Source organism: Poecilia mexicana, unplaced genomic scaffold, assembly GCF_051168715.1.
Source record: "Poecilia mexicana isolate PSO_F unplaced genomic scaffold, ASM5116871v1 scaffold_21, whole genome shotgun sequence".
NCBI classification, from domain to species: domain Eukaryota; kingdom Metazoa; phylum Chordata; class Actinopteri; order Cyprinodontiformes; family Poeciliidae; genus Poecilia; species Poecilia mexicana.
Genome location: NW_028263390.1, coordinates 3,232,154 through 3,513,646, shown reverse-complemented (window position 1 = coordinate 3,513,646; position 281,493 = coordinate 3,232,154). Strand labels below are relative to the sequence as shown.

Here is a 281,493-nt window from a genome sequence, read left to right as displayed (position 1 = left end):
CAACTATCGGCCAATAACCTGTCTCTCTACAACATGGAAGCTCATGTCAGGCATCATAGCGGCTAAGATAAGCGGACACATGGATAAATACATGAGCACGGCACAGAAGGGCATCGGCATAAATAGTAGAGGAGCCAAACACCAACTCCTTGTAGACCACACAGTCGCCCGAGACTGCAAAACCCGACACACCAACCTGTGCACCGCTTGGATTGATTACAAGAAAGCCTATGACTCAATGCCACACACCTGGATCATTGAATGCTTAGAGATGTACAACATCAATAGGACTCTAAGAGCCTTCATTGCAAACTCGATGGGGCTGTGGAAAACCACCCTTGAAGCCAACTACAAACCGCTTGCACAAGTGTCCATCAAATGTGGCATATACCAAGGAGATGCTCTGTCCCCACTGCTGTTCTGCATAGGCCTGAACCCCCTCAGCCAAATCATCAACAAGACTGGCTACGGATACCGACTTAAGAATGGGGCCACAATCAGTCACCTCCTATACATGGATGACATCAAGTTGTACGCCAAGAGCGAGCGAGACATCGACTCACTGATCCACACCACCAGGATCTACAGCACTGACATTGGGATGTCATTCGGACTAGAGAAGTGTGGCCGGATGGTTACAAAGAGAGGGAAGGTCGTCCGCACAGAAGGGGTCTCACTCCCAGAGGGAACGATAGCAGACATAGAGCACAGCTACAAGTACCTGGGAATACCACAAGCAAATGGCAACCTCGATGAGGTCACAAGGAAAGGAGCCACAGCCAAATACCTCCAACGAATAAGGCAAGTCCTGAGAAGCCAGCTCAATGGCAAGAACAAGATCCGTGCAATAAACAGCTATGCCTTACCAGTAATCAGATACCCTGCCGGAATAATTAGCTGGCCAATGGAAGAGATGAAGGCCACGGATGTTAAGACTCGGAAGCTACTAACCATGCATGGAGGGTTCCACCCCAAATCCAGCACCCTGAGACTGTACACGAGCCGTAAGGAAGGAGGCAGAGGACTAGTGAGTGTGAGAGCCACTGTCCAGGATGAAACATCTAAGATCCATAAATACATCAAGGACAAAGCCTCAACGGACGATGTGCTCAGCGAATGTCTCAGGCAATGGGGAACAGAGGACGAGGTGCTGGAGGAACCATCATGGGAAGACAAGCCCCTACATGGGATGTACCACCGACAAATAACTGAAGTGGCTGATATCAGGAAATCCTACCAATGGCTGGAGAAAGCTGGACTCAAGGACAGCACGGAGGCCCTCATCCTGGCCGCCCAGGAACAGGCCCTAAACACCAGAGCAATAGAAGCTCAGATCTACCACACCAGACAAGACCCAAGGTGTAGGTTGTGCAAGGAGGCCTCTGAGACAGTCCAGCACATAACAGCAGGGTGCAAGATGCTGGCAGGGAAAGCGTACATGGAACGACATAACCAAGTGGCGGGCATAGTGTACAGGAACATCTGTGCAGAATATGGACTGGAAGCCCCGAGGTCAAAATGGGGGACACCCCCAAAGGTGGTGGAGAATGACCGAGCTAAGATCCTGTGGGACTTCCAGATCCAGACAGACAAGATGGTAATGTCGAACCAACCGGACATTGTGGTGGTGGATAAAGAACAGAGGAAAGCCGTTGTGGTGGATGTAGCAATACCAAGTGACCACAACATCAGGAAAAAGGAGCATGAGAAACTGGAGAAATACCAGGGCCTCAGAGAGGAACTGGAGAAGGCCTGGAAGGTGAAGACCACAGTGGTGCCTGTGGTCATCGGGGCCCTCGGGGCAGTCACCCCCAAACTGGAGCAGTGGCTCAAACAGATCCCAGGAACAACATCAGACATCTCAGTCCAGAAATGTGCAGTTCTAGGCACAGCCAAGATACTGCGCAGAACCCTCAAGCTCCCAGGCCTCTGGTAGAGGACCCGAGCTCAGAGGATGAAAGAGACCACCCACGGAGGGTGAGAGGGGAATTTATTTTTTATATATATATATATATATATATATATAGAACTCTTATTTATTAAAATTACTTCTACAACTTTTGATGTATTTTACTATTATACAAGCTAGCTCATAACTATAAAATGGAATATATATGTGTATATGAATCAATTTTCACATAACCTCTTTCACTAGACATTTGATTGGGTAGCTGGCTGTTGAATTGCTGCCATCTGCTGGTTGTTATGAATTTTATTTTTGACTCAGGTTAAGTCCAATGAAAAGGTCACAAACAACCAATCAGAGCTAGGAGGAGGGGCTTAGCACTTTGCTGTCAGAACAAAAGCCAAGATATCCCTATTTGAGATATTTCCACTTACATTTTGACAAGCATACTGTAAATGACATACTCACTCAGAGCGAGTACAGAAGGAGAGACGAGGGGAGGGAGCAGTGATCAGAGACAGGCAGCTGGGAGGTTGAATGCTGGAGCAGCGATGGACTGAGATTGATCAGGTAACAGGTTACAGGTGTGAGGTAGGAGAGCAGGACGGAGGCATTAAAGGGGCAGTAATATGTTTAATCAACTTTTTTTTAACCATTACATCATATCATAATGTCATTCTTTCACCAAAATTATACCTGGTGTTGCTTTGATTTTTTTCATGCTGGTTCGAGAAATCTTTTAATTTCCATGGCAACCATTCAGCTGTGCAAAACACCCAGGTGGACTGAGCGTCGCCTCTTCGGAGCTGCAGTTTCCAAGCTTTCACCTCACAGAAACCCCTCCCCCAAAACTCCCTAACTCAGCTCCTTCAGACTAGCCAGCAGCAATTAGCAAACACCTGGAAAAGCTGTGCATTTGCTGACCTCATTATATGAGCTACTTCTCAGTGACACGCTGATAAAAACATTGTTAAAGGTTTTAGAAAGTGACATGATAATTTCCTGAAGTTTCAGGAAGAGCAAGAGTTTCTTAAAGAGACAGAGGCCCAATTTCAAGGCATTAAATGACAAAGTCAAATTTCGTTTAGTCATATTTTATATATGCAGCATTTTTATAACAACTGACGGTAACATAGCTACATTATTGTGTTGTAATACTGCATAATACTGTATAATAATGCCTCTTTAATAACTGTAGGCTTGTATACATAATTGTATGTCTGTAAATGATAATCAACAAGGAAAACGTTTTCTATATCTTGGCACATATGCATGATAGAAAAATCTACCTGAACTTTAAAAAAAAAGAATATATATATATATATATATATATATATATATATATATATATATATATATATATATATATATATATATATATATATAAAAATGGAACAGGATTTATTGGCTTTGATTGGTTAAATTCAGTCCTGTTGATATTATTATGATTCCTTTTCATTTTTACAAACTTTTCTCTGTCCTTCCAACTCTCATTTAAAATCTAAAAGGCTCTGATGTTTTAAACCATTTCTCTTTTCTGCAACTTGGTTCTGAGCAGCTGCACCTGCAGTCAGACTCCCAGCTGGCAGAATGAAATTCTCATTTAGTAGCCGACTGAATGCTGAAATGACTAAGGTTAGTTATTCTGTACTATTGTTCATATTTGTGTTAAATTCTGTTCAGATGAGTTACTTTAAATAACCACAACACACATTACAAGACAAACAGAAGTATACCATACTCCCAGGAATCTAAATGACAAAAGTCTGCACAAAAATCTGAAAAAGAAAAAAAAATTAGCTTTATTTAGTTAATCTGAAGAGTAAACATACTGGTTACATTTGAGTTGTGAATTTGATGTAATCATCTTCTCAGACACAGGTAACCCCACAGCGCAGCGGAGAGCCACTTCACACTTCCTCACCGCCGTCATCCAGTCTGCAGTCCACAGCAGCGCCGCCTTCAGTCACATCCATCCAAGCTGCAGTACCTGAAGCAGCCATTTTCCTTCCATCATGTCCTAGTTCTCCACTGCCAGGCCAAAAGGCGAGAGTCCACACCACAGAGGTTCTGGCAGAATGTAGCCTCCTCGTTCCGTGATGCGTTGAAGACGGAGGGGGTTCATGAGGTTCAAATTGTTTAAGGTGAAAGGAATCGGTAGACTGCACTCTGTTCATTGGTGAGCTCAAGTAACAGACTTCAAGTAGAGTACAGAGTATGCATATGTGACAGCCCAGCGAGGGAACCCCAGCCAGGGATGGAGGGGTTCAAAAACATACAAACAGAGGACAGAGAAACCTACATGCTACAATAACTAATAATAGTAAATCAAAGTGAGTATGGAAAACAAAACAAAACAAAACAAGACAAAAGCACATACAGAAATTACCATTAGTGCATGAGTATTACATTGGAATATCAAGAACATAAAACATCTAGAAAACTGGACTGAGTTATTTCCCTTGATGCTGCCAGGAAGCTCTGAAATTAATCAGGAACCCTTTCTCAGCGCTGCTCTGGGCTCACATGTGGGGTCAGGGTTCACCAAACGGGCAGTTAAGAGATTTTCTCTCCCAGTGAAGTTCAAAACAAAACAGGGGGAAAAAAGGCATTTCTCCTACTGGCAGGTGAGCTAAAATAATGTCTAAGTATTGATATCCTCTGAGCTTTTTAGCAGTTTGTCACTTTACAACCAGAACCTGTGATGGCCTTTCATCGCTTTTGCGATTACTTTATGTTACACATCTAAAAACTGAAAAGGTTCTGCTTGTTGGAAGGAGAGTGTGTCTCAAAATCTAATCTGAAGTGGAGCTAGAGATGTTCGACTGGATGAAGGTCAGGACTTTGAGGAGCGTGGTAAATGTGACGGTCAGACAGCGATGAAGCGTAGGGAGGTGGGCTGTTGTGCCATCAGACCGTCAATTCCAGAAACCACACAAAGAAAACCTCGTAAAACACATGCGAGGTCCAAATGATCCCATCTCTTAAGACTGCCGGAGGAGGTAAAAAAAATCTGCCCACATGTGGCCGGGTCAGAAAATTCAACAAAACAGCAAACTACGCTTTTCAGATTTTGATTTGTATTTTCTTCCATTCCTCATAGCAATACCCTACTTTGAGTTTGGCCTTTAGTATAAAATCCCATTGAAAGAACATAGGGTTTGTGGTTGTAACATGACCAAATATGGAAAAGCCTGAGGTGCTTTATGAGGCACTGCATTCCTTCAGTCTCAAATCATTTTAATCGATGCATTTGATGTCAGACTGTTGAAGTGATGCTACTACCTGCTGGTGGTCACAAGCTACCAAAAAACACCCATCCCCCCCTTCAGGATCAGGCAGCAGGAAGGAAACAAAGCGAAGATTTGTGGAAGGGAACACGTTTAGGCACACGACTCAGAAATCAGCCCAATCTGTTTGATTTACAAGAACCTTAATCAAAGAATAATACCAGTGTTGTTTAGAGTTATAGCTTATATACCATTGCCTGTTGTGTTAATAAATATAACTTTTACACTGAGCAAGAAGGGCCTAAATGATTGGCACAAACAAGAAAAAACACCGGTATTGTCCTTTAAACAAGAAGGCATTGGCCGTTTCAGATAAATAAAGTGCTAGTTGAGTGGAGTCTGTACATAATTCAAGCCGTTTGGACTCAACTCTTTAAAACCCAGAAGGCCTTGGAGCCTCACAGTTAGCATCACCGGTGGTGATGTGACGCAGCAGAGGGGGGTTTTATACAGAAGGAACGAAGGAGTGGTCAGGATTGACCGGACTCATCAGAGGGAGCAGACCAAAGGTAAATAACCTGCTGGAGCCGTGTTACACTAGTGGCCTCATGAGTCCAACTCCACCAGTTTGAAAAAATCAACTCAAACTAAGTCTTAACTACACCCAACCCCTTTGCCTTTGAACATCTGTGTGCTTTTTTTTTTTTTTTTGCTTTTTTTTATTATTTATTTTTCCCTCTCTCCCTACACCCTCCACTATAACAGGTCAGGCAGGTGGCTGTAGACGGAGTCCAGCAGCGTCTGGCTGGCCTCCTGGCTCTTCACTCCGGCGATCTCAAACAGTCGGTCCAGCTTGTCCTCGGCGGTGGGGATCTCCTCGAGGACGTGCAGCTCCTCGGGGTTCAGGATGTGCAGCATGTCGTCGAAGATTGGCTGAAGGTCGCACGGGTCCAGGCGAACCTGCCGGAGAACCGTGTCTTTCTTCTCTGCAGGGGGACACAAGAAAAAGATTTGATTATATTATTCTTGTATTGAATGCTACAGTTTTTGCAATTATACTTCACCTGAAAACCACCCAAACATTTCTTTCAGTATTAGGTACTGAAACATTTCTTTTTCCAGCAGCATGTTCATTCAATAGTGACTATAAGCTGGAATAATATAAAAGACAACCTTAAAAAGTTTTAAACCTTCATTGCTTTATGTGAGTCACCGCTGACATTGTCTTGCTAGCTAAAAAACTGAATGCTAATTTATCGCCAGTTGGCTGGACGAAGTCGGTACCTTTCTTTGGAGGTATAAGTCTTACATTACATTCATAATGTTCTTTATAAGAAATAAAGTTGAGTTGGTGAATCTTTCAAAAATCCTCTTAAAACTCTGTGTCTTTTTCTGTTAGCAAATTAAGAAGATGAACCGTCCCCAAGGTTTAAACTTAGGTTTTGCTGCCCTCCAGTGGAGAGACACTGTATGTATTTTTTTTATTTATTTTTTTACTTAAAAGTCTTCACTGACAATAAATAACAACCGGTTCAATTTGAACTTTAATCAAAATGCTGAGATTGTTTTGTTCAGTTTCGCTTAAGTGTAGAAGTGTAATTTTGGACAACATTGATGTAATTATCTTTCACACCAGAGTCAGTAAAGTAACTTTCTGCTGTTGTTCTTCAGCTCTTATAGTAATGGGTATGATTTAATCTAATAAAAAACTTAAACAATTTCTCATCAATTGTGGAAACAAATTTAAAATAGTCCTGACAACATGCACAATCAGATTAGGTTCCTCATGAATATACAGATTGTAATAGCCAGAACAGACCACATGAGGGCACCCAAACATCTACTTATAACTGGAAGTCATGTTTTCCCACATTTCTTTCAACAGCCGTAACATTACAATAACAATGAGCCAACAGTAATGAGAGTCTGAATCATTTGTTAAGGACTTAAAGAATCGGAAACAGCTGAACTCCAAAGGCTCCGCTGTAATGAAGAATCTGTGCTGCCTACCATGACACCAGTCCACCGCTGTAACTTCACATTATGCCTAAAATTTGAATTGCACAGTGTATTACATTACCTGAGAAGGTTACACACATGTTCAGAGCAGTGTGTAACCTACTCACCGATGCTTGTGGCGTTTACAACAAAGTTACCCGGTGACACAGTTTCTGTGTCAGACTGACTCACAGGAGTGACTCTACAGGGAACACAGAAGATCTGTTCTATTATCTGGATACAAGCAGTAGGTAACGACTAAAACACGAGTCACAGGCAGACAGACTCATAAAGTGACACTTTCTTCCTCATTATTCTTTGTCTACTTCCATTGATTACATCCATCCATCCATTTTCTTAACACCCTTGTCCCTTAGTGGGGTTGGGAGGGGTGCTGGTGCCTATCTCCAGCTAACGTTCCACCGATTACATAAGAATTACAAATCCTCCTGGAGATGTTAAGGAGTCTTTGAACGTCAACAGCTTTTTACTTATTTACAGAGCTGAGTTTTTTTGATCATTTTCAAATGAATACCAATTATTATGTCAATAAGAAAGTTCGTGCAGACATTTTCAAACTCTTTGAGCAAGTAAAGTAAGCAAACACTTCATCTTGTTGGGATCTCCGCCTTTGGTTGGAGGTGTACGTGACACATCAAACAACAAGTGGAGAAACAGTTCGAAGTTCACTGTGTCCTGGCTGAACTTCCCCTCTCACCTTTGGTAATGAAGGAGCCATTTCTGCTGAGGGCGGAGTCTTTGCTGGACGTGGAGTCGCAGCGGAGGAGCGGTTCTGATTCATCGGCGAAGAAACCTTTGGTTCGGTCCATGGGCGATTGGACGGGTCCGACGCCGCCGGCTCGGTACATGCTGCCGCCGCTGTTGCTGCTTCCACTGCTGCTGGCCGTGCTGCTGGGCGACTCCAGCAGCTTGTGGATGGGGCTGAGGCTTTGGCTTACATTCACTGTGGTCGTCAGCTGGTTGATGTCAAACTGCATGGAGAGGAGAGACAGGAGGATTTTAACTATCAACCAAACCTCAATGGGTTTAAATAATAGTAGTAATGATAATATAAAGAGACATTAATTTCATGTCATGTTTTAAAAAGGGTTGACATCATTCATTTCAAAGGTAAAGAAATGATTCCAAAGAGCCTTTGGCTCCTGGCAACTTTGCATCATCAATCTACCCCGTTTTTCTCTCCTTTTTTATTCTATCTACAACTTCAAGGTGAAGAGAGTTGGGGTGAACTCCATCAGCCATTAGGAGGCAGGGAGTCCGACTCAGTTCATGTTTTGCACAGATTTCAACCCCCTTCTCATTCTTATGTTCTATCTCGTAAACAAACCATTTCATTCCTGACATACCCCATCTCTTCATTTATAAACAGTAACAGATATCTTATGTTTTGCTACCAAGCAGATTATAAATTAAGTTAATTTGTTCAGTCAGTACACATGTTTTAGGTAGCTAGCATGTTCCAAAATTAGCCTAAACTCTGACTACTAGATGGCAGTAGATGACTATGTGTTCAATATGAAGCAACAGGCCTTAGTGGCATATATAAACTTAAAGTCGTATGATGCTTAGGGATAATAGTTTAAAACAGGATGTATATCAGTTTTGCATGTGTTTCTGTGAATAAATATAACTTGTTTTTAAAAAAATATGGTAAAATCTTCACATGATTAAATTTAACGTATATTTGCACCCTTCCTATTTCCATGTGTTTAGGTTCTCATTCTTGTTTGAGACAGTTGAAGATGGAGATATGACTTCAGATTAAAAGAAGGCCACTTAAAACAACTTCCTGCTGGCAGATGTTATCAGTCAGGAAATAAAGGTTTGTGTTTTGAGGTTGCCTAAGAAATCACATGTTAAATATGTAACAACATTAGTATCCCCCAACTAAATTTGAGCAATTTTATGGTTCTTTATCTGTAATTCCTCCTCGTTCTTCTGTTCTTCCTACTCTCGCGCTTTTGTCTCTTTGTTTGGTTTTTCATGTCTTCCCATCCTCCCAGTTCTCCCTCTCTTTCCCCTATCCTATCTCTCTCCCTCTCTCCCCTCGCTCCCTCGTGTCTCTGTCTTTGGTGTGGTAATGAACCTGTGGTTTGAACCAGTAGCGACTGGTTTGGGGATGAGCTCATGAGAGAGCTTCTTGTTTTTCACTGCGAAGCCCCACTTGGGCTGAAAGGATATACCAGCAGAGGTCATTTCATCCCCGAGATAACGGATAGGTCCCAGGACAAAACAGGGTTTTTTTTTTCTTCAGTTGTTGAAACCAATCTGTTAGAAATGTTTGCTCACAACATGAAACAGAAACATAATGGCAGCTTTCCTCCTTTGTTCCCTAACATCTGGTTTGCTGTATTCTGACAGAACACACATGCTTTGTTTAGCTAGCTAAGGCATATTTACATCTATATGCAGAGTCCGGACAGCGATACCCTGAATGAATACAATTGGAAGTAATGTTTTTTCTGAGAGCAGCTGTAGGAAAACAGAGGGATCCACAGGGAACCATAAACAGCATCTCCAGGGGACAGGAAGTCATGCTAGCATTTGCTAAGCTAATACTTCTGTTACATAGATCTGTTTCTCTTGTAGCTGCTGGTTAGCAAATATTTTTGGTTTCTGTTTTACAGTTTGGTCTATTGCTTATTTGTTTAAGTTGTGCTGAATGACACCATGGCTGTTTAGAGTAAAGTAGGTCAGTCCAATTGATTCACATGTTACTGACTAACTGGCTCTGGTGAGGAATAAGGTATTCAAATCAGTGTAGAAAAAACCCCTCTAGAGTCATTTTCTTTTTTTTTTGCCTTAGTATAAAATCCTGACAGATGACAAAGGAAAATACAAAAAAACAAAAAAAAAACAAAAAAAAACTGTTATGTTCATGTGAAGAAATGTGTGTCATACAATTCTCAGGGTACTCCAGCTTCTGCCCAGAGACCAAAAGCAGCATGTTCCTTTAACTGATCATTCTGTATTATCCTCATGTGCTAGTGAGCATGCATAGCGGTTTGTAATACGTGATCCTGTGTTGTCCTGTGATGAGTTGACAGCCTGTCCAGGGTTTACCCCACTTCTTGCCTTTTGGCCACAAGCATTTTTAAGGATTAAAAAGGACAGACTGGCTCTAAAATGAAGCAGGCATCAGAAAAAAACGTCTGAAAATCGGTGAATTCCAAAGTTCTTTGATATTTCGATTAAATTCAATTAAAAAATACTATATTTATTATGAAGAAAATGTAAGTGTAACTCGTATCAAGTATCTTCAATCATCGTCGTTATAGATGGTGATGTTGTGGCCAGGAAGTCTTGCTCCTGACCCGAAGTGGCCTCTGAATGAAGACTGTTGCTGTATGATGGTCACATGCTGACAGCTGAATTTTCAGGTGGCAGGGACAGAAGATGTGGACAGTTCATGAGTCCAAGAATCCAAGAAACTCACAATTTTTATAAAATCATTGGTCCATGTTGTTTTGCAATCTCTACATCTTGTTCATTACAACCATGTGTCAACATCTGACAAAATCATGCCTGGACAATTCACTCAAAACCAACAGATGGAAATATGCCTACTTCGCTTAAAATTTGCATTGTGACTGGATGGAGACAACGTGCAAACTTAATAGAACCAACTAAAAATAAACAAACCAATCTATTTCTAGAAACACACTAAAGTGTTTTTGAAATAAATGAAGAGCCAGAATTCACATATAGGTTTGAAGGAAGTTGTTGACCCAGAAGGAAGAGAAAAGACGGATGGCATCAGATCTGCCTACCTCTGCAATTATCCGGTCTAACCCCAGAAAAGATGAGTTCGACCACTAAGGGAAAATCAGTCAAAGAGTACACGACGTTCCCACAAGGGAACCCACAAGTTCTCGAGCTGGCGAAGTCATAAAGCTGCTTCAAGCACTGATGACTGTGTGCAGAGCTGTTATCAAAGAAGAAAGGGCTTACTTTGAAGGCTTCAACATATAAATCATACTTTGGTGTTTAACCACATTTTGCTCTCAGTACGCGTTTTGGTGCTTCGTTTTCCATCAAAATGCTTTTCATGACTGAGTAAATCTACTTTAATCAACTAGATGAAGTAGCAGATTACAGTTTACGCATAACGTCAGACCACAGTGGCAAACAACAGAAGCTTTGTCCCCAGTGAAGCCTGATGGGCCACCCAGGCAGAGTCTTTCGCAAATATCTACGTATTCCATCTGAGAGCCTCTTGTAAACCGATGTGAGTTCCGTTTCCTTGCACCGCTATTCACACGCAGTACATATTGAACTGCAGAGGATGACGAAGCAGAGACGGGGTCACGGAGAGGAACAAGGGAACGGCGGCTCCAGAAAGCTCCAACGCCTGTGTGTTCCTGTGCATGTGGGCGAGAAAACCACCAGACTGAGTTGCTGACCGTTGCTTTCAGCGCAACACGAGGGCCTGCTGGGGACAAGACACACACAACTCCCCAGCACACAGGCTGTTTAGACATACACACTCTGAGGGACTCTGCCAACCAGGCTCACTTGGCAGAAGTGGCAGACTGCAGCAGAATGAAGGGTAGCGGGGAGAGATTCACTTGTCACTCCAAAATGTATTTATTTTTGCTTGCTAAGATGCAGACTCAAGTGGAACATGGGCTCCCTCTGTGTTGTTCCCTCTGTATGTTCAGCTTCTCAACTCTGAGGGTGAATTCACCACAGCCTTCTTTAGTCCACTTTAATCAAACTTCCAATTAATTTGGGGAGGTGTGAATGAGTATCTGAACTCTGATGCGGACCAAAAAACGAAAACGAAAACGTGGTACGCCTGGTCTTGGTTTGGTTGACGTGCATATGGATACCAAGTGGACTAGAAACTTCCCCAAAACAGACTACATCGCAGGGCATTCTGGGTAAAACAACCCTATGTGTCTAGCACCAGTGGGAGAAACGGCTAGTGGTCTTTTGTCTTCTAGACAAGAGAGAAATCAACTGCTAAAATCTGATGATGCTCCATTTTTGTTTGCATTTCATGAAGAAGAAAGTTGCTCTCAGTATGTTCTTCTTTAGAGGTTTTTGTCCCATTTCCTTCAGTGGTTCTTGATGCAGCGCCACCACAGGTGAGGAGGTGAACAGGTTTTCCAAAGGGTTTGGGTCATTTCACACAGTGCAGGCTGGAAGTGAACAACAGCTGAAAACGGAACAAATGCCATTTTGCCATTGTGGGCCCCATGTCTACCAGACTATGGTGGTGTGAAAACACTACTAATCTACAATATTCTGATTAAGACATTATTTCTAATTATTCCTAATCAGTGCATGTCCTGGATTTTAACAATGATCTGTTAAAATCTAGAGTTTTTTTATGTTTCTATAAGATCTCAGGGAATCTTGAGCTAGTCTTGGATTAGTTGTGTTCCTGGTTTGGAACAGAAACCATATCTGTATTTAAATGTTTTAGAGTGTTTGTTTCACCTGTTCTTTAATAATAGACCATATCTCATGTCTCATGTACTCATTCCAACTCCCCACTTCTTGTTGATCATTAACACCCTTTACATATTTGGTGTTTGCTGTACTGTTGATCTTGTTCTTTGACAGATTGCCCTCTTCAGCATTTTTCCTGTAGAGTTGGTTTAAATGTCTTTAATCTGAAGTTTTAACTGTGATTTCATGAAGAATTTCCCCCTTCAGCTTGGGTTTGGATGCTCACTTACACACCCCAGTGGAACAAACACAATCACAGACATGTGATGGTGACGGCCCCCAATTGCATTTAAAAAAGTTCAAGAGGGACTTCTTCGAAATTGTTGTCTTTTTCTTTAGAAAGAAAAGCATGTGCTCTTTCGCTCTGGGGCTTGTTGGAGAAGGGACTGAAAGGCTGCTAATGGGAAGTAAGCCATAAACACTAAGCCATAAGCTATGTCACAAATTGCCTTTGATTGTGTCTTTTCATGGTTAAAAGGCAAAATAGGATTGGAATGTTTTTGCCGTTTAGTGGTAGACTGTGAAAGATTGCTCAAAGGACCAATGGAAGGTATTTTAGAGTTCCCACATGGTACTGAACACATGTGATTTTTCTTTTAACCCTATTGATGATGGTGCCATGGTTTTGTAAGTGTCTGATTACAGAACCATGGCTCAAAAGCGGCTTGATTGTGTGAATAAATCACAGGAACATTAACTGTAAGAGAACTGTGGATCTCCGGAAACCCGGTTTGTCCCTGGGTACAATTTCTAGATGCCTGATGGTGCCACATCCGTCTAATGGAACATTTTAGAGTTCCATTAGACATTTTGATCCCAGATGGTCAGTCGATCCTTCATCGTGTCAGATTGTAAAATCACAGAAAGGTAACGCACCTGGTCATGATGCAGCAGAACACTGTGTATCTCACGTTGATTGCCAGAACACACAAACATTACACAAGACTGCGTCAACTTTGCATACTTCTAATGCATGCCAGGACTCGATGTTCCACCAAATCACATTCATAGAATGACAGTAACTTGTGTAATATACTAATTAGACCCAATAATCTAACCTACGAACTCCAGCAAAATTTTTTATTTTCTTTCTGATTTTGAGTAGCAGGGCAAATTTTAAATCGAGTTACTTTATAAAGGACCTGGTGATAAAAGAAGAGGTCGTTCCGTTCTGTTTTGCCGCTCTGTGTGAACTTTGCCGTGGTCTTCAACATGATGCTTTAATTTACACTCTCACAAGAGCTTTTCTTTAATCAGTCATTCACCATGGAAGTCCAAAGGAGCAACGGAATCTCTTTCAGACACATAATCCACAAAGGCTTTGCCTCACTTTACTAGTCAACTTTGATCTTATAAAACGGGGATTTGTATGTGAAAACCCATTTTTTTCTTTCATCACTTAAACTATGTGCAAGAGCCACAAAAAAGAAATGCTTCCTCACAAGGATACAAGCATTTAAACCCATGACTGTGATATTTTGTTGGTGGTGTAGCATAATAATGGACTGTAGGCTAACTAATGGATGCAAACCACAAACTTACTACAGGTTAAAACACCAAAGTCTCACCTCATAGTAATATTTAACTGCGGAAATATTACGCAGTTAAATATTACTGCGTAATATTTAACTGCTATCAATGTTTCTGTTGATAGACGAGGTTAATAAACAAAAAAAAAGAAGCATAGCAAGAGTCTATGCTTTCCACCGAAGCATAGATTCTTGCTCATAACTACTTTAGCATCACTGCAGTGCTGTGAACACACAGCCTGGATGTTCTGTTGAGGTGCTGCTCCACTCTCTCAGAATGCCTCCAGGCTTTCTGTGAGCAGAAACAGAAATGAAGGGAGGGAGGCGATTACATTCGTCTTCTGTCTGGCTTCAGCTCTCACGGTGAAGCGGGGACAAAAATAGAAACGTCAACCAGGAGGCTGACGCTCCATTTTTTTTTTTTTTTTGCAGCAGGAAAACCACTGACACAATGACAAAGCAAAACCCGGCCTCAGATATATCCGTTGTGTAAGAAGACGCATTGACACGCTTCCCAAAAATGCAGCACAACTGATTCATTGTGAATTAAGAACTAACATGCAGTTCATCAAACGGTCATGAGCTCAGTAACAGCCCATAAATGACGACTGTCTCATTTTTCTTGGATTAGCATAAGTAGGAGAAACATTATTTTAAAAGTTACAAAGACACAAATCTAAATGACTTTAGCATCAGTCATGGACTTTTATGTCACAGTTGGGTTACCTAAACAAAATCCTCTGATCTTCGCAGGTGCAAAACGTACCAAGGCTTTAATATAGATGGAATCTGATTTGTTGAATTGTTTATATTCTATGATCCTGCTTGGCTTGTGTCGTTTCATTCAAAGGAACACAAACATTGTTCATTTCTTGTGAAAGGGTTGGGGGTTAACCCGAACCAAAGAACATTAGAGGTAAAAATGTCCTGCTTGGTTCTGATGTACAGATTCACTTCGTAGAAAATATGGAACCATTAATCACCTTCTTGGGTGATAACTCGGTAAGATTATGTTAGATGCTGATCAAGAGCAGGAAGTGAAGAAAAAGGTGACCGAAATGAGCTAGTACTATGTATGGGCGATATGAACTTAAAGTGACGATAAGAACCATTAATTACCTGAAGTGTGATTTTTGTCACTTAAATGCACACAATAACTGTATTTAATCATATTTTCAGATTTATTACTTCATTGATACACTTTTTTTGACAAAACAGTAAAGAAAACTGAAAAATAATGATACAGACAGTTTTAGTCGTCCTTAAACATCAGTTGCAATGTATTATGTCAACAATAAATCAAAATCTAATCATGATAAGAAATTTATCACAATAAATGATAAACAGTATGATAAATGGCCATACTTCTAAAGCTTTACAGCATCTACAAAGAACTATCCGCATTGAAAAACGTTAGCTAAAGGTTTTCAGTAGGATGACTGATATATTGGCAATAACATCGGTATCGGCTGATATTAGTCATTTTTTAACATATGGCTGTCGGTCTGATGAATAAAACTATTTATTTCCATCTTGGTGCTGTTTGTTTCTGGACGGGGAGAGGATGGGGTTGGTTAGTGGGTTGGGTGTTTTTTTCTAAGTGTCAAAAGCATAGTGAAATGAATGTAGTATATACAATATCAATAAATATCAGTTACCAGCCATAAGAGCCATTTTGGTCATGGATATTGATATTGGCCCACACTTCCCTCTTGGTGCATCCTTAGTTTTCAGGAACTTATTATCTTCTTGCGTGACGTGGAATCTTATGTTAAAGTAGAGAAGTTTGTTTAGCTCTTCTCTTCTCTTCTGGTAGCCATATAGCACCGCGCACCAGGCTTGGTTAAGTTCACAGTGAGAAAAGTAAAACCAGAATTAAACTGACAGTTTCCCAATGTTGGTTCAAGACCCACACCACCTCACTGCCTTTTTGCAAGCCAGTTCCGTTCTACACAGTTTTAATAACCTGCACCTTCTGCAGGATCACTCTTTGTCTTGAGGTGATCGGATAATAATAAAGCAGAGATGAAAAAACACATGAATCTGGCTGGTGTGCTTAATGTGCAGCCCTGACCTTGGAGAGTGTGGTCAAGAGCACTGATTCAATACAAATTGTTGAAACAAGAGCAGAAGGACAGGAAAGGAAAGGAGAGAAGCTAAGTAAACGGTGATGAATGATCCAAAATGTCCGTAAGGGATTGCAGTGCAAGGTCAAAACTCCTCGAGTTTTATTAAAGTATGCATGTAACAAGTGGCGTCCTACCGGAACATGTGCACACAGAATCCTGAACCAAACTCGTATTAAAGACTCCCTTATCTCTCTTTTTATTTTCCCCTAAACTTTGGAGAATGCTGCAACACAGGCTGCAATTAGTGCTGAAACATCAAATCATCTTCTGAAAGTGAAGTGGTACTTTAATGTGGGGAACGCAGCTGAGCCTCCGGGACTGGCTTCAGAGGGAAAAATCAGAGAAATCTTGCCTCCCAGATTAGATTTCAGTAAAACAGACATGCGGAGAACAGTGTGTACCAGAACATGTGCGCCTGATGTTGATAGAGCCCTTAATGGAAAAAACCTGATGCGAGCAAAGGTCACACATATTGTTTTTTGTTTTTTTTCTTCTGACATCCAGAACAAACTGGTTTGGAGCGTTTCGAGCCGGGGTGGAGGTGGAATGCGCACAGAAGCATACCTGCGGGTTGTCCTCCATGACACAGCGGATCTTCTCCACCACGTCGATGCGGCGCAGCCGGTGCAGGGCGTTGATCAGCTTGGCCAGGTTGGCCCCGCTGTCTCGGATGGTCCAGTGCTGCAGCGCGGCGTACGCTCGCTCATGATCGGAGGAGTAGCCATTTGAGAAGGCGGCCACCTCACGTTCGGTGGCGTTGGCCAGAGACTGATAGATGTCCACCCACTGGTTACCCACCTGGGCCGCCACCAGCTTCAGGATGTCCACGCCTGAGCAGAAACACATACAGATGGACACGTGTTGAAAGAATGACCCATTAATGGATGTAAAAGTTCCTACAATGAAAATTTACTGGATCTTAAATGTGCAAGAAATACATGGCTGCTCTCTGTAAATGACCTACAAAGATAGAACAGGACAGAAAGTGGATTTGTGACAGGAGTTTCAGAACCAGCTGCCCATTGAAAACATCTAAACTGGCACTCTATCATTTTGAAGGTCAGTGAACTGGTACAGAATTGTGTAATGTCTTCAATGAGACTGAGGCTGCTTTGTGGAGCCTGGAACAACCAGCCAAGTGACATCAGTCCATCTCAGCTTGGGCTGGGAGACAATTCATGAGTTTAGACAAGGGTACAAGACAGACATGCAGGGGTCAGAGTGAGTTATGTAACTCCATGCTTATATGTTTACATTATCTGAAGGTTGGTCTGCCAACTTTTCATAAAATGTGATAAAAATCACATACGGAGTACCGCAAGGTCCCATCCTGGGGTCCCTTCTATTTGATATATACAAGTTGACTCTATTTCAGATTATAGCATATCATAAAAAAGGTTATCATAACCATGCAGATTATATACAGCCATGCATCTCAATGTCACCATGTGACAATTAACCCTTTGAATCACTGAACAGATCCTTAGAACAAATAAATGTGTGGATGTGCCATAACTTTCTCCAGCTGAACAGAAACAAAACTGAAGTTATTGTCTTTGGAGCAAAAGGGAGCAATCAGGACTCTGATCTAGTGATCAGAATGAAATCTGGGCGTAGTGATGAACTCAGACCTCAACCTTCAGATTCACATAAAGACAGTGACAAAGTCGGCCTTCTATCACCAGAAGAACATTTTGTAGGATCAAAGGACTAATGTCTCAGCGAGAGCTAAGGAGATTCATCAATGTGTTTCACCTTAGTCACATTGATTACTGCAGCAGTGTTTTCACAGATCTGCGTAAAAAGGGTAAATTCAAATTAAGTTGATCCAGAACGCTGTTGCTCTAAAACTAGGAAAACAGCTCATCGCCCCAGTTCTAAAGTCCTTCCACTGGCTCCCTGGAGCTCAGAGAACAGACTTTAAAATACTTCTGCTGGTACATAAATCATCAAATCCGAATCAGAACCCAACATGGAGAACAACCATTAAGTTTTTATGCTCCTCTAATCTGGAGCAAACTTCCAGAAAATGACATAAATGCTGAAAACACAGAGTTCCTTTAAATCAAGCTTTGCCTTTGATTAGTAATAACTCAGACATCATTAATTTTAGTCTGTATTCCAACATTTCATTACTTTTCTTAATTATGCCTCTACCATGCTGTCATGTAAAGAGCACTTTGAATTGCCTGGTTGCTGAAATGTGCTACACAAATAAACTTGTCTTGGCACTTTAGTTCCAATAAATCTCACAATCTGCAAGTTTGAAACGCTGACTCAACAACGATTCAATTCACTTTTACATTTTGAGGAAGTCATTTAACTCCAACTGTAACTCAGCTTTTTGTTTTCATGCATCAGCTATTTATTTTGAATTGCAACATGGACAAGGGTATCCTGGTAGATTGCTGGTAAAACTGAGATATTTCTTCTATGGGTCATCCATACTCCAGTGTAAAATGCAACATTTTGCACCGCAGAAGACGCGGCTTCAGCAGAAAGCTGTCAAACCACTTTTTCTTGCTTTCACAAGGAAAAACAAAGGGATCAATATTTTGATACACTGTTGTTTCAGTTGCGAAGAGAAAGACTGTGAGAACTGTTCAGCTGGACTTCTGACCATTTTGAGACATAGTTACCGGGATGAAAGCCTGGGATGATTCTCAGAACCAAGTCAAGGTTTATTAATTCGAAGCGCTTTTCACAGGAATGTGTTCTTTCTTCCTTGAGATCTCAACACGCGGCGTTACGGGAACCGAGGCCCGTTGACGGCAGAAACATGAGCTCATTGTGCTCCGTCTACAGCGAGCACATTAGGTCAAAGGTCGTATGCGGATGGATGAAAATAAGCTGTTCACGTGCTACATGTGTGATTGTCTTTATTTAACTTAAGGAATGTCTTGTTTTGAAATGCATGGCTTTGACAGAAAGGAGTGTTGTATTTGCTCTGTTGTTGTTATTCAACCAACCAGCAATGCAGAAAGTGGCAGAAACTAGACAAGTACAAGCAATTTCCCACCGTACGCAGAGGTTATCATTCCACTACGGTGATATCTACGGTTCAGCTCCCAGCAGAGTCCAGAAGCTGTGTGTCCTTCCTGTCTCAGTCTTCCCCTTTGCTATCTACAAACTGTCAGATAAAAGTCGACTGAGTCCAAAAACCCTGAACCCTTTCTTCGTCTCCTCAGGTTGGAACTTCCTCAAAACCTGTCATCCAGGTGCTGGAAACACAAATTCTTGCTTATCTGAAGCTCCCTTTGTTTTATTTAACTTCGACATCTGGGTGGTTAGTTATTAGCCAAGATTACAGGGATTCTGTTAACCTTATTAAACAAAGACATATTTTCAGGTTAAGAAAATACATTTAAAGCTGCAGGATGTCACATTGATACAACATATTTTTTCACATATCTGTTGAAGCTGTAAATATGTCATGACAGAGTGGCATGAGACAGATACTGTGTCTTATTCCATAAAATTGAGCTCCTCTGTCTGTGTGCGGTCTGGTACAGGAACGGGCCATCGCTAAATCATCCGACCAGAGAATAAAATTGTCTGAACTGAAATTGATATGCTGCCGGACAAAACGCAGCCACACACACACCCAACATACTTGCACACCCTGAAAACAAACACTGTGTTTCTGGCAACCACCAAACCCAGAGCTGGTCATTAGATTGCCAGACAGCCCGTCTCCACGGTGCGTCGCACTTCCTGGTGCGGGGTTCAGATGTGGCTGCTCGCCTACGAGGAAGAAGAAATGCTGTGTATTCATTGAAAACACATTTCATCCAGAAAGGCTCAACACGGCACGGCGTTTCTCCAGTTTTGATGAGCATCAAGTTGATCCCTGATTACCGACTGCAGCAGCAAACATGATAAGTGCATAAATCCAGGATGAGGCGCTCAGACTAGAGAGGAGAGATCAGACTGCTGTAAGCTCGTAGTCGTGACTCAGGGTGTGACACATATGAGGAATCACATGTATGTCCTAACTGTACGAACACAGAAATTAATGAACGCAAAAATCAAGAGGGAAGTCTTTATGTATATGTGAGGTATGTAAGTTTAGAGAGGCAACCAAAAAATACATCCAAGACTGTTTTTCCTCAGTTCAAATCCAGCTTTAGCAACAGGTGGTTTGTTCCTGGCTGTTTTTACACCAGATACTCATTGGACTCGCTTCGATTGGGGACCAGAATTGAACTGATTTCGGTTGCTGCTGTTCGTTTTCACACTGCACTGCGTCAAACAAGACAAAGACTTTAAAAAAGCTGTTCCATCTTCTGGCCTGTGGTGGCGCTGCACCAAAAACTACTGAAAAGAATGACCTCAGAACCTCTGAAGAAGACACAGAGTGCAACTTCATTCTTCACAAAATGTAAACAAAATTGGAGTGGCATCAGATTTTAGTGGTTGTAGGATTTCTCTTTTGTCATTAGTAAAAGATCACGAGCTATTTCTTGCGACCCGTGCTGGAGTTCACTTTAACCGAACCGATACCGAGGTTTGTACCAGAGTTTACGTTTTTGGTCCACATCACAGTTCGATTGGACATTCATACCTCCCCAAACAAACTGGACTTTCTAGGCAAACAAACTAAAGTTCGATTGGATTTGACCTGATTCTTTAAACATCATATGCCAGTTATATCTTGCCAAACTGAAGACCCACATTAACCGATAATTTCTTACAACTCAGCAAAGCAAAGTTCACTTAATCTGATTCCCAAAACGCTCAAAAACATTTTAGAAGAATCACCTTAAAACCAAATGAAATCACAACTGTTCCAAATATAAACATAAATTACAGATTTAGGTTCCAAACTAGCTAAACTATATTCCTGAGTTGTTGCAAAGAAGAAACAAAAATGCATAGAACTAATGATTTACAAGAATTCAACAATATCATCCGTTTTATTTGACCTCAATAAGCAGTGTATCTATGTCCCAGATGGCTTCAAGCTAAAGCACACACAGCAACACACACTCCACTACTTCTGCTCCAGATGATACTGCTGATATTTCATCGGGTCAGAGGAGCTCGCGTGCCGGCCTTTTGAGCAGAGAGCCTGTCGAGTCATATCTGCCTCACTGGCCTCCACACACTGCGGCAAAAAAGAAATCCCCCCCCCCCCCGTTCCGCATACTTCACTAGCTACAGCAAGCTGGACTCATTTAAATGACCTATATAAGTCACGTGAAAATTCAGTGTGTCAGACTGCAGATGTGTTAGTTTGGTAAGTAGGAAAACTGAGTTTAGTTGAGGCTTGTGCTGAATAATGTGTTTGTGTGTTAACTGTATGGAGAATCTGCCGTTTACGGTGATATATGGATGCCTAAATGGGACAACCTGAGTGATCCAATAGTGTGTCGACGAAGCAAATTTGATTTTCGCATGAGAAGCACTTAATGAGACAGATCTTGTCATATTTGTTGCACTGAATAACACATAGGTCTCAAGATCGACGCTTGACTCATAAATGTGCAAAAATGTTACTCATCCTACTTGGCGGTACACATTTTTTGGCTTTTGGTAGTAGCATCTGTTGTTTTCTTTCACAGTGGCATGAGCAGATAAGATGTTTCAGATTATTGTGATAGAAGATGCATCAAATCTCACTGGAGGTTTGGAAGAAAAACAGGTCGTCGAGGGCAAAGTGGACACAGAAACCTAACAGCAACAGCAAAAACGTCAGTGTGAGAGTCACTAAATGTGTTTCTATCAGTGCTGTTTAGAAACATTTTGAAGTATCGCATTAGGAAAGCTTGATGGAAACAGCAGAATTCGAAAAAACCTTCTCAATTTTGCAACAAAGTCTTTTACGCTGGCATGTGGTGGCTTTTGGCTTTTCCGGAAGAGAAAATGCATTCTGATGTAGCAACACTTACCTCACATGACCTACCAGCTGTTTCCACTGTTGGAGAGCATTAAATTTTCTTTTTCTACATCTGCGAACAGCAAGAAACCACACCGATATTAGTTGACGCGACATAACAGTTACAACTTTCCCGATAGCAACACATTCCATGCTAGCCTGGTTTTATTTTAGCCACTCACTAACGTTTGCCCGTGGTGTACGTAATGCATCAGTTTCCATCAGTTTGACAACAAGAAGCTTTCTGGAAATCATCTAAGCTGCAAACAACTGTCCTCCACCGCAAGGAGAGAAGAGTCAACCTGAACAAATTCATTTTATATTAGGAATTATGGCCATCCACTTTCTGCACTGCCATTGCTTAAACTAGAGGTAGAATGAAATTCTATAACAGGAATGAAAATCAACGTCACCGTTCACAACTCCTTCTGTTCTTTGACTTTTCCGGTTGGAATTCTACCAGATGGGAAGTGAGATTAAAATTGAGCAGACTTGCGTACAGAAGGCGATGACCAGGCTAAGTCCATGCTAACCTACTTCCTGTTTATTACAGCCACGCATAATCTAAACATCTGACATGTTTAGATGTCAGATGTTTAGATCTTTGCGTAGCATTTGGTCTAAACCAGCAGGTGGAAACACGCCTAGTTTGTTTTGTTTTGCAAAATTTTAACAACATTAGCAAATTAGCTTGGCATGGTTAGCATGAGGTAGAGACTTTGATTGGGTATGCTAAAATTTGCAGCAAATTTGCGAAACATTAGCAATTTAGCTTGGCATGGTTAGCATGAGGTAGAGACTTTGATTGGGCATGCTAAAATTTGCATGTCCAATCAAAGTCTCTACTTCATGCTAACCATGCCAAGCTAAATTGCTAATGTACCAATCTTTGTATTTAATAATTACTTATATCCCCATTTTTGTATAGTTAATACTACTTTTTAAACAAATTAACAGACTTTTATCCAGAAATAATGTGTTTTTTAAGCACATTTTAACTTTTCAAACCCCACACTGACATAAACAGACCCAAAACGATGCCTCAGCTCCGTACCCCGTACTAGTCTGTAGCAGGACTTGAAGCAGGGCGTCAGCATCTTAACAAACACCATTCAGTTGAATTATTCACGACATAGTCCTCTCCCGTTAATTCAGGAACACACAAAACTAAATTGATGAAATGTGTGTGCAGCTGTGTGGTAGCACAGCAGGCGCTGCGAAACTCCAACCAGGCAACAACCCCCTCAAATTCTGCTCTTCGCAATCAGTCCCAGGCTACCCCAGCCCACCCTGATACTGCACACAGCCGCGTAGTCAAACACATGGCTCCCCGCTGGCTTTGGATGAGGAACTTGGCATTATTAAAGGTGTGGATGTTTAACGAGGAAGGATGGTGGGCAGGTACAATGTTGTTTTTCTTCACGTTTCCCTCCGTATCTTTCTTTGGAACTGTATGCCTTAAATAACACAACTCAAGACCACACCCACCTGATCTTCTCCTAAGGGTATGACGGTGCCTCTGTGCTGAGTTTTACTTCCAGGATTAATCTGCTACCTCGAACACCGCTGGTGTTTTTCATAAAGTACGATGTGAAATGCGTTCTCTAGCAAAGACCCAGAAGGAATAGTTCATTCAGGACCAATGTTTACACACCCAGGGTTCTGGCAAAACTATAATGGGCATCAGAAGGAATAACAGGTGAAAGACACTTCATCCGCCTTGCCTGCTGGTGGTGGTTAGAGGATCCAGTGATGCCGATTGTACGGGAGCCTCCCTTCTGTCAGACTGTCTAAGAGCAGCTGTGGCTAAACAGTAGCTTACCACCATAGGTGTGTGAATGTGTATGAATGGGTCAATGAGCTTTGGAGTCCTATGGACTTGATAAAATGCTATACCAGCACAGAGCAATTTCCCATTTGGTGTTTGAACACATCCTACTTTCAAGAAAAACACTCAGGTGAGGCTGTTGTACTACACCTGAATGATATGCAGACATAGTGGTTGCTAGAAAACTACATGGTTCCCGTGACAACATAGAGCGACACAAACGTCAATGCTCTTTGGATTAACAACACCACGTATTAAATGATCATCAGTATCTGTAGTTACACTACAATTGCCATTGGCCACTTAAACCAGCCTTTATTTGGCTTTGAATTTTCAGAATTTTCACTCAATCATAAACACACTCAAATTATTATTTTTATCACTTTTTTTTTCATTCATGTTAGCAAGATAGCCAGGGCTGTTACAAGTTCAGTAGGTTATCAAATTTGCCGAAGATAATTTGTTCAGTGTTTATCACAATGTCTAAAAATGTTTGGAAATCAAGGATAGTTGTGATTTGGGGTCAAAATAAAGTGTCAAATATAATCAATTTGTTGCAAAATTTCATTTTTGTTCAAATCAAAAACCCGTAAGCACTATCCCTTCAGTAAAGCACATAACGAGTTAATTGAGCAAAAACGTTTACAAAAGTGACTTTGAATATAATTTGAAAATCTAACTTCATGCGACAACCTTTTAATCAACCATCAACCAAACAGATTCTGCATTAGATGGCTACACTCGTCCAGTTGCTATGGAGACTCAAGATACACCCGAGGAGAATCAAATGACAACATTAATGTTCTTTTTTATTACTATATAGCTACAATAAGGAAGGTACACAGAGGAAATTAACATATCGTAGAGTTTAGTTGAGGGAAAATGTTCAAAAGTTTCAGGGCTTGTAAACGTCTTGAATGTAACCTTTATGAGACATTTTTGTGATTCCTTTTGTGTGATGGCTCCACCCTCATCACAGCAACACAAGCCTGGCCCGGGGCCCCGGAAAGCCCTGCCTGGCCTTACTGTGGAGGAGTAGCATTTTTCACCATTTCCTGGCTGGCTCTGAGCGAATGCCAAGCGGTGCATGTGTGTGATCCATGCTTGAACATTTCCCCTTCTTTTCGCCTTTATTGCCCGACTGCTTTAACTGCTCTAGTAAAGGTGGATTACAACCTTCAAGGGGAGCCAGCCACGCACCTTGGAAGGATTAAGAAGCAGTTTCGTTTTATGTTCCAGAGAGTAAATAGCAGCGTAAACTAGCTGTTTGAGTTGCATGTGCATACATATAGCTCCACATAAGTGCATGCATATGGGCACGGCATTACTCATCAGGAGAGAACACACATCGGGAAAACACACGAGTGCAATAAAGAGAAAGGTTGAGGTGGAAAACAATTCCTCCAAAGCTTTTCCTTTGCTAATACTCAGTTTTCATTGTGACACAAACACATTTCATCAGGTCACACTTTCAATATTACTGATCGATACTTTGCAAGGGTTTTGGTACTTTTGATATTTTTACAGATTTTTTTTTCCTACTTTACACAACATATTTTATCGCTATTGGAAAAGGTAGACTGACATAGATTGTTGCTTGATTGAGAAGTGAAACGGAAAACGTGTATTAAATAGATTTTTAAAATAAAAATCTCAAAAGTGTTTCAGACATTAGTCAACTTCCTTTTATTATATTGCCATGTCCAGACCCAGCCACATCTACATTTGAGAAAATTCTGTATTTATTCACTTTCTTGCTTTGACATGATTCCCAATTCACCTGTTTTAATAACTATATTGTCTAAAATGCTATTTAAAAGTAGTTAAACCTACATATCTGTCGACGCAAATGAGCCTCCTGGCACCATGTTTAATTCCTGACAGGAAGTTTATGTCGTTTTGAAGCACTCTGATTGGCTGGTGTAGGCTTTAGCTTTGTGCTACGCTGCCCCCTATGGGTTTGGCATGTATAAAACAATGCTCAAGGGCGGATTTGTGCGACTGAAAACTTTTCTGAAGCCGGTCCCATGTGTATGATGTTATTTCAATAATAATAATAATAATAATAATAATAATAATAATAATAATATTTTAAACAATGTCACAGAGATATTCATTTTATAAAGACCTGGCTAAGTGAATTAATTTGAACAAATTTTAAAGAGTATGTGACTTTCCTACTGCTGCGAACATATGCACTACTTTGTCCATCACATAAAATGTGAAGACGGTAAAATTTGTGGTTTGTGCATATATTTTGACAGTGCACTATAGAAGCAACTCTAAACCATTGAACACAATCAGCACAGCAGACACAAGACCGGAACCGAAGTCCTCTTATCACTATGTTTGGTTGGGTTTTTTTTTCATACATCTTCTTGCAAAGCAAAACTACAGCAAGGAAACATATTATCATTGACATACATCAATAACACTCACACTGACACACGCCACCGTACTGTTTGGTGTACTCTCCTCATTGCTTTCTCTCCATATATCTCTTTGTTGTCCCGTAAGAGACCCGATCGACCCAATAATGTGCCTTGCCAACCAAACAACTACCCTGGTTCAGCTGAAACCAGATTATTCCAGTTCTCTGTGGGCTGTCACTGAGGGAGCACAGTGTGAGAGAGGCGGGTGGCTCAGCTTCATCTCTACAACAAACACTTACACACACACACACACAAACACATCCATACACACTAACTTTCAAAGGGGAAACCTGAGTGTATTAACCGAGAGGTGTCCCTTAGTTTTGGGTCACCTCTCTTTGTCTAAGAGGGAAACTGAGACCTCGGCGGTGGAGAAAGCATGTTCCCCATCTGTTGATAGAATGTAACAGAAGTAAATACATTTTAGAAGAGAAACAGTGAGTGTAACTGGAAAAGGAAAGGAGGAAAGAATCGTGTGCAACAGAAAAACCAGACAAAAATAGAGCAACAGAATATTGGAGGCTATAAGAAGGAAACCAAAAAGGAAATGAGAATCAGTAGAATTGGGAAGACTTTATAAAAGAAAAGAGTAAGAGGACCGATATGAAGGTGATGGAAGCAGGAATGAAAGTTCATGCTAAGGTGAAATTTGAGAACTGAGATCTGGAAGTGAACCTGCGTGTAGACATTGAGAGAGGACAGCAACAGAAGGGTGGTACAACAGGGTCATGTCCTCATTTGTGTAACCACCGTCCTGTACAACATGTGCTCAGGGGTACAATTGATTGGATTAGAAGCTAACAGCAGTTCAAACACATCAACAGATGGTTCCACATCAGCAGATGCATGTCGTGACCCTTGAGTGGAACCGCGAGTGTGCCGCAAGAATTCAATATTTATTCATGAAAGCTAAAACTGTGAAGCAGATTAAGGCATCACTGGTGAGATTCCAAGAACGTCCCAACTGTGGAGTGATTGATACTTGTTAGACATGTTCCTATCCATCATCAGCACCAACTATGTGAAAGGGAACTACTTGTACCTGTTCCGTGTTTGGCACACATATACATAAATATTTATACATGGCTAAAAAGTAACCCATCAGAGTTAGAACAGTAGGCTAAATGCTAAAACTCAAAGAAGAAGTCACAAGCTTACCTTGGCCATTGGAGTAGTAGTAGATCCACTTCTCTCTGGCCTGTGTTGGAGTCCCAGATGTTTTCTTGTGAATTGCCTTCTCCATGATGCTGCTTGGGTCCTGCATGGGGCCCTTCTTCAGCACCCGAGAGCTCCTCTTGACGCTGCACACCACGATCACGACCAGCACCAGCAGGAGCAGCAGAACTATCATCCAGGGCAGGTGCTCGTTGATGTCAAAATGATCGTGCATGGTCGGCCTTGGTGACCCCCTGCGGTTGGGCCTGTAGTAGTTGGAGGCTTCACCCGCATTCCCCGAGTTAACAACATTACTGATGCTTGTTCCAACCCTAACTACTTCTGGGCCTACTGGACCCTCCATTCTTGGTTTATTTGCCCCAGGCTCAGGATCAGCATCAGACTCGCCCAATTCTTGCTTGAGATCCATGGCTTGCTTTCGAGCCACTGACAAAGGAGTCCATGACGCTTCCTGATTTGGTGGGGTGGGAACGCCAGAATGGGTAAGCATTAACTCCACTCCTCCGTCTTCCCCGCCTACAGCTTTCCTCAGTTGAATGGCTGCTGACTGGCTCAAGGGATCTGTGATGTTTGACAATGGATTTGATGGAGACAAAGATATGGTAATAAGATGAGGAAAAGGAACACAGAGCTGGTACACAAGAGATAAGAAGCAACAGAGACACAGACATAGGGAATTAAATTCACTCAATTTGAGATATGCTCGCCCTGATCATGAAAACAGAAGGTATTACAGGAGGAAATCCTCATCCAAGCAAACAATCTGGGATACTAGCATGGTAACCAGTGGTAGCTTCTTTTCTCCTTTATCTGGTGCAGCATTTACTTAGGAAGAGCCTAGTACTTCTGAGGTGTTGAGATGGTTAGCGCCATATTTTATAAAAAGTAACCCAAAAAAATGAAACAATCAATAGGGGAAGAGTGCTGGTGCTGGATAGAACTTACTCTTGGTTATCATCGATTGCTCGCATGGATCAGGGTTCCATAGCGATATCTTATGTTTTAATAGACTAGGTTAAGCATATATCCAATTGAGTGAATTTAATTAGATTTTTTTGAGCATATCAATTAGCTGACATGACTGTAGAGCAGTGGTCTCAAACTCCAAAAGTTGTGTCTTTCAACTTTTCAGCCCAGCTGGTATCAATATTAGCTCATTAGCAGAGCTCTGTAGAGCTTGGCTTCATGCTGGTGACACAGTTCAGCCATTTAATTCCAGTGTGTAGAACATCTTCACTCCAGTCCAGTAGGTGGCAGTAAATGCACTTAAGTAACTTTGTCAACCACAAATAAAACTTAAAAGAAGAGAGACATCTAGAGATTGCAGGACACCAGCCCTTGAGGACTGGAGTTTGAGACCACTGCTATGGAGAAATATTTGATACTTAATCAGGAAAAGGTGTCACTCTACAGGTTAATAAAAATACTCAGGTAGGGTGTTGTGCTTAAGTGACGTTTGATTGGTATAAAGCGACCCTTAGCAACAATTGAGAAAGAAGAACTTTTTCCAATCTCCTATTGTCCAGTTTTGGGAAGCCTGATTATTATTTTTTTGCCCCAGGCTCCTAAAATTAGCCGGTGCAAGTTGCAACTTGCTTCAAAAGAGCTACATAATGTATGTTCAGAAATGGTTCCACATAGCTTGGTTTCAATAGTGGTCATTTAAACTACTGCTGTCTTTCTGCTATTTTAAACAAGTTTTGCTCATCGTCTCCTCAAAGCAGGAAACTATGCCACATTGAGTCAATTGAAACCTCTTTTTTCTTCGTTCTGATGTTCGAATTGAGGTGCATCAATGCATTGAGTTCCTTTAGTGCGGCAGGATGATACCCTGTGGCTACTGAGTGTACATTTCAGGCTTTGCAAGAGAATGATTTCAAATTTGTACCATCACTGCAGAGTGAAAAAACTACAAAAAAAAAAAAAAGATAACTGTAATGCCAATGAGCTTGTCCCCAGAAGTTAAATTTGGAGACAACAAAACACACGCGTCACACAAAATGTGAACCATCAAGCTGCAGCTGGGTTCCCTGGACTGCAAGGACCCTTAATCTCTGTCTGCTCCCACTGCTTTGCTCCAGCCCCAATGTGCCCCGGCTGGTAATCACACAGCAGATGAAGTCCAAAATTGCTCACACCACAGTCTGCTTGTTGATTAAATTGAAGCCAGGGGACACCTAATCAGGATTCGACTCAGCCGAAGGAACAGTTTGAAAAGTCGTCCTGACCGACACTTCACAGTCAGTGCTGGACGTATCAGTTGGGTGAGGGGCAGTTAGGGTGGGGTGTTGCACCCAACACTAACAGATGCAGAGTTAGTGTTCTCCAGGCATGGAAAAGAAAAAGTGGTTTGTCAATGTCAGTGCGTCACTTCCTGCCATTGATTATCGATGCAATCTCCAGCATTGGAGGCACCAATCATGTTTCGACTTTTACTTGTTCTAACACTATTTTAAGCTACAAAAGATTCACTGATAAGCTAATTGTTTTAGCACAACATTTCCAGAGTCCAATCAGATTGTTTTTTGAAAATATTGTTAACCTCCAGAAGGCCAAGAGAAGCAGCTTTGTCGTCCGTCAGTGTTGTTTGCGAATGTTGCTTGTGCGTCAGATTTACAGGCGTACCAGAAACACAATACAAAGGTTCCTCCTCTGGGCTTTTGTACGTAAACGACTAAATTGCATTTAAAAAAATTTCCCGTGTTAAATTCCATGTATTTAATGAATTGAAATCACCAAGTTAAAGTCTCGGCTCTGGCTTAAAGGGCCTGGAAAAGCCTGCAGCCCACACTGTGTAAGGTGGATATAACAATCAATGTAACATCTCTGCTGAACATTTCTGGTTGCTAGGAGATGTGTGATGTAACCTCCAATTATCTGAGTTATAGAAAAAAAAAGGAACAAACTGACTTCCTCTACAGAAACTTTACAACTCAATCTAATCTTCCTCTCCTTTCTGAATGAGGGTGACCACCCACCCCCTCCTCTACCATCGGTAAATAGCAGGTGTAAGCTAACAGCCCCCACCACTCGCCCACCCCCCCACCATGGTTCTTACAGCTCAGACGGTGTCAAATTAACTGGCTCAAAGGCCATCGATCCCCTGCCAACACAAACAGCAGTGACAGTATTATGGCTGTGGGGGGTTTAGTGGAGGAGAGGTATGCTAGCTATGGATGGTTGATTCTGAGAAATGACTGCTTGGCTGGCTCAGACGAGCATGACGTAAGAACGGGTAAGGACATGACGAGTCAGGCAAACCAACGGGAAAATGTAGGGGAACTACCGAGGGTTTTTTCTCTACCAACAGGAGAAAAAGAAAAGAAGAAAGATGAAACAAGAGGACAGAAATAACATTGAGTCCCCTTGAAAATGCAATCATTCCTGGCATAGAGGGGCAGCCTGCTGTTTCCGTGCCAACAGATATCCCACCTATGAGAATTCTAGCCTGGATGAGACAATGGAGGGGTGGGGGGGCATTTGTGCAATGAGGATGCAGCACTTAAAAAAAATACATAACCTGCAGCCATGTAACAGTTTTCAAAATATTTCCACATTTCTTCATGTGCAACAACAGGCCTCAATGTGCTTTGTTGGGATTTTATGTAATAGCAAATTAGCTCACACATAGTTTTAAGCTTTTTTTTTTACTAACAAAAATGTGACATACATTTTTATGAAGCCCTTCCTAAGTCAAGACTTTGTAGAGTCAGCTTTAACTCCAGCAACAGCTGTCGGCACTTGCCGGAATGTCACTACTGGTTCACATTTGGACACGGAAGGTTTTTCTTTTCGAAATAGCTTCATGTCAGCCAACGATTATGTAGAGAATACGCAAGAGTCTATTTCCAAGTCTCGTTGCAGTTTTTCAGTTTTAGGTTTAGACTTTGACTGGGCCATTTTAACATAAATAGGCTTTGATCTAAAACACTCCACTGTTTGTTTGTGGTTATTTTCTTAGTGGTAAGTGAACCTTAAAACTTCCACACTTTTAATTCTTCAAACAAGTTTTCTTAGCAAATGCAGTCACTTATGTTTCATGTCATTTCTCCTCTAGGGATTTGATTTTACTGAGACAAAAAAAAAAAAAACAGGAAGTTAATCTGAATAGGAATTCTTCTCAACAAAAGAGAAGTGCATGATGGCCGCCTCACCTTTACGTTCATGTCCATTCAACGATGGGGAGACCGATGACATTATCGTCTCCTGAACAAACACAGCCTGTGCAGGCCCCAGTGGAGTGGTCGGGGGGACAGATGACAAAGTGGCAGAAGGGGGTCCACACACGTTATCCGTCTGTCTTGTCCCTGGTGTCAACAGCAGCCTTGCCAGAGCTTTGCAGTCCGTGTGATTTCTGCAACTCATGGCGCTGGATTCCACCTGAGAAAACGTGCCCTTCGTGCACGGCTTGCAGAGAACGTCTTCCTTTTCGTTGCCGCGCCTTTTCACCCGGGTCCCGGGTGGGCACAGGGAGTGGGGCTTGCACTCCAGACCACCGCTCTTCAACAGGAATGTGTTGGGCGGACAGGTGCAGACTCGGTCCTGGGTGGCCATGCATGGCGCCTTCTCGATGAAGCCTGCGGGACACGGAGCCCGACAGCGGTGGCATTGCTGGACGCCGTTCTCGCCCCGTGTGAAGGTGCCACTGGGACAGGGGCTGCACTCCCTCACTGTTGTCGGAGAGCAGTGGACGGAGACGTAGGTGCCTGCTGGGCACTTATCACAGACCAGCTGGGTGCCAGAGTCCCGGTCTGTGTGCTGATAGTGGCGTGGAGAGAGGAGGGGCTGGTCGTCTGCGGTGGATGTGGTCAAAGCTCGGGCTGAGATGTCAGCCACCACCGTGCACAGGAGCTGAGAGGAGATCAAGAAACATCAGGTCAGTTGGTTTAGAATATAAATTATTTTCATCTTGCTTTGGTAGGATCTTCTGACATCTGCTTTCTCTGTTCAGATGGTAGTTGAAGACATTAGTGTCAAAGTTACTAACGTCACTCTTTCGTCCTGATTTGTCTTAAAGTGGCTACACAAGGTAAAAACTGAAGGGTGTTAAGTTACAGTTATATCCTGAAGCCTCTGCCATCGTAGAATTCCTCATAATGAAACTCAATGACTCATTCTGAGACTCAACCAGCACAGAGTTTATGGGCTTTTTGTCACAGCTGATGATTCACTCCCCAGTGTAAGCTGTAGTTGTTGCTTTGCCTCCACAGAATGCCCTCTCACCTCTCCTTGGAAGTTGTCAGCTTCCTAGATTTGGTGGAATGACACACACCTCTGGGTTCAACATCACAGACAGACTGAGTCATGCATGTGTAACACTACCTGGAACACGAAAGGCACAGATCTTTCTGTGCCTACAAAACTTAGTGCAACGTTTTGTAGCTTTTTTAAGTTTTAACTCTCAAACTAAAGATGGTAACAGCTGCTCCACACGGTAAAGCTGTGTGGTTTAAAAAGTGTAATACTTTCTGAAACAAATGGATCATACAACCTGAACTACACTAGTAGAAAGTGGTCTACTGGTAAAAAGTGTCATGCAATGTACATATGTACATAGCCTGAGTCAGTTAACCAAAGTGCCTTTCATAGTCGTAAACTGAGGGTCGGACATTCTGTTTTAGGATTTGCTGCAGGTATTCCAGGTTCTGCCACCATGTTTGACTGCATGTATGATGCTGTTTCTCATAAATCTTTTTAGTTTGGGAACTTTGTGGTGGTGCAGTTCATGGCACTGCTCCCCTGGTGAAAGAAGATCCTGGCTTCTTCTTTGTGTGGATTCTGCATGCTTAACCATACATGTTGTATATGGCTGTTGGTCCTGTGAGTCGATCTGTTGCTTCGTTATAGACTGGTGTACTGTTCATGGTGTACCCAATGCAACCCTGGATTGTTGAGCAGGTATTGAAAATGGATGGATGTTTCAGTTGTACACCATCCGACAGGACAGAACCTTCTAAAGAATCCCACTTTTGTCTCGTCAGTCCCCTGAATATGTCCCCAAAGATCATCAGATGTTTTTTTAGCATATGTGCAATGGGACAGGGTGTTCTTTTGAGTCACTAGTGATTTTAGACTTGGAACTGTCCCATGACACTATTCTTGCTGCTGAATCATGAACACTGACAGTAACTGAGTAAAGCGAGCCCTGTTGTGGTTTAGGTGTTTGTCTTTTATGAATTCCAGGATAAATCATTGCTGTCCTATTGTCCAATCCAATCAAATTTGACATCACTCCTACTGGAGTGATGTTGTTAGGCCAGTCCAATAATTGAAACGTTTATTATCCATACATGTTTTTAACATCAATGGCCCCTGTATGGCTCTGACTCTGGTTTACTAGAGTCCCAAAGCTTTCAAACTGGCTTTTCAACCCCTTCCAGGCTGAGAAGTGTAAACAACTGTTTCACATTGGCTCCAGTTGGTCAGCATAGCTAAAATTTCTTTAATATAAATACAATCATATTTGATAAAGTGCATATTTGGTCTTCGGAGCTTATAGTTGTTTTACAATGACAGTTGTTTCACATATTTTTAAGTCTTTTTTAATCTGTTAAAGGGCAAATACCTTCCTTAACCCTTTTAGCCTTATAATTTGTATACCAGTCCATGTTACTTGGACACTAAATCTTCACTAGAAAGATTTTACACTCACATTGGAGGTGAAAGGAAAAATCTGTGGTATGATTGGAAATATTTTTAAAAAGTGATTTCCAAAAAATCAGTCCTTATAATAATTACAGAAACCCCAGCAATACCTTCAGAGCTGACAGGGTTGACCTTTCATCCACCAGTCTGCTGCCCTTTCATCACCACAACATCCATTCAGTCCATTGTGTTCATTCCCAGAACCTCATCCATAAACATCAGAGCATGCTGTCAACATACAGCGTCCAACTCTGTTGCGTCACTGATATCAATGCGTTCATTCACATCCATGTTCAAAGTGAAAAACTTCTGGCCGGGAGCGCGTGTCATGGGAAAATGAGAACATTCTGCTGGTTCCAGGGAACAATGGACAATCTGCCCCGGCTCACTCTGCTGGTTTAGTCTTCAGAATCACCTCAGCTTGACCCTTATTGTTGTGGACTTATTTACCAATCGGTGTGAGTTTTGATCAAAAACCTGAAATAAAGGATAAGTGTTCTATGTTGGAAAAGGTACTAAATACCCAAATGTCAGTGGGTAAATGTGGAATAATTCTGAAAAATTTTTAGTTTTTTCCAGTACTAAGATATGCTGTTCATCCAAAACGTGTACACACCTGGTACAGTTTTGGTGTCATCAAAACTGTCATAAAGAAACACATATTTAAATTTTAAGTACGCACTACACACATATTCTTGCAAATCTGTCAGCATTGCATCAGGTTCTTAGCAGCCATTTTGTTCCATTTCAAACTTAATTATCCTGTATTTTCTGTAACTAAAGTTGGCTGACTTCACTGTGCCATGGTCACTGCTGTCATCATAAATCTCCATAACCAAACCGCTAATATTTTCATGTAGAAATATACTGATAAATTACCAAAGAATGTGAATTTACAATAATAACGCAATTCCATTTTTAGGTACAGTGTATGTCTCAGACAGCAAGAATATGGTGTTTGTACCCTTCTCTTGACTGATACCTTATAACAGTGATGCTCCTCTGCAAACTGTCCATAGAGGATATCAGAACAAACCTTCAGGGAAAGCAGAACTTTGACTACAGTTCATCAAATCAGCAAAACATTCACTTAAGGGTGTGCAGACTTGTGCAATCAGGCTCCTGCAGTGTTTTTATGTTCTATATTTTCAGATTTCAGCCCCAGAAGAAAATACTCACCAGTTCTTTTAAGACTGAGAATACAGGGTTAAAAAGCTGCTGATTGGTCCAGGTCAGGACTGCATCTTTTGGGCTTTCTAAGCAGACAGATTCCAGAAGCCTCAGCACTTTTTAACCATATGGTGCTAAGCACTGTGACAGCTGCTACTCAGCATGTTAAGGGAGCAGTGCGATGGGCTAATGGCAACTAAATACCTGCTCCTAATTGACTGCTTGTTCATATCTGTGTCTCCTTCCCTGTGTGGTCAACAACCCCCCTGCCTTCATCTAGACTAAAATCAGCCCTGCCATTTAGAAAATTAAAAAAAATGCAAAGCCATCAAAGACACAAAGCAGAAGAGGAAACAAAGTGCAGTACTAGCATTTTCACACTACACACACACACACACACACTTAGAAAAATGCACACACACCGCATGGAGTTACTGTCTGGAGCCAGTGTAGCAGCCACCTCTGCTGATCAGCACTACATTAATCCATTTCAGTCCTTCTGCTGCCAGGGTTGGGCCTTTCCTGCCAACTCCTCCTCAATCTGCCTGCACCACTAAATACGTGATCAGTCTGGGGCACAGGACGGCCAACCAATCAGAGACCATGATTCAAGGTGGGTTAAGCCTGGGGACAGGGCAATTTTATTTACCCTGACCTCAACCATCCCCTCTGCATACAAAATTGACATGCATGTGTTATCCTAAAGTCTCTGAGTCCCAAGTCCAAACTCTGTCACAGATTCAAAAGAAAATGCTGAAGTGTAGTAAAACTAAACGGAGCTCTGTGAGGTCTTTAGTTTTTTGTGATTCTGCAACAGTGGGAATTCAGATAAATTCAACAAGTACCTGCATATTATTTGTGTGAACGCATAGTGGTAAGTTTGTTGAAAATATTTCTCAAAAAATGGTCAAACTGAAAACATTGTGTTTCAGTAAGTGCTACCTCCCACCAGCAGGTGGCAGTAGTTCTTATGGCCTCAAAAGGCAAAGTTTTTCCACTACCTGTGGTAAAACCCAGCATAAAAGTAACAGCTGCTCTTTGTTCTCTAATGTTCCCTAAGGGCGTTTTCACACCTGACCGTCCAGTAGCCTGTGGGGGGCGCTGCAACAAGAACCAATGAAGGAAACGACATGAACATTTCTGAAGAAGAACTGAGTGGAACATCCTTCTTCACAAAATGCAAACAAAAATTAAATTGTAGGATTTCTCTTTTTTCTTTCTCAAATGACCACAATCCATTTCTTCCGCTAGCGCTATGTACACACATTTGTTTTGGTTGTATTCACCCAGAATGCCCTGCGCTATAGTCCACTTCCTGCTTTTGGTGCCGTCTCCCGTCCAGTAGGCGTTCACAAACCACGCCAGAGTTTATTTCAACCGTGCTGAGCGATAAGTTTGTATGCGGAAAGAGTTTGGTCCACATCTGAGTTTGATTAGGCGTTCACACCCCCCAAATGAACCAGAGAAATGGACTGGAGTTGGATTAAAGCGGACTAAACGGGTGGGATGAATGCACACCCCACCCCTAAAACAGCATTAGAGAACCAGAAACTGAACACCTGTAAAAATGTTGAAATGACATAACTCTAACTGTTCTCTGCTTATTGGCTTCTGAAGCCAGTTGGTTGTACTGACTTTTAGTTGAGGCTACCAGTGTGAATACGAATGCATCCCACACTATTTGATGTGGACTTGTAAAAAAAAAATATATATATATATATATATATATATATTTATTTATTTATTTATTTTTTTTTTTTTTCAAAAAGCATCTATTGTTTCACAGTGATGTTTTATTTTCTGTTGATTTATCTCATAAATTCCTAATAAAATGCCTTATTGTTTTTTAGGTGTAAAGTGACAAACTGTCATACGGAAGCCTCTTTAGGTTTCCTGTCAGGACTTCCTCATGAAACAAAAACACCCACAGGCTCACTCAAAGACCGTCAATAAGACAGGAATTCTCAACCTCCAGCAGCAGTTACAGTGTGATTCATCCAGCGACATGTCCAGCTCTCCATCTAATCGCATGCAAGCATAGGATGCCAGGGCAACACATGATTTAAACATAACCCCAATTGCTTCAACTTCCTTGTTTGTTTTTCTCTGACAGTGTAAAATAGTCTGAACATTTCCGGTATGTGATGGTCTGCCAAAGCAGTATGCATACTTCATCACGCAATGTTTGTTTTGTTCCCTCTGTCAAAAAATGCTGAATCGTGTCCTGCATTTGATTAGAATCGGGGCCACGGCTTCTTGGCTGGAGCACAAACCCTGTGGAAGTTAAGGACAAGTAAATCCAACCAGCGGACACATTAGATGAAGAACAGACAGCGGCGAATATGAGCGTCTTAACATTTCCTAACATTGTCCTAAAATAAACCGCTTGCAGACGCCCATCACCACAACCGGCCTGCCTGACAAGACGTTTGTCTGTAAGGCGTTTTATATGGTTTCAGTCTTCTGACCTCTTTGATACGAATTTTAAGTCAGCATTAATGCATGTTTCCCAACCTCCACTGAAATCCCATGGAGGTTTACACCAGGGATCCATTCTTGGTCATCCTATCTTTCCATATTACCTTCTTCAATTATTTTCTGTAAAAAAATAACCGTTTTGTTGTTGTTGTTGTTGTTGTTTTTTTGGGGTGGGGGTTTATGCAGACAACTATCAGGTTTCTCTTCTGCTGAAGCACATTGCTCTATCAAGCTGTCTATTGGATTGCATTGACAATCTGAGACAGATGGCGCTCTCACAAGCAAGAAAACATGATAACAAATTTGGGTGAAATGTTTCTTACTTTTACAGACTCAAATTCCCAGAATTCTCAGTCCTTTTGAGTCACTGAAAAATCACTGGGTAACTTACCGTACACGTTTATGGCGATCTGAAGATGCCATGGTTTAATGGACGGACAGACGGACAGATGGATGGACCTTTATTGCATTTTCCTACATTTATCCATACCAGGAACACACCAGAGTATAGTACACCCCCAGTATTCACAGGGATTAGGGTTACGATAATGGATAAAATGCTAAAAACTTTGTATTTTAATAATTCAGACACCAAATATACCTTAATCTGAATTACTATCAAGAGAATATAGAACATTATAGATATGCTCTGTGGAAGATACATTCCACAGAATATGAACAGAGCCAATGATCCAGCTTTAACAAACAGATTAAGAATGAAATTCCTACAAAAAGCTGCTACTTTTGTTATTACTGCTACTTCATTAACAGTATATGCTGAGTCACGTTAAGCACTACAAGTGGCTGTTTAAAACAAGTGAGTTACATAAAGACGCGTGTGCATGCATGGGTGGAACGGCTCTGGCAGACACTAGGATGTCATTACTGTTCAATTAAAGTATGGCTCACAACACACCCAGTCAAATCAAAATCACATCAAAAGTACACACATAAGTACTTCCACTAACACACACACACACACACACACATATACATGTTTGCCTGGCACCTGTTGCAGTGTGTCTCCATGCTATCGTCCAGCACAGCTGAGAGAAAGAGGCTCTGTTTAGACGCATTCACACTGGATTTATCACTGACAATAACTGGCGACGATTATCTGTGGAGATGTTTCCACTTCTCTGCTAATGACGGAAGCTGGGAGCTCTGCCAGCTGCGCTGTGTTCTTCCTTTGTGGTAAAAAATGACGTCTGAACTGTTAACTTTGGTTGTCCAGGATGTCTTTGTTGAACAATTTCATACACTGTGGGTATGTTGGAATTAAAGTCACTGCATTAAGAAGGATTTTAAGCATAAAACTAAAGATTATAGACAAACCGAAAACCTAATTTAGACTCAGAATTTAGCACTGGCTGTTTCCTGATTGACTTTTTCAAATTTTGTGACATTGACAACTAGCCTGGTTATTGTAGCCATTCGATTCTCATCTCCCCTCAGTTCTTTGTCTGGGATTAGTCCCATTGAGCTGGATTTCCCAGGATTTCTGCACCAGTTTTTTAATTGTAGTCTACTAGCTTGGCAACGGCAATGAGGGAAGTGAACAAAGCCATGCAGTCTGGAGACTGGCACCAGCCCCACTGTTAGCCTGAAAGGTAACGCGACTATAAATAATCGATGGAGGGATTTCTAATAAAAAAAAACATCAAAACGCAAAACTTAACTTCTACTCATTTCGTTATGCCACATCTGTATTTATTGGGATTTCATGTGATACACTAAGGTAGTCCGTTTTGCTGCATGATGGTCGTTTCACAATGGAGTCAGTGTTTTCAGGGCAGACCGAGTATTAATTTTGAAAATCACATGTAATGCTCCATCCACTTTATCTATTATGTCCTAAGTTGTGTTGATCCATCACATAAGATCCCAATAAACAGATAAATGGGTGTGAAAGCTTCTGCAGAGCAAATGCACATCTTTTGCCTTTAATCCATTGTAAATTACTGTCACAGATTCGTCATCAACATATGTTTACCAGTAATGTCTGTTGATGCATATTCAACACATACCAAAGACAACCATGGTAACACAAGTATATCTAAATTTGAGAATAGCATAATCAATACATTTGTTTTATGATTTATATTCAAATACTAGCCTAACAGAATCTGTTTAACAAGAACAACAAATAATGTATTTTTATATAATGAATGTATTCAGAAAGTAAGACTAACGCCTGCAATTATGATTGGATGTCAGTCAATCTATCAATCTATGAACTTAGAATGAGTAAAATTATAATGATTTTCTTTGAGTTACTATTCCAATGAATCCACAAATTCTAGATCTGGACATTAAACAGTAAACATATTTTTGCAGCCCTTTCTGGACTGATTCTGTATAACAATAGACTGCTGGTTGCCCTTTCTTTGTCACCAACTGCAAACTTTTTCCCCTTTTGTTCTGTTCACCCACTGTTAAGTTTCCACCTAAGAATACTTTTTACTTACAATAAAATAAAATAATATCTTTTTGTCCATTTATCTCTCTTTTTTTAAACCATTTGACAGTAATTTCAGTCAACTGATTTCAAGTTGATTCAGAAATTTTTCACAAAAACATGCGCTGTCCCTTTAAATGGAGAACCTGCCGAAGCAGCCCCTTAGAATAAACAATGAAAAGCAGTCCGTGGAGAGAGTTGGGTGGATATGTGATGCACTCACCACGGCGGACACATGGATGACAGACATTATCCTGAATCAGAGAGCACGGATGAGGGTCGAGCAAACGTCCTTGTCCAAGTTGTCTGCTTGAGTAACACTTCTCATCTCTAGATGTTACTGATCATCATCACCATGGTCCTCCTCAGCACACCGGAGGAGGGGGAGCTGGTCGGGGCTCTGGGCTGCTCTGTTTTATACTCTGTGTCTCCGGGTGGAGCGGGCTGAGGGCTCGATTCACTCAGGACGCTGCGCTTAATTCCCATAGCGATGATGGATGCCGCCTCGCCCCTACCGGTTCAGTCGGTGTGCAGTGCGGCTCGCTGCCCGCTGCAGACCTCCACAGACAGCGCAGCGCTGACGTAAAGCAGGTGGGCGGGACTTAACGGGTCGTCTCGCCAATGGCAACTCCGCGAGGGGCATGCACGTGCGCCGAACCGCAGTTGTGAATCGAGGAGGGAGGAGAAGACGATCCCCCGGTGAGATCTGTAATGTCATGTCCTCAGTGTTAGGAGACTGTGGGATGAGAGACTGACACTGTGTAACAGTCTGAGGCCAGGAACTTGTAATAATTACTTGTCCCAGTCCCATTAGTCCCATTCGGCTTGTTCCACTGGTAGTCAAGGCTCACGCTGTTCTTCAATCAAAATCCACCCTCCTTAATTCTGAAAAAAAGATATTACCGATGGACGTACCATTTGTAGTGTTACACGGTCACACTTTAAAAAATTAACATATATATTTTTAGTTTATTTAGCCTGTCATGAGGAGAAAAGAAAGGATGTTCATTTTTCAAAGTCATATTGACCTAGCATTGATTGTCAGTAAGCTAACTTGTATGTTAGCTAAATATTTAACTTGGGTTAGCTAAATATTTGCAAACCCAAAATTGACATTAACTACATATTTAGTTAGCATGCTAAATATGTAACTAATGTCAATCACGCTAGCCTGCAAATTAGCAATATTTACCTTGCTAGCTAAATATTTAGGTCCAAGCTAAATATTTAGTTTAAAAAATAAATGTTTAGTTTGGAACATAAATAATTTGTTTGTGTATTAAATATTTAATTTTGGAACTAAATAATTAGTTACCAAAAATGTCAAACTGGTTGGAGACAGTTTCTTGCCCCAGACTGACTCTGATGAACGCGATGAACACCTTACAGCTAGAATAATCTACTTCTCTACAGCGAAACTATTTTTGCATGGTCACAACTATCACATTTTCTTCTAATAACAAAAAAAAGTGGCACCAAAGCATTTATGTTATTTCCACTAAAGCTGATTCTGATTGTATATCCAGCTTTTACAATTGCTTCAGCCTAACCTTACAAGGACTCAGACAGCTGTGTGTCCTCCTCCCTGTAGCTAGTGTTAGGCGGATAGGCTGCATCCTCACACTCCGTTCATTAGGCTTTGCTGAGTCCTATCAATCATACGATCATATTCAGAAAGACTTGTTTCCATTAAATCAGACTGATAATATTCCCTAAATCATCAATTAAGAATTTATTATGAAAGCTGAAGCAATTTTAGAAAGTGCTTACTAACATAGAAACACTCATGCATGAATAATTTAACAGGCCTGTTGACTGCATGCTTTAAATCTCCTGTTTACAAATAGCCTGCAAATCTCCATTTGCTGCAGAAAGGAGGTCATCTCTATCCTTTGATAGGATTTTTATGTGCAACACCCATGCAGTGAGCTGCTTCAATGCACTGAGAGCCCAAAGTCATTTAGACTGTGACAAATATGAAGAGATAACAGGATTTTTGTCTCTTGATCTATCACAAGACAGCTTCATCGTGTTAACCTGATATCTTGTGGTGTCAGAAGTCCCTTCACCTTAACAGATCGGTTCTCAGATTGGGGCTGACTGAGTAAGGCCTTGTGTGCCATTAAGATGGAGTTGTATAGCCTGCAACGTGCGAGTGGTTTAACTGGAACACTGTTCAGTTTCTCTCTGCCTTATATTTATCGCCAGCTTTTCAACTACAATCATACATCAATAGAAATTGTGTTTTCTCCAAAATTTGATCAAGGAAATCAAAAAACATTTCAAAAGTCAAGCAGTGACTTTTGAAGTGAGACATGTGATAGGGTATTCTGCTTTGAATCAAGTTCATATGTGATAATAAATTCATAACAGATCGGTTCAGTTTTATCTCAAGGCACGACTGGCAGTAATGTCTTCAACAAATCTTCCACTCCCTTCGTCTTTCTCCATAGAGTTTGTATATTCTTCCCTTGCATGCATGGGTTTACCCCAGGTACTGCAGACATTCACATCCAAAGACACATGTTAAGTTAACTGGTTACTCGAAATTACCCTTAATTTTGAGAAACCATTTGTTTCTCTTTTTGTCTTTATGTTGTCCTGTGATGAACTGGTGTATCCCGCCTCACGTCCAAAGACATGCGCCGCCCCCTCGTGATCCTGCAAGGACAATGGATTCCAGAGAATGTTTCTAGCCTTTTTAAGTAATTCATTGAGCAAAGATAACACAAGCTAGCCTACAAGGCAGACATGAGGTACTTGTAGAACTTGTGAAACAAAAAACCAAACAGTTTACTGTCCACTATTTAACAGAATAATTTAAGAATTTCCCATGACTTTAGCCTGCATGTCAGGTCAGAGGTGACCTGGTTATTGCCTTCCTGCTCTATTCCGCTTGATTCAAATCTCGCTTACAGCACAGTCTGGGCTTTCTCCTGTTGACTTGGTTTTCATCCAGTAGATTTTCTACCAGGCTAATCAGCGAACAGAAGAAGAAGCTTTGAATGATGATTTTCTGCGCTCTTTTAGAATTGTAGTCCGCCTACAGTTTAAGCAGTGACAGCGGAGGAAATGAAGGAAGTTGTTCAGTTGGCCACACTTCCAAATATTGAATTAACATCAGCAGCTATCTTGTTTGGGTTGGAAATGACACATTACATAAGTCACAGACAAACATTAGCAATTAGGTAACATTTGAAATATCAACATAGTCCACGTCTCCGGCAAGCAGTTGTTTCTCGATAGTCGAGAGCTCAGTGCAGAGCCTCTGTATGAGGCAACATATAGATCAAGAAACTGGTTTTTACCAGGCTAGGTCCAAATTGGTCAGGTCTGGTCCTTGAGGACCAGTGTCCATGTTTTAGTTGTGTTCCTGGTCCTACGATACTGATTCATTCCTGATTTATTCCTCAGCCTGCAGCCTAGGAAGGCGAGATCTACTGACCCATTTATGGAAATCAGGTTAGCTAAAGCACAGAGGCACCTAAAACATACAGAACACTGGCACTGGAGAACTGGAGTGCCTCTGTGTACAGTGCTTCTTGCATTCACAACCACCTGTTGGCAGCCATGTCTTTTTTGGACTAATCCCTCAATCTGAATCTGAGACACCAACTGTCGGACATCCAGTGTCCCATATGTTTGAGCTGAGCAAACACTCCAGCTTTTTGCCAGGCAGGCGCTCACTCATCTGCTCAGCCAAAACCGCCGTCCGTACGCTTCGGGCCCTGCTGTCGCGCATCCAAAAGTAATGGGAGGGAGGGCATCGACTAGTTAGCCTTAGTCAGGCACGCGACCTGCGTGCACATAGTCTCTCTCAGCCGCTTCTGCAAATAGCAGCAGCGGATAAAAGGGTAGAGCACCATCTGCCCCGCACGTGGAGCAGAAAGGCGTGGATACAAACTGAAGAATTGCCTGATTGGGAGGGGGAAGAGATAACGGGATGAAAGATGCTACTCTGATTTAACTGCAGGGGGACGAGCTGAGATTAAATGGGTCACTGACTCAGCATCTAGAAAGGAAAATCCATGGTGAGTGGAAAGTTAAGGCTGAATCATCTATGCCTGAAGTACATGACTGTATATGAATATATGAGCCATGCCAGAGAGTGTTTTTGTCGTCGCTGCTCACTCGTGCCGCAGAGCAGTGCTGAGGTGCTGAGGCTCTGCTGGGCTGGGTATGGCTGCAGGGACCACACATAGCCTCGCGCTGCAGTTACTGGGTGAAGTTGCCTTTTATAGAACTGGAGTTAAAACAGCCTATTATGTGGGGAAATGGGGATCCGTGTGTGGAGATGTAAAGAGGGAGCACCAGTCTGAGCGAGAGGCAGGGAGAGAGAGCTTCCCGTCACCGGGGCATTTGTGCACGAGTTTTCCTTTTTATGAGCGGCTCTTAAACCAGATATGCTACAAAAGCTTCCACAGTGGTCTAACACTCTCTCTCTCTTTCTCTGATACACACACACACTCAAAACCCCAAACCCAACAAGCTTCCATCCAAGCATTTACTATCAGAAGCCCACCCTGACACAAACAAGCACTTTGGCAAACATCTAAATCAATGCTGCTGTAATTCCCTCTGAAGGATAATTCCAGTTTATTACAGCCTAGGTCTATTATTTTCATAGCTTAATCAACATCTGTAAAAAGAAGTCAGGCAGAGAAAAGAACACAAATAGCAAACTAAATTTTAAAGGATTAAGAAAAAAACTGTTACATTGTAGCCTACTAATACTGTAAAAACATCTGTATGATGATTGGACTGGTCCGTAGTATCCGACCACTTCTTATTGTCCAGTGGCAACATCCAGTTGTTGATCATGTGACTCGTGTGATGCGAGAAAGTGGCAGCTTTATGAAATAGATCAATTTCAAAATGACTGACAAATTAACTCATCTTAGCGGGAAAACATTTTGTTGAAAAACAAGTTATTTTTTTCTAAATTGATATGCTTAAATGTAGCAAATTTAGTTTACGAAATGTAAAATTGCGCAATGAAAATGCATCTGCTGAGACACAACTAGGCACACACAAATTCGAGCATATGAGTAACAAACAAGCTGTGCCTGTTGCAACTCAGGAAGTGTTAAAAAAAATCATTACTATTTGCTAAACCAGAATAAGGAGAATTTGCTAAAAAAAAATTTATTGTGATACAATAACTTCTACAGCTGAACTGAAACAATACTGAAGTTAGAATCTTTGAACCTAAAGAAGAACAATCTAGAGTCATAACATAGCTTCAGCTATTGCAGCTAGAAACTAGAGATCAGGCCCAAAATCTGGGAGTAGTGATGGACTCAGACCTGAACCTTCAGAGACACATGAAGACAGTTACAAGTTGGCCTTCTGTCACCTGAAGAACATTTCCAGTATTCAAAGTCTAAGATTCTAGCAAGATAGAGAAACTCATCCATTGATTACAGACGCTCAGATTCTCTGTAGAACAAGAGGCTAGTTTTATATCTGTTATACTAATAAACTTGACTTGGCTGACTCAACTGCTGTATTTGGTAGTTATTTGACAGTTTCTTTTTAAACTGCATGACTTGGGTCAAATTTACTCAGATCTCAAAATCGTTTACTGATATTGTGGGACATTGGTCCTGAAAGAACTGATAGGAACTGAAATCAGGACTTTGACTAAACTTGGTATAATAAGAATTCTTGACCAGATGTTGCCTTTAGGGAAAAAAGCCAAGATGAAGAAAGATGAAACACAGGTTTGACAGCATTATGCCTGCTTTGCATCTGGAGGAACAGGTAAGCTAGTAAAAGTTGATGGGAAGATGGATGGAGCAACATACAGGGCAATCCTGGGAGAAACCCTGTCAGAGGCCACAGAAGACTTGATTGCCTGTACCTGTGTTTGTATGACTCACCCAGTTTTTCTTGTAAAACCCTCATTGTTCACCCCTATCCTTGGTGCATGGCTTACTGTAAGGCGTATTTACAGTTCATTGTTCTTGATTTTATGAGAACAATGAAGTTTTCCTGTAAAAACTAATTGTTCACCCCGTGCCTTAGGTGCATGGCTTACTGTAAAGCCTATTGATGATGCGTGAGATGACAGGTGGCTGCCAGTAGGTGGTGAGTTCCTGTACTCCCAAAGCAAGTACACCTTAATTGGAAAGACTTTTATTGACTCTGGAAAGCTTGTGGAAACCCAAAGGAAGGAGGCCAACATGGAACACAGCAGATGTTTTACGGCTTCAATATATTTATAATCCATGATTGTTAATATCTAAACTACCATTCACCTCCTGCTTTTGTGTGTGCAGGTGGGGAACCTCTTGTGCGAAGCATTCTGTTTCCATTTCCTTCTGCTTGTGAGTGTTCGCCTGACTTCAAAGCGACCACCCAGGACGAGAGTAAAAGAGGTTTCGTTAAAAGTGCTAACCGAGTGCTGTTGATTTGTTTTCAATCCCCTGCTCCCTCTTGAGCAACCCACTTTTCATCCAGATGACGAAAAGTAATGCTCAAAGGCAGCGTTTTGGAATTTTGAGGTTTTCTTTGGTAGCTGATGGAACAAAGTCAAACTCAAGTATTCCTCCCAGGAGGTCTGCGATGTCTGAAAAGAGGCATAATGTGTTTATACCAGCATCAACAAGGAGGTGATTGCTGCTCCGCTGGGTTCACCATATCGGTGTAAGCCTAAATTACAACCTAACCACCTCTTTGTAATGTTCCAGCCACTGACTGATGAATGGATGGACACAGATTAGGAGTCAGTGGGTGGTGCAGGTTTCCCACCCTCAGGATAGTTCTGAGCAATTATCCTTCCACACATGGTCCAACTGGTGTTTTTGGGAAGGGGAAGTTGTTTGTTTATGCAGTCCCACTAAATGATGTACTCCATCACATGCTGCAGTGACTCTCAAAAGTCTATACATCCTTGCCAAAATGCCACGTTTTTATGGTGTTAAAAATGAATGCACATTGAATAATACAATGTGACGTACAACTCAGCTGAATAGCAAATAATTCAACAAAATAAAACAGTTGCAGCTGGCAGGTTCAGCATGCCAGCTGCAACCAGAAGGGTTTTACTCAAAACTGCTTTGGAACTTCTTATAACTGCGGTCTCAATGCCAGTCCTTAAAGGCCGGTGTCCTGCAGTTTTAGAATGTTTGCAACATTTGTTACATGTTCAGCTTTCACACTGCACTGCATAAAACAGTCCAAACCCTTTGAAATACCTGCTTACCCCCGCGCCTGTGCTACCGCTGTCATGTACGAGGGTAGGCATCTGACCCACATGCAAAATCAGACCCGGGAAGTTAAGAATTTATTTACAAAATGTACAGGCACAGGTGTCTTGCAGGTGATTCTTTGGATCGGGCTCGGGGTTTATCTGGAAGCTGACAGACGAGTCAATGACTGTGCGGGGGGTGGACAGCAGGAGAAATTAACTTCTCAAAGGGGGAGGAGGAAGGAGTAGGATGGAGCCAGGCAACCAATTGGGAGGTCCGAGGCAAGTTTCTCTGGCAAGAATGAACTGTTGGCTGGAGCGGGCAGGCAGGTGAGGTTCGGAGCTGCAGGTGGGATTACAGGTTTGGAGGTCTGGCTTATTCCTGGGAATGAGAGACAGAGAACAAGTGAGGGAAGCAGACAACAAGCTGAGGTTTTCTCAAGAAGGTTACAAATAACTAGTTTCTAAGAAGAAGGTCTAGCAGACCTTGGTAGTCTCTAGACTTTCATGGTAGTCTAGAGACTACCATGAAAGAGTAATCATCCAGTGGACAGGTGAGGTCTGGAAGCTCCTTAAATCCTCTCTGGGTGATGATCCCAACAAGATGCAGGTGTGCAGCTCTGCTCCAGGCCGCTCCCAGCAGGGAGCCAATAGGGAGAGACACTTTTATAAATCCAGATCCTGACAGCCGCTGCACCAAGAAGTACTACAGGAAGTGACACGAAAATCACAGAAGAAAACATGAGCCCAACTTCCTCCTTCACAAAACATAAACAAAAATGGAGTAGCGTCAGATTTTAGTAGTTGCGGGATTTCTCATATACCTTTGGTAAAAGACCACAGGCCATCTCTCTATCTAGTGCTAGAACAAGTGTTTGTTTTGGCTGTATTTACCCAGAATGCTCTGCGCTACAATACATTTCCTGTTTTTGGTGCTGTCTCCGGTCCATTTGCATCTACATATTATTCAAACCGAGTTAAAGTTCCCTTCAATCAAACTGAGATCGAGGCTTTTAGGCAGGCGAGACTTAGCTTTTTGGTCTGCATGCGGGTTTGATGACACATTCACACCTCTCCAAACAAACCGGACAATCTACAAATGAACTACAGTTCAATAAAAGTGGACTAAACAGGACTTGTGTAAATGCACCAAAACCTTTATGGCTCAGAAACAGAACAGCTGCATGTTAAGTGTTCTCTGTCTATTTACTTTTGAAGGCAGCTTGTTGACTGAACTGTATGCTAGTGAGGCAGTTTCCATCCATCCATCCATCCATTTTCTTTACACCCTTGTCCCTTATGGGTGCTGGTTAGTGAGGCAGTTTCACCATTAAATTTCAATGTGTAGGACAAGAGACGCATCTACAAATTACAGGAATCTGACCTGTGAAGACTGCAGTTTCAGACCAATGGCTTGTAATATCTTATTGTTGTTTTGACCAAAACAACTATTATATTCCAGAGCAAGACACCTCACTGTGGACATGGTCATAGTGAAGGTCAGAGTGGTTTTGGCCAGAAATACGCCTCTTCTGCTTCAAGTTTAATTTCAAAGCTTTGGAAGATTTTAGGCAGGCCTGGACATTTTCTTTGTCTCACAACCTTACTCCCTTAGCCAAAGCACTTGCAATAAAAGACTGATACTTCACAATTCACTTCACAGTTAATTGCTTCCTAGTGTTGGTGTATGACAGGAAGTACCCCAAAAAATACACAGCAGCTAAAAATGACATGTTTGACTTAAGAATGCAGTGTAGCTACAAATAGAACATTTCATTGAGCAGAGACATGGTTTCAATCTACGTGACTAGATTTAGTCCAAATACAGATGTGACTCACTGTTATTCAAACCCAGTAAGTTTTATACAGAACTTGAAAGTTTATGACAGGTTTTAAGTCCATCATAAGCCCAATGGTGCACTCACACCTGCTGCTAAAGGTAAATCTTGCAGAAATCCAAATTTGACACCTGACTGCTTTGGACATAATGCCTTAATCTCTGTTTCCTTTCATGTATTTCCTCCATAAACTTTGAATTCTGCAGCCCAGTGTTTTATTACTGTTTCCTCCTGAGCAGACTGGAATAAAAAAGAGTACACTGACCTCTTCTGGACAAAAACTGCCACAGCAGATCAAATGAGCCACCAAAATGTTGCTTTGTTTAGAGACGCTCTTCATTCTGATAGATAAAACATACTGATGAATGTGCAACGTGCCTTTAAAACACATGCAGAAACACACAAAATGAAGAAGTGAGTCACATCGTTTGAAGGTAACCGTTATTTGGACAAATCCACTAAAACAAGCCAGACAATTCAGCTTTCATCCTTATTTCAGCTCATTTTTAAAAAATTATGACTATATTTCTTGTTTATGAAGACATCTCCAACCAATACTGTTACACTGTATTAACACTCTACTTATTCAGTATATTAAAGACACGTTTAAATTGGATTACTATGCATTTGGCTAAACCTGCAGCGGATGGTGAGATTCATTAAAGATCCTCCTTCAGAACTGCTGCTGGAACAGATCTCTGAGCTCTGTTAGAGAATCCTTACAATTGTCATATTTGTATTTTTAAAGACACAAACACAGAGCAAATTTAGTGAAAATGGAGCAATTGCAGTAAACCAAAAACTTAACAGGGGTAGGTAGCAAACAGGTAGACATGAATAATTTATATTTATATTATATAATTTATAATTTATATTTATATATATATATATATATATATATATATATATATATATATATATATATATATATATATATATATATATATATATATATATATATATATATATATATATATATATATATATATATATATCAGAAATCTGCCATTTGTGGTTGCAGTTTCATATTTTGCCCACATGGTGGCTCAAGATTACCAGAGTTTATAACACAAAGTAAAGGTCCAGGGATCAGCCAGAACTGAAATTATGTCAACGAGGTCAAGTAAACCTGTAGATTCAGAATGTTTTACATGTGAAAGTATGAGATGAGTCTTGTTCATTAAAGTTTACTGTTCTATTATCAGCTAAAAAACAGAGCAAACTTGGATTTTTACTTCTTCAACAGTTTTTGTGTTTTAGATAGTAGATCTGCTGACCTGTCACTTTGTTTTCAGCTCCTGTTTGCCAGGGGCTTCTTCTGCTCTGATAGTCTCCCTGAGGTGTCCTGAAAGCATTCTGCTTGGATTAGTCAGACGGCATACTTCACCTCTCAGTTCTCACCTCTTCATTCATCAGTGACTCTTGGGAAATGTTATTGCTTTATTTTATTATTATTCTGCAATGTTCCTCTTTATCCATGCTTCTAAACGTGTAGTGCTTTGCTACAACTTTCACATTTTCATGTGTCACTTCACCACCACAGACTTCAATGCGTGTAATTGCAATTTTACATAGTAGAGACAGTTTTGGCTGCAATTCCACCCTCAAATATCTAGCTTATGCTGTGACCACCTTGCCACATCTTCAGCCTGAAACATTCATTTTCAAGTCCTGCCACAAATTCTCAGTTGGCATTTTGTCTTGACTTTGACTGAAGCAATTTTATTGTATCTAGCAATAAGCCACCCTGTTTGGTGTGTTTAGGACGTCATGCAAGTTTTGATTTCCTCTACTCTTTATGCTTTGCATGAACACCTTCCTTTACATATGTGCCGTGTCCTCTGCACGGCTGGTGGCAAACTGCAAACAGGACCTAGAATGGTTTTCCATAGGCAAAGGCTTTGTTTCTGGATTCCAGAATTGTGAAGTGGGTAACTAATGGTTGAATGCTAATTTTAGTTGGCATTTAGTTTTTCATTTATTCTTGAACAACGTTCACCTTCCAGCCTTAAGACTTTTCTTCTTTTCTGAACAGTCTCAGGGTCTTTATATGTTCTCCCTCCCTGTGGCATTGAGATGAATTATCGTGACTCACCCATCTGCCCATCCTCATGATTGATTGGGTAGTTTCCATCTATCACTTGTTTATCTTGTCAAGGTGTGAGATGTGTGTGAGTGTCATGCAAACACCTTGTCATGAAATTCTATGTATCCAACACTGCATAATTTTGACCCTGTTTGGGTTAGAAGTAAAAGCGCCCCTAAGAGGTGAGCGGAAGGGGCCAAGAGCCTCCATAAAGCAGCCATCTGCCCCTAAAATAAATTAATACATAGATTATGTATGGCATGATAAATATATCTATCTATATATAATAATGATTGGTTGGTCTGCAATTACATAATTAAAATTAATCACATTGTAACTGAAAACCATGTATCTACAAAGTGAACATTTAGAATTGATTATTTTTCTGCTAATTTACTGAACAGACGCATGAGCTCAGCAACAAATATATTTGCTGTTTTAAATGTGTTTAAGTTAATTCATGAGATTTAATGACGAAAAACAAACATTGACAAAATGAACGTTTTCAGTTCAAAAACTATTTTTACTGTTAAATGATTGAAAAAAAAAAACAGAAATATGAGACCAACAATATGGACATTTATTGTTCTTAAATTTGTCTAAATTATTTAAGCCTTAGTTTGGTCTAAAGTGTTACTGAATCCATTCTGTTGTCAGATGTTTCACAAACATCTGTTTTTTAAAAAACATCCTTCTTTAGAAATGTGGACAGTGAACTCTGACATCAGCGTTGGTGACGTCTGTGCTGCTGCTACATGTTTAGCATTGAGATGCTATTTTAGGCTTGAAGATATAAAATGTTGCCTGTTGTTCTTGCTCCCACATGATCTGTGTACTTGCACTACATTCCATAGCTCTAGACAACGGGAAATTATTTAGCGTAATTCCACCAAGCAAGGTGTCATGTGACAAGTCAGCAAAATTCTTGTTCGTGCAATTTGCTAAAAACAATTTCCTCCTTTGCAAGAATCCGAGTTAACAAACCGCATGTCGTCATAATACAAAGAAACCACAATTGCAACTGAGGGCAGTTGTGGTTTTTATGTCCCACTTGGGACACTGTTCCATTCACTACAGCCAACGAAAAACACAGACACACACACATCACTGCATGTGTGTTTGTGTGCTCCTGTGGTCAAACACATTTGCATAGCATTTGGTGTTTTGCGTTGCCTTTTGAATGCTTGTTGACATTTTGCTCAAATGGCCCCTTTGAGAGTGAAATTACACTCAACTACTTCCTTTTCTAGCAGTTCACTCTCTGGTGGCACCGAGATAAGCCGGGTAATTGGCAGTGGGCGCTGTGCCCGTCTGCAGCCAGAACTGTGGAGGAACAGCTTGACTTTTCATAGCAGAGCAGGTTGGATAGTGAGCGCGAGGAGGCGCTGGGATCGTTCCTGTCTCTGGGATTGCTGTGTGCCAACATATTCTGATGAGAAAAGTGTGTTTCCTGCTACGAAGTCAGCTTTCTCCCTGCTGTTTGAGAGCAACAGTTAGCATGTCGTCAGTCAGGAATAAAAGGAAATCTGCCTGAACATTATGGGTTCAGTTTGAATTGCAGGTAAATTAGTGTGGATGATGTGCAGAAATGACAGAAGAGTAGTGTGTGTGTGTGTGTGTGTGTGTGCGTGCGTGCGTGCGTGCGTGCGTGTGTTTTAGCATTTCTCATGTTTTAGGAACCATTTTTTCCCCCAACACAAACTACATTGTGAGGACACACTACTCCTTATGGGGTCTGAAGCAAAGAAGTGCTTTTATAGGGTTATGGGTTTAGATTTAAAACTAAGCTGTGATTTAGGTTATGATTAGGGTAAATAGAAATAAATGAAAAATAAAGGGAGCCAATACAAAGTCATACTATGTGAATGTGTGTGAACTTGCATATACTACATACTGTCACCTTCCAACTCAAGTAATTTTTTGCCAAGAAAAAACAAAACAAAACAAAAAAAAAACACTTTTTGCAACAAATGCCATTATTTTTGGAAGATGACAATTCAGAGGACCACTTTCACAATGTTTACCAACAAACTGAGGTCTTTTATGGAAAGTGGAAAGGTTAGGGTAAAGATTAAAGTAGTAATGGCTTGGGTCAGTTAAAATGTCTGGGTTAGGCATAAATGCTAGCTACTAAAATGAAAATAAGTATGTACACTGCAAAGAAGTGCAAGGATGTGTGCGTGTGCATGTGTGTGTGTTTGTGTGTGTGTTCTCTAATGCTTCTGCAAACCGCCGAGCTGCTCTGAATAAGAGATTAAAATAGCAGCATAGATTCTCACCCTTCTTAACAAACCACTGCAGGCCTAACACAGTCCTTACATAACAGCACAACCTTTTTCACACTCCTGATCAGAATCTTAAGAACCAGAGAACAAATGACAAGTGTTTCAGTTGGGTTTTTTTTTTTCCCTGTACAGTTTCAAAATGCAAAAGGTAGGAACAGGAGCAAGAGATCATGAAATCAGAGGAGGCAGATTATTCAAAACATTGATATTCAAACAGGCTGTTGACTAGCAGGTAAAGACCGTAGACCTAAAAAAGTCCAAATCTGAGCAATAATCCTTCTCTTATGGAATTTTCTGTCAGGCTTTTAATTTGTCATGACCTCCTGATGACTTTTGTGGCCTGAGGAGTCCACAGGACACATCCTCAATATAGATTAGGGCATCCAGTTTAAAAAACAAAAACACCTTCAAAGATCACATCTTCTTCCCCACCGAAGATGTTAGAAGTTTTAAGTAAGTTTTATTTTCTGTTAAGAAAAAAAGTTATCCAGATGATCCTGGAGGCCCTCTAAAAGACATGAAGGGTCCCATTGGAGATGTTTTCTACATAACACAGAGGAGCTGGATCCTCCATGATCTGTGAGGGTTTTCCTTCAGAAGAACGATGGAGCAGTGAGTGGATGCATCAACAGTTGCTTGATATCTACAAATGCAGCGTTTTAACTGACTGTAAACCAGGGGTCCCCAAACTTTTTCCTGCGAGGGCCACATAGCTGTTCCTTTCTCTGGTCGGGTGCCGGTCTTAGTTCTTGGAGAAAGAAACCTTAGAAAATTCTGTCAAGGGGGGCTGCTCTGTCTTCGAAACTGTCGAGCAGGGGGGAGAGGGGGGTGGGGCGACGACACATTCGCGCTTTTAGGTAGATTTTTACCCAAAAACCGTGAGTGAAACGGTGACTGGTACTGACTAGTATATATTCCATTGAGGGAAAGTAAGTTTCACATCTGCTCAAGAGCCCCCCTGGTGGTTGAACAAAAATCCACATATAAACCAGAAAATACAATATATAAAAAAAAACACTGAATGCTCTCTGGTATGAGGAGGCGGGCCGGATCCGGCATTGTTCAGGGGGCCGGACCAAATGACGTGGCGGGCCGGATCCGGCCCGCGGGCCGTAGCTTGGGGACCCCTGCTGTAAACCAACAGATTTTCTATAGTGGTTTAGTCTTTCAACTAGAAAAAAATAAGTTTCTTCAAAGGGAATGTCAACATTGTTTGGGATCATCCCCCAAGATCTTAATCCCAATAAAATCTTTAGAAAACGAATGACAAAGGAGGTTAGAGAAAATGGACATTGGTTCCTAAATATGTGGTGGCCGTTGTGAAGCTACCTTAACTGGTAACATCAGCATCAACATGGAGGGTACTTATGAGTCTCTAATCTCTTTAGAGACAGGGCACTTATCAATTAATGAGTTAATCTAAAGTTGACTGATCTTGTCAATTGACTAATGCTTAATTTATAATTGACTAATGCTTAATTTATAAGTGGCCATTTTCTTTTGTATCAAGAGGGTTGACCACCTTTCCATAGCTGAATCTTTTATATGCTGAATTTTAAAAAAGAACCACATCATTATATTTAAGAAAAATGTTAACTGTACTAAATACTGATTGAATGTTTTTCTCACATTATTAAACTTATATATTGCAGTGATGATGAAAATATAATAAAATTCAGAAACCCTATGAAAAATTAAAAAATACAGGTTTTAATATTTATAAATCAGTAGCTGTAAAAAATTTTTTAAATACTTTCTACAGCATTGTCTAAGAGATTAAAAGCAGACAATATGAAAAGAAAAAAAAGAAAAAAATTTCTTGAATCATGGAATAAAATAAAAATAGCCCATTTTGAACAAAATTCAATTGTGGCTGTTTTGGAGTAGATTTGGAAAAATACACCTAGAAACAAGTTTTTAGTTGCAAAACAACAACAAAATCAGCTAAAATTGTTTAATCATAAATTGAAACTTATGAGATGCGCTCACCTTAAAAGGTAAGTTTTAATTATTATATTATTATATTTTTGGCATTTTAGTTTCAGTAATTTCCAAGATGACCCCCTTGGTTCCTCCCCATCCATCTCTCCCTCCCCCAAATCATCAAAATCTCACCCACGGCTCCACAGGGCGATTTTGGACCGGTAACTACGTGCACACGAGCCCAGGCACGTACAGTAGGTTCTACTGTACACGCTGAGATGGATGGAGAATTGACAAATTCCACTGACTATTCCTCTCGTTGATCTATCCCGCCTGAAACCTCGCGAAGTTTCCGACTGCGCTGAATTTTGGTGGGCAGGCAGGCTGGCAGGCAGGAAAACAGGCGCTGAGCGGAGGCAGCAGGCAGAGAGAGCCGTGTAGAGGCGAGTCCAAGAAAGGTGGAGACTCCGACTCCTGGCTAACTTCCTGCACTGTAATCTTCAAGAGAGAGAACTCAGGAGGACTGGACCGCTTGCTGGGACTAGGACGGATGGATTTAAGGCTCGTTTAGCTTGTTTTTCGGCGGTAATTCGACGCACCTCCTCTCCTCTGTGGCTGGTCGCTCCTACCCACCTGGACAGTAGCGCGTGAGCGGTGGGGAAGATTTCCAACATTTGATTCTGCGGGGCGTTCCGAGAAACAGGAATGGGTGAGTTCACCAGTGATGTGGCGCTTGTGTTTTGACGCTGTTTTTTTTTTAATTATTATTTTATTTTATTACTATTATTATTTTCCCTTGGCAGTTTCTAAAAGGCTAGTCGAGCCTGTAGACACATCAGTAAAGCGAGTGCCAGCGTCTTGTAATAATTTTTTATAAGCTTCTGGAAGCCGAGAGAGTTACAGTTAGCAAAGCCCGAAGCTAGCTGGTTAGCCTAGCCAGCTAGTTATGTGGTTCACAGGATAACGCCAGCTTCATCCCTGGATGTCGTTGTGCTTTCAGCGTTTTTGAAAGCAAACTTTCTTTAAACTATTGTAGTTTTGTTTTACTGTATCCTCAAGTGAAACCTTTAAGCTACTAAACACCTCAGAAAAAACCCCGTTTTTAGTTCCCACCTCACTTTTCTTGGGCAAGTCCGAAGTTTTGTGGATAACTTGGGGGCGGAGGGGCATCTTAGGTGTCTTATTTGGACTACAACTGTTAACTTCCTCTTTTTGCGTTTGCCTCAAGGCTGTCGGCATGAATAGGTAAATCCACAGGCTCGACATTTAGAGCCACGAGACAGAACCGTATCTGTGATCTGAGAGCACGTCTGGAAGTGGGGATCAGGAGTTAAATGTGAGAAGGATAAACTCATGTTTTTAAACGCATAAAAGCTGTTTATGGTGGATATTTGTGTTTTACAATGACAACCTCAGTATAATCCAGAGGAAATATTTTGATTTGTCTCCGTATTTTGCATCAAGGCCTCCACCCCCACCTGTTGCGTACACCTGGGTGTGCAGGCTGTGGTTACTGTGGCCGGGCTCTCAGAGGCTTGCCTAAGGTGTCTGCTATGTGGTGGAACAGGTTCCTGGTTTGGCTGCGTCAAGTTTTCAGTTGCTGGTATGTTCTGAGTCAAAGCAACACTTAAGGATAAAAACAACAAAGAAAAAAAAAATCAGTCAGCTTCAATAAGTGTCGGTTTCTAGTTGGTTATGCTTCTTATAATGTGCTGGTTTTTGTTTTGGTCTAGCCTGTCTCAGGTAAGCTTGTTGGGTTTGAACATTGGAGCTGTCAGTGTGTACTCCCTCTATTTCCTCCAACATGGCTTGCTTGGCTGCATTCCACAAGCAGAATCTTTTCTTCCCCTTATGAAAGTTTACATTTGTTCTTTTTTTTAAAGCTATGGTTCTTTTTACATTTTTGGACACGTTTCCATGTTGTCATAAAACAACACTCACCTAACCTAAGGATAAATATTAGGATATTATTCCCCAGGCTGGGATTAGTGCTGCATGATATAAGAAGATCTTGTGATGTCAATTGCGCTAGATGCCTGTTTTCTTATTTCCGCTACTTATAATTTTGGATGAAACTATTAATCTTATTAATCACAATGAATTTATTATTGAATAATCATTTACTAATTTTATAATCCTTTCCTGCCGTATACAGACTCAAAAACACGCTGTTTACTCGCAGAACACCCTCAGAGCAGTAATTAAACCAAAACGCTACAAAAATATATACATTTTGCATTTAAGTTAGAAAAGAAATCCTGTCTGTCTGTTAATCTACCCAGAACTCAAGTGGCATAGTTTAGTTTTACCTGGTTCATATTATGTAAAAGAAAAAAAAAATCTCCCATTAAGCATCTTGATGTTTAATTAATAATCTGGTAAAACAAAAAAATTATCGACGGTTCAGCTCTACACTGTATCAATGTTAAGCAGAAAATGTTGAGCTTTTCGCATGTTGATGACAGATTTATTATTTGTGGCATCCTTTGCTACAAACGGTCAAGCGTCACTAAAAGAATGCTTTTGTTACATTTTAGGCAATAAAAATGTTATTTTAAAAAGGAATTTAATTATTTGTTCATTTGCATCTTTTAATAAATTTCTATTGTATTAAAAAAAGACTTATGTGGTTAAATGGGAAATCTGTCAGTGTGCAAATTGTCAGAAGAATCGATTACTAAAATAATAGTTGCTGCTCTACTTCTAAAACGTGCTTCAAAAACTCTGAGCATTAGCACATTTAGCAACATTGTTTATGACTATTTTAAGTTTTTGCTGCCTCAGGCTCAGTCCTACTGAGTGTATCTCAGGCACTCAATCCATCTATAGTGGAATATAATTGCGTTGAAAAGGAGTCTATGAAAGAAAATGTGCCAAAATTTCTCATTTTTAAGATCTAGAACATTTATCAATTAAGAAATCTCCAAAATGTCTCTCTTTCACTGTTTTTTGCATCAATTCGACAATTTGCTGACTCGACTTGACTCAGTCTAGTTTCCTTGTTGCTTTGTCTCATGTAAGTTGCATCAACTTTAACTGTCAAGTCCAAACCTTGACATTTGAAAAAGCTATCACTACAACTTTAACTAAGTTGTCTTAACTGTCTTTAGCAATTATATTAAACTAAACATTTCTAGTTAATAGAAATTTATAAAAAATTGCCCCAGTTGATTTCATTATGTTTTTATGTTATTATAGTAAATTGTGATTTGATTCTGTAGTTCAGAATCAAACCGTAGGACTGCATACTTTCAAAGAGATACAAGGTGTATTTTTTTATTTTTAGGCACAAATTACTATTATTAGTATTTTTCACTTTGTTCCGCATTAATTTACTTTTACCAGTGACATGAGTGTTGCTGTTTCGAGTTTCGAAGTGCTCTCTGGAGCGTTCCCTTCGTTTTGGTGTTTTCTAACAGACCTCTGAGTCCATCAGAGCAGCAGCTGGCATGTTTCTGCTCACAGGAGAGCCACTGATAAAGTGGCTTTATTGATTTATCTGCCAATATTTACTCACCACTGCTCTACAGACCTGCAGTACATGATGGTCCATTTACTCACCACAGCCTGGGTTTGATGTGGAGTTTATTTATAGGATGTGTTTTACAACCTGCAGGATCCTTGCAAGAAATGCTCCATCAAATCATTCTCAACATGATTTAATAATAAAGATACGGATAAAGAACAATGTGTAATTAGGAGGCAGCTTTGCCTCTGCAACAACAGTAGTACTAAGTCTTTTTTCTATACTTCTTACTTTCCTGCATTGGTTTGTTTTTGCCTTTTTCTTTCTTTCAACCCACAATTTTTTTTCTTAAAAACAATGATCCTACTCACTCGCTTGTGAAGCTATTTCTTTATGCACATTTGTTTAAAATTTCATGCTGGCATGTTGAGGATGTCTAAAAATCTTGAACTCATTATGATACAATACATTCCCTCACACTTGCATTACTTAGTCTGTGTGTGCAGAGAAATTGGTCTGCTGTTTTTTTATTATTATTTTTTGCAGCTTCATGTTCACGCCTGAGCACCGCTGTATGAAGCAGCAGTTTCACACCCTCCCAGTATAAATGATACTGTTTAAATACACGTGGCCTCTGTTGGAACTCCTCAGAAACTCAGCAGGAAATGTGGCGTTAATGGGGCCAAAGAACCTGCCTGATTAAAGGGGCCTAGATGTGTGAAAAGGAGGAGTTTGAGTGTAGTGTGTTTCCAATCTAGTAGTTAGATTTTTCTTTGACCTACTATTTTGTGTGTGACTTTTTTTTCCTCTTTCTTGGACTGTGGGAAAAGTCTGTCAACATAAAATATATCTACTGCCTTATTGTAACAAGAAACCATGTTATCAGTCTTCATAACTGAGACGATACATTATATTAAGTGTAACAGAAATAAAATTTATTTATTTCCAGTTAGAAAAGTAATAGGAAGTGAATTCTTATTAAACTCAAGCCTGTAAATATAGCCTTGCTTTACAGTGTACATCACCCATAAACCACCTATACTAGCTATGCATGAAAATATGTAATATGTCAACTGTAGCCTTTTCCAAATCTTCCTCATTAGGGATTTTTGTCCTATTATGAATGTGACGATATTAGCATGCATTTCCTGTTATGGTTTTTCATTTAGTTAATCGTGAAACCTGGAACCTGTTCCTGTCTGCACTATATATTCTGCTGCACATTGCTATTGTAACAAATATGTCCAACTGTAATTGAATTGCCCTTTTGAATAAAGTTTACTGAATCTGAACCTCTTAGACATTCTCTCTAACTACACCTGTAAAACTCATCATTCATTTCTCTCTATTTTAGCCTCGTAAGTCTATTTTTCTGCTCGTCTCTTCAGGCATCTGTCGTCACTACATGTTGTTGTTGAGCAACTAACATTAAGGGAGTAAGTTTTTGTTTGTAGTCAGCTTGTCAAATCAAAATTGATATGAAACGACAAACAGTTTGTTGGGAACGCTCCCAAACTCCAGTGAAGGAAAACATTTATGGACTGTCTTCACACTTTAGTCTCCAGATATTGAATACTATATTTTCTAGAGCTGCAGAATACATCACATTTTAGTAAGTTTTATGCAAAATTGCAAATACAAAGCAGTTCTTTGACTCTATATTTGGTAGATTGATACTTGTAGTGGTGACATGTATTTATATGCACATTTAATTTCCCATTGAGCTCGTTAAAGTATGTTTGAATTTTAACTATATTTTGCCTGCCCCTATTATATCCATTTGGACATGGAGTGCAAGTAATGTCCACGAATGATGCAGAAATTAGTGATTGAGATGCTTAAGATCAGCTGAAATGCACCAATTGGACTTTTACCGGGCCGATGATGATTTCAATTGTTCTTGAAGTCTGACCCACCAATTTAGATTTTGACTGATTGTAGTTCATTTTTATAAAGGCTGTAACATAAAAGAATGTGGTACATACTTTAAATAATGCAATATCTGTTGCTAGTGTATAACACAATATACCAACGCTAACATCGGTATTGGCTGATATTAGTCATTTTTTTAACATATTTGTATCAACCCGATAAATAAAACTGACACAATATTGAAAATTGATATTTATTTCCATCTTGTGTCTGGAGGAGGTTGGGCATGTGGTATTTCTTTGGTCATGCGACCATGACAGTGATGCAGCAAAGGATTGTGGGTAGTTTAACTGAAGCAGATAAGCAGTGATGGAGACAGCAATGTGGTTGATTTCTTTCAAGATGCCAAAAGGTTAAAGAAGTGTTTATACAATTTATACAGTTATTGCCCAGAAAAAATGTAAATATCGGTTATTAATACTGACCCTAATTTTCACCTGTGTGCATCCTGATCTTTTCCTATTGAACATGGAGAACTGGAATGCTCCTCTCTCCCCATCAGCTACCTCATAGATCAGTAGGAAGGAATGCGGTGCTGAGTTTCCTCTTTACTGACTGATCCCAGTGTTTCAGACTGGCTGCCTGGCAGGCTGCTCGTCTGCGTGGCCTTGTGTAAACCCCTCTCTCTTATCCTTCTTCCTGACTCTGTCCCCTGCAACTTCCTCCTTTCTGTCATCCACTTACATAAGGTCCTCGCTGTACTTCAGGGTGACCTGGAAGCAGAAGCCTGGGGACAGGAAATGCATTATCATTCCAACCAGTATGTGCCCAACAAAAGGACAAGTAACAGTTTTCTGCTCTTTGGACAGACAACTACTATGTTCATATGCCACAAACCTGACCTTTATTGAAGAGAAGAAGAAATATGTAGTCTGTTTGCAGTTTAGGCAAACAGACTACCTTGTTACATACACCCAAAACCTTGTGTATGTAACACAGACCAGGACATCCCTACTTATAATGTGTGTTCTGTCCTAAGATGACAGAACCTGAGCTGAGTTCAATGCCAAGTGTAAACTCATCTTTACCTGTCTTTCCTGTCACCGTTTCTAGTGTATTAAAAAAACTTAAACTTAAAAATAAAGAATGCTTAACCTGGTAAGGAGTTATGTAATGCCTGCTAACCCGCCAGACTTATAATACACTGGGCAAGGTTCCCCCAGAAAACCTGATGACCCTGGTGTTATACCATGGGTTTTATTTTAATTTTATTTATTTCGAACATGATAGTAGTATAAAATCACGCAATGCAATGCAAAATACATATTTTTGTACCACCGTAATCTTAACATGCTTGAAAAGAAGTAGGAAGAAACTTATGAACTCCTATCCCATAAACTCATACAATATTTATTAGCCCTTATTAATAAATCAAATCATTGAAAAATATTAGAACTTACAAAAATTCGGAGGCCTCATATTTTGGAAAGAATAGTGTGTGAGACCAACGGGCTGCTGCAGGGATGTGCAATTAAAGCCTGGCGGCCTGCCAGGCTTATGATGCACTGAGGGTAAGCCTGATGGGGAAAAACCTGGATCAGTGTTGTGAATGAAAATAATTTCATAAAACTTATTTACACAATCACACTCAGTGCTCATACATTCTCCAGTGTACTGTGTGTGTATTTTGTGAGCTGTGCACACTCTACGCAAATTTACTAGAGCGATAAATTTTCTGCACCACTTGTCCATCACGCAAGCATTTCACCTGCCACTGTTTATTACATTTTATTTATTTATTTTTATTTCGTGTGTAACATTTCCCTTGGTAACAAACTCAGACACTCGGCTGGTCAAGGTATTTAAAGATAGGTGATCGGCCAAAACACTGCAATCGGTGCACCAATGTCTACATATTTTACAGAACATTCTAAGAAAAAAAAACTTATAATCTTCATTGATCTTGTATGTCCTGTGTTTATATCTATATATATATGTATATATATATATATATATATGTGTGTGTGTATATATATATATATATCTATCTATCTTCAGTTATATAAATCTTTTTTTATACATCTCTCCCCATCCCTCAATCTTCATCTTGTCCTAATTATACTGCATAGCCGAGTGAAAACCTCATATTCTGTGACTGAAAAAGCAGTCACAAGCTGTTTTTCCTGTTTGCACCACATTCACCAGTGCTGCTCATGTGTTTTTTGAGACAATCAGTGACATGCTGATCTCGGGTCACTGCTCCCGCAGAGGAGTGACTCCTTTGCCTTGAGCTGCCTTTCTTCTCCTCTCAGGGTCAGCTGTCGTAGATATGTCAGGAATCCTCACAAGGCCACTCCTAAAGCCAAGGTGTGAAGCCATTCTGCTGTTGGCTTTGAAAACTCCAGACTGGATAACTAGCAGCTCTGCATCTTGATTTGTGTAGAGATTCCTCACTGACGGGGCAAAATCAGACGCACATGGCTCCCTCTGTGTCGTTCATCCTTCAGTCATTTCCTGTCTCTTCCGAGCTGGATGGGTTCAGAAGATACTTCATAACAGTTTTCATATGACATGCGTCAGGATATGCCTCTTACTGTAATGAAGGCATTTTTCAGAGATATTATTATAAAAGGAAACAATATATTTAGAAATGTGTGATGAATGACAGTTTTGTCTCGGGTTACAATAAGCTAAATATTTCTCTGTTAACCCTCATTCATCTGATTCCCTACCATAAGGCCAGAGTAAGCGGCCCTCGTAGTCTTTTGTGTTCAGGATAAATGTCCCATTGGAGCCTGTATGGCTGTTCCTCGGACAGCGGCCAACCCTGGATGAATGAAGTCATTCTCCAGCATGCGTGAAGCTAAACACAGCTAGAATGCCCCGCCATGAGCTGAGGCTGGAAAACTTTCGGTCCAGGTTACGGAGCTCCCACAAACTCTGTTTGAACTACAGGTGCACCGGCCCGTATCTGTCCCGATATTGAGAAAGATTCTCTAGATCGGTGACAATGCTCCAGATCCATAAAAGATCTGTTCAGTCTAATTCCGTACTCTGAGGGACATCATGCTTTAATATTTATTTTACATTATATTTATTTAGAGTTCCTAATTACATTTTCTGAACCATTTGAAAGAAGGTTTCTTGGAATTTAGTTTTACATGTTTGACCAAAATAGTCATCCTGCTGTTTTTGTCAATTTCAGTTCCTCTTTTTTTATTTTACATTGGCTGTTACACTCTGAATTACACTGCATGAGCAAATTAAAGTTGTGTTGTTTTTTGAGCTACTGGTGCATTTAAGTGTCTGTACTGGTGCAAAGTTCTCAAATAAAATTGTAATTCAGTACATTTATGTCCGTGTTAAAAAAAAAAAAAAAAGTCAATTCAGCACTATTCTCCTGTGTCGGATCCGTATCGGCCGACACCAGATCCGACACATATCAGAATCCGTATCAATAATGCAGAAACATCCTGCATGCTTATTGTTTTATGCAATAAAACAAACTGGATTTGGACAAAATCTGCAAAGAATTGGGGGCCATTAAAACATTAGCCACTAATCTGAAACAATCACTTATAATTCTGAACAGAACTGTAAGGATAACCATCACATGTCACATCACTTTTTCTCCCCCTCTTTCCAAGCTATTCTGAAAATGGTTTCTTAAAGAGTTCATCTGTCTAGTTACACACCATCTGCTAACCGATGGTGTGTAACTAGACTGTGTTCTACCTTTAATATATTTGAGACCTGCAGGATGCCCTGTGTGCTTCAAAAGCTCAGTTTCCATCTCATTCGGATCTCTTTTGTCTTCCTGTACTCACATTAACAGATTCTGTCAAATTACAGCTCACAGCAGTGGCTAAGCAGTTTATTTATATAAAGCCCGGGTGGAGCCGCTTCATGTGTTTAGACTGTCTCACAGGGTGTGAGCTGTGTGTATCTCCAGATGTTTACCTGAGTGTTTGGAAGTTGCAGTGAGAGGCTCGATTAAAAACTCACCTGTGTGGAAGAAAAGAATCGTTTTCAACGCCACAATATCATTCTTCATTGTCTGTGACTACCTTTTAGCACTTGGTTCTCATAAATCAGTCCACACAATGTTTTCCAAAAGTCTTATATTCTCAAGATGGTTCTGCCAAATGTGAAGTGTTCTATTGTTTTTGAAGTGATTAGAGGTTTTCAATTTGGTGAAATTACTTCTTCACTCAGGTCAGGTTAGTGTAGACCTACTTTTTTCCTGTAATGTATGTGGATGAGTTCTCAAAGACGTATGCTGCAGGAAAGAGAACTGAGGCAAGTTAACCTCTGTTACTTAAAATCTTCTGCAAAGACATTTTATTGAGACGGGAGCTTATGTCGACATGTGAGAACTTATTTAAATAAATTTTACTGCAACACTTTTGTTTTGTTGGTTTCTCATGTCTGTTTTGGTAACTCTGATGTTTGTCAGTCCTACCTGTGACCTACTCTTGCACTGTTACATCTCTATAAATTAAAGGTGTTATTGAAAATATGCTACTGTAATCCAGTTAAAATGTTAAGTCATAAATATAGAGATTAATATAAAAAATGTTTTACCTTTGATTATGGCTTATAGGTAGTGAAGAAATATTTTTCCCCCCAAATTGGACTATTAAGACAAATGATTTTTAGTACATAAATACTCCTTGGTTCATGTCATCGTCTACACAGACAGGTGATGGATGTTTCACTGACATCTGCTACAGGGAGAGTTGGTCACAAATGTTCATTGCTATGATGTAGGGCTGACTATATTTTTCAAGAGCAGTGTTTATGGTGCTGTGACTGCTTTGTCATGCAGTCACAACCATATAGTTGCCTAAAAAAAAAAAAGAGTAATAAAATTGAATGAAGCACCAAGTCTCCTCCATTCAGTAGCAACATTCACACTGAAGAGTGTTACCAGTGCCACCTGGTGGTTCTTGGTTGTGATCTGTTGACTTAACGAGAACAATGTTTTCATGTTTTAGCTTCTGAATATTAGCCAGTTCCAGTCATCAGCCAAAAAATTTTTTTAAGTGTCTCTTCAGAAAAACAACTGTCCAAGCTGGTCTGGTGTGACTGGTTGTTCCTGGTCGGCTGTATCGGAGCAGAGATCTGCTCTTAGCTCAGCGCATAGGGGCCAGTTTCTGCATGGACTTAGGCCCAGGCTGCCGTGGTGTTGGTGCCAGGGTTAGTGATGTCAGAGGGAGGCCACACACACACACACACACACACACACACACACACACACACACACACACACACACACACACACACACACACACACACACACACACACACACACACACACACACACACACTCTACTGAAGCTGAGCCAAGTTTAACAGCAGGTAATGTTGTGTTAGTGAATGAGTGTTCCAGATGAGTGTTTGTGTGTGTGTGTGCCTTGCAGGGCTATTGGGAGTGTGTTGCCTGTATCTGTGTTTGGTATGAGGCCAGCAGCCAGCTCTCTGCAGAGTGCTGAGTAAACAGCCAATCACACAGCCTGCTGTAGGAACTTCATCAAGGCTGTGCGGCGTGCCATGCTACGTGATGCTGTTAATGGTGCATGGAGATTGTTGTCATGTGGTCAGAGGGTCTGTAAAGGAATAATCCAGCATGTTTCTTCTCTACTTGATTTCACAGCAGATGAGAGGATTGATCCAGCAGGGGTTTTGTGTTGCATAGGGATGCACTGATTAAACCCACAACAATAAGCAATAAACCAGTTAATCACGTGGTAAATTAAAATGAGCTCCATAATTTTCATTTGCATTGCTTAGTCTTGAAAGAGAATCTCGAAAAGCTGCCATTTTGAAAAACTTGGTATCTTTACCTGTTTTCTTTCTCTGAGCCCAGTGATTGATAGGTTTTAAAGAGCAAATTTGTTTTTTGAGACATTATAATCCATTTTATGTATTGTTTTGGTTGTTCTTTTTTATTTTTGGATATTTAAAATGTCTTCTTCCAGTCCCAGTATTAAATGAAATTAAAGTTCTGGTGTACTTGTGTTATTCTGCCTTCAATTCTCTGCTGTACTGAAACACTGTCTCTGGTATTTTTACGATTACAAATGATGAGGGTTAACCCTACCTCTCTTGTATATCCCTTAAATTATTGCACACTTGTATTTTAAAACATGAAATTCAGCAAATAATTTTTGAGAAAACTTTTTTAAGAAAATCATTCCGCCGGCTTTCTGCTTTCTTCCATAGGAATAATAAATGATGTGTGCTTTGCCACTCAGATATTATATAATTTCAACTTATTTAATAAGTTGAAATTATTTAAGTTACTGGAACGTCAGTAACTAAAATATTCAAAATTATTATTACCATTTTGTCCCAAATCAAGCCGACATACCTTTAAATTATGTCATTCTGTTTAAAGGCATTAGACAGAATGGAAGTGTGTTCTTGCTAGTTTCGTCCTAAAATAAGCACACTCAATTTACTCAATTTACTCAACCTGCTCTGAGTTCAGCATATAGGGGCCAGTTTCTGCTTGGACTTAGGCCAAGCACACTTGCATAAAAAATACAATAGATTTTTTTTTGTTTTTTGTTTTTTTTTTTTGTTACAGGAACTAGGCAGTACATTTCCAACCACATTGAAGAATTAATTTTGTGCTCTAGGGGTCTTGATTCACATTTCTTGTTGTTTTGCTTTCCTCATCTTTGTTCTCTTTCTCTCTCTCCCCATCCCTGTCTGGATCAGAGGTCTTAGTGGAGTACGAATACGACGCGCTCCACGATGACGAGCTGACCCTGCGGCCGGGTGACATCATCAAGAATGTGCGCTACATCGAGGAGGAGGGCTGGATGGAGGGGGACCTCAACGGGAAGAGAGGGGTCTTCCCAGACAACTTTGTTAAGGTGGGAGAACACCGATGGGTCTTGTATTGCTTTCTACCTCCGGATCATGTTTTCCTTTGTGCTGCTGACAGGCCGGTTCCTGGGAGGTTGAATTTTATCGGAGTAGCTCCAGGTGTGGCCTACTTACAGGTTAGGTAGATCACTCAGGTTTTGTTGTGAGGCTACAAAGCAAACAAAAACACAAACATCATGCAGGGGTGGGCAATAATGCCAAACAATATTGCAATGTCTGTTTGTAAATATCTCTAATAATATCACAGACAATATTCCATGTTTTCTGCTTTTTAAATCAAATATGTAACTACACGTTTTTTTCCCCCTACTTTTCTTATAAACAGTCACCAGAATAAAAAAAATCTTTCTTTATAAATACATACAAAATCACACAATACTTTTAGTGCATCAAAGGAAGAAATAAATTACCAAGTGTAAATAAACTACTTATATACACAAATGAAGCAGGTTTAGTTTTACAAGATGTTTGTCCCTCTTTTTTTTTTTTTTAAGAATTCAAACTGTGTAAAACAGAGAATCGTGTTTTTAAGACAAAAAAAGTCTTAAAAAACGCTCATCACCAAAATATGTTGCATAAAAAAAGCTGCATAAAGTGAAAGCTTGTGCTCACTTCCTAATGATCAGAATCTTTGTTCATTTTCATTTCTTCCATCTGTCACAGACATCTCCACTGAAGATAATGATGACGACTATTTTGGTTTTTAGCTTTCATTTTCCTGCAGCCCTTGCCCCAAAGGCAGGAATTTACACTCTGCACAGCCATGTCTCATACTAAATATAATAAACTCTGACATGATTAACCAACCTTTAATTATTTTACAGTTAAAACAAGCTACAGGAAATCAGCTCTAGTTCTTCAGCTGCTCTGTGCCTTTCAGCCATTTGGTATTGAACAGTTTATGTTATGAGTCAGCGTTTTGCCGTGGGCTGCTCCTCTCATCTTTCCTCATCTCTCCTTCCTGCTCCTTCGATCCTTTAATCCTCACGGCGAGATAGGTAATCCGCTAAGCGGCCTGCCGCCGCCAGCGGCCCTGGATGCGTAATCCTGTAAGCAGCAAGCAGTTGAACTTTGCCCCCAACAACATGACAGCAGGTTAGCATGCTGTGTTGTCGCAGTGAACGATAAGAGGCAGGAAACATGTGGGAATGGGTCACGGTAAGGCTGCCGGCTGCCGGCTAAATGCTAATATCAGGATTGGAAGGATGGAAATGTGGAATCTGATGTTTGTATGTGAGGACACAGAGAGCTGGAAGGCTTGAGATTTTATTTACTTACTCGCGTCGCTGTCAAGTGTCTGGATTTACGACCATCCGCTTTCCTGTCAGAGTTTAGTTTATCTCAGAGGAGCAAGGCATCGTTGTTGAGTAAATCTGATGGTTTCTGTTCACTTTGTGTTTTTGCCTCTTCATAGTCAAACAGATGTATATTTAGTAGGAATAATTTGACTGAAACTTTTTTTGGCTGTTCACACCAGATATTTCTACTTGGTCTAAACTTAGTAAATATATAAATGACTTTGAGAACCTGCTATGTGTAAACAAAGTTAAGGTAATGACTTTTAACTGTTTTTAGCATAGCTACCTTTTAATATTTCACTTTATTACCCATCAGCTGACACATACACACCCATGGAGACAAATACCCAGAGCTGTATTGTATGCATTCATCCCTCAGGCCCTGTAAGCCATGATGAAATGACTATTTAAACATTTACAAGCGCCTTAATGAAGTTTTTCTTGAGTTTTTAATGAGACCAACACAAAATAGTTCATGATGGTAAAGTAGAATGAGACAAAATAATGCCAACACACTTTGTTTGCCCATTCCTGTTGTTTCATTTCGAGGCTTTTAGGCTTAATTTTCCCAACTACATTGGAATTTGTTAGGAAAATTCCGACTTTCCTCAGATTTTAGATGGATGTAACAGAATTGCCTACACGAAGCCTAAACAGCTTTTTTTTGAGAATGTCATTTCTTCCACATCTCAACTTTTCATAGAAAGGAAAGAAATTCCTGTCTGTCTTAATGACAGTTAACGAAATCAAATCTTTTTTTCTTTTCTTTCCTTGTCACATTTAAATAATTAGCACCCTGCGTGTGTTTAGGGTGTGGTGCCAGCACAAGCTCGTTCTTGTGAGCAGACTGTCGCTCTGCTTTCCCAGCTCAAAGTGCAGATCTGGCGGTTTGTAGCTTTGTGCCTGGAGCTCAGAGCCTCCAGCTCGCCCAGGTCCACTGCTCTCTGTCTGGAGAGAAACCTGCTAATGCTGGACTCATCTTAATGTTTCCTGTGGTTTCACACTCAGCTGGATTTCCTCTCCACTAGAACTTTCATGTCAGCATTTGTAAACCAGGAAGTAGGCCACAAACGAGGTCACCATGCGCACACACCTATACACACACATTTACAGGATACACAACCTTTACGGATCAGCAAATTTTTTTTTCTTTCCTTTATTTTTCTGGGTTGTAAATAAAGAAAGAAAAGTTGTGGTAAACCTAATATATCGTATTTTATGGCTCAGGTTTTTGAGGTGGGCAGTTTGCCCAACAATCTTAAGTTTCAAGTTAGATTCATTGGTTGATGCAGCTTCCTGTCTATGAACTGTTGTACTGAGCAAAACGTTTATCTATTTAATCATTTCTGGATGAACATAAGAAACACACACTTTAGTCCTGTGACCGATTTTTAATCTCTGATTTCTGTAAAACTTTTACCTGCTGTTTGATATTTTATTAGCGTCAGCTGCTACATAGCTACTGTAATGTCCAGACTTTAAGCCACTACTTTATTCACACACTTTGAACACTATGATTTGGCTACTGAACAGCTTTTCACAAACGTTTTTCCAAAGGATGACAATATCCTTTGATGAAGGATATTATTGGATGTCACACAAAAAAAACATAATTCTTTACTTATTTTAGTAAAAGTTTTGATGAGATTTAAAAGTTAATTTCTCATTTTTAGTTAGCTTCACTGCACAGTTTCGTCTAACTTATGGAAAAAGCATCATCTTCCAAATAACCAATTAAATTTTTGCTTAGGGTGTGTGTAATTTTTTTTCTTCATACATTTGTTAATAATAAATGGCGGAGGGGATAAAAAGTCAATTATAATAAAAAAATTTCTCACAAACTAAAAAGGAAAACCTCGAAAGTACATTCAACATCGTCATCTACGCCCTATAGACGAGTGTAGCCTGTGTGTGTAAAATTAATTTTCTTTTCAAAGTTAATGGTCGTAGCTCAGTAGTCATAATAGAAATTACAGCAAGTTGCTGCTTGTTCTCACATATTCATAAGATGCAAAGCAGAACTACATTTAACACCTGAGGTGTCTGATGTTTGCTATATCTGAGCTGCTAATTTTTTATTGTAAATTGAAGTAACTGGAAATGGATTTATTGGTAGTTTTACTTTCAGACTGTAAGACTAAGCCTACTATTACATTACAACTAGAATTCTGTTCAATGTAGCGGTCGCCATTTCTTCCCTCCTAAGTTAATATGTGAAGCTGCAAGAAATGGAGGGAAGCTAAAGCGAAGCGTCTGAGCTGGAGTATAAATGTGCAATTCAAAGATTGTTCCTCATAGATTCCACATTGCCAACTTAGTGGCTTGTCAACAGTGTCTAATAATTTCCGATCTTCCTGCTTACTCAGATCTTCTCCACTGTATCACTCCACCCAAACGTTAGCCTGACTTCAGGCTGAATAATGTAACATCTGACTTTGTTGCTCCTTCAACCGCAAAGATCATTATCTGTGATGCACACTGCAGTTTTATATTGGGTGGAGATTTAAGTTTATTAAGTGACTTTCGGTCAGTAATACAGAGATATGACAGCAGCACCTGTTTCCCTGGTTTGACCACATGTCTCTGAGCTCGGTTGGGAAACCCTGATTCCATTCCTGATTCTCTGTACGATTTGGACTTTTTGTTCGGGAGTTTCCCAGAATCGGCCTCTTTGGCAGCTGCTTTACAGCCAGACTCCCTGACTTGGCTGGAATCAGCAGCAGGCCAGGCGCTCCATTTAGACACGAGTGTCTTGAAAGTTTTACGATGTCGCGCCTGCAGAGCGGCTGCAGCAGCTGCCACAGGTCGCATTTCGCTTCTCCTCACCAGGCCTGGTTTACACGTCCTCTTTCTATGGAAGCCAGTTGATGCGTCTGTGCACAGTTCCTGTATGGAACGCTCCCCCTGACCACATTCAGCAGTGACCTGTTTTTGATGCATTCATTTGCATTGTAGAGAGAACTGCAGATTTTTTTTCCCCAATATATGGGAAATGTTACTTGAAGTTAAAGTGTTAGACATTTATTTTTCATGTTCTTTTTCCTTAGGAGCTGAAAAAGGACCCCAAAGAGGTCAAGGAAACCAGAAATGAGCCAAAGGAGGAGCCCGGCCAGCCTCAGGGCAGAGAGAGCAGTGTGGCCAACCTGGTCAAGAGGATAAGTGTCATCGGCATCCCCACCGGGGGATTCCAGCCCATGCCCCCCGCAGCATCAAAGAGTAAGAGACGGGATTTCTCCTTCCACAACATTCCCATTCAGTTCTAGTCAAATTCATTTTAACAGCTGCAGTTATGCAATATTAAGTTATTGACCAATATAAAATAGCAATTGCCTTGCTTAGTCGTCTCTTGCATCTTAACAGTAACTAAACTGTTTATAGATTTATATCAAGAGTGAAGACATATTTTTCATATCAAAACATCAGCAATTTTCTCAGCTTTATATTAAGCCATATTTATAGAAATCGGGAAAGGAATAAGGGCGCTACCAGCATTTTTGTGACGGATTCTTGCTCATCCCACATTGGAACAGTCTGGTTTTGTGGACATGACTCACTGCGTAGCAATGGCACATACATTAGCGTCGCTAACATTAGCCGCTAAAAGGCGATGTTCAAACCATTAATGTATATCATTGACAGAGTGGTGTCAGATTTTAGTGGTTGTAGAATCTCCATTCTACAACCACTAAAATCTGACACCACTCTGTTTTTGTTTGCATTTTGTGAAGAAGGAAGTTGTCTTCTTCAGAGGTTTTATGTCGATTTCTTCAGTAGTTCTTGGTGCAGCGCCACCACAGGCGGCGGGGGGGACAGGTTTTTCAGTGAGTTTGGATCGTTTGACACAGTGCAGTGAAACTTCGAACCACAGCAACTGAAAATGCAACAAATGTTGCAATTTTGGTCCCCAACCCAATCCAACCCAGTCTACCTGACTATCAGGTGTGAAAACACCTCAGTGGTGAACAGTACAGCCAGGTTGTGATTAATAAACAACCCTGGTCATGTTGTTGCTCCTTCTGTTTCAACTGAACCCAACAAACTGTCTACTCTCATTTTTTTTTCTCTCATCCATACGCATTTACTTTGCTTTTAAATATTAATCATTATGATTACTACTGATATAATAAACTTCACCTTAGTATTGTCATTGTAGGATTTTACCAGCCAGCTCACCTAATTCCTGGGTCTTTTTGTGTTTCCAATCTTGTCAAAAATTTTGATTGTGCTAGTTAGTTCTGCTAAGGAAGCTACTGCAATGTGATAAAGGAGTCATGTTTACATGACAAATATGTGCAAAACTTTTTTAGTAAACTGCTAAAATACAAACCCCTCGCCCCCACAATTTCACACGTCGGCATCTTATTGAAGCGTTAGTGACAAACCCCGCCTACTTGGGAGCGGCTGCATATACTATGTTTCAGGGAAATTGTAAATGATATTTATTCAAAGACCAGTCACATGAAAAGTGGACAGTGATTTTTTTTTTTTTTAAGGGTATTCAAAAGATAGCATGGCTAAGTAATTAATTCCAGTCGAATTATGTAAGTTTGAACCTGAGAACATCTCTTGTCTTTATCTCATTAATTAAATGTGACCTCATGGTGTTCTGTTGGTGTGTGTGAGCTTGCATGTTCAGTCATGCTTCCAGCTGTGTGTGTGAGCTGCATACCTTCAATGAGTCCAGTCTTGCTCAGTAATACCATAACGGATACAGTTTGTGTCTGGTGCTCTTACTGCTGTCTAAGAGTTTCTGTTCTCAGAGAGCGCTCAGCTTATCAAAGCTGAAAACGTGAAGTGAAACCTGAACTTCTCAAGCTAAATGCTAAATCTGTTATTTACCGTCACGAAGTGATGAGTGTCTTAAAGCAAGCGCTGTACCTCATAGAGCAGAATGTTCCTGTTGTTGGAAGTGTGAAAGGAAGAAAGATCTGATCTGTCTCCTGCTTAGAATGACAGGGATTTCAGCTGGATTCTCTGTTTATTATGTGGCTAAAATGGCAATTATGTTGTTTTTCCTGTAAGATAAGAGTTTTAACAGGCAAATATCTGATCTGCCTGGAAACCTTTGCTGTTAGAGATACATTGGTTAGAATTTAGTGACCAGGTTTGGATCTCTGGGTTTTGTAAAGTTCTGACTCGGTTGCAGACTGCATAATAAAAAGCATTGCTATGATGACGTGCTGAATGCGTAATGTCAAAAAGAGCAGGAGCTTCTTAAAGAGACAGAAGGCCATTTTCAAGGTGTCAAATTGCAAAGTCAATTTTTTTTAAATTATGTTTGTTATATGCAGCATTTTTATAACAACTGAAGGTAACATTGTTACTTGATTGTGTTATAGAATGGTACTGTGTGCCTCTAAAATACACATTAAAACAAGGATATATTCTAACATCTAAATATATATATTGCTCATCCTGACTAACATGACTGAACCAGGAGTCTGTGTGCGTTCCTAGAGAATATTTATCCTTATCTCAACTCTGAGACATCCAAAATTCTGGAGACATTTTCAAGTCCAGCATGTTTCATAACAGACAGAGAGGAAAACTTTGACTCCTTTCAAACATGTCTCAACATAAAATGAAATACAGTTTCCTTTTTAAATAATCTTTGTGTGTCTTCTGACTTCATTTGAAACACATTACCATCTAAGTTGGTAACTTTGACTCTCCTCCTCATTGTATTACAGTCGGGACCAGAGAGTGCTGTCGGAACCCATCTTAGTGCTACTGGAGAAGCTAACATTTACAGTCATCATTATTGTCGCTCTTAGAGGTACAACCAAAACATCCTCGAATAAGCGACTTTTCTGTGAATAATTTGAAGCTACATGTCTATGAAAACGCAGCAAATAGGTGAATCCATAGATATACAGTTATTAATTAACACAAAAATTACTTTGTTCTGTTGATTCTGTACCTTAACCACCCGTAACTTTTTTCAAATTTTGTTTTTGGGATTAGAAGTATTTTCCTATAGGCATTGATTTTTAAAAAAAAAGATTTTGTTGAATTCAGATGGTCAGCAGCTCACAGTCCAAATTAGTTACAAAGCTAATGTTTGCTTAAATGCTTTCAGTTCAAATTCAAATTCAAAAATACTTTATTAATCCCAAAGGGAAATTAAATACATCATGTTGGCTTCCACTAAAATAATGAGTAACAATAATTTAATCTGTTTAGTTAGTCAACTTGAGTTTTTAAGTCCAAATTAGCCAAAAAGTTAATGTTAGCTCCTATGCTATAATCATGCTTCATACAGCCAGAGTTAGCTCTGGTCACCGTTTCTTATTCAACGGGCTTTAAACAATATCGGCAAAACTTTTTTGCTGTTTTGAAAATTAAATTTTATTCACACTTATTTATTGTAAATCAGTATTAATTTGATGCCAATCACGGTAATTCATTATAAAATTTGGATAAAAATGTGTTCACGGCTGCTACCCCTCAGCATGTTCTGTTTTTATGCTGTAAGTTTGACGTGATTCATGGCGAAATTTTCTACTGCAAATCTACCGAGTTACAAATTTTCCACAGTTCACCCTACAGAGTTGTTTTGTTGTTGTTTCTTTCTTAAACGTAGATGTTTTTCTGGTTTTCCGTCCGTGGGTTACATCTTCTGCTTCTTAAACACCCAGTCTTCAGGTTGGGTGTGTCTCCCACAGCACAATCTGATTGGGTCCCCCTGCAGGTTTTACACCTTTCTTTGCTTACTTACCTGTCAGTTGCAAGACCCTGACATTTGAGAGTGAGCACAGATCCACAGACACACACGGACGCTTTTTGATATAAACATAGACTTATTTTTGTTTTGTTTGTTTTGTCTTTTTTTTTTCTTCTTCCTCGTTCCCAACAGAGCCGAAGAGGAGGCAGTGCAAGGTACTGTTTGATTATCAGCCGGTAAACGAAGATGAACTGGAGCTGAAAGTCGGAGACGTCGTCGACATCCTAGAAGAGGTAATTTAAAAGTTTCAGTCATGTACTCTGCTCATGGTTGGAATCTTACCAGCTCCTTTTAAACGTGGGTCTGCTGAAGCAAGAATGCCATATTGTTGGCTTGTTTTTAAAGCGCTGAGCATCTCCTGACTGGTTTTGTTCTCTGCATGTCAGAGCATGCAGACAAAAGAAGCAAACGTTTGTTTCTTCATCCAACCGACCTGAAAGTCAGAATGGTAGAGGATCGTTGATGTTTTCGATTTATTTTCTTCTGGTGGCAGGTTGAGGAGGGCTGGTGGAGCGGGAGTCTCAACGGCAGATCTGGACTGTTTCCATCAAACTTCGTCAAAGAGCTGGAGGCAGGAGGAGAAGAGGCAGAGGCCAACGACACGGCGGCTGACAAACCTGGTAAAGCTGAGGGGCTCAGCAGCATTTCTAGAGACACTGCAGCTGCAGAGGAGGCAGCAAAAGGAAAACTAAATCATCGTAGGGGAACTGGAACGTAACTCTGGGTTTGACATTTGGAAGAAATGTTACCAAAACAAAACAATGGGTCTTTGCAGCGTATGAACAAATGTCAAGGTGTGTGCTGCCTGCAGAAGAAAGACACTGGAAGAAAACTCCAGTGGAAGTTTGGTGGAAATTTACAGATTGTAGTTCATTCAGTATAAATATCAAAGAGACTAAAAGGTAATAACTTTGTCTAACATCCCTAATAGACACTTAATGATTTGTTGCGAGCAAGATTTTTGTCACTAAGGGCGTCAAACATGGAGCCAAAAATTTTCCGATTTGATTTCAGTTATGAGGAAAGACAAACTTTAGTGTATTTAAAAGACATTTAATGTGTCTGACCAGCTGTGAATGGGTGATAAATCAATTTTACTGATTAATCAAATTTACTGTCTCTGAAGATTTATTTTTTGGCAAATGTCAGTGATGTCAGCCCGCCCAGAGCGAACCATCTTGTTTTACAGGTAGTATTTAGTTAGACTTTGAAGTCAGGGCAACTCCCGGAAGGAATGATTGGGGGGGGAAAAACAAGTTTTTGAAAATATTTTCTGTCATTTGCAATTCCTTTTTAGAGAATTGCAGATTTCTTAAAAATAATTTCTTTTTAAGAAAAGAAATGGAAAATGAATCAACTAAAATTAGATCTGGTATGAAGAAAAGCTGAGATTTTATTTTAAAGCCATGTCACCTACATTTTTCTCCTTCTCTCTTTCTTACCCTTTCTTTCTCTTTTTATCTTTCTCTGTATCCATCTCTTTCTTCTTTTTGCTCTGTTTGTCTTTCTCTCTCTATCTTTCCATCTTTTTCTTTCTTAGAAAAAAGGATTTATTTTTATTTTTATATCTATCTTTTTCTCTGTCTCCCTACCTAATTAGCAGAAGGTACAGGGAGAAAGTTTGAACCTCTCAAACAACTCCATACATTACGCTTTGTTCAAAATTCTCCACTGTGATGTATGGTGGTGGAAGCATCATACTGCAGAGAAGCTTTTGTTTATAAAAAACATGAACTACAGTAGAGTGAGGCCAAAACGGAGAAATCATCTGTTTTTGTTAGAAGTGGGCAGATTCAAACTCGACCATGTGGTTTATTTCACTGTTTGAGTTTCACTTTTTTTCTGTCATATTAAAACTAAAAAAAAAAAATATCCCACACCAGTAATTCATAACCCAGCTTTTACAATGCATATTTTAATAACTCACTGTTATGCAAAGTCAGAAAGAATGAAGCGGTCACACCTATTCTGTGCTGCCAGTTGGCAGTGGGGCTGGGCTAAATGTGCCAGGCTCCATGCAGCGTCCCAATTAGAACGTTGCCACCTTGGTCTCAGCACAACAGGGAGAAGAAGTCATGCATACAAATTCACTGATTGCTGTAAGCTGACCATGCTGAGGCCTGGAGTTGGGCTGCCTTAATGGCTGAGCATGTTGCTCTGTCTCTGTATACGACTGAACAGAGACGGAAGTAAAAGTGGAAGAAGCCCAGTCAGTTTGCTGAATGAGCCTCAGATCTTGGACAGTGTCTGATCTCTCTAAATATAAATATTTGAGATTTTCTTTGGCAACGTGACAGGTGAATTCATTGTCACTCTTTCACTTCAATGTTGTGCTTAAAGTATCGAGTCAGAACCTGGAGTAAAGAAAACACAAGTTGCATCCACCTGGGAAAAAAGATGATTTAAAAGTTGTTCAAGACATGAGTGCATTTTTGATTATCTAGTCAACAATGCTTAAGTGATTTCTATAAACAGTTCAGTGATGTAATATTTTTTAGTTCTGACTGCAGAGTACTTCAAGGATTTGAAGCTCAAACATAAAATAAAACTGACTGAAAGAATTTTCCCTAAATAGTATTTTACAGTCTTCCCTCCAAACTGCTCTTGTGGTTATGTTTGATTGTAAATGTAATTAGACAAGGTCTTTTATTAGCAATGGTGGAGCCAAACCTTGAAGTAGTTTATATACAAGTATGACATCTGAATAAATTATCATGTTTTCCCAACTCAAAAAGTCATAGTCTTGTGTAATATTGTACAATTATCTTTGATATTTTTTATCCAAAGTCTTCAAAGTCGGCTTCTAGAGTCTTCTTATTGGTTATAGTGTGGTCTAACGCTCATAGAACCAACTCATCATTCAGTATTTTTTATTGGAATTACAGCATTTAAATCTAACTTTGAAGCTTCCCAATGTCAAGTTATTCTATTTAGAAATTGACATGTAATAAATTACAACTTCTTTGTAACTTGCAGGATTAATCCAAAGTAAAACACTGAAGGATCTGAACTTCCCCAAGAAGTACAGTCTGCTCTGTTCTTTCTTGTTCTTGTTCTTTCGATGTTGGACGATGCAGGACTGGGGATCGTAGCAAAGTGTTCATCTGACTTTGTTGGGTCTCCTTGCAGATGGAAGTGGAACAGAACCAGCTGCCACTCCCACAACTCCTCAGCCGGACTCAGGAAACGGAGCCACCCATCAGCCCAGACGGATCATAGGCGTCGGTTTCGGAGACATTTTCAAAGGTGGTCCGGTGAAACTAAGAACGCAGCCCAGCCCCATCACAGAGGACAGGAAAGTCAAAGACCAAGAGAAAGACAAAGCTGGTCCGGCTCAGGTACGGTTGGTATCACATATAGAAACACTGGATCATAGTGGTCCGTACCATCTCTGCTTCTCACTAATCTGAGCACAAAGGTTAAGAAAACCACATCAGAGCTGAACACTCACACTCCTGATGCCTCCATTAAAATTCATGTCTGGTTTGTGTTTGTTGTGAACGCACTTGTTTCTGCTCTCATCAGCACAAGTGCAGATTATCTTCTGTTTCTTCCTGTGGATTTGCAGGCAGGTACTGCATTGCTTCCATCTCATCTCCCCTTCTGTAGTGCTCTGGACAAAAAGCACTGCTGCACCAGGCTGTTAAGCTGTCTGGTGATCATTGTGATCATATGTATGAGCTGCAGAAAGTAGAAAGGGGCAAGCTTTAATCCTCACGAATTCCCATCCAGCAGTATGATGAGAGAATTATCCATTTCTTTAAGAAGAAAGCATGGCCACCTGCCCAAGATGGTTGTTTCATCTGCAGAGGTAATGATGACCTCAAACTTGTTTGACTCTGCAACTCTTTGTGAACCACGTGTTTTAACAGATTTTGCTGAGAAATTCAATTGAGGTTTAGGCATTCCTGCTCTACCCCACCTGTGGTCTGACCATCAAGCAGTTCAAGTTCTAGTATAGCAGAGAAGCAGTGACTGTAGAGCTTCACGAAGAGTCCGGATAGAGTTTTGCTACTATGTGCAGAACTTAAGACAAAACTATTGTTGTCCACAATCAAAGTATGTCTTGTGGACATACTTTGATAAAGCAGAAAGAGAGGGTCTGATGGGGTACTTGATTGACTAGATATTGTCTTGCCCAACATGTTTCTGCCATCTCACTTTGCTGAAGTGTAAACTTGTGTCTAAGTCACGTGAAGGGGAAGTATTCGTCTTCTTCTCAGAAACTGTAGCCTGGTCTGATTCTCAAAACAAGCAGAAAGTATAGCTCAGTCCCTCTAGTAGAAAAGCATTGACCTCCTTCAGGTTTTAGCTGGTTTTCTAGTTAACTTAAATGGGCCTTTTAGCGTGTTTTGACCTGAAAGTCCAGTAAATTGACCATCAAGAGATCATTGTTTGATTGGGGACCAAAGTTTACAACATTTGTTAGATTTTCAGCTGTTGTGGTTCGCTTTCTCACTGCACTGTGTCAAACAAACCAAACTATTTGAGCAACTCATTCACCTCCTGATGAACCACTGATATACCTCTGAACATGACCTTATTCCTTCTTCACGAAACTGCACAACTTCCTTCTTCACGAAATTGGAAACAAAAATGGAGTGGCGTCAGATTTTAGCAGTTGTAGCATTTCTCTTTTGTCTTTGACAAATGTGCCAAGTAAACACCATGTAGGCAGACCAGAGTTCATGTTTTTTGACCCACATCAGAGTTCGATTGTGCAATCACTCCTCCCCAAAGGAACCTGACTTTCTAGGCAAATGAACTGGAGTTTTATTAAAGTGGACTAAAAAGGGCTTGTGTGAAATGTGAAAAGTTTGTCCAAAAAACCCCAACTTGGGGTGTAAATAACCCTAAGTGCAAAAAAAACTTGGGGTGCTACAGTTTTTAAGCTACTGTAGCAAGAATTTCTCTAGTAGTCCCTGGTACTGTAATTTTATAGAAATACCAATTATTGTGCAAAGTGTTGCCCTTCTGTTTGCCTATTTATCCAAAATATTGCTTCAAATGAGCTGTTTATGAGCAGATATGATAACTCTCAGTGCAACCAATATTCCAAAACATTAGTCCTTTTAGAAAGGAGGCATTCTGACTCTTTACAGCCAACTTTCTGTTTGTTTTAGCAAAGGAAAAGTACCAGAAAATTCCCATCCTACAGCTGACTGACAGCTCACAGTGGGTGGGGGAGAGGGAGTGCTACTTGGTTCTAAATTCGGCCAATTGTTACTAGATGAGCCAGTAGATGTGGCTAATGGATACCTCACCAGGGAGGAGCTGGACCAAGTGACTTGAGGGACAGAAGACTTGGCGTCTGATTAGGCTGCTGCCTCCGCGACCCAACCATGAAGATGTGGAAGATACCGGATAAATATTTTAAGACTTTCTAATCAAACTGGAAACTGCCTGAAGAAAGGTGGGGAGGTTTGCAGCAAAGGTCCCACGGTTGAGATCATGCTCATTTAGGATGACGTCCATGAGGACTAATGGTCTCTGTATTTGGCCAGCTAGCTACACCACAAGCCACCCTAAATGCTACTACAGTTGCTGACCTCTGAAAATGTCCCATTAATACCATGCTGTCAGTCTTTCTGCTGATTCGGCACATTTGTAGCGATACTGGAAACAGTTTCCTATTAGTTTGTACAAAATATGTTCAGATCCTTAGTTCTCTGTTTACCTAAAATGTCTAACAAAAACCTACAATCGGCACAAACTGTTACGTTTATGCTGACTCATCAAACTAGATACTAATTTTATGTAATAAACAGAAACCCAGGTTTATTTTATCCTTTCTGTTTTTATTCTTGATGTATCAAATAGAAACTGATGCAGTGTTTCTGCTGTTTGACACTATTAACACTCTTCCTTAAATAATTGAGTTTAACTTTGTGTTGAAACTCTCCCCTCCTCTCTCTCTCTCTCGCTCCCTCTCTCTGTCTCTCTTCACATCGGCCGTCACACTGTTTCACCACTAACTCTCCTCACTTTCCTCTGCTCCTCACCACATGTGGCATGCTCTCTTCTCTTTTTAGCATCAGACTTTCTCATGAGACATTGATCCACCCGTCTCCTACCTGTGTGCTGAACCAGCAGCAGGTTTAAGCTAGCACTGTAGTTGTGGCTCCGATTTTTCCCTCCACTTCCATTAGTTCTAATCTCTAGTCGCCATACATTCAGCTTCTACAAGCGGAAGACATTCGTATTCCATGTATCTATTGTCTTCCAGATAAGACTCCTCCGCACAAAGCCACATTTTCACTCATGTCTGATAAATCACTCCCATCTGTATGGTTTGCTTCATTTTAGCCAGTCCCATCATTACCATCAGCCGCAAAGCCTGCCCATCCCAACATGACTGACTCCCAGAGGGCGGAAGTAGACGGCAAGCACAAAGGTAAAAACCTGTTTACAGCTTGAAACTGTAACACGAATGATACAACTGGTGAACATGCCTTGTTAATACATTGAAAACATTCAATACATTGTTGCAGAGTTGTTCCGCTCAGGGTGGGAGCAGCTCTTAGGTTTGCTCTGATTTGTTCTCTTGTTCATATTCTTTTCATGATGTCCTCATATCAAAATTACTTTAATTTTGATTGGAGTAATTCAAAGTAGAGGCCTTAAAATGTTTTAATTGCACTTTAAACATTTAAGTTAGCCTAAAATATGCTAATCAAAGGTTTTAAATCTGGACTTTTCAGTTCTGTATGAGTCGCATGCTGACATCGTCATTGCATTCTGTGACTCGAGGTGGTTGGAAATTAGCTTCCTTAATGCTGCATGATTCTATATTACTTCAAATATCAAATTTAAATATATTTTAAAATGGTGTGGATGCTCACTGCATGAGAATGGTTGTAGATTTTTATATTTTTTTTAGTGATTACTAAGGAGGAGTCTTTGATCTCAGCTTAAATTGTGCAACTGTGTCACCTAGTGGTGTAAATTGGTAACTGCATTGTATATTTTCTAAAGAGTGAAAAACAGCTTTTGAAAAATGTTTTCATCAGTGAAATTTTGGTGTGTCAAACACAAACAAAAAAGGTCTACAGGTATAACTCCTGCTTTCCATTAATTTGGACCTTTTTTGAGAAGCTCAAGTAGAAAAGCATTAGAAATGCAGCAGACCATGAAAGTGACACAGGAAACATGTAAAAGATGATTTTCTGGACATTTTAGACTAAAATGAAACCATTTTTCTAATGCCAAAGACATTCAAACATGGTGGTGTCAGCATCATGCTGAGGGGATGCTCGTCAGAGACCAGGTGCAAAGGTTCACCTGCCAGCAGAAAATCAATCCAAAGCAAACAGTAAAGGCCAAACGTGAATCTAGTTGAGAATCTGGCGAGGTTTAGACTATGATGCACATCCATTTGTCTTTTCTGAAACTGTTTTGCCAAAAATGTGCAGAAATTTCCACTGAGAACAGAACTTTAAAGCTGCCATAAGCTGAACTCTGTCGTGTTCTTGTGCGTATTTCCAGCTGTTTTGACGTTTTTGTGTTAGTTATTGTACATCGTCTGGTTATGTGCAGCTCCCACGGCGAAGGAGTTCTGTAAGGTCAAGTATGCTTACGATGGCAAGAACGAGGACGAGCTGAGCCTGAAGGAAGGAGAGCTGGTCCACATCCTGAGCAAGGTGAGCATCCAGGCCCACAGTCTTGTTTTCTAAATATTTGCCTTGGTGTGTGGTTTGATTTATTTTAATGGAAATATTCTAAAGATTATTCCTGCCAACTCATCATTTATAAAGACAGGAGAGCTGTCGTCACCTTGGACACCTTTAATCATGACTTCTGCATCCTTCTGTCAAAGTGTGAATGTGTGAGCTTCATGCTAATGCAGCTGTTGTCAGTCTGAGCGGCAAATTGTTATCCACTTGCATACAGAGTAGCTTACAACATATGAGATTTATAAGAAATTAGAGTAAAGTCTGTATACTCCAGTTAACGATTAATCGATTACTAAATTAACTGATGAGTATTTCAAAAATCTATTCATTACGATTAATAGTTTCAGTCCTCCAAAAGTGTGAAAGTGAGTCACTGACTACATAAATTACACATTTTCATCACAATATTTGATAATAATAACATGGTAATGTCATGTAAGGCTGAAAAATTAATAGTGATGAATTCATTATTGAAATAATTAGTAATCAATAATTACTCAAAGGATACAGTCTCAGAAAATACCATTTTCTAAAAGAACCACACACTCAGAGCAACAATTAAGTCAAAACGAAGTAAAAATAATATACATTTTGGATTAAAAATGATAAGAAAAGAACCTTCTTTGTCCGTGAATATGTTTTAACCATACTCGTCAAGTGGCAGTTTTAGCTTCACCTACTTGAAATCCTATTAATTTTTTTTAAATACGTTATGTTTTACGGAGCCCTCCAGGGGACATGGGGAATTTTTTTTTCTTTTGCGTTCCCTCGCAATAATCTACTGATCAGTTCATGCGGCATAATTGATACTGTAAGCCTTTTTTACGGTGGCCGCCGTACTTTCTGCTTTAATACAAGTTTATAAGGTTTTTCCATGGACTATTGAGTTATTATCGCGGGGTAATAAGTCATCTGATTGTGTCTCTATTGTGTTCGTAGTCTGAATGGTTTAAAGGGCAGCTTTCTGTGCCGTTCCATCTGAGCCTGAACAGACATAAACATGCAGTAAATCGATTTTCAATCAGTTTTTTGCACCAAAGAGTTAATAATAATAGGGTTAGGGTAATTAGGGTACCCTAATTTACTGAAAAAAGTATTAACATGTTTCCAATATTGCATAAAATAAAAGTGGTTAAGTAATAAATCCCCAGTTTTTTTGTTTGAATAATTTATTAGTAGAATAGTGATCAGCTGCAGCCCTAGTGTCATGTTTTGCTACCATCACTGTACTGACTGATGGAAACAGCCTGAAAGAACACAGTGTGTGGTTGGTCACCTGCTGCCATCTAGTGGATCTCAGGAGAAATTGGCAATCAATTTGACTTTAAATTTTTTCTGTAGAAAATGAAAAGCACGCCGTTTTAAAAACTGACTCCAGTGATGCCTTCTCTGACAGGACACGGGTGAACCTGGGTGGTGGAGGGGAGAGATCGGAGGCAGAGACGGGGTCTTCCCTAACAACTTTGTTACGGTCGTTCCTGAAGCAGAGAAGGAGGTGAGACATTTGATCCCGTCAGCGCCTTCCACTCTTCTGCCTTCACATGGAGTTTCAACAAACTTATGAGATGAAGATGAAAATGAGCAAGTTCAGGTTTAGAATCTGCTGCTTTGATTATGAATAACTTTTTCTTGTTAGCCACCAGGCTCACATTTAGATCCGTCACGTTGTTGTTTACATCTGGAATTGTTCCACAATGTTCCGCACAATGCTATTGTTTCACATGTCATCCATAGCTGCGCTGTCACGGTAGAACAATCCCATTTACTAAATGAAACCTGGAGATGTAGGTATTAATTTAGTGCTCTGCGCCACAGCAAAGGGAAAATTAATGCAGAAACAAAATTTAAGAACAACTCAAAACCACTTGTATTGTTGTTTTTGTTATCGCCCTTTGTGTTGGCTATGCTACTCACAGACTCATTGCCATAGCAACCGACAACCCCACTATGTGTATCAGGATTCAACATAAAAAAAAAAACACGAACATTTCCCACACAAAGAACAGATCATTCGGTCCTTTACAGTTTTATGATTTTAGGCTAGATGTTTATTTTGTGATTATTATTGAGCGATCACTGTGGCAGATGTGATGACTCACATTTGCCACACTTAGCTAACATTAGATGAGCTAGTAGCTAATCTAATGTTAGCTAATTTAAACATCTGATCTATTGATGATTTGTCAGAGTTTGCCAGAGGTCGCATTTTTTTTATTTTGTAACTGAACCAAAAAAGTTTTCCTGACCTTGTTATCTAGTATCTTAGTGATGACAATTGGTACCAAAGCACTGCATCCCTTTTTGTTTTATAAATCACACGCACATTTAAGATTTTGCACATTATATTGACAACTTGACAGCTAAAACTAATGGCAGTCATCGTCAGTCAGCCAGCAGCTTTTTGCCCTCTAGTAGGGAGCTGAGTCAGGGCTTAGTGCTCGTGACGCCTTGCTGCAACATGCCCATAGCTAAAATATTCCTCATCACAGAGATTAGCTATCACAGAGAGATTGCCCAAATATAGACGTGCCTATATGATATCCTTAACATCATTTTCATTTAATAAGAGTAGGAAGTTGATTAGGAGACAGATTGGCATGAATCACTGATTGGATGGGAGAAAAATCAATGGAAGAGCTAATTTTAGAGTCTCGTGCAAGAGGAAGTGCTCTTCACTGTCTCTGTTCCTGTGAAATATCTGAGCTATGTCTGACACCCTCCTGCTGGTTTCCAGACCACAGGAACTTTATTTGATGTTCTTGTTTCTGTTCCAGGCAGCACCATCAAGGGGATCTGTGAAATCGCTGGCTAAGCCAGAGGTGGAGGAGGTAAGAGGAAGATGCTGAGCACACACTTTCTTTCTGACAGACTCTGGCTGGCTTCAGGAAAATCCCAATTAAGATGTTTTAGTCAGCAACACCAGTCAGTCATTTCTGATGCATTTTATTTCATGCTGCAGTTTTATGATGTAGTAAAATAACAGTTGTAAATTTATGATGACTCAACACCAAAGTGCTTTGAAATGAGGAACACTGACCGTCTTGTGAAATTATTGTTGGTATCGGTTTTTCAAATGAGAAACTAACAAATTTTTAACACATCAGCATCAAATTATCAGCCGCAAAAGTATTGAAGCTTTTTTTCTCATTAAAACATCTTTTTCCTCATAATTTTACGACTTTCTTCCAGCAATAACACATCTTTATTCTGCCTTTATAAGCACTACAACTATCCTCATAACATGACCTTCTTTTTACAATATTGTAACTTTTTTCTTGTATTTAAATAAAATTCTCTTAGTCACCCTAATACTCTCATACTTGCTTTACTAAGCTGCCATTTTTCTTTTATGATGACAAACTTCTCCACCTCTCCTCTGTAGAGGTAAAGATGTTTCTTGGTAAACCAAGAAATCTCCTTGCAATTAAGATATCATTTGACTTTTTGTTGCTGTATGTTGCATCATATTCATTTAATCTCCAGTAGAAATTCAAAACAGTGTTTCATTTAAAATATAAATGAAACACCTATTTGTAAACACCCTACATAATCCTCCAGAAGGTAGATGTTTGATAATATGAGCTCCTTCTGTGATTTCTCTCTCTGTTTAGTGTTTTCACTCAATTCAACCAAAACCTAAATGACAGGAAGTTAGTTAAACACTGATCCTTTGTGACATGAGCCTCTAACCTCTGGCAGATTCCTATGCCTCAAACACCTTCTCTTGTGTCTAACAGATGACCTGTCTAGATATGAAGATATTTATATTTTAACTTTATATACATTCTCCAGAGCAGCATTACTTTTTAATTGCGACAGAGCCGATGTTTGCGAATATGAGGCCACACCTCCTGGGTCACACATTTGATTCCAAATGACTCTGAACTAACTAAGTTTGGTCAGTAAATGTCCTGGAGCAACTGCTTATTTTTCACTGTATACATTAGTGGCAGGATGCAATTTTAAAAAAAACTCAATAGGAAGCTCCCATTGGCTCTTTCAGACCAAGAGGAGGCAAAGGAACTAGTTTTTTTTATTATTATTTTTGTTTGTTTTGCTTTTTTCACATATTTGTTTTATGTTATGCTGTCACAATATAGTGAGAGTTTTAATAAATATGTTAAAACATTTTCTTTATTAAAATTACATACTGCAACTTTAAGGTTAAATTGAAATGTAAAGGTACTTTTTTTTTTTTTAGCTTTGTATCTTGTTATAATGTTATTCCCTCATCAAAATCATACCTGGAGTGTTGCCTTGATTCTTTCATGCATGTTTGAGGAATATTTTAATCTCCATGGCAACCATTCAGCCATGCAAAATGCAAAACGTTGGACTTATCCCGATCTTCAAGACGTAATTCCTTCTCAGAGCTGCAGTTTCCAAGCTTCCAATCTTCTGCCCCACAGACCGTTCAATTCCTTCAGACTAGCCAGCATCAATTAACAATTAGTTCCTGGTGGAATTTCTGTTCAGCTCATTATAGGAGCTACTTCTCAGTGCAACGCTGGTAAAAACATTGTTAAAGGGTTAATAGAGGAGCCATGTTGTGATGACTTACTGAAGATGGAGTTTCAGAAAGAGCAGGAGTTTCTTGAAGAGACAGAGGCCCAATTTCCAGGCGTTCAGTAACAAAGTCAAATTTTCCTTAAGTCATATTTGATATTTATAGGGCATTTATAACAACTGAAAGTAACTTAGTTACTTAATTGTGTTATAAAATGGCACTATTGTAGCTGGAAAATACAGCCTTTTAAGAAAGAATAAATTAGAGTTAAACAGGAAAGCTGATTTTAAATTCCTATTGAGGAAAAACAAGCTATCATGAAAGCAGATGTAATGTTTGGGATAGGTTTAAATAAGAAATGTAATACAATAAACGACAATTCTTTTAGTTCAGAAAAGTTTCAAAACTGCATCATTTTGTCTTAAGTTGAGCAATTTGTCTTCAGTTGCTATTACCTTTAAGTCAATTTTTGGTTTGTTATGCTGACACATTTTCTGCCTTTTTTTCTTTGTCAGAAACTGCCGAAGAAACCGCCTCCACTAGGTAAAGAACATTTTAAACTCTATTCTATTAAAAGTTCTTCTTTGTGTGTCTGGTTGGGAAAGCCAACTGTCATTTCTCATGAGTCAAAGTCAGGTCACAACTCTAAAAACATTTACACGGGGTGCTTCAGGCTTTCTCGTTCCTTCTGAGGATTCTTTAGACATTCCCGGTTTTGACATCCGTAATTCCAACGACGTATCTTGGCTCCACTTTTAAGCCAGCTGTACTCTGGCAACTTCCAAAAACAGTTGACTGGGAGGAATCAGAAAACTGTTTGTCAAAGAGCTTAAACCAGCTTGTTTTAGCATGGATAAGCAGATGCTGCACTCCAGGCTTTCTCTCCAGGGCCGGCAGTCTTAACCAGGTCTGTAAGGCCACTGTCACATCGAGTTAGGATCGTCCTCCAGGACCTCCACTCAAATGCTGTCGGATTGTTAGTATGAATGTGAAACCCTGCTTCCAGCATGAAAACAGCTGTGACAGCTCTGTGCTCCCGGTATTCACCAGATAGTTATTCTCCAGCGATGGTCCCATAATTCTACTGTGATGGGCATTTCATCCTCACCATGATGTAATCTCACAATACATCAAAGCTTCCCAAAATTTGCATCCCATTTTTTCTGTTTTGAACCAAAACACCCTGAATTCCACAGCACATCTACAAGTTAATGTTGTCAAAGTCAAGCTAGCATAACTGAACTACTTCTCTGTCCCTCGCCATCTTTTTTTAACCAAAACTTTTTCTTGACCTTAGTGTTGACACTTAGAAGCAAAGCACTGTGTCCCTTTTTCTTTTATAAATTACGTGTACATTTAAGATTTAGCAGATTATGTTGATAACAGATAAACCACTGGTAGTCATTGTTGGCAAGCTGCCTTTTTGCCCTCCAGCAGGGGAATAGGTGATGTCATGCAGCAAAGGGTCTATAGTTTTTGTTTTACTATATTTCTTATTTTTATGAATTTGTAAAATAATTACAAATTATTGTAGTGTTTGTTTTCTGGGAGTACAGATGGAAATTAACATTTTGCTAAATCCAGTAGATTTACGACAACATTGTATGTTCATTAATATGCACTGTCCCATTTAAACAGTCAATTAATAAATTCCATCAATGTACATAATTACTCACTGCATCTGATAAATGTTCAAGTATTCATGTCTCCTGCATATACATAAGCGAATAGTGGAAGTGCACTAGTTGAAGCAAAATGTCAACATTTATATCCGAGCACATTTCTGTATAAAACACAGACACGGCCTTCTGGCCAATCACATAACACATCACAAAGAGCTCTGCCAAAATAGTTAGACGCGAGGACGGAGTCAAAAAGGCAATTTTTGCTAAACCGTTTTTTCAAGATTTTTTTTCCAAGACAGTAAAAGGCTGGTCAACATGTGTGATTTTAGGATTTTTGTTGGGGAATATCACTTTAAGTTGGTAATGTCTGGCCTGTTTCGCAAACAGGGGAGAAGAACAAAATTATGCAATTTTCATCACCCGTCTACATTTACAATGAAAACCGATTGACACTTTGGATGAGTCATGTGGGAGCCGTTAGTGTGAGCGAAGGAGGCCTGATGTGGAGCCACCTTTAGAAAAATGCATTTTAATAAACCTTTTAAAAAAAAATTTAATTCAAGCCTAAAAACATAACCTTTACCATTTTAACATGACTATTGAACAAAATAGTGTTTAATAGTGAAATCCAGAATGGGAATTTGACTCAAAAGTGCAACAAATAATAGTTTTGTGTCCCAAGGTGCAAATTGTAGATGGTTGTTCTTTACTGTAAAACAGTCTTACTGCCTCTTGCAGTTAGCAGCACGCTCGCATGTGTTGAGGTTTTCCTGTTTGGCTCTTAAGCGACGCATCATTTCATTCACAACCTAGCTACACATGCACTGTGTTCCAGTTTGCTGTAGGGACCAGAGAGAACGATTTCTGCATGCAAACTTCCTGTTTGTTCAATGTCTTTCTGACAAAACTGCTGAGCAGGTTCAAATGAACACTGGTCTGATTGGGCGGTGTATGGACGGTTTCTAGTGTGAATCACCTGTGGTTGCGTGTGTTCCCCTTTGCTGTCTGTCAAGTGTTTCATTGAGTCTTGTTGGACGCCCAGGTGACTCTCTTGACCATGTTTCGTTTTTTAGCCTCCAAGCCAGAACCCCCCGCCGTGGAGAGGAAGTCTATCAACCACAGACCAGACTTCAGACCAGATGAGCGAGGTACAGCTGGACTCCCGGTCTCCCCTGTCTCCTCTCATCCTTCCATCTCTTTACAGCAGCTGACATTTCTGTCTGAATTCAGCTCTGTGGGCTGTAAACAAACTTCACTTTCATGTGCTTTCACTTGAAACTGGTGCTTTAGTGATGTGTCTGTCTTTCCGAACTTTAAAGATCTTATTGAAAACATGGAGGTGATTTTTCTCTTTACTGCCAACTGCTAACATTAATTTTAAAATAAGGTTTACAGTTGATTCAGTAAATAACTGCTGCTTAAATATTGTAAGTTAAGTGTATAGTTAGGTTTATCTTTTCTGTTTCTTGTCATTTTTGTTCGTCTTACAAAAATCTTAAACGATGGATAAACTCAGCACTTTCACTGCCAGTTCATCTAAAAAAAAAATATATATATATATATATATATATATAATTAAACCTTCAGACTGGTAGAACGTTTCCTCCGTGCTGACAGTCATTGTATGCCTCGGTAGTACATTTTAAATTAGGTCAGCTTTCTCTTTTGTTACAGTTTCACTTTGTCTTCATTTATAAATCAAGCATCACTTTTTATCTGCTAGACATGCGTCGCACTTTTGGTGCAGAGTTTGGGACTGAATTTCTCTGATGGAAGACAAACATCAATATTAACAGCAATTTAAAGTAATCTTGGTTATTGTCCATTTCTAAGGAAAATAAAACATTTTATTAATGTATCTGAAATTATAAAAACCTCTTTCCCCACTTTTTGAACTTCATTTACCAAGAGGAATCAAAAATATGTTTATCATCTCTATTGATCAGACATTGGGTTTCCTTCTCACATTTCTTTCGGCGCTCACTTTAAGCTTGTTCATTTAAATCCTCTGGCTACATTTATTGTAATTCTCTTTCCTTAACTGCAGCGTTGTGGTGGTGAAGCACTACATCTAAAAACAGGTTAGATTTTAGTTAAAATACAGGAAATCTGCTGTCAAGCTCAGTTAGTTTTTATGACTATCAGCCCTCATCACATGCAGAGTCCCCCAAGGATACATTATTGGCTCTTTACTACTTTTTCTTCTTTTTTATTTTTACTCTGTTTACTCGCGTTAGATTCAGTTCTTTAAAAATGACAAAAATGCAGTTTATCATTATGCTTGTCCGTGGGTGTAATAATGTACATAAGTCACAGCTCGGCACATACGATGCCATAAAAAAGTCTCCCCCCCCACTCCTCTGACCTTATTGCATTTTTTCTGTTCCTGCATCTTTATCACACTTAGATGTTCCACATCAACAAACAAATGTAAAACTACCTCTATTTTGGGCCAAGATTAGTTTTGGTTTGGTGCAACAGCAAATGTAAAATAGCTTTTATATTTACCAGAATAAGAAAGGTGTTGGTGAAGAGACACTACAGTAGCAGACGGAGATTTTTTGTTTGTTTGTTTTTACATGTAAAGTCACTTGAAGATTGAAAAGCATTACTATCCAGTTTGAGCCAAAAAGTGCAACTTTGTCATAACACATTTCAGAATACCAAATTTGAAAAGAGTACCTTTTGCTATCTTCGTCTCTATCTCTATTTCTGTCTGTATTTCTAGCTATCTCGATTTCTCTCTTTTTCTCCTATCTTTTTATCTTAATTTATTTCTCTATTTCTATTTCTCTCTCTGTCTCACTCTGTTTCTGTCTTTGTCTCTATCTCTTTCTCACTCTACATCTCTATATTTTTCTATCTCTCCAGTTCTATCTATCTTATTTAATGTTATGTTAATATTTTTCCACAATAAACTATTTTAAAACAGAAACATCTTCTGTAGACAGTAATTTCATTTGGATAGTGAAATAATAAAGCTACATTTATGAACTTAAAGTTGATGTAATTAAATATTATCATTGTCATCAGTAGTTGGATTCACAAAAAAATTTTTGACTCTTTGATCGAGACTTTTGTCAGAAAGTGTTGATACAACAGAATTGCGAACTATGATGATGAAATCTATAGCAAGACATTATATGATTCAGCTCTGCTTCAAGTAGCCCTGTTGGCGCCCTTAATCGTCTTGAACATCTTGACTTGATGAATCCCAAAGTGCAGATGAATCAGCTCTTTGGGAGCTCTTTTCTCCCATTTCTCTCTTTCTCTCTGCAGTTCTTCAGCTTGCTAATTCATGTTTTCACTTTGAGTTAAGCAGCTGCAACATCCTTCTCGTCGTCTTTCTTTCAGCCTTCAGCACGACTCCTGTTTGGTCTCTCAGTCCTGCTGACTGAACGCTCAGTCCTTCCATGCGTCTATGCCACACTTCTCTGAGCTCATCTTGAATTATCCCACAAGACTTGTTTAAAATGAGAGAGCAGCAGATTAGCAGCATGTGTCATTGGAAAAAAGCAATGATGGCTCCTCCTCTTGGCCCCACTGTTTCAGTTTTCACCTGAGCGTCACTAGTGGTTCCTGACTTTCTGCCAAATGTTGGAATTGTTTCCCAGAGTTGCTGAATTAAACTTCTACAGGTTTTCTTTTACTGTTTTTGCATGGACTGGTTTATAAGCAACAGTCTAAAAATAGAAAAACCAATTCAAGCAAAAGATTTAGTTCTTTATATATATATATATAAAATTCCCTTCTCACCCTCCGCGGGTGGTCTCTTTCATCCTCTGAGCTCTGGTCCTCTACCAGAGGCCTGGGAGCTTGAGGGTTCCTCCAGTATCTTGGCTGTGCCTAGAACTGCACATTTCTGGGCTGAGATGTCTGATGTTGTTCCTGGGATCCGCTTGGATTGATTACAAGAAAGCCTATGACTCAATGCCACACACCTGGATCATTGAATGCTTAGAGATGTACAACATCAATAGGACTCTAAGAGCCTTCATTGCAAACTCGATGGGGCTTTGGAAAACCACCCTTGAAGCCAACTGCAAACCACTTGCACAAGTTTCCATCAAATGTGGGATATACCAAGGAGATGCTCCGTCCCCACTGCTGTTCTGCATAGGCCTGAATCCCCTCAGCCAAATCATCAACAAGACTGGCTACGGATACCGACTTAAGAATGGGGCCACAATCAGTCACCTCCTCTACATGGATGACATCAAGCTGTACGCCAAGAGCGAGCGAGACATCGACTCACTGATCCACACCACCAGGATCTACAGCACTGACATTGGGATGTCATTCGGACTAGAGAAGTGTGGCCGGATGGTTACAAAGAGAGGGAACGTCGTCCACACAGAAGGGGTCTCACTCCCAGAAGGAACAATAGCAGACATAGAGCACAGCTACAAGTACCTGGGAATACAGCAAGCAAATGGCAACCTCGATGAGGTCACAAGGAAAGGAGCCACAGCCAAATACCTCCAACGAATAAGGCAAGTCCTGAGAAGCCAGCTCAATGGCAAGAACAAGATCCGTGCAATAAACAGCTATGCCTTGCCAGTAATCAGATACCCTGCCGGAATAATTAGCTGGCCAATGGAAGAGATGAAGGCCACGGATGTTAAGACTCGGAAGCTACTAACCATGAATGGAGGGTTCCACCCCAAATCCAGCACCCTGAGACTGTACACGAGCCGTAAGGAAGGAGGCAGAGGACTAGTGAGTGTGAGAGCCACTGTCCAGGATGAAACATCCAAGATCCATAAATACATCAAGGACAAAGCCTCAACGGACGATGTGCTCAGCGAATGTCTCAGGCAATGGGGAACAGAGGACGAGGTGTTGGAGGAACCATCATGGGAAGACAAGCCCCTACATGGGATGTACCACCGACAAATAACTGAAGTGGCTGATATCAGGAAATCCTACCAATGGCTGGAGAAAGCTGGACTCAAGGACAGCACGGAGGCCCTCATCCTGGCCGCCCAGGAACAGGCCCTAAACACCAGAGCAATAGAAGCTCAGATCTACCACACCAGACAAGACCCAAGGTGTAGGTTGTGCAAGGAGGCCTCTGAGACAGTCCAGCACATAACAGCAGGGTGCAAGATGCTGGCAGGGAAAGCGTACATGGAACGACATAACCAAGTGGTGGGCATAGTGTACAGGAACATCTGTGCAGAATATGGACTGGAAGCCCCGAGGTCAAAATGGGGGACACCCCCAAAGGTGGTGGAGAATGACCGAGCTAAGATCCTGTGGGACTTCCAGATCCAGACAGACAAGATGGTAATGGCGAACCAACCGGACATTGTGGTGGTGGATAAAGAACAGAGGAAAGCCGTTGTGGTGGATGTAGCAATACCAAGTGACCACAACATCAGGAAAAAGGAGCATGAGAAACTGGAGAAATACCAGGGCCTCAGAGAGGAACTGGAGAAGGCCTGGAAGGTGAAGACCACAGTGGTGCCTGTGGTCATCGGGGCCCTCGGGGCAGTCACCCCCCAACTGGAGCAGTGGCTCAAACAGATCCCAGGAACAACATCAGACATCTCAGTCCAGAAATGTGCAGTTCTAGGCACAGCCAAGATACTGCGCAGAACCCTCAAGCTCCCAGGCCTCTGGTAGAGGACCCGAGCTCAGAGGATGAAAGAGACCACCCACGGAGGGTGAGAGGGGAATTTTTTTTTTTTATATAGCTCCATTTAGCTCTTCATATGTGTCATATGGCGTTCCATATATATATATATATATATATATATATATATATATAAAGGTTCACTGAGTTGAGTGTCCGATAAACATCAGCAGATCCCCTTGTTATCCATCCATTTAGCTCTTCATACATAAGGTTGTGTCATATGGCATTCCATTGCTTCTCTTAAATTACTGTAAAATTAGAAGCAGAAAGGTGAAACACAGTTAATTTAGCAAGTTTTTTTTCTCCCTCTACTGTGTCTGTGTTTCAGGTGACAAGCACACTCCAGAGCCGAAACTCCATAAACCTCCTGCACCAAACCCACCCAAGAAGCCGGTCCCCATTCCACCCAAGAAGCCAGAAAAGCCCATTGGTCCCTCATTAAGTGTCAAGTATGTACAGTATCTGTGTTGCTCCTATTTATCTGTTTGATCTGAAAATCTGACTGAGCTCTGTGAGGCTGAGCTGCAATATGACAACAGGCTCCTGTGTTATAATCTCCCTGAAGCCACTCTAGGAAATGGAGGGTAAAGCTTCGACTAATCTAACCCCTTCAAGTTTTTTAAGAGACTCTGACAGTGGAATTTTATGGTTGCTGATTCTCCATTTGCGTCAAATTATTGGCCACAATGGCAAAGGGAAGAATGTTTTAGGAATATTAAAGATGGGAATGTCCAAATACATTGATACTAGTTATGTTTCCATTGGCCATATAATCGTGCAATTTGAGATTTCAAAAATACATTTGCTTAGTGTAAACATGGCAATTAAAAAAAAAAACCCCAAAAAACTCTAGTTGACCCAGAATGGCCTGCGCTGTTGTCCACTTCCTACTTTTGGAGCGGTCTCTGGTCCTCTTGGTGTTCACATATGCATTCGAACTGAGCCAAGGTCTGCTTCAACCAAGGAAAAGTGGGAATTAAAGAAACTGAGACAGATATCTTCAGTTTTTGATGTATTTTTTGTTAGGTTTCCAGCAATATTAAGTTGCTTTTCATATGACTTTACAAACTCTTCTCTCAAAAACAGTTGTTGGTTTTTAACCTTGAGATCAAAAGGGCTTTTATATGTGTGCAAACATCCAGCCCAGCTACTTTAGCCCAGAGCCCCACAGAGATTAGCCTCATAACAAGTCAGGTCATGTCAAACATTGTGCGTCTGGATCTGCCTCAAGGCTTTACTTTATTTTCATTTTCCTCCTTGTGTCAAGGTTCCAGCATGGCTAATGCAACATCTATTCAAATCAAAGTTTATTTTCGCTGCTTCAGTGGCATCGAAAGTAGATTGATGTAAAAAAAGAAAACAAAATCAAACGAAACATGTGAAGTTCTTCTCTGAAACCTAACCTGGACACACAGTAGGGTTATGCCAGCGATCTTCTAGGCCTCCTAGAAGATCGCTTCTAGGAGGCGAAATACAATGAGAATGCTTTTTTCTGCAACAACAATACTCCATCACATCAAAAACTTGTCCAACAATAAGGTCAAGAAAGAGTCCAGGTGCTAAAGTTAGTAAAACAAACAAGTAAAAAAAAAAAAGTATCAAACTTTCTTCAAGGTGAAACGTTACGTTTTTACAGCAGGTCTGCCTTCCCTGATTTGCAAAGAAGTGAAAAAGTCTCAGTGCAGCTTCAGCATTTTGTTTTCTTGCAGTTAGTGTTAAATAATTCATTTTGTTCGGTTTCTATGCTCTAGTGCCCAACTGGAATTCCTTCACTTGCACCATTTAAAAAAAAGATATCCCTTGTGTTGTTAACAGCAACACAAACACTTTTTCTTCTAGCAATGACAGGCTGAACAGTTAAAGCCTTTCCGCAGTGCCTACGTCTCCCAGAATGCTGTGCGGTTCTGGATCAAACTTCAGTGAATATTCTATGTTCCATATTTTCTATTGAAATTGAACACATATCTATCGCAACACGTTATTGATTCATAGTCCAGCCCTACTAAATACAATGTGTATTGAACAAAAATAGAAGAGAGAAGTAAATGATGTAATCACTAATCACGTTTGATGTCAACAATGTGCAGTCCAGTGGAAAATCACTTGTTCTAATAGGTGGAGATTCTTCTCCAGACCTGCACAGAGTGAACATTATTATTTTTCCTCCAGCCGCTGGAGAATCTGAGGAGTAAAATGTTTTCACTTGCTTTGATCATGTCCACTGATTCCAAATTTGTTTGGACATTTATTCATATAAAGATGGAAGTAATCTCTGGCATCTAAATTCCTTGGTATTTTAAGCTTAGTGCCCCAAAACGACACATTCGCGCTTTTAGATAGATTTTTACCCAGAATGCAAATGGAAAAAACCGTGAGTGAAACGGTGACTGGTACTGACTAGTATATATTCCATTGAGGGAAAGTAAGTTTCACATCTGCTCAAGAGCCCCCCTGGTGGTTGAACAAAAATCCACATATAAACCGGAAAATACAATATATAAAAAAAAAACACTGAATGCTCTCTGGTATGAGGAGGCGGGCCGGATCCGGCATTGTTCAGGGGGCCGGATCCGGCCCGCGGGCCGTAGTTTGGGGACCCCTGGTTTAGCAGAATTACATTTTTGTGTATTTTCATTTTTCTGTCCTCCCGTTTTTTCTTTTTGCCTGCAGGCACAACGGAGAGGTGCCTTCTATGCGACCAAAGTTGGATTTAGAGCCACCTTCTATACGACCAAAGTCAGAGTTTGAGTCTCCTTCTATACGACCAAAGTCAGAGTTTGAGCCTCCTTCTATACGACCAAAGTTGGATTTAGAGCCAGTATTGCCAACTAAACCCAAACCGCAGCCTGGAGAACGGGGGGACAAGCCTGCTGATGCAGGTATGTACACAAAACATCACCTCAACAATCCAAATCTTCAGAGCCTTGGGGATTTATTGTTCTGAAGCACACGGTAAGCTGCATGCTTTCTCATAAACCTTTAGATAAAAAAAAAAAATCATTCTTTTCCCAGCGAGTTTAATTTTTCAGTCTCCTTTTTCAAAAGGATGTTGAAAATGCCATTTTCTTTCACTTCTATTGCTGCTGCTGTTTCTTCTACACAATTTTACTGTCAAGAGTGTAAGAAAAGGTAACAACAATTTATCATCGGGAAACAGGTGAACACTGTGGATGAAGGTAAATGTACCATTGTTAGTGTTGAGAAGATGGCAACGTAAGCAGTCTAGTCAAACTTAAACTGACATCATAGGATGTTGCTGCTCTCATGTTTAAGGTATGATAATTGTGGTAGAATAAAAGCAAAAATGTAGAGAAATAGGCCTGTAATAGAATTGAATCAAAATAATATAGTTTGCAGTGAAAGCGTTGTGGAAGCCTATTGTAATCATATTGTTTCTTATTGTTCTTCCAGCAAATTAATTGGCTTTTTGGAGGCCTACAAAAACTCACTGAACTTGATGGGCGCATCAGACTTGACATAGTTTAAGAATGTTGCAAAAATTGCATCAAACATCTCCACAGCGCCCCCTGGCAACTTTCAAACTTTCTCGCATTGACCTTACTTTACTGCATAGCTGTGAATTTTGGTACACTTGCAAAACTCCCCAAGGTAGAAAAACCCTCTGGCACTCATGATGTGCAATAAAATGGAATTTGGCCGTCTTGAATTGAAGTTCTAATTTTGACCCTGTTTTCCCTTTGATAGCCGGTGCATTTGATCAAACTCCCCCTAGCGATTTCGATCAGTCTGTTTCAAACGAGGTCAGTTTGTGAGATTAAAAGTTATCAAAACTGAGTTTTAAACCGTGGCCAGACTTCAGAGTTTGAGACCTCTTTTTGAAACAAAAAAAAATCTAACATCTCATCCAAAAAAACCTCAAATGGCACTAAAGTTAAAATTCAGACCTCTAGGAGCAATAAAATTAAAGGAATTAAAGTTGTTTAACGACAAAAGATCCCATGGAAAGCCAGAGTAAATGACACAGACAGCAGCTGTGGGAATGGGAGCAAACTTCACTGAAAAATAAATAGATTTGAGAGCGATATTTTAGAAGCAGGAACGTGTAGTGACAAACGGGGACGTGTCGGAACAGAACGCAAGACTGAAAGGTCGCAGCTGGAAAACATCACAGATGACTGAGTAAAGCTGACCTGAAGGCCTGTCGGCCCTCAGAGATCTCCTGACCAGACGTCTGTGAAGGTGCTAAAAGTCGGCGCAGCTCCAAACAAACCAGTCAGTCACACTGTGACACTAAACATGAAAACTCCATCATTCCCACAATTACAGCCAGAGCTCTCCATCTGCAGCCGATTACTGTAGAGTAGGTGCAAAGTGCTGCTACATAGCAAAACGCTTTTCATTATTTTATTGGAAAAGTCGGTGAGGCACATTGAAAGACCTTAAACAGAGTTCTTGTCCTTGCTGATGAACATGTGAAGTCAAGAGTATTAAGTGTCTTATTTAAATGGATTTTCTATCCATTTATTGCACAAGAAAAAGAAAAAAAAACACATTTCCCGTACTAAGAGTCTCTGATACCTTTCCAAACACATTTAAATGCACTTTTCTGAAGGCTATTCATTTTTAATTTGCAGCAAGACTTTTTCCTATGAAAGATTTGCGCAGAGTGCTTAAGGGTTGTCAACGTTTACTTTGTAGTAATGAAAAAAATGCTGGTAGAAACAAATTAATCAATGATGGATGAAAGCTATTCTGAGGTGCTTTAAACGGAAAATTAAAGCTCTGTAATAATTTCACAATATGAACCACCACAGTCCTCGCCTCCTGATGGTTGTTTTATATGTACATAATTCAAACACAGGCCTCTTATTACGCTTTTATTCTAGTATTTTCTTGAAGGCTTGTACTTTTACAGCATTAAATATTTTATCCAAATCATAAATTTACAATGGAACGAGCAATAACATGTTGAAGTTGTTGCAGCCTCTACCTCCGAGGGGAAGACTTTCATTGTCCAGGAAAGTAGAGAAGATGCATGCCTAAATAAATACCTGTGCAGGTGTTCTTGGGTACAAACACTGTGTGCATGGTATTCATTCATGTTGTTAGAAATCACTGTTCACTGTTCAAAGTCTTAGCATGAAAGCAAGCAGCAGTAAACTTGAGTTCAACTCAGAGGAAAATGGCTTAATGTTTCTAAAAGTCCTGAATGACTGGTTTCAAATACTTACGGTGACACCTAGTTGTGAAAAAATGGCAAAGAGTATGTTGGTCTGAATCTCAGTTATTCTTCAGCACCATTAACTCTAAATGGAAGTTGCGGTTGGACTGTCATCTCCCTTTCATGTGGTCGTTTGTGTCACATTTGATTTGCATTCGGGGATTATTATTTTTCTATCGATTTCTATCAACAACGTTTGTGTGATTCACCTCATCGCAATAAAAAGATATGCAGATTCTAGTTTTTTTTTTTCTGTTTCCATGTTTCCCAATTTAATTTGCAGACAGGAAGCAACCTACCTTCAGGCCAGAAAGCACTCAAATGAAATGGAAACCCATAGGGTCACCATTGGACGTCACTTTAATCATGCAAGAAACATTCCACGTAGAACTGATTCTCTCTGGTATATTCTTCTTTTCCTCATCTCCACTTTTACTCCCCCCACCCCCAGAAGATCTGATGAGTTTTGATGAATTGTCATCTGCGTCAGAGAAGCTCTCCCACCTAACCACTTCCAGACCAAAGGTAACTGGCAGGAGGCTCCCTGGACAGTTTGCCGGAGGACAGTCGGTGAGATACTCTGACATAACCATTCAGACACTTTGATCAAACAGCTCAAACAGAAAATGAAGTGGTGACTTTTTGCACAAGTTGAGGTAGAAAGTGATTTTGTAACATTTGCACAAGAACACACAAATCGTAATGCTTGTAAAAATGTTTTACATCAAAAGAATCAACTTTAATGTGTTTATGTTGGAATTTTGTGTGATGGACGAACTTCAAAGTTTAAACCTAAATCCAGTTGAGAATGTGTGGTCAAACGCTCTACATTTGGCCTAATGTCACACACAAACATTTCACTTTCTAGATGTGCAAACTTTGCCAAGTCAGTTTTACTTTCCATATTTTTCTTTATAAATGTTGAAAACTATTTTGTCTTCCTTCCACTTCACAATTCTGCCCAATTTTTGTTGGTCTTTCACAGAGAAAGGCTGAATGATTTACCATTTCTCATCATTATCTCCTCCCGAAATGAACTTTAAAGTCTGCCACAGTCACTTCCCATCACCACAGGTTGAATACCCCTCTGCAATCAATCTGTCTCAAAGTTGGCTCAATATTTTTAGTGGAATGGACAGAGAGTGAAGCCCAGAAATAATAAAGCAGAAACATCGTTAATAATGGATTATCTGACAGTAAGTTTCTGGCTCAAACTTCACCTGCGTGCTCATCGCCGTGGTGACCTGAAATAAATCAACAGTAAGCCATGCTTTAAAGAACCCAAGTAGTTATAGATGAGACTTATTAACATTTGAGTCTGATCTGGGTTTGAGTCTAGGAGTAAATGACCTCAAAGAACACACAGCCTGCTGTTTATTTATATCTTTACATCAGTATCACATTAATACTAATGTAGCTTCAAAGAGGATCTCAGTATTTCTTCTTTTTTATGAAGTAAGGTAAGACATTTAGTCTGTTGCTGGAACCGATCATTTTAAAAGTAACCCGAGTTCAGTCTTGGATGGCTTTAGGGAAACTCCTGGCATGAACTTTCTTTATTTCTGTTTCAGTTTTCAAGAAAGAAAAAAAAAACACATTAATGTCACTTAATATTTGAATAAATGTCTACTTGCAGCCTACAAAGGAAGTGAGTGCTGAGAAAGTCTTCAAGGTCGATGAGGAGGAAAGTGCCAAACCCAAGCCAACAGAACACAAAAAGGTAACTTGTTAAGTTTAATCAATCATGATAATTCAATAATTGGAATAATTAACTATTGATTAATCCTTATCTGGAGTGTACAGACTCAACAAAGGGCCATTTGATAATAGAACAAACATATATACATTTTGAATTTAAGATGAGAAAAAACTCTTCTATTGAACACAACATCAACAGACATGTGGATGCAGATAGTCAGCAGAATAACCAATTCATAGAATAATCATTAGTTACAGCCCCTCTGGGAAAAATGACCTTTTATGTCCAGAATAATAAAATTGGCTCCTTGTGCATTAATTTTGCTCATAAAAAGATTTTTAATGGATGTAGTTCAACACATCTTCATAAATTGTTCTAAAATGAATTACCATTATTGTACAAAATAATGATGTCATATTGTTGCATCTTTACTATCCATATGCATGCATATAGATGTACCAAAGCCTGCTGCAGTAAACAACTAATCAATCAAGGCTGTTTTACTGCTAATTGCACTGACTGAACAAATTAAAGTTGTGTTGTTACATGTTTGACTAAGCTTGTGAAGATATTGGTTTATTTTATTGTGCTGCACTGGTGTAGACTTCTCGAATACATTTGTAACTCAGTACATTTATGCTTGATTTTTTTTTTTCTTTTAAATAAATGTTTTAAGTCAATTCAGTGATGTTTTGAATCGGTATACTAGACCTCAGATATCTGTATCTGTGTCGGAAGTGGAAAAAAATAGATGAGTGCATTCCTATTTGTGACAGGCTTTGATGCACCTAAGTGGTGTGGTGGAAAAAAGTAAGCAGACCATCCCTGCTAGAACTGTATTTTACACAGGTGAAACCAGAAATTCTTCTCTACCAGCACAAAATTGTCATTCTGAGCTTGATACAAGTATCTACAGTACAGTAAAGTCTTCTGCTCCTGTTGTTTTTCCATCTATAGCCTTCCAACCAGTCTCCGCCACCCCACCGGCCTGGTTTCACTGAACCCAAGCCGGGCCCTGCCGCCGCTGCCGGCTTGGATGTCAGCATCTCCCAGAACAGCAGAGCCCATCTGGAGATGGTGGAGCAGAGCGCCCAGCAGGATGAGCTGAAAAGCCAAATAAAAGACCTGCTGCTGTCTGTGGAGCTCCTAAAAGCCCAGCAAATGTAAGACAGCAAGTGTCAATCCGAACGTCAAGCAGGTTTCAGAGTCATTCAATTGACATTCTTCATACTCAGCAGTCTAAGCTGTTTGAAACGCCGTCAGCAGCAGAAAGTTTGCTGACCCTTGCCGGTGTGTGTCTGTTTCCAGGAAAGAGATCACGGAGCTGCGGCGAGACCTGGATGAGGAGCGAGTGAAGCGCGTGGCCCTGCAGGTAGCACCGCTTCCTCCCAGACACACGCTGAGCTGTCTGTGTTCATTAGGCCGCCACTTTCAACAAATATTGACACGTTAAAATCCCAATACAACACATCTACGTTTGAATTTATATTGAGACAGAGTTCAAGCGGTAAGAATACGTTGATGGGCACTAAGGGGCAGCGTCATGTGAAATCAACCTTTTTTCAGTTTTACATCATCTTATTCCCTCATCAAAAAAACATACCTGGAGTTGCCTTGATTTTTATGCATGTTTGAGAAATCCTTTAATCTCCATGACAACCATTCAACAAAATTTGGTATTAATTTATAAACAACATAGCTGTTCATAGCTTCCAAAACACATATTCCTACAGTTTGGATAACTTTATGAATCTGAGCTCAGTTAAATAATTCAGTTTTCACTTTAGCAATAATCTCTAGTAGATTTGTTTAAAGCCTCGTCTAGGGCTGGACACAATATATCATGATAGATAAGTGATCATTATCAATAAATAGTACATCTGATAGAATATTCAACGTTCAGTATATAGAATATTCATTGAACTCTGAGCTGGAACCCCATAGCATTCTGGGGGATGTAGGCAGAGGAAAGGCTTTGCATTTTGCATTTTTTGTGATTTTGGGCATGGGAAAAACAGAAAGAGGAAAAACAAAATTAACTAAATAAACCAAGCCAAAGTAAAACAACAGTCAACATAAAGAGCAATGTCAACATAACATGTTCAAAAGGGAGAAGGAAGAAATAAAGGCTTATTTAATCCTACTTCCCTACTTGTAAGGAATCCTCCACTGTGCCTCGTAAATGCTTAAAAATAAAACAATGGCTTTGAATGAAAACTGTGGATAAAAGAGGAAAGTTCATCAGTTTGGCAGTATTTCAGGTATGTAAAACAAAAAAAGATACAATATGCTTATATCAGGATTTTATATCATCGTTTGCTATGCATTGAAGGACTTTGAAGTGTAATTTCTGATCGTCAGTTTTTCTTCATTTCCTCCAAAAACCCCATTAGAACATATATTGAGAAAACAATTCTTTAGTTGCTCTAAACAACAGTGCGTTGGTTTGTCAGTTTTTGTAAATCAGCTCAGGTACTGCCTACGCTCCTGCCTAATGTCTTCCACTGAAGTCAGCAGGATGCCTCAGCTGCTATGCTTCACAGCAGGGATAACAGTCTGTGGATCACAGGCACAGCACGCTGCGGCATGTCAGAGATGTTCGGCTTTTTCCCACTACAAATGGAGACTTCTGCAAAAAAAGAGGCTTCCTCACAGCTTCCAAAAGTTTAGATCGTTTGAAGGAAACGGCGGTTGCTGAATGTTTGTCACAGCAGCTAATTTTAACAGGGCTTTTGGTCGTCATTATCTGTGGGAAATCAGAAATAAAAAAAAAAATGCTCACCAATATGTCGATGCATTACATGGAGTCTGTCAAACTCTACTTGTGGATGTTAGAGAATGGGTAGAAGCTAATAAAGTAGAAATCGTTTTTTGGCAGTGTAAAAATTTAATATTCTGACAACTAAATAAAATATCCATAAATATTCATTTCATGCTGCAGTATGTAAATGTAAAATAAAAATTTAAATAACTGTCACTATATCCTGACGGAATAACACAAAGACTGATAAAGTGTGAGAAAAAAATTGAGCTCCCCCTAATACACTGCACCTGGTCAAAACAACCAATTAGAGCCAAGGAGAGGGTCTTACCCTGTCAATCACACCCTCTAACTTTTCAAACATATTATACACCAACCTTCAGATCAGCAGCTCCTTTGTGGCTAAGCGCTGGAATTGAACCTACAACCTACTGGTTGTAAGATAACTACTCTACCCAATGAGCCACAGTCACCTGGTTGATGCATCACAAAACTCAATCACTGGACTTGCAATGATGTTCTCATGAAAGGCTTGGCTGTAGTTTCTAGCGTTACAAACACAGGGGTCTATTAAGTTTGTTCCCCAAAGAAGTACAGAAGAACTATAAGATTTGTAAACAGCTGTAAACAGTTCAAAGTTCACAATGTTTCACAGCAGAGAGGCTGAAAGCAGAAAAGGACAACAAATAATTTTTGCTGTACTCTGAAAAGTCCTAAATCCCTGAATTAAGCAGACATGTTCTGGTCATGTTACAGAAATTAGTCTCCTTTTCATTGCCTTCCTTTGACTTCATTTTAAACATCTAAAATGAAAAATAGCTCATTTTTAGTCTCGTTCTCTCAGTAACGACGTCCACACAGAACAGTGTAGCTTCTAATTGAAAAGTCTTTAAAGCAGGGAAGCTGCATGATTCTGTCCTTTTTTTGTAATTGGATCTTTGTTAGTTGCAATTCACTGCATCTACTCTTCCTGGGGTCTACTCATTGAACATAACTAAAAACACATAGCATAAATAGACAGCAAAATAAATTCACAATAAAAGTAACTCCAAAAATAGACAAATCCAAAATAGAGGTCATAGATCAAAACAAACGAGTTATACTGTAATGAAAATATGATAGGAAAGGACATTCACTTCAATATGTCAAGCAATACATATACGAAAAAAAAAAACCATGCATTAAGAAGAATCATTCAGAATGAAACCTGACAGTGGTATATCTGCACATTTAGAACAACTATTGAGTTCTTTCAGCAGGGTTTACTCTACAGTTGGAGTCTATGTGGGCTTCAGTAGCCATACAACTCCCAAAGAGAGAGTTAGAATCCTGAGTTTGTTTTGTTGTCTTCCTATCAGATCGAGGTAGAGAACCTAAAGAAGGCCATCCAGTCAACGTGAAGCGTCGTGTCCCATCAACAGCCAGCCTCAAGCTCAGCTGCCAGTCTGCCGAGGAGGAAGGAGAGAAGGAGATGGTGGACTGGCGGCTGGACGAATGAAGAGAAGGTGGACACCACAAACCACCTTCCTCAGCAATCTTCAAAAACAAACTCTTCCTATATTTGTACAACTTTTTGCACATATCTTTTTTTTTTCAAGCTAGGTGTAATTAAATGACAGTTGTATGTTTCTCTCTCTTTTGGATTTTTGTTAATTTGCCAACACAAAAATAGAAAAAAAAAACGAGGCCTTACTTCAAACTACTGTGCTGGACGGTTCAGCCTCTCCTGCTCTCCGCTCATTTCCGCGGTGACGAGGTTTGCTCTCAGTACTACTGACTCTGTACAAAGCAGGGGCTGCCTCTCCTCATCTAACTTCCTTTCTCTCATTGTTTTATGCTGCACACATAATTCCATTGTTCTTAAGCAAGATTGCATGAGATGTTTGATTTGAGTTAACATCTTGGGATTCGAATGATTTCTTTCTTCTAACGGCAGCTGCCTCTTTGTGGCTGTGGAGCTTTATGATTTTTTCTTCTTCTGTTTTTTTATATGTTTTCTAACATTTCTATCCAGGGTAACACTACTGTGCCTGTTTAAACAACAAAACAACAAAAAAGTATATTAAATGTTTAAAATGGGATCTGGAAGATTTGCAGCATGATTATTGTATATGTATATTTTTAAATCGATGGACTTGTCAAATTATATATATTGGGCCTTTTTCTGTGCTGGTCTCTTCTATTTTTGTCACTCTTTCACTGGGATTGTTCTAATAGCTATAATATATAAATATATATGACACAGACATGCAAAAAAAATCTCATGCAAAGCTGGAAAGAATAAAGAAGGTGTTGGAATGTCTTTTCAACATGGCTGCTGCACCGCTCATCTCTTTGATTCAAAGGGAATCATCTGATCTGAATGGACTCTTGTCTTCCTGCTGGGTGATTTCAGCTGCTGGTGGCTCCTCCCACATTCTACTTTGGTGTGTGGACACTCATCTCGGCCTGAAGATAGATTGATTCTAGGAATGATTCTCCCACTTTGTTTCTCTTCCTTTTTAGAAATCAGGAGGAGTGATCAAACTTTTTTCTTTTTTCAGTTTTTCTGGAAAACAAACTGTGAAATTAGTGAATTAGGCTTTTTTCCCCCCATGGCCGATGCAGATTTCTAGTTTTTCTTAAAGGTCTGACCTTCCAATTTTTAATTTTCACACTTTTTTTTTTTACCCCCAATGTTCTGAGAAATATACAACATGGGATGGAAGCAAACTGTGCTCTTGACTGTCTAGTGGGATGCTAGTTTTGAATCCAACAAGATTATCTCCATTTGTATGTCAAAGCAAATGTCTAGGAGATCTTAGATCAGGGGGAAATTCTTAATTTTTGGAACATTTTTAATAAACGGAGAAACAAAATTCTTTTTTTTTTGTTTTGTTTTGGACCCGCCAGTCTGAGCTGAAATTGCCAAATTCTGATGATTTCTGTCAAAAATACAATTTTAAGCATTTCCATTGTTTTCACTGAGGTACTGGTGAATAAGAATCATTTTACAAAATAAACCTAACATGAAAATTTAAATCACAGCCTGAATCCCTGGATGAGGGAATCAGGCTGTGACTGAAAATATACCAAAATAAACCCCACACGCGAATCAAGAAATATACCTTGTGACTTTCAGTTCAAGGAGCAAGATGATCCACTTCCACTAAATTAATACAGCTTATCAATACAATTATAATGTAACCCATAGAATTTGATTATTTTTGTGACCAGAAATGTTTCCAGAGGTAGGAAAGTTTTTTCAGCTAGCTGGCCAGCAGTTGTGAAAAGGGTAAATGTTAGGGTTTACTGTCTTTGCAATAAACTGGGCCATGTCTAATGAAAATGTCTAAAGAAAATTCTAGTTGCCTGTGAATTACTTTGTACTCCACTGCTGTTCAAATGTCAGATTAACATGATGACAAATCTTTGCAAAAACTTTTTCTTTTAATAAAATTTGTGAGTCCAAGGCTGGGAATAGAAAATCCAGACCCATGTAATCAGATATTGAGTTATTTTGCTCCAAATACTCACGGTGTGATTTTTAATCTTTATCATTCTCAAGTAAAATGTTTCTTCTTGTAAAATTTCACAGCTGTCTTAAAGTGTTACTTTATTTTGAACTCAGAATTATGCTCTCTGGAGTGCTTTATAACCAAGTGAAGTCTGACCCCACACAGTTCAGCCATGCAATGCAAAAGTCCCTGCCAGTAAACAATTTTGTGCAACACAACTGGAAAAAGAATAACAATATGACTTGGAAAAGAGAATCTGTGATTTTTGGGGTGAGTTATTCTGCAGCTCTAATTTACTGCTGGAACAGAAAACTAACTTACACTTGTTATACATTCCACTGTTTGACACAAGGAAAATAAGCAATCTGCACCCTCTATTGTCATGTCCCAGCAAATTCCGTTTACAGAAGTTGTATCTTTGCATGAGCTGAGATTCTTTGCAGAAATGAATAAATATCATCTCTATTTCCTGTCCAGACTCCTCTTGATTTTGTTAGGTTGCATGTCAGATTTTCACGGACTTGGGTCCTCCAGGTATTTTCATGCACGAAATCTCATTTGAAATATTGAGTGAAAAGTATCGACTTTAAACACTGGCAGGGAGTTTCTGAGAAAATATATTGAGTCATGTGTTTCAGCATTTATGGCATCTGATCTGCTGTTTGAACTGGAGGTTATTTTAGCACTCTTGGACCCCTTATGATATAAAGAAAGTCTATTATTTTGGATGCATCAACGTGATACAAGTAAATCTAGACTTGGGGTTTATTTTGAACAGAAAAAAACATCTTTATGAAGATGGACTGATAAACTAATGCACCACAGAGCTCTAATATAACATAAACCTCAGGGCTTATTCAATATACTTGCGTTACTACAAGAAAACACTGCTGATATTTTGTGCCAAAGTGCTCAAAGCACTTTGGCCAAAACATCAAATAAAAAATTTCTTGAGTGGGATTTGAACCCACACCTCCATCAGGAGACCAGAAACCTCTCCAGGAAGTCAGGGGTAAAGCCTTGAGTCTGGCGCCTTCAACCACTCGGCCATCCTGACCTGTGTTGCTGTTCGCTTACAAGGTACAAAGGAACTGGGCCTGAACTTGAGGGCTTATTTAATGTACTTTGAGTTCTACAAGAAAACACTGCTGATATTTTTGGCCAAGATGCTAAGAGTACATAAAGGCCTCTTATCAATAGCATTCAAACATGACAGCAAGTCTTTCAACTAGGTTGATGGAATTACTACAACAGTTCAGTTGACACCAATGCAGAGAAGGTTGAATCACTAGTTTGTCATATGCTACAACATAAAACTGACGATACTTTTGGCCAATGTGTTATGAGTACATGTAGGCCTCTATCAATAGCATGCAAACACAACAGCAAGTATTTCAACTAGGTTGATGGAATTACTACAACAGTTCACCAAGTGCTGTGCCACATACCCCCATCAAGAACATAAAGTCAACTTAGAAACACCCAACGTGGGACTTGAACCCACGACCCTGAGATTAAAAGTCTCATGCTCTACCAACTGAGCTAGCTGGGCTCGATGACAAACTATTCATTCGCCAGCACCAATGCAGAGAAGGTTGAATCACTAGTTTGTCATGCTACAACATAAAACTGATGATACTTTTGGCCAATGTGTTATGAGTACATGTAGGCCTCTATCAATAGCATGCAAACACAGCAAGTCTTTCAACTAGGTTGATGGAATTACTACAACAGTTCACCAAGTGCTGTGCCACATACCCCCATCAAGAACATAATGTCAACTTAAAAACGCCCAACGTGGGGCTCGAACCCACGACCCTGAGATTAAGAGTCTCATGCTCTACCGACTGAGCTAGCCGGGCTTGGTGCTGAACTGCTCATTCGACAGCTCTAATGCAGGCAAACTTGATTCCGTAGCTACATAAGGGGCGCCGATTTAGATCGGCATTCTGCTGAGGTTTTCCGTATAACTGGTCTTACGTGAAATATTAAATGCTGTCAGACCAAAAAAGAATCTTGTGCACATGGAAAGCACAATCAATTTTGCCACGGCACGTACAAAGAAAGACTTGACTCACCGTGAAATTTGCTCTAGAGATCAATCAAATAAATATGTCAAGAGTGGGATTCGAACCCACGCCTCCATCAGGAGACCAGAAACCTCTCCAGGAAGTAAGGGGTAATGCCTTGAGTCTGGCGCCTTCGACCGCTCGGCCATCCTGACCTGTGTTGCTGTTCCCTTACAAGGTACAAAGTAACTGGGCCTGAACTTGAGGGCTTATTTAATGTACTTTGAGCTCTACAAGAAAACACTGCTGATATTTTTGGCCAAGATGCTAAGAGTACATAAAGGCCTCTATCCATAGCATTCAAACATGACAGCAAGTCTTTCAACTAGGTTGATGGAATTACTACAACAGTTCACCAAGTGCTGTGCCACATACCCCTAACAAGAACATAAAGCCAACTTAGAAATGCCCAACGTGGGGCTCGAACCCACGACCCTGAGATTAAAAGTCTCATGCTCTACCAACTGAGCTAGCTGGGCTTGATGACAAACTATTCATTCGCCAGCACCAATGCAGAGAAGGTTGAATCACTAGTTTGTCATGCTACAACATAAAACTGACGATACTTTTGGCCAATGTGTTATGAGTACATGTAGGCCTCTATCAATAGCATGCAAACACAACAGCAAGTCTTTCAACTAGGTTGATGGAATTACTACAACAGTTCACCAAGTGCTGTGCCACATACCCCTATCAAGAACATAATGTCAACTTAAAAACGCCCAACGTGGGGCTCGAACCCACGACCCTGAGATTAAGAGTCTCATGCTCTACCGACTGAGCTAGCCGGGCTTGGTGCTGAACTGCTCATTCGACAGCTCTAATGCAGGCAAACTTGATTCCGTAGCTACATAAGGGGCGCCGATTTAGATCGGCATTCTGCTGAGGTTTTCCGTATAACTGGTCTTACGTGAAATATTAAATGCTGTCAGACCAAAAAAGAATCTTGTGCACATGGAAAGCACAATCAATTTTGCCACGGCACGTACAAAGAAAGACTTGACTCACCGTGAAATTTGCTCTAGAGATCAATCAAATAAATATGTCAGGAGTGGGATTCGAACCCACGCCTCCATCAGGAGACCAGAAACCTCTCCAGGAAGTAAGGGGTAATGCCTTGAGTCTGGCGCCTTCGACCGCTCGGCCATCCTGACCTGTGTTGCTGTTCCCTTACAAGGTACAAAGTAACTGGGCCTGAACTTGAGGGCTTATTTAATGTACTTTGAGCTCTACAAGAAAACACTGCTGATATTTTTGGCCAAGATGCTAAGAGTACATAAAGGCCTCTATCCATAGCATTCAAACATGACAGCAAGTCTTTCAACTAGGTTGATGGAATTACTACAACAGTTCACCAAGTGCTGTGCCACATACCCCTAACAAGAACATAAAGCCAACTTAGAAATGCCCAACGTGGGGCTCGAACCCACGACCCTGAGATTAAAAGTCTCATGCTCTACCAACTGAGCTAGCTGGGCTCGATGACAAACTATTCATTCGCCAGCACCAATGCAGAGAAGGTTGAATCACTAGTTTGTCATATGCTACAACATAAAACTGACGATACTTTTGGCCAATGTGTTATGAGTACATGTAGGCCTCTATCAATAGCATGCAAACACAACAACAAGTCTTTCAACTAGGTTGATGGAATTACTACAACAGTTCACCAAGTGCTGTGCCACATACCCCCATCAAGAACATAATGTCAACTTAAAAACGCCCAACGTGGGGCTCGAACCCACGACCCTGAGATTAAGAGTCTCATGCTATACCGACTGAGCTAGCCGGGCTTGGTGCTGAACTGCTCATTCGACAGCTCTAATGCAGGCAAACTTGATTCCGTAGCTACATAAGGGGCGCCGATTTAGATCGGCATTCTGCTGAGGTTTTCCGTATAACTGGTCTTACGTGAAATATTAAATGCTGTCAGACCAAAAAAGAATCTTGTGCACATGGAAAGCACAATCAATTTTGCCACGGCACGTACAAAGAAAGACTTGACTCACCGTGAAATTTGCTCTAGAGATCAATCAAATAAATATGTCAGGAGTGGGATTTGAACCCACTCCTCCATCAGGAGACCAGAAACCTCTCCAGGAAGTAAGGGGTAATGCCTTGAGTCTGGCGCCTTCAACCGCTCGGCCATCCTGACCTATGTTTCTGTTCCCTTACAAGGTACAAAGTAACTGGGCCTGAACTTGAGGGCTTATTTAATGTACTTTGAGCTCTACAAGAAAACACTGCTGATATTTTTGGCCAAGATGCTAAGAGTACATAAAGGCCTCTATCCATAGCATTCAAACATGACAGCAAGTCTTTCAACTAGGTTGATGGAATTACTACAACAGGTCAGTTGTTGGGGGTATGTGCTGTGCCACATACCGCCAACAAGAACATAAAGCCAACTTAGAAACACCCAACGTGGGACTTGAACCCATGACCCTGAGATTAAAAGTCTCATGCTCTACCAACTGAGCTAGCTGGGCTCGATGACAAACTATTCATTCGCCAGCACCAATGCAGAGAAGGTTGAATCACTAGTTTGTCATGCTACAACATAAAACTGACGATACTTTTGGCCAATGTGTTATGAGTACATGTAGGCCTCTATCAATAGCATGCAAACACAGCAAGTCTTTCAACTAGGTTGATGGAATTACTACAACAGTTCACCAAGTGCTGTGCCACATACCCCCATCAAGAACATAATGTCAACTTAAAAACGCCCAACGTGGGGCTCGAACCCACGACCCTGAGATTAAGAGTCTCATGCTCTACCGACTGAGCTAGCCGGGCTTGGTGCTGAACTGCTCATTCGACAGCTCTAATGCAGGCAAACTTGATTCCGTAGCTACATAAGGGGCGCCGATTTAGATCGGCATTCTGCTGAGGTTTTCCGTATAACTGGTCTTACGTGAAATATTAAATGCTGTCAGACCAAAAAAGAATCTTGTGCACATGGAAAGCACAATCAATTTTGCCACGGCACGTACAAAGAAAGACTTGACTCACCGTGAAATTTGCTCTAGAGATCAATCAAATAAATATGTCAAGAGTGGGATTTGAACCCACGCCTCCATCAGGAGACCAGAAACCTCTCCAGGAAGTAAGGGGTAATGCCTTGAGTGTGGCGCCTTCGACTGCTCGGCCATCCTGACCTGTGTTGCTGTTCCCTTACAAGGTACAAAGTAACTGGGCCTGAACTTGAGGGCTTATTTAATGTACTTTGAGCTCTACAAGAAAACACTGCTGATATTTTTGGCCAAGATGCTAAGAGTACATAAAGGCCTCTATCCATAGCATTCAAACATGACAGCAAGTCTTTCAACTAGGTTGATGGAATTACTACAACAGTTCACCAAGTGCTGTGCCACATACCCCTAACAAGAACATAAAGCCAACTTAGAAATGCCCAACGTGGGGCTCGAACCCACGACCCTGAGATTAAAAGTCTCATGCTCTACCAACTGAGCTAGCTGGGCTCGATGACAAACTATTCATTCGCCAGCACCAATGCAGAGAAGGTTGAATCACTAGTTTGTCATATGCTACAACATAAAACTGACGATACTTTTGGCCAATGTGTTATGAGTACATGTAGGCCTCTATCAATAGCATGCAAACACAACAGCAAGTCTTTCAACTAGGTTGATGGAATTACTACAACAGTTCAAGTGCTGTGCCACATACCCCCATCAAGAACATAATGTCAACTTAAAAACGCCCAACGTGGGGCTCGAACCCACGACCCTGAGATTAAGAGTCTCATGCTCTACCGACTGAGCTAGCCGGGCTTGGTGCTGAACTGCTCATTCGACAGCTCTAATGCAGGCAAACTTGATTCCGTAGCTACATAAGGGGCGCCGATTTAGATCGGCATTCTGCTGAGGTTTTCCGTATAACTGGTCTTACGTGAAATATTAAATGCTGTCAGACCAAAAAAGAATCTTGTGCACATGGAAAGCACAATCAATTTTGCCACGGCACGTACAAAGAAAGACTTGACTCACCGTGAAATTTGCTCTAGAGATCAATCAAATAAATATGTCAGGAGTGGGATTCGAACCCACGCCTCCATCAGGAGACCAGAAACCTCTCCAGGAAGTAAGGGGTAATGCCTTGAGTCTGGCGCCTTCAACCGCTCGGCCATCCTGACCTGTGTTGCTGTTCCCTTAAAAGGTACAAAGTAACTGGGCCTGAACTTGAGGGCTTATTTAATGTACTTTGAGCTCTACAAGAAAACACTGCTGATATTTTTGGCCAAGATGCTAAGAGTACATAAAGGCCTCTATCCATAGCATTCAAACATGACAGCAAGTCTTTCAACTAGGTTGATGGAATTACTACAACAGTTCACCAAGTGCTGTGCCACATACCCCTAACAAGAACATAAAGCCAACTTAGAAATGCCCAACGTGGGGCTCGAACCCACGACCCTGAGATTAAAAGTCTCATGCTCTACCAACTGAGCTAGCTGGGCTTGATGACAAACTATTCATTCGCCAGCACCAATGCAGAGAAGGTTGAATCACTAGTTTGTCATATGCTACAACATAAAACTGACGATACTTTTGGCCAATGTGTTATGAGTACATGTAGGCCTCTATCAATAGCATGCAAACACAGCAAGTCTTTCAACTAGGTTGATGGAATTACTACAACAGTTCACCAAGTGCTGTGCCACATACCCCCATCAAGAACATAATGTCAACTTAAAAACGCCCAATGTGGGGCTCGAACCCACGACCCTGAGATTAAGAGTCTCATGCTCTACCGACTGAGCTAGCCGGGCTTGGTGCTGAACTGCTCATTCGACAGCTCTAATGCAGGCAAACTTGATTCCGTAGCTACATAAGGGGCGCCGATTTAGATCGGCATTCTGCTGAGGTTTTCCGTATAACTGGTCTTACGTGAAATATTAAATGCTGTCAGACCAAAAAAGAATCTTTTGCACATGGAAAGCACAATCAATTTTGCCACGGCACGTACAAAGAAAGACTTGACTCACCGTGAAATTTGCTCTAGAGATCAATCAAATAAATATGTCAAGAGAGGGATTTGAACCCACGCCTCCATCAGGAGACCAGAAACCTCTCCAGGAAGTAAGGGGTAATGCCTTGAGTCTGGCGCCTTCGACCGCTCGGCCATCCTGACCTGTGTTGCTGTTCCCTTACAAGGTACAAAGTAACTGGGCCTGAACTTGAGGGCTTATTTAATGTACTTTGAGCTCTACAAGAAAACACTGCTGATATTTTTGGCCAAGATGCTAAGAGTACATAAAGGCCTCTATCCATAGCATTCAAACATGACAGCAAGTCTTTCAACTAGGTTGATGGAATTACTACAACAGTTCACCAAGTGCTGTGCCACATACCCCTAACAAGAACATAAAGCCAACTTAGAAATGCCCAACGTGGGGCTTGAACCCACGACCCTGAGATTAAAAGTCTCATGCTCTACCAACTGAGCTAGCTGGGCTTGATGACAAACTATTCATTCGCCAGCACCAATGCAGAGAAGGTTGAATCACTAGTTTGTCATATGCTACAACATAAAACTGACGATACTTTTGGCCAATGTGTTATGAGTACATGTAGGCCTCTATCAATAGCATGCAAACACAACAGCAAGTCTTTCAACTAGGTTGATGGAATTACTACAACAGTTCACCAAGTGCTGTGCCACATACCCCCATCAAGAACATAATGTCAACTTAAAAACGCCCAACGTGGGGCTCGAACCCACGACCCTGAGATTAAGAGTCTCATGCTCTACCGACTGAGCTAGCCGGGCTTGGTGCTGAACTGCTCATTCGACAGCTCTAATGCAGGCAAACTTGATTCCGTAGCTACATAAGGGGCGCCGATTTAGATCGGCATTTTGCTGAGGTTTTCCGTATAACTGGTCTTACGTGAAATATTAAATGCTGTCAGACCAAAAAAGAATCTTGTGCACATGGAAAGCACAATCAATTTTGCCACGGCACGTACAAAGAAAGACTTGACTCACCGTGAAATTTGCTCTAGAGATCAATCAAATAAATATGTCAGGAGTGGGATTCGAACCCACGCCTCCATCAGGAGACCAGAAACCTCTCCAGGAAGTAAGGGGTAATGCCTTGAGTCTGGCGCCTTCGACCGCTCGGCCATCCTGACCTGTGTTGCTGTTCCCTTACAAGGTACAAAGTAACTGGGCCTGAACTTGAGGGCTTATTTAATGTACTTTGAGCTCTACAAGAAAACACTGCTGATATTTTTGGCCAAGATGCTAAGAGTACATAAAGGCCTCTATCCATAGCATTCAAACATGACAGCAAGTCTTTCAACTAGGTTGATGGAATTACTACAACAGTTCACCAAGTGCTGTGCCACATACCCCTAACAAGAACATAAAGCCAACTTAGAAATGCCCAACGTGGGGCTCGAACCCACGACCCTGAGATTAAAAGTCTCATGCTCTACCAACTGAGCTAGCTGGGCTCGATGACAAACTATTCATTCGCCAGCACCAATGCAGAGAAGGTTGAATCACTAGTTTGTCATATGCTACAACATAAAACTGACGATACTTTTGGCCAATGTGTTATGAGTACATGTAGGCCTCTATCAATAGCATGCAAACACAACAGCAAGTCTTTCAACTAGGTTGATGGAATTACTACAACAGTTCACCAAGTGCTGTGCCACATACCCCCATCAAGAACATAATGTCAACTTAAAAACGCCCAACGTGGGGCTCGAACCCACGACCCTGAGATTAAGAGTCTCATGCTCTACCGACTGAGCTAGCCGGGCTTGGTGCTGAACTGCTCATTCGACAGCTCTAATGCAGGCAAACTTGATTCCGTAGCTACATAAGGGGCGCCGATTTAGATCGGCATTCTGCTGAGGTTTTCCGTATAACTGGTCTTACGTGAAATATTAAATGCTGTCAGACCAAAAAAGAATCTTGTGCACATGGAAAGCACAATCAATTTTGCCACGGCACGTACAAAGAAAGACTTGACTCACTGTGAAATTTGCTCTAGAGATCAATCAAATAAGTCAGGAGTGGGATTCGAACCCACGCCTCCATCAGGAGACCAGAAACCTCTCCAGGAAGTAAGGGGTAAAGCCTTGAGTCTGGCGCCTTCGACCGCTCGGCCATCCTGACCTGTGTTGCTGTTCCCTTACAAGGTACAAAGTAACTGGGCCTGAACTTGAGGGCTTATTAATGTACTTTGAGCTCTACAAGAAAACACTGCTGATATTTTTGGCCAAGATGCTAAGAGTACATAAAGGCCTCTATCCATAGCATTCAAACATGACAGCAAGTCTTTCAACTAGGTTGATGGAATTACTACAACAGTTCAGTTGTTGGGGGTATGTGCTGTGCCACATACCGCCAACAAGAACATAAAGCCAACTTAGAAACACCCAATGTGGGACTTGAACCCACGACCCTGAGATTAAAAGTCTCATGCTCTACCAACTGAGCTAGCTGGGCTCGATGACAAACTATTCATTCGCCAGCACCAATGCAGAGAAGGTTGAATCACTAGTTTGTCATATGCTACAACATAAAACTGACGATACTTTTGGCCAATGTGTTATGAGTACATGTAGGCCTCTATCAATAGCATGCAAACACAACAGCAAGTCTTTCAACTAGGTTGATGGAATTACTACAACAGTTCACCAAGTGCTGTGCCACATACCCCCATCAAGAACATAATGTCAACTTAAAAACACCCAACGTGGGGCTTGAACCCACGACCCTGAGATTAAGAGTCTCATGCTCTACCGACTGAGCTAGCCGGGCTTGGTGCTGAACTGCTCATTCGACAGCTCTAATGCAGGCAAACTTGATTCCGTAGCTACATAAGGGGCGCCGATTTAGATCGGCATTCTGCTGAGGTTTTCCGTATAACTGGTCTTACGTGAAATATTAAATGCTGTCAGACCAAAAAAGAATCTTGTGCACATGGAAAGCACAATCAATTTTGCCACGGCACGTACAAAGAAAGACTTGACTCACCGTGAAATTTGCTCTAGAGATCAATCAAATAAATATGTCAGGAGTGGGATTCGAACCCACGCCTCCATCAGGAGACCAGAAACCTCTCCAGGAAGTAAGGAGTAATGCCTTGAGTCTGGCGCCTTCGACCGCTCGGCCATCCTGACCTGTGTTGCTGTTCCCTTACAAGGTACAAAGGAACTGGGCCTGAACTTGAGGGCTTATTTAATGTACTTTGAGCTCTACAAGAAAACACTGCTGATATTTTTGGCCAAGATGCTACGAGTAACTATAGGCCTCTATCAATAGCATTCAAACATGACAGCAAGTCTTTCAACTAGGTTGATGGAATTACTACAACAGTTCAGTTGTTGCGGGTATGTGCTGTGCCACATACCCCAACAAGAACATAAAGCCAACTTAGAAACACCCAACGTGGGACTTGAACCCACGACCCTGAGATTAAAAGTCTCATGCTCTACCAACTGAGCTAGCTGGGCTCGATGACAACCTATTCATTCGCCAGCACCAATGCAGAGAAGGTTGAATCACTAGTTTGTCATGCTACAACATAAAACTGACGATACTTTTGGCCAATGTGTTATGAGTACATGTAGGCCTCTATCAATAGCATGCAAACACAACAGCAAGTCTTTCAACTAGGTTGATGGAATTACTACAACAGTTCACCAAGTGCTGTGCCACATACCCCCATCAAGAACATAATGTCAATTTGAAAATGCCCAATGTGGGGCTCAAACCCACGACCCTGAGATTAAGAGTCTTATGCTCTACCGACTGAGCTAGCCAGGCTTGGTGCTGAACTGCTCATTCGACAGCTCTAATGCAGGCAAACTTGATTCCGTAGCTACATAAGGGGCGCCGATTTAGATCGGCATTTTGCTGAGGTTTTCCGTATAACTGGTCTTACGTGAAATATTAAATGCTGTCAGACCAAAAAAGAATCTTGTGCACATGGAAAGCACAATCAATTTTGCCACGGCACGTACAAAGAAAGACTTGACTCACCGTGAAATTTGCTCTAGAGATCAATCAAATAAATATGTCAGGAGTGGGATTCGAACCCACGCCTCCATCAGGAGACCAGAAACCTCTCCAGGAAGTAAGGGGTAATGCCTTGAGTCTGGCGCCTTCGACCGCTCGGCCATCCTGACCTGTGTTGCTGTTCCCTTACAAGGTACAAAGTAACTGGGCCTGAACTTGAGGGCTTATTTAATGTACTTTGAGCTCTACAAGAAAACACTGCTGATATTTTTGGCCAAGATGCTAAGAGTACATAAAGGCCTCTATCCATAGCATTCAAACATGACAGCAAGTCTTTCAACTAGGTTGATGGAATTACTACAACAGTTCACCAAGTGCTGTGCCACATACCCCTAACAAGAACATAAAGCCAACTTAGAAATGCCCAACGTGGGGCTCGAACCCACGACCCTGAGATTAAAAGTCTCATGCTCTACCAACTGAGCTAGCTGGGCTCGATGACAAACTATTCATTCGCCAGCACCAATGCAGAGAAGGTTGAATCACTAGTTTGTCATATGCTACAACATAAAACTGACGATACTTTTGGCCAATGTGTTATGAGTACATGTAGGCCTCTATCAATAGCATGCAAACACAACAGCAAGTCTTTCAACTAGGTTGATGGAATTACTACAACAGTTCACCAAGTGCTGTGCCACATACCCCCATCAAGAACATAATGTCAACTTAAAAACGCCCAACGTGGGGCTCGAACCCACGACCCTGAGATTAAGAGTCTCATGCTCTACCGACTGAGCTAGCCGGGCTTGGTGCTGAACTGCTCATTCGACAGCTCTAATGCAGGCAAACTTGATTCCGTAGCTACATAAGGGGCGCCGATTTAGATCGGCATTCTGCTGAGGTTTTCCGTATAACTGGTCTTACGTGAAATATTAAATGCTGTCAGACCAAAAAAGAATCTTGTGCACATGGAAAGCACAATCAATTTTGCCACGGCACGTACAAAGAAAGACTTGACTCACTGTGAAATTTGCTCTAGAGATCAATCAAATAAGTCAGGAGTGGGATTCGAACCCACGCCTCCATCAGGAGACCAGAAACCTCTCCAGGAAGTAAGGGGTAAAGCCTTGAGTCTGGCGCCTTCGACCGCTCGGCCATCCTGACCTGTGTTGCTGTTCCCTTACAAGGTACAAAGTAACTGGGCCTGAACTTGAGGGCTTATTTAATGTACTTTGAGCTCTACAAGAAAACACTGCTGATATTTTTGGCCAAGATGCTAAGAGTACATAAAGGCCTCTATCCATAGCATTCAAACATGACAGCAAGTCTTTCAACTAGGTTGATGGAATTACTACAACAGTTCAGTTGTTGGGGGTATGTGCTGTGCCACATACCGCCAACAAGAACATAAAGCCAACTTAGAAACACCCAATGTGGGACTTGAACCCACGACCCTGAGATTAAAAGTCTCATGCTCTACCAACTGAGCTAGCTGGGCTCGATGACAAACTATTCATTCGCCAGCACCAATGCAGAGAAGGTTGAATCACTAGTTTGTCATATGCTACAACATAAAACTGACGATACTTTTGGCCAATGTGTTATGAGTACATGTAGGCCTCTATCAATAGCATGCAAACACAACAGCAAGTCTTTCAACTAGGTTGATGGAATTACTACAACAGTTCACCAAGTGCTGTGCCACATACCCCCATCAAGAACATAATGTCAACTTAAAAACACCCAACGTGGGGCTTGAACCCACGACCCTGAGATTAAGAGTCTCATGCTCTACCGACTGAGCTAGCCGGGCTTGGTGCTGAACTGCTCATTCGACAGCTCTAATGCAGGCAAACTTGATTCCGTAGCTACATAAGGGGCGCCGATTTAGATCGGCATTCTGCTGAGGTTTTCCGTATAACTGGTCTTACGTGAAATATTAAATGCTGTCAGACCAAAAAAGAATCTTGTGCACATGGAAAGCACAATCAATTTTGCCACGGCACGTACAAAGAAAGACTTGACTCACCGTGAAATTTGCTCTAGAGATCAATCAAATAAATATGTCAGGAGTGGGATTCGAACCCACGCCTCCATCAGGAGACCAGAAACCTCTCCAGGAAGTAAGGAGTAATGCCTTGAGTCTGGCGCCTTCGACCGCTCGGCCATCCTGACCTGTGTTGCTGTTCCCTTACAAGGTACAAAGGAACTGGGCCTGAACTTGAGGGCTTATTTAATGTACTTTGAGCTCTACAAGAAAACACTGCTGATATTTTTGGCCAAGATGCTACGAGTAACTATAGGCCTCTATCAATAGCATTCAAACATGACAGCAAGTCTTTCAACTAGGTTGATGGAATTACTACAACAGTTCAGTTGTTGCGGGTATGTGCTGTGCCACATACCCCAACAAGAACATAAAGCCAACTTAGAAACACCCAACGTGGGACTTGAACCCACGACCCTGAGATTAAAAGTCTCATGCTCTACCAACTGAGCTAGCTGGGCTCGATGACAACCTATTCATTCGCCAGCACCAATGCAGAGAAGGTTGAATCACTAGTTTGTCATGCTACAACATAAAACTGACGATACTTTTGGCCAATGTGTTATGAGTACATGTAGGCCTCTATCAATAGCATGCAAACACAACAGCAAGTCTTTCAACTAGGTTGATGGAATTACTACAACAGTTCACCAAGTGCTGTGCCACATACCCCCATCAAGAACATAATGTCAATTTGAAAATGCCCAATGTGGGGCTCAAACCCACGACCCTGAGATTAAGAGTCTTATGCTCTACCGACTGAGCTAGCCAGGCTTGGTGCTGAACTGCTCATTCGACAGCTCTAATGCAGGCAAACTTGATTCCGTAGCTACATAAGGGGCGCCGATTTAGATCGGCATTTTGCTGAGGTTTTCCGTATAACTGGTCTTACGTGAAATATTAAATGCTGTCAGACCAAAAAAGAATCTTGTGCACATGGAAAGCACAATCAATTTTGCCACGGCACGTACAAAGAAAGACTTGACTCACCGTGAAATTTGCTCTAGAGATCAATCAAATAAATATGTCAGGAGTGGGATTCGAACCCACGCCTCCATCAGGAGACCAGAAACCTCTCCAGGAAGTAAGGGGTAATGCCTTGAGTCTGGCGCCTTCGACCGCTCGGCCATCCTGACCTGTGTTGCTGTTCCCTTACAAGGTACAAAGTAACTGGGCCTGAACTTGAGGGCTTATTTAATGTACTTTGAGCTCTACAAGAAAACACTGCTGATATTTTTGGCCAAGATGCTAAGAGTACATAAAGGCCTCTATCCATAGCATTCAAACATGACAGCAAGTCTTTCAACTAGGTTGATGGAATTACTACAACAGTTCACCAAGTGCTGTGCCACATACCCCTAACAAGAACATAAAGCCAACTTAGAAATGCCCAACGTGGGGCTCGAACCCACGACCCTGAGATTAAAAGTCTCATGCTCTACCAACTGAGCTAGCTGGGCTCGATGACAAACTATTCATTCGCCAGCACCAATGCAGAGAAGGTTGAATCACTAGTTTGTCATATGCTACAACATAAAACTGACGATACTTTTGGCCAATGTGTTATGAGTACATGTAGGCCTCTATCAATAGCATGCAAACACAACAGCAAGTCTTTCAACTAGGTTGATGGAATTACTACAACAGTTCACCAAGTGCTGTGCCACATACCCCCATCAAGAACATAATGTCAACTTAAAAACGCCCAACGTGGGGCTCGAACCCACGACCCTGAGATTAAGAGTCTCATGCTCTACCGACTGAGCTAGCCGGGCTTGGTGCTGAACTGCTCATTCGACAGCTCTAATGCAGGCAAACTTGATTCCGTAGCTACATAAGGGGCGCCGATTTAGATCGGCATTCTGCTGAGGTTTTCCGTATAACTGGTCTTACGTGAAATATTAAATGCTGTCAGACCAAAAAAGAATCTTGTGCACATGGAAAGCACAATCAATTTTGCCACGGCACGTACAAAGAAAGACTTGACTCACTGTGAAATTTGCTCTAGAGATCAATCAAATAAGTCAGGAGTGGGATTCGAACCCACGCCTCCATCAGGAGACCAGAAACCTCTCCAGGAAGTAAGGGGTAAAGCCTTGAGTCTGGCGCCTTCGACCGCTCGGCCATCCTGACCTGTGTTGCTGTTCCCTTACAAGGTACAAAGTAACTGGGCCTGAACTTGAGGGCTTATTTAATGTACTTTGAGCTCTACAAGAAAACACTGCTGATATTTTTGGCCAAGATGCTAAGAGTACATAAAGGCCTCTATCCATAGCATTCAAACATGACAGCAAGTCTTTCAACTAGGTTGATGGAATTACTACAACAGTTCAGTTGTTGGGGGTATGTGCTGTGCCACATACCGCCAACAAGAACATAAAGCCAACTTAGAAACACCCAATGTGGGACTTGAACCCACGACCCTGAGATTAAAAGTCTCATGCTCTACCAACTGAGCTAGCTGGGCTCGATGACAAACTATTCATTCGCCAGCACCAATGCAGAGAAGGTTGAATCACTAGTTTGTCATGCTACAACATAAAACTGACGATACTTTTGGCCAATGTGTTATGAGTACATGTAGGCCTCTATCAATAGCATGCAAACACAGCAAGTCTTTCAACTAGGTTGATGGAATTACTACAACAGTTCACCAAGTGCTGTGCCACATACCCCCATCAAGAACATAATGTCAACTTAAAAACGCCCAACGTGGGGCTCGAACCCACGACCCTGAGATTAAGAGTCTCATGCTCTACCGACTGAGCTAGCCGGGCTTGGTGCTGAACTGCTCATTCGACAGCTCTAATGCAGGCAAACTTGATTCCGTAGCTACATAAGGGGCGCCGATTTAGATCGGCATTCTGCTGAGGTTTTCCGTATAACTGGTCTTACGTGAAATATTAAATGCTGTCAGACCAAAAAAGAATCTTGTGCACATGGAAAGCACAATCAATTTTGCCACGGCACGTACAAAGAAAGACTTGACTCACCGTGAAATTTGCTCTAGAGATCAATCAAATAAATATGTCAGGAGTGGGATTCGAACCCACGCCTCCATCAGGAGACCAGAAACCTCTCCAGGAAGTAAGGAGTAATGCCTTGAGTCTGGCGCCTTCGACCGCTCGGCCATCCTGACCTGTGTTGCTGTTCCCTTACAAGGTACAAAGGAACTGGGCCTGAACTTGAGGGCTTATTTAATGTACTTTGAGCTCTACAAGAAAACACTGCTGATATTTTTGGCCAAGATGCTACGAGTAACTATAGGCCTCTATCAATAGCATTCAAACATGACAGCAAGTCTTTCAACTAGGTTGATGGAATTACTACAACAGTTCAGTTGTTGCGGGTATGTGCTGTGCCACATACCCCAACAAGAACATAAAGCCAACTTAGAAACACCCAACGTGGGACTTGAACCCACGACCCTGAGATTAAAAGTCTCATGCTCTACCAACTGAGCTAGCTGGGCTCGATGACAACCTATTCATTCGCCAGCACCAATGCAGAGAAGGTTGAATCACTAGTTTGTCATATGCTACAACATAAAACTGACGATACTTTTGGCCAATGTGTTATGAGTACATGTAGGCCTCTATCAATAGCATGCAAACACAACAGCAAGTCTTTCAACTAGGTTGATGGAATTACTACAACAGTTCACCAAGTGCTGTGCCACATACCCCCATCAAGAACATAATGTCAACTTAAAAACGCCCAACATGGGGCTCGAACCCACGACCCTGAGATTAAGAGTCTTATGCTCTACCGACTGAGCTAGCCAGGCTTGGTGCCAAACTGCTCATTCGCCAGCACTAATGCAGGCAAACTTGATTCCGTAGCTACATAAGTGGCGCCGATGTAGATCGGCATTCTGCTGAGGTTTTCCGTATAACTGGTCTTACGTGAAATATTAAATACTGTCAGACCAAAAAAGAATCTTGTGCACATGGAAAGCACAATCAATTTTGCCACGGCACGTACACAGAAAGACTTGACTCACCGTGAAATTTGCTCTAGAGATCAATCAAATAAATATGTCAGGAGTGGGATTTGAACACACGCCTCCATCAGGAGACCAGAAACCTCTCCAGGAAGTAAGGGGTAAAGCCTTGAGTCTGGCGCCTTCGACCGCTCGGCCATCCTGACCTGTGTTGCTGTTCCCTTACAAGGTACAAAGTAACTGGGCCTGAACTTGAGGGCTTATTTAATGTACTTTGAGCTCTACAAGAAAACACTGCTGATATTTTTGGCCAAGATGCTAAGAGTACATAAAGGCCTCTATCAATAGCATTCAAACATGACAGCAAGTCTTTCAACTAGGTTGATGGAATTACTACAACAGTTCACCAAGTGCTGTGCCACATACCCCTAACAAGAACATAAAGCCAACTTAGAAATGCCCAACGTGGGGCTCGAACCCACGACCCTGAGATTAAAAGTCTCATGCTCTACCAACTGAGCTAGCTGGGCTCGATGACAAACTAATCATTCGCCAGCACCAATGCAGAGAAGGTTGAATCACTAGTTTGTCATGCTACAACATAAAACTGACGATACTTTTGGCCAATGTGTTATGAGTACATGTAGGCCTCTATCAATAGCATGCAAACACAACAGCAAGTCTTTCAACTAGGTTGATGGAATTACTACAACAGTTCACCAAGTGCTGTGCCACATACCCCCATCAAGAACATAATGTCAACTTAAAAACGCCCAATGTGGGGCTCGAACCCACGACCCTGAGATTAAGAGTCTTATGCTCTACCAACTGAGCTAGCTGGGCTCGATGACAACCTATTCATTCGCCAGCACCAATGCAGAGAAGGTTGAATCACTAGTTTGTCATATGCTACAACATAAAACTGACGATACTTTTGGCCAATGTGTTATGAGTACATGTAGGCCTCTATCAATAGCATGCAAACACAACAGCAAGTCTTTCAACTAGGTTGATGGAATTACTACAACAGTTCACCAAGTGCTGTGCCACATACCCCCATCAAGAACATAATGTCAATTTGAAAATGCCCAATGTGGGGCTCAAACCCACGACCCTGAGATTAAGAGTCTTATGCTCTACCGACTGAGCTAGCCAGGCTTGGTGCTGAACTGCTCATTCGACAGCTCTAATGCAGGCAAACTTGATTCCGTAGCTACATAAGGGGCGCCGATTTAGATCGGCATTTTGCTGAGGTTTTCCGTATAACTGGTCTTACGTGAAATATTAAATGCTGTCAGACCAAAAAAGAATCTTGTGCACATGGAAAGCACAATCAATTTTGCCACGGCACGTACAAAGAAAGACTTGACTCACCGTGAAATTTGCTCTAGAGATCAATCAAATAAATATGTCAGGAGTGGGATTCGAACCCACGCCTCCATCAGGAGACCAGAAACCTCTCCAGGAAGTAAGGGGTAATGCCTTGAGTCTGGCGCCTTCGACCGCTCGGCCATCCTGACCTGTGTTGCTGTTCCCTTACAAGGTACAAAGTAACTGGGCCTGAACTTGAGGGCTTATTTAATGTACTTTGAGCTCTACAAGAAAACACTGCTGATATTTTTGGCCAAGATGCTAAGAGTACATAAAGGCCTCTATCCATAGCATTCAAACATGACAGCAAGTCTTTCAACTAGGTTGATGGAATTACTACAACAGTTCACCAAGTGCTGTGCCACATACCCCTAACAAGAACATAAAGCCAACTTAGAAATGCCCAACGTGGGGCTCGAACCCACGACCCTGAGATTAAAAGTCTCATGCTCTACCAACTGAGCTAGCTGGGCTCGATGACAAACTATTCATTCGCCAGCACCAATGCAGAGAAGGTTGAATCACTAGTTTGTCATATGCTACAACATAAAACTGACGATACTTTTGGCCAATGTGTTATGAGTACATGTAGGCCTCTATCAATAGCATGCAAACACAACAGCAAGTCTTTCAACTAGGTTGATGGAATTACTACAACAGTTCACCAAGTGCTGTGCCACATACCCCCATCAAGAACATAATGTCAACTTAAAAACGCCCAACGTGGGGCTCGAACCCACGACCCTGAGATTAAGAGTCTCATGCTCTACCGACTGAGCTAGCCGGGCTTGGTGCTGAACTGCTCATTCGACAGCTCTAATGCAGGCAAACTTGATTCCGTAGCTACATAAGGGGCGCCGATTTAGATCGGCATTCTGCTGAGGTTTTCCGTATAACTGGTCTTACGTGAAATATTAAATGCTGTCAGACCAAAAAAGAATCTTGTGCACATGGAAAGCACAATCAATTTTGCCACGGCACGTACAAAGAAAGACTTGACTCACTGTGAAATTTGCTCTAGAGATCAATCAAATAAGTCAGGAGTGGGATTCGAACCCACGCCTCCATCAGGAGACCAGAAACCTCTCCAGGAAGTAAGGGGTAAAGCCTTGAGTCTGGCGCCTTCGACCGCTCGGCCATCCTGACCTGTGTTGCTGTTCCCTTACAAGGTACAAAGTAACTGGGCCTGAACTTGAGGGCTTATTTAATGTACTTTGAGCTCTACAAGAAAACACTGCTGATATTTTTGGCCAAGATGCTAAGAGTACATAAAGGCCTCTATCCATAGCATTCAAACATGACAGCAAGTCTTTCAACTAGGTTGATGGAATTACTACAACAGTTCAGTTGTTGGGGGTATGTGCTGTGCCACATACCGCCAACAAGAACATAAAGCCAACTTAGAAACACCCAATGTGGGACTTGAACCCACGACCCTGAGATTAAAAGTCTCATGCTCTACCAACTGAGCTAGCTGGGCTCGATGACAAACTATTCATTCGCCAGCACCAATGCAGAGAAGGTTGAATCACTAGTTTGTCATATGCTACAACATAAAACTGACGATACTTTTGGCCAATGTGTTATGAGTACATGTAGGCCTCTATCAATAGCATGCAAACACAACAGCAAGTCTTTCAACTAGGTTGATGGAATTACTACAACAGTTCACCAAGTGCTGTGCCACATACCCCCATCAAGAACATAATGTCAACTTAAAAACACCCAACGTGGGGCTTGAACCCACGACCCTGAGATTAAGAGTCTCATGCTCTACCGACTGAGCTAGCCGGGCTTGGTGCTGAACTGCTCATTCGACAGCTCTAATGCAGGCAAACTTGATTCCGTAGCTACATAAGGGGCGCCGATTTAGATCGGCATTCTGCTGAGGTTTTCCGTATAACTGGTCTTACGTGAAATATTAAATGCTGTCAGACCAAAAAAGAATCTTGTGCACATGGAAAGCACAATCAATTTTGCCACGGCACGTACAAAGAAAGACTTGACTCACCGTGAAATTTGCTCTAGAGATCAATCAAATAAATATGTCAGGAGTGGGATTTGAACCCACGCCTCCATCAGGAGACCAGAAACCTCTCCAGGAAGTAAGGAGTAATGCCTTGAGTCTGGCGCCTTCGACCGCTCGGCCATCCTGACCTGTGTTGCTGTTCCCTTACAAGGTACAAAGTAACTGGGCCTGAACTTGAGGGCTTATTTAATGTACTTTGAGCTCTACAAGAAAACACTGCTGATATTTTTGGCCAAGATGCTACGAGTAACTATAGGCCTCTATCAATAGCATTCAAACATGACAGCAAGTCTTTCAACTAGGTTGATGGAATTACTACAACAGTTCAGTTGTTGCGGGTATGTGCTGTGCCACATACCCCAACAAGAACATAAAGCCAACTTAGAAACACCCAACGTGGGACTTGAACCCACGACCCTGAGATTAAAAGTCTCATGCTCTACCAACTGAGCTAGCTGGGCTCGATGACAACCTATTCATTCGCCAGCACCAATGCAGAGAAGGTTGAATCACTAGTTTGTCATATGCTACAACATAAAACTGACGATACTTTTGGCCAATGTGTTATGAGTACATGTAGGCCTCTATCAATAGCATGCAAACACAACAGCAAGTCTTTCAACTAGGTTGATGGAATTACTACAACAGTTCACCAAGTGCTGTGCCACATACCCCCATCAAGAACATAATGTCAATTTGAAAATGCCCAATGTGGGGCTCAAACCCACGACCCTGAGATTAAGAGTCTTATGCTCTACCGACTGAGCTAGCCAGGCTTGGTGCCAAGCTGCTCATTCGCCAGCACTAATGCAGGCAAACTTGATTCCGTAGCTACATAAGTGGCGCCGATGTAGATCGGCATTCTGCTGAGGTTTTCCGTATAACTGGTCTTACGTGAAATATTAAATACTGTCAGACCAAAAAAGAATCTTGTGCACATGGAAAGCACAATCAATTTTGCCACGGCACGTACACAGAAAGACTTGACTCACCGTGAAATTTGCTCTAGAGATCAATCAAATAAATATGTCAGGAGTGGGATTTGAACACACGCCTCCATCAGGAGACCAGAAACCTCTCCAGGAAGTAAGGGGTAAAGCCTTGAGTCTGGCGCCTTCGACCGCTCGGCCATCCTGACCTGTGTTGCTGTTCCCTTACAAGGTACAAAGTAACTGGGCCTGAACTTGAGGGCTTATTTAATGTACTTTGAGCTCTACAAGAAAACACTGCTGATATTTTTGGCCAAGATGCTAAGAGTACATAAAGGCCTCTATCAATAGCATTCAAACATGACAGCAAGTCTTTCAACTAGGTTGATGGAATTACTACAACAGTTCACCAAGTGCTGTGCCACATACCCCTAACAAGAACATAAAGCCAACTTAGAAATGCCCAACGTGGGGCTCGAACCCACGACCCTGAGATTAAAAGTCTCATGCTCTACCAACTGAGCTAGCTGGGCTCGATGACAAACTAATCATTCGCCAGCACCAATGCAGAGAAGGTTGAATCACTGGTTTGTCATGCTACAACATAAAACTGACGATACTTTTGGCCAATGTGTTATGAGTACATGTAGGCCTCTATCAATAGCATGCAAACACAACAGCAAGTCTTTCAACTAGGTTGATGGAATTACTACAACAGTTCACCAAGTGCTGTGCCACATACCCCCATCAAGAACATAATGTCAACTTAAAAACGCCCAACGTGGGGCTCGAACCCACGACCCTGAGATTAAGAGTCTCATGCTCTACCTACTGAGCTAGCCGGGCTTGGTGCTGAACTGCTCATTCGACAGCTCTAATGCAGGCAAACTTGATTCCGTAGCTACATAAGGGGCGCCGATTTAGATCGGCATTCTGCTGAGGTTTTCCGTATAACTGGTCTTACGTGAAATATTAAATGCTGTCAGACCAAAAAAGAATCTTGTGCACATGGAAAGCACAATCAATTTTGCCACGGCACGTACAAAGAAAGACTTGACTCACCGTGAAATTTGCTCTAGAGATCAATCAAATAAATATGTCAGGAGTGGGATTTGAACCCACGCCTCCATCAGGAGACCAGAAACCTCTCCAGGAAGTAAGGAGTAATGCCTTGAGTCTGGCGCCTTCGACCGCTCGGCCATCCTGACCTGTGTTGCTGTTCCCTTACAAGGTACAAAGTAACTGGGCCTGAACTTGAGGGCTTATTTAATGTACTTTGAGCTCTACAAGAAAACACTGCTGATATTTTTGGCCAAGATGCTAAGAGTACATAAAGGCCTCTATCCATAGCATTCAAACATGACAGCAAGTCTTTCAACTAGGTTGATGGAATTACTACAACAGTTCAGTTGTTGGGGGTATGTGCTGTGCCACATACCGCCAACAAGAACATAAAGCCAACTTAGAAACACCCAACGTGGGGCTTGAACCCACGACCCTGAGATTAAAAGTCTCATGCTCTACCAACTGAGCTAGCTGGGCTCGATGACAAACTAATCATTCGCCAGCACCAATGCAGAGAAGGTTGAATCACTAGTTTGTCATGCTACAACATAAAACTGACGATACTTTTGGCCAATGTGTTATGAGTACATGTAGGCCTCTATCAATAGCATGCAAACACAACAGCAAGTCTTTCAACTAGGTTGATGGAATTACTACAACAGTTCACCAAGTGCTGTGCCACATACCCCCATCAAGAACATAATGTCAACTTAAAAACGCCCAACGTGGGGCTCGAACCCACGACCCTGAGATTAAGAGTCTCATGCTCTACCGACTGAGCTAGCCGGGCTTGGTGCTGAACTGCTCATTCGACAGCTCTAATGCAGGCAAACTTGATTCCGTAGCTACATAAGGGGCGCCGATTTAGATCGGCATTCTGCTGAGGTTTTCCGTATAACTGGTCTTACGTGAAATATTAAATGCTGTCAGACCAAAAAAGAATCTTGTGCACATGGAAAGCACAATCAATTTTGCCACGGCACGTACAAAGAAAGACTTGACTCACCGTGAAATTTGCTCTAGAGATCAATCAAATAAATATGTCAGGAGTGGGATTTGAACCCACGCCTCCATCAGGAGACCAGAAACCTCTCCAGGAAGTAAGGAGTAATGCCTTGAGTCTGGCGCCTTCGACCGCTCGGCCATCCTGACCTGTGTTGCTGTTCCCTTACAAGGTACAAAGTAACTGGGCCTGAACTTGAGGGCTTATTTAATGTACTTTGAGCTCTACAAGAAAACACTGCTGATATTTTTGGCCAAGATGCTAAGAGTACATAAAGGCCTCTATCCATAGCATTCAAACATGACAGCAAGTCTTTCAACTAGGTTGATGGAATTACTACAACAGTTCAGTTGTTGGGGGTATGTGCTGTGCCACATACCGCCAACAAGAACATAAAGCCAACTTAGAAACACCCAACGTGGGACTTGAACCCACGACCCTGAGATTAAAAGTCTCATGCTCTACCAACTGAGCTAGCTGGGCTCGATGACAAACTATTCATTCGCCAGCACCAATGCAGAGAAGGTTGAATCACTAGTTTGTCATGCTACAACATAAAACTGACGATACTTTTGGCCAATGTGTTATGAGTACATGTAGGCCTCTATCAATAGCATGCAAACACAACAGCAAGTCTTTCAACTAGGTTGATGGAATTACTACAACAGTTCACCAAGTGCTGTGCCACATACCCCCATCAAGAACATAATGTCAACTTAAAAACGCCCAACGTAGGGCTTGAACCCACGACCCTGAGATTAAGAGTCTCATGCTCTACCGACTGAGCTAGCCGGGCTTGGTGCTGAACTGCTCATTCGACAGCTCTAATGCAGGCAAACTTGATTCCGTAGCTACATAAGGGGCGCAGATTTAGATCGGCATTCTGCTGAGGTTTTCCGTATAACTGGTCTTACGTGAAATATTAAATGCTGTCAGACCAAAAAAGAATCTTGTGCACATGGAAAGCACAATCAATTTTGCCACGGCACGTACAAAGAAAGACTTGACTCACCGTGAAATTTGCTCTAGAGATCAATCAAATAAATATGTCAGGAGTGGGATTTGAACCCACGCCTCCATCTGGAGACCAGGAAGTAAGGGGTAAAGCCTTGAATCTGGCGCCTTCGACCGCTCGGCCATCCTGACCTGTGTTGCTGTTCCCTTACAAGGTACAAAGTAACTGGGCCTGAACTTGAGGGCTTATTTAATGTACTTTGAGCTCTACAAGAAAACACTGCTGATATTTTTGGCCAAGATGCTAAGAGTACATAAAGGCCTCTATCCATAGCATTCAAACATGACAGCAAGTCTTTCAACTAGGTTGATGGAATTACTACAACAGTTCAGTTGTTGGGGGTATGTGCTGTGCCACATACCGCCAACAAGAACATAAAGCCAACTTAGAAACACCCAATGTGGGACTTGAACCCACGACCCTGAGATTAAAAGTCTCATGCTCTACCAACTGAGCTAGCTGGGCTCGATGACAAACTATTCATTCGCCAGCACCAATGCAGAGAAGGTTGAATCACTAGTTTGTCATATGCTACAACATAAAACTGACGATACTTTTGGCCAATGTGTTATGAGTACATGTAGGCCTCTATCAATAGCATGCAAACACAACAGCAAGTCTTTCAACTAGGTTGATGGAATTACTACAACAGTTCACCAAGTGCTGTGCCACATACCCCCATCAAGAACATAATGTCAACTTAAAAACGCCCAACATGGGGCTCGAACCCACGACCCTGAGATTAAGAGTCTCATGCTCTACCAACTGAGCTAGCCGGGCTTGGTGCTGAACTGCTAATTCGAACAGCTCTAATGCAGGCAAACTTGATTCCGTAGCTACATAAGGGGCGCCGATTTAGATCGGCATTCTGCTGAGGTTTTCCGTATAACTGGTCTTACGTGAAATATTAAATGCTGTCAGACCAAAAAAGAATCTTGTGCACATGGAAAGCACAATCAATTTTGCCACTGCACGTACACAGAAAGACTTGACTCACCGTGAAATTTGCTCTAGAGATCAATCAAATAAATATGTCAGGAGTGGGATTTGAACCCACGCCTCCATCAGGAGACCAGAAACCTCTCCAGGAAGTAAGGGGTAAAGCCTTGAGTCTGGCGCCTTCGACCGCTCGGCCATCCTGACCTGTGTTGCTGTTCCCTTACAAGGTACAAAGTAACTGGGCCTGAACTTGAGGGCTTATTTAATGTACTTTGAGCTCTACAAGAAAACACTGCTGATATTTTTGGCCAAGATGCTACGAGTAACTATAGGCCTCTATCAATAGCATTCAAACATGACAGCAAGTCTTTCAACTAGGTTGATGGAATTACTACAACAGTTCAGTTGTTGGGGGTATGTGCTGTGCCACATACCGCCAACAAGAACATAAAGCCAACTTAGAAACACCCAACGTGGGACTTGAACCCACGACCCTGAGATTAAAAGTCTCATGCTCTACCAACTGAGCTAGCTGGGCTCGATGACAAATTATTCATTCGCCAGCACCAATGCAGAGAAGGTTGAATCACTAGTTTGTCATATGCTACAACATAAAACTGACGATACTTTTGGCCAATGTGTTATGAGTACATGTAGGCCTCTATCAATAGCTTGCAAACACAACAGCAAGTCTTTCAACTAGGTTGATGGAATTACTACAACAGTTCACCAAGTGCTGTGCCACATACCCCCATCAAGAACATAATGTCAACTTAAAAACACCCAACGTGGGGCTTGAACCCACGACCCTGAGATTAAGAGTCTCATGCTCTACCGACTGAGTTAGCCGGGCTTGGTGCTGAACTGCTCATTCGACAGCTCTAATGCAGGCAAACTTGATTCCGTAGCTACATAAGGGGCGCCGATTTAGATCGGCATTCTGCTGAGGTTTTCCGTATAACTGGTCTTACGTGAAATATTAAATGCTGTCAGACCAAAAAAGAATCTTGTGCACATGGAAAGCACAATCAATTTTGCCACGGCACGTACAAAGAAAGACTTGACTCACCGTGAAATTTGCTCTAGAGATCAATCAAATAAATATGTCAGGAGTGGGATTCGAACCCACGCCTCCATCAGGAGACCAGAAACCTCTCCAGGAAGTAAGGAGTAATGCCTTGAGTCTGGCGCCTTCGACCGCTCGGCCATCCTGACCTGTGTTGCTGTTCCCTTACAAGGTACAAAGGAACTGGGCCTGAACTTGAGGGCTTATTTAATGTACTTTGAGCTCTACAAGAAAACACTGCTGATATTTTTTGCCAAGATTCTACGAGTAACTATAGGCCTCTATCAATAGCATTCAAACATGACAGCAAGTCTTTCAACTAGGTTGATGGAATTACTACAACAGTTCAGTTGTTGCGGGTATGTGCTGTGCCACATACCCCAACAAGAACATAAAGCCAACTTAGAAACACCCAACGTGGGACTTGAACCCACGACCCTGAGATTAAAAGTCTCATGCTCTACCAACTGAGCTAGCTGGGCTCGATGACAAACTAATCATTCGCCAGCACCAATGCAGAGAAGGTTGAATCACTAGTTTGTCATATGCTACAACATAAAACTGACGATACTTTTGGCCAATGTGTTATGAGTACATGTAGGCCTCTATCAATAGCATGCAAACACAACAGCAAGTCTTTCAACTAGGTTGATGGAATTACTACAACAGTTCACCAAGTGCTGTGCCACATACCCCCATCAAGAACATAATGTCAACTTAAAAACGCCCAACGTGGGGCTCGAACCCACGACCCTGAGATTAAGAGTCTCATGCTCTACCGACTGAGCTAGCTGGGCTTGGTGCTGAACTGCTCATTCGACAGCTCTAATGCAGGCAAACTTGATTCCGTAGCTACATAAGGGGCGCCGATTTAGATCGGCATTCTGCTGAGGTTTTCCGTATAACTGGTCTTACGTGAAATATTAAATGCTGTCAGACCAAAAAAGAATCTTGTGCACATGGAAAGCACAATCAATTTTGCCACGACACGTACAAAGAAAGACTTGACTCACCGTGAAATTTGCTCTAGAGATCAATCAAATAAATATGTCAGGAGTGGGATTCGAACCCACGCCTCCATCAGGAGACCAGAAACCTCTCCAGGAAGTAAGGGGTAATGCCTTGAGTCTGGCGCCTTCGACCGCTTGGCCATCCTGACCTGTGTTGCTGTTCCCTTACAAGGTACAAAGTAACTGGGCCTGAACTTGAGGGCTTATTTAATGTACTTTGAGCTCTACAAGAAAACACTGCTGATATTTTTGGCCAAGATGCTAAGAGTACATAAAGGCCTCTATCCATAGCATTCAAACATGACAGCACGTCTTTCAACTAGGTTGATGGAATTACTACAACAGTTCAGTTGTTGGGGGTATGTGCTGTGCCACATACCGCCAACAAGAACATAAAGACAACTTAGAAACACCCAATGTGGGACTTGAACCCACGACCCTGAGATTAAAAGTCTCATGCTCTACCAACTGAGCTAGCTGGGCTCGATGACAAACTATTCATTCGCCAGCACCAATGCAGAGAAGGTTGAATCACTAGTTTGTCATGCTACAACATAAAACTGACGATACTTTTGGCCAATGTGTTATGAGTACATGTAGGCCTCTATCAATAGCATGCAAACACAGCAAGTCTTTCAACTAGGTTGATGGAATTACTACAACAGTTCACCAAGTGCTGTGCCACATACCCCCATCAAGAACATAATGTCAACTTAAAAACGCCCAACGTAGGGCTGGAACCCACGACCCTGAGATTAAGAGTCTCATGCTCTACCTACTGAGCGAGCTGGGCTTGGTGCTGAACTGCTCATTCGACAGCTCTAATGCAGGCAAACTTGATTCCGTAGCTACATAAGGGGCGCCGATTTAGATCGGCATTCTGCTGAGGTTTTCCGTATAACTGGTCTTACGTGAAATATTAAATGCTGTCAGACCAAAAAAGAATCTTGTGCACATGGAAAGCACAATCAATTTTGCCACTGCACGTACACAGAAAGACTTGACTCACTGTGAAATTTGCTCTAGAGATCAATCAAATAAATATGTCAGGAGTGGGATTTGAACCCACACCTCCATCAGGAGACCAGAAACCTCTCCAGGAAGTAAGGGGTAAAGCCTTGAGTCTGGCGCCTTCGACTGCTCGGCCATCCTGACCTGTGTTGCTGTTCCCTTACAAGGTACAAAGTAACTGGGCCTGAACTTGAGGGCTTATTTAATGTACTTTGAGCTCTACAAGAAAACACTGCTGATATTTTTGGCCAAGATGCTACGAGTAACTATAGGCCTCGATCAATAGCATTCAAACATGACAGCAAGTCTTTCAACTAGGTTGATGGAATTACTACAACAGTTCAGTTGTTGCGGGTATGTGCTGTGCCACATACCCCAACAAGAACATAAAGCCAACTTAGAAACACCCAACGTGGGACTTGAACCCACGACCCTGAGATTAAAAGTCTCATGCTCTACCAACTGAGCTAGCTGGGCTCGATGACAACCTATTCATTCGCCAGCACCAATGCAGAGAAGGTTGAATCACTAGTTTGTCATTTGCTACAACATAAAACTGATGATACTTTTGGCCAATGTGTTATGAGTACATGTAGGCCTCTATCAATAGCATGCAAACACAACAGCAAGTCTTTCAACTAGGTTGATGGAATTACTACAACAGTTCACCAAGTGCTGTGCCACATACCCCAACAAGAACATAAAGCCAACTTAGAAACACCCAACGTGGGACTTGAACCCACGACCCTGAGATTAAAAGTCTCATGCTCTACCAACTGAGCTAGCTGGGCTCGATGACAAACTATTCATTCGCCAGCACCAATGCAGAGAAGGTTGAATCACTAGTTTGTCATATGCTACAACATAAAACTGACGATACTTTTGGCCAATGTGTTATGAGTACATGTAGGCCTCTATCAATTGCATGCAAACACAACAGCAAGTCTTTCAACTAGGTTGATGGAATTACTACAACAGTTCACCAAGTGCTGTGCCACATACCCCCATCAAGAACATAATGTCAACTTAAAAACGCCCAACGTGGGGCTTGAACCCACGATCCTGAGATTAAGAGTCTCATGCTCTACCGACTGAGCTAGCCGGGCTTGGTGCTGAACTGCTCATTCGACAGCTCTAATGCAGGCAAACTTGATTCCGTAGCTACATAAGGGGCGCCGATTTAGATCGGCATTCTGCTGAGGTTTTCCGTATAACTGGTCTTACGTGAAATATTAAATGCTGTCAGACCAAAAAAGAATCTTGTGCACATGGAAAGCACAATCAATTTTGCCACGGCACGTACAAAGAAAGACTTGACTCACCGTGAAATTTGCTCTAGAGATCAATCAAATAAATATGTCAGGAGTGGGATTCGAACCCACCCCTCCATCTGGAGACCAGGAAGTAAGGGGTAAAGCCTTGAGTCTGGCGCCTTCGAGCGCTCGGCCATCCTGACCTGTGTTGCTGTTCCCTTACAAGGTACAAAGTAACTGGGCCTGAACTTGAGGGCTTATTTAATGTACTTTGAGCTCTACAAGAAAACACTGCTGATATTTTTGGCCAAGATGCTACGAGTAACTATAGGCCTCTATCAATAGCATTCAAACATGACAGCAAGTCTTTCAACTAGGTTGATGGAATTACTACAACAGTTCACCAAGTGCTGTGCCACATACCCCTAATAAGAACATAAAGCCAACTTAGAAATGCCCAATGTGGGACTTGAACCCATGACCCTGAGATTAAAAGTCTCATGCTCTACCAACTGAGCTAGCTGGGCTCGATGACAAACTATTCATTCGCCAGCACCAATGCAGAGAAGGTTGAATCACTAGTTTGTCATATGCTACAACATAAAACTGACGATACTTTTGGCCAATGTGTTATGAGTACATCTAGGCCTCTATCAATAGCATGCAAACACAACAGCAAGTCTTTCAACTAGGTTGATGGAATTACTACAACAGTTCACCAAGTGCTGTGCCACATACCCCCATCAAGAACATAATGTCAACTTAAAAACGCCCAACGTGGGGCTCGAACCCACGACCCTGAGATTAAGAGTCTCATGCTCTACCGACTGAGCTAGCCGGGCTTGGTGCTGAACTGCTCATTCGACAGCTCTAATGCAGGCAAACTTGATTCCGTAGCTACATAAGTGGCGCCGATTTAGATCGGCATTCTGCTGAGGTTTTCCGTATAACTGGTCTTACGTGAAATATTAAATGCTGTCAGACCAAAAAAGAATCTTGTGCACATGGAAAGCACAATCAATTTTGCCACGGCACGTACAAAGAAAGACTTGACTCACCGTGAAATTTGCTCTAGAGATCAATCAAATAAATATGTCAGGAGTGGGATTCGAACCCACGCCTCCATCAGGAGACCAGAAACCTCTCCAGGAAGTAAGGGGTAAAGCCTTGAGTCTGGCGCCTTCTACCGCTCGGCCATCCTGACCTGTGTTGCTGTTCCCTTACAAGGTACAAAGTAACTGGGCCTGAACTTGAGGGCTTATTTAATGTACTTTGAGCTCTACAAGAAAACACTGCTGATATTTTTGGCCAAGATGCTAAGAGTACATAAAGGCCTCTATCCATAGCATTCAAACATGACAGCAAGTCTTTCAACTAGGTTGATGGAATTACTACAACAGTTCAGTTGTTGGGGGTATGTGCTGTGCCACATACCGCCAACAAGAACATAAAGCCAACTTAGAAACACCCAACATGGGACTTGAACCCACGACCCTGAGATTAAAAGTCTCATGCTCTACCAACTGAGCTAGCTGGGCTCGATGATAAACTATTCATTCGCCAGCACCAATGCAGAGAAGGTTGAATCACTAGTTTGTCATATGCTACAACATAAAACTGACGATACTTTTGGCCAATGTGTTATGAGTACATGTAGGCCTCTATCAATAGCATGCAAACACAACAGCAAGTCTTTCAACTAGGTTGATGGAATTACTACAACAGTTCACCAAGTGCTGTGCCACATACCCCCATCAAGAACATAATGTCAACTTAAAAACACCCAACGTGGGGCTCGAACCCACGACCCTGAGATTAAGAGTCTCATGCTCTACTGACTGAGCTAGCCGGGCTTGGTGCTGAACTGCTCATTCGACAGCTCTAATGCAGGCAAACTTGATTCCGTAGCTACATAAGTGGCGCCGATTTAGATCGGCATTCTGCTGAGGTTTTCCGTATAACTGGTCTTACGTGAAATATTAAATGCTGTCAGACCAAAAAAGAATCTTGTGCACATGGAAAGCACAATCAATTTTGCCACGGCACGTACAAAGAAAGACTTGACTCACTGTGAAATTTGCTCTAGAGATCAATCAAATAAATATGTCAGGAGTGGGATTTGAACCCACGCCTCCATCAGGAGACCAGAAACCTCTCCAGGAAGTAAGGGGTAAAGCCTTGAGTCTGGCGCCTTCGACTGCTCGGCCATCCTGACCTGTGTTGCTGTTCCCTTACAAGGTACAAAGTAACTGGGCCTGAACTTGAGGGCTTATTTAATGTACTTTGAGCTCTACAAGAAAACACTGCTGATATTTTTGGCCAAGATGCTACGAGTAACTATAGGCCTCTATCAATAGCATTCAAACATGACAGCAAGTCTTTCAACTAGGTTGATGGAATTACTACAACAGTTCACCAAGTGCTGTGCCACATACCCCCATCAAGAACATAATGTCAACTTAAAAACGCCCAACGTGGGGCTCGAACCCACGACCCTGAGATTAAGAGTCTCATGCTCTACCGACTGAGCTAGCCGGGCTTGGTGCTGAACTGCTCATTCGACAGCTCTAATGCAGGCAAACTTGATTCCGTAGCTACATAAGTGGCGCCGATTTAGATCGGCATTCTGCTGAGGTTTTCCGTATAACTGGTCTTACGTGAAATATTAAATGCTGTCAGACCAAAAAAGAATCTTGTGCACATGGAAAGCACAATCAATTTTGCCACGGCACGTACAAAGAAAGACTTGACTCACCGTGAAATTTGCTCTAGAGATCAATCAAATAAATATGTCAGGAGTGGGATTTGAACCCACGCCTCCATCAGGAGACCAGAAACCTCTCCAGGAAGTAAGGGGTAAAGCCTTGAGTCTGGCGCCTTCTACCGCTCGGCCATCCTGACCTGTGTTGCTGTTCCCTTACAAGGTACAAAGTAACTGGGCCTGAACTTGAGGGCTTATTTAATGTACTTTGAGCTCTACAAGAAAACACTGCTGATATTTTTGGCCAAGATGCTAAGAGTACATAAAGGCCTCTATCAATAGCATTCAAACATGACAGCAAGTCTTTCAACTAGGTTGATGGAATTACTACAACAGTTCAGTTGTTGCGGGTATGTGCTGTGCCACATACCCCAACAAGAACATAAAGCCAACTTAGAAACGCCCAACGTGGGACTTGAACCCACGACCCTGAGATTAAAAGCCTCATGCTCTACCAACTGAGCAAGCTGGGCTCAATGACAAACTATTCATTCGCCAGCACCAATGCAGAGATGGTTAAATCACTAGTTTGTCATATGGTACAACATAAAACTGATGATACTTTTGGCCAATGTGTTATGAGTACATGTAGGCCTCTATCAATAGCATGCAAACACAACAGCAAGTCTTTCAACGAGATTGATGGGATTACAACAGTTTATCAAGTGCTGTGCCACATACCTCCATCAATAACATAAAGTCAACTTAGAAACGCCCAATGTTAGATTTTCATGCTCTTCTTACTGAGTTCTCTCCTCCTAAGTTATTCTTTTGTACGGTGAAGCACACATTTTACCATGTACTGATCAAGCTATATTTAGGTTTTATTATTTTATAAAAATCCCTTTTCCCTTTGACATTAAATGCGTATTGTTAAAAATGTCCAAATTTTGTTGATCATGTTGATTTGTAACCAAAATAAAAATGATCAAACATCCAAGGGTTGAATACTGTTTTTAGATGATCTACAACTTGTTCACCAAAACTGTTCTTTTGTTGTTTTTATTATATTCTGCAACTTCCAAATAGGAAATACATCTTTTCTTTTGAATAGAACAAAAATTAATTCAGTGAACCATTGATTAACAGTTTTGTTCAATAAATGTATCATGTGAAAGGTTTATTGATGATGAGTCATGTTTTTTCTTTCCTCTCCTCATTTTAGAAAAACACAAGAGGAGAAAAGGTTCATTCAGATTTTTTAGCTGGGAACTTACAAGTTGTAAATACTCCAGGATCCCATTCTGGGAATTTTTTGATACCAACTTTCTGAGAAAAATCTTTGACCCCGATTACACTGGATGTCTGAACAAGATACGTTACTGTTTGGTTAAGAGACCATGACCCAAGCTGAGATCACAGGATACAAGTCCTCTATGGTTGGCTTGATGGAGCAGTTGATTTTAGAACAATTGACAATGTCGTCCTTGTTTGTGAGTTTGTGGTAATAAATAAGACAATGACTTCAGGCAACTCTACCCTGATAAACATCCTCTTCACTTTTAGACTGTTTTTAGTTCCTGGACTGGGTTACAGAGGGAATGAATTCAACATGCCGACTCTCTGAATTTAGGGGTACTCCAAACCTCTCCTACAAGTATTTCTGCATGGCCAAGTACTGAAAGGTGTGAATGCTAAGAAGAGGACTGGTCTTGATAACCTCCTACCCCTAGGAAGGTTTTCCTGTGCCTACCAACAGCTCTGAAATGATTAAAGCTGTAGCATGAGGCTTTTACAAAAACATGTTCTTTCAAAATTTATTACAATTTATTACCATCTTGGGACAGTATCGTCTGAGACTGATAATCTCTGAAAATAAAAACTTTCCTCCCAGTATTGTAGTGTGTAAAACTGCAGTGCTCCAAGTCAAAAACAACCAATCAGAACCGGGAGTAGGGTCTTAGTCTTCTCAATCAACCTCCTGTACACTGATCAAGGTGCTTATGCTGAAACATGAACTAAATGTTACTGGAAAACCGTTGGTATTAAAAAATGATATTCATGAATTCAACTCACTCACTCTTCTTCAACATCATACATCAAGAACTTAGCATGGAGAAAGGATTATTCTCCACAATACATACAACAGCAAACCACATACACACCCCACAAATACGGTCACAAAACCTACATGTGACATGACGGTGGTCTGTATTTTCCATAGCAGCAATTAGACAGCTAAGAAAAGAAGTCTGCAGACTTCTTCTCTTAGCTATGGTCGTCATTAAACATCAAGAAGCCAAAAGAACTGCTTCTTCATTTCAGTCATAAGCATGGAGAACAGCTAATATAGATAAAGATGAGGTAGAGAGGTTTTTAGCTTTTCTTATCCACATCTGCAGAAACTTCAAGTAAACTTTAATCTAGAAAACTCTAGTGAAAAAGCCCCAACAAATAGGATTTCCTTAGCATTCTAAGGACGTTCAACCTTTCCAATAACCTTCCGTTCAGTGGAAAACATTCTGACCTACTGTGTCACAGCTTTGTGTGGGACCTGTTGAGTGATTATCACAGCAGAATTTGATTGGCCTCTGGAAGACATCTGCAGGATTCACTGTTAGAGCAGAGACTGTAGGGTTATGATCCACTGTCCTCTGAAAGATGCTGCAGGTCCCTGAAAGGCTGCATCTTCAGACTGAGGAACCAAATTCAAGAGCCAAAAGCTCCTATTATAATAATACTTTGTGAATTGTGGAGTGAAATGTTACATCTTGCTGTGAATGCTCTTAGCTGAACTCTTGCACAATTATTATGCAAATCTTAGTTTTGAGGATTTATTTTAATCACCTATCTCCAGTGTTCCTGGGTAATTCCAAATATTAATAAGTCTCAAACATGAAAGTTTAAGAAAATGAGATTTCTTTATAGGAGGTTATTAATTTTGCTGTGCAGAATCATTATGCAACTAAATAAAAACCACATTTACCCATCTGACTTTTTTATTTTCATCTGGTTGAGTGAGAACTATAAACAACTGAAAACTTTCCAATACACATTTTCAACATTTAAAAAAGGGACATGTAAAAGAAGTAAAAGTTGAGAAGTAAAAGTGCAATGGAGAAACCTTTTTGGCTTTACATGAGTCACATGATCAACTGTGATCAACACACAGTTTTACGACTGGCAAAAACAATACAGAAGACAAAAAGAAGCAGCAGGATGATGGTTCGTTTTTGTGCACCTGGCTCCACCAGAGCTCTGACAGCATCACAGTTTATAAAAAGTTGTGTCATTCCAACATGTTGAATCCATAACTCTTCTGTAAAATCACAGACTGCAATTTCCCTAAGAAGCAGCATATGTAGAAACTCCCAGGTATGTGGGGCTTGTCGCGCCAACACCTGAATAAGATGCCAATGTCTCCTCTGATTGGCTGATAGATGATGAGGGTTATTGCCATGGCTGAATTATGATTTCATTTAACTGTTTACCTCTATCACTGCCATGATTTTTAATGACTCATCGTGAGTACAAACTTATTCACATAAAATTTTAATGCCATTTCTTATTTAACGGAAAAATCGCAACTGCGGAATTGTGTTTTTTCAACATTTGCAGAACAGCGACAAAGATTTGTGCACATTAATTATAATAATGCAGCTATTGACTCTTATTTTGTGCGTCTCCAACTGTTTCCTGTGTGGAGATTTTTATCAACCATATCTCTGAGGTAATCTCTCATGTCGTCTCAATTTCTGCACCGATCGGGATTGGATCAATATGTGTACGCACAGTTTCCTGTGGACTTCAGGTTTCAGTGAGAGTTCTGGGTAAGAAGGACCTCCCGTGGGCTCTGAACACTACCTAACGCTCTGTGAACTTTTTCACAGCCTTCAGGCAAATAAAACCACAGCATAGAAAGCAAAACACGACTCCACTGATATTTACTACAACACATTAATACTGAGCTCATGAAAATAAGCAATGAACATTTTTACTTGGCTTGTTGTGTAATTAGCTTAATGATGCGTTTCAGAGTTACGTCGTGCAACACTGAACCAGCTCTTCATAAAGCTGTTGCACTTTGTACATTTTAAAATAACTTTAAAATGCATTTTTAAAGAATTTAAAGTGATGTAAGAAAAATGGAGGTGCAATTCTGAACCCGAATGAGTCAGATCTTTGGTGAAATTACTTTTTTTTTTTAATTGTGACTGACTTGTTGTCTCACTTGAATTAATGTAAAAGGAATGCACTGCCATAAATAAGCTGTAAAAAGATCAGATTAATTAACTACTCAGTCTTAAAGGATTTTTACTGTTATTTAATGTTTCACAGTTACGATTATTATCTTTTTCTGCCCCTTATTTCAAAGAAGCACCATACTTGGAAAATCTATTTTTCTTATTCTCAAACAAGTTTCTAATCTCATTGTCTTGGAACAATTAAGTAACTAAGTATGTTTTTTACATAAACTGATATAAAAAAAAAACATACTTAGTTGTCAAGATGGCAAAGCATTTCCTGCTCAGAGTATGAATTTCTATGTTTGGTTTTAGATACTAGAAGTCATTATAAAACTACTTCCTGTCATCTTCTTCTTCATGGTTTACGTTAGTAGCAACATCCGGTTGTTGATCATCTGACCTGTGTGATGTGAAAAAAGTATTTCCATTGCAGTTTTGCAAAAGAAAACAATTTTGATATGGCCAAAAAATAAATAAATAAATAAATAAATAAATAAATAAATAAATAAGGAACATCTCATTGTAGCTCCAAAGGTATTCATCAATTTTTTTTCACATTTGCAAATTTATTTCTAAAATATCAAATTGGGCAATTTATATGGTCAATGGAAACACAGCTACCGTGACAAAGACCAGATCTATCAGCATCCGGTGGCAAGACTTTAAATTTTATGTTCAAATATGAACATAAAATTTAAAGTAAATTTGTCTACTCTGTAATAAAATAAGTCAGGTTTTCTGGAAGTAATTAGTTTAATCTAGCAATTAATCTCTTAAATTAGATGGCTCCTGGTTTGTTGGGAAAATAACTTTACAATTATTTACAACTTTACAACTTTGCAATGATGTATTTTCTATGTAGTTTTTATAGATAAGCACAAAAACAGCCTGAAAAGAGGAAAAATGAGGCAGTGTATTAATCTTGTTGCCTGCCTTCAGGACTGTAGGGAATTTCCTTCCTGATGTTCGACTGGCTCGTGTTTTTGTTTTCATTCAGCCACCCAGCATTCAGCATCCGTCATGCTGCTCCAACTTCAGCACACACACAAACACACATACACACACATTCTGCCTGCTGGTTAAGTGAGACTCAAAGCGGCACGAACCAGACAGGAAACAGTGCAGCTTCATTTCAAAGTTGGTCACTTTCTCTTTAAAGATCAATATCCTACCTTGTCATTTAGCATGAATGCAAAAATGTTTTCCATATTAAAGACAGCATCTGTTTTTTTTTTGTTTTGTTTTTTTTTAATAATGATTGTAATGTTTTCAAAGCTTTCTCTATATGTTGTATCTGAGGCGACAGCAGTAAGTTAACCCATTAAAGTCAGAGGTGCTGCAGTTTCACTTCTTACAATTCAAGATTAGGTCAGGAAACAGACCGCTGTTTAATACAAGTGTGAGCGTTTCCAAATAAGAAAGGAACAAATTTTATAACGCTGACATAAATGCCGATAAACAATTATAGGAAACATTGTAAAAATGTTTGGTTGTGCTATCAATTCCCTGCTCCCTTGGCCTTCGGTCCATCAAACATCGGGTAGAACTGGATCATGCAGATTAGGGAGAAGAGGGACTGAATTGTCTGCACACCTAAAAATCTTAAAATCCTTTCAAATTAATTCATTAGGACTGTTGCAGTTTTATCTTTGTGGAATTTGGCTGTGATTTCTCCCGTGATCAGGAGATGCAGCATCACTTGACGACTTGTGAGTCTCATCCTCCCACAGTTTTCTGTCTTTTCCCAAACAGCCAGCTGAATGAAGCCAGTATCTGAATCCAGTCTCTGAAGCACTGCATATTTAACCTTTGTCCACAAATGTGGACAAAGGTTAAATACTTATTTGGCAGCCATGAGAACATCATGCTGCCTCGCCTCAAACGTAGCTCTCTAACGTGTTGGTTGTGTTTGGATGACCGACATACTCCACATGATTTGACCGTCATCATAAACTGGGTTTGAGGAGCACATGACCATTAGAAAGAAGGAATGTATGAACAATGGATAGATGGTCACTGGTGTGTTTGAGTGGACTGAATTAAAATGTGTGAAATGACTTGGACTGAAATTATATATTTCTTATTCAGTAACACGTCCACTTGCTCGCAATGGGTTAGATTCCCTTCTGCCTTTAAATCTGATTCAATTCTGTGGCACAGCTGCACTAGTAGCTGCATTTTCCATTAAACATAAAATCCCACAACTTGAAATGACAAAAATGAAGTTGTTCAATAGTTTTAGTGCTGATTATGAAGTGGGTTTTCAGGTGTGGAAATAAAAGTATTTTGCAAAACAGTAACAGAAGCTGTTTTTTCACATCAAATGAGTCACATGGTCAACAGCTGAATGTTACTACTGGTGAAAACGACAAAGAAAACATCAGGAAATGTTAGGAGGATGTATTTTTGTTATTTTCAGACATTGTGCTGCTGGTTCTATTAGAGCTCTCACAACATCACACAGTTCATAAAAAAGTTGTGTGTAATTCCAACATGTTTAATTCATAACTCTTCTGTAAAAATGCAGACTACAATTTTCCCAAACCACGGCACATGTAGCCACTCCCAAGTAGGCGGGGCTTGTCGCTCCAACCTTATTTAAAATGCTGATGTCTCCTCTGATTGGCTGAATTATGAATATATCTCATGTAACTTTTTATGTCTGTCGCTGCCATGATTGTTACAGACTTATCCCGTGAACAAACTTATTCACATGTGATTTTAATTTAATTTCTTACATAATGGAAACGCCGCAATTACATAATTTGTTTTGTCAACAAATATTTCTGCACATTTGTAATGGAAACACAGCTACTGCTGGAAACATTTCTGGCATTTATGACAAGGATTTCCCTTTCCGGCACATCCCAGAAGTTGTGCTGGACTGAGATCTGGTGACTATGGAAGGTCACTGCAGTACAGTACACATTATAATGCTCAGTAAACCACTTTGAAATTATTTGACCTTTGTTGAAGGGTGCCTTTTTCCTGCTGGTTTACATCTTGAGAAATTGTTACACTGTGGTCATAAGGGGATGGACATGGTCAGCAGCAATACTCATGATGACTGCAGGACATTATGGGTGCTCAGGAGGTAATGAGAGGAACAAAGTGTTTCAATAATCAAACTGAACTCTTAATCCAAAGCATGCATCAACTTTTCAGTCTGTTTTTTTGGGGGGGTTGGTTGGGGGGGGCAGGGGAGGAGGAGGATTTTGTGGAAGTCGAGGCTTCAGCGTCCTGTTGGTATTCTGATACTTTGGTCCTAATGAATGCTGGCCGACTTCACCACATCTAGATACCTTACTTCATTTTTGTTGATCAATTATGATTGGTGGTACGGTATGGTGGTTTGCCTTGTATGTTAACAAGCAAATGAGAAGGTGTTCTTGATAGGAACACTGTGGTGATCTGTGTTTTCTGTGTATTCATTTCTAGGTTTTTTCTGAGTTTAGTTAGTTCTGTTCCCCTGTGAGTACTTGTGATGTCCTGTCCTCCCTGTTGATTGTTCCCAGGTGTTTCTTGTTCCCTGATTATCCTCCCTGTGTATTTAAACCCACCTGTTGTCTTTGTCTCTCTCGGATCCTTGTTGTGTCTTATCAGTCTGTTCTGCCAGCTTCTTGTGTTCCTGTGTCCCAGTAAATCATCATCACCTTTATCCTGGGGTCTGCCTGTGTCCTCCTTCATCCACACATCATGACAAACACCAATAGACATACTCACATTTGTCCAATATTTCATATGTATGAATATGTATTTAACACAGAAAAATGTCCACACTTTTTTCCATAGCAGCATGCAGGAGAAGTAGATTTAGGTTGTGTATCAGCGAGTGAATGGTTAAGGGAAAAAAAAAAAATAATATATATATATATATATATATATATATATATATATATAAAAATACATAAATAACTTTTATTTTGAAAGGCGGAACCGGAAGCCAGCGCGGCTCTGACACTTAAAAGCACAGAATGACGGTCTCGCGCCAGTCTCTGACTGATGCGCCGCCGTTGCTGCACAGCAGTTAACGGGTCAGAGTCAGAGTGAGTCCGCGGCTAGGAGGAGACCTTATCGCCTCATCCACGTAGTTTCCAATTCAGTTGAGCAGGGAAGACAGGCAGCTCCCGGGTGGACACTAAACTTAAAGTGGAATGACATTTGAGCGATGAACAGAGGGTGAGTTATAAAGGCAAAAATTATCTTAAGGACCGTTTAACTCTGTACTTTACACTAATTATTCCATCTTTTGATGAAAACAAGAAGATTGAAGTGCGTTTGTTATTGTAAAGCAATGGCTATGAAGGATTTTCCTTTTGTAATTCAGTCAAAAAGGATGAAAAATATGAATTTTCTCTATATTAAAATCATAATACTTTTTTGATGACGAAAATGTTTGGAGTCTGCATATATATATATATATATATATTTTTTTTTAAGATGACCTATAAAAGCTCTATTTGATTTAAACCGAACCCTTATGGGAACTTGAACTGTGTTAAAGTAGAAAACATTCATATGCAATCAGCCACACCGTAACAGGTGCCATCTTTGAGATTTACTGCCTGACATGTTGTGATGTTGACTTAAGGTCTTTGTCTATTTACTTCCTGCTATGTTATGCAGCTGACCACAATGACAACAAAAATATAAAAATATTGTATGGATACGTTTACTAAAGTTCCAACACAATTTGGCTTCAAAGTGTAAAACTCTTTCGCCAACACTCATTTATGGAAAAAGTGGAATTTAACAAATATAACTATGTATTGTGCATTGCTGGTCAGCTGACTGAAAAACGGTTTCTACATGTTTCTGCTGCTTCTAGGAGGAACGATTTAATTGTTCAGGATGAAACTAAGGAAGTCCAACAACATGAATTCGTTTTAGATTGTTTTAAGAATCCCCCTTGAACTATACTGCTCAAAACAATAAAGGGAACATTTCACTTTAATTTTGTGTGTGGCTCCAAATCCAGGCCTCCATTGGTTAATAAATTTGATTTCCATTGATGATTTTTGTGTGATTTTGTTGTCAGCATATTCAACTTTGTACAGAACAAAGTATTCAATGAGAATATTTCATTCATTCAGATCTAGGATGTTATTTGAGTGTTCCCTTTATTTTTTTGAGCAGTGTACTTCAAGCTTTAATTCTGACAGATCCGTATTCCACACACGCAGATGATCAAATTCGAAGCGCTTCTAATGATAGTAGTTATTTCCAATTATGCCTAATTTGGATACTAAATGCTTACTTGTATGTTGTTGTGTGTTACTGATCTCTACTTAATTCTTAATTGAGTCAATAGGGTCTGCAATTAATGAATCAAAATGAATCGTATTTTAATTAAAAACCATACATAGACAAAAAATATTTTTAATTCAAAAACTCCCATATATTGACAAAATAAAAATGTATAATTCAAAAAAACCTTTTTACTGCTAAATTACTGAACAGTCATGTGAGCTCAGGAAAAAAATATATATTTGTTTTTTTTTAATCTGCAAGTTAATTAAATTTTAATTGAAAACTATACATCGTCACAATAAATGCTTGCAATAAACCTTTTTTTGCTGGTAATTATTAAATAAATATGAGTTTATTGTGCTTTTGTATTCATTCACTTTTCAGGTGTTTCATAAAGCTCTGATCGTTCATCAAACTTATTTAGAAATGTGGACTGAAGACGCTGACATTAGCGTAACGTCTGTGATTTTGCAATATGCTTAACATTGAGAAGCTATTTTAGGTTTCAATAGCTTCGCTGACAGGCTAACTCCTTTTAGCACAATAGTCTTTTGTTAACTGGATAAGAGAAGGAATAACGGCAACAAAAATAAACAAAAAAGAAGGTGCACATTTAGATGGGTACATTCAGAACAGACATGACATGATCAAAAACAACCAAATTGTTTAACATATGTAGGTCAGCATTTCTTTAATCTTGCTAGTTATTTTTGATTTGCATTATTTTCATATTCTCTAATGTTCCTTGATTAATCAGATATTTGATTAGAATTGGAAAAGAGAGGGAGAGAAAGAGAATGAATACATAGACAATTAAATAAATAAAAATAATTACCAGAACATGGAATAAATAACACATTCATGGACGTACCAAAAAAGCGATTAATTTCACAAAAAAAAAAAAAAAATTGTGACGCATTAAAATCTATGTAATTAATTAAACTATAGCCAAGAGCATGCAGTGACAGGTTAAAGCTATAACGCTAAAACAAGCTATAAGTGGGATGTCTGTAAAGGCTACCAGAGCAGAAAGACTAACTACTAATAAATCAAACAATGTTAGTTTATGTTCGGAGCAGTAAGTTTTAATACGTGCTGGGGGTCAACTTGCACATGTTGTCCTTGTCATGCTGCACAACTCCACAAAGGTCACTGTTAGAAACTTGGAAGAGACGGCGTCTGGTCCTCACAGAGCAGAAAATGCATTACTTGCCCCATAAATGGAATCTCTCTCAGAGCAGACAGAGACTCTTTTCAAAAAGCGAGTTTTAGAAGAACAGAGTCTGCTGCCTAAACCTTTCACATGAGATCCATAAGATGAAATAACCCTTCCAGACTCTTAGATTGCACTGATCACATTGAAGCGTTCAACGACACAGAACTGTTGGATGGGAGATGGTTGTGGGGACAGGATGGTGTGAGATTCTTCCTGTGTGATTTAAAACAGCAGATTTTCAAAGTATTAGCAAACTAATTTGAAGTCCAGGTCCTTCATCCAGAGGTCTGCTGATCCTTCCGAGATGAAGTGATCCAACCTGTCAGAGCTCTGTGTTTGATTAGTCTGGTCTTAGAGATGTGATTAAGACAGACACCTTAACCGGATAAGAGAATGGTTTTCTCTTATCTGAATTCTTCTGCTGGAATCAAAAGTAATAAAGCTTTCAAAGATACATGAAGGAAGGGATTTTGTTAATACTGAAAACTCTTTCTGATTTTATACCTTGCATATTCTAACTGAGCACCAAACAATGCATTTGATTGGATTCACAGAGCAAATATTTTGTTCGTCTTGTAAACACAACCGTGTTTGTCCTTTAAAAAAAAAAAAAAAAAGACTGCTTGGCCAAAATAATCATCAACTGGGATTAGGTAAGCAGACAGGCAGGAGCCTCCCTATGGAAACTGATTTCATAAACTTTAGCTGTCAGCAATGTGTTTAGCCCTTATGCATACTGAGGCAGTGAGCAGCCTTTGAAATCCTTTTTAAATCATCATCACTTATGAAAGAGTGTATGCAGAACTACCTCATTTATGGAGAACAATGCAAGGATTAATTGAATGAATTTAAAATAATGCATGAGACCTCATGGATTATTTTGAGAAGTGCTTAGAGCTTGGATTAGTTGGCGTTTCTAAATGAATCTACATGTGTTGGGACTATAGAGATCCAGTACCGAAATGAAATCCGACGTTTAGCATCGATCCGGTACAGAAGAATAGCGCTGACATTTGTTTTTTTAAACTCACATAAATGTACTGGATCTGACTACTCTGCACCAGTACAGCTCACCTAAATACAGCAACAGCTTCACCAGTTTGGTCAAACATGTAAAAGCAACTTTAATTTATTCAGTCAGTGCAAGAAGAAGAATAACAGCCAATGGAAAATAAATAAGAAAGAAACAGAAACTGACAGAAACAACAAGTTGACTACCTTTGGTCAGACATGTAAAAAATAAACTGCAACAAACCTTCTTTCAAATGGTTCAGAAAGCGCTATTAGGAACTCTAAATATGGTGTAAAAAATAATAATAATACTTGACACCACTCAGAGCACAAAGTGTAGAATTATACTGAATAGATCTGCCCTTCTGGACAGCTCTGTGTGTGTGGGGTAAGGAAAGATAAGATTGACCCTCATATTTTGTTTTTCTGAGGCGCTTTGTGGTGCAGTGAGAAAGACACACAGAAGTAAACAAGCAGAGTGGAAGCCACAAAGGTTTCACTCCTGGGTAAATGCTGCTACCACCTGCTGTGTGAACCAAACATGGGTCTGACCCAACCCTGTCTCTTCCCTGCTGAGAACGATTTCCTGTGTGTAACATAGACTTTGAAAGTCTAAGACCTTGATATAGTTTGCATTGAAAAACCTTCAGAGAGGCTGAAAAAGTGAATGGATGTTCATGTGTAAGTTTCGAAGGGGATCACAGTGTTGTCCAGTTGTGTTAAGTAACAGCTGAATATAAACAGTGTATGATGTGACATATTTGTTCTTGTAGAAAACAGTAATTGTCAGTTGCTAAAATAATATAACACATTAATCATTTGCTGTAAAGTCAGCACAACCCTGGAGTGTTTGGGTTTTTGGTTTTCGTCAGTGTTTGTTGCCATATTTAGTTCAGTCTTGTGTAGTTATTGTTCAAAAGGTCTCAACATTTTGTTTCTGGATGTTTTTGTCGTAATACAGGTCTTAAATTTAATTCATATTGGTCTTAGAAAGTCCTAAGTTTGAGTTGGTGAAACCCTGCATGAATAACTTGACAGTTTCTGAGCTCAAAAACACTTTAATGACAATCCGACTAATTATTGGAGAAAAGAAGAGACTGTTCATTTAACGCTCAACAAATAATCTTATATATACAAACTGAGCCTTATATTAAACTGCAGTACTTATGTTCATGTAAGCTTTCAAACATTGTCATTGCTTCTAACGTAAATATTTTATTTAATAAATTAAACAAGAAATAATATATTGGATTTATTAACAGGATTAGTTACTTATTGGTATATAGCGGTCCTACTTTGGAAAAGATAAAAATGTCCCCCCAAAATACTTCAGCCTTGACTTCAGATTTATTAAGGCTGTTAGATAACACAAAAATAGAGAAAGATAGACGACAAAATCCAGCCAATAAAGATGATTCAATAGATAAATCAGACTGGTTATCTCAGCTCCTTGACTTGAGTGAAGACTTCCAGCTGCTGCGTTCTCACTCTCCGCTCTTTGCCTCTTTAACTCAACCATCACACCAGCAAAGAGTGAATCCAGAATCACCACTTTGTATTTTCATTCCCTCATCTCTGCCTTTAGTGATATCGCTTTAAATATTTGTTTCTATTTGTTACCGGTAACACCAGTTTTTACTGCATCAAACTTGTAGATATTTGATCAGCGTCTTCTGCTGCATTTCTGCACCAAGCCGTTAGGCCCCCCCTCTTGTCCCAGTCGATCCCCTGGTTTAAAGCCCAGGTGTGGCCAGGCATTAACTCATACTGACACAGACGTTTCCCCGGAGCAGACTAATTGATTCCACTGAGGGAAGGCTCTCTGTGTCCACAACTGTTGTCAACTTTGCATGGGTTTAAAATTAATATCTCTACTGTTGAATGACCTTTAAAACTTAAGAGGCAATATTTTATATATGTATATAAAAATATAATTAGGAAGACAGAGATTAGTTATTAAGGTTGGCCGTTGTTTACGATTGTGCAGGTAATTACTCCTGGGATTAATATTTTTTTAATCAGTGGCGCATTTGCAAAAACAGTTAATGTTTTTATGTTGCAAATGTGACTGGCAAATCCAGATAATTTGGAAAGTTAATTGTGTAAACAAAGACATGTACTTGGTTGCACTAACAAACAGCTAGAACAGAAATAGAAATATGTAGTCATAAAAATACAGGGTGTCTGGGCATCCTTAAATATTAACTTAATCTATGCAAGATTAAGACCTTAAAAAGTTTTACATTACTTTTAAAGAAATTAAGTTTGTTATCACAATAACGCCATAAAATATCGTGATAAAATTCTAAGTCCTTATACTTGGATCTCTTGAGTGACATCCACTGCCAATACCAGTCTATTCACACTTACTGTGTGTCACAAGCACAGATTCAGGAGTGTAAATATAATGAACCTAATTAACACTGCGATGACCTTTTAGTTTTTTCTCTTTGGCAAAAGCCTTAAAATACACCTCACTCACTTCAGAGGTGTCTGAGTTTCAGTTTTTAATCACCCTGAACTTTAACTACCCTTTCCCTGAGTTGCACAAGAGTTATGTGGTTGGTGAGCTCTGCTCACTTTCATATGTATGACTAAAAAAAAAGAAAAGAAAAAAAAAAGCTGTTGTTCCAGTGTAAACTTTTCTTCTGCCATTTTAAAAAGTGAGAAATTGCACACTGTTTTCTCCTGGTGTCACTTTGACACTTCAGACTAAACTGTGTGAGTCATTCACCCTGAGGGTTTGGGCTTTAATCGTCAGGATGAAATTGACAAGCTGGCATAAACTTTTCTGACACATGGAGAATTTATCTCTACATCTGTTAGTGCCTATGGAGGACAGAAACTGACAGAAATATTTAAACGGCCCAATAAATAAATCAAAACATTTAAAATGCAACAGTTAATTTTAAAAACTCTAAATTTTACCTTCTCTTAAAATTTTATTGACATTTATATTTATTTTGCCAGTTTTGTTCCAACAAATTACACATTTAAGCATGTCATATGAATGTTACTGTTTTAAAATTAATGTTAAAATTATGTTTTTCCATTTACTTATTGATGCATTTTTGTCTCCTAATTTTTGTTTTTCCTCACAATTTATTTTGTTAATATGTGTTCTTTTTACATTTTTCTGTCTCCTATTTTTTACTTCACCTGTAATGATTTTTACTTCATTTTGCAGATAAAGAGGGTCTGAGTTTTAAGGCATCAGCTTTTGTCTCTTGGTTGCTTAGAATTACGTTACCTAGCGTAAAGCATTCTGGTAAATCCAACCAAACCAAAGGCTAGCGGGAGAAATGGTTTGTGTCTTAAAGTCTTGAAAATCTGATGTCATTCCATTCTTGTTTGCATTCATGAAGGAGGAAGTTGTGCTCAGTGTCTTCTTCAGAGGTTTTTGTGTCATTTCTTTCAGTAATCTTTGTGCAGCGCCACCACAGGCCAGGGGCAGAATAGTTCATAGAAATTTTAGTCTCCAATCGAACTGAGTCTGCTGGACTACCAGGTATGAAAACAGCCTTGTTTTTGTTAACATCGTCCTCAGACCTTAATATGTTCAGGTAAAGCTGAGTCATTCTGCTATAGTCTTCTGCATTCGGAAGTCTGTACGTGTTTGCACTTTCGGTGTTAATATGGAGTGAATATAAAGGTTATTTACATGTTTATTGTTTTTCTCAATAGTTTTCTTGCTGTTAGTTGAACCTCCACAACATTCAGTCATTTCTGCTCATCACTTTATCCGTTTCATGCCTCACAAATTGTAAATCCATTTGGCCCTGCGCCAGTTTCTTCCATACAATTTCAAACAAATCTATCAATTTTATTTTTTTCTTTCTTGTTCTTTCCTGAAAATGTCTAACTTTAACCAAAATTCAAAATGCTGTGTAAATACTGTATTGCTTTTGTGAGCATATTCAGGTATTGGAACAGACCTGTTGTTTTTTTTTTTTGGTTTTTGTCATATTGGAAATCACAGAGTGACGAGTCATAACAATAAAGCCATATAAATGACATGTTAATAAATAATGCTGTCCGATCCTTTCATTTTGATGATGCAGACACTGATTGATGAACTGTCCATTTTGAGAGAGTGAGACTATTGCAGGTCATCAATGATATTATTGATGGCACAATGATGCAGGTTCATCCTCTCAAAGACTGATAAACTATAATTTTGTACTGAAGGCGTAAGACTGTAACTCAAAATTTTTTCAAAAATCCGAAATAAAACATGAATAAAACTGAAATAAAAACCACTTGCAACTTAAAAAATCAGCTCATTTTAATCCATCATGCGATTAATTGATTTATTGCTTTTGGCGACAGGCTTATCAAACTGAGGAAAACTGTAAATAGAATTTCCATTCACCGACACTTTGACGTAAATAAGAAACTCTAAACCTTTTGGCAAACATCAACTGTGTGGGAATGTTCACAGCATTGGCTGGTCTGATGTTGAGACGTCAGAGGGCTGGAGGAATTTGACCGATGAGCAGTACTTCACTGTACTGTGATCACATTAGACACGTGGAAATAAATGAACTGAAAGAAGAATGCTTGATTCATCTTGTGATCTCTCGGTTTAGTCTTGGATACACACAGTTTAATAGAGCAGATTGTAATCCTGCCCTGGGGTCTGATCAGCACTTTACCTCTCCATAGACACTTAGTGTTTCCTTTGCAAGTAAACAAACTGCTTGTCTACAAATTGGTTAAAAACAGACTAATTTAAATTTCTTCCTTTGTACATGTGTGGTGATTAAAGTGCTGTTGGGTTCTGGTTGGACATGGAGGAGATGTTGTAGGAGGATGACGGCACGGCATGTTGTTTTTCTATTTTATTTTATTTTTTAAAAGATTTATTATGTGAAAAGTTCCCAGAAAATGTTCACCTTTTGAAACTCATTATTTTCCAAGTTTTGTCTAAAAAAATCTGAAATTAATCTCAAACTTTTTTCTAACAAATTTTCAGCTTTTGGAGCTCAAAACTGTCCTTGCCTTTTCTACAAAATTTCTCAGGCTGATCTCAAAATTTCTATGTTTTTTGCAGAGATTTACTCCTCCCTTTTCTTTTATCTACAAAGGCCCTAATACGCTGTTGTAGTTTTGACCTATTTTGGCTTTCAAACTATTGTTTTAAATTATTCTAATTTATTTTTATGTATTGGTCATACTTTCTTGCTTTTCACTGTTATCAGGTGTAGATGTTTTGGATTGTTACTGTTACTTTTTTTCAATAATTTGTTACCTTTAATGTTGTGGTTTAGCACATCTCCAGTGTGTCTTCATTACAGACAGTAGAGACGGTGTCCCCTTTGTGGCCGTTTGCAGGTCCACAGACGATCAAGCCAATTCAGCTCAAAAATACTTTATTAATCCCAAAGGGAAATTAAATAGTCATGCGAGGTCCTTGTGTTTCTCTCTCTCTGTGTGTTTGTGTGTAGGTGTGCATGTGTGTGTGTGTGTGTGTGTTTGCAGTCATACATGTGTGTACCTGTGAATGTTTGTGAATGCTGTAGCGAAGCAGAGATCAAGGGGTAGGGGGTGAATTACACAAGCATGATTGACAGCAATAAGACCCTCCTGGCTCTGATTGGTTGATTTTGAAGCAGTGTTTGTCTGCAGATGGAAGGAGAACCACAGGGAGGAGGCAGAGAAGCTGGATTTCTTTCACAGGTTATCTGTCTCATACACTGTCAGGACATCGGGACAGTTTTAACAAGTATATAAAAATCATATTGTTACCAAAGTTAAAAACTGCAGTCTCCAAATACTTGAACATTTTTTTTGCAACATAACAAAGAAAAGATGTCAGGTATCCCCTCCTAGGCCTGGAGAGCCATAGAGCCATAGGTTGACCAGTACTTTTTTTTTTTTTTTTTTGTTAGACCCAGTAAACAAACAAAAATTGGACTTTATTTACCCTAATTTCCTGTCTAATAAAGATTGTCCTGCCCAGACAAATCTTATTAATGCCATCCTGGGTGAACCATGTGATCCACCCCAACCGCCTTTCAACTGCATAATTTTTTTCTTCCTCCATAGACATCTTTACAAAATCGTCTTTTCTATCAAATTTGTATGTATTTTAGACAGAAGCCAATGACGTTCAGAAATAGCCGAATAAAGCCAGAATGTTGCAGCATCTTTACTCCAATGTCTGCCATTTTTCCTGTCTGCCATATAAATTCAAAATGTCTAAAACCGGTGTTTGTCCTAAGCTGCTGCAGTCGTCTTAGACTGGTGAAGACGGATTTAGCGAATGATGCAATCTTCTTCACAGCGACCTCCTCTGACCCCTGTGTTTTCACCAGGAAGGAAGCGCTCATTCCACCTGCATCCTCTGATTTCACGTCCCGTATGTTCGGAACATCAAACTCTTTTGGTGTGAATGGCTCATATATTAGACATGTAGCTGGCTAAGTGGAAATGTTCCAGCGTTTCAGGTTAACGACATTGTTGGAGTACAAAATGCAATGATAAGTTTTCAGGACTACAACAGAGGAAACTTTGTATATGAAAGAATAATAAGATGTGAAAGTCTGAAGAGTTTGGGGGAATGTCTGAGCAGCTCTTTTTTATGGCTGCTGTTATTGACATACTTTGGCTCAGATTTGATCATATAACAATGGAGCCGTGACATTCCGGGTTCTGGCAGAGATTTGACATACATGGTGAAGACCAAATTAGAAGCTGTATCCTTCCAAAGTATTGACTCTCGTAATTTTTTCCCCCCACATTTTCAAATAACAAAGTGCAAAACTAAATGATACTTAACCGTGAAGTTGACGGAAGAAGATTATTACCAAAATCTGAAAGGTTGTCTTCTCACCAGCTGTGTTTAGTCCACTTTAATCGAACTCTAGTTTGTTTGCCTAGAGAATCTGCTTCGTTTGGGGAGGAGTGGATGAACTGATACGGACCAAATAAGTGAACTCTGCCAGAAACCTTGGTCTCAGTTGGGTTGAAGTGAACTACGGTTGCGGTTCAGATGAACATGTGAATGCCAAGCAGGCTGTTAGAAGATATTTATAACTTTTAATAAGTATAAAAAGTTATAAGATCTTGTATAAGATCTTTCTTATACAAGATTACTTCCACCAGTTGCCAATTAAGAGCAGCTGCTAAGTAGCTTAATTCATCTTTACCTTGTTGTTTTTCAACTTAAAAGAGCAACCATGTTAATTGATCAGAGACATACACCATATGGATAAACATACAAAACTTATTGCACTGATTTAGACATTAAAAACCTGTAATACTTATTTGTTTAATTTGTATTTTTGCTTCTGTGGAAGAAAAATTGAAAACACCCATCTTGCAGTCATACAATCCAGTCCCTGCATAGAAGTAGAGCAACACCGATCTGATATTAATATCTGCATTGGCACCGATATTGATAAATTCTACATCTGGTATCGGTGTGCCCGAACCATAAGAGCAGATCTATTTAGTGATGATTTGTAATGTAAGGCTTTATTTATTTTACAATATATTTAGAATTTCTAATTGCACTGTATGAACCTTTTGAAAGAAGGTTTGTTCCAGTTTACTTTTACATATTTGTTTCTTTAATTTTTCTTTTACATTGGCTGTTCTGCTAATCACGCTGACTGAACAAATTCAAATTGTGCTGTTTTTACATGTTTGTGAAGCTTTTGGTGCTTCAGAGTATGCTGTACTGTCCAGATAATAATAATAATAATAATAATAATAGTAATAATAATAGTAATAATAATAATAATAAAAGCTTTTTAAGACAATTCAGCTGTTTTTCTGTATCGGATCAGAATCAGCCGATACTAAACTTCAGATATTGGTATCGGCATCGGAAGTGAAAAAAGTTAATCAGTGTATCCCTGTATAGAACACCAGTTTTGCAGTCATTTCCTGTTTTGCTACTTATTGACACTTGTGGCATCAGAGTTTTTAATGCTGTTTGTTTTTTATTTAGATAAAAAAAGTTACTCATGCATTGATCTATGCAGCAGAGCCAGAACAGGAAGTGTTGCTTTTCTGCAATGCTTACCTGAAACCTTGTGTCTTTGTGAGGCGTTTTCTATTTGAGGAAGCTCTTCTATTGTTTCAACCTTCTTCCTTTCACTTCACAGGACATTCTCCACTGATAGCAGTGATGGAGAACACAACATGGCCGTACGCCGCATATGTCCCCCATTACCTCCTGCGTGGTGACCCCTTTGCTTCGAGGCTCTCCAGAGAGGCGGACATCATTGCGGCTTTTTACATCTGCATCATAGGTGAGTTTCCATATCAGCCAACATCCACCTCTGCACTACTTTCACATTTCTTGTCATTCCACACATTGCACAAAACTCTTTAATGTTTGGGGTTTATTTTGGTGAATGTGATTTCTTCAGTTCTTGGAAAATTCCACCCAAACTTAGTGCAACATGTCACACCCTCACTGCAAGATAGAATATTACAGTTAAGAGTATAAAATCTTAGCAAAACGGTACATAATTTCATATAATTAAAAGGACAGCTGTAGTTAAACTCCAGTTGGATTAGTTTGTTTTGTGAAATGTAAGGAAATAAGTGCACACACACATGCATCTAATAATTGTGAATATTGCCTAAAATGCAGTATTTCTTGACAGTCATTTCAGAAAGTGAAACGACCATATAAAGAAATTCATGACACAGAGTAAAACATTTTTACTCTGTGTAATAATGTTTTAAGCTATTATTTTTTGAAATTTTAATGACTCTGGCATATAGGTAAAGATGGATGTTTTGAGCACAAACATCAGGTCAGTTCATTTCTCTGCACTGTGACCTGGTTGCATCTCCTTCTGTATGAATTACTGCATCAATGTGCCGTGGCATGGAGGAGCTCAGCTTGTAGGTGTAATGGAAGCCCAGGCTGCTTTGATAGCTGCCTTTGCTCATCTTCATTGTTGGTTCTGGTGTCGCTCATCTTCCTCTTGGCAAAAGCCAAAAGATTTCCTATAGGTTAAAGGTCAGCAGAGTTTCCAGGCCTATAAAGAACAGGAACATCATGGTCATTGAATCAGCTTATCCATCTGAACTCTGGTTTGGTTTTGTTGTTTTCTTGCCCTCCCTCTCAGGCCACCTCCACATCCCAGGCCTGTTGTTTTTTTGTTTTCCTTGTTGTCCTCCTTTTGAGGCCCCCTGTTCCCACCTGGTTTGGGTTTGGTTTTGTTCCTCCTGCCTAGACTCTTTGGGGAATGTGTGGATGTGGGGGACTTTCATGATCTGTAGGTGGTTGGACTTTAGTTTCTTGTGTATTCTTGTATATCGATCTTCCTTTGATTAGTGTTCCTTTCTATCTACTGTTAATGTTAGCTTCCGTTTTTTTTTTACCTTTCATTCAAGGTTTTCTTATGTCTCGGCTTTGTTTATCTTCTTCCCCTCCAGGAACCACGAGTTTCTGTTTTTAAGTGGATTTGGTGCTTTTCTGTAATACAGGATATAGTAGTGTCTCAAGGATCAGATGCAATGTTCTAAGAGTAGAAATCATTTCCTGTCTCTTTTGGGAGAAATATAATGTTAGATTCTATTATCAGTCAGCAAGAAAGATATACAGTGTGCAGTCTATTCGTCTAATCCAACAAAGGGAATATTAATCCCACTGCAATACAGTGCTCTGAAAAAACTATACAGGTGAAGAAGTAGACTTCTGTAACAAAGTGTTCAAAATAAAGAGGATATTTCAGTTCATAATCATATTTATTGAAACTAAAACATACCACACTAGAGCCATGTCAAAATAATGTTGAGCACAGTGCTGGAGGGCTTTTGGTTGGGCTTGTTTTGCACCAGGACCAATGAATCAACCCTGACACACTTTCCTTAGGACATCTAAAGAGTGGAGTAACCTTTTAAGCCAGCTTCCTTCGGTCTTCTGGCTGGACCTGGAATGTCGTCCCTCTGCACTGGACACATAAAAATGAAAGGTCTGTGAAGGAGCCTTTTTTGTTTTTAACTACACAAGTGATTTATTTTTTTCAATGTCTGATTTAACAGTGTTTTATTTTTTAATGCCAAATCTCTTTTTAATATCTTTCTAAACTGTTACCATTTTGGCTCCATACTCATCCTTTGCCTTTGAAGAACTGCAGTCAGAGGTCTGCAAACACTTTTAATTAGTAGCATTTTAAAATAGCCAGGTTAAATTGGATTTTTTAGGTCTGATCTAACCTGTGCTTTGGCTTTATGACCAGGGAAAAAGGTCCAAAAAGTAAAAAAAAAACGTAAAAAGTCCAAATGGATCATTTTTTGTCAGCAGAGCAGTGAGTCTCAGTTTTTGGTCATAAAAATTGAAAAATGTCAGATGCTCAAACATCGACTCTAAAAACTTTCCTTCATCTTCAAAGGTTCCAAGTCTTCATCGTGTACAGCAAGTTGAAGGAATGTTCATGCATGGATTGGTTCTTCATAACCGGTTCAACTCCAGGTGGATTAGGCAGAAAATTGGAACACAATGAGTATTTTTTTTAAGTATTGTTGGGCTCTAGTGTCGTTTATTTGAAAGTGCTCACACAGGAAAGTAGGTAATGAGAGAGAGGGAAGACATGCAGCAAAGGTCACCAGGCTTCTTCAAAAGGCTTCTTTATGTTGGTTGTGCTTGACCCCTGTGACACCACAACACCGTGTGTAGTTGTATTTTAGCCTGAATAAATAACAAACCCCATAAATACTAATTCATGCAAAGAGTCTACATGTGACTAATTTATTCTCGGTATATACAGTACTTGCAGTATTGACTAAAGAAGGGTGTTAAAGCTTTAGTCTTAAGGGTATTTTATAAAAGTAAGGTTTTTCACATGCAGGTGTTCTATCTAATCTAATAGTTCTCTCTGAATCAATGACAGAACAAGAATAACTCAGCTGCTGCACACGCTGAAGTCTTTTAGCTAATGGAATGAAAGACATTCTGCTGATTTGCCTTCATCTGCCCTGGAATGTGAGTGTGTTGGCTTTGATTTATCAGGTGTGTTTTCATGTCCATCAGTTTAATCAACCATGTTAGTTAACTTTTTAGACATTAACATTCCTCAGATCAGCGCAAAAAAAGAAAAAAAAAAGAAAGGAAAGGAAAATCCTTCATAGAAGCAGATGAACTTGTTGCACATGTTGTGACTTTATGGGCTCATGTGAAGAGCTAATATCTGACTGGAACTAACACGTTCTTTTGAAACACATATGCAATAAATAAGCAGTGTAGGGCTCCATGTTAACTCTGGAGGAGCTGCAGGGGTCCACGGCTCATGTGGGGGAAAAAAAAACAAACATTTGTTGAGACCACACTAGAGTTGAGCGTGAGGGTGATAATGCATGTAGGATGACTTTGACTTCACAATCAAACAGAGATTTTGTAAAATACCTAAAGTTGGTGTTTGGGATAGTCTCCAAATTAAAAATACAAAAACAACATCAATATATACTTCCTGTTTGCAGATCTGAAGGTTTGAGGATTTGGAAGTTCCTCTCTCTCTCCTCATATCCTGTCCGCATTCCATTGCTTATTATCTGAGTATAGGAGTGAGGTCTGCAGGGTGGCTGATAGAGAAGGGATTCAGCTTGGTGCTGCTCTGTTGTCTAACCACAAAAAGCACATTACTAAATCTTAATTAGCGAGTTGTGAAAGGGAACGGCTTTTGAAGAAGATAGCTTTGTTTCAGTGGGATGAAGACGTCAGCCATGCAAATAACTACACAATAAAATGACCAGCAGGCTCCACTGGCCAGTGTTTGTGAAGGAGGAAAACTAGGATAAATGGAATATTTTCTGATAACATCTGCTAGACGTCTCTCAAGACCCAGAGGCCGTTAACAGTATCGCAGCACGTGCTCAGCAGCAAGAGAAAACCCTGCTATTATACACTGTTCAGTCTGATAGAAACATTAAATACTGGAGAAGGTTAAAACTGACACCAGGAGAGCAAGTTCACCAAAAAACATCCATTCATTGGACATCTTGGTAATCTGTGGGTTTTGCAAGTATCACAGTTTGGTTGAGGTGGATGGTGCAAGAAAACAAAATTATATATATATATTTTCTGTATGAAAGCTGCCTTATGTAAATTTCATAAAAAATATATGTTCTTTACATATTTGTTAAAATTATCATTACGTCATGACAGTATAAGACAGATAATTTATGACAAAATCTAACTTTACTGTCTTCTCCCATTGCTCCCAGTACTAACTGCAGAAATTCACCACTCAGAAACAACCAATCAGAGCCAGGAGGAGGGTCTTAGTGCTGTCAATCACTCTTGTGCTTCTCCCCTCCTTACTTTCTGCTAAACTACAGGTGGTTTACCACAACATAGCTTGCCACAATTGCTAAGGCTAGTTAGCATGGCCTTCGATGACAGTTTAAAACGATTTGCCTGTAACGGTAAGTTGTTTCTCCGTCATTTGTACATTTAGCAGTGTGCATGAGGCTGACTGACCGGACTCCTTCTGGCTCTGATTGGTTGTTTTTCAGTGGAAGTGGTACATCTTTGCAGACTGCACTGGGAGGAGGTTTTCACAGATTATCCTTCTCATACCATCCTGCCACTACATAGTGACAGTTTTAATAAATATGGAGAAAATATATTTTTTATAAAAGTTGCATACTGCAGCTAGAAAAGGTTTAAATGACAATAGCAATACAGTCTCAAATGTATGGCTACATTTATGTGTTACTGTTCCAACACAAACCTAAAGAACTGAAGAAGTCATAAAACAATAATTACAACGCCAAACTCAGAAAACACCTAAGGATCAGTAAAAGAATACTGAGTGATAACAATAATGGAAATTTGCTCTTTCTCTCTCTGGTCAAACTTTTCAGGTTAGACAAGCTGATGAGTTGCTATGACGTCCTACTATGAGACACACAAAGAGGAAGTAAAGAGTTACCCAGGCTCTCCTGTGAAGATCAAACCTCAACAAACTTGGGTCCTTAGAAAATGAGCAACAAAGTAAAGGTGGTTAGACAGGTTGTCCTTTTAGCAGGGATTGTTTCACCTGCAGGACCACAGAGTCTGAACCCTAGAAACCAGGAGCAGTGTTGTCACAGTCAGAGGAAACTTCTATAGCAAGTTAATCTACAGTACAGACTGTGATCTTCTTCTCCCACGGAGATCACAAGGGTGATACTCAGGCTGGGAAAAATCTAATTTGTGTATATTTGATTGGAGAAACCAAATATTTGTGTTGCTTTGGGAAAAAAAAACATAATAAAAGTTGTATTTCATGGGATTCAAAATTTTATACATCAAAATCAAAAACTAAATGAACCAAAGGGCTTTGTAAATTTTTTTTTATTTTTTAAAGTCTATTAAAAATATTTTTATGACAGACTTTTTAACAGTTTATGTTTCGCATGGCCACAAGAGAACCACTAAATAAAGTTACCCAACAGTGTTAGTGCTGGAGCGTTAATAGTTTATTCACCAGTTTCTGATAACAAAATAATCTTTTGTATCTTTTACTGGTTGGACTCTCCAGATTAAAAGAGTGTAACACAGTGTCTCACTTTTGCTTGATGGCCGTCAGGAGGATCACATGATTCACCCAGAGCAGTGAGCGCCAACCGCAGGAGGAAAACCTTCAATACTGAAAGATATTAAGAGATGACCAAAGTTTTAATGTATCATATTTCTTTTATTTAATGTAACTATTAGTGAATGTTTATGAGTCTGATATCTAAACGCACTTCTGGAAGAAATTTTTTTTGCGAATATTGTGGGTAGAATGTTTTTATTTACTTTGGTTTTAATTTCTTATTTTGGTAACACTTTATTTGAAGGGGTGTGCATAAGACTGACATGACACTGTCATAAACATGACATAACACCTGTCATGAACATGAACGAGTCCTTATGAATGTTTATGACTGTTGTCATGAAGTGTCATTTGGTAAATAATAAAACTTTTAATGCAAAGTTGCCTTAAAAGTTGCATTAAAAGTTCATTAAAAGTTCCAACTTTGCATGATTTTGTAAATAATGACAATTTAATGTAACATTGGCAATTTTAATGGACTTTCACTGAGAGCAAAGTCCTTCTTCATGAAACGAGTGGTGTCAGATTTTAGCAGTTGCAGGATTTCACTTTTGTCTTTGGCAGAAGGCCACGAGTCATTGCTTGTTTTGGTTACCTTTACCCAGAAAGTTATATTCTCCAGTCTGCTTGGTGGTCATTCAAACAGAAATAGAGTTCACTTCAGCCAAACCAAGGCCAACGTTTTTAGGTGGGATAGAGTTGCTGTTTAGGTCCACATCGGAGTTTGCTTGTACCAAATGAACCAGACTTTCTAGATGAAGGAACTAGTGTTTGACTGAAGTGGACCAAACAGGGCTGGTGTGAAGGCGTCCAAATGAAGCAGGTTCAGCTGCTGTACATCCAACAAAAGCAAATAAAAGGCAAAACTGATTTCACAGTCAGTTGCTGTCAGAACATTTAGACAATTTGCTTGTCACTGTGAGGAGTTAACGGTCTGAAGGTCTACAATTTTTTATTAACTTGTACTTCCTTCTTAATCATGAGTCAGGCTAGAAAGGCAAAAAAAAAAAAAAGTCTTACAGCAAGAGTTTAAATGACATCTGCTTAGTTGTATCAAATGGGAACATTAGTAAAGTAAAGTTTTCAGATTTTTTGTGCAATTTCTGTCCTCCAAGGTCCTGACATACACAAAGAACCAAAGGTTCATGAGTCAGAGCAAAGATAAACGGAAGCAATGTCATTTTGTATTTACTGTGTGAAAATAACTCGTCAAGCTGCATTTGAAAATAAAAGCTAAATAGATATCCAGTGCTGCAGTATAAAGGAAAGAGAAGGGAAGGTCATGACTGCCTCAGTGGAATAAAGGGCTGGAAGATTACAACTCTTGTGTGCATGCATGTGCGCTTGTGCGTACACAGGCATGTGTGTGTATTCATCAGAGTGGACATTAACAACCAGGGTCACAGAGATACTTGGTATTCATATTCCTGGCTGATTTACTGCTTCTGGTTTTTCTTATTTTTGCTAATTCATCTTTGTAAAATAACTCAACATCTGACAGATTGGGCAGAGCACATCTGTGAACATCAGTTTTCAATTCTTGGCAAAGACTTATTAGAACTTAGATTTGGACTTTGACTAGGCCATTCTGACACTTGAATAGGCTTTTGATCTAAACGCAGTCGTAATTATCTTTCTAGCTCTCCTCTTCTCTTTGTCCTGACCGGCTTTCTTTGGCCCTGATGCAGAGCCTCATCCCCACTGCATGATACTTCCACCACTGTGTTTCACCATTGGAGTGGCATGTTCTTTGAAGTGTTGAGAGTTGAATTTTGAAAAGTTACATTTCACAATTGCATGGTTTAATTGCAAGCCACACATTTCAGATTTTTGTTTGTGAAAACATTTTAAAACCTCATTCATATGCCATTTTGTCCTGGTTTGCCACATAAGAAACCCAATAAAACACACTGAAGTTGGTGGTTGGGGGTATGTGTGTCCCAGTAATCATTCTGATGATTCATATTTTTGGAAGCGTTATGACTTTGTGATCTAGTCGATTTTATTTATGTTACGCTTGTGTGTGTTTTTTTTATTCCCCTTTAAATATTGTTTTGGGCCCTCCAGTTCCAGTGTAAAGTGTTCTTTACCTCATTTAACTAATACAGCAGGATATAGAGCAAGACATGGAATACATTTTATTTATCCTTATTATTCATCCAAATCGGCCAACCTAATTAGGAGGACCAGGCGGAGGGGTTAGACAGTTCATCCCGTCTCAGAGTGTTTGTCTGTTTTTTTTTTACGAATAACTTTCACATTGACCCACAGCCCAGCTTTGGCAGAGAGCCTCCATTCGCTATTATGTTCCTTCCTCGTGTATCATATGAGTACATGGAAATGGGGGAGGTGCACAGTCCACTCATTGTGGCAGTTATTAAATTAATTTCACCGCGAGTTCCCCTATATAGTCACAGCGATGAATGTGGTTTATTCAGTTAAAGGAATGTTTGTGCAGATCAAACTGGCTGAATGGGAAGCATCTGATGGGAAACAGGTTGGAGTTGGAGGCTAAACTGCTCAGTCTGTGGGGGAGATGCTGCAGGTTTAACTGTTTATTTTTGGACTGCATTAAAGCCACACGTCCACTTAATCTGCATGTGTATGCTGGTGATGGTTAATGCGTTAAATTTTTCCAATAATATGGAGGTGACTGAGGCAGTTGGGTCTTTAGTCTAAAAGTGGGCCGATTCCGGCTTCATCCTGCCAGAGGTCGGTTTGCCTCTGGGCACGGCAGATTGCCCCAAGTTTCCAAGTTGAGGTTATGGTGTAAAGCAGCGTTCTTCAAGTGGGGGCCATAAAAGTTCAAAGTTGAAGGGAAAATGAGAAGAAAATGAAAAAAAACAAACAAAACAGAATCCATTAAATTTTTACATAAAATCTTTTTATTTATTTATTTATTTTTAATGGAATCTGATCTGTGTTCTGAAATGTTTAGTTAAAATAACTTATTGGAATGTTATTTGCCGATGCTATTCAAATTGCACTACAATTAACTATGACAGGATAAAACATAAAAAAACACAAAATATATGAAGAGCCTTTAGGGCTAATTATGTTGTTCTTACTCTCATCATTTAGATGAACACTAAAAGACACAATAAAAACCTCATAATACTAAAGACCACAATTCACTTTTCAGTTGGTGCTTAATTATATTTTTAGAATATATTCCTTTCATGTAACATAAAATGTCCAGATCAGAGCCATGCTATCCCCCAGACATCGGCTCAGTGCAGCTTTGCAGCTCCTTCGTTTGGTTTTATGGCTCTCTGGTGTGCTGTCAGGTCCCACTGGACTCATTAACATCCTGGTATTTTCAGGCAACAGCAGCTAGGAAGACTTTGATAACTCTTTGTTCATCACCTGCCAACCACCGAAGCACAAATAGCCTCCATAACTAATTAGCATTAGGCTAATTAATGTCTTTGAGATGCATACATGGGTATAAAACATTACAAGGTACAAAAAAAGAAATTTTACACATCATACCTCCATAATATTCCTCATGTACTTTGTATAAAATTAATTATATATATAAAGTTTTCTTTTAAGTGTAACACACTGCAAGATAAACATAAGGGGCAGCATTATATTGTGTGTTGTGTTTTCTCATCATTTCTTGTATTTAATATGTGAAACGTCAGCACGACTACGAGCCACCTGCCAGCTGAGGTTTGAACATGGCTGTGGTTTATCTCCTACTACTTCTCCAAAACTCCACCGTCCTTCTAACTTGGTGTAATCTACAATCACTTTGCCGATGGAATCTTAGATGAAAAACTAACAAGAGGTTTGATGGCCTGTTAATAGGTAACCAAGTTATCCATGGTGGTGAAAGTTTTATTTTTTCACATTCTAGCTCCAATTAGGATTATTCTGGTCCTGCAGCTAAACGCTGACAGGAAGTGACTTTTCTTTAAAGATCTGAACACAAAGAAGTAGCCTGGTAAAAACAAGTTGTTCCTTACTTTGCTTCGTGCAAAGGGTCTGGAGTTTCAACTATTGAGAAATGATTGCTTGCTGCTAACGTTTGGCTCTGCAAGCTGAAGTAAGCTGCGCGATATGAAGCTTATCGTGCTACATCTTTGCTAGCAATAAAGTATTTTGGAGGCGTGGCCAACATGGTCTAAATGGCTTTGTTCTCTTCCTCCACTGTTGTCGCCAAACTACAACCACAGGCAAACTATATTTCTAAAACAGCGCAGAAAAAAATCTATGCATCATTCGGAACTCCTTCTGTTCACTGATTGGTCAGGATGAAAGCAAAGGGAAAATCTTTAGACAGAGGACTGAAGGGAGATGACAATAGAGTGGAATTGAGCGGAGGGCAATTGCCAGGCTACGATACAAGGCTTGAAGAAAAAAGATTCCCATACAGTAAAACTTTATTTCTCTCTTGACAGGAATCATGTCTGCAACAGGAAATGGCTTTGTCATTTATATGACCATCAAACGCAAGACCAAGCTGAAGCCTCCTGAACTCATGATCGTTAACCTTGCCATTTTTGATTTTGGCATATCAGGTAATGAGAAACATCTGATACATGTGTCTGGTTCTTGCTAACACTTACAGCTGATGAATGGATGGTTTTTGAAAGATTATTGCATGTTTTGACATCCACTAAATCTTATACAGGTGATATAAAATGTATACACAGCTTTTTTAAACTGCCTTATCAAAGCCAGGGCTTCTATCTTTTGGTATGACCTTCAACTGACCTTCATGCTGTTAAGCCCTCAATTTTTTTAAAGGAGAGTGGGCCAAATTTTTCCAACTGCAATGTAAAAGTGTTGGTCACTGAAAACAACTGATGGCAGCCATTGGCTCCCAGGGTGGCAGAACCTGTTATTAGGTTTAGGCGGTAATTGCCTTTTGAAATGGGCCCAAGTTGGTTTAGCAAAAAAGAAGAAACCTGTAAGGGAGGAATATATTTTTACCAATTCCAGAAAGCATGCTTATGTTGCCAAAACATCCAATGACACACATTGCATCTCTCGGCTTTCATACTGTGCAGCTGATGAGCTGAGTGGAGGCAGCTATGCACAATCATTTGCTGCACACATTAAACAGAGTGGAACCATAGGAGCTCTGGAAAGATGACATTTTCAGTCACAGGTAGAAAAGCCAAGCTTACGGCATAAAGCAAGAAGGAAAATCAGTCTGGACACCCAACAATAGCCTGTGGGCTTAATATGAATCTTAGCAAAACTGAAATATTCAAGTAAAAAATGAACTTACAATAAAAAGTTTAATTTCCTTTGTGGTAAGGAACATGAAGGATAGATACAAATTTACACTCACTTAAAATGACATCAAACAAGCATGACTAAGACCAAAGAGCTTTCTGGAACCTTCAGAACGAAGATTGTTGCAGATTATGAGTCTGTTAGGGGATATTGAGACAGATCAAAGTAATTTGAAAATCAGCTTTTCCATAACCATAACCATACAGAAAGCAGTCTACAAATAAAGCAACCATCAAGGTGCTGAGGTCTAGCCATCCAAGCAATTTCACCTTGAGAGGAGGCTGCAAGATGCTGAATGAAGTCTCCAAAAACACTAAAATCTTATCTGCTGACCTTCAGAAGGCTGTAGCTCATGGGTAGGCAATCCAAGTCTTCGAAGACCAGTGACCTGGATCTCTTTGATGTCTCCCTGGTCTAACACACTTCAATTAAATACCCAAGTCACCTCCTAAGTGCAATCAAGTTCTCCAGAGTCCTGCTAATGACCTCATTATTTGACTCAGGTGTGATGAAGAAGAGACACACCTAAAAGTTACAGGACACTGGCCTTTGAGACCTGGAGTTGCCCGCCCGTGTTCTAGCTACTGTTGATGTTGAAGAACCTGCCTGGATAATCTGGAAGACGCAGTAAAGAGGAACCATGGCACTACGAAGGCCCCAACATACTTGGGTGTACTCCACTACACAGAGGACCACGCGTAATTGAGACAGACTCACTGTGGACTCAAAGCAGACGTCCACTGGACACATTCATGCAAATGTAAATGTTTACCAACACTTACACATACTTGGTGTCCCACAGTAAACTGCCCAGCAGGAAGCGGCGTTCACATCAAACTAACCCCAACCATCTGCACAGAGAGTGCGCGGAGTCTGGGTGGCTCACAGAATATGGAGAACACAGGAGTCTTCAGTCTCTTTGGTTCATTTGTTATATTCTTTGGTCAAATGAGTCCACAATTGAATTATTTGACCTCAAGAACAGAGAAGATGTTGGCATAAACCAAATACAGCATTCCAGGGAAAGAACCTCAAACTATCTGTGAAGCAAATGACTTTGAGTGCTGCTGCAGTTCATCATAGAATCCACCACAAATTTTACCATGAATGCCTGAAACCCACAAATATTTGTGACCTCCACTTATTATAACCATATAACCATATAATAAAGCAGGATGGGAAATACCAAGAAATTTATCAAAGACAGTCAGAGATTGAAGAAAGGGAAAGTTCAGATTTTTATCTTCATGAGATGCAGTGGGGTGACTTGATCATTCTCTTATTGATGAATTAATAACTATAAGACATCAATGTAAGAACATTTCCTTTGAAAGAACATAATGTTTAATGGGCTATGATAATTTTGTATGACTGTTTCTTACATCTCTAATTAAGGTCAACCTCTTTGTTGTAGATAAAGGGATTAAACACTTTGTTACTTTACAAAGTCCTGCTGACTTCATGCGTTTCAAATCCTCCCATGAGCCAGAGAGTCTGTGGAGAGCCCTGGCCCGGCCCGCCTGCTCTGTGAAGTTCACAACATCATCCAGTACTGGTTCACTTCCTGTCACAAGCCCCGCTGAAAAGTCCTGGATCTGAAGGAAGTTCCGATCCAGCTTCCACTGACAGATGTTTAGGGAGCAGAGAGTAGGGTGCACTGGGATACCACTATGCCTTTGATTTTCTGCTGATTCCTCCATCAAATGACCAGCTGACATGTTGTTTACTTTAATCAAAACTTGTGCAAAGTAAGAGAACACAATGAGCCGTCTCTGTTCGCTTATCAGAAACGGTATTGACTGACTTATAGTCAGGTGTGACTTGCATATATTATTTTCCTCTTCATGATGCACGTTTTGACAGACACATTAAATTTTAATTCATACCAACGGACATCAGACAAGGAGTCTGCACCATCTGCAGCAGCGAGGAAAGATAAACCCAGACCAGAAGTGAGACGGCCAGAGCAGGAGGAACGAGTCCACAGCTTGAAGAACATGAGGCTGGGAAAATGCAACTTATATATACATATATATATTTTCCTCTTCATGACAAATATTTTGATTGATGGGATTCAGAGTTAGGAAAACATAATAATACTATAACATCCACATCATCGTGGTATGAGAAACCTCCCCATACTCTCATGTGTCCATGATGTCTCAGCCACCATGCTTCAGTGGTCTGTGGCTTGTGGTGTTTGGGGTTCATGTGACAAACCACTTCTGACCTCAGGACCCATTTAGAAGATGGCTATGCATTGAGTCAGGAGTATCAATGGTTGTGAAAGTAACAAAATCACACGGTTAAATAGGGACGCAATGTTTTGCTATTAACTGTCATCACTACGACTACTAGATAATATAAGGAACATGGGTATCAGATTTAACCAGTCAGTGAACATTTTTAATTTAGAAAAAGAATTGCGTGGAAGTGGTATGTAGGCTAGCTGTGCTAGCTTGACTTTGACAACCTTACCATGAGCATGTGCTGCAGAATTTGGTTTTTTTGGTTCAGTTAACACAAAAATAAGACGACCCACATTCCAACTGTTTGAGAGCTCATCAGCAGAGCAGTTTACATTAACTAACTAAACTGCTGTGTCGAAGCAATCATTAATTAATAATTGCAAAATAAACATCAAGCCTGAAAACGTAACACTGTAACAGACCGAATGTTTTCCCTCCCATGTGCTCAATGATTTGTCCCCACACAGGTTTTATATTGCTTTATTATAACTGGTCAGTCATCAAAAAGTTGACTTTCTTTTTCACCCATTATGTGTGTTGCTTAATACGGAATGCAACTTAAAATTACAGAAGGACCTCAATACTAGTGGATGGGGAAACATTCATAATTGCAGATACAGATTGCTCTATTTGAACGGCTTACAAAGGCCTGAAGAAAGAAAACACCATATCCTGTGAGCCTGACCAAATTATATGCAATTTGTGTATATTAAGCTAAAATGATTAAAAAATAACATAGAAAAACACAGAAATGTTTCATGTTTCTTTTTCAGTATGCGACAAAGATGCTTCTTGCTCAAACCTGCTTCATGCATCATCGCTGTCTGTGTCGCATCAATTATAATTGAGCTTGAGTTGAATTGCTTGTTCTCAGTCATTTCTTTATGCTGATGAATGAAACGTTTCATCCCCTAAGGCTAAACTTAAACATTTGTGTAATGGTGTAGCAGTGGACTGTGGATGTACTGAGTGAGAACAGCTGGTCTAATCTGTTGCTGTTTAAGAGACAAAAAGAGAGATGAATGGAGTCTGCAGCAGAAAGAAAGTCAAATATAAACAGGATGTGCAAAATGACTTCACCCATCATGTCTGTGGCAGGGAAATAGATTGATGTCACTAGGCAGTTCAGCAACTGACGGCAGCCACCGGGGGCAGAAAATGTTTCTGTTTGTCTTTTTCATCTCAGTTTTGTAAAGGCAGTTCAGCTGGAGGGAACTGCTGTCCTTTTTGCCCCAGACATGTTCACTGCAGCACTAAAATAAACTGATTACAATCTATTCAGTGACCACACAAGAGAGGTTTCCACCGACTCAGGAATTCCTTAACTGATAGAATTACACACAAATGTCAGAAGGGAGAAATAATACGACAGGGTGATATTTTATGCAACAGAACATACAACTGATAGATAAATCAAAATCAGTTCTCACAGTCTGTCTTACAAATATTTTTGAAATTCTTGTGTTGTCAGGTAAAAAAGGCGTTTTGAACTCTGCAGCTTAGAGCTGACACTGACGGGTGTGTTTGCTCTCATTTTGTGAGTTTTGTGAAACACAAAAATTTTGATATGGCTGACAAACCGCTTGATCCTAGCACCAAAACATTTTACCAAAAAACTTTTTAATTGCAATGTTTCAATTCAGCAAATTGGTTCTCATAATTCCAGCCTGTGTAATTTTATGGTTGGTAGAAATGCATCTAATGAGAGTTAGGTATTAAAAAATAACTTGAAATGTTAGCTTTAGAAGTTAGATTAAATTTGGAAAGAATATCACACAATTCAACCAGAAACTAGGTTCCAAAACTTGACTTTGTTACAAAACGAGTTCTGAAAAGCTACAACATCTTCTGAAGTATTGGAAGAAACTATTTAAAACATCTACAGTCACAGTTTATTTTTTTATTGATTTATTTAGACAAGTGTTGACAAGAGTTTAAACATCGGGAGCTAAAGTTTACTGTGCACAGCTGATTAAACCACCAGGCTGTAAACAGCAGAAAAGGGCAAAGGTCAAATTATTGTCCACATGGAGGAGCTTCAGTATTGCAAATTTGAAAAAAGCTGAAGCTAACGCAATAGTTTAAGGTTCGAAACCTAGAAATGGCTTGAGAATATTTCTCAGTAAAACACTCTTATCTGCATGCTATATGTAGAATCTGGAATTGAAGCTCTAGAGCAGGGCATACTGACCTGTGTGTGCCCCTCTTGATCCAGACAGAGTTAAGTCAACAAAGAACGTGTGTGTCCTGGAAGTGAACAAAGCGGGTAATCGCTCCATGTGTTTCCCCTGCAGCCCGCTCTGCAGCGGCCCGGCTCACAATAAAGGTTTTGAGTCCAGGCTGATGTCCTCGCATGCCCTGTGACATGAAGGATCACATCGCCGCGTTTGGGACGAACGCAGAGTTTTTATTCCCAAATGAGTCTTTCCACTGGTGGAGTCGTAGCTCAACGGTCGGAACGTTTTGGTCAGCTGGTGACCTTCGTCAGTCAGGACCAACTGGGTCACCCGGCTGCGGCTCTCAGGGGGGCTTGGTCCGAAGCCACTCTGATTTTCTATTTTCTACACAGCAGAGGGAGAAAATGTATCCCTGCTTCTTCATTGGATACCACAATGAACAATGTATTATGTGTATTATGGTATCTGTAGTGCAGATTTCTGGTGCAACAGCATCATCACTCTAAACTAACCCTGTGGTGCCCACATAGTAAATTTGGGAGGAGACACATTTATGTTATGACATATGTCTTTTTTTTCTTTTTTTTTTTTTTTTTTAAGAACGAACGTAGCACATTGTGCCACAGATCAAAGGTTCTGGGGAAACTTTCATTTCCTCTGAGCCTTAGCTCTATTAAGACAATCAGGTGCATACTGATACAATGTTGTGAAGCAAGGGAATGATGTCATTGGACAAAAGAAGAGCGATAACTCTCCTATATTCAGAATATGCTCATTGACTGAAGGAATGGAGATTTCTTAACCCAGGCCATGAATAATTGTTGAGTAAAAGCTACAATTTACATCAGGCAAGAAACAATCAGGTGTGAAATGATGTCTCCTCCTGAGGATGCTTTTTTTTTCTAATTAACTTTGTCTTTTCACTTCTGAAGCACGACTCATTTTTTTTTATAAAGTTAATTCAAAATATAGCCTGTCTGTCCACCGTAACCATGAGCAACACATTTAGTACTGTTGTTAAAGGTTCAGCTGAACTAACAGGGAAAATATGAAGGACTTGGTCTCTGTGTTGTATTTTTCTGAATCATCCATTCATTCATTCACTGAGTTGATCTCCAGCAGTCAGTCAGAGATAAGGTAGTTTCAAGTTCATGTTTTTGACACTGGGAAGAAACTAGATCACCAAAGAAAACACACAGATGTATGAGAATCACTTGAAAAGACTCCACAGAGATATTTTGCCAAATTAATAGTTTTGCCATCCATATGAAAAAAACCTTTGTATAGCATGTTTATTTTTACGACTTATCATGTAAACAAACTTATTCACATGCAATTTGAATTGCGTTTTTTAATGAAAACACCGCAATTGCAAAATTCAGTTTTTTTAAACATTAGGGAAATATCGACCAAGTTTTGCACAAATCAGTAATGGAAGCACAGCTAGTTTGTGCCTTTGGGACAGAGATTTTTGAGACATCAAGGTAAAAACCATCACTATGTCCTAAAAGTGCAGCGTAAGACTGAAAACCTGTGACAAAAATCAAGTTCCTCTCCCTCCTACTGCCATCCACAGAAACACACCACTCGATCAAGAAACAACGATTCCACTTTTGTTTTGATGCTTTTTTATTGTCACTAAAGTGCAAACAGAAAACTGATGAAATGAACTCTTCAGAGGAACATGCTTTGTTTGCAGGAGCATTTTTATTTTTATTTTGGAGTGGATATAAAAAACTAAAATGTAAATATAGAACGCCGCGGGCCGCCGTGGCTGCGATGTAGCTTACCATCATCAGTATGTTAATGTGTGTATAAATGACTGAATGTAGTGAGAAGCACTTTTGGTCCTCAGGACTTGATAAAGTGCTACACAAGTACAGGCTATTAACCATTTTAACATAGAACTGGTAACACATGTAATTATGGAAGAAAATAGTCTGTATTATTCTCTCTTGGTTTGTATAATGAGTTTGGGAGCCTCAGAAAAATGTGGACAGTGTTGAGAAACACAGTTATACAGTTAATGGGTCGGTTTTCAATTCTTTTTAAACATTAGCTGTCAGACATCATCAGTATCTGTCAGTCAGCTCAAGGTTATGCAAAAAACAAACATTTTACTTAAAAAATAACCCATGTTGCTTAATCAGAATTATGTAAGCACAATAAATTAAAATGAAAAATATGTTGGTTCCTTATTCATACCCTATATAATCCTCATAAATCCTCTTCAGTTGACTTTGTCTGTCAGACAGGCCTTTGAGTAGGCCGACTGAAGACACAGGTCGTCCTGCTCATCATAAAGATAATGCAGAATGCATAAACTACATAAACATTTAACATTGTTGTTTTATTGCATGTTAACTCAAAATAAAGCACTGCCTAAAGCAAATATAAGTAAATAATTGCACATTCTGTAGGCTTATGCCGTCTATGGATGTAGAGGATTATCCGGATGACGTGCAGGCTGGATCACTACCATTATAAATATTCTCCATTATTGGAATTAAGCTTTGCCCTCTGGATACTTAAAGTGTTACGTGAAAACGTTGGCTGCCATGGAAAAGAAAATGAGAAACAGTTCTGACTGAACATTCTGGTGGCTGTGCGCTCTCTAGAGCGATACTGATTGTGCAACGAGTTTTTATCAACAAGTAACAATTTTGTTAAGAGCAACTTTAACTGTAGTTTCCAATAGTTACTTGTTTACTCCATTCTGTGACAACAGTTTTTTTGTAGCTGTTGTCAGCTAGCAGCTAGTTTGGTGTTTTTTAAAGGAAGTGTTGATTTCTTCCCTTAAAAAAGAATACTTGGACATGTATGTAAATTGTAGTTCAAGTCAATAAATTATTCCAAGTGGTGAAAAGTTTTCTAGCCAAGCCCAGTCGATTGCATTGAATCTCTCCTGCTGAATAAGCGTGTGGCAACGGTGGATTTACTGAAGTCGTTGCATTTGCAGCCATGACTCACATGTCATTGGTAGAAGGGTAAGCCTCCATTTTAACAGGAAAACACGGCAAATGTAATAAAAAAAAGTTAATGTCAGCAACAACTACAGATAATACATGAATGTAGAGTAGGAGGAGAAAGTAGGAAACTGGATAATGATAATCAGTTTGTCCTCCAGTAGCCTAAACCTATTGCAGCATAATAAGTACATAAGTCACTCTACAAACTTTACTAAAAGTAAATATTTTAAGCCTACTCTTAAAAGTATACAGGATGTCTGCTGGAGCTAATAACGAAAGGATCTGCCTCCAATTCTACTGTTAGAAACTCTACTGGTAAACCTGCAGCCTGAGAGGAAAGTACTTAGTTGGGGAATTTATGGAAGAATAAGATCTCTACTATATGATGGGGCTTGAGAATTAATGTCTTTGTATGTAAGGAAATGTAAATGGTGTTCTGGATTTAACAGGGAGCCAAACAGGAGAAGCTAAAACTGGAGAAATATGCTCTCTCCTTCCACAATGGGGGAACACAGAAATTCTCAGTAACAAATGTAGTTTACAGTGTAAATGAATATTATACATAAGCCAACAGGCTCAAGTGAAAATACAAGTTTGAGTACAAAACAATAAGCCTTTATTACTGTTGAGCAAGAATCGATTATTAATTTCCACCCGTTTTCAATGCAGTAGTTGCATAAACTCTTTTCCGTTTCCATTCTCAGAGCAGCCCTGAGCTTCAACCTCTGCGAGAAATGATTATGTATTTATACAAAGTGAAGACCGTCATTAAATCACCTGCCTTACCTAGATTAGTACCTGCTCATGACCTTTCAGCAGATTAACACTCAAAAAAATGAGCAATCCCTTTAAGAGCTGTTCAGACAAAGCAGTGACAGCAGGCTGCATGAGCCAGCAGGTAAACCAATCCCTGACGGCTTGTAGAACCAGAGGTTTGGCTGTAATCTAGTGTTTGTACAGTAAACGCTGTTTAGCCTCTGAACATGTGAGCGGTCATGTGCATGTGTGTGTCTGAGTTTGTGTTGTTACCAAAAGAGGACGTTTCAAAGCATAATTAATGACCTTGTTTGGTCTATTAGCCTTATGGGGGCCAGAGCACCACATCATTTCTAAAGTTCTTGTAAGGGGCAGCGTCAACGTCGGGGTAGTGTTAGGGGGCACACAAAGCCCGCAATGTCCTCCTAATATTTTATGGTGCAGTCTTGTATTTGTTTGTCTAAATGCCGACCGCCTCAGTTTTCAGTAATTCCAAGAAAACATTTGGCTCATCATGTCTGCAGTTTTGCCCTGGAGACAATTGGATGTTTTTTCGCTTTATTTTGCTTGACGTTCGGCGGACCACATGGCTGCTGCTCAGACCCACTCTCCAGGAACTTTTAGGATGGGGAATCAACTCGGGCTTTGTGCTGATTTTATTAACCCTGGTTCCATGGAAGAAGGCCTCCTCACTGTAAATGGAGTGAGAAAAAAACACCAGTAATACCAGTAAACTTCCCAACAATAAAGTCGTCATTAGTGTCACTTTCCTGTGATGTCCAGGACTACAGATCGCCATAGATACAGATAAAATTTATTTTTATTTTTTACAGTTTTAGATAATTTGCTTGCAGCATGAACATCTGGTCACGTGCAACTAATCAACCTCACAATGCAAGTGACCAATATGCCAAGTCATATTAGTCACTTGGTTTCCCAATCATCTATTTTTACATCGTTCTTTCTTTGAGCTTGGGGGCAAATCTCTGTTTTTGTGTGTGCGTGCGTGTGTGTGCGTGTGTGTGTCTCTTCCTTTCTTTTTTTACAACATACCTTTTGTGCTGTGCTTCTAGCTGCTTCCTAGAAGAACTAGTTGCCACAGGAGTTGTCACATGCATTTCCACTTTTCAGTTCTGTGAATCGAAGTTCTGTGAAACAAGTAAATGGCTTTCTGTTAGTGTACTAAAAGGCATGGAGAAGAAATGTTGTGGCTTTGACTTAGTCAAAAGCAACAATGGTGCTGAAAAACAACAACTGGGCCATAGAGTTAGCTATTTCTTCATGGGTCCTGTTTCACTTACTGTAGGATGTTTTTTGGTTACTGCTTTTGTTTTTACTAAGAGTAATAAACTTCACTGAATTAGATTATTTTAACTCAACACTGAAGTGCTTGTTTAAGTATGGAACATGTCCATAAATTTAGTAAATGCAGTTCTAATGTTGCAGTGAGAACTTTTGGGCCCAATCAGGAAATCCTCACAAGAGGAGTTAGACTTGTACAAAAGCCAAGGACTGATGAGAGATTCAGTTTTCTGCAGAAGGTTTGGACAAGAAAATGAAATAGTGGAAGACTATGCCTACACTGAGATAGAAGTCAACTCAAATCGTCTTTTTTCTGTTTGTTTTCTCATATTTGACCTATATGTGACGTTTACGGCAGTCTGAACGGCCCCATTCCAATCTTCTCACCTCCCAAAAATCCGACTTGAGCCACTTTTGTATACGGTACCAAATCAGATACATATTTGATAGTTTTCAAAGCATCTGCAGTCTGATGTTTATGTCACGGATGTGAGACATGGGTCATAATTCTGCACCAGAAGAAGGCAGACACAGAAAATCCAGACTTAGAAGATGTCTGAAAATTATAATTTTGAACTTATGAAAGAAGTCTGTCAGTGAAGCACATCACAGTCCCACCACATCCTAACAGACTTCTCTACAGGAGTTGCAGTCACCGCTCCACCAAAGGCCATCGCTTTAAGTTTAGCTTCCTTCATGTTATGATTTGTGATGATAAAGTCGGCTCTCATTACTGAATAACTTTAAAACTGATCCATTGACGGCTCTTTCCATTATTACTGTCAGAAAAATTTGTATACCAGTTACACATAAGTCTGACTGCAGCGCGTTATATTAGTTGTATGAACCGACCACACACAGAAAAAAATTTGATTTCAGCAAAAGGTTGGAACTGAACACGATGACTTGCTGTGTGAATGAAAGACCAAAAACAACTCCTGCCACACACACCCTGTTGGAAGGAAGACTCACACTGGACTAACCCTAACCCTAACCCACTGGACCTAAGGAAGGCTTGGTGGTACTAATATCATGACTTTTGTTTTTAAGGATTTGCAGCTGGAGGGCAAATCCAGGATGGTTAGAAAAAAAATTAGGAAACATTTCTGATAAGAACCTGAAGCTGAAATCATGTTGAATTTTTTTTAGACATCTGAGAGAAACTCTGCTGGATTCAGACAGGAATGATATTGAAATCTCATTTTCATTATGTATCCCCCTGTTCCATTCTACATTAACATCCATAATTTATGAACTTTTTTTTGGTTTGATTGCGTAGTATGTTTTTACTGCTGGTGTGAATTTCACTTCAAGAGCCTCATGAGAACTTCTTCTCTGTCTGATCTGTCTTGCCAGTGTCTGTGCTTCTGTTCTGGTCATAATACTATCTGATGCTGGACAGGTAACCAGCTCTGATTTGAATAGGCTGCTCAGCTCTTCATGCCTCCACTGATTCCTTTCCTGATGAAATTCTCTGTGGGATAACGACTTGCAGCCAACAGAACGGGCCATGTATGCAAATTGGCTGAGAATCTCAGATTTGTAATGTCATGAAATAACATCCTGCAGGTACATTACATCCAGCAGCTTAGTGTTGTTGTTCCCTATGAAGAGTGGTACATTGTTGTTTACAAAATTTACTGCAACAAAGAAATGTTTGGAATGTTTATGAAATTCCCAGTGTTTCTTTTTACCTAAAGAAAATCTTCCATCTCTGTTAGTTTCTCCTTTGACATCCAGTTGTCCTTGAACAGATGACATATAATTGTTGGAGATGAATTGGAGAAACGATTTGTCAAATGCAAAGGATGAGAAGAGAAGTCTGGGCTGATTCTAACAGTAGCTGATTCACAATGAAAGCTGAGAAATATGCATTTGAAGGACGTCCAGTAACACAGGAGAAACTCTATATCGATTTTTAAGATGACAACCGCAAATGATTTTCTCCACTAGAGGTGAAAATTCAAAAGCTAGAGTTTTTAATCGACCTAAACTTAAAAATCCAATCTAGGAACGGTTCAATCAGAAATATTTTAAGTTCAGTGTTTCGTTTGGAAATACAAAATCGGGTTTGTATATCCAGAGTAGATGTATGTAAAATGTTGTTGACCTTTGCCCTCTCTCCTCTTTTCAGTGTTTTAACATTTCCAGGCTAATATTGTAAATAGGAAGACGCTCTTAATGTTTTGCCTGATGAAATAAAGGTTTAACTAGCAAAACTATAACCTTCTTGGTTCTGGAGAATGCCCAAAATTAAACTTTAAAGTAGACTTTATTGTCCTCTTCCCGGCTTGTCTTGATTGCTAAATTCTAGACAAGTTTTATCAAACAGCATACTAAAAAAAAAAGGCAAAATTGTTTTGCCAATTTTGTTGGTTGGCAAAACAAACAAAAATGGTTCAAATTACAGGATGGGGAACCAGGACAGGCAAACACAAACTCACCTTTGAGTTTTTTAAAGTGGCCTGTTCATGTTTCTGGGCAGTGGATAGAAAGTTAGAGTGCTAGAAAAAAAATCTCACACACAAGCATACAAGCACACACACACGCACACACGCACACACGCATGCATGAGAATCACATGAAAAGGCCTCAAGCCCTTCATTCCACCGAGAGATTTTGCCAAATAAATAATTTTGGCTGTGTTGCACCATTCATCCAAATAACATTTTTGGTGTGGGAAACAAAACCAGCTTTGTCCCATATTTTCCAGAGATTTCACTGCATCTTTGGGATATAATAGTAAAACATCCTACTTAAAGCAAATAGGATGCCTGCTATTAGTTTTAGTAGGAAAATTATATATGTGTGTGTGTGTGTGTGTGTGTTTATTTTTTAATGTGTTGTTAAGGTGCTTCATATTTTCAACGCTTTTATCCGATGATTAAAAAAAAACAAATAAAAATGTATAAAACTGTTCACTGTAATTTTGTGACACTCAGAATGCCCCTTCCTGTTGTTACCACTAAATTAAAAGTCTAGTTTTTTCACTTATTTTTTTGCCTGGACCCTTCCTCTTCCCGCCCCACCCATCATTGTTCTCTCACTTGTATTTCACCTTTCTTTCCTCTTCTTCTGCTTTTTTTTCACCCCCCTCTCCCTCCAGTGACCGGAAAGCCGTTTTTTGTGGTCTCCAGTTTCTCCCACCGCTGGCTGTTCGGCTGGGAAGGCTGTCAGTTCTATGGCTGGGCAGGCTTCTTCTTTGGCTGTGGGAGCCTCATCACCATGACAGTGGTGAGCCTGGACCGCTACCTGAAGATCTGCCACCTCCGATACGGTGAGTCTGCTAACAGTAGCTAACACTTTCTGACAGCACAGCACAGGAAAAAAAAGGCAATGGGAGTAGTAATCATCCGTCTGGTTCTTTGCTTTGCAGCAGATGACAAAGTCTTCACTTCCAGTCCTTGAGTGTCCATGTTCCACATTTTAGATGTTTTCCTTGAACTCACTGAATCAAACGGCTGAATTACCTCTTCAGTAGGCAGCTGAGTTCTTCAATCTTGCTAGTGAGCTGATAATTTAGCTCAGGTGTGTTGAAGCATCTAAAAGTAGCAGGAAACCAGCCATTGAGGGCTGTAGTGCCCCCAAGTGGTCATTACAGTCAAATTAATCAGGATATATGGCAGGGGTCTTCAAAAAATAAATAACAGGAGATGTTGATTTTATAGCTGAAGTAGCGCACGCTGTCCGAACATAATTAAAGTTGTACACCGTGATCCCAGAACACATGCAGTTTTCAGAACAGAAGCATATTACAAGTGACATGCACTTCAAAGACATGACAGGGCCTTGATGTTCTGCAAAATCCTCTTGAAGTTCTTGCATTTACTCAATGCAACATGTGTTTGTCAATGTGACAGCATTCAAAGAAAGATAGGAAATCATGTGAAAGCAGATTTACCCGGGATTTACACTACGTGCGGCTCTGCTGCACTGCAAACTGTAGAAGTACTCCATGAGAGATCTCACAATCATGTCAGTGATTAAAAAAATAAAAAATACTGCAGGTCTCAACTCCCAACATTAATATTTTCCCTCCAATACTCTCCTGACTTTGTCTGCTTGGACCGTCGCTCCTACAAGATAATTCAACTTAACAGGTTTCAGAATTAAATCCACGTATTTTGTATGTACGCACAGCCATAAATGATATATGCTGAAGCACCCATATTTTCCTTAACATATCCAGTATTGCAAACAAATTAGTCTGTGTTGGTGAATCATTTTGGTGTTTGTTCATTTTCCTGTTAGAGTGCTGTGATTGTTGAAGATTTCGGCGTCCGGCAAAAATAGGGCCAGTTCTAATTTTGGCGGATGTTGATGTGGCGCTGTGGAGGTAGAGTAAACACCCTTACTGACTGAAATGGGCGTGTATTTACTGTGGAGGCCACAGCATGGCGAAGTGGAGATGCAAACAGCGTATATTGGGGGTTAGTCCGGTGTTAATGACAGAAAATGACTTAAGTGTCCAATTAGTGTTTGGTCTTTGGCCAAATGATGACTGAATTAAATTGAAACATGGACTGTGTTGCTCACTCCGACAGTGTCAAAGCTTGTCTCTTTTTTAGAATTAAAATTAATATTTTTTATAATTTTATGACACTGAAAGATGGGTTTGGAGGGAAATGTAGGTTTGTTTGTGTTAAACTTTTTTCTAATGTAGATTATATCTTTCTTACTCATCTTAGGCACATGGTTAAAACGCCACCACACCTTCATTTGCTTGGCCTTTGTCTGGATGTATGCAGCCTTCTGGGCCACCATGCCGCTGGTTGGCTGGGGCCACTACGCCCCGGAGCCATTTGGGACCTCATGCACCCTGGACTGGTGGCTCGCTCAAGCCTCTGTGTCGGGCCAAAGCTTCGTGTTGGCCATCCTCTTCTTCTGCCTCGTCCTCCCAGCAGGCATCATCGTCTTCTCCTATGTCATGATCATTTTTAAAGTGAAGTCGTCATCGAAGGAAATCTCACACTACGATGCCCGCATACGAAACAACCACAACCTGGAGATGAAACTCACAAAGGTCAGTTATGTCCGAGGTTATTATAGTCCACTAAAAAAAAGCAAAATACTACGGTGGCCGACAGGTGCAAATGCGCAGCAAAAGAGAAAACATGCAAACAAAAGAAAAGACATCCCCCCGAATCAAATGCAGCAAACAAAAAAGAAAACACCCCCGAATTAGAAAACACCCCCGAATTAGAAAACACCCCCGAATTAGAAAACACCCCCGAATTAAATGCAGCAAACAAAAAAGAAAACACCCCCGAATTAGAAAACACCCCCGAATTAGAAAACACCCCCGAATTAGAAAACACCCCCGAATTAGAAAACACCCCCGAATGAAATGCAGCAAACAAAAAAGAAAACACCCCCGAATTAGAAAACACCCCCGAATTAGAAAACACCCCCGAATGAAATGCAGCAAACAAAAAAGAAAACACCCCCGAATTAGAAAACACCCCCGAATTAGAAAACACCCCCGAATTAGAAAACACCCCCGCAATGGCGACAAAATAATTTTTGCTGTATTACACTTAAAATTACACAAATTTATTTTTTACAATGTTTTTAGGCGAGAATGTAGATGTGTAGATCTGAAATATCTGCTCGGTTCATTAATAAATCACCTACTTCCAATATTGCTCCGACGTTTTCGGAGATGTCTTCTCCCGCTGCATTAACAGCCAGCTTCACTCGCAAGCTGTCAGCTGGCCGGGCGCTCCATGTAGATATTAATAAAGTATTTAATTTATTCCTGAGCAAATGGGTTTGACTGATTAAAGTTAAGCCTTCAAACATAGTTTATTTAACTGTAATGTCTTACTACCTGAGATCTGGAGAGTATTTGAAAATGAATAATATCCCTTGTATACATTAAACATTTTAGAATCAGACAGATTTTCTTTTTACTATGGAACAACTTTTATTACAAAAGGTGAAGAATAATACAGAAATAAAGAGTAAAAAACAACTGAGTCCGTTTTTTTTACTTCGTTGCTCTGTGCTTCACGTTGTCACGGTTGCTAAGCAACATAACGCCGAGATGGAGGCTAGGCAGCTAGCCGGAGGCTACAGCTTCTCTCTTCTGGTCGTCCATATTCGTGGCCTTCGAAGGACCCGTCTTCTGTAGATCGGGCCGTTTCTCACATAGACATAATAAAAGGACAGACGCCTAATGAACCGCTCTCGTCTTATCAATACATACTTATATAAGTATACAAACATAAATAAATAATCATTAATACTGAATAATATACATTAGGCTATGCATGATTATGCACGCACACACACACACACACACACACACACACACACACACACACACACACACACACACACATATATATATATATATATATATATATATATATATATATATATATATATATATATATATATATATAATGTTTTCCAGCCTACGAGTTCTGGTTTAAGAGTGATTCAGCAGCTGAGATTGGGTCCAAAATCCGATACGAGATTCATCCGTGCTGTGCAGTGAATCTGTCTCTCCCTTCTTCCTCACGTCGTAGGAAACCTTCAAAACAAAAACGGGACATTTTCGAGTTATCTTACGTTGACTGAGTTAAATAATTAAATAATAGCCATTGTCATCTGTGTAAACTTTGCTGGTGAATGTTATGATTTTTATATTGTTTCATTTCTATAGTAGGCTCTTGTATCAGATAATCTAAATGTTGGAGAATGACTGAAACATTTTAAGATTTACGGAATCTCGGTTAGCTGTCAGAGCGGGGGCTGAACACCAAGCACTATAGCTAGCATTAGCTGGTATTTCGCCAGTGGACATAAATACAGTATAGTAATATTCTAATCACAAAAATACACAGTAATATGTCCATCTTACTTGCGAAAAGTCTGTCGAGCCCTTCACGTCAGTAGTCCGTCGATCCGATCAACAATATTCCGCAGTGCTGAAGGCATCTTCTGCTGTTTTGGTTGAGCAAAGCAAAGTGTATTTGCGCCGGAGCAGCCAATCGTGGGGGGGGGGGGGGGGGTGTACTCTTTTATTATGTCTATGCTTCGAAGGATCAGTTTCTCAGGGCCCTTGAAAGGATGCAGAGCCTGAATTCGGACACAGCTATTTTTTGTTATAGACTCCCCATAGTGGTCTGGAGCACTTCCGTTTTCAACACTTTTTGTTTGCTGCATTTAATTCGGGGGGTGTTTTCTAATTCGGGGGTGTTTTCTAATTCGGGGGTGTTTTCTTTTTTGTTTGCTGCATTTAATTCGGGGGTGTTTTCTAATTCGGGGGTGTTTTCTAATTCGGGGGTGTTTTCTAATTCGGGGGTGTTTTCGAATTCGGGGGTGTTTTCTAATTCGGGGGTGTTTTCTAATTCGGGGGTGTTTTCGAATTCGGGGGTGTTTTCTAATTCGGGGGTGTTTTCGAATTCGGGGGTGTTTTCTAATTCGGGGGTGTTTTCTCTTTTGGTGCGCATTTGCACCTGTCGGCCACCGTAAAATACACATTGAAGTTACAAAAAACATATCCGTTAACTGAAATGAATAAAAACAATCAATGGTGGAAAAAGTATTACTAAATGGAATTACATTGTTCATTTATAAAACTAACTAAAACACTGAAATGATAGATATAATATCACTTGATTTTTGTGTTTATAGAATAGAATAGAATATTCTTTATTGGTCCCCAAGGGGAAATTACTTATTTGTTGAAAGCTACTCCATCTTAGGTAATAAATACAAAGTTTGTAAAAAAAAAAAAAAAAATGTATGTATATATATATATGTGTGTGTGTGTGTGTGTGTGTGTGTGTGTGTGTGTGTGTGTGTGTGTGTGTGTGTGTGTTATTAGTATTATTAGCCTTTTGAACTTATGTTAAATAGATTTTTTTCCCCACATAAGCAGTTTTCATCAGCTGTTGATAAATTATGTTACTCCATATCCTCTTGGTAGCCACAAAATGGTGACAGCAGAAGAAGGAGAAAACATCAGAATCAGCTGGTGGTCAACAATAATTAAATACATTTTTTGAAAATGGAATCTTTTGTTGATTACTTCTTACACAATCAATGTATACATCAGCACAATATAGTACTTTGACCTTTTTGAATTCTGTACCCGAAGATTTAGCAAAGGTAAACTAATAGACATTAGCAAATGCATTCTAAAACTAATTAAAACTAAGTGAATTAGACAAACAAAGTCACATCAAAATAAAAAAAAAACTTAAAAACCTCAGAAAATTGTTTTCTTCTCTCTCCTAGGTGGCGATGCTGATCTGCGCTGGCTTCTTGATTGCCTGGATTCCGTACGCCGTGGTCTCTGTGGTGTCGGCGTTCGGCGAGCCGGACTCCATCCCCATCCCTGTGTCTGTCGTTCCCACGTTGCTAGCCAAGTCGTCAGCGATGTACAATCCAATCATCTACCAGCTGGTGGATCTGAAAAACTCCTGCTCCAACTGCTGCATCAAGGTCATGAAGAAACCGAATCATTTTAGGAAGTCGAGGTAAAACAAGTTTATTACTGTGTGGTGATGATCTGGATCTGTTGGTTTTCACTTCCTTAGTACTGTAGAGACTCTTAAGAAAAATATTTAGGGTTGTATAATTTTTTTCTTTCTTACTTTGAAACATTTTTTTATGTAAGATGGGTTTTATTCCCATTATCCTAATAAACAGACAGTCAGCTCTGCTGTCTGCACTAAGATTTCTTTTAAGAGAACGAGTTTAAAGTCTTATCTTTCGGTGTTCCTTTTACAATTTCAAAAGTTGTAAGTCGTTACTAAAACTTCCAGGAATTCCTTCATTAAGGAAGCCTTAACATTTTTTGTCAGCTTAATAAAATTAACCAAGATGATGCTGAAAATATTGATAATGTAGGAGGAAACAGGAAATGCAGATCTTCACGTCTGTCTGCAGACTGTTGGCAGAATGTCCATCGGAAACTGGTGACCTTGACCTCGCGCTGGACGCCTTCACTTCCTATTGCACAACAGCGTGAGGTCTCAGTGTTCCTCCACTTTTTCACACAACTAAAATTAGAGCTGGTTGGATTTCATCTCGTCCCAATATTTAATGTTCTTCTATGTTGATGAAAATGTGATTTTCACCATGGTGATCGTCTTTCTATCAGTTTTTTTTCCAGTTTTTTCTTGGTTATGTTTCATTTTATTAAGTTAATAATGCTTTTAAAAGATAATGTAAACTCTCTCTCTCTCTCTCTCTCTCTCTCTCTCTCTCTCTCACTCTCTCTCTCTCTCTCTCTCTCTCTCTCTCTATCTATATATATATATATATATATATATATATATATATATATATATATATATATATATATATAATTGTATTCATTTGGTAGACATGAATACAATCCTCACATGTATTTGACAGCTCAGCTTTAATTGCCTGTTTATATTGATTTAATTTCCAAAACTGCATATTAGTGTAAGCTGGTTGTTAGTTTTTCCCTGAATACACATTGCAAAGTTCACATAGAATACCCATAAAATATAGATTTTTTTTAATATACAGCTCTGGAAAAAATGAAAACAAAGAAAACCTCCTGGTTCTTCCACCAAATCTTGATTTCTGAACTCTTCCTGAGTTCAAACATTGGTATTGTTGTTACTATATAAATATCTACTTGTTTTCTTTGCATTATTTGAGGTATGAAAGCACTGCAGCTTTACTAAATACTAAATTTTTGTTTGGAACTTCAGAGACATGTTGTCAGTAAGTCATAGAATAAAAGAACAATGTTCATTTCACTCAAACAAATATCTAGAAAAAGTAAAATCAGCGAAACTGGTCATTTTAAGTGGTCTCTTCATTTTTTCCAGAGCTGTAAATATAAACTTTATTAGAAATGGTTTTGAGTTTATTTCAAATGTAACTGATGGAGAGATGAGGAAGGAGAATAGAAGTGGAGGAAGGCAGGGGAAAGGTTTAAAGAGGAAGATAGAAGCATAGAGAGAAAACAAGGCAACATGGCAGACCTGCAGACAGAGAGAAAGAGAAACCATAGCAACAAGCAACATATGCATGTATAATCATAACAAATAAAACATCAATAAAAAATACGCTGTACAAGGTAACACAAGATGTATTTAGTGGCAACAACAGCCCAACTGACAAAGTGTCTGACAAACACCTGCATCTAAACAATAATAATATTTTTTGCTCGTTCTGTTTTCAGGTTCTACACAATCTCTGGCTCAATAAAGGACAGCAGACCAGCCAAAGACGCTCAGATCGAGATGTAAAGCAAACTGTTGAGACTGCTGACCTTTTTTGTCTTTTCTACCGTGGACATTTTACCTTCGCCATGCCCCCTCTGTGCCCAGCAGCTGACCAATCACACGCTGCCTTCCTGCCTGCCTGCCTGCCATGAGGTCATCACCTGCTCACCTTTGTTGCCGATTCCTGCGTGCTGTGGCTCACTACCAACACTGGATATCCACCTTTCTGGTAGCTTCTTACCTGCACATGATTCTATCGCTGTAGTGTACACTGGTTTTTAAGTACAGATAAAATGTTGGGTGGACTTGTTGATTTTTCCATCTCCAGTATTCAAGAGTTCTCAAAAAAAAAAAAAAGAAAAAATGAAAAACTACTTGACTCAGGTTTGGGAACCGGTGATGTTTCCAAGTCAAGACGGATCTTCAGCTATAATGTTTTTGTGTAAAATATGGTAAAAAAAAAAAAAAAAAGATAGATTCATGTTGATGTTTTCTGCTGTTTGTACAGCTTGTTGGTGTTTGTACTTTTACACTTGTGTTGTATATGAAAAACAATTTGTAAGTATCTGGATACAGCACTGGATCATATTATCTCACCTGGTTAATGGGAGAGAGAGAGAGAGAGAGAGAGAGAGAGAGAGAGAGAGAGAGAGAGAGAGAGAGGACTTTTAATTCTGTTGACTGAGAAGTCAAACCTGGAAAAGTTTAGCAATCATTATTTAGCAACATCAATCAAAAGTCAATAGTGTGAAGTATAGGTGTCCAAGAAAACACACACACACACACACACACACACACACACACAGAATGAGTGCACTTTACTTTCCAAGCCATTCAGAATGCACTGACGCCAGATATTGTCATAGTTTTGCATCTTGTTGATTGTTGCAAAATTGGGTTGAATTAACTTAAAGAAAAATACATTAATTTCTACAAGTACTTACATGTCTAGAAATAGAGTAGAGTTATAATTAATTCAGGGATGACTAAAATATATTTATTTTTGCTATATCTTCTCTTTTTATTTGGTTACCACTGAAAATAAAAGTTGTTCCTTTCCTTTCTTTAGCATTGTGTTCATTTCTGTGTTGGCACAAACAGTAAGTTATGCGTTTGGGTTGGTCTTTGTTGTAACTTTGCCTTTTTGGAAATGAATCTTAAACCGTTGAAAAGCCTGTTTTTCCTCTGAAATAGTTTCACCTTTGCAATGTAAGAACATTTGTGCGTTGAGCAGCGACGTTGATTATGTTTGGATTTTGCCAAAACCAAACAGTTTGTTCTGCTACTGCTTTGTATCCGTTGTTAGACTGGTTGGTGAATGAAGTACTTCCTGAAACTCTTTTCTGGTCACACACTGCCGTGGGATGGCATCCTTTCCTCATTTGGCATTTATTGGTTCACCTTGAATAAAATTTTGTAATAAAACCACTCTGTGAGGACAACGGCTGCCATCTTGGTAGACCGGTGCCAAAAAGTTGACATATAGGATCCCAGCGTTGATATCTCCATTTCTGATGATGTCAAACATCTGATGGAGGCAACATGATGCAAAGTGACCAACATAGTCAGTTTTGCTGCTAAACCCAGAGATGGTTTTTACTAACAAATGCAACTACAGTACTGCTCACGCTAATTCCCTTTAAATATTTAATTTCTTCCATGTTAAATCTACTCTAAAGAAAGAGTTAAGAAAGTCATAAAAAAAACTGAAGTTGTTTTCATGAGAATCTTTTTCTTTTGTTTCAATTATTTGCAGCTGAAATAAAAATCAGGAAGTGAAGGTTGGATGCTTAAGAGCCTCTGAGTGGTCTAATTAATGCTGCGTTTAAGACAGTCAGTTAAAGCTAGTCCAAGAATTCAACATGCTGAGGTGAGTGAATCTTCATTAGAGTGTCTGTGTGGTGCAGCGTGAGATGGAGTTTTACTGTTATTGGCTCGTGGCTGAGACATTTCAATTGTTTGTCTAATAGTGGAGTTTATGCATCGTGTGTAAGACATATCAAAGTTGTGAAGATGTTAAGTGAGTTGTACATACGTAACACTTTATCCAGTCCAGAAGACTCCAAAGTTCTTTATATTCAGTCACTCACACACTGATGGTATTCTGCTGTTCAGTCGGAACCATAAGTAGGCGTGGCAGATGAAGTGTCTTATCAAAAGAAACAAGGACAAACAGAATGGGGCTCGAACTAGTAACCCACCATGTACAGAATGAACTCCTGCCTCCTCAGCCACTGTTGCTGCTGCATCCAAAACATTCCCAGTTTAACTTGTGATCAAATTGTGGATGCTCCTTTCAGAGCTGCTGGTTAAGGTTGAATCCAAAATTGAGGCAGATTTGAAGGCAGAGATGTAACTTCAGAGAACACAACTAAGAAAATTAACTAACACACATCTAACTAACTAACAAACAGAACAGACAGGGATTCAACAGACGGAAGACCATGAAGTAAATGTGACACTCGGTAACAACAAGGTAAGCTAACAAGAGTAAACGTGAGAAACCAGCAAAGAGAAACAAGGTGAGGAGCTTGATTACTAAGAGTGACAGCTGAGAGCAGAGACCAGGCAGGCAGACTGAGGGAAGGCGTAAAATGACAGGAAGCTGAGGAGAATATAAACTAAAGCTCAGGTGAAAAACTGAGCTACGGGAAGGCTAGCATATAACAGAATAAGCTAATAAATGGCACCTAGACTGTGCAGAATCAAACGAGAAAATAATCAAAAAACTAAACTCAGAAAAAAGCACAGAATCATGGCAGCACCAGTGGGGGTTTTGGCTCAAGCAGCCTTTATTTTTTAGACAGACAGGAAACTGCTCTAAAAGGAAGGACATGCGACATCCCCTCTAAAAGGAGAAGGACATGTGGTCAAGGTCATCAGGTCGGGACTTGAGGACTAAGGCCTCCATACTTTGCCTGTGCTTTACTTGTGCACCATCACAGAACCCAACATTGCCGAGACATTTACTACATGTTGAACATTAGATACTGAGTAGTGTGACATGGCTACTGGTAGCGTTCCAGAAAACCTCAGTGATGAGCCAGTATCCACAACAGGTGTTTAAAAAACCAGTTTAGTTTCAGTTTGGGAGGACAATTAATATCAATTTCTACAACAGTCACAATATGTTTTAATGTTGTATAATCTGCTCTGTCCTGTTTTGTGTTTCTATACAAGTTTATAGCGGTTGTCTAAATTGAAATATTTCCATCCTGTTCACAGCAGTTTTACAAAATATGCAGAAATTGCAACTTACCTTGACAACATTTACACATAAGGGTAGGTCTACTGGGTAGCAATCCTGCCTGAGCAAAATCCACTTTGGAGCCACTCACTCATACTGACTATGTAGTTCTCATGTTCTGTTTAATCTGCTGTATGTTAATACAGATTATTTTTTCCTTTTTTCACAATGAGCTTTTATTGATATGAAGAGAGAAACTGAAACTGATCATTTCTGACACTCAGATGTTGCTCAACTGGATCACGGCTCTTTAAGTGAAGCTTAGATTTCCGTCTCATTTCTAACAGAACGCTAATCCAGATCCAGCAACTGTTGAGTCTTTCTGAAGCGATCCACATTGACAACAAACTTTAAAAGCTTTAAAAGACGTGACGTTTTGTACGATGGCAGCAGAAGGATGTATTGTAGTTTTGTAAGGCAATGTATTGTAATTTTTTCTCTGTAATTTTCACAATCTTCAATAACTTGTATTTTAAAATTTGTATTTTTTATAAACTAGCTTCAGTAATGTTGCTTTGCTGCAGTGCTGTCTTACTGAACATGTTTTGGATTTTGTTGTCCTGCTGTGTCTTTGTCTCTTTCTAATCACATTCAAATACTCTGTCAATAATAATTGTCCTGTGATGTGTCTTATTGAACCTTCTCTGTGTTTATGTGTATTAATTTAGTTGGTCATAAGAAAAGCCATTTCAGCTTCAGTAATGCTGTATGAATTGAGTCTTTGTGTCTTGTGTTTTAGGTGAAGCTTCATTGAACCTACAGATTTAAAACAATGCTAGAGAGAACTTTCATGTTTCAGTTTTAATAGTAAAGCAGTAAATATCACATTATTGTGAATCCGGTGTTCTGACTCTTACACTTCATGACTATGTTTATTGCAAACCACTTTTTAAAAATGGAAACTTTTGCTTTCCAATGTTACCTCTGAAATAAATCACAGGTGTGTAACAGTTTGTGTTAGGGCATGCTCGGTGACTTTGCTGCAGATGGGAGGAACCTTGTTTTGGGGTCAAAGGTCATCTCAAGTTTTTTTTTTTTTTTCATTTTGAGGCTCTGTCAAAAAGATGTATTAGACATTTGATTTTTATCTAACCGTTACCGCAGTGATTGATTCAAATATAATAATTTGGAATACCAATAAACAGTTTAAAATAACACAAAGAATCTAATGTTTTGCTGCTTAAATCAGCAAAACACAGTAAATAATATCAACTGTGTATGAGTATTAGTGGTTCACTGCATCAACAGCAAATAGCTATGTTTTGAATACATTAGCCATTAGCCATGTTTTTTAGCTTAAATTCCATTAGCTTTAAGAGATTAAGAAGTTCTTAATGGTTATTTTATGGAACTGAGTTGTAAAAAGGGGAAGGAAAATATCAATAAAGGAAACGATCTCAACCCATCCTGACTATCGGTGAATAAAACACTCACTGGGATAAAGTTTTAGCAGTCCGAACTCTTGCTAGCTTTAGCATGTGCGGCCTGCTCTGTTTGGAACAAGCCCTGAAAACCATTAAAATACACAATAAAAACACTTGAGTTGACCATTCAATGCTGTCAAATCTGCCCTGACCCAACCTACTGTCAACAGAGGTCTGATGGGCAAGACGATGTTAGGCATTCAGTTAGCTCAGCTGTGATCGGGAAACAGGGATAAGCTAAGTTAACAGCATGCGGTGTGTTGTCAGTTAGCACACGTTAGCTCCAAACGTGGAGCTAACATAGTGCCTGTGTAACCGGATCCTTTTCTGCGTTGTGCTGGTTATCGAGTGAACAGGCCGTGACACAGTTTGTCTTTTAAAAGATGATTCTCGGTTTATTTCTGTCAAGAATACAAACAAAACAACCGTGTTAAAGGCTGCCCGCTCCAAGTCCTCTCCCGCAGGACAACATGACAAAAGGGCCCGGGAAACACCTCTCACAACTTACAAAAAAACTAAATAAACATTTTTGTACAACATACCTGTCAAGAATACAAACAAAACAACCGTGTTAAAGGCTGCCCGCTCCAAGTCCTACACAAAACAACAGTATATAACAAAAATTAACTTAATAGATCTATAAATAAACTGAATATTTAGATGGAAAAATAAAACGCACACACCTCTCCCGCAGGACAACATGACAAAAGGGGAGGGGCTAAGAGGCACAAACAATTTAAAGACAATACCACAGAAGAAGAAATAAAAGGGAGGGGCTTCAATCTTAAAGTAACACGGTTAAAACAATGACAGAGGTGTTTCAGTAAGATAAGGAACAAGACAAATAATCAAAAAAAGACATTTTGTGTAATTATAACAAAAGAGAATTACAACCAGGTTACATTCACCCCCCTAGAATTACACAAAATGAAAAACAGTGAAAAGACACTCAGTACCAGTACAAAATAGTTTTCTTTCCTGCAACAGTGTAACACATCAGAAGTGTTATAGAAGTCCCTCATTGGTAAACTGGAGAAGATCAGCTCACCAAAGTTGCGTTTCAGAATATCAAAAACAGTAGAAACTAACTTGTCACTACATGACTGAGGCTGGCAGCGAAGCGACACCTGAACCACATCTCTAGCTTTCCCAATAAGTCTGGATGTGATGATCTCACACATTTCTACAGGGTTCACACATCTTATTCTTGACAGATAACATCTCATCAAACCCTCCCATTCCTGGATGGAGAAAGTGTCAGTGTGGTCACCTTTGAAATATGGTGGTGCCCTGATATCAGACTGAACCACAAACCTCGTTTGTGACTGATCGGTCGGGTCGCTGGGTTGGCTGTGAGCAACCTGAGATTGTGATTGACTTTGTGGGTTTAGCCCACTCAGGTTCGTTGTAATGGCATCCCCAATCTGCTTAGCCAAATCAGCAATCACCCCACTCAGAGCCTCAGTAGAAACAAGTTGGCTAAGGTCAGACCTTGCATTGCCAATGGGTGTAGAAGCAGCAGCAGGGACAGGTGGGGGGTTCAGCTCAGACTGATCAACAGAACATTCATATGCACTAGAAGGCATAGGCCTACCCCTTCCAAATGACATGTAATGTTGGCCCCTCCCCAAACTAAAAGTAACCCTCCGGTCCACTTCATCACCCTTAGAAGGTACGTCAGTGTCAGACATTTCATCAAACAGTAACAGAGAAACACTATTAAAAAGAACAATGCATCAGTCAGCAAAAAAACTTATCTACAGGCAAAGGATAATAAACAGACTGGTTTCTTGTCTTCAAATTGTTTTTTGTTTTGTTTTTTTTATTCGTGCGATCATGTACTGTTTCAAAATTATGTTTATTTTCCCAAAACAATTTAAAAAATTGACAAAATTAAACATACGTTCAAGAATACTTTCACTTATTACCCTTGTATAAAACAAGGTACACAAAACAGAGCAACAGAAACTTGACTGTGTTGCCAGGATACAGCAAACCAACGCCTGCCAGTCAAAGCGCAGGGCAAAGGCGCGCGGCGCAGCGAAGGCGGAGCTCAGACCTCAAAGGCGGGAAAGGCGCAGCGGAGCAGCAGCTTCAGCAGCGGAGATTCGACGGTACAGCGGGTCAAACGGCACCAAGTGTAACCGGATCCTTTTCTGCGTTGTGCTGGTTATCGAGTGAACAGGCCGTGACACAGTTTGTCTTTTAAAAGATGATTCTCGGTTTATTTCTGTCAAGAATACAAACAAAACAACCGTGTTAAAGGCTGCCCGCTCCAAGTCCTCTCCCGCAGGACAACATGACAAAAGGGCCCGGGAAACACCTCTCACAACTTACAAAAAAACTAAATAAACATTTTTGTACAACATACCTGTCAAGAATACAAACAAAACAACCGTGTTAAAGGCTGCCCGCTCCAAGTCCTACACAAAACAACAGTATATAACAAAAATTAACTTAATAGATCTATAAATAAACTGAATATTTAGATGGAAAAATAAAACGCACACACCTCTCCCGCAGGACAACATGACAAAAGGGGAGGGGCTAAGAGGCACAAACAATTTAAAGACAATACCACAGAAGAAGAAATAAAAGGGAGGGGCTTCAATCTTAAAGTAACACGGTTAAAACAATGACAGAGGTGTTTCAGTAAGATAAGGAACAAGACAAATAATCAAAAAAAGACATTTTGTGTAATTATAACAAAAGAGAATTACAACCAGGTTACACCTGGTCAGGTATTTGTTTCCTTTTAGAGGCTTGTGGTGAAAACAGCTGCGCCAGGAATCTGTTTCTCAGCTCTGGTCACCAGCAGCATTTAGCTAGCTGGCAGCTATCATTGATTTGTTTCTCAGCTCTAAAATCAGTCATCGGCTGCTAGTTTTTCTTCCTTGAGGGCTAGCATCAGCGTCGGGTTGTCGACGGCAATCTTTGAAAACCTGGAATTATAAGGTTCCTTCTGCAGAATTCTGAATAAAACCAGGATCAAGGTGTCTATTCCTTCAGCCATTCAACACAATACTGTCACCGGTATATTTTGGATTCAGAGAAACTCCTCCTCCTTCTGTTTAAACTGGGAGAAAGTTAATGTTGAATCAGTAGTTATACCGGCCTCCTGTGTTCAGTCCTTCATGACTGGACATCAGACATCAGTAATCATTCAAACTTGTACTGCGATCTCTCTTTGCTGTTTTCACTTGAAGCACTCTGGATCTTTTTTACATTTCCCATCAAGAACAAGAACAAGAAGAAAACATGCAGTAATTTGATATTTCCAGGATTATGAAATGTTTTAAGTTGAGATTCAGAGTGCAAAAGACGAAACAGGAAGAAGTGATCAAAGGTTTAAGACCAGCAGCCTCAGCAGACATGAACCTCACCACACACCACTGCCTTCAAGCAGCCTTGCTTGTGCATCTGAACAACCTGGTTATGTTCAGAGATCAAGGGTTCATGAAAATCTGAATTTCTAACAGGACATGAAATAAAAGCCAGATTTCTGTCCAGGATCTGTACATTTTGGGGTTGTTGTTGTCTTCAAACATTCGATCAGCTGATGAGCCCTTTGTTTGAGTCTAAATGCGAATTTTGATTATTTGCTAACACAATTAGCCTCTTCTGTTCCCTCATTTTGCATTCTGAATAGTTACCTAAAAGCCTGGTTGAAATGCAGAGGCGTCTCATTGTTCCCCACTTTTAAAGTTTGCAGTGTACAGAAGAAAAGCTCCACTTGTGCTTCTCTAAATTAAAACTATTTCATATAAAAATAAAACCACATTTTTAGTGTGGGAGTGTCTACAGACAGTTCATCAGCTCAGGGTTTGACAAGAGGTAATAAACCCAAACCACAAAAACACAGATAGCGATGACAAATAACTAATGGAGACTAAAGTTCACGGCCTGAACAGCTCTTCGTTTGCCGTCGTTTTTGGAAAAACTTCAGGTTGTTTTTCTCTTCTTTTCCAGATTTGTCTCATAGAGAAAAAATGTACTGACACACATACTGACTCAGAGCATTGTTTCCTGCGGCTGGTTGTGATGTGAACATTTGGGATTTTGTCCAACTAGAGGGAAAAGTTGGAAAAGTGTCGTGAATCTCTGTAACTAGATGTGTTTCCTGTTCAGTTCCACTCCTCTGAGCGTAATGGCAGCCGAGTACACCATTTCTGTAACTGACTGCTCTCAGTACTCCACTGCCTTACAGTCACTGTTGATTTCTGTCATTTTCAATGAGAGCCCAAAGGAAACCACGGTGAACCGCTGAAAAGCCTCTGCATTTCAGATTTTGTTTCGGTGGTGTTTTCTCTGCCAGCCCCTCACCTTGTGTCGAAAGGCTATAAATAAATTATGTCCACTGCTAAACTCCACAGTTTGGTCTTTTTCTCCTTAGACTTTGACGGTTGACTCCCTGTCTTTGCTGTGAGGTGGCAGATTTTGAATATAAAGCTCTATATGTATCTTTTACCATTTTTTACACCTTAAATCTTACTTATGATTCAATATTTGATTCAATGGAAAGAAACAATCGAAACATGAACGACTGCTAACAACAGGAAGGCAAAATAGTCTAAACTCTTCTTTTATCTTTGTCTAATGGTGTTAAAAAATAGATCAGCTAAAATCACTGTCTGATGTAAGATTTTTAAAAGCCATCAAAAAACCCATCATGGCAAATGATTCCAGACATCCAGCACTCAGATCCTTAATGGTTAAAAAAACTTCAGCATAAATATCGATTAGAGATGAAGAAACATTTACTATAAATGTTTGTGAATAGAACATTTACAATATTCATTGAATAATGTAAAGAGGGGAGGGAATCTGTAGTTTAGTTGTTTTTTATCTATTAATTATAGATTTGTTTGATGTCATTCATCCCATAAAAGGAAGAAAAAAATTGTTTCCACTATTTTAGCAGAATAACCCAAAAAGAAAAGTTTTCCTTCACTGAAAGAACACAAACTCTATCTGTTCATTATGAATTGAACTGGAAAAGCCAAGCCAACATTTCCACGATGATTCCAACTGATCCCAACATGGGAGACCGCAGTGTGTCGGTATGAGCAGCTGCTAAACCTGAAATGTTTCCCGACTTGTGGAAAAAACGTTTCAGTCTTACAGAAAGTCAAATGACCTGCAGCAGAAACCCTAAAGTCTAATCCTCCAGAGTTTTCAGAATCATCTGAGTCTCAGACATCATTCTCTCACTTGTGATATAATCAAAGTTCAAACTTTATGGTTTTTAATCCTTTCATAGAAACTAACAATTGTGGCTTTCAGTCAGTACATAATATAACTAGTTTCATGATGTATTGCTGCTCTGGGTAAGACATTTGTTTTCCATCTATGCGACATAAAAATTTGATTCAAGCTGTTTGCATAGACAGTAATTAATGCACCATCTGTCTTGTGTGCATCAATTTGTGCAGTGACTGAAAATTCAATATGATTTGTTTGGTTATCCTCAGAGTCATCAGCAGAAAACTTTCTGTTTTCATGTCATAAAAATCATCCTTTCCATGAAAACAGAAAAACAATATACAGTTTAAACTGGAAAATACTTTTCATATCATAAAATTTGTTCAGATGATTCAACTAACATCTTTGTTAGCTTTATAAACCTTTGCTGCAATGATGAGTCACTTTACCTTTGAGAGGGAGTCTGTCTGTCCTGTTGATGACCTGTTCATGATGTTTTCATCACCGGCTAATCAAAAACTAAATGAAACATCACGCGCTCCGGCTTCGCTGTCTGTGAAAACGTCTCTTTGGAGCAGAGGAGCTGTGACCTGTCATCGAGGGAGATTGACATTAAGCTTATTTAAAGACCTGCTTCGATGCAGAATCACCATAGATCTTTCAAAAAGTGGAAATATCACTTGATTGTTTTCTCAAATAGTTTCTTCCAGTGCAGCCATGGCTTCTACTTGTTCATGTCAAGCTATTTTATCATAGGTAGCAGCACACCTATAGAGACTGATGTCTACAAAAGTTGGAAGTAGGTATATAGCTTAGAAACCGGATTAAATGTTTAATATCATCACAATCATCTCATACCAGCTTTTATGGCTTGTTGAGCACTTAAAATACTTTGGTACACAGAGGAAGTCAAGGTCAACTCAACAACTTCACGGTGCCAAAGTATTATAGTCAGATGTAACGCTGTCTGTCTTAAAGTTCAAGTTTGGTCTAAACTAGGCAATGACCCCAACACACCAGGTTATTATTGGGGTTAGGGTGGTTTACTTGTAGGTGAGGGGTTTCTCAATCCATCACCAGTGAGTGGAAACAGAAGTTTAAGCATCTCTAAGTTGACAACTAGTTTATCCATCCATCCATTTTCTAACACCCTTGTCCCTTAATGGGGTCAGGAGGGCTGCTGGTGGCTCTGGACAGGTCAGCAGTCCAACACAGGGCAACACAGAGACAGACAGGACAAACAACCATTCACACACACACACACAGGCACACACACACACACGGAGAAATTAACCTGACAGTCATGTGTTTGGACTGTGGGAGGAAGCCGGAGTACCCAGAGAGAACCCACCATGCACTGGGAGAACATGCAAACATTCAGAAAGACCCCGGGCCAGGAATCGAACCCAGAATCTTGCTGCAAGGCAACTGCTCTACCAACTGCGCCACTGTGCAGCCCACGAGTTTATATGAACGGAAAATGTAGAATTAGTTGTTTACAGAGGCTGCAGCAGTAATAAGCTGTCAGCCTCGGGCTGGAAGCTGTGAGAGACGAAGACAGATTTATCATTTTGGGGGAACAGAGAGCCTGTTGATGTGTGTGCATGTGTGTGTGTGTGTTGACACGTGTCCTCAGGCTGCTCTCAGAGAGGATGCTGGGTAACCCTGCTGGTTCTTTCATCAACGTCTTCACTTTTGCTTTTAAAAGTTTCCTTCTCTCTCAGTGTTTTGTGTTCTTAATCATGAACAACCTCTCCTGCTAAGCGCATCTTTTTATTGTTTAATCTTCATTCCTCACCTGTTTATCTGACATGCTGTCCTGATTTATGTCTAATGAAGCACAAATTCTCCTCATTGTAAACAAAACTTAGACGTTTGGTCCTCCTGCTCTCTGTTTTCTCCTCCCCACTCATCCCACCACCTTTATCCTTGTTCACATCCTCATCACCTCTCATTCATGACTCTGATTCTCTCCTTTCAGTTCTTCCTCACTCATCCCTCCATGAGCTTCAGATGGTTCAAAACTCAGCAACCCCCATAATAACCAAAATGTCACAGAACCCTGTGGAAATCCTCGAGTAACACTGGAGTGTGTTTCCCCTCCTAAAATGAAGCTCTGCTCCCAACCAATCACACTTTGAAAACAATAATAATCACTAAGATGAGATGGTTTACATCACTGAATGTGAATGTTAGGTAGAATATCAACAATATGAACGTTTTGTTCTCTAATTTATCCAGACTGATTTTCCTATTCTTCAAATGTGACACTTGGACATTAAAAAAAAAAAAAAATTCCATGTTTTTTTTTTTTTATGTTTTTTAAAAAAATTTTCATGTTTAATTTCCCTTTGGGATCAATAATTCTGTTCTACTTATGAGGCTTATCATGAATTCTCTTTGAGCTGTAAAACGTATTAATGGACCTTCCTGTGATGTTGATGCTTACTGCAGTTAAAATTCAAGTAAAACTTGAACATTTCAACAAGAGTGTGAAATAAAAAAATTAAATCCCCATTTTTATTATTTATTAGTTGTTTTTTTTCATTTTTGTTTTTATTTTGATCATTTAGAATTAAATTTTTTAGGGATTGGACTAAAAGGCAGACAGGAAAGTGGAAATCCCATGATATCCAATTTAATAAAGAGTTCAACAAAACACTAAAAGCAAAACGCTTCCAGGGAGAAGGTGAGGTGAAGTGGAACACAGAGGCAACAAGAGGGAGAATCCAACAAGGTAACAGGGAACAGAGGAGTGTGTGTGTGTGTGTGTGTGTGTGTGTGTGTGTGTGTGTGTGTGTGTGTGTGTGTGTGTGTGTGTGTGTGTGTGTGTGTGTGTGTGCGTGTGCGTGTGTGTGTGTGTGTGTGTGTGTGCGTGGGTGTGTGTTTGTTTGTAATAGCTTGTGGGGACGTGTGTGTGTGTGTGTGTGTGTGTGTGTGTGTGTGTGTGTGTGTGTGTGTGTGTGTGGGTGTGTGTGTGGTCTGTCCCTGTGTTGCCCTGTGATGGACTGGCTCCCTGTCCAGTTGAGAGCTGCAGACAGACACCAGCAGACCTCCTGACCCTGATGGGATCAGGGTCAGATGGATAAGATGGATGGGAGCATCTTTTGCAGAAGATAACTAAAATAAAAACACAAACTAAAAAAATAATAGTGCATCAACATAGGAGGGAAACTATACTAACAAGAAATGTATTCATTAATTTAAATATGTTTTTATTAATATGTCAGCATTTAAGTTTTGGTGAAAATGAAACTGGTGAAACTGGAACAACTACTGTTATTGATTTGTTCAACTTATCAAGTTGCTAAGTAAAGAAACTCCTGTAGTGTTTCTATACATTTATAAAAATATATATATTCAGAATTACTCTGCCATGTTTTATTTTTTTATTTTTTTACCTTAAATCAAATAATTACCTTAGTAATTATTTTTAATCATTTTCAATAAATTTGTAACACCGGGTACATATAACTCCTGTTGGTAAAATTCTGCCACATTCCAAGACAGTTCCAGAGGTTACAGATCAAGATTACAGGGACTAGATCTACTAAGAGAAGATCTGCAGGTTTTAGTCAGTGACTATGCAATTCCTGCAATCCAGGAATTTCAAATTCCAGAGGAAGATTGGGAGGAATTTGAATTATTACACCTGGATGAGAGCATCAGAGAGAAGACCAAATACCCGTTGTGCTTCCTGACGGAGGTTTTTTCCGATTTTGTTTTGGACTTACTTGAGAACCTGAAGTACAAATATGGCGACTTAAAAGCCATATTTGGAAACCAGGTTTCTCAGACCTTTGCTCAGGCTATGGGGATCGAAGACAACATTCAGGCAGAATGTACTCGGGTATTTAACGTGCTTTTCCTGAAGTGTGTTATATCAGTGGTCACGTCTCCTTTGGATGAGGAAAACCTTATAGAGTTTCTCAAGTTGGGTTTAGGGCTCAGTTCTTCGATTGGACCTGTTATCAATTTTGTTTTTTGCCTAAATCATCTTTTGGCAAAAAAATGACATAGGCCATTATTTTAGGACGGTGACGATATTAAAGATTAAACCAACCTTATATCACAAAGTGATGCTCTTAGGGAAGCATGGATAACAAAGTATGTACTGCCATCTAGTGGCCATGCTTAAGTTAGTTATTGTTAGGTTTCATCTGATCCGGGGTCAGCAACCTAATAATAATAAACAGAATTAAATGTACTGTAATGTACATTTAAAAAATTATAAGGAGCATAAATACGTTTTTAAATATAGATATAATACAAAAAATCCAGGTTTTAGCCTTTTTTCTGTTTTCATGGATTAACTGCATTTAATTTCTACAACCTGAATGGCATTAGTTATTTTTCCTAGATATTTTTTTAAACAGGTTTAAAACTATGTGGTATATTTTTCATAATTTTCCACTAATATCTAACATCCCATGGAAAAAAAAAGTTATTACTAAAAATAGAAATAATTATTTCCCTGATTATTACAACTGATTTCTAATACTGATACAGTCGTGTTCAATAGATTAGAATATATGTTCCATTAAGTCTTGTTTGAACATTTTTATTGTTATGAAAATAATAACCTAGTCCAATAACTTAACCCAACTTGTTCTACATCACAGTAGATCAAAGAAGTTCTAATGCTTGAATACTGGAATCCCTAAGCATCAGTCAGGATCCAGACACTTCTTGGAGATTCAGATTTGTGTAGAGCAACAATGTTTAGTTTTGCGAAGGCGCTTGTTCCCCTGATATTCCCGGTTGGTTGGGGTATTGAATATGCCGTGACTACTGGGTTGAAGAAAGTGTGTCATCGTTTCTTTCCAGGGAAGGATTCCACTGAAGATTACGATCAGGATGATGAGGACAATTTGTTTTGGAAAGGATTTCCATCCAGAGCCAAAGAACAAACCGACCCAGCTGGGAAAGTTTGTTTGAAGGCGACGGTACACCGTGAGAGTGAGAGTACAGTCATAGAAAAATCTAACCCGGCTGGGGAAGATTAGTCTGCAGCTGATCTAGCAGCCAAAGCTGTGGCTGAAGTGACAGCACAAGCTTTGGTTTCGATGGTTCCATCGCTTTCCTTACAGAAGAGTTCTCTGAAGGGCACTTTCACAGGCGTCTTTGAAATACGAAGTTCCCTGGACGGGGAACGTATTTCAGATGACAACAGAGTTGCTCATTTGTCCAAAAAACCATCTATAAATGCAAAGATTTCCGTTGCTGTTGAGGTTTCCTGTTCCCCTAACGTTAATTCAGTCGATAGCATTGGCTTGGATACCCCAGATGTAGGGAGGACAGCAGCTGCAGGACCAGGACAAGCGGAGGAGAACTTCTTCAAGTTCTCCGATGAGCTCCACAACAGCTGGGTGAACGCTGCATTCCAGAGCATCCTAAACCTGGGCGTCACCAAGAGGTGTCTCATTCAGGAATGAGTTTTTCTGGAGGCATCGTCCATCCCCTGCTGTGGAAGTCTCATCCTCTCAGCTGTCCGTCAGCCCAGCAAGCATTTTAGTCAAAAAGGCCTTTCCCCAATTCTGATGGAGCTGAGGGAGAAGATGCTGCCATCAGATGTGGGAAAGGACTACGACATCAAATGTTTGCTGGAGTCTGTGCTGGTCTGGATGGATTCTTTTGGCGGTGACACAGAGAGAGAGTTGTACAATGAAGACTCCTGCTCTAACTGTGGAGCCACTTCCATTGAGCTCCTGAACAACGGCGCCCTGATTGCCCTTCCACCGGCAATGTTTTCAACCAGCATATTTTTACTTTTTAATATAAGGTTGGATTTAGGGTGCAAACGCCATTGTTCAGGCTGCAGGTCACCTTGGCAGAAAAAACACTGCTTGGCCGATAACAAGGTGCTGGTGTTTTTTCTGCATAGGTTGACCAGGAAACACCAAATAGAAGCCAATCAGACCATCGATGTGCCTGCAGAATGTGGAATGGAGACGTACCACCCGTCCTCGGTTATCTGTGGAGATCCAAAGCTAACAGATTTCTACTGTTATTTAATGAAAGGAGAACAAACCGTGAAAGCAGACAACGAGCGGTTGTCAGAACGGTTTGATTTACATTGATCAGACACCAGATGTTGCAGTTTCTCCAGCCCCTCCTCTGGAAGGTGATAAAGGTGCCTTTGGAGAGGAGCTAAAAATATTAAATTCAGAAGAAGAAAACAATCCTAGAAGACCTAATTAGTAACCATTTTGAAGCTGGAGAAATCTGATTGGGACCAAACATGTGTCTGACTTAAATTTATGGGACAAAAAGGTAAAAAGATTTGACAGGTTTCCTGTTTGCAGGTTTCTGTCCGGGCGCTCCAGCTTCACAGTCTGAAATCTCCACTGAAACGATCCAGTAGGTGCAGGTGGACCTCTCTACAACCTGGAAGCTCATGTCAGGCATCATAGCAGCTAAGATAAGTGGGCACATGGATAAATACATGAGCACAGCACAGAAGGGCATCGGCATAAATAGCAGAGGAGCCAAACACCAACTCCTTGTAGACCACACAGTCGCCCGAGACTGCAAAACCCGACACACCAACCTGTGCACCTAACACCCTTGTCCCCAGTAAGGGACAAGGGTGTTAGAAAATGGATGGATGGATGGATATATATAAACTGCTTCTTTGTGTGCTTTGTAGTTTCTGTGCTGATGAAATTTTTGCGAGGCGATAAAAGCTGTAGCTCTTGCAAAACTCAAACAATACCAGAAAAAAAAAGTCTTTTTAGCACTTGAAGCTGTTGTCAGAGTATGGCATTGATTCAGTGTTATGTGGATTGTTCATTATCGTTTTTATGCTATTGTTGTTGATGTTTGTAACAAGGACCTGAGTCTCAAGAAAAAAATAAAATAAAAAAATAAAAAAAAAAAATAATAATAATAATAATAATAATAATAATAATAATAATAAACTGGCATTGTAGTGACCATTTATCCCAAAACTTAAATTCAAAAATCAAAAAACTCAAAAACTCGAAGGTGATCAAAACAAAAGTGAATCCAACTCAAATAGTCACCTGATGCACCGTGGATTCTGGTTTACGCAGCAAAAAAAGGAATCAAAAGTCAAAATATAGTTCTTTGGTTTTACTTGCAGTTCAGGCAAAAAGATTACAGGGTTCTGCTCCCATTCCTGTACCTGTTCTCTGACTGACAAAAGAAACCGATGTGACTGATTGACTGGCTGGTAAAAAACCTTATGACCACCCACGTGCATAATAAGCTACCTAAGACCCACCTATTTATACCGTAAAATACCCACATCCCAACCTGAAATTAATTAACTAATTATGTGAATTCCTAATCAAAGAAATTATAAACAACAAATCAAACAAAAATTCTAATGATAAATCAACTAGAAAACATACAAATAATACGAATAAACTAAACAATTTAAATTCTAAGATTTAACCAAAAAATGGGAAAATAGCTCCTACAGGCATTATCCGCTCCACACCAGATTTTATTTTTAATTTTTTAAGTGTTGCACAACTCCAGCGGTGGAGTAATTAAATTTCTCTATAAGAAGGTTGTACAGAGGAGCTCCACTAGGTGGCGCGACTGCACTTTCTCTGCAGTTCCGAAGCAACTCGGAGGGCTCAGCCCCAACTTCCTGAGCAGGAATGACAGCGAAAAATATTTATAAAATTTGCCCTGAAAATGGAGGCTGATGAACATTTATCCAGGTTCCTTCAGTGTGGAGAGAGAGAGAGAGAGAGAGAGAGAGAAAGAACACGAGGAGTTGTTAGGATTCACCTGTTCTTCATCTGCTCCTCATCTCCATCCCGGTAATCGGTGCAACATCTGCAGGGAGGAAAGGATCCTGCCACACCTGAGACTATTTTTATTTCACAGACTCGCCCTTCCCTTCCTCTTCTTGTCTCCTGACAGGCGCAGAAGCAGAAAGGTGACTGCAGATTGCCCTGAAATACACACACCACGGCTCTTTAAATAAACAGTGTGATCCTGAAGGTTGGGCTGGATGCAGGCTTGTCTCTTTGGCTGCTGTCATAGCGACAGCAACAGCAGCAGCAGCAGAGCAGGAAGCTGGTGAGATGATAAGCAGCAGATACAATCCAGGGCTCCGATGAATATTTCATTTGTGGAGAGATGAAGCCAGAAGAGAGAGTGAGGAAGAAAAAACCCAAAAAGTGTCAGCTTGTGTTGTTGTCCTCTCATCTGCTCATGACTGCTTCTTCACCTCCCAAACTGCCAGATGGACTATTTTCATTATCTGACCGGCTTTTGTAATTAGTGGTGATAAGCTGGGAAATTAATGAAATTAGACACAGACATGGGGCATGTCACACTCTGTTTTTCTACACCCAGGGGTAAAACATGAACAGAGAGCTAAAGTACTGTCTCAGTAAAGGTCAGAAGACAGTCCACTGAATGTATATATTATGAATATGAAGGAAAAACTCCCAGAATACATAGCTGTATCACTTGAAAACACGTTTAGCTGGATAATCTTTAACTCCCTGTTCAGTATTTACCATCCTGTTAAAAAACATTCCCTCAAAAATACAGTTTCAGTTTGGCCACAAACTTTATACTTCAATCCCCAATAATGTAATTTATTACTAAAAGTATCTCATAGAATAAAATCCAAATCTGCTGATTTGTTTTCTAAGTAGGATTTAATGAGAGTCATCATTATAAGTTCTCACAACAGTCTCAATAAACACAGTTCAGTCAGGTTATGAACCACACTTCTATGGAGGACCAATCCTGCCCATTTGGTGAAGAAGGAAGTTGCTCAGTGTCTTCCTCAGAGGTTTTCATGTTGTCTTCTTAAGAGATTCTTGGTGCAGCACCACCACAGGTGAGGAGGAGAACAGGTTTTTAAAACGGTTTGCTTCATTTGACAGCAGTGCAGTGTGAAAGTGAACCACAAGCTGAAAACCTAAAAATTTTTGCAACTTTACCATACTATGGTAAAGTTTACCATACTATGGTATAGTAAAGTTGCAACATTAACATAGTATGGGGTAATGTTAATGCATTGAGGTGTGAAAACACCAGATATTTACAACATTCTTTAAAATCTGTCCGGCTAAGAAGACAGGTCAGGTCTACGAATGTGTCCCAGGACAGATTTTGTCCAGACTGGTAAGCTAATGCAGACTCAACTTTCCTGGACCACCTCTGAGGAGAATCTCACTCGAGTGCTTTCACACCTTACTGGACACCATCCAACCCCTCAGGAAGTGTGAATGACCCAGACTAACCCAAATCCACAAAATGAAGTCAGTTTACCTCCTGCAGCCTGAATCAAGCATTTTCTTCTCTACTAGTTCAGTGGTTCCCAAAGTTGGTCCTGGAGGGCTGGCGTCCTGCATGTTTTAGTTCTCCAACAGTAACAACCTTTCCAGCATGTCAGTATTCTTCTTAGGCCTTTTCATGAACCATGTGCACTAAACAAGAGAGAGAACTAAAACACTCAGGATGCCGGCCCTCCAGGACCCACTTTAGGCACCACTGATTTACATGATCTATGTTCTGCGCTGGTGTGAAGAGAGCAAATATCAAATCAAAGCAAATAAATACCTAAAATATTTAGACAATGGAGAGCAAAGAGGTGGACCACTCCTTTAGACGTTTACATTGAAAGCTTACATTTTTAGAAGTGAGATGAAGTTATTGTCCAGTAACAGCTTCCTTAAATCAAAATAAGCTTCTTCTGGCCACGCCTCCCCAGTCATACATGGTACATCTTTGAAAGCATTAGTAGAGCCTCCCTCACAACCAACAAGAATGCAGCAAGTAGTTTCTGGATGGTAAATGAACAACTCAACACTTGTATTTTCCAACAGCCATTGTGCAGCAGTAAAATCAGTCGACCAAACATGCTGGAGCTTCCATTGAGTTGCTAGGTGATGGGCTGTGTTGCTAGGTAACACATTGTGACTCAACAATCGGGAGGTTTTGGAAACAGGTAATTTTACAGACTCCAAAAAACATCAATTGGGTATTTTTTTTAAAGTACATGGATTGTTTTAGAAGCAGTAGGAACTGATATGGAAGTATAAAAAAAGAGCAAAATGTGAATTTTTCATAATCCATCTCCGTTAAAAATGTTCAATTTCAGATAGGTCTAAGAATGAAACAAAGCAAAGCAAAAAATGACAAGTTACTCATGGGGTTTTTATAGACAAAAGTTCCTTTATTGAAAATCTTTTTTCCTTCTTTCAAGTATAAAAAGGTTGATCGTATGCATACTATTTACAGCTTCAACATTGCAGGCAGTAGAAAAAAGAAGTGTACAGTCAAAATAATCGTAGCATTCAAAATAATGTGTCGTGTTGTGAAGTGAAGTGAAGACATTCTGGTTGGTCGCTGCGTCACCGAGGCTCTACCAAGGAGGGACGAGGTCAGTTTGTCACCTACGAGACACACGGACGCTGGGTTCAAACACAAACCCAAGTCCCTCTACGAACAGAGCCAGAGACTGACAGGAGCTCAGCATGTCCAACGAAACGCATTCAAAACGAAGAGGAACGTTTTCACCCAAACAAAATCCAGTGCAACGTAAAATCTGTTTGTTTTTTCCTTTTTTTAAAAGCTTTTGTTTCCTGACAATGTGATAGTGTTGATGGAAGACTCCGTGTTTGTTTGCTGCTGCTTAAAGGATTCGTGACATCTGAATCTTCAGCTTGAGTCGAACAAAGAGAAAAATCGACTAAAGTTTAAAAGCTGTAAGTATTTTTCTCATCGTTGATCAGTGATTGTTGGACGTTCATATCTGCTATTTGGAGGCTGAACAGGACAAGGCTGCAATGCTAATGTTGATGATGATGGTTGTTTTTATAAATTGTAGATCATTGTCTATTTTGAGTATTTTAGATGAATGGAAAACTAAGATTGCATATTAAAACAATGAGTACCTTTCAGTCACAGTCAATGTTTGACGTATTTAAATCGTTTTAAGGACACCTTTTGCTTTAGTCCGTTTATTTCTTAGTACTTTTATATTTTCTACCTGGATTAAATGTGATTTGATTGAAACTTGATCACAACTTTCAAAGAAAATCCAATAACATTTTTAATATTAGGTTTTTCTGGTTGCAATTTGGGAAAGCTGCAGGATTTGCTACTTTTAGCAATATAAGACGATAACGAATTTCTCTCAATTGTTTAGTTCAGATATTAAAGGAGTATGTTCACAAATAGAGGCTGTATAGTTTCACCCAAATGAAATAAAGTTTATTTCTCTAATTCAGGTCACAGTTATGTCCAGGATACTTCAGTCAGGCGAGCTGTTTTTGTTATAATTATGTAGGCCATGATATTGGAACATTAAATTCAGTATTAATTATTTTTTAAGGAAAACAGGAAGAAAACCGATCTTCAGTTTCTCTGGAAGTGAATAGATTTTTAGCTGTATGTATGCAGTAATCATCTAAATTAACAGAATAAACTAATTAAAGGTATATTCAGCTCTGTGTATATTTAAGCTTTATATTACATATCATGAGTTTCCCTGATTCGTGTCCCGTTGCTTTAATAAGACGCTGTCAGACATGCTAATGGGGTACACCTGCAACTTTTCCGTCATTTCATACACACGTCAGCCATATTGGATGGTGCTCTCATGGTTGCTAGGCAACCTTCAACATTCTCAGTTCAGTTCAGTTGTTTTTGTGTTTCCAGAAAAATTCCCACCGGATAACCCACAAACAGCCATTTAACCACCAAACACCTGGAAGTATTTGAAGCCATCCGTCTATGTTTTTGTTTTAGATGCACAAAAACACTCTAAGACATTTTGAGGAGGAAACCAGAGAACCCAATGAAAACACACGCACGCACACGCACACACACACACACACACACACACAACATTAAGCCTGTAATTGTAATTGGGATTCGGATTCTTGTTGTGAAACAATAGTGCTGATCACTGCTACGATGACAGCTACATTTATTGATATGGAAACAGTTTTTAAATGCAAAGTCTTTATCCAGGCTACATTATCAACATAGTTTCTATGTGTGTGACCTGTTGTGGACCCAGAGCCAGGGTGCTCGCATGTAAGTAGCTTCAATTTTTTGTTTTTTTTCCAAAAACAATTTCAAATAGTTTTTCAAAATCAACTGAAAAAGCCAAGAGATAGACAATTGTTTGTCCAATTAAACTAATAATTAGTTGAAGCAATTTTTAAAATTTAACTTATACATCTATCCCAAAGTTCTGTTCGGATTTTCCTAATGTTAGCTTATCTGCATTCTTTAGCTATAGTCATAAATTGCAGGGAGCTTATAAATCTTATTATCTTATTGCACAAAGGAATCAGTCAGGAAGAGGAGGGGAAAAAATCCAATTCAAAACTAAATCCCATGGCACTCTAATGTGGTCAAATATGTTAGAGAAAAAATGAATGACAAATTAATAAAAAACTTGACTGATGTTGTTCTTTAATGACAGTAATTCGAGACTAACATCTAAAAATCTATTTGTTAAATGTGATGTAATTGAATGAATAATCAAGCTAACCAAAAAATAGAACTCTGCCAAGCAGAACAGAGACCGCTTCAACCTAACAACTACAAACTACACTCCATCTCTCCATTTTTGTTAACATTGTGTAAAGAAGAAAGTTGCGCTCAGTGTCTTTTTCATCGGTTTTTGTGTCATTTTGTTCAGTGGTTGTTGGTACAGCGCCACCACAGGCGAAGGAGGGAACTGGTTTTTCAAAGGGTTTAAATTGTTTGACAGTGGAGTGGCAGCTGAAAATGGAAGAAATGTTGCCACTTTAATCTCCAACATGTTTTAGATTTTTTGTGTAACATACATTAGAACAAATGTATGTAAAATTTTGAATTCAAAGAAAGTTACAAAAAAAAAAAAAAAAGTTCCCGCTAAGTTTTACTGGCATTTAGCAAATGCAAATAATTTTGGTAATTCTAAGCTAAAACGAGAAAAAATTTAGTCAAATTTAACTTCAGACAGTGAGGAAAAAATAGATATGTATTTTTATTCTGTGTTTTAGCTCTATGTGATGCATTAATGCAAGAGGTAAAGATCGCCAGAACAATCTTCAGTGGGATCAACAGAGAAATAAAATCAAAGTGAAATAACAGACCGCACTGTGCACCTATATGCCATACACTTGGTAGAGTGAAACGGCTGCAGGTGTCTTATATAAGCTAAGCAATAAATAAATTATATAAGTGACTGTTTGGCAGCATCGTCTAATGAGGCTACAAATACATACAAAGGAAGACTTGAGGTGGTGGTAAAGAAAGAGAGGCTGAGAAAGTGTAAAAAAAAAAAAGGGAAGAAGGTGAGAAAGAGAGGGGGTGAGGTGAGAGGGGAAGAAGTGAAGGAAGAAGGTGTGGAGCGGGAGAGGAAGCATGAATAATCCATCAGGGGATTCGCGGCATGGATTAAAACAAGGTGGGAGCCAAAAATATCCCCGGCTAAGGCAGCTTGGCGCACTGACGCTGCAACGGAGCGCAGCGTGACGGCGGCCGCTCCCGCTGCCAGTCTTCTACAGCTCAGGAAGTCAGACGTTAAGGGGGGGATGAGGAGGAGACGCTGGGATATAAGTCTGTGCTCTAAAACTCCTGGTGTCACCAACACGAGACCTCCTATTCTACCTTAACACTAAATGTAGTTAATTTTAGACAAGCATCTGATTTTGGCTAAATACTTCATATCAATTTAGTATTTTTATGCTATGTCTCATTAAAGCCACATTTCATGGATTTTATGCAATAGACCAAGAGTAATTTCTCATCTTAAAATGTTTCAAAGTATGTTTAGAAAAAAAAATAAAAAATCTGAAAGGTGCGGCATGTAACTTTTGAACCTCAAAATTAAATCTAGTGCAATAATTCAGCTTGTTCTGTGAAGGTTTGGTAGAGAACATTGGCAAACAGTGGAGTCGGTCAGCAGGGTTAAGTTACCAAATTTCTTGTTCAAAACTGGGCCGCTTTAAACAAGAAGGCATTAATTAGAGAAGCAGCCAATGGCAGCATTAATGTTTCCATTAATGTTTTTCTATGTGCATTTTTCAAGTGTTGCATTAGAAAAGGCTGATGGAAAAGGATAAATTCAATGTAACTTCCTCAATTTCACAGAAAACAACTTTGTAAGCTTTTGACTTTTCTGAAAAAGTTAATATGGGGAAGGGATGATGGAAGCACAACTGCCTAATAAGGCCTGACGTAGTGAATGAGCCCCACCACTGGTGGGTCTGTGCCTTACCAAAGGCACAAATTAGCTCGGATACATTTCAAAGTCCGACGACTCTCCATTTTACTGAGATGTGTGATGCATTCTTGTTTGCCACCTCTGCATCTTTTTTTAATGTTATGAAACATGGTGAAGGCAGCATCATGCTGTGGGGTTGTCTTTAAAGAAAACCTGTTGGATGTTTCAGATAACTCCAGACTCAGGCAAAGGTTCACCTTCTGGAGATGCTAACCTTCCACCAAAATTATAAACTCTGCATCCTCGTCCATACACTTTAACTAAAATGTGTAACACATTTACACAAGGCTGCCTCGGAAACATTTAGCTTCTGAATCCATCAGAAGAGATTTGCAACCTAAAATTAGACGATGAAGTAAAGATGTCAAAACCTGAGTCCATGAATAATTGTCACAAAAATGTGTATTAACAGATGTATTTGTGCCATTTAGAAACATAAAAAAAAGAAGAGAAGCTACTTGTTTATGGAGACTCCCAATCTCATCATACCAAAGTAAATGAGCTCTCCCCAGTCGGGAACCAACTGTAATCAAGTATTTATGAGGATAATTCTTTCTGGATCCAAACAGCAGACATCAGATTGGAAAAATAACAGAACCGGAGGGATGGCTTGTGTCATAATCTGGTTTTAAAATCTTGAGCTCCGTTTTGCAAGATGCAATAAGCTCAAATCAAGGCAAAAATTAGCAAGTGTGACAAATGAGACAGTTGCTGATGGTGAACTGAGATTACAAGCAATGCTAAACCAGCCTGTTACATCTAGTCACACTAATCAGAAATACCATCCAGATGAGCTCAGTCAGTCTTCAAAAAACGTCTAGATTTAAAGTGTGTTAAAGTATTACATAACTCATCTAACATAATCTGACCACTGACGAACAAAGAGAGAAGTAATAATAATCTATCTAGCACTTCACTGGCTTGCATAGTTTAGAGGATAGCTATACTAGCCCCTAAGCTAGGTCAGCTAGTTGCTAGCTAACACAGCACCTACCTAGTTTAGCCAGGTGCTAAACTAGCTAGCTCAGTCTAGTCTCTCCATAGATTACAATATCCGTGTTGTGGGCAAACATCACAAATTATATTAGAAATTGTCATCACCATTGCAGTACTGTCCTTGTACATGTTCTCCATTGGATAGTTCTACAGTCACACCTACAGCTAATATCAGCGAAAATGTTAAAAATGATCATTTTGATTACATTCTCTGACCTTTTCTTACTTGTGTTTCCTGTGTTTTTCTGTGTTACAGGGTAAAGTAGACCCCCAGTATTCATGGGCATCAGGCACCACAGCCGCTCGGAAATATCTAAAATCTGTGGACCCTTGAGACCCCCTCTAAAGACACTTACAGGCGCTTATTTTAACCCTCGTGTGTGCGAGGACTGAGGACTGGATTGGTTGATTTGCAAATGGCAGCCAATAACATGTCTTCAGCTCGCCAAGTTGCATTTTCTTTTCATTTTGTAGATCTGGCCTACAGAACATGTGGGTTTTTCGCCAATAATTTGGAATCATGTTCTACAGAAAAATCCACAAATACTGAACTGTGAACAGGCAGGAGTTCACTGTATATTAAAGTTCACTGTCCAACTATTAGGTTCTATTGCAGACATGGTAGGGCAGCTGTGGCTACAATCCAGCAGCTTGTCATCATCAGCATGTGAATGAGTGTGTGAATGGAAATGACTGATTTCATTGCTAAGCGTCTTTGAGAATCCTGTGAGGGTTGAAAAGTGCTTCATAAGACTGATATTTCATTTCTGAGTAAGCTTAAGTTTACACTTTAAACAGAAGAAGCAGAAACACATTCTTAACTTAGTCAATGCAGCAAAACACAAACTCATCAAGATAAGCATAAATAGGAAGCCAATTATTATTCAATGAGCAGAATTTCCTCAGGACACTGGTCATTACGCTTAAATATGAATGATAATTAAAATAACAAAATGTACGCAAAAAACATTGCTGGTCCAGTTACAGTCGTGATAAATCTAGAATATTGTTTAGTAAGAAAAATAATATTTTGTTGGGTTGTCCATTTTTTTTCACTGTGGATGGATGGATGGATATCAAATTATATTTCACATGGTAAACCACTGCACTACAAGCTATTAAATACATTTTTGATGAATGCAGGCAGCAACAGCCTATTTCGTGGCTCCATGGCTTGACGTACAAGATAGATGAGTTACAATAAAACAGCGATTTGTCCTCTGAGGCTGTAGTAGAAACAGCTTTGCCACGTAGATCACTCCGAGAGCAAATTGTGATTGCATAATTTTATTGCCCTGCACTGTGGAGATGCTGTGCTGTCCTTCGGCTGCACAAACTGAACGTGTGCTGGCACGTAGACACCGTAGGAAATAATATCAACCAAACACTACTCCTTAATCTTCTTCTTCGTCAGTGGTCAAATGTAATATCCAATGAAGGTTGTAATGTAGTCTGACTACAGAGTTATACAACAAAACACAAAACTCTCACCTTTAGAATGAATTAGCCATCAGCTAATACTAGGTGACTGTTAACTAATGATCTTCAGGCGATGATAAAGCAACGATGCAGCTTTGTTCCCTGCGCCAGATGTTTTAGTGCATGTTTGCACATAAATATTTATGGAATAGAATAAAGCTTCAGCCTCTAGAGCGTCTTTGAGTTGGCATTTTTAATGGAAGACTAGTAGCTAACTTTTACTATCAAGAAAGAAGCTGAAAAGACTGTGCTACAAAAGAAAGTTTAATGTACTGTGACCAGTACGAATTCATTTAATCTGCCTTGTCTAATCGCCACAATAAAGGTTGCATTTTTGAATTCAGATAAATTCATATTGTCGCAGTGATGTTAGCGCCAGTTGACTAATCACTGACATGAAGTACAAATGACGCGGATATTTCTCCTATTAACTTGGATTCCTCTGTTAGATTTTCTACCAAGCTAATCAGCAAACATCAGGAAAGCAATGACTTTGATTTTCTGTGCTGCTTAAGAATGATAGTCTGCCTGTAGTTTTAGCAACAGCAGCAGAGGAAGTGAACGAAGTCGCTCTGTCCGTGTTGGCCCCATCTGGTGACATGGGGAATAAGAAAAAAAAAAAAAACACATGTTCAAGAGATATTAAGTTGTGGCCATTACTTGTTATAATGAAGTCGTTCCTAAGAGTTATTAAGTCATGTTTTTTTTTCTCGCCCACGTCACCAGACAGGCTCCTTAGCCAATCCAAGTACTGAAATAACATTGTGAAGCCAATTTCCTGTAAGCTTTGTAGCTAGAATCCCTATTTTTGAGGTTTTCTTTCCTCCGTCACACCTCTATTACATACTTCACAGTCAAACAGTACTAAATGGGTAAAATTTCAAACCTCAACAGAGTCCATACTTCCAAGAAACAATCGTTTCTCAGCAGCTGAAAAACCCAGAACCTCTGTACGAAGCACAGTGTAGAACAAGAGGCTGGTTTTTACCAGGGTAATGCTGCACTAAAACACACCGTTTTTAATGGGAACAGAATAACACTTAATTATTTTTTTAATTACTATTTAAACAAGGCTCAAACTCATGTCTTGCAACTCGACAATACTTGGAAGGACTGTGACTTCACTTACAGCAGCAATATTTTCTTATAATTACCCTGTTGCTCAAAACTGACAAAAAAATAACAAAATAGCGTTAAGATGTTAAACTTTATATTAGGAAAATAAAATGTTAGCTACACGTGTCCCATGCAGATTCCATTCACTTAGATTTTTAGAAATGATTTTGTAACTTTGCTATGCCTTGTAACTCTGTGGCTGCTGCTGTCACTTTGGTCTGCTCCCTCTTACTTTCTGCACCCTGTGTTGTTTCTGGGTTTTTCACCGTCTCTGGGCCGTTCGCCCCTCCGTCAATTCATTCCCATATTTCACATGTACATGTTGCCATCAAATCCCTTCCTACTTCTGTGTTGTAAACAAACCATTTCATATCCTTGTATTTAAACAAATGCCTATATATATAATATATATATAAATTGTTGAGAAAATAAATTTGAAATAAGCTAGTTTTAAAACTTAACATGTCTTGATTCAAATACCTTAATTGTGGTTTTGAAATTAGTAATGTATTCTGGCTTTTTGACCTTTATGGTACCTGTAGTTACAGCAGATGGTTTGCTAGGATCGTTTGAATTGCCTTTTGTCTGTGTGGGAAAACAATACAGTAGAAGTTGTAGCTTTTCACACTCATCTGTGAAAAGCCATAAACACAACAGGGGTTCCTGGCTTCAGATAAAGGGTCAGAGATAGCTCCTGGTTGGAGGAGCAAAGATACGCCTTATTTGAATAAATTAAAGATAAGAATACGCCTTTTACTATAAAACTTTCCACATGGAGTAACAAATCAGATTTGCTCTTGCAACTCTCCAAAGACGTCTTTGCTTTTCTGTCTTTCCTTCTTTTTCAAAGTCTGTCAGGTAAATGAATGTATATCTCCGTTGTTCTGCAGTTTCTGTTGTAATTTTATGCATTGTCTTATATTGGATTAAACTCTATAATTCTGTGACGTCAACACGCATTGTTTTCCTTGTGGCTACACGCGGCCCGCCGGGAGGACCTGGGATCCAAACGGAAGAGAGAGAGCCAATCTTTTTCCAAAATTAACTAATTCAGAGAAACTCTTCCTTAACAAAAAAATATATATATATATTTGTGCTTTTGAATATGCATCATGGAGATAATCATAAAAAATGTTTAAGATTTAATATTACACCCTGTTTCCAGACCAGCTGAGTCTCTGAAAATATTAACTATTATAATCCCTGATAACTGTTCGCAGTATCGGCAATATTTATCAGTAACATCCAGTAAACATATTTCCTCACAGAAAACCATAAACAGAATATAGAAATTTACTAGAAATCATTGCTTGTCAAAGCAGCTACGAAATGTCTCTAAGGCAGATTTAAATGTACTGTTGGTAGGAAACGTCCCACGGCAAGAGAAGAATTGGGTATAAAATCATTAAAACTGCAAAATTCTGTCATGGAAAGGTGTCCTTTTTGAACATCTGTCTCATTTTAGTCTGACTTTGAACCAAATGTTACTACTGACAGGAAATAATGTTAGAGAAAACTCAAGCTACGAATGTTTTGACATCTTTAGCCTAGCCTAGCATTACGCCAGCCGTGCTCAAAATACTGTCTGTTTGACTTTCAATGCTGTTGTTGATACTGACCCCAGGGATCGGATGTAAAGCATTTTTCATTACCAGAATGTGTCATATTTTTACAGAGCCAAAAATGATCTTTGAAAAGTTGTCTGGATTTCTGTAGTTATAGTCAGTGGTACAGATTAGTTAATGTTTGGCTAAAATAATGGCTTCCCCTAATTATGTTTTGTTTAACAGCTTATGATAAGATGATTATGATTTAGCCATTTTTTTCCAAATCATTTTAATTAATTTCTATGCAAATAGGCAAATTTTGCTGAATTCAGTATAACGTGCAATCACTTGGACAAAACTATAGCCTACTAGGAAGTAGTGAAATGTTGACTGCAACGATGTTAAAGCAGATAATTTTGGGAATTAAGCTTGAGAAGCATTTAGCAACGAGTTTACATAGCTTTGCTACCAGGTATTGCCTGCTATAGAGTGAAATACATCAAAGGTTTATATAATTTTGACAATATTTTACATGTCTAACCTACTGGTTTGCTGCTGTACCATAGCACAATTGCTCAGATTTTTTGAACAAGCTGCAAAGGGATTTGATTCCTGTAAATGTTGGGTTGTCAGTTTGTGATGATAAATGTGTCAGGAAACATAATATAGACATTCATGGTGGCCTCAAAATCCATTAAAAACAAAACAACAACAAAAAAATCATTGACACAGCTGTGTAACAAACTGGATGTAGCATACTGGTAACATTCCACTTTTTATTACTGGCCTACTTTGTTCATCTTTTTTTTCCCCTCTTTTTTTTGTTTTTCTAACAAAATTCCGTCGTTAAAAATCTTTCGGTGTTATACTTTTTATAGAAAATATTTTTAAAAAAGAGCAATTTACAGTTATCTTACACTTCAAATGTCCTCTGGCTTTTTGTTTTGGAACAGATATGACTTGTTTTGTTCTTTTGCAGCACAAGGTGTCACAGAATATGCATCGCAACAACAAACAGAAGTCACCACAGCTCAGGAAAAAAAAAGGAATTTCTAAAAATACGGAGACTTCATACAAGAAAAAGAAGAAAAACAAACAAAAAAATAAATACATGCATACATACAAACACAATGCCATGCGAACACAGTTCATTTTTGGGAAGTAAATTAGTTAAGATTTGCATTTCAGTACCGTTATTCAAACATTTCATGCCATCTCGCTATACATACATGACATGGGTTTTACAGTATGCGACATTCACTGCATCTGCTGTGGCAAATGGCTACGAAAAGGCCTAATTCTTTTGCAGGGGCAATGTCTCGTTGATGAAATTGCAACTTCAGTGAGAAATTCACACAAACACGTTCTAACCCCGCTAACAATGTTCATTCATAGTAAACTATTGAGATTTTTTTTTTCTTTCGCTCCTTTTTTTTCTCCTTTTATTACTTTTGTCCAAAAATTTTAAAATCAAGTTAAGGTGCACATAAATGTGGGCTCAGTAACAGTTGGATATTTAATAACTAAAATGTTCGCTATCCTTTGTGAAACAATGCATTTTCCACAATAAAATTTGCTTCTGCGTGAAGATTGCATTCCCGCTTCCGACTACGGCATTAGTCAAGCTGGACGAGGAAATCTCACCGTGTTGGTGCTGGTACAAAGAAACAAAACAGGAACTCTTCCCTCTAAACCAGCTTTAGCAGCCCTGCAGGAAGATATCAACTGACTTATAATCAGCTATATTTGTGCACAAATGGGGCCCCCTCTATTTATTACAGTGCACCAGCTAAGACTTGCCTGCCGGAGGTTATCTGTTGGGGTTTGTTCTGGGAGTTCAACAGGGACACTCATCAGGCCGTGGTAGAAGAAGATAATGCTGTTTACCCTGGGAGGCGAAGGTACCCATTTTAGTATGTGTAGAGGACAATGTCATTTTTATTTATGTGATTTTATTTGATGTTTTGCAGCAAAGAGGAGTCAGTTGTTGTTAGGCATGAGCTTTGTTCTATGTCAAATATACCAAATATATATTTGGTATATTTATACCAAATATAAATATACCAAAGGTTAAAAGTCAAAACGAAGTCAAAAACTGCCAGCCTGGTCATCATCTTCCTATGCATTTTTGCTCGATTCTCATCTCCTTTCAGTGCTTCAGCTCAATGGGGTTTCTCCCATTGAGCTGGATTTTTCCGGTAGGATTTCAACCAATCAGCGAACAGAGGGAGGAGTTTTTGACGTCGATTTTCTGCCCTGTTTTGAATTGTAATTTGCCTGTAGTTTTAGCAATGGCAGCAGAGGAAGTGAACAAAGTCATTCAATTTGTATTGGTTATGCTTCCAAATTTTTAAATGAACATTTATAGCCGTCCTGTTTGGTTCAGCGCTTCTATCTTGGCAGTGGTGGATGGATTTTACAGCCCTGGTATTTACCCAATTGAACGTTGGCGATTGGGTAAAATTTGAAACTTGAACAGAGTCTACCCCTTCAGCAAGATATCATTTTTCAACAGCCAAGGGTCCCAACCCTCTGGTTTGGTTTTTGGGACTGGTTTTTACCAGGCTAGAAATTGCTAAAATGTTCTGTCACGTTTCCACGGTTGACATTTTGTTAAAAGAGGAGCTAATTACAGTGTCATAGAACTAGAAGTTTTCGTTTATTCATTTGGGGTTTAGAGTAGGGCTTCCTGCTCCATCCTGCGTGCCAGAAGAAGAACCAAACTTCTCTTAATGTTCAGAGACCAGGCTAAGCTGACTGCTTCTGAAACAGGTCAGGCACATTGTTTTCAAAAGAAGGGATCAACAACCACTTTTTTGGGGGTGGAAGTGTCGGGGGAGACGTTTGGAATAATTTTGAAACAAATGTTAGCAACAGGCTACGTTTTGTTAGTATTTATGAAGTAAAACAAATCCCCCAACAGTAAAGTAACTGCTTTCTGTGAGGTCCATTCATAAAAAATAAATCAATCGCTTTCCTTCAACTTTTGTTGGATGTTTTAAATTATTTTTCTAACATTGATAATAGTATCTGAACTCTGGTGCTTTTGTCTGATGTAACTGTACCATCAGCTGTTACTAGTGTTTCCTAACAAATCCAGGCCTTGTTGTGTTTGCTTGTTTTTAAACCTTTTCAGTAGTGAAAAACAAGACAGAAGCACCGGCCATCACTCAGTCTACACAATAAATCTATACTACTAATAAGTTCAGCAGGAGCATATTCTATGTTACTGACTAAAATAATAACTGTATTGTCATGGGTGTAATATTCACTATGGTATATTAGCAGAAGTAGGAATAGTTCAAGTATTTATTATTTTAAATTAATTCAATCAGTTTATGTTAATTGATTTTTGTTTAAAATTTGCGTATTAGCATCATTATAACTTGAATCCCTATTATATTTACTCGATGTTACCGTACCAATACTGGCCCAAGCCGAGTACTAGCCAGCTTTCTTGCTTTCTCTTTGTTTTTCTGTTTAGACTTTTAAACATAGCGTGCATCAATATAACCTGGTCAAAAGTATAAAAGTAACTCAATAATTTGTAACTTTGGCTCAATTTGTTTTGTCAGTGTAAATGGTTAAAGGAGTTTAGATCTAAAAGTTAAAAAAAAAAATCCCAGAAATTAAATTTGTATTAATAAAATCCACAGCTTTCAGAAAAAAAACTTCATCTGGAAGGAACAACCTGCTAAACAATTAAAAATTACAATGTGCATTTTGTTGGGATTTTTCTCCAAGGTAATTTTTTCCCTCACAATATGAAACAATATGAAGTGAGTTATTTACTCGCCTCATTTTTATTTTTATTGTAAAACCTGCATCATCATCACTTTCAATCAACAGCAGTCAGTTTTGGGATGAAGGGGTTTCAATTCATGGTCATTACTTTTCTTATGAATATTAAAACTTACTGAGATTTTATTTTTAAATAAAAAAAAAACAACAAAAAACTAGAGAACAAAAGCTTCTGTACACTATTTGGCACCATTAATAGGAACTGAACGGCGTTCGAACCTGACAATCATCAACCGCACCGTAACTGAGAGTTTCTGCTGTGATTGATCCGCTGAAGAGCTCAACGTAATAAGCCGACATTTTGGTTTTAACGTTTTCAATGCACAACACTGGAGTTCTGCTGTTAGGCTTATTGCCTTTGAAATGCTGCTGCACAACAGTCCCTTCCCACCGGCTCTCGCCCTCTGCAGCTCACTGCAGCATTTTCTGGCCCCTGCCTAAGAATTTCTACAAACTCTGGAACAAACTGAATTTTCTCCCTGTGCTTTTGCTGAACCTTGACAATTCTATCCTCGCAATTTAATGTGGAAGATAGTTCTTCGTAACAGACACAGTGTAAGCCATCTGCCAGGTTCAGCTGTTGCTGAGCTATTTTTGATGCTACAGAAAAGGATGCAGTGGGCTTTCGGCCTACTGTATTTTTCTCTCTGCACATGATTTGGTTTTGTCTCCTTTTGCTGATACTGAGGGGGTTAAAGTAAGGTGCGTGCAGAGTCGTCTTTGTCTGTTTTATCTGCTCACGTGTCACTCTTACTGACGCGTCTCAGTGTCTGCCCCTTAAGGAACTTTGATGACCCTCATCTGTTTATTGAGAGATGACTGCAGGAGATGAACACACAACTGGTAACATCAAAACCCACATATTACTGTATTTCTGCAGATTTCTTTAAAGATTTAGCAGGCAAGTTTTGGTAACTAAATTGTTTTGTATTTCTAGGAGTTGGGGAAAGCTTAAGTAACCAGTTTGTGCTAATGACACACTGTCCGGACCGAGGGACTGAATGATCAACCAGTTGGGGCTGCACTAGAACCCGGTCAGCTTAACTGCTGTTGTTAGGAAGCAACCACTCCTTGGCTGACACCATATGCTCCCCTACATCGTAAGAGATGCCTCAGCATCTGAGAGTCCACCAGTAAGCCATGGTTTCTGATCACTGACGTTAGTAACTGCTCAAACGTTTGTCACATGATCAGGATTTTCCCTGACTTCGATGCACTCTATCTCCTCCCGTTCCCTCTCCCGCTCGCGTTCCCTCTCCCGCTCTTTCCGCTTCGCCCGCTTTTTCTTCTTGTGCCTCTTTTTGGACGGCGGAAAGAAAGTCAGGAAGACGGGCAGGATGACGAAACAGTGCAGCAAAGTGCAGCCCGCCGTGAGCAGGGAGCACTTGAACAGCGTGTAGGTCAAATTGGAAGGCACAAACACTAGAGGCATGATCCCGATCACGAAGCAGGACGTGTTCTGCAGGATGGCTGCCCCGTGCTCCTCCAGTGCCAACTTGATGCACTGCGTCCTCGTGTGCTCAGTGGCCAACACAAAAGTGTACAGGTGTGGTGCACAGTGATCCATAGCGAAGTTGAGAGTATAAATAAGGCACAGGATTGAGATGCTGTCCATGCCGACGTTCCAGAGGGTCATCAAACCCAAGACGCCCAACTCCACGGACGTAACCGTGAGAACGAGCCAGAAGTTTCCCAACGGGTTGATGACCAGGAAGAACGTGAGGATGAGGATCGTGAGCACGCTGAAGCCTGAGGTCAGGATGGGCGAGATGACGGAGGAACTGTAGCGGTCCATGAAAACAAACGTGGGATTGAAGGCAATGAACTTGATGCTGTTGATCAGCATCAAGGGGCGAAGCTTCTCCAAGAGCTCCACCACCTCCTCTCTCTTCTTCTCCGTGGTCCGCGCTACCAAATACATGCGCGAGGCAATGATGTCGTACTCGTCTGTGTTGCGGTTTTTCGAGAAGATGATGTCCTCTGTAAAGTGCTGGTACTCCGGGCTGCGCAGGAAAGAACCCTTCAGAATATTGATGAAGTCACTCTTGGTCGACGCGCTGATGTTCACCACCCGAAGGTAGTGGAAAAAGTTGTCCATCCAAGAGATCTTGTTGAAGCCATGACTGAGAGTCTTCAGGTGCTCCTGCACAGTGGAGTTCCAGTACTCGATGGGCTCGTAGATGTAAAACCCAATCACAGGACTGTAGTTACTGAAGTACTTCTGCTGGGTCACAGCGTACGAAACGCTTGGCGAGTTACTGGCCAGCAGGTTCACTATGTTCGATCCATCACTGATTTGTAAACATCCCATGAATGAAAAAGAAGCATAGATGAGATAAAGGATGACCACAAAAGGCTTGACGTAGGTGTTGGTAATCCACTCGGTGTAATGCTCGCGCAGGAAGTGCTGGATGAAGTGATTTTGGTACGGCACACTGTCGTGGTGGGTGGACAGGTCATGGCCGTCGCTCATCATGGTTTTAAACCATGTCGGCTGGCGGTCCAAGTATTCCACTGAGGGGATCTTGCAACAGAAAACGCTGTGGTAGCGGTTCTGCTCAAGCTGTCCAGCGAACACCAGGCAGGAGCCATAAAAAGAGAAAACGTAGAAGTAGTTGACCAGGATGGCCACGCACATGCTCTGGCAGAAGATTTTCACCGACTCGATGTTGGTGAAAGGGCTGGCTCCCATGCCGAAGGTGATGATGTAGAGCGAGCTGGTCATGGTGTAGCACACCATCACGTCGGCGAAGGCGTCAGCCACGCGCTCCTTGAAGGGAAGGTTTTCCCTTGTTCTCCTCCAGCCTGCCAGAAGTTCAAACACCCCTTTGGTTCCATGACCTGCAGAGGAAAGGAAAGAGGAATGTCAGGATATGAACATAGAAGTAGCAGATTTACAGTATTTGATGTGGTCATATGAGTCAAACCACTCAGAAAATATGGGTCATATATGTGGATTGGTGGGTCATCTATATGACCCACCAATCCACATCGCTTCATCTCTACATGGGTATTGGATTAGTAAAACTATGATAATAACTTTGTACTTTTTTCTGTCCTTTCCATGGTAACAAGGATACTTTGCAAAACTGAGATTCCCTGCTTTGTTTGCAACTCCTGTGGACACAAAGACCGAGAATTTTAAAAGACCATTCCAAAAGGACAACTTTTCAAAAACTCAGATTGTAATATATCCATGTATATTAAAAAAATGGAGTGTATTTTTACAGCAATTCATCAAATCCATAGAAGCCAAAGGCGCCACATTCAGTCATCCAGCCATTCACGCACACATTCACAAGTATTGGTGGGAAGCTACTACATAGCCACTGCTGCCCAGGGGAAGTCTTCTATGGCAACTGGGGATGCTCTGTGTTAATGCACTGTGAATAGAAACATTTTATTTGTGCACATATATTTACTTCAGTCAGCTTAAATCTTGGATCTTACCATCAGAATGGTGCAGTTCCACTCTGACCATGATGCTTGTGTTTTGAGAAAAACAATCTGAGGGATTTGCATGAAGATCAACAAATACGGACCCATTTTTATTTCCCAAATTGTTGCATTTCTTCAAACTGCTGCCATAGAAGAGACACGCAGCCTAACCAAACCAAAACAACAAGCTGGTGCTGGAAGTTTAAGGTTGTTTTCACACCGGTAGATTCAGTTCCACTGGAAACCGAAACTCAAACACTTTCAGTTGGTGTGGCTCGCTTTCACACTACAGCATTTACTTAGTATTAGATCAATATAAAAATTCCCACTATCGCGCACCCATAATAAATATTGATGAGTCAAAATGAGTTCCACTTTTCTATAAACAGCCAACAGCTTCTCAAATAAAAAAGTTGGTATTTCATTAAAAATAACTGTCAAGAAAACATATGTTTAATTAAGGACAGCCAGTGCGATTCAAATGACAAATATTGCTTTTGGCACATTGCTAAGTGGATCAAATATTTTCCAACAGGATTCTGCATCTTTCTCACATGGATCTTGGGAACTGTCTCCAAGATTTGTGTGAATTTGGATGTTCTCTCTGTGCAAGCGTGGGATTTCTCTGGGTACTCTGAATCCTCCCACAGTCCACTATCTAAATTGCCCAAGGTGTGTGTGTGTTTTTTGTGTGTATACAGCTAATCTCTTCTCCTCCATCTAGTTCCCTCCAACTCCCCCACTTGCTGTCATTGCTAACTATTTTTTGTAGACCCTTATGGCATGCAAATCAGCAGAAAACCTTTGCTGCACCTTTAAATAAATCATACATTTGTTTTACCCGCTTTGTAAGCGTCTTAGCACCGTTCCCTTCCACCGCCTTCTCTCCTCTCCTTATACGTGAGGTGTAATTGTACTTGGGGGTTATTACGCAACGGGATCCAAATCCGTCTTCTTCAGGTCCATTCACTGGAATCCAATCTGTGGGCCTTTTCACGAGTCAAAAATACAGACAGAGAAACACAGCGTACAAAGGCATAGTGCAAAACCACCCACGCTGGAACACCCATTCACCCACACGCCGTGCCGCCGTTGAAAAATGCACGAGCCGCATAGCTGGGAGTAAATGTGCTCCGGCAGGAAACAGTGAATGCACGATCAACTCCATGTTCCCGGGCCACATGAATGTTTCAGAGCGGTGAACGCCGCCACATTTGGAACACCCCAGTCATCGGCCTAAGGATGTGCCTGCGCGACGCTAGCAGGCCGGCGGAGTCACTACCCTTGACGACGTTCTAAATTCCCCTTGTTTGACACAGAGGGAAAAAAAAGCTAATTAACTATAAAGGATTAAGCCTATGTAATGAGTCAGCTAGATGACGCTTCCTGCTTTTAGTTTTATTAAGCTGTCCTGCAAGTCAATTAGTTAGTGTCACTTGGTTTAGAGGGAAGGAAGAGAGGGAAGAACACCAGGGGCCTCCACATGCGTCTTCCTACTCAGATTATCCAACAGGATGTAAAGAAGGATGTCATTTTGTAGACATGATTGAAAAGGATCTAGAATTCATTACGGTGATTGATTTCAGGCAGGTGGAGGTGGATAACAACAAGCAGCCCATCTGGAGACGAGTCCCTGGTTAGAGACATTACCAACAGAGACTTCTGCCGTCGCTGTTGAATATCCAACAAATTAGGCTGTGTCACTTCCAGTGCATCTGGAAAGTATTCACAACCTTTGCTTAATACTTTGTTGAGTCACCTTAGGGAGCTTTTACAACCTCAAGCCTTTCTGAATGTTTGGTTCATTCCTCTCTGTAGTTCTTCTCCAGCTCCATCAGGTTGGATGGAGACATCTGTCAACCATGTTCAGATCTCTCCAGAGATGTTTAATCAAATTCTAGGCTGGACTCTGGCTGACATTCACAGAAGCTTTCGATCTGTAAAGCTTCTAAAGCTTTAGAGATCTTGGCTATGTGCTTTGAGTCATTATCCGGCTCTAGTCTCAGGTCAAGATGCTCTGCAGCAAGTTTTCATCCAGGAAGTCTCTGCACATACGCCTCATGTTCACTCTTGCTGGGTACGTCAGAATGAATTAATCAGAATACCTTTACTGTTATTGTACATGAGAAAGTTTCATTTCAGTACGGCCCATCCAAATAAAATACAAACAGCATAAACCATGGTAACAGAGATAAACCAAGAACGTCTGCAAAGTGTGGACGCCACGTAGAGAGTTAAGTGTGAGGTTGGAAGGAACTGAACAATCATACGGTGAACTCCAACGCACTAACATAAACATCACATTTGTTATGGATGACGAGGAAAGTGGATGTGACACAGGACAATAGATGTTTTCTGCCTTTTATAATTACTGCGTTAACAAAACTAAACCCAGTCACCATGATGTTCCTTACACAAAGCAACACAATTTTTCTGCGATTTTACGACCGAACACGACTCCGACTCCGCAGTGGAAACCCATACTCTCCTTTGATCTTGTTCTCTGATCTGCGCACACACACTCCGCAGAGCAACGCCGAGTACACAGTCAGCAATGAGAGCAGCCTGGCTGTACTCTCCCAGTGATGTCATCTTGTTTTTGGCAGCTGCAGTAAAAAACTTCACCAGTCTGACTCAAAATCGCTTCTGCACACAACACACTTGTTTATGCTGCATAAAGATGAGGTTGTTTTTTTTTAAAGCCAGGAATTACCATGTAACAATGAGCACACTGCATCTCTGATGACAACATTAACACATTCAGATGTCAAGAACCCTGACTAACTTTGTCTTCCTTCAGTGGTACCTTCAAGGCTGCTGAGTGAATAAAATATCCACTGTTCCTTTGTATTTAAGGGATTCTGTGTGTTGGAGTGAATCTGAGTTGCTATGGCAACTAAGGATGCCTTGCGTTAATGCACTGTGAATAGAAATATTTTATTTGTGCACAGATATTTACTTCAGTCAGCTTAAATCTTGGGTCTTATCAGAATGGTGCAGTTTCACTCTGATCATGACGGGTGTGCTTGGAGAAAAATAAATCTGAGGAATAGGATTGATTGACCAGACAGTATTGGAACTAAAGTGTTCAAAGTGATTGTTTTTATATAACTGACACTAAAAAATGATTAAAAGACAAAGCATGAAAATCAATAAAAATAGACCCATTCTTATTTGCCCAAATTGTAGCATTTCTTCAAGCTGCTGCCGTAGCAGAGACACTCAGCCTAACCAGACCAAAACAACAACCTGGTGCGGGAAGTTTAACCCCTAGAACCCGACGAACCCACCGGTGGGTCCAGCTGCCACGACCTTGGCTCGCTCTGTAAACAAAGGCTCCACGTGCCTTTAAATTTTTTTTATTTTTTATTATCCGCTAAAAGAGGCTTTGATCTTTCAAAAACTATTCCGCATAAAGGTTTTGCCCAAAATGTTAAGTTTAAATTTATGTATACCCCTTGAGGGTGTAAGGGACCAAAATGGTGACATCTGTTACATTTTTAGCTGCTGTGGTTTGCTTTCACACTGCACTCTGCCAAATGAACCAAACCATTTGAAAAACTTGTTCACCTCCTTGCCTGTGGTGGCGCTGCAACAAGAAGCACTGAAAGAAAAGACACAAAAACCTGAGCACAACTTCTTTCTGCATTAAACGTAAATAGAAAATTTGATTTTTAGGATTTCTCTTTTGTCTTCGGTAAAAAGACCAAAAGCCATTTCTACTGCTACCACAATGCTCACAGGTTTGTTTTGGTTGTATTTACCCAGAATGCCCTGCACTTTAGTCAACTACCTGTTTTGGAGTGGTCTCCAGTCCACTTGGCCTTCACATATGCATTCGAAAAGAACCAAAGTTCACTTCATCCAAACCGAGACCAAGACTTGTAGGTGGACCAGAGTTTGCTTTTTTGGTTCTCATCATAGTTACATTATTTATTCACACCTCTGCATATGACCTGGACATTCCAGTCAAATGAACTAAACAGACAAAGTGGACTAAACAGGGCTGGAGGGAATGCAGCCTTATACTCTGCTAGCATAGTGAGTACATCCAGAAAAAAACAGCTGACCAGGCTAACAAGGTTATTGTTCAGAAGTACTTTCTCTATGAGACAGACTAACAAAAGGAAATGCAAAATGATGCCGCTTGTTAGCTGTTCTAATGCTAAAAGCTAACAGCGTGACTGACGTTTGACAGCAATTTACAAAGACCAATAAAGCTCCTGTATTTATAACATTGACATCCTAGTGCTTTTACTAAATAGTGAGTTGCTGGAGGTGTGGTCTCTGTTGAAGCTTTATATTTTACACAATCGCAAATGATGTACAAAATTCGCCAAAAGTGAACTGCAAATAAACCTTGTGGGAGTTCTTTACATTTCATCTTTGCATCTTTGCCAGCAATAAAATGTCTCTTGCTCCAAATTTAATTGGTTTGAGTTTTTGAGTGTGGCTAACATGGACTGAATGGCTTTGTTCATTTCCTCCGCTGCCAATGCCAAACTACGACTATGTAGAGGCAGAATAAAATTCTAAAGCAGTGCAGAAAATCTGCATCAATCCTCCTTCTGCTCACTGATTGGTACAGTTGAAATTACAATGAAGAAATCAACCTCCATGAAAGAAATCCCAGACGGAGCACTGAAGGGAGATGAGAATGGTACGGTGTAGAAAGGAAACGGCCACAATCAGATCAATGACGAGTGTATGTAAAGTTCTGCCTAGTATCGTATCAAAAGATCCTGTTTAACTGTGAGAACATCATCACTGGTCACTGGTCTAAGAAGGTTTCCCAATGTACAACTGTCTGTTCCTTCCAGGTTACACACTGATAAGAATCATGCGTCAATTTAACTTTGCTAATCTTTGCCGACAACTCTGATGAACTTTCGCAAAAACAAAAGATCTTCAAAGATCCCATCCGTTCTTTTGACTCACCTGTTCACCTCTTATCTAATCGAGGAAAAACTTGATTAAGGACTAATGAAGGTGAAGGGTTAAGGTCGGTGACCCTGTTACGCAACAGGATGTGCATAGACAGGGAGAACAAATGGAAACTGGAGCTGATAATTAACGGATGAAGAGGCAGGAGTTGCTGCAATCCCAGCATTCTCCCCGGTGCAGGTACAGCACTGAACGGATTGTAACAGGGCCGTTTGTCTCCGTCTGTCTTACTGGCTATTTTCTGCCGCAAAGGGAGTCAGGGGGATAAAAGAAGTCAGCCTTACAGTCTCGCACAGTGACCACGGGTCTTCTGTAATGGAGGTCCTTGCCCTCTTTGCCCTCATCTCCCTCCCCAGCCTACAACAGAATTCTACCAGGTCGTTAAGCAAAATTACTGCTCTAAAACTTCTGTGGCCGGCATGTCCCCCTCAACACATCCATCACATGGAAAGAGAGCGTGTCAAGGGGTCCCGTTCACTGTGGATTCCCCCGATATGGGCCGCCGTTAACAGTGCCGGCCTGTCACACGGGTGATGATGACAGAGGAGGCAATATCGCATGGAGGAGGTCTTGTTGCAGAAGACCGACCCGAACTCAATAAAACCAGATGGGGTAAGAGATATTGAGGACGAACACCAGGGGAACCCAAATGCAATCTTCACATAGCAATCAATACCTGGGTGATTTTGTTCCATTAGAAGCCCAGTGAGCTTTTCTGCAACAAGGAAAGGACATTTTTCCAAAGGAAATCTTTATCGCCACCATTTTACCTAAATGTCCTTGTCTGGCTAATTGCAGTTGTTAGCACGCATATTAGTTTTAGCTGGAGGAGATCTTAACCGAGCGGGGAGGTATCACACAGAACTAGTCTGCAGACGATTAGTTTCTTTATCCAGGAAAAGTAGAGGGAAGATTCAGAAGCTGCTCTGGGGAAAACGTCAGACTGCAATCACAAATAGCCATAAGTTCAAGCAGCTAAATCATCTCAAAGGCACTCAAGAACCAATTTTTCCAATTTAGCAACAAACGGAAAAAGACGTCAGCATGAAGTCTCATTTAAAGGTCAAAGATATCAGGGTGTTTGGAGGAGAAATAACTGTAGGGTTGTTTCTTTTCTTTGCCATTTTTAGAGGATATTAGACAAATGATATTTGTGACAATAGTTAGTAGTATTTATTAGCATAATGGTAAACATGGTGGGAAAAACGCTGCTTTGTAAACTATGAAACACAATTGCTGCTTTTACAAATAAAACATAGTTGGGATCTGGAAGGTCATTGGTTCCCAAACCTTTCTGTGCCGTGGCCCCCAAAGACCTTTAGTTTCTGGCTGTGGACCCCTTTTTGCAAACCCACAGACAATGATATTACATAAACTTTAATGTTTAGGATGTTTTTCAACACTTTTTTCAGTATCTAATTGTCATTACATTTGTTTAGCAGAAATTCTGCCTCAAACTTTCTGATTTCAGTCAGCCAGGAGCTATTAGCAGGACAATTCTTTTTCTCTTTCTCTTATTAAAAATGTGTCCATTTTGCTCTTGCTATGCTAGCTACAGGAGCAAAGCAGCTTGATAAAATTGACTCTCAGCCAATCAGAAAGAAAATAACATTTCAGGACATTATTTTAACTTAGATTGTATAATAATGAATGAATAATGAAAAACAAAATATTAAAAAGTTCTGATTAAGAATTTTGTTTGTTTCAATTTCTTGATTTTTCAATTTTGTTTTTCATTTCTACTCTCATGCTTTCTGAGGCCCTTCTATCATCCCCTGGTGGCCATGAGGACACCGGTGTCATCATGACATTTATAACCTAAAGCTTTAAACCTTGGGTTGTGGTGCATATGCTTAAACCAAGCAATGTGTCGCTTCGTGTTTTCTGGCAGAATCCACTGAAGGAGTAAATGAAAGTGGAGTTAGATGAAAAGCCAAGTAATCAAGCTGATTACAAAACATTCTCCTGGGAACCCAAAACCTGTGCAGCAAATCTCATGGAAGTCTGTCCAACACTTGCAAAGATGTTCCAATAACGTTGTGGCTCTGGAGGAAAAGATCCAGGATCAGCAAAGCGTTAAGACCCACAGTAGAATAATGATCCATTTATAACTGAGTGATAATAGAGAAATGGAGGCTTGTCTCTGTTACGCTCAAAACAAGGAGACACCATGTAGGCTTGATGAAGTTGTCTGTGTGGTGTGTCAAAGAAAAGAATTACATTTTCTGGCACCCCTGGTAAAAATATGCTAAAAGCAATGTATTAATCTTGTACTGTACTTGTACTGTATTTAGCGCAATGTGATAAGGCCATTCAGTTTAACAAGGGTCCCTGGACACTTAAAGATCTCCAGCATCACAGATCCTCCACTGTACTTAACAATGGGTGTTTCCCAGAGCAAACCAACCTGTTGTTTTGTGTTTAAAGGGGCAGTATTATGTAAAATTTACTTTTTTGACTTTACATCATGTTATACTTGTAATGTTATTTCTTCATCAGAAACATACCTGGAGTGTTGATTTGATTCTTTTATGCAGGTTTGAGAAATCCTTTCATCTCTCATGACAACAATTCAGCCATGGAAAACGCCTGGGTGCACATAGGACCGCCTTCGAGGACAAAGCTCCTCCTCTGAGCTGCATATTTCAAGTTTCCATCTCACAGAGCAGCCCTTCCTCACAACTCCCCCACTCAGCTCCTTCAGACTAGCCAGTAGCAATTAACTAACACCTGGTGGAACTGCTCATCAGCTGAGCTCATCATACAAGCACAACATTGGTAAAAACATTGTTATAGTGTTAATAGAGGAGCCATGTTGTGATGATTTCCTGAAGGCAGAGTTTCAGAAAGAGCAGAAGCTTCTTAAAGAGACAGAGACCCAATTTTAAAGGCATTAAATTACAAAGTCAAACAAAGACACAGATAATTCATAAATGCAGTGGGTTGACCCTTCAGTTGATTGTGAGGTGTAATAATCACCTGTAGAATGGATGATCTGAAAGAGGGTTTAGTCTTAACTCCACATGCTTAAGTTTGTTCATAGCATAGGCTATGAATCTTTTACCATAGAAAAGCCGGACATTCTTTTCCTTTCATGATGTGATATTTGAAAAGAAAAATCGCTTTTGGCAAGAAATGACGTAGGCCATTATTTTTTGGAAGGTGACAATAAGTTTAATAGGAAATAACCAGACGATGACAAGACTGAAGTTAAACTGTTTAGCACTTTCCTAATGATACCTGCCTCAAAAGCCACATCCAACCACTCACACTCACACACACACACACATGCACACGCACACACACACACACACACACACACACACGCACACACACACACACACACACAATGGATCTATTGGCAACTTGTAGCTACATTTTTTGCCCAGGGAAAGCTGGAATTGCACCTACAACTTGGACTGCATGAATAATTCCATCCTGAATAAAACAAAAGAGCCATTTTGCTGATTTTTTTGGGGGGAAGGAGGTTTATATACTTTGTATTTATTTTTTTATTATTTCTTTCTACATTGCAGCATTTAGTATTTTAAGTGTATAGATTGATACAAAGTAAATCTGCAGTAACAGTAAACATTTTCTTGTTTTTGGAGAAACCAGCAATCTGTCAGTGCTTTTCTTTTTAGTGAAACTCAAAAATAAACCTGGGGTGAATGCTGAGTAATTTAAAAACTGCATCCCTGCAACACAGCAGCAACATTATACCAGATTTTGAGTAGGAGTCTGGCAGGGCTTGAAACACATTTTCTGGAACTGCCCTGAGGTATGAAGCAGCAAATTTAGGGTTATTTGCATTTTCAAGCTCTCCTCCGTCCTCCATCCTACCGCTAAGAGAACTTCTGATGCAATGTGTTCATTTAAATCTTTCATAAGCTTACATCTTTCCTTCCATTCTACAGTCTCTTTCATTCTGACCCAGTTGTTCATGTTTGTTATTTTTTGTAGTGTTTTTTAAGTGGGTTTTATATTTTATGTATGTTAATCACTTTCAACAATATTTAAAATCATCAATAATGGTGCAGTTGACATTAATTAATGTTTTCCATATTTTAATAACAGTAGAAATTCAGCGTCAAACAAGTGTTAATGTGTATTGTAAGGCAAAATAACCTAGAAATAATGCAGGCATTTTTCCAACTTCACCAAAACTATGTCTAATCCGTTCAGTCATCCAGCCACTGGTGGCGCTGTTATAAAAATGAATCACTCCAGAAGCCACTGCCTGATATGGCTTCTGCATCCTCGCTACTGGCCAAGCCTTTTACATCCCAAAACCTGATGGAAACTTGACGTGGAGTAATCAAATTCAGCGGTAAGTTGCTTAAAATTCATGTTGTTTGTATCCTTTTTGTCACTGGTTGTTAATTTTACCTTTAAAAATCTGTTTTTAGTTGCCATGTTGTCTACCTTAACACTTCCATGTTCAAGGAACAGAACTCCATTCTAAAATTTGGCTGTTTTTGTAATGAAACTACTGATTTTTTTGGTTAATATTTGAAGGGTCCTTAATAATTTGGCTTAACTCCCATTTATCCACTTATTTATTTTTATGGTGTTTTGGACATCTTTTGAAATACTAATAGCATTGCTATTAAAGTGCCTATGATGCCTGAGGTCATCTTTGGTTTATGCTAACAGAGTATTGAATGTATTTTTAAAGGATGACTTGATGTCTTGTTGCACAACATATAATTATTGAATTATTGAATGAGCTAATTTGTAATTAATGTAAAACCTAGTTATAAATGTATAAGTAGGAATTACATTTGAACTATTACTACTAACTTTATATCTGATTTGTTAGCTGCTAGACTTATAATATTATTTATAAGTCATGTTTTTTTGTTTTTTTTTTACCAGAACTTGTGTTTTTCTTTCTTCTTATATTAGATAAATCCAGCCAGCTGGGTCAGACCTGACAGGACGGGACATTCAGTAGATAAGCCACTCCTGATGACTTATCTGTTCTTACTCACACATGCAGGCATGTACACAGAGAGCACGGTTCTAACGGCGGATATTTTTCAGAAGCAGTGTCCAGATAATCTTAATTGATAATGAAGTGCATCCTTGGAGTATCTATTCAGAAGACAGAGCAATTATTAATATCACATTATGGATTATATATAATGCATCAGTGATGTATATAGGACAAGACAACAATTATGTGGTGCTATGGACTGACCCGCGGTTGTAATCTTACTGACACGTTGTTGATATTGAATAAAACTGAGACTTTTCTGAGCATGGACCTGCCCCTCCCAGATTTCCTCTAATAAATTCCCTGAAAAGGAATCACCTGATTCAAATCTTCCTTTAAGGGGCTGTATTGCCACTGTAATCAATTAATTATGTTACCTTCAGTTGCTATAAATATGACTTTGTAATTTAACACCTTGAATATGGGCCTCTGTCTCTTTAAAAACTCCTGCTCGTTATAAAACTCCGCCTTCAGGAAGTCACTACAACATGGCTCCTCTATTAACAACATTTTTAACAACATTTTTACCAGAGTTGCACTGAGAAGAAGCTCCTATAATTAGCAGGTGTGCAGTTCCACCAGGTGTTTGCTAATTGCTGCTGGTTAGTCTAAAGGAGCTGAGTGGGGGAGTCACAGGAGAGGGCTGCTATGTAAAGCAGAAGCTCAGAAACTTGGAAACTGCAGCTCAAGGGAGGAGTTGCGTCCTCAAAGACGGAGCTAGGTTCACTCAGGTGTTTCACACAGCTTAATGGTTGCCACAGGAGATGTAGTACTGGATGAGGACGATGTTAGAGTGGAGCAGGAAATGTGTGAGATCTGTGAGACGGCAGTGAGGTGTGCTGTAGGAGTGACAGAGGAGTAGAAGGTGGAAATGGGACTGCATCAAGAATCACTCTGAGCCCCTTTCTGGTTTGCTTTGTTGATTGACAGGATAACAGATGAAGTCTGTCCATGGAGACAATAGTTTCCATGAGCTACGATGTTTGCAGATGACATGGTGATCTACAGTGAGGGCAGGGAACACGTAGAGGACAAGTTAGAGAGGTGGAGGTATGTACTGGAAAAGAGAGGAATGAAGACTAATCGCAGCAAGACAGTCCAAGCAGGGTGGAATGGGTGGAGAATAGCATCAGGTGTCACCAAGCATGGAAGGAAAGGTAGTGTTTGGTTTAGAGACAGTAGCTGTGTTTCCATTAACAATAAAATTGCACAAATTTAGATAAACTTGCTAAATGGAAATGCACTAATTTTGAAAAGACATGTTTTTTGTATGAGTTTGAGGATGAGGTGGTGTTTCGACCGTATTGAAATGTGTGCATGTCGCAGTACTTCAACAGAAATACTTTTCAAAACACATGAGTTATGCTTGTTTGCATACAGCAACAATGTGCCGTTAGCACTGGCCTTCTTGGGCAATGTGCAGCTGGCTTTGGAGCGCTCAGCATTACACGGTTCATAAAAATTTGTAGGTAATTTGAACATTTTGAATCCATAGCTCTTCTGTAAAATTGCCAACTACAATTTCCCCAAAACGCAGCACATGTAGCCGCTCTGAAGTAGGCGGGGCTTGTCGCTGAGCAAGACGCAGACGTCTCCTGTGATTGGCTAAATTATAAATATATCTAACGTAGCTGTTTACATCCGTCGTTGCCATGATTTTTAATAATTTATTGCATAAACAGACATTTTCATGTGCGACTCATATTGGAATTCTTATTTAATGGAAAAGCTGCAATTGCAAAATTGTGTTTTTTCGTCAATAGGCAGGAAGCTGATGGGAAGACCAATAAAGTAGAATTATGTGGTGAAAGAGAGCATGAAGTCGGTTGGTGTGAGCATAGAGGACAGAGAGAACAGAACCAAACAGTGACAGATGATTCACTGTGTAAAGATACACAACACAAACAGAACCAATGCAAAGGTAGATCTTTATTTCTCTACCAGAGCATTAAAAATCCAAATCCTAACGTCTTGTTGATGCTATATTTAGAGGGGTCCTTCGGAGAGCCTACTTCCTGCTGAATCCCCCATTATAAATAAATTACCTTTCCCCCCCAAACACACCACACCAACACATCTGCTCGTTGACTCATCAGCCGAAGTGGCTCTCATCCAGGTCAATAATCAAACACTTGCACAAATAGCTATTCTCCTCCAACAGGACGAGATCAGATAATTCAACCTCCTATTATTAATTATCATTGTTTGTATTCATGATCCTTAGAGAGAAATACTGAAATTGGATAGAAAACGTACACACAGTGTTATGTGATGAAAATGTTTCAGCCACACAGTCTTTTGGGGTAAAAACGCTACGTTCTCAGATCATCACTTGTTCACTGATTTTTCTGGACCAAAAGTGCAATGGAGCAAAGCACAGCTGGTTGCCATGGGAGACTCAAAGATTTCTCAAACATACAGGAAAGAATCAAGGGAACACTCCAGGTATGATTTTGATTGGTAACTTTATCATTTGACGTAAAACTTAAAGAAGTCAATTTTACATAAATCGACTTCCCTTTAAAATCAAACATAGTTAAAGTAGTTTCAGTCCTTGAACAGGCAGTGGAAATGCAAGGAGCTAATAATGGCTCCTGGTTTCTGGAAAAGCTTCCTGAAGTCCTCAAGATTAAATTCACTGTGAATTGGCGCTACATAAATAAACTGAATTGAATTGGATTTAAATCCAGTCACATTTTCTTTACGTTGGGAAATCTGTTTACCTGATAAGTCATGACTAATGTCATTCTCTCAATTCGAAGCTGTTAGCATTCACAGCATTAGCTTAGGGAAGACCTCATCTGTTTCATGAGCATGTCCTGAATCCAATCAGGCGGTTTTCTTATGTTATTTTTCTGTTATGTCTGACACGTTTATGTTCACGTTTACATAAATCCATCAGCCACCTGCCTGTTTGGTCATGACAAGATACATTGACTCCGGCTGATTACTTTTATGAGAGTGCATCTGGGTCAGCTATCTTCTAAACCTCGGCGCTCTGACAGTAATGTGAACATCAATACCTTTTACATAATGAGGAGGAGGTGCAGCTCCGCTCCGGAAGGCGTCTCTGTGTGGAAAGCTGCACACACACACACATTTATCATGTTTTAATTGTTATAGATGTTTCATTTGTTTCAGTGACAAGAGCTTGCTGACACATGGTCAGCCCAGGTTCCACTCAAACTTCCTCAGGTAGAGTGCTTGCAACAAAATACTTCAAACAGTTGTCTGACCGTGATTCAAAATGGCCGACGAAGAGGCTGTGCAAATTGCACCAACAAAGGATTCTGCGTTGTTTTTGTCAAATTTTGAGGCTTTTCCAGACTCAGATCTTTGGAGCTTTGTCATCCCATCTCGTGTAAAAACATAAGCTTGTGAATTTACAACAGATATTCCAACAATGGTCAAATTTTAAATGGTAATAACCAAATACGATCCAAACCCTTTAAAAAACTTGTTCACTTCCTGGCCTGTGGTGGCGCTGCAACAAGAATTATTGAGGGAAACATACAATATCTCTGAAAATGCAATTTACTTTTCTATGAAATGTAAATGAATGGAGTGTCATCAGATCTGAGCAGTTGTAGGATCTCGCTTTATCTTTGGTAAAAAAAAAACAAAAAAAACACAACTTGGGTGTTTGTTTTGTATTTACCAGGAATGCCCAAGTTTTTAATACACTAATCCTGGAAACCGGCCCTTGACTACATGCAACCCAACTAATTGTCAAATTATCAAATTCTAACACTTTATAAGTAGCATGTGACGTCAAAAAGGCACTTTTATCCTCAAAGTTAGAATCTGGGATCAAAATTGTAATATCAGAAGGGTAAAAACGAAGTTAAAATAAATCCTGATAATCTAATGGTGCTTTTGAAAAACGATCTAAGAAAATATTGTGCTCTCCTGGATTTACCTTTAAGCCCTGTTACATTGCAAACTCAAAGAGATGCTCCAATTATAATCTGAGACACTCTCCTTATTGTTTGCATTTACCTGTGACTTTCTCTTGCTGTCAGTGCAATTACATTCTGCAGCAAGGAACCAGTTTTTTTTATACTCCATATACAATAATGTTCACATTACCCCAACACCAATTAGAGAAGCAGACATGAGTATTTAACACTGGTTCTATGAGGCATTCAGAAGCTAACTTAATATTTCTTGTTTCACAAAAGCATGAAACAAAAAACAAGATGGGCAAATCTAGTTCACATGACAAAATACAACCTTTTGTTGGCCATAGCAACATGATCTAAAGTGAGTGTTTAGTAAAGGCTCCAAATGGCTTGCTCTTCAAGAAATAGTCAATTTGCCCTTTTAGGACTGCATCATCAAAGAGCACCGCTCAATGCAGTGAAGACCCCTTGATGCTTCCTCTGTGTAAGCGATGATAATGACCCAGAAGTTGTCATCCAACCATCAGCAGGTGGCCACTAATCGCCACAACATCCGCCGATCAATCACCAGCCACCTGACGTAACCTATAGCAACCGGCCGGAATCCCCAACGGGTTCTTCGGCGTCAGCAAAGACGGCCGCTGTTGTTGACTGTCACCGTACGAAGGAATTTCAGTCAGTTCCAGCATCACAGCTGAGAGTGGGAAAACATGAGGAAGCTTGTGTATCACACAGCACCACTGACAGCCACATCACAGGGTAACACCTATCTGAGAGGAACCAAGACGAGGAGAATTCATGAAAACATCCCTGCCTGGAACCAAAAACCACATATCAAATGACATGTTCCTTTTTGTTCTCCTCCTTTTGTCTGACATGTTTTTACTTTGTTTCCAAATTCAGAACTTTGTATAGGCTCGGTTGGGATTGGGAACCAAAGTTGCAGTGTTTGCTCCATTTTCAGCAGGTGCGGTTTGATTTCACACGAGTCAAACCCTTTAAAAAACCTGTACCGGGCCTTTGCCTGTGGTGGTGCTGTACCAAGAATTACTGAAGGAAACGACACAACCTTTTAAGAAGACACTGAGCGCAACTTCCTCCCTCACGAATATAAAGAAAAATGGAGTGGCGTCAGATTTTAGCGTTTCTCTCTCATCTTCTCCTGCTGTTGACAGTTTTAACAAATATATATAAAAAACATATTTTTTATAAAAGTTACCTCAGCTTCAATTAAATTGTGCAAAATGAACATCCGGTTTCTGTGATGAACACAAACACTAATACACTCATAAAAATGGGAAAATTGTTGCATTTACTATATTTTAACGAGGAGTGGAAATCTTTTTATCTCAATATTTTAGCATTTCTAGCATTTTAACAAGTTCTACTGACTTTCCGATGACTGACTAACCCACAAACAACTCTGTGTGAAAAATGGACCTCCAGGGCTTCGAGTAAAATCAGGGATTTAGTTGCTCCTACATTCAAAACAAGGCAACGCTGTGTATACAGTGAACTCGTTTGAAGAACCTGCTCTGCTGTCTTTCCTGTACTCTGGTCCCCGACTGTTTTTACACTTCTAACAGCCGTCACATATCCAGAGAGAGAAGGAAGTGACAAGCTCAGCTCAGCAGTAATTGGCCAACTGGCAGGCAACACAGCGGACAGGCACCAGGGAGGAATAAAAAGGAACTCTTTATGAAACAGAGGTCCAGAAAACTGCGGCGGTGCTGTCGCCGGACAGAGCCGCTCTGCTTCCCTGACATGATTCAGAGGCCACACATGTCATTAGTTGGATTGTTGAGAGGGAATAATGGATTAGTTTGACTGGGATGTAAGTAGGCTTTGATGAACACATGACACAGCTGTACGTTTAATGAGCTGCACAGAGCTGCAGGAGGCAGACGGCTCACTTTTACTACTTGGCTCATCAGTCTGGCTCCGTCACACTGCAGCAAAAACCACTTGGTTTGTTCTTCATATGTTCCATATATGTAAGCTCAGATTTTTATTTTTTTTTTACTGTCTAGGAACATTTCTAATTAATATCTCAAAAAAAAAAGGTTTCCTTTTGTAGATAGTTTGAGGATATTTATTTGTACAAGATTAGGTTTAGAATGAATTTAGGTCAAATTAGATTAGATTAAATTAATTGTGATTGCACAGTAAGCAGTACAATGAAGTCTGCTTAGAGCTTTTATAAACAGTCAAGACACATAAGACTAGATAGAACTATGATCTGTGAAAGAAAAAAAATAAATACAATAAAAACAGATTTTTATCTAATCTAATTATGACTAATTTAATCAAGAGTAATTAGGTTTTAATTACCTTTTAACTAATGATAATAGGAAATAATAGTAAAAATGGTAATCTTTGTGATTAATAATTAAATTGATCAAACTAAGTGGTTAAATCAAAGAAACAGCTATGCACATCAAGAAATACTACTACAGGTTAAAAAAAAGTTCAGGACAGAATTTTTAAAACGCCAGTTGATCAAATGAGGCTAAGATTCATCGAATCTTTATGTGGTTGTTCAACCCGACTGATAAACTAACCACAATTTTAGTTCTCCAAAGACAAAAAACAAACTACAACCAATGTCAATCAGTGTCAGAAGCTTCCTGTGGAAAATAGGATGCAATAATAATAATAATAATAATAATAATAATAATAATAATAATAATATTCTCTTCTTTTGCTTCAACCTGAGCTCTTCTACTGTCGTCTTCTAACTTTTCCGAGGAACGTCTGGCAGTAATCAGTTTAACAGAACTTGTGTTCAGCATGAAGTAGGTCAAAATAAGCTCCTAACATACCAAGCCCTGCCCTCTTGATCAAGAACAGACGAGAAACAAAATGGAGAAAACCTTAGAGCAGCGGTGATCCTCCCTAGGAGAGGCTGGCCTGATAAAACGACTCTCAACATCTGACCAACAACTTATCAAGGAGTTCAGAGAACAATCAGGAACATCTAGAGCACTGCATGTCTCACCTGCTTCAGTTAAAGATAAGATTCATGATTCAGCCATGAGAAAAAGGGACTGGGCATAAATGGCATCAATGGGACGGTTCCAGAGGATTACCAAGCAACATCCATTGAAGGATATGAAGGAGCTTCACAAGGAGAGGACTGAGGAATCGGCGCATTCAAGAGCAACTATGATCAGACAAATCCCAGACATGGGTTACATGTGTCGTATCTAGGAGAAAAGGGAAGTAGAGTGAAAAGACTTGAAGTCCAGTTAATGACGGTTTGAGGTGCCATGTCACCTACTGGTTCTGGTCCACTGTGTTTTCTAAAGAGGGAAACACAATTTTTCACTCCAAAAGGTGACACATGTATTCCTGGCTCTGCTCATCATTATACTCCTCCACTCCAAGCAATTCTGTGATTGTAGTCGACATGTCTGCTGGTCTATTGCAGTGGTTCAGATGTTTGGTTTGTGAAGTTTCAAGGTCTGGCCTTCGTTCATGCAATGACATAAATGATGGTCCAGTCTACGAATGTGGTTCGCAGTCAATCAAATCGCTTTCTTGTAACACCTGGTATTACAACAAAGTATTGTCAAGACAGGGATGAGAGACACCAAAACCAACAATGCAGATGACCTTAAGGCAGCCATCAGCCTGGGCTTAGATTGCCCCTCACCAGAACCACAGGCTGACCTCCTCCATGCCACGCCGCACTGATGCACCAATTCACACAACATGATTCCCAACCAAGTATGGTGTGCATAGAAAGGATGATACTTTTCATAAGTACTGATGTAATATTCTAATTTTCAGAAACAATGAAGCCAGGCAGCATGACAATGATCTGAAGGAAACCACTAGACCACTTAATAATTTAACAAATATACCTAGTCTTTCAAAGTTTGTAGATATGATTTTTGCTTTTGGTTTTAGTTTTGTCAAAACATAGCAATCATACACACCTGGACAGAGTGAGAGGCCAATAGATTACATTAGGATAAGATAATTAGGTCTATGGTGTATACCAGCAACACAGATGAATCACAGGGATGTGCAGAAAGAGGTGGATGTGTGTGTTGTGCACCCCTGCCTTCGCAAAGTAACTTGTTAGGATTTAGTCACCAGATACCTGTAGCTTCAGGCTAACTCCCAGCATCTGCTGCCTCAGAGTAATTCAGCATGAGGAATCTGTAATGACGCTACTCAGCAGAAGGATTCTAAGGTGAAAGAAGGTGACACAGTAAAGGTGTACAGGGAGACTGCACGAAGAAAACAAAACTGCAGAGGTTCTCTTGGTGTAAGCCTGTAATCCAGTTTTTGTGCCACTGCCGGAAAAGACATTGAGATATTGCCAACTATCTCAAATATTCATATGGTTTTGGGATTGGCTGTTACATGGTGTTCCCCTTAGAGGTCTATTACACTTTAGCCTATCTGAAAGAAAAATACACAGCTAACTACAGAGGGACCTCAGAGATCCTTGCAAACTGACGGAAAAAGTCAGTCTGAAAGACTGAAGCACACAGTCATTCCAGTGAAGATACAAAAATACAAGAAAAAGTTCATTTCTAATGAAAATGTTATATCATGGCAATATTTAAAACCCCTTAAACTACTGACACATTTACATTAGACGGTTATTTCCATCCAAGAGTCTTGCTATGTAGAAGGCAGTGGGTGAAGGGTGACATCATTCCACTTCACACACCAGAAACACTCTGCTGTTACTAACAGTGCTGGGCACACTTCCGCTAATCTGCTAATGCACAAATAGCAAAGCTAATTTTTGGGTTAGCATGTTTGGTAACTTTGAAAACAATTAACGCACTTAGCTTAACCTAAATAATTTTTCCGGATAAATTCTATAAAAATTCATTTACTTGGGTACACACAGTACAGAATACACACACTGTGCGAACAGTTGAGGTTTTATAGTCAAGCATAGTGATTGCTTGTCATGACAAATACTGTCAATTCTAGTATAATCCAAATGAATACTAGAAAGTTTTCATTGGGTTGGTGCTTGCTTCAGAGCTGTAGTCTCATGAGCAGATATAATCTGAATTAAAGTTAATTCTTTAGCATTAGCTTCTGCTAAATACTGTTTATGTCGTGTTTTAGTGCCAGAAGAACAAATATTTAAGTTTAGCACAATTAACTTTTTAACTAGCAGTGCCAGACACTGTTTGCTAAAAAAGAAAACATTTAAACTTCATTTTGTTGTATTGATGTGTACACTGTCATAGTTTACCCAAAGACACTTTGTCCAGATTTACATAACACTCCTCATTTTGCAGTGGGTATTTCAAATGTGATTGTCATTGTTTCAGACTGTCACCTACCACCACCCCTCAACCGTGGAAATAATAAATTCTCTGTTAATAGACATCTAATGCTAATACTAGGCCATATTAAAGACTTAGAACGTTGTGTTTGCTCAAACATCTGTAAGATTCTGAGCATTTTTTTTTTCAAATTTAAATTGACCAAACTGTAAGTAACCAGGGAGGTTGAGTCACGAAGGGTATCCAGCAGCGAAAACATTGTGCATTCAGCTGTGTAGTGGGGAGGCTGCAGTAGTGGTCGGTGCTAAAAGGACAACAACAACAAGGTTTTGATTTGATTGAGTCCATGGCAGAGAGGAAGGATTGAAATAAAAATGAAAGGCAAGATAGAAGAAAAGAAGGAAGGATCAAAGAAAATGATGAAGAAACCATAGGAAAGAATAAAGTATTTGTGGATTTTTCTTTGGAATGCAACTTTGAATTATTCGTGGAAAACTTGCCCATTTTCTTTTGAAATATTCAAAAGAATATTTCAAATATTTTGAAATATTCAAAAGAAAATGCAGTATATCTGAAACATTTGCAAGCAACCAATCCAGGAGCAGCATTTGTTTTGCTTCATTGACTTTCATTGATTGGCTGAACCCCCCAGAGTGAAGATCAGGAGCACAGCAGACGCTAGCTCCTGTGGTAGTAGAGAAACGGTTTCCACTGTTCGTATGAATGCACATTAAGGTATATTTGGTGTTTGGATAATTAAGACAGGTAACTAAGAGCATTTTTAGCGGGGTATTAAATATTAGCCCAATATTAGCAGGCCAGATGTGGTCTACAGCCCAAGTGAACAGTACTGGTTGATCTTAATGTGACACTCACATCGTTGTGAAAAAGCCTTTCACCGCTTGCAGATTGTGTCTGTTAAAATTTTTGTATCTTTTTCAACAACAGTAGTTCTATCTGTGAATTGTGGGGAAAAAAAAGACTAAATGAAGGTTTTAGAGTAACCTCATCCAACTCTAGAACCAAACCCGCTATAGATGCTATGGTGAGACCCAAAGAGCATGCCATGACTGCAGTCATTATAGACGGCACTTGCTGTTAGTTGGGGTGCAACAATGTCTAAAACTCACAAGAAGAAACAAGATTTTAATATTACTTTCAAGAAAACTTCAAATACAAAATTATGCTACAAAAAGGCCTTTATTCTGCATTTTTATAGATTTTGCCACCAATCGATCTTTCGTTTTCTGATCACTTTTCATCTCTTCAGACAATTCTCTCACTATGCATGGTCTGCTGTACGGCATTTCCCAGTTGCTTTTGACAGAGTGGGCTGTGATTGTCGTGTAGCTTAACGAACCCTTACACATCCATCTAGCGGTTGTTATGACAACGCTTCCCTCCTCTTTTTGCATCTAAACAACTTGGAGTACTTAAACATTTTTCATGCCTTTTCTGTCGCATTTATAATTCCAACTGGAAACATAAAATTCTGCCAAACAAATGATTCAAGTGCAGTTGGGACATCTTCTGTTCCAGCTTCTTCAGGCAAAGCCGCAGCCACCACACAAGATTTATCTCAACGAGAAATATTATGATATTGTGATCTTGTATCCACTCCAGGTTGTTAGGTTATTGTAATTTACGGTTCAAGCAAAGCTCAGGTTGGTTTGGGGAAAATATTCCCTAAAATGTGAAAATCTTATTGTTATGTATTCTTCACTTTTTTTTTCTTTTTTTACTGATATTAAAACAAAACATTTAAGCAAGAACCAAAGAAAATCTGTAAGGGGGCATATGCTTGTTCACAGCTCTGTAATCATGTCCTCTCTATCTCTTCCCTCCCCTCCTGCCCCCCCACTGTGTATCTTATCCTTCATCCTCCTCTCTCCCTCTCCTCGTACCAAAGCATCGCTCCCTCTCGTTGTCACACACACATTTCTTTCTCTGTTCTTTTCTCCTTGACATTCCCTTTTAGCGCCTCTCATCACCTTATCACACCTCTCACACCCTCCTTCCTTCTCCTCCTGTGCCTGTAGGTCACGGAGAGCTGATCCAGCCTCCTGTTCCTGAATCTTACTTAAACTTGAGCTGTGTCAGCCCGCCTGCAGCAGAGCTGTAGCAAAGCCCCTGGGATCCCGTGACCTTAGAAACGCAAGTTAGACAAGTAAGCATGGTACGGCTAAAGAAGAACGGAGTCGATGAGAAAGGATAATAAGGGGAAGCAGACGGGAAAAGCAACAAAGACAACAGATCCAATTACCCCAATAAATGATAATTGCCATATATGAAGACTTTCTTGATTTTCCATTTAATATATATTTTTTAATATATCTTGTGATATGACAAACATGACAATGTTTCTTGTCAAAGTGAAGTTTGTCTCAGAAACTGTATACTCAGGGTTTCCACCAGTGTATTATTAGCCTGGCGGGCCAAAAGCCCACCAGACTAAGTGCTGTTTGTTTATTTTAAACAGGGATTTTTATACACCAGTAACAGTAAAAATGGCTTAATCTAAGTTTATAGTTGACGCACTGAACACGGCGCAAGGGGATTCGCACCAATTGTGCCGTTCCAACAGCTGTCCGTTGCCATCATACGCTAGTATTTCCAAATTGTGATGCCTGATTGTGCAGCTCTGAAATTTTGTAGCTTTTAACATTTTTCTAACACAAAAACGTGGGGGGTGCTGGTGGATGCCCCTAGTGCCCCTACCACCAGGCTTAGTAAGTTTCCTGGGCGAAACTCTGCTAGTTGCATCACACATTTATTGTCGAAATGTCAAATCATGCAGTTATGTCGTCAATGGAAATGCAGCTACTGATAAAGTTCTGCTACTAGCATGAAAGCTTTGGCATCCATGACAATTTTATAGTTTTTATAATATCACAATCTGCCAGCTTTAAGTCTCTGTTCTCTATGTCTCTTCGTAGATCCCTCTATAAGGCCACACCAAACCCAGCCTCAGGAAGCCTGAGGTTTCCACTCACCCATGGCAAAGAATGGGATTCCCAGCAGTGTGGAGTTGAACTTCCCATCCGATATGAAGAAGATCCCTGCAGCTGTCACGTTGGCGATGCAAATGGTCAGCACGCCCAGGAGGCCGAGAAAAGGCTTCCCCCTCAGGCAGTCCCGCATGGAGCTGGAGATGGTGGCAGCCAGGAGCACCAGAACCAGACTGACCAGCACCTCCCCTTTGGACAGCATGCCGGTCTGGTGGAAGTCCCGCCAAAGGCTGAAGGAAGTGAGCGACTGGATGTGGAGCTGGTCGGTCGGGTGTGGCGTCTCGGTCGTGGACAGTCTGGTGACCAGAGCGCAGAACTCGTTCTCCCAGCGCTCTGCGATGACGTCTTGCACCACAGGGCCGATGCTACGGAGGTAGTATGTGATCTGGACGGCCCGGGCAAACTTGACCTGCTGGTCCCGACTGTTGGGTGAGAAGGACACCCCTCCAAGCTGGTGGCCGATGAAAGACACACGTCCATCCTGCAGAGAGTTCAGACATTTCAAATTAGTTGAAATCACAACTTTGGATGTGATACTTGGACATCAGGGTTTCTCTCAGTGAATCATAAGCTTGGTGGCCCACCAGGCTGAGCATCGTTTATTTATTTAAATACAATTTTTATACACCAGTAATAGTGACAGTAAAGACAGATTAAGCTGGTAGTTAGATAGTGGACGCGTTGAACTGGGCATGAGGAGATGTGAACCACTCACCTGTTGGACTCAAGTTATAATTTCCAAATTATGATGCCTGCTCTTCCACCAGGATTTTTATAACTTTTAACATTTTTAACACAAGAACACAGTGAGCTGCTGCTGGATTGCCAAAGCAGCTTACCACCAGGCAGGCATTATCATTTGGAAACAATAGTGTGTGAGGCCAAAGTGCAGGGATGGCGCTGTTGGTACGAACCCTGCACTCCTAGTTCAATGCGTCCTAAACCTAGCTTAATCCTTCTTTACTGTCACTATTACTGCCTTGTAAAAAACCTTATGTAAATAAACAAATAATACTCAACCTGTGGGGAGATGGGCAAGTAAAACTTGGTGGCCCGCCAGGCTTATGGTACACTGGGTTAAACTTTGTGCCTGCAATACTATGGAATGTTGAACTGAAATGCTTCTAAGTGTTATTCGCATATTGCTGTTGTCCACTTCACATTTATAATCCCATTAGGAGAATATTACAATTGACGGAACCTCCGATATTTTACCGATATTTTTAAATCTCAACTGCCATGGCAGCAGTGGGTTTGGGATCACCCAGATTAGTCAGGGTGGGACAAGCTGGACTGGTTTTGTCAGACTGGTGGATTATTATCCACCTAAAACAATTTTCCAACAATACTAACTCATTTCAAGTAAATCTCAGCAATAAAATAACAATTTTGTGTGAATATTTGAACATTTCATTAAACTGACATGTTCAGGCTATGATACGGTGAATAATAGGACAGAATAATAAGCTACAAATGTTTCTTTAGTTCTGCCTTCTCCCCTCTGTTCTTGTTCGTGGAAATGGACATAAAGAGGAGAATGGGGAAGATTTTTGTCTGTGACTTCAACTGATTTAAAATACTACCAGTCAAAGTATTCCTTGATATGTATTTTTACTGTCATAAGCTTGGAAGCCTGGGGTTCAAGAGGCAGGGCACCAACTTTTACCAAAGGACAAATTTATTTTTGGGTGGTTTAAGGAAGCCGGAGTACCCGAGGAGAAAACATGCAAACTCCATGAGGAAAAATCCCAACCAAGGTCATTCAGCATAATTATCAGGGATACCTTCCAACTGTGAATAAAAACGATTTCCTCTTAAAGTTAACCTTGTAATGTAGTAAAACGTAAATAATGTGCAAGGTGTTTTTTTTTTTTTTTAAAGTTAGTGACCAATCAAGATCCATTAGTTGAAATTGATTTAAATAAATTATTGTCCAAATAAAACTTAAATAGATTTATTATTAAATCACAAATTACTATTAAATCACAATATTATCTAAGCCTATTTTACATGCTTACTGTGTTATCAACTAAATAATGTTATTTTTGGTTTGTTCAAGACACTTTATTCTAAATATTAAAATCTAGTTAAAATTGAATCAGTTTCTACTTCACTTGTAAATAATTCAAATCATTCCCAGTAATTTCACTTCATTCCAAATAACATAGCCCATAATACCAGCTTCACTATGCATTGTTTAGCCCCTTCCATAGGATTTTTCTGTTAGCATGGCTTTGTTGCTCTGCTCTAATGTAATTTTAATTTACCTGCCAGCTTCTAAAGATCAAACAAAATGAAAGTACAGCAGACAGCAAAACAACAGTACATATTTGAAGCGCTTTCTCCCAGAAGCAGAGCTAAAGTTGAGCTCAGCAAAAAGAAGCCCCCCTTCTTTTTTTTTTTTTTTTTTTTTTAATACAAAGCGTCTCCATTACAAGTGCAGAAATAAATCCCAGTCGTGACATCAAAGAGCGGGATGAGGCGTAAGAAGTCAGGCAAACGAATTAGCCCAGACAGCCTGTCAGCCAGGCAGGCTTAGAGAAGCGGGATTCAGGAACAAGGCGAAGTGTGGAGTGACTGATTCAGCGTCAGGAGGCCAGGAGGGAGATGAGGGTCAGCCAGGGGAAGAGAGAGACAAACACCACTTCTGCTTCACGGCAGTGGTGTAAAAAAGCATGTCACAGATTACCAACAAACTTTTAAAATCAGACAAATTACCTGAGTTTAAAAAGAAAAATGCTGTCTTTCTATTGTCTGTTTTTTACGGAGCCCCTAAGGGGACATGGAGAAAAAAAAAAAAGGAAAGAAATCCCGACTTATTATCGCGAGATCCCGAGAAACTAAGTCGAGATCTCGAGATCCCGACTTATTATCGCGAGATCCCGACTTATTATCGCGAGATCCCGACTTATTATCGCGAGATCCCGACTTATTATCTCGAGATCCCGACTTATTATCTCGAGATCCCGAGAAAATAAGTCGGGATCTCGAGATCTCGAGATAATAAGTCGGGATCTCGAGATCTTGACTTAGTTTCTCGGGATCTCGAGATAATAAGTCGGGATCTCGAGATAATAAGTTGGGATCTCGAGATAATAAGTCGGGATCTCGCGATAATAAGTCGGGATCTCGCGATAATAAGTCGAGATTTCTTTCCTTTTTTTTTTCTCCATGTCCCCTTAGGGGCTCCGTAGTTTTTACATTTGCAAATGTAAAAAAAAAAAAAAAAAAAAATCCATTAAATAGCACATTTAATTAAAAGCACATGTGAATACATTTGTTCACGCTTTATGTCATTAAAAATCATGGCAGCAAATGTAAACAGATACACGAGATGTATTCACAATTCAGTCACATACCTGTCAAGTCTCCAGTTTTGACCATGAAACTACCTTTTTTACCCCCCTTTCCCGCCGTGCTCCATTATTACTATTTTCCCGTAAACATCCCGTATTGTGCCGCACGCTCTCACGTTAGCTGCGTCACCCTCCTCAGCCCCCACCGCTCTCAAGTTAGTTGCTCCCTCTCCCCGCTCTTACTGTAGTATATACCCACATCTGAACGTTCGTTCCAAAACTTGACCTTCATGTTCAGTCATGGCGCTAGCGCTCATCCACCAGCCAATCAGAGAAGACGTCGACGTCTTACTCAGGCGCTGGAGCGACAAGCCCCGCCTACTTGAGAGCGGCTTTATGCAGCGTTGGGGGAAATTGTAGACAGAAATTTTACACAAGGTCTATGGATTCAACACGTTAGAATGATGCAACTTTTGATGAATTTGATGCTGTAAGAGCTCAGGTGGAGCCAACAGCACAAAAACAAATCATCATCCTCCTACCACTTCCTGGTGTATTGTTAATCGTTTTCACCAGTAGTGACATCCGGTTGTTCATCATGTGACTCATGATGCAAAAAAAGTGTTTTCATTGCAGTTTTGTGAAATACATCTAATTTTAATTCTAAAATATCACCTCATCCTCTCTCTTTCCAAGATGAACAGATTATGCAACCTGGAAATTTTAGAGGAGCCGCCTATTCACTGTTCAGCATTACATAAATTCATTCACCTATTCCCTCTATATTGTGGTTTCAGGAGAACTTGGATGAGTTCTTTGGAATTTTTTTTAGGTTAATTTTACGCTTTATTACCGTGATTATTTCATCTTATACCAGTTTGTTTTAACTCTTTTAGCTGCTGTCTGGTGTTATTAGTTGATTCTCAAAAGTTTAGTTTTAGTAGAATGGAGAATGACTTTTTTGGGGGTTTGAGGGGGGTTGTTTGTTTGGTTAAGAGTTAAACTATAATTAATTAGTTTCGTATTTTTTTCATAGTTTTGAGTCTGATTTTGAGTTAACTGTTGACACTGATTTAATGATAATTAAAAAAAAAAGTTAAAGTATACCATGGCAGCAATATGAACTTTTGTGCAAACATTTCAGCTCAAAGCTGAACATGACGCTCGGCAGTCGCAGTGACTTCACAACCTCTGCCATCATACACACTGTGTGAAAATGCCCAGTCACACTGACTAAATCACACGGCTCAGTGTGTGAACAATTTTCAATGGAAAACACTTTCTGTCATCTCACACACTCGGCACCAAGATCAAATTCCCACTGTACTCGGGCTCTCTCGCTCGCGAATGTTCTGAAATGGCAAAACACCACTTGGGCTGAGACATTTTAGAGATAATAGCGTTTTGTGATCTGAGTTGCTCTGAGTTTTCCATTAGCGCAGAGGACAGAGAGACAAATAGAATTTACAGAACGGCAAATGAAGACGTGCCGGTCGGTGCCTCTTTTTTCAGTGGAAACATGAAAAAAAAATGTCAGGCTTCAAAGGGAGGGGATTTAATAACAGCAGCAAGCAGAAGTGACGAGGTATCCAACACATCCAACACTGTGCTGGATGTCAGCTATGTGGAATGGACATATGATTGGATTAAACTGACTTTTCTGTAAAATGTTGTGAATTGATGCTAAAGAAATAACCTAAACTGAACTGAAAAAAGGACACAAAGTTGAACAGGCGCTAATGAAGGTCCAAAGTAAACTTACTTTGGACATTACTTTAACACCAAATGCCTAGTTTGCAATGTCGACTTTTGTCCCCATTTCCCTCTTCTGACAATCTTAATGATGCCCCAATTATCAAGATGTCTCCAAAGAGAATCTTAAGAGGTTTTCCTTCTGTGTGATTTGTATTATCAAGGATATTCAACGTGTTGGATTGTCTTGTAGAATTCCACGAAGTCCAACGAGAGCGGAGTCTGTTGAATGTGACGTGGAGTCAATCAGAAAGCAAGGTGGCGGAAACACGAAGGCGAATCTAAAATACAGGAGACAAAACAAACTGCCATGGTGCACCAGAATGTCTGTTGAATGTTGGAAACGTCTTTCCATTGTTTTATTTTCTCTGTTATATATATATTGCACAATATTGTCATTACTTCTTCCCAGTTGGCTATTCTGAACTGTTGTTTGATCGAGAGGTTTCACGAGATTTCCTGTCTGACATCTGAATATTTGAATGAAATGTGTGTGTGTGTGTGTGTGTGTGTGTGTGTGTGTGTGTGTGTGTGTGTGTGCGTGCGCGTGCGTGTGTGTGTGTGTGTATGTGTGTGTGGTGTGTTGTTCCTGTCATGTGGCTTGGCATCACACAGTGTATGACCAAACCTAACCCTATGATTTCTTTTCTTTGTGTGGCTTGTGATCTCTTGGGTTTTGAAAATCGGCAGACAAATTTTTAAATCTTACCATATGAACCAGGCAAGAGAATGTCAGCAAAGGTTATACAACAGCAACTCCTAAGAGCTCTAAGAGCAGGCCATTTCTACAAAATCCTTCAAACTTATTAGAATATAGATGAATTCTGTGTAGTGGACTTTATGATGTTTCTGCCTAAAAATACATTGCTTCTGTAAAGTATTCACAGTGTTCCCTTCTTCCACATTTTGGAAGTCAAAAGTCCTATGACAGACAGACAGACAGACAGACAGACAATTGTTTTCCTTCTTGGCATTGAGCTAACACAAAACCAAATGTCCAAGAGCTAGCCCAGCCGTCACCTTTCTGCACAATTCCGCTCAATTCTCATCTCTCTTCAGTTCTCTGTCTGGGATTTCTCCCATTGAGCTGAATTTTTCTGGTGGAATTTCAACCTGGCCAATCAGTGGACAGAAGGAGAAGTTGTGAACGATGACTTTGATTTTCTGCGCCATTTCAGAATTATAGTCTGTCTGTACTGAATTAACATGAACAGCCATCTTGTTCAGCTGGATCCTTCTCTCTCTTAGTCTGATGGCTGTTTTCAGAGCAGGTCATTTCCAGTAAGCTTCACAGCGTTACACTAGCGCATTAAATACTTTACTGACAAACTTTGTTACCTCATTTATTGACTTTTTAGACAAAAAAAATAAATAAATAGTGTTGATCAAAATCAAAATCAGCAAGTCAGACTTTTTAAAGATCAGTGATCGGCCAGAAAACTGTAATAGATGTGTCTCAAGTTAAATTAATGCAACAGAACCATATGGCAATATTATCGAATAACAGCGTACTTTATTGTTTACCATGACTGAACTGATGTTATATAATCTGACCAATCTGGATTCAAATCTGGGTTAAATGTAAAAAAAAAAAAAAACATAAACTCAAGCATAGGAGTCATTATAAGGCTACACACCATGAACAACTGTACTATCTTAATCTAATTCATCTAATTACAGTAATCCAGTTACTCTTGTCATGCGTGTGCAGTCGAATTAGATTAAAGAAAAAAGTCAATTAAAAGTATCTCCATCACCTCAGTGTGGCGAGAGCTTGGAATAATTAATGCGTCTGGAACATGGGAATATTTCCAGCTTATTTTACCCCAAAAAATTGGAGGAAAAGAAGTTATAAAACTACTAGGTTACATGGTATTTCGTTGAGATGCTTGTAAATTGTAAGAAAGGATTACTATTATTATTGATAAGCTGTCCCTCCATTTTTATGGGACATAAACACTAAGATAAATCCTCAGTAATTTTTTACATACATACCTTTAAAATGTAAAGGTAGTACAAAATGCCAGCTGTTTACATGTAAAATATGCAAAGCATTTTCATAAAGAATAACACTAAACAGTGTAAGGACAACTATTTTTGTCTTTTGGTAGCAAACTAAGCGTTTTTATTTATTTTTTTTTAAGTAATTTTCTATAAAACATTTTACGTTCCATTGAAAATTTGTGTTCATTCCTTTTGTGTAAAAGTTTGATTGAACCTAAAAACAAAATTAAAAGTGTAATTTCAGTAAGCGTAGCTAAATATGTTCATTTGTTTTGTTTAGCGAAACAAATTTTGTTCAGCTGGACCAAATGCAAAAATTTCTGTCCGGTGTGTAAAGGTCGCTGACCCCTGTTCCAGACTCTAGGGGGCCACAGAAAAACATTTGTGTCCACATATTTTATCAGTCAAATCAAATCTGTTTTTATTTGTGTAACACCAAATTACTTCAGTATGAAAGGATGTCTAATTTTATTACATTGTTTAGAAGCACTGTAGTGTTATTATGCATTCTGCCACAGCCGGCCCTTTATTATTCATGATCTTGATGTGGCCCCAAATGAAAATGAGCTTGATGCCTCTACTCTAGCCCAGTGTTTTATGTTTCTATGGAAAAATGTGAACAATATGTTGGGATAAACACATCAGTGGTCAATGAGTTACTTCAGTCATAGGTTACAATATGTACAAATGAATAACATAAGGTCACAAACTGAAACTGTAAAAACATGGTGTTCCTCCAGGCTCAGTCCTAAGAGCTAAAATGTTTATTCTCGATTTAAATATTTTTATAGCATCAAGTATTTTGAAATGTATAATGTTTGCTGATCTCTGCAAAAATGGATTAACCAATACAGATAAGACAAAAAGAACCTGCTGGGTTTAAAAGCGGTTTGATTATAAGTAAGCCTTAAATTAAATTTTTCCTGAATTGATATAATAATATAAAGCTACATATAAATGGAGTTGAAATTGACAGCGTTCATAAAACAACATTTTCAGGTATAATTCTGGACAACAAACTTAGTTGGAAGCCTCATGTTGAATATGTTAGAAATAAAATTACAAAAACTACTGGAATATTGTTTAAAATAAAAATATTTGTTAAATCCAGCCTTGTGTGTTATATACAGGTTATACGCTATTTGTCACATTGCTCAAACAAATAAAACAACTATTGAAATACTGAAGTTAGTCCAAAACCTATTAGAATTCTTAATAAAGTCATCAACTGACTGATCAGCTTTTCACTCAAAGTAACACTTCAAAATCAAAAGATGTAGTATATATGAAACACTGGACACAATGTAAAAATCATTAAACAATTCAGTAATTATTTAAGCTACGATAAAGTAAATGTAACTTACGAGGTTTGTTAATATTTTAATCTGCTAAAGAGAAAAGTAAATAAAAAACTAGATGTGTTTTAAAATTATGAGCTTCTTTTTTGATGAGCCTTAAAACGTCATATTATAAAAGCTTACACTGGTATGTAGATGTATATGAATTCTGTAACCATGTGTGTAGCCTGTTCCTTTTCTGATAAATTACTGGTTCATAAAATAGCATTTCGTTTTGTTTTGTTACTGAAAAATAATCTGAATTATTCTACACTATTTAAAGAAAAATAAAAAACTTGCGGGGTTCGCATTGCGCTGCCGACTCCTGAATGAGCTGCATATTGTGCAGGAATTTCAGGGTGAAAAGCCTCAAATCTGACCATCGGCACCAGAGGCACGCGCCGGCCTCCCCGGTCTGGATGTTCACCTGTAAGCCCGGTGTGGAGCGATGCAGCTGCATGTGTGCAGGAACAAACCCAGCAGTAGAGCGGGGAGGGAAAAAAGCAGGAGGGAGACACTGCATCAAAAAGAGAGAGGGGGAAAAAACGAGGATATCCCTATGCGTGTGCGCGTGCGTGTGTATGTGTGTGAGAGGAGAGACATGCAGCCAATCAATTCACCTGCAGAGCCTGCGACCAGCCGACTGCTCTGCGCTGCACAGAGGCTTCCCTCGCCGATGATAAATGCAGCAATCTGCAAAAGGCGCCCCACGCGCGCCACATTCCGTTTCATTCAGAAATTATAACGCGCGCGTGCGTGCTCAGAGAGGGCCAGCCTGCAACACGGCGGCATGCACGCGGCCCCGGCCGGCAATAAGCGCTCACCTTTAGAGTGGTGTTGGGGTAGCTGAGCGGCACCTTGTGGAAGCTGCTGTTGGACAGCACAGCCTGCTGGATGTCCTGGAACACGGTGACGATGTCATCCAGGAGGCAGCGCCGGTCCCGGTGGCTTAGCACGCACAGATGCGCGAACGTGTAGTTGAAGCCCTTGTAGGAGACGCGCAGCTCCAGCACCTGCCGGTGGACCTGCAGGACCTGGTCGGCCAGCTCCAGGATGTTGCCGCCGGACCTGGCCAGCAGGATGAGCCGGCCGTATCTTCCGGGCGTGTGCAGATCCGAGTACAGCTTGTGCTTGGACTGGTCGATGGAGAACAGGCTGTTGGCGAGGCTGCGTTCGATCTTGGCCAGGCTGTGAGTCGGGGCGACCAGCACCTCCAGGTCCCGCTCCGGCTTGAAGCGGCTGAGCACGGTGGAGCCGAAGATGATGGTGAGCACCGCGGGGACGGTGAGGAAGAAGACGGGGTGCCTGCTGACGAACAAGCCGAGCCAGTAGAAGGAAGCCCTGAGCCCTCTGTGTATCACTTGCCGCAGCATCCTCCACAGAATCCGGCTCGCAGATGCCCCGTCTCCTCCGATGAAGCACATGTGACATCAGACTCCTGTTTTCTTCTTCTCCCCCCAGTCCCCCCCCCTCCACCCACTCCTCCGACTCGGTACAAGAATTACCACCAGGCTATACGACGGACGCGCTCACGCGCGAGCACGCTCACGCGCACACACAACACCTGGAAGAGAGAGAGAGAAAAAAAAGAAGGCAAAAAAAAAAAAAAAAAAAAAAAAGCAGCACTGCAGCAATGCGGCCGGCCAGACGGGCGGACGCGCTACGGACAGGCGGCCGGTTAGAGGAGCAACATCTCGCCGCGTCAAGGGGATCCGAGTCGAGCCGAGCTCAGGCCATTCCGCCTCCCGGTCTGCTCCGCTGCACTCCGGCTGCAGTGGCAGCGACGAGCCGCGGCGGTGCGGTGTGCATGTGCGCCTCTCCTGTCTGCCTGCACAGCCCCTCACAGCGGCGGCGGCGGGCGCCTGATTTATGTACATAACGGGGAGCCATGTGGCTGAAGGTGGGGAGGAGTTAGGGGAAGGGGTGTTTTGGGTGGAGGGAGGTGGGAGCTGGAGGATTTGGGGGGGGGGGGTGCGCGATGTTGCTTGGTTATTTTAGGAACATAGGAGGCAACATGAGAGTTGTAAAACGCTCCTGCAGGTGGCTGAATGACCACCAGCGCTGGCAGAATGAGTCAGTGTTGCCTTCATGAATGGGGGAAACCCAGCTTGTGCTGCCTCTGCACGCCAGAGGAGGAGGAAGAGGGGGCTGGGGGAGTGGTGGTTCAAGGAAGCAAGACCCACCTGATTACATTTTCTGAAAGCGTTTGTACGCTTTTGGCCTCATGACTCAATACAGGGCTGGATTCAGGAGAATAAGAACCCCTGGGCTCAGAACGCTATCTGCGTTCCCATGAAGCATAGACAGTGGCGCAAAAAGGGGGTATGCAGCGCATGCAACGCATAGGGGCGCAGCACTAGAGGGGGCGTCAAAACCCCGTCTGGAGGAGGCGGCGCGCCGATTATGTTTTCCCATACACTTCAGCGCGCCTTACGCTACTTCACCTCGCGCACGTGACGAGGTAAATGTAGCGAGTTTTACCCTTAACGTAGCTTCATCTCGGGGGGGGGGGGGGGGGGCGCCGATTTATGTTTTCGCATCCACCTGAATAATGTGTAGTTGCGCCACTAAGCATAGAACGGCACAAATTGAAATTAGTAAACACGTCAATTACGAAAAAAGAAAAATCACGTTTTTCGGGAAAGTTTTTTGCGTTAACATGAGGTGGTTTTTCAGCCCTGCGGAAATAGATTTGTTTCACAAAACTGCAATGGAAACACTTCCTTTTGCGCTATAATTAGGAAAAAAGGCAACAAAAAAGTTTTTATTTTTCTACTGTTTGTCATGTGAACATGTTATTAAAGTATTTATAAAAACTTTGTCTAAATTCTGTCCTTGGTTTTTAACAAAAATAATTCAAACAAAACACATAAAGGTCAGATGTTTGATGATATATCAAACAGAAATAAAAACTATTGGTATCGTGTCCGTATCTATATCGGCAATACTGGGCGATATTGGTATCGGATCGCACAGCTCTATTAGTTGTGGAGTAAAATTACTGGTTTTGTTTTGTGGCATCCTTTTTCAACAATTTGCAGTCAAAGTTGCAAAAAGAAGTAACCTTTACTTTTTCCATAACTTGATCTTACTAATGGTTCTATTTTCGCTGCACATAGCCTTCTTAAAAATTACTTTAACAGATAATGTTTAAAGTGCAAATAACATTTTCAAGTACCTTTCCAAAATAGCAGCCTTCATATGAATCAAATAATTTTTCTATATACAGTGGCCGTAATATGCCTCTGTATTGGATCAGCTCCGTTATGTTATGGTTCTTTTTGTCGACTTTTGTTCATAATTTTTTTTTTTTTTTGGCTGAGGTGTTGCATGTTTGGACAACTACACCCTCTGGATTTGGTTGCTGTGTAACAAGAGCCGTAGCAACAAGATGTCATTTTCCCCACTGGGAGCTGCTGAATATCTTCTCTAAAGCGTAAGTAATACCTGAACTTTGACCCCAAGTCCCAGGTGAGTTGAAAAGCAGGCTTTCTGGATGCAGAGAGGAGGATAGCAACAGTCTTCCATCAGAGGCCTCTTCAGATTCTTTGTAAGACAGACTGCTACTGGAGACCCTGGCTGCCCAAAGCAACAGGATCCACAACTAATATTTGAAGATTCATGACTTACAACAACATTTAATATTCTTTTGGAGCAAATGAAGAATTTTTTCATTTTAATTTAAAACAGCAAAGCTATGATTGCACCTAGATCATTAAGACATGAAAAAAAAGTTCACTTTACTGGTCCTGTGAACATCTTCCAAAGCAGAACCTACAGCACCTTCACTTTTGATACTCAGGAACTCATCAGATGTGGATTCTGATGTGAATAGCAAAGATCTGAACGTGCTCATTATATCACTCCAGCACAAACATGTATGCCGTGTTGATGAATAAATAAACTCTTCTTAATCATTTCTAACGTTCCCACACTCCAACTGCCGTTTTCCCAGCAGCCCGTGTTGCTGGGGAAGTGAGATAAATACTCTGTTGTTTTAGCATGCTAATGTTTAGACTTGAAAAGCTCTTTGCTAAAAATGTTTTATTGACAAATCACACAGTGGGCTTGGTTGGTACAATTCATGCTGTGCCATGGAGAGAGTGGAACATATTTTATTAATATATCCAATGTTGCATGTTTTGTTTTGTGGTTCAGCGCTTGCGCTATTGCACCGACTGTGTCAAGGCACTCAAACAATACTTCATTTAATATTATTAATACTGTAACATAAATGTAAGTCTGCAGATTTCCTATTTGGGAAGCCTAAATCAAATGCTACTCGCTGACCATGTAGCTGTGCTAACCATAAAGCTCTAATCATTAATTCTGCTAGCGCTAAAGTGCTACACTGACATGGTGTGCAGCAGAAGCTAACGCTAACGTTTTATACCAACACAGTATTTGGCAGAAGCTAATGCTAAAGCGCTAACTTCAATTCAACATCTGCTCTTGAAGAGCTACAATTCTCAAGCACCAATTTAATTTAGATATAATTTCCATGTTATGTAATGATCCTCACATATTGTATTTATGCTGATATCTTGTTCTTACTGTTTATTGTTTTTCTGTTTTTTGTTTGAAAGACAGTTAGTGGCGGAAAAAAAAGAGAGAAGGTGAGGAGAGGAAATGGAACTGCTGCGTCTTCACATAAAAATAAAAGCATGAATATAAACAGCTAACTACAGGAATAATTCTTAACAGTTGTCAACAAAACATCAACACAGTTATCAAACATTTTTCAACTGAAAGTTGACGAAACAGCCAAGTAAATTTGTGCTTTAGAGAATTTATCTGGAAAAAATGTATTTATGGGAAGATAAGTGAGCTAAACATTTTCAAAGTTAGCAAATGTGTTGGACAAGAAATTAGCTCTGCTGTTAGCACATTAGCAGATGTGGGATGAATCCCCTGCTGACCACATTCCCTTTCAGTCTCTCTGTTTGGACGAATAGTTCTCTTTTTAATAAGGCTAATGGAGATAAAAAAAATATTACCCGTCACCTAATAGGTCCACGGTTATGCTGTGTATAAAGTGTAGCATTAGATAAACATTTTGTCATGAATTGGTGAGTGAGGGGAGGATAAACGCAGAGACCCACGTAGTGAAGGAAATGATTTAATGACGGAAGCTCAAACAGTCCAATACAGGCGGCACGGCAGAGAGTTTAGCACACAGCTAATTACCGGTAGCAACTGAAATACAGAGGACTGAAAAACAAGCGCTAACACTAACCAGGACTTTGCAATTCTACTGGAGAGCATAGACGTAAGACAACAACTGACATTAGATGAGGACCCGACAAGAGACAAAGACAACAGGTGGGTTTAAATACACAGGGAGAGAAATCAGGAAAACTAGACACAGCTGGGATCAATCAACAGGGAGGACAGGACATCACAGAGACTCACGGGGAACAAGGACACAGAAAAAAAAACAAGAAATAAATACACAAAAACACAGATCGTCACACATTTTTCTATGGAATGGATCATTTTGGAGACTAGTAAACTCTGAAAAAGCTTCAAATTAAAGGCAAAAAGTAGTAAAAATTTCCCAGTAGTAAATTACAGATAGATTTGTTCCCACTTATTTACTCAGAAGTGATTCAACAGGTCCCAAGCAAATGGCATTCAGACAGTTGAGATGATACTTGTATTTGCAAATCTTTCTTTCTTGTAAGACCCCACAGTCTCCAGGACCTCCATGGCTGTTTGAACATGGCTGCTGCGAGGCAAATCTATAAACTTAAATACCATGTGGAGGCGATCAGGGTCCTACTGCACTCTTGCTAATTGCCAATTAGGTTTTTCACTGTTTCTGCACATACTGCCATAATAAGCCATACATATCACATCTGCATTCAGATGTTTCTTCACAATCTATGAAATTTGTGGAAATGTGGGTTTATTCTGTAGTTTTCTGTAGGGAAATAACAGGATTTAAACCTCTGTGTGTGTGTGTGTGTGTGTGTGTGTGTGCGTGTGTGTGTGTGTGTGTGTGTGTGCGTGTGTGTGTGTGTGTGTGTGCGTGTGTGTGTGTGTGTGTGTGTGTGCGTGCATGCATGTGCGTGTGTGTGTGTGTGCATGCACGCGTGTATGTATGCATGTGCCTATGTTTTGTCTTGGGTCTGTGTCACTTTATAAAAGTAATTTTCCGCTTGAGTGCTTGTTTCCCAAATGCTGGTGTTGTCCTGTAATCCTGCAGGGTCCTCCAAAGGTGTCACATCCTCGTTGCTAATCAGAGCCATGCATCAGCACCTCCGCAAACACACGCACACACGCGCACACATACACACACACTGCTCACAAGAAAGCCTCTGCACTGTGATTTTTAAATGCAGTTTTATACACTAGCACACACACTCAGACACACTAAAACATGGCCCATTTGCTGTACACATCATCAAATCTTTATTTTTCAGTCCTTGGCTCAACAAACGCTTTCATTGTGAGAATTCATCTAACAGCGAAATGTTCTGATAACATTATTACACTGAAGGCATATTATGCGGACAATGCTAAACTGATGAACTGTCACTCACCTCAGCATGCCAAATGCTGGCTGATTTGCTGTTATTAATTACGTGTTGGACCGGCGTATCTAATAATATGATAAGAAATTCAGGTGAGGTGAACAACATTAGCTGTGTTTCCATTCACCATAAAATTGCACAAACTGGAATCACAAAAATAAATTTGCTTAATGGAAACGCAACAATTTTGAACCAAACTCCCATTTTGAGTATGATGAGGTAGTTTTTCGACCATCTAAATTAGTGTACTTCATAAAACTGCAATGGAGACAGATTTTTGGCATCACACCAGTCATGTGATCAACAACCAGATTTTACTACTGGTGGAAAAGATGAAAAAGACAACAGGAACTGGTAGGAGGATGATGACACATCTTTTTAATGACTTATCTCGTGAACAATTATATTTACACTTCTTATTTAATGGAAACACAACAATTGTGAAATTGTAGGGGGATTCTTTACAACATTAGTAGAATATTGACAAAATTTTGTGCAAATTTGTAATGGAAACGCAGACAGTGGTTATCTCTTCATAACAACAACTGATAGTGGGGTGTAATATTTTTGGCAACCTTTAGCATTTTGTCAACAAAATTGATGTGTTGAATCAACTTTGCTGGAGAACATGGACAACAGTAGTTACATATGCCCCAATTTATGATCACTCAACCAGGGGCATGTCTAGATTTCTTTTACCCATTTGTCATTTGTGAAGTTATTTTTGTGCAGTAATTTGAGTTTGCTTTTCTTTATTAATATTAAACATTATATACATTAACCTGCCAATGGAACTAGAGATGGAAATAAGTCACTTAGCTATAATTTCATGTATTGTGTGGCCACTTCGCTGAGCTGGGCAACTGGATCATACTTTTTTAAAAATAGCATGAATAGGGGAACATATTCCCAAAATGGATGGTTGGATTTCTTTAACAATGACAGGGGAAATAAAATCCAAAATCCAAAATAATTTTCCTTCATTTGCTTCTTCTACCTGGAGGATGCAAATAGAGACTTCTCCAGATTCCAGGATCCCCATTTAAGGCATCCAACAATTACGCATTGCAACCCCTTGCTGCCTCACAGCTCCCTAAACTTACTTCCTGCCACTTTAAGCTGTGGAATAATTATATCCTTGTGATTCCAGAATCAAAGAGAACACATGTGCTGGTTTCCTGAAAATAGCTGGCAGTCGGCACAAAGAGCATCACAGAAGTGTCATCCATTCCGATTCCCAAAATACCTCTAAATAACGAGGCTTTATGATTCTATTCCTGTCTGCGCTCCATCAGCAACGCAGGCAAGAAGTGACAGCTAATGAATGCCTTCTCCCCTCTTTGTGGCAGCACATCTAAAACTGCTGAGTCCGCACAATGCGAGACCGCCTGCTGCGCATATCAGGTGTTGTCATTTGGTTTGACACAAGAAAGACTCAGTCGATAGGCACTGCAACACGCTCCGCCACGCAAGGTCCACCCAATTATGTCAAGAACAGAAACTCAGATGTTTTGTCACCGAATTCATTCCATCTGCTCCCTTCACCTTCTGTTCTCATTAACTATTCATCTTGAGTAAGTTTCATCTGGTTGGAACTAAAAATAGCCGCCTCCAGGATGATTCTCTCTCCAGAAATCTTAATAGGACGAAACTATTTCATCTCGCCTTGTAACGTGACTTTGCATAAAAGAAGTCTACAGGCTTTGCCTAATGAGGGCTCAGTGGTGGACGGCTCTGATTGAACCTACTTGTCCTCCACTGCTCCCTCCAGACCAGACTCTAATGGATTCTCTACTGGTCATGGTAAGCCCACTTAACCCAAATTGGGGGTGATTAAGTGGTAGTCGTAGCACATGCTGTTGAAATCATCCCTGATTGTCCTGAAAGCATCATGTAGCACTACAAGCACCTTCTTTCTTTCCTGCTCTGTTAATCTGTATGATTAATGGGACTCACTTGAGGTAAATAAACATAAACCATGCTAACTGGGCTAACGGGGTATCCCATGTTTTAGCTAGGTCTCAAATGGGATATGAGTAAAATCTGTTAAAATTGGGCAACATGTCTGGTATCTATATTGGTCTAACTTCTTATTTGGAGTTGTCCTTAATTCAACTAACCTGTGTGCACAACTAACTTTGAGCTATTGTGTACTAGTAATGTAATGATAATGTTTGTTATAAATAAACCAACATTACATATAAATAATAAAAACATTTTATGAATACAATTGCATCACTATTATCACATAAATGAAAAAAATAGAAAAAACTAATAATATTGTGAGCATTTTTTTCTGAATAAAGTACAAAAAGATTTAAACATTTTTACGTTAGACTTAAGAAACTGCAAAACAAGTAAAACTTTCAAGAGGGAATCTGAAACTAAATTATTGATCCAAAATTGATACCAACTTGGCATTGATAGTATCGATATTTTGGATTGATCCATCCACCTCTATTTGAGGTCAAATTACTGCAATCTGAGGAGGAATTCTACCAGAACGAAGAAGCAAACCAAAGAAGAAAAGCAAAATTACTTCTGCCTCTAACTGATTTCACAAGTTTTGTTGTCCCAGTTTCATCACTGCTCTGACATTGTTTTACCTTCAGGAAGAAAATAAAATTCTTCTTAGAGTGGAACTAGCCGCTATGAATCATTTTGTACATTAAGGGTTTTCAGCTTTATAGAACATACATTATCTGTGTCTCGCCACCTAAGCAGCATTAAGCTATAGGTTAATTTTCCACCAGTTCAATACTGGTTTCTAACAGTCACTCTGCCAGTCCTGAAATGAAAGGCCTGTGGCTGCTTTTTCACACACTTATGCTGGTAAACCTGAAAACACAGGCCATAAAAACCTCCCACTACCTCCTGGGGTCTCTGCCCGTTACATGGCACGCTCTCATCTGACACAGCATTTCTTTAATTGTCCTTTTTTACAGGGTCTCCATTCAGCCAGGGTACATCTAGAAGGCGTGTTTATAGACTCATTTTCTCGTCGTTCACTCCTGGTTTCACTCCCCTGCAGGTTTACTGTCCCCGGCTATACCGGGCAACTGTGCCGCAGCAGTTTAAGGCTCAGTGGTTTCCTCAAAGCCTGGTAAGTGGTACAGGGGGAATTATACCCCCATACCTCATTAACCCCCAGTTCCCTAGTCAGGGCAGGGAGCTAAACTACACCCATAATTCAGCAGCTTTATCCTCCAGGCAACTGCATTGCCACACGTTTAGCTCTGCTGCGTTTGCGTCATTAGCGGTGATTACATATTTCATGCGTCGTCCACACCAGCAGTAGTATCTTCCGTAACGGCCATGTTTTGGGTTTCTAAACATTTACAGCAAATTACGACGTTTCCTCTTTGAACTTTTCCGTCTAGTTTTGCTTTTCTGAATCTTCAAAATGCTTTAAAAAGCTGTTTTTAAATGTTTACTGTCCTGAAACAGCAGCTCAGCTTCAGCAGTGGCACAAGGGGTTTATATTAAAAAGGAAATGGACTGAACTTGTGTAAATTTTACTCATACTGACGCTGACTCCCATATTGAAGCAAACAATACATACACATTCACACACCAATTTTTAAATTGTTGAACAAATTGGGATTCAGTGTTTCGCTAACACCACTATAGCTGTGTTTCCATTGCAAATGTGCAAAAAAACTTTGTCAACATTCCACTAATATCAATAAAAACACAAATTTGCAATTATGATGCTTCCATTAAATAACGAAATGAATTAAAATCACACGTGAATAAGTTAGTTCATATGATAAGTTATTTAAAAACATCTGTTATTTTGATTTGGCCAAAAAAAAACACTTCATCCTTGCGCTAATTGCCATGTTTCAATTAAGTGAATTTATTTTCAAAATGTCAAAACGCAGTTATTGATGGGGAAAGCTCAAAACAAACTAGTGAAATAATTGAACTATGTCTCTTATTTCTCAGCATATGTCTAACAAGATGCTCAAGGCCCGATATAAAACTCTTTCCTATTCTTGTCCCATTTTACTGCAGCGTGTGTGTGTGGGTGTGTTTGCGCGTGCGTGTCTGGCCTTGCAAGCTTTGAGTTGCCATGCGTGAATCCCCGTCAAGAGGAAGGTGAGTGGACAGGTTGGGAGGGAAGAAGAAGAAATACTGTTCCTGTTGTTTGAGCCGTTTGGCTTTCTATATCTGAACCTTTGGGAATCCTTTCAGTCACTGACCAGAACACAGCGTCTAAACTGAGCTAGAGTTAGAAAATACAGGAAAGCACTTTCCTCAGAAATATATCATCTCTTGTTAAACGACGGGGGGCCCGTTCTGTCTGAGTCTCGTTAATCACCGGGGCTCGTCACGGCTGTCTCACCACCATGCAAACGCAGCGTTTCTGGAGATATACAGCCCTCCAAGCTGATGGGGATTTTTCACCTCAACTGTCCTCCATCTTCCTCATACCTCTCATCAGTCTTCTACAGGTTTTCTCCATCTGATCATTTGCTTTTATTTATTCTGTCCCTTGACAGACAGCATCGCTTTGTGGTGTTCTAGAGGTGCTTTATGTTGTCACTAACTGCGTTTCTGTTAATCAGAAAATTGCGCAAACTGAAACTAAGAAAATAAATGTGCTTAATGGAAATATACCAACATAAGAAAAACCCCTCACATTTTTGATAAAAAGTTGTTAAACTAGAACAAAGTGGTTCTCATGTAACTGTTTACATCCACTGCTGTAATTTTTAATGTCTTATTGCATAAAAAGCTTATTTGTGTGATTTTATATTAATTTCTTACTTGCAAAATTGTGTTCTGCTGACATTAACAGAATAGTGATAACAGTGCATTAAGAAAGAGCAAATGTTCTCACTGCAGTTTAGAGAAACAAATCTATTTACATAGAACTGAAAAAACACCTGTCCTAGTGCAAAACTTTTTTGGCAAGAAACTTTTTTTTTTTTTTTAATTGCTGTGTTTCCATTGTGTTTCCGGAAAATGTGACCTACAAACTCAACTCACTTTCACCTTTTGTATCAGGAGGAATGGGCCAAACATCCAACAAACTACTGCAGTTTAAAACGAAGTTATGCGTTTCAATAGCAGTTATAAGAAATGGAGGTAAACTTCAACATTTTTGATTGCTCTGGTATTAAAAAAAATACTTTATTTATTCAACTTGAGCTAAAAACAATAAGAATTTAGTTTAACAGTGAGAAAAAATCCATGTCCTTCTGTAACCTCTAAGTATTTGGTTTCAAGTCAGAATTCTGACAGATTTGCCAAACCAGCAAGAGTTGTCACAATCCTGTTTATTACTTCATCCAGTCTAACACGATAAGACTGTAAGAACCTTTTCTTTAAAGTTATTGTTACTCTTTAATAAATTACCTGACCCCCGCACACACTCTTACACACACACACACACACACACACACACACACACACACCACACGCACACACACACACACACACACACACACACACACTCAACCATCAAACACACGCAGAATTAAAAAGCTAATGAAAAGCTAAAATTAAAAGCCATTCCACTAATTGCTCAACACATTATGCTAAAAATGACTGAAACAAATTATGGCTGTCTAAATAAATGACTTTATGAACGCTCCCTCTAATCTTCCACAGCTGCACACTTTTCATGGTTTTCATCAGTCTGACTGATAGAGCTGGGTGGCTTTGACTAAAATGCAGCCATATTGTTAATTATTTAGTTAATATTTAGTTCGGAAGTGTCTTATGGAAACTGAAAAGTATAAAAAACAATACGGGGGGTCTGGAGGTATTTCAGCAGTTTGTCTTTGATGAAATGTAATGCAGATGATGGAAACTTTGGAAGGAAAACTTAAAGCTTTCCAAGTGTAAACACGCTTCACCCACTTAAAATGTGTCACATTATATTCTCTTGATGTATTCTCTGATGCATTCTGGGAACAAGAGTTTTAAAACCAATCTGGTCCAATGTTGAAAATTTATTTTTCCCTTGATAACTCACGGATCAACAGCGATTGTTTTTTTGTTTTGTTTTGTTTTGTTTTGTTTTGTTTTGTTTTTGGAGGGCTTTCACTGTAAAAATACCGACTTTTAATTTCAGAAAATTAAAGTCAGAATTGGTTTTTCATAGTGGCCCTAATTCTCTTCCGTAGACGAGGTAAACCCCGCCGATTGAATGTGATCAGCAATATCCACTTAAAGAGGCAGTATAATGTGTTTTCTAGGCACATAATACATTTTATAGAATAATCAAGGAACTATGTCACCCTCAGTTCTTATTAAAAAAATTTATTTATTCAGTATGACTTACAAAAATACTTCCTGATTTAGCGCCTTCAAATTGGGCCTCTGTCTCTTTAAAAAGTTTTGCTTTTTCAGAAAGCCTTCACAACATGGTTCCACTATTATTAACCCTTTAATAACATTTTACCAGCATTTCACTGAGAAGTAGCTGGTATAAAGAGCTCACCACATAAGCAGTTCTACCAGGTGTTTGCTAATTGCTGCTGGCTAGTCTGAAGGAGCTGAGTGAGGGAGTTGCTCTATGAGGAGGAAGCTCAGTAGCTTGAAACTGCAGTTCTGAGGAAGAACTGAGTTTCAAAGGTGGAGTTGGGTCCAACCAGCTGAATGGTTGCTATGGTGATTAAAGGATTTCTCAACATGAAAGAATCAAGGCAACGCTCCAGCTATATTTTGGATGAGGCAACAACATTATAACATGATGTAAAACTCAAAAAAGTCAATTACATGATACTGCCCCTTTAAGATTTCAGTGTGGTTGGGGGTTCGACTGTGATGCGGACTTTTTTATTTATTTGTTTAATTTGCATTTCTGCCTATTCTGTGAAAGAAACAACAGCTGGTGAAATCTGCTAAACATTTTGACAATGAAAGAAAAGAAACGTGTATACATCTGAAAAACTGCTGCAGTTCTCATGAGTGCTTCATGTTTCAGGTTCATCATCAAACTTCTGCAGGTCAAACGGGCTGAACATGCAGGAAACTTCTCAAACACCTGAAAAGAAAAAAAATTGTTTCGTTAAACACATTTGTTTGAGATGTGGCTCAGCCATAAAAAGAAGCAATTTTCAGTTTGTGTCGGCATTGTATCAGAGTTTGACGGCAGCTGTGAGATCAATAAGTCTCCTGTAAACCAGCCGCCACGTTAGCGCAGCGTCTCCTTCAGCCTTTGTTTGGCTGCGTTTTTATGCCATCTTCCTGTTCCGCATGCTCAGCCGACGCAGCCTTAATTGCGAGGCGATGACGAGCACAGATGTTGAAATTGTCAGAAACTTTATTTTTATTAGAGTGAAGATGAAACTGAAGCAAAGTGAGTGAAGGCAGCTTTGATGAAAGAACTGGATGGGGAACTAATCATGTCTTATTTCACTAATGATGCTCTTCATCAGTTCAAAGTGGGGCGGGAGGCATCTGGGAATGAAGGGGGAAAAAATGAGAAGGAATCGGAGGTAAAGCTCTGGAATGAGGTCACCTCCTGCTTTAAGATAATTTTCCCTGACTTGTAGTTTTGCACTGTTGTTCCACTATGACTTTCTCCTTGTTCCACTGAAACAGTGCAGTGTTCCTGACATTCTAGCCTTTTCATTTGGATCGAGTCAGCTTTGGCAGCAGTCACTGGCAGAAATCAAATCAGAGGTTTCCAGACCCTGTATGGAGGAAAAAAAGCAACCTTATTTTTCACCATCTGACGTGAAATCCAACAGAACCTTTCCCGTTGTAGGTCTTCCTTTGGGATCCCAGAAAATGGACAAGAGAGTGTTGCTTTGAAGACGACTATGTTGCTTTTTTCTCTCGGACATTTTGTCTCTGCAAAAAACACTTTTTTTATAGTTACAGCCATCAATAATTTCTGAACCATCTTAATCCAGAGCGGCAGCATCCTGGACAAGCTAGCACTAACACACACACACACACACACACACACACACACACACACACACACACACACACACGTTTGTGTTGCTATCTTTGTGGGAACTTTCCATTGACTTCCATTCATTTCTACAGCCTAAACCTTACCTTTACCCTTTTCCTAACCCTAACCATCACATACCTAACCCTAACCCTATCCAAAACTCAATTCATACCTTAGTCCTAACTCTGACCCCTGACCTAAAAACAGGGTTGCCCCTTGTGGGGACCAGGCTCCGGTCCCCACAAGGAGCAATTGGTCCCCACAACGTAGTATATGTCAGGAAAATCGTCCCCACAAGGTATTACAAAGAAACGCATGCACGCACGCACACACACACGCACACCCCCCCCCCCCCCCCACACACACACACGTGTTTGGATTCAGGTGTTTTTCAGTTGTACTACATCTTGTATTGTTGACTTGTGTAGTTTTCAGTTGCTATATACAGTATTTATATTGTTGAGCTTCTTGGTTCTGTTCTCTCTTTCTGCATGTTTATTAACAGACTGTTGTCCTGCATTCTCTTCTTCTTTCTTTACTTTCAGACTTTTACACTCCCAACTCTCTCCCTGTTTTCCATCCTTGTTTTCATTGCATTTGAAATGAAGCCGATGCAATTTCTAATAGTTTTTTTTAAAGTATCTGTATTTACACATAAAGTGTTATAGCAAAAGCCGTAACACTCTGCTTGTGAAAGTAAATGTGTTGGGCTTCAACTGCCACCCCAAATAACACTTCCATGGAAGTCAGTGATTCATGGCTGTTCAGGTTAAAAATATTAAGAGTGCCACACTGACGGACAAGACAAGTTAAAAATTAAAAAAGAAAAAAAACTGAGGAAATCGGAGTAATGTCTGATAGAACATACAGGCAACGTGGAAACAAGGAAACAGAGATGAAAACAAACCAGAGACAACCCAACATGAGAAATGACCAAAAGGTTAGAACACAGAAGGAACAAGGAAAAGAAATTAACGTTATAAAATGCTTTTTCAGAATAGACAAGAACATAGATATGTAGAGAAACATAGCTAAACTCTGAATAAAAATATATCTCAAATACCAGTTCACCACAAGGAATCTGAAAGCTGAAAGCTAAGGAATAAACTGAAGTAAAAAAAAAATCAAAGTCTGACAAATCCTAAAACACAGTGGAACAGTTCTTAGCACATGTCGACCGACAGCAAGTACAACAAATGGCTTGATTTAGGGGGCAGAGAGTGTTTTCATGGTGTGTTTGGTTTCTGCCAAGCAGCCAGGAGGTCAGCTCTGAGCGAGAACCAGAGAACAGTGTGGGTAGCGACTGATTAGCACCACTGAACTCCTCTACAGCAGACTGCAGAGATTCTCCACACACATTGCCTTGGATGCTTCTCTGTTATTTTTGGCCTGATGTTGGGCTTTTTACAGCAAAACCACATGTTGATCAAAACTTCAATTCAAATACACTTTTTACTGCTAAATTGTTGAATAAGTAGCAATATGAGTTCAAAAACAAAGATCGACATATTGTTTTTAATCTGTTTTTTAGTTTATTACTCCCTCAGGTTGGTTTAAAGTGACGTTCAGGGGCGTAACTACATATTATTCAGGTGGATGCGAAAACATAAATCGGCGGCCCCCCAAAGGAAGGTATGTAATACAGTCGCTCTACCCGAAGACACGTGAAAGGTAAAACTCGATACATTTACATTTACATGTGCGCGAGGTGAAGGAGCATAAGGGCGCGGTGAAGTGTATGCGAAGGCATCATCGGGGCGCCGCCCCCTCCAGACGGGGTTTGGACGCCCCCTCTGGTGCAGCGCCCCTATGAATTGCATGCTCTGCATACATACTTTTTGCGCCACTGGTGATGTTATACACATTTCAGTAACTCCAGATTATTCCCAGAACTTATTTGAAAAAAATGATTCTTAAAAATGTGGATGCTAACGTTAGCATTGGTGATGTCTGTGCTGCTGCAACATTGTTACCATTCAGATGCTATTTTAGGCTTGAATAGCTTCACTGATAGGCTAACTCCATTTAGCCTATCACTGTTGAACAAAACAGCCGTCTTTTCCAGCTTCCAATTAGATCGTTTTTTTTTTATTTTTATTTTTTTAAGCAGAAATAGTTTCCCAATTGTATGATGTTTTTATAACTTTTTTCAGAAATGTTTTTTGTGGTTTTTTGTGGTGTTCCAGACACAGAAAAGAATGAACCTCTATATTTAAGATTGTTACACACTTTTGGTATGTTTATGCTCCTATGTGTTCGAGGCTGTTTGGTTGTAAATGTGAAGATAAAAGCAATATAACAAATCGCCATTGGTGGCGCTCTTGCTGTGCACAACAGATGTGCGCAGGACGTGTGAAGACGAAGAGGAAGTTCCCCCGTTCCTGAATAAACGTTGCCATGTGCTATCTCCAGTTATCTGCTTGAATATTATTTTATTTGACCTAGTGTATCATACACAACATTTTTATTATGTAAAGTACTCGTCTTGTTGCTGAAATGTGCTGGAAATAAATCTTGCAGCTGCCCAGTCAACAGAATTTCTCCTCCAAAGTTCCTATGAACTTCTTGTCTTCTCCTCTGATGACCTCCCTCTTTCCATGACCCGTCGCTGTAGGTCGTCAATTTCTCGGTCCGTTTCCTCTGTTAGATGTTCAAAGTTTGGGATCCTGCTCTGTGATCTAACTCCACCTTAAACCTCTCCACAACTTTTCAATTTATTTCATGATTTTTTCCTTCATTCATGTTGGTACAACCGGATCTTAATGTAATAAACATGCAAAAGTTGTATGTGTATTGAGAGATAAACCTGTGTTGAATTGAATTAAGGGTCGAAATGTTGAGACATTAGGTGTCGCACCTGTTCAATAATAACTAAACACCGGGGGCTATGTTAGATTAGGGGAAGATGGAGAGTGTCAGGCACAGATAAGCAGGAACCAGGGAAATTCAATAAGTGCTTAAATGACAATTCACCTTCCAACCATGCTGTGATTACAGAAAGAGCCAATCCGGGGAATTAGTGATTGGGTGGAACGGGGACGTGATGATATTGTTTTTGGTGCTGCTAGCTAAGCTGTCAACATGTCAGCAGCACTTTGACAGGGTGCGACAAGCATTCACATCTCCGCTAATCGATCATGACACTGTCGCTGGGAAAATATCCAAAAATTGCTGCTTTCACGGTAGGTGGGTGTTCGCTCGCTTCCAAACAGCTGCACAGAAGACAACATATGGTGTCAACATATGAGTTTCACCACAGAGGTGCCTGGATCACAGCATGATAAGGAGATAATTTGTTTTTCCAAGTTACTAAAATACAAACTTTTTTTAAATTTCAATATTTAGATCTTCCTTTCTGATCCATACCTTTGGGTTTGCTGCAGAGCTGGCTTTAGTCATGTGCGAGCAAGGAAGGTAGCTTTTGGCCGTTTTAAAAATGACTAGAAGATGCTAAGTTATATTTAATTTGTGGAACTGTTTGTTTTTAAACTGTGACAACTTTATTAAATATTGTAATGTATCATTCATTTTTAAATGTGTGAAAGGTCGCTCAGTGGCATCTCAGATCTGGAGGTTTAGTAACTTAAGGTGAGTCTCTCAAGAACTATAAAGTATCTCTATGTAAAAACTCTTTTGATCAAACTGACTTTGGTTGCCCAGACTCCAGCTTGAATGTGAGGTGTTGCTTTACATGCTGATTTGTCCTTGGAGGAAGCGAGGAGATCATGCTTTACTGAGAGCAGTACCGTGGAGACCTAACAAACAGGCATCATACACAGGGATTTAAAAACATTCTGGCTATTGCAGTCTACTTGCAATGCTACTGCACCACCAGTGTCAACAAGAATATATTAGTAATATTATATGTTGTTATATTAGAGAGCCAGACTCTTAGCAGGAGTGAGTGGAAGTAGCTGAAAATCCCAATTTGCTTGACTGAGCTACAGTAGATGTCCAGAGCTAACTGCTGACTGTCACCCAGGTCAAACTGTCTACTGGTAGTTTTCTCTCAACAAAACTCTTTTCCTCATTTAAACTCACTTCAAATTTATGCTTCACATGTTTTTGGTAGCTTCTCTAGTGTTACAGTCGACTTCATCATCCATAGTGTTTATTTAAAATTAAATTAAATTAAGCCTCTAAAAAGGATTTGGTGTCAGAAACGGGTTCTAATCCTTAAAATATCCCGCGGTCCTTGTGCCAAGAATTAGGGCTACCGAAGCAGCTGGAGATGAATTTCATGCTGAAGTGTAAACAGCAGAAGAAAGGAGCCCTCATTCACTTTCACTTATTTCAGACGGGATCAAACTTGGCACCTTCCAGTTCCAAGTCGCACCTTCTCCACGCTGTTCAGCCAGTGTCATTTCTCCTCGGTTCTCTGTGGACCTCATCATCCTGTCATGTGTTTTCTCTTGGAGCCAATCCATCCCTGGCAGGGCTGACAGATGTTTGCAAGGACACTGACTGCTGGGAAATAAATCATCTGAATTCCACAGCGTTAGCGGTGCGCTCCACCTAATCTCAGGCAGATCAAACGGCAATAGGAAAGCCATCATTATCCAATCGGCCAGCAGCAGAAAGAGTTGACTTTTTGTTCCTCAGGGCTTCCCACCTGAGAGGGGCTCAGTCATTAAGGCTAACGCTAATGTTCCTGCAGCAAACAATACAATGTTGCACTCTTTCACCCACTGGATTCTAACATCTAACTTTAACTTTAACACTGAAATCAAAGGTGATAATTCGCAAAAAAATCTATTTTAGTTGAGGACAAATGGCAGGAGCCCTGCTATCTCTAGTAGCTACTTCTCTTTGTTTTAGTTGTTTTATATCAGGTCCCTTGATGACATAGAGAGAGATTAGAAACTACTTTTATCATCTTGGGTGTTCTGCTCTCATGGTGAATTTACTTTCACAATCACAACTGGGCATGTTGCTGTTTTTTTCAATGTTTCCATTACACACACACACACACACACACACACCCCCACACACACACACACACACACACACCTACACACACGCGCACACACACACACACACACACACACACACACACACACGCGCGCACACACACACACACACCCCCACACACACGCACACACACACACACACACACACACACACTTTAGGGCTACAATGGGACCTGGATGTTTGACTGCTTTCCCTTTTTCTGACACTAAAACCCACAGTGTTTATGCCAACCAGTTTATCAAAATCAGAAATGTAACAGCAACCTTAGAGTTATTTGACTGAGTCTAAATTGGCCTAACTGGCTGAACATTTTCCCTCAAAGGATCAATACAGTATCTGTCTGTCTGTTCAGATTAGCTTGCGGACCATGTGGTTTGGTTGGGGCCAAGCTTATCGGAAATCTCTCAGGATAAATTGATTGGTTGGAATTCCTATACATCATGGTCACTCAGGCTGTGCTGCTGCTGTCATTGGCATGTTTCTGATCTTATTGACTCTCTGCTGCCATCCTGATCCTCGTGAGGAAAAAGAGGAGACGACACATCCATCGATCGAACACAGACTTGGATGTGATGCTGCCAGTCTTTGGCTTTCCTAAAAGATTTTGGGGTTTTGTGGTTTCTAAAATGTCCAGATGTCTCTGGTTACTTTTTATGGATGTTTTATTTTCCCCAGTACAGTATCTTACTATCCTCTGGCTGTAAAATGTTCATTTTGTTCATCAGAGGGACAGCCTGGGGGGCAAACCGTCTTTATGGGGACTACTTATAACATTAAATAGCGCCAAACAGAGGATTATGTCCAGAATGTGTGGAGTCTGCAGATATTCGAGTCATTTTATTGCAAATATCTTTAATCATTGCAACACCAACAAACCAATTCTAAATAAACATTATGACCACCAGTCTCACATGTACATATAAACTGGAGATAGAAACTAGTGGGACGAATAAAATGGGGAAATGTTGTGATTTCAGTTTAACTTCAGTACTCCATGATCATGTTTTGACAAAATTCTAACATGGCTGAACACACGTCATCTGCCTGATAACCTCATTTCAAGAAAGCTTTATAACGCTTCTATTTGTCTGGAGTTCGTAATCTTCATTTGCACAATAAATCGAACAGTTTGTTGGGGACATATGAATATTAAAACATTATTTCACATTTATCCATCAAGCATTAGGTTTTGGTAAGCTAGCCTTTAAATCACTTGCCCTGTATGTTGGCATTTAAAAGGTGTTTTATATGGATCTAAACATAAAGAAATATTAAAATAGAAATTCAGTTTTCTGTCCATTTTATGTTGTGCAATTGGTATTCTGCCTGGAAAATAAAACCAAGATCTATAATTTCAAAAAAGAAGAAAGAAATTATGCAATTTTAGTGAAAGATGAAGTCCTGCCATGTCATTACGATGAGAACATAAAACAGTTCATCTCGATGACATTTAAGTCCATTTGGTTCCTTTTGTTTTCATGCGTTAACTATCTTACTGAATTGGCATTCAAAGGTGTGCTATCCAGTCAAATTGTACAGCACATTGATCTGCAAGAGTTGCTTTTAAATCTGTTTTATAAACTATTTTTCCCAAAACTGACCATGAATATTAAAAAAACTGATACAAAAATAAAGGTGACGGGGCCGTACCAGAATGTGAGAGAATTGGTTCAAACAGAGTCCAGGTTGACACTCTTGGTAGAAGATGAAACTCAGGTTTTTAAGAAAATGGCCGCTTACCAATAAGTCAATAAGATAAATCAACTTTAAATTGACTCCAATCAATAACTTGCATCCCTAGTCAGAACCTCTGGATGTGTTGAATAATAGTGTTGTACAATAAACAATAATGTTGTTGCACCTACATGAAGTCCCCCCTCCCATTCCTCAGCTGCCTACTGTGTCAATTTGTACATCAGGCTGGTCCAGAACTGACAACCTTGACATTGGCAGGGAAGTGTACTATAACTGCCTCTATCAGCACAAACACACAGACAACCATGAAGCCAGAATATTCATGAGGATGACTCAACACTGATGCTGGAGCCCTAATCTTATTATGTCCACAAAGTGGACGAGGCTGAAGACCCTTTTGGTAAATCACACATTTTGTCTCTGGTTAGGAACAAAACCAGTCTGGTTCTGAAGTTTAGCCTTTTTACTAATGTAGAACATAAATGAGCCAAATGTGCAAAATGAATCACAGAGGAGGTATGTTTCACTTTGGATGTATTTCTTTTTTTTTACGCTGCACCTGCAGTGATTGTAGCCTCAGCAGTGACCGCCTGTCCTGACCGCCTGTCCTGAATGATTTCATTCTGTTTGACTGTCAGGCCATTAAGCCACTTAAATACAAGCTAATCTTATTAAGATCTAATGAGTGAAAAAAATCCCAGCCATAATTACTCATTATAAAAGTCATAAACCATTGACCATTGCTTATTCTAATTATTGCCTTTTTTTTTTTTTTTTTTTTTTTTTTTTGCCCCTGGTTTGACCCCTTACTGTCTGTCCTCCACTGCTGAAAGCTGCAGCACCTTTTTGTTTGTCCAGAGGCTCATTGGTAGGCATCAAGAGGGCCAGCTGGATATTATTGCTGCTAATGAGGATTCACAACTCTAATGCAAGCTCTCCAAGTGTGTCTGAAATGATATTGGACCCGAGCCAAGTGATAGCAGGCAGAAAGGCCGGCCCACAGAGGGGATTTCTTCCCACTGAGCAGCTCGTCACTACAGCTGTTTGCTACTCAGGAGGAAGTAAGAGGAGCGTACTGGGAGACCCTCACTGGGAGACCCTCACTGGGGCAAGAACATGTAAATACGCTGAGTCTCATCTTCAGGTAAGATATACTGACACAAGACATTCCTTCTGACAACAGGAGGCAAAAATGAACAAACGTTTGGGAAAAAACATCTTTAGCTCTTTTCTTCAGTCAGATATAATTTTTTTTTTTTTTATTAATTTCATTTGAAGTTTCAAATGAGCATGTTGACATAACAGTTTTGAGTGTAAAGTAGTAAATTAAAGAAAAGATCAGTGTGTATATATATGTGTGTGTGTGTTCTCAACACATCCATAGGTTCTGACTAAAACAAAGTTGTTCACTCTGTATTTTTCCAACCTAAACTGGCCACTGCTGGTCATCCTTAAGTGGAACCAGGTAATACAGAAATAAAGGTGGCGGAGCCATACCAGAATGTGAGAGAAATTGTCTGAATGGAGTCTGGTGTGGGATGTAAAATGCACTTTATGTGGTTCTGTTTTGAAATATAAACAGATTTCACACATTTTGTTCATTTCATCTTTTATTTTTCTATCCAGCAAACCAAGTGATTGATTAATGTTTTGGTAATATTATAAAAATATAGATATGTCTGTTTAATAATGTGAGAAAAGCACAATTTTTCTCACATTGTGCTACGTTGAAGCTACGTCTCATTTTATTCATGGCGGATAGGTGAATGTAGCAGTGTACGGGGTGATAAACATGCCAAATCAAAAACCTGCATACACATTACATCCATTCCAGCACAACTCAATTTTTCTTAGTTTTCAAACTATAAAATGCAGCAAATGAGTCGCTAAATACTAAGTTATCAAAGATGATTTCTGTTACAGCAGTTGAATTGTTTCCATTTCTTGCTTATTTTACAGTATCTGTACTGATGCAGTTTCCTCATAGCTAAAGTTTATCCATACGTATGTTTATTTATGCAAATAACAGAACAAATTACTGTGAATCATGAAAGACCAGAGCGCTTTGCATGACAATAATCAATAGTTTGCTGCCAGCTGGTTGTTATTTTTAGAAAAGAAAGGCTGCTTATTAAAGAAAAAAGGATAACAATGAAGATAAAAAAAAAACTGCGATATTTAATAATTTCTTTAATCTACAGCAGCCACTGAGAAACTGATCTCTGTTTTTGC

General features: G+C 40.0%; 5 protein-coding genes and 93 non-coding genes across 99 annotated transcripts; 2 read left to right on the top strand and 96 right to left on the bottom strand.

The window, feature by feature from the left end:
• Positions 1-3,685: 3,685 nt before the first annotated feature.
• On the bottom strand, positions 3,686-40,866 carry tnfrsf21 (tumor necrosis factor receptor superfamily, member 21). The gene is made up of 6 exons (XM_014974172.2): positions 40,559-40,866; positions 31,739-32,435; positions 27,567-28,145; positions 16,835-17,100; positions 7,853-8,126; positions 3,686-6,122 (listed from the first exon to the last, which is right to left on the bottom strand). Exons 1-6 carry the CDS (start codon positions 40,583-40,585, stop codon positions 5,893-5,895), a joined length of 2,073 nt encoding a protein of 690 aa, XP_014829658.2. The 5' UTR covers positions 40,586-40,866; the 3' UTR covers positions 3,686-5,892.
• Positions 40,867-55,919: 15,053 nt separating this feature from the next.
• On the top strand, positions 55,920-108,973 carry cd2ap (CD2-associated protein). 2 transcript variants are annotated; one of them, XM_088002180.1, is made up of 19 exons: positions 55,920-56,368; positions 67,724-67,881; positions 72,240-72,408; positions 76,049-76,149; positions 76,410-76,536; positions 79,046-79,254; positions 82,223-82,310; positions 83,453-83,556; positions 84,986-85,084; positions 86,364-86,417; positions 88,612-88,639; positions 90,795-90,869; positions 95,691-95,811; positions 98,033-98,241; positions 100,999-101,114; positions 102,181-102,264; positions 103,201-103,406; positions 103,552-103,615; positions 106,363-108,973. In XM_088002180.1, exons 1-19 carry the CDS (start codon positions 56,365-56,367, stop codon positions 106,402-106,404), a joined length of 2,058 nt encoding a protein of 685 aa, XP_087858306.1. In that variant the 5' UTR covers positions 55,920-56,364; the 3' UTR covers positions 106,405-108,973. The 2 variants fall into 2 exon arrangements, with proteins under 2 accessions (XP_087858306.1, XP_087858305.1); XM_088002179.1 differs by having other exon boundaries at positions 55,923-56,368; positions 100,996-101,114.
• Positions 108,974-109,980: 1,007 nt separating this feature from the next.
• Positions 109,981-110,053, bottom strand: trnak-uuu (transfer RNA lysine (anticodon UUU)). Its single transcript has one exon. It is a non-coding gene; the product is annotated as a tRNA-Lys (tRNA).
• A 237-nt stretch (positions 110,054-110,290) lies between these two features.
• trnak-cuu (transfer RNA lysine (anticodon CUU)) lies at positions 110,291-110,363 on the bottom strand. Its single transcript has one exon. It is a non-coding gene; the product is annotated as a tRNA-Lys (tRNA).
• A 251-nt stretch (positions 110,364-110,614) lies between these two features.
• trnal-caa (transfer RNA leucine (anticodon CAA)) lies at positions 110,615-110,725 on the bottom strand. Its single transcript has 2 exons — positions 110,688-110,725; positions 110,615-110,660 (listed from the first exon to the last, which is right to left on the bottom strand). It is a non-coding gene; the product is annotated as a tRNA-Leu (tRNA).
• A 251-nt stretch (positions 110,726-110,976) lies between these two features.
• Positions 110,977-111,049, bottom strand: trnak-uuu (transfer RNA lysine (anticodon UUU)). Its single transcript has one exon. It is a non-coding gene; the product is annotated as a tRNA-Lys (tRNA).
• Positions 111,050-111,289: 240 nt separating this feature from the next.
• trnak-cuu (transfer RNA lysine (anticodon CUU)) lies at positions 111,290-111,362 on the bottom strand. Its single transcript has one exon. It is a non-coding gene; the product is annotated as a tRNA-Lys (tRNA).
• A 251-nt stretch (positions 111,363-111,613) lies between these two features.
• Positions 111,614-111,724, bottom strand: trnal-caa (transfer RNA leucine (anticodon CAA)). Its single transcript has 2 exons — positions 111,687-111,724; positions 111,614-111,659 (listed from the first exon to the last, which is right to left on the bottom strand). It is a non-coding gene; the product is annotated as a tRNA-Leu (tRNA).
• Positions 111,725-111,975: 251 nt separating this feature from the next.
• trnak-uuu (transfer RNA lysine (anticodon UUU)) lies at positions 111,976-112,048 on the bottom strand. Its single transcript has one exon. It is a non-coding gene; the product is annotated as a tRNA-Lys (tRNA).
• A 242-nt stretch (positions 112,049-112,290) lies between these two features.
• trnak-cuu (transfer RNA lysine (anticodon CUU)) lies at positions 112,291-112,363 on the bottom strand. The gene has a single exon. It is a non-coding gene; the product is annotated as a tRNA-Lys (tRNA).
• A 251-nt stretch (positions 112,364-112,614) lies between these two features.
• trnal-caa (transfer RNA leucine (anticodon CAA)) lies at positions 112,615-112,725 on the bottom strand. The gene is made up of 2 exons: positions 112,688-112,725; positions 112,615-112,660 (listed from the first exon to the last, which is right to left on the bottom strand). It is a non-coding gene; the product is annotated as a tRNA-Leu (tRNA).
• Positions 112,726-112,986: 261 nt separating this feature from the next.
• trnak-uuu (transfer RNA lysine (anticodon UUU)) lies at positions 112,987-113,059 on the bottom strand. The gene has a single exon. It is a non-coding gene; the product is annotated as a tRNA-Lys (tRNA).
• A 237-nt stretch (positions 113,060-113,296) lies between these two features.
• On the bottom strand, positions 113,297-113,369 carry trnak-cuu (transfer RNA lysine (anticodon CUU)). Its single transcript has one exon. It is a non-coding gene; the product is annotated as a tRNA-Lys (tRNA).
• Positions 113,370-113,982: 613 nt separating this feature from the next.
• trnak-uuu (transfer RNA lysine (anticodon UUU)) lies at positions 113,983-114,055 on the bottom strand. Its single transcript has one exon. It is a non-coding gene; the product is annotated as a tRNA-Lys (tRNA).
• Positions 114,056-114,294: 239 nt separating this feature from the next.
• trnak-cuu (transfer RNA lysine (anticodon CUU)) lies at positions 114,295-114,367 on the bottom strand. The gene has a single exon. It is a non-coding gene; the product is annotated as a tRNA-Lys (tRNA).
• A 251-nt stretch (positions 114,368-114,618) lies between these two features.
• Positions 114,619-114,729, bottom strand: trnal-caa (transfer RNA leucine (anticodon CAA)). The gene is made up of 2 exons: positions 114,692-114,729; positions 114,619-114,664 (listed from the first exon to the last, which is right to left on the bottom strand). It is a non-coding gene; the product is annotated as a tRNA-Leu (tRNA).
• A 251-nt stretch (positions 114,730-114,980) lies between these two features.
• trnak-uuu (transfer RNA lysine (anticodon UUU)) lies at positions 114,981-115,053 on the bottom strand. Its single transcript has one exon. It is a non-coding gene; the product is annotated as a tRNA-Lys (tRNA).
• Positions 115,054-115,292: 239 nt separating this feature from the next.
• On the bottom strand, positions 115,293-115,365 carry trnak-cuu (transfer RNA lysine (anticodon CUU)). Its single transcript has one exon. It is a non-coding gene; the product is annotated as a tRNA-Lys (tRNA).
• Positions 115,366-115,616: 251 nt separating this feature from the next.
• Positions 115,617-115,727, bottom strand: trnal-caa (transfer RNA leucine (anticodon CAA)). The gene is made up of 2 exons: positions 115,690-115,727; positions 115,617-115,662 (listed from the first exon to the last, which is right to left on the bottom strand). It is a non-coding gene; the product is annotated as a tRNA-Leu (tRNA).
• Positions 115,728-115,978: 251 nt separating this feature from the next.
• trnak-uuu (transfer RNA lysine (anticodon UUU)) lies at positions 115,979-116,051 on the bottom strand. Its single transcript has one exon. It is a non-coding gene; the product is annotated as a tRNA-Lys (tRNA).
• Positions 116,052-116,293: 242 nt separating this feature from the next.
• trnak-cuu (transfer RNA lysine (anticodon CUU)) lies at positions 116,294-116,366 on the bottom strand. The gene has a single exon. It is a non-coding gene; the product is annotated as a tRNA-Lys (tRNA).
• A 251-nt stretch (positions 116,367-116,617) lies between these two features.
• trnal-caa (transfer RNA leucine (anticodon CAA)) lies at positions 116,618-116,728 on the bottom strand. Its single transcript has 2 exons — positions 116,691-116,728; positions 116,618-116,663 (listed from the first exon to the last, which is right to left on the bottom strand). It is a non-coding gene; the product is annotated as a tRNA-Leu (tRNA).
• Positions 116,729-116,979: 251 nt separating this feature from the next.
• Positions 116,980-117,052, bottom strand: trnak-uuu (transfer RNA lysine (anticodon UUU)). Its single transcript has one exon. It is a non-coding gene; the product is annotated as a tRNA-Lys (tRNA).
• A 242-nt stretch (positions 117,053-117,294) lies between these two features.
• On the bottom strand, positions 117,295-117,367 carry trnak-cuu (transfer RNA lysine (anticodon CUU)). The gene has a single exon. It is a non-coding gene; the product is annotated as a tRNA-Lys (tRNA).
• Positions 117,368-117,614: 247 nt separating this feature from the next.
• On the bottom strand, positions 117,615-117,725 carry trnal-caa (transfer RNA leucine (anticodon CAA)). Its single transcript has 2 exons — positions 117,688-117,725; positions 117,615-117,660 (listed from the first exon to the last, which is right to left on the bottom strand). It is a non-coding gene; the product is annotated as a tRNA-Leu (tRNA).
• A 260-nt stretch (positions 117,726-117,985) lies between these two features.
• trnak-uuu (transfer RNA lysine (anticodon UUU)) lies at positions 117,986-118,058 on the bottom strand. The gene has a single exon. It is a non-coding gene; the product is annotated as a tRNA-Lys (tRNA).
• Positions 118,059-118,300: 242 nt separating this feature from the next.
• Positions 118,301-118,373, bottom strand: trnak-cuu (transfer RNA lysine (anticodon CUU)). The gene has a single exon. It is a non-coding gene; the product is annotated as a tRNA-Lys (tRNA).
• A 251-nt stretch (positions 118,374-118,624) lies between these two features.
• trnal-caa (transfer RNA leucine (anticodon CAA)) lies at positions 118,625-118,735 on the bottom strand. Its single transcript has 2 exons — positions 118,698-118,735; positions 118,625-118,670 (listed from the first exon to the last, which is right to left on the bottom strand). It is a non-coding gene; the product is annotated as a tRNA-Leu (tRNA).
• A 260-nt stretch (positions 118,736-118,995) lies between these two features.
• Positions 118,996-119,068, bottom strand: trnak-uuu (transfer RNA lysine (anticodon UUU)). Its single transcript has one exon. It is a non-coding gene; the product is annotated as a tRNA-Lys (tRNA).
• A 240-nt stretch (positions 119,069-119,308) lies between these two features.
• On the bottom strand, positions 119,309-119,381 carry trnak-cuu (transfer RNA lysine (anticodon CUU)). Its single transcript has one exon. It is a non-coding gene; the product is annotated as a tRNA-Lys (tRNA).
• A 251-nt stretch (positions 119,382-119,632) lies between these two features.
• On the bottom strand, positions 119,633-119,743 carry trnal-caa (transfer RNA leucine (anticodon CAA)). Its single transcript has 2 exons — positions 119,706-119,743; positions 119,633-119,678 (listed from the first exon to the last, which is right to left on the bottom strand). It is a non-coding gene; the product is annotated as a tRNA-Leu (tRNA).
• Positions 119,744-119,994: 251 nt separating this feature from the next.
• Positions 119,995-120,067, bottom strand: trnak-uuu (transfer RNA lysine (anticodon UUU)). Its single transcript has one exon. It is a non-coding gene; the product is annotated as a tRNA-Lys (tRNA).
• Positions 120,068-120,309: 242 nt separating this feature from the next.
• trnak-cuu (transfer RNA lysine (anticodon CUU)) lies at positions 120,310-120,382 on the bottom strand. The gene has a single exon. It is a non-coding gene; the product is annotated as a tRNA-Lys (tRNA).
• Positions 120,383-120,629: 247 nt separating this feature from the next.
• trnal-caa (transfer RNA leucine (anticodon CAA)) lies at positions 120,630-120,740 on the bottom strand. Its single transcript has 2 exons — positions 120,703-120,740; positions 120,630-120,675 (listed from the first exon to the last, which is right to left on the bottom strand). It is a non-coding gene; the product is annotated as a tRNA-Leu (tRNA).
• A 261-nt stretch (positions 120,741-121,001) lies between these two features.
• trnak-uuu (transfer RNA lysine (anticodon UUU)) lies at positions 121,002-121,074 on the bottom strand. The gene has a single exon. It is a non-coding gene; the product is annotated as a tRNA-Lys (tRNA).
• A 242-nt stretch (positions 121,075-121,316) lies between these two features.
• Positions 121,317-121,389, bottom strand: trnak-cuu (transfer RNA lysine (anticodon CUU)). The gene has a single exon. It is a non-coding gene; the product is annotated as a tRNA-Lys (tRNA).
• Positions 121,390-121,640: 251 nt separating this feature from the next.
• Positions 121,641-121,751, bottom strand: trnal-caa (transfer RNA leucine (anticodon CAA)). Its single transcript has 2 exons — positions 121,714-121,751; positions 121,641-121,686 (listed from the first exon to the last, which is right to left on the bottom strand). It is a non-coding gene; the product is annotated as a tRNA-Leu (tRNA).
• A 260-nt stretch (positions 121,752-122,011) lies between these two features.
• On the bottom strand, positions 122,012-122,084 carry trnak-uuu (transfer RNA lysine (anticodon UUU)). Its single transcript has one exon. It is a non-coding gene; the product is annotated as a tRNA-Lys (tRNA).
• A 240-nt stretch (positions 122,085-122,324) lies between these two features.
• On the bottom strand, positions 122,325-122,397 carry trnak-cuu (transfer RNA lysine (anticodon CUU)). The gene has a single exon. It is a non-coding gene; the product is annotated as a tRNA-Lys (tRNA).
• Positions 122,398-122,648: 251 nt separating this feature from the next.
• On the bottom strand, positions 122,649-122,759 carry trnal-caa (transfer RNA leucine (anticodon CAA)). Its single transcript has 2 exons — positions 122,722-122,759; positions 122,649-122,694 (listed from the first exon to the last, which is right to left on the bottom strand). It is a non-coding gene; the product is annotated as a tRNA-Leu (tRNA).
• A 251-nt stretch (positions 122,760-123,010) lies between these two features.
• trnak-uuu (transfer RNA lysine (anticodon UUU)) lies at positions 123,011-123,083 on the bottom strand. The gene has a single exon. It is a non-coding gene; the product is annotated as a tRNA-Lys (tRNA).
• Positions 123,084-123,325: 242 nt separating this feature from the next.
• trnak-cuu (transfer RNA lysine (anticodon CUU)) lies at positions 123,326-123,398 on the bottom strand. Its single transcript has one exon. It is a non-coding gene; the product is annotated as a tRNA-Lys (tRNA).
• A 247-nt stretch (positions 123,399-123,645) lies between these two features.
• trnal-caa (transfer RNA leucine (anticodon CAA)) lies at positions 123,646-123,756 on the bottom strand. Its single transcript has 2 exons — positions 123,719-123,756; positions 123,646-123,691 (listed from the first exon to the last, which is right to left on the bottom strand). It is a non-coding gene; the product is annotated as a tRNA-Leu (tRNA).
• Positions 123,757-124,017: 261 nt separating this feature from the next.
• Positions 124,018-124,090, bottom strand: trnak-uuu (transfer RNA lysine (anticodon UUU)). Its single transcript has one exon. It is a non-coding gene; the product is annotated as a tRNA-Lys (tRNA).
• Positions 124,091-124,327: 237 nt separating this feature from the next.
• trnak-cuu (transfer RNA lysine (anticodon CUU)) lies at positions 124,328-124,400 on the bottom strand. Its single transcript has one exon. It is a non-coding gene; the product is annotated as a tRNA-Lys (tRNA).
• A 251-nt stretch (positions 124,401-124,651) lies between these two features.
• Positions 124,652-124,762, bottom strand: trnal-caa (transfer RNA leucine (anticodon CAA)). The gene is made up of 2 exons: positions 124,725-124,762; positions 124,652-124,697 (listed from the first exon to the last, which is right to left on the bottom strand). It is a non-coding gene; the product is annotated as a tRNA-Leu (tRNA).
• A 260-nt stretch (positions 124,763-125,022) lies between these two features.
• On the bottom strand, positions 125,023-125,095 carry trnak-uuu (transfer RNA lysine (anticodon UUU)). Its single transcript has one exon. It is a non-coding gene; the product is annotated as a tRNA-Lys (tRNA).
• Positions 125,096-125,337: 242 nt separating this feature from the next.
• On the bottom strand, positions 125,338-125,410 carry trnak-cuu (transfer RNA lysine (anticodon CUU)). The gene has a single exon. It is a non-coding gene; the product is annotated as a tRNA-Lys (tRNA).
• Positions 125,411-125,661: 251 nt separating this feature from the next.
• On the bottom strand, positions 125,662-125,772 carry trnal-caa (transfer RNA leucine (anticodon CAA)). Its single transcript has 2 exons — positions 125,735-125,772; positions 125,662-125,707 (listed from the first exon to the last, which is right to left on the bottom strand). It is a non-coding gene; the product is annotated as a tRNA-Leu (tRNA).
• A 251-nt stretch (positions 125,773-126,023) lies between these two features.
• On the bottom strand, positions 126,024-126,096 carry trnak-uuu (transfer RNA lysine (anticodon UUU)). The gene has a single exon. It is a non-coding gene; the product is annotated as a tRNA-Lys (tRNA).
• Positions 126,097-126,336: 240 nt separating this feature from the next.
• On the bottom strand, positions 126,337-126,409 carry trnak-cuu (transfer RNA lysine (anticodon CUU)). Its single transcript has one exon. It is a non-coding gene; the product is annotated as a tRNA-Lys (tRNA).
• Positions 126,410-126,651: 242 nt separating this feature from the next.
• On the bottom strand, positions 126,652-126,724 carry trnak-cuu (transfer RNA lysine (anticodon CUU)). Its single transcript has one exon. It is a non-coding gene; the product is annotated as a tRNA-Lys (tRNA).
• A 251-nt stretch (positions 126,725-126,975) lies between these two features.
• On the bottom strand, positions 126,976-127,086 carry trnal-caa (transfer RNA leucine (anticodon CAA)). Its single transcript has 2 exons — positions 127,049-127,086; positions 126,976-127,021 (listed from the first exon to the last, which is right to left on the bottom strand). It is a non-coding gene; the product is annotated as a tRNA-Leu (tRNA).
• A 251-nt stretch (positions 127,087-127,337) lies between these two features.
• trnak-uuu (transfer RNA lysine (anticodon UUU)) lies at positions 127,338-127,410 on the bottom strand. The gene has a single exon. It is a non-coding gene; the product is annotated as a tRNA-Lys (tRNA).
• A 242-nt stretch (positions 127,411-127,652) lies between these two features.
• Positions 127,653-127,725, bottom strand: trnak-cuu (transfer RNA lysine (anticodon CUU)). The gene has a single exon. It is a non-coding gene; the product is annotated as a tRNA-Lys (tRNA).
• Positions 127,726-127,972: 247 nt separating this feature from the next.
• On the bottom strand, positions 127,973-128,083 carry trnal-caa (transfer RNA leucine (anticodon CAA)). Its single transcript has 2 exons — positions 128,046-128,083; positions 127,973-128,018 (listed from the first exon to the last, which is right to left on the bottom strand). It is a non-coding gene; the product is annotated as a tRNA-Leu (tRNA).
• A 261-nt stretch (positions 128,084-128,344) lies between these two features.
• On the bottom strand, positions 128,345-128,417 carry trnak-uuu (transfer RNA lysine (anticodon UUU)). The gene has a single exon. It is a non-coding gene; the product is annotated as a tRNA-Lys (tRNA).
• Positions 128,418-128,659: 242 nt separating this feature from the next.
• trnak-cuu (transfer RNA lysine (anticodon CUU)) lies at positions 128,660-128,732 on the bottom strand. Its single transcript has one exon. It is a non-coding gene; the product is annotated as a tRNA-Lys (tRNA).
• A 251-nt stretch (positions 128,733-128,983) lies between these two features.
• trnal-caa (transfer RNA leucine (anticodon CAA)) lies at positions 128,984-129,094 on the bottom strand. The gene is made up of 2 exons: positions 129,057-129,094; positions 128,984-129,029 (listed from the first exon to the last, which is right to left on the bottom strand). It is a non-coding gene; the product is annotated as a tRNA-Leu (tRNA).
• A 260-nt stretch (positions 129,095-129,354) lies between these two features.
• trnak-uuu (transfer RNA lysine (anticodon UUU)) lies at positions 129,355-129,427 on the bottom strand. The gene has a single exon. It is a non-coding gene; the product is annotated as a tRNA-Lys (tRNA).
• Positions 129,428-129,669: 242 nt separating this feature from the next.
• On the bottom strand, positions 129,670-129,742 carry trnak-cuu (transfer RNA lysine (anticodon CUU)). The gene has a single exon. It is a non-coding gene; the product is annotated as a tRNA-Lys (tRNA).
• A 251-nt stretch (positions 129,743-129,993) lies between these two features.
• On the bottom strand, positions 129,994-130,104 carry trnal-caa (transfer RNA leucine (anticodon CAA)). Its single transcript has 2 exons — positions 130,067-130,104; positions 129,994-130,039 (listed from the first exon to the last, which is right to left on the bottom strand). It is a non-coding gene; the product is annotated as a tRNA-Leu (tRNA).
• Positions 130,105-130,355: 251 nt separating this feature from the next.
• On the bottom strand, positions 130,356-130,428 carry trnak-uuu (transfer RNA lysine (anticodon UUU)). The gene has a single exon. It is a non-coding gene; the product is annotated as a tRNA-Lys (tRNA).
• Positions 130,429-130,668: 240 nt separating this feature from the next.
• Positions 130,669-130,741, bottom strand: trnak-cuu (transfer RNA lysine (anticodon CUU)). Its single transcript has one exon. It is a non-coding gene; the product is annotated as a tRNA-Lys (tRNA).
• Positions 130,742-130,992: 251 nt separating this feature from the next.
• On the bottom strand, positions 130,993-131,103 carry trnal-caa (transfer RNA leucine (anticodon CAA)). Its single transcript has 2 exons — positions 131,066-131,103; positions 130,993-131,038 (listed from the first exon to the last, which is right to left on the bottom strand). It is a non-coding gene; the product is annotated as a tRNA-Leu (tRNA).
• Positions 131,104-131,364: 261 nt separating this feature from the next.
• trnak-uuu (transfer RNA lysine (anticodon UUU)) lies at positions 131,365-131,437 on the bottom strand. The gene has a single exon. It is a non-coding gene; the product is annotated as a tRNA-Lys (tRNA).
• A 240-nt stretch (positions 131,438-131,677) lies between these two features.
• Positions 131,678-131,750, bottom strand: trnak-cuu (transfer RNA lysine (anticodon CUU)). Its single transcript has one exon. It is a non-coding gene; the product is annotated as a tRNA-Lys (tRNA).
• A 251-nt stretch (positions 131,751-132,001) lies between these two features.
• Positions 132,002-132,112, bottom strand: trnal-caa (transfer RNA leucine (anticodon CAA)). Its single transcript has 2 exons — positions 132,075-132,112; positions 132,002-132,047 (listed from the first exon to the last, which is right to left on the bottom strand). It is a non-coding gene; the product is annotated as a tRNA-Leu (tRNA).
• Positions 132,113-132,373: 261 nt separating this feature from the next.
• On the bottom strand, positions 132,374-132,446 carry trnak-uuu (transfer RNA lysine (anticodon UUU)). Its single transcript has one exon. It is a non-coding gene; the product is annotated as a tRNA-Lys (tRNA).
• A 240-nt stretch (positions 132,447-132,686) lies between these two features.
• Positions 132,687-132,759, bottom strand: trnak-cuu (transfer RNA lysine (anticodon CUU)). The gene has a single exon. It is a non-coding gene; the product is annotated as a tRNA-Lys (tRNA).
• A 251-nt stretch (positions 132,760-133,010) lies between these two features.
• Positions 133,011-133,109, bottom strand: trnal-caa (transfer RNA leucine (anticodon CAA)). The gene is given in 2 exon segments: positions 133,011-133,056; positions 133,072-133,109. It is a non-coding gene; the product is annotated as a tRNA-Leu (tRNA).
• A 261-nt stretch (positions 133,110-133,370) lies between these two features.
• On the bottom strand, positions 133,371-133,443 carry trnak-uuu (transfer RNA lysine (anticodon UUU)). The gene has a single exon. It is a non-coding gene; the product is annotated as a tRNA-Lys (tRNA).
• A 242-nt stretch (positions 133,444-133,685) lies between these two features.
• Positions 133,686-133,758, bottom strand: trnak-cuu (transfer RNA lysine (anticodon CUU)). Its single transcript has one exon. It is a non-coding gene; the product is annotated as a tRNA-Lys (tRNA).
• A 252-nt stretch (positions 133,759-134,010) lies between these two features.
• trnal-caa (transfer RNA leucine (anticodon CAA)) lies at positions 134,011-134,121 on the bottom strand. The gene is made up of 2 exons: positions 134,084-134,121; positions 134,011-134,056 (listed from the first exon to the last, which is right to left on the bottom strand). It is a non-coding gene; the product is annotated as a tRNA-Leu (tRNA).
• Positions 134,122-134,382: 261 nt separating this feature from the next.
• On the bottom strand, positions 134,383-134,455 carry trnak-uuu (transfer RNA lysine (anticodon UUU)). Its single transcript has one exon. It is a non-coding gene; the product is annotated as a tRNA-Lys (tRNA).
• Positions 134,456-134,697: 242 nt separating this feature from the next.
• On the bottom strand, positions 134,698-134,770 carry trnak-cuu (transfer RNA lysine (anticodon CUU)). Its single transcript has one exon. It is a non-coding gene; the product is annotated as a tRNA-Lys (tRNA).
• Positions 134,771-135,021: 251 nt separating this feature from the next.
• Positions 135,022-135,132, bottom strand: trnal-caa (transfer RNA leucine (anticodon CAA)). The gene is made up of 2 exons: positions 135,095-135,132; positions 135,022-135,067 (listed from the first exon to the last, which is right to left on the bottom strand). It is a non-coding gene; the product is annotated as a tRNA-Leu (tRNA).
• Positions 135,133-135,392: 260 nt separating this feature from the next.
• On the bottom strand, positions 135,393-135,465 carry trnak-uuu (transfer RNA lysine (anticodon UUU)). Its single transcript has one exon. It is a non-coding gene; the product is annotated as a tRNA-Lys (tRNA).
• A 242-nt stretch (positions 135,466-135,707) lies between these two features.
• Positions 135,708-135,780, bottom strand: trnak-cuu (transfer RNA lysine (anticodon CUU)). The gene has a single exon. It is a non-coding gene; the product is annotated as a tRNA-Lys (tRNA).
• Positions 135,781-136,031: 251 nt separating this feature from the next.
• Positions 136,032-136,142, bottom strand: trnal-caa (transfer RNA leucine (anticodon CAA)). Its single transcript has 2 exons — positions 136,105-136,142; positions 136,032-136,077 (listed from the first exon to the last, which is right to left on the bottom strand). It is a non-coding gene; the product is annotated as a tRNA-Leu (tRNA).
• Positions 136,143-136,403: 261 nt separating this feature from the next.
• trnak-uuu (transfer RNA lysine (anticodon UUU)) lies at positions 136,404-136,476 on the bottom strand. The gene has a single exon. It is a non-coding gene; the product is annotated as a tRNA-Lys (tRNA).
• A 237-nt stretch (positions 136,477-136,713) lies between these two features.
• trnak-cuu (transfer RNA lysine (anticodon CUU)) lies at positions 136,714-136,786 on the bottom strand. The gene has a single exon. It is a non-coding gene; the product is annotated as a tRNA-Lys (tRNA).
• Positions 136,787-137,037: 251 nt separating this feature from the next.
• On the bottom strand, positions 137,038-137,148 carry trnal-caa (transfer RNA leucine (anticodon CAA)). The gene is made up of 2 exons: positions 137,111-137,148; positions 137,038-137,083 (listed from the first exon to the last, which is right to left on the bottom strand). It is a non-coding gene; the product is annotated as a tRNA-Leu (tRNA).
• Positions 137,149-137,408: 260 nt separating this feature from the next.
• trnak-uuu (transfer RNA lysine (anticodon UUU)) lies at positions 137,409-137,481 on the bottom strand. The gene has a single exon. It is a non-coding gene; the product is annotated as a tRNA-Lys (tRNA).
• A 241-nt stretch (positions 137,482-137,722) lies between these two features.
• Positions 137,723-137,795, bottom strand: trnak-uuu (transfer RNA lysine (anticodon UUU)). Its single transcript has one exon. It is a non-coding gene; the product is annotated as a tRNA-Lys (tRNA).
• A 242-nt stretch (positions 137,796-138,037) lies between these two features.
• Positions 138,038-138,110, bottom strand: trnak-cuu (transfer RNA lysine (anticodon CUU)). Its single transcript has one exon. It is a non-coding gene; the product is annotated as a tRNA-Lys (tRNA).
• A 601-nt stretch (positions 138,111-138,711) lies between these two features.
• Positions 138,712-138,784, bottom strand: trnak-uuu (transfer RNA lysine (anticodon UUU)). The gene has a single exon. It is a non-coding gene; the product is annotated as a tRNA-Lys (tRNA).
• Positions 138,785-139,026: 242 nt separating this feature from the next.
• Positions 139,027-139,099, bottom strand: trnak-cuu (transfer RNA lysine (anticodon CUU)). The gene has a single exon. It is a non-coding gene; the product is annotated as a tRNA-Lys (tRNA).
• A 251-nt stretch (positions 139,100-139,350) lies between these two features.
• Positions 139,351-139,461, bottom strand: trnal-caa (transfer RNA leucine (anticodon CAA)). The gene is made up of 2 exons: positions 139,424-139,461; positions 139,351-139,396 (listed from the first exon to the last, which is right to left on the bottom strand). It is a non-coding gene; the product is annotated as a tRNA-Leu (tRNA).
• Positions 139,462-139,722: 261 nt separating this feature from the next.
• Positions 139,723-139,795, bottom strand: trnak-uuu (transfer RNA lysine (anticodon UUU)). The gene has a single exon. It is a non-coding gene; the product is annotated as a tRNA-Lys (tRNA).
• Positions 139,796-140,037: 242 nt separating this feature from the next.
• On the bottom strand, positions 140,038-140,110 carry trnak-cuu (transfer RNA lysine (anticodon CUU)). Its single transcript has one exon. It is a non-coding gene; the product is annotated as a tRNA-Lys (tRNA).
• A 251-nt stretch (positions 140,111-140,361) lies between these two features.
• trnal-caa (transfer RNA leucine (anticodon CAA)) lies at positions 140,362-140,472 on the bottom strand. The gene is made up of 2 exons: positions 140,435-140,472; positions 140,362-140,407 (listed from the first exon to the last, which is right to left on the bottom strand). It is a non-coding gene; the product is annotated as a tRNA-Leu (tRNA).
• Positions 140,473-140,723: 251 nt separating this feature from the next.
• On the bottom strand, positions 140,724-140,796 carry trnak-cuu (transfer RNA lysine (anticodon CUU)). The gene has a single exon. It is a non-coding gene; the product is annotated as a tRNA-Lys (tRNA).
• Positions 140,797-141,047: 251 nt separating this feature from the next.
• Positions 141,048-141,158, bottom strand: trnal-caa (transfer RNA leucine (anticodon CAA)). The gene is made up of 2 exons: positions 141,121-141,158; positions 141,048-141,093 (listed from the first exon to the last, which is right to left on the bottom strand). It is a non-coding gene; the product is annotated as a tRNA-Leu (tRNA).
• A 260-nt stretch (positions 141,159-141,418) lies between these two features.
• trnak-uuu (transfer RNA lysine (anticodon UUU)) lies at positions 141,419-141,491 on the bottom strand. Its single transcript has one exon. It is a non-coding gene; the product is annotated as a tRNA-Lys (tRNA).
• A 7,628-nt stretch (positions 141,492-149,119) lies between these two features.
• On the top strand, positions 149,120-192,219 carry opn5 (opsin 5). Its single transcript, XM_088001984.1, has 7 exons — positions 149,120-149,384; positions 160,797-160,943; positions 170,636-170,755; positions 184,039-184,209; positions 185,621-185,955; positions 189,183-189,424; positions 191,113-192,219. The coding sequence occupies exons 2-7, from the start codon at positions 160,820-160,822 to the stop codon at positions 191,177-191,179; spliced, it is 1,059 nt and encodes a 352-aa protein (XP_087858110.1). The 5' UTR covers positions 149,120-149,384; positions 160,797-160,819; the 3' UTR covers positions 191,180-192,219.
• Positions 192,220-221,128: 28,909 nt separating this feature from the next.
• On the bottom strand, positions 221,129-226,983 carry LOC148152905 (patched domain-containing protein 1). Its single transcript, XM_088002151.1, has one exon. The coding sequence runs from the start codon at positions 226,932-226,934 to the stop codon at positions 225,366-225,368; it is 1,569 nt and encodes a 522-aa protein (XP_087858277.1). The 5' UTR covers positions 226,935-226,983; the 3' UTR covers positions 221,129-225,365.
• Positions 226,984-249,708: 22,725 nt separating this feature from the next.
• On the bottom strand, positions 249,709-259,562 carry LOC106933154 (patched domain-containing protein 1). The gene is made up of 4 exons (XM_088002258.1): positions 258,963-259,562; positions 258,759-258,831; positions 258,519-258,655; positions 249,709-250,230 (listed from the first exon to the last, which is right to left on the bottom strand). Exons 1-4 carry the CDS (start codon positions 259,560-259,562, stop codon positions 249,709-249,711), a joined length of 1,332 nt encoding a protein of 443 aa, XP_087858384.1.
• Between the last annotated feature and the right edge of the window lie 21,931 nt (positions 259,563-281,493).

Bases quoted from the DNA above. Each gene is read 5' to 3' on its own strand.
- opn5 (XM_088001984.1), top strand. From the start codon at position 160,820: ATGGAGAACACAACATGGCCGTACGCCGCATATGTCCCCCATTACCTC. The intron at 185,956-189,182 runs GTCAGTTATGTC...TCTCTCTCCTAG, and splicing joins TGGAGATGAAACTCACAAAG to GTGGCGATGCTGATCTGCGC. The intron at 189,425-191,112 runs GTAAAACAAGTT...TTCTGTTTTCAG, and splicing joins AATCATTTTAGGAAGTCGAG to GTTCTACACAATCTCTGGCT.
- LOC148152905 (XM_088002151.1), bottom strand. From the start codon at position 226,934: ATGGTGTGCTACACCATGACCAGCTCGCTCTACATCATCACCTTCGGC.
- cd2ap (XM_088002179.1), top strand. The intron at 76,150-76,409 runs GTAATTTAAAAG...TTCTGGTGGCAG, and splicing joins TCGTCGACATCCTAGAAGAG to GTTGAGGAGGGCTGGTGGAG. The intron at 88,640-90,794 runs GTAAAGAACATT...TTCGTTTTTTAG, and splicing joins GAAGAAACCGCCTCCACTAG to CCTCCAAGCCAGAACCCCCC.
- LOC106933154 (XM_088002258.1), bottom strand. From the start codon at position 259,562: ATGTGCTTCATCGGAGGAGACGGGGCATCTGCGAGCCGGATTCTGTGG. The intron at 258,832-258,962 runs GTGAGCGCTTAT...CGCCTTTTGCAG, and splicing joins ACCCCAACACCACTCTAAAG to ATTGCTGCATTTATCATCGG. The intron at 258,656-258,758 runs GTGAATTGATTG...TTTTTGATGCAG, and splicing joins GCTGGTCGCAGGCTCTGCAG to TGTCTCCCTCCTGCTTTTTT.
- tnfrsf21 (XM_014974172.2), bottom strand. From the start codon at position 40,585: ATGTCTGTCATCCATGTGTCCGCCGTG. The intron at 32,436-40,558 runs GTGAGTGCATCA...ATCTCCTCTCAG, and splicing joins TCATCCATGTGTCCGCCGTG to CTCCTGTGCACGGTGGTGGC. The intron at 6,123-7,852 runs GTGAGAGGGGAA...GTCCCCCTGCAG, and splicing joins TGGCTCCTTCATTACCAAAG to AGAAGAAAGACACGGTTCTC.